General features: G+C 64.0%; 7 protein-coding genes and 1 long non-coding RNA gene across 25 annotated transcripts; 3 read left to right on the top strand and 5 right to left on the bottom strand.

The window, feature by feature from the left end:
• Positions 1-11,600: 11,600 nt before the first annotated feature.
• NACC2 (NACC family member 2) lies at positions 11,601-77,625 on the bottom strand. Its single transcript, XM_047829587.1, is given in 7 exon segments — positions 11,601-12,255; positions 13,553-13,627; positions 13,630-13,649; positions 13,989-14,094; positions 16,064-16,228; positions 38,234-39,166; positions 77,519-77,625. Coding segments are annotated over 6 exon segments (1,743 nt in total). The 5' UTR covers positions 39,105-39,166; positions 77,519-77,625; the 3' UTR covers positions 11,601-11,749.
• A 16,384-nt stretch (positions 77,626-94,009) lies between these two features.
• TMEM250 (transmembrane protein 250) lies at positions 94,010-97,800 on the bottom strand. Of its 3 annotated transcripts, none has more exons than XM_047831083.1 (2): positions 97,716-97,800; positions 94,010-96,382 (listed from the first exon to the last, which is right to left on the bottom strand). In XM_047831083.1, the coding sequence occupies exon 2, from the start codon at positions 96,330-96,332 to the stop codon at positions 95,844-95,846; it is 489 nt and encodes a 162-aa protein (XP_047687039.1). In that variant the 5' UTR covers positions 96,333-96,382; positions 97,716-97,800; the 3' UTR covers positions 94,010-95,843. The 3 variants fall into 3 exon arrangements, with proteins under 3 accessions (XP_047687039.1, XP_047687040.1, XP_047687038.1); XM_047831084.1 differs by having other exon boundaries at positions 97,712-97,786; XM_047831082.1 differs by lacking the exon at positions 97,716-97,800 and adding an exon at positions 97,345-97,647.
• Positions 97,801-152,641: 54,841 nt separating this feature from the next.
• Positions 152,642-159,839, bottom strand: LHX3 (LIM homeobox 3). Of its 2 annotated transcripts, none has more exons than XM_047829055.1 (6): positions 159,752-159,839; positions 155,590-155,761; positions 154,849-155,051; positions 154,134-154,285; positions 153,875-154,046; positions 152,642-153,060 (listed from the first exon to the last, which is right to left on the bottom strand). In XM_047829055.1, exons 1-6 carry the CDS (start codon positions 159,837-159,839, stop codon positions 152,642-152,644), a joined length of 1,206 nt encoding a protein of 401 aa, XP_047685011.1. The 2 variants fall into 2 exon arrangements, with proteins under 2 accessions (XP_047685011.1, XP_047685010.1); XM_047829054.1 differs by lacking the exon at positions 159,752-159,839 and adding an exon at positions 157,956-158,049.
• A 1,614-nt stretch (positions 159,840-161,453) lies between these two features.
• Positions 161,454-191,560, bottom strand: QSOX2 (quiescin sulfhydryl oxidase 2). Its single transcript, XM_047829037.1, has 15 exons — positions 191,239-191,560; positions 183,292-183,363; positions 183,146-183,171; positions 182,449-182,611; positions 177,584-177,684; positions 175,627-175,675; positions 174,874-174,979; positions 174,638-174,728; positions 172,934-173,079; positions 171,535-171,669; positions 171,190-171,319; positions 169,548-169,670; positions 168,615-168,765; positions 165,950-166,138; positions 161,454-164,090 (listed from the first exon to the last, which is right to left on the bottom strand). Exons 1-15 carry the CDS (start codon positions 191,558-191,560, stop codon positions 163,558-163,560), a joined length of 2,337 nt encoding a protein of 778 aa, XP_047684993.1. The 3' UTR covers positions 161,454-163,557.
• A 4,071-nt stretch (positions 191,561-195,631) lies between these two features.
• Positions 195,632-233,633, bottom strand: CCDC187 (coiled-coil domain containing 187). 9 transcript variants are annotated; one of them, XM_047829050.1, is made up of 26 exons: positions 232,658-233,056; positions 231,685-232,214; positions 231,489-231,587; positions 229,463-229,558; positions 226,041-226,175; positions 224,497-225,515; positions 224,172-224,266; positions 221,636-222,031; positions 221,466-221,542; positions 221,014-221,101; positions 218,008-218,117; positions 216,951-217,031; positions 213,344-213,408; positions 212,813-212,926; positions 211,748-211,869; positions 211,541-211,632; positions 208,660-208,745; positions 207,866-208,119; positions 207,075-207,162; positions 205,602-205,748; positions 204,527-204,690; positions 202,123-202,286; positions 201,591-201,724; positions 201,122-201,231; positions 200,505-200,578; positions 195,633-200,023 (listed from the first exon to the last, which is right to left on the bottom strand). In XM_047829050.1, exons 1-26 carry the CDS (start codon positions 232,888-232,890, stop codon positions 198,276-198,278), a joined length of 6,321 nt encoding a protein of 2,106 aa, XP_047685006.1. In that variant the 5' UTR covers positions 232,891-233,056; the 3' UTR covers positions 195,633-198,275. The 9 variants fall into 9 exon arrangements, with proteins under 9 accessions (XP_047685004.1, XP_047685006.1, XP_047685008.1 ...); XM_047829053.1 differs by having other exon boundaries at positions 195,634-200,023; positions 221,466-222,031; positions 224,497-225,027; positions 225,430-225,515; XM_047829048.1 differs by having other exon boundaries at positions 195,632-200,023; positions 205,602-205,682; positions 221,466-222,031.
• On the top strand, positions 213,296-218,014 carry LOC125149912 (uncharacterized). Its single transcript, XR_007146095.1, has 3 exons — positions 213,296-213,434; positions 214,324-214,998; positions 217,910-218,014. It is a non-coding gene; the product is annotated as an uncharacterized LOC125149912 (long non-coding RNA).
• LOC125149911 (uncharacterized) lies at positions 233,122-234,919 on the top strand. Of its 5 annotated transcripts, XR_007146093.1 has the most exons (5): positions 233,279-233,359; positions 233,456-233,750; positions 233,826-233,999; positions 234,582-234,776; positions 234,883-234,919. XR_007146093.1 is itself a non-coding variant. In XM_047829056.1 (2 exons), the coding sequence occupies exons 1-2, from the start codon at positions 233,852-233,854 to the stop codon at positions 234,724-234,726; spliced, it is 603 nt and encodes a 200-aa protein (XP_047685012.1). In that variant the 5' UTR covers positions 233,757-233,851; the 3' UTR covers positions 234,727-234,832. The 5 variants fall into 5 exon arrangements, 1 of the variants encoding a protein (XP_047685012.1); XR_007146092.1 differs by lacking the exons at positions 233,279-233,359; positions 234,883-234,919 and adding an exon at positions 233,122-233,200 and having other exon boundaries at positions 234,582-234,832; XR_007146091.1 differs by lacking the exon at positions 234,883-234,919 and having other exon boundaries at positions 234,582-234,832.
• Positions 234,920-246,513: 11,594 nt separating this feature from the next.
• GPSM1 (G protein signaling modulator 1) lies at positions 246,514-273,006 on the top strand. 3 transcript variants are annotated; one of them, XM_047831112.1, is made up of 14 exons: positions 246,514-246,534; positions 254,647-254,868; positions 255,618-255,753; positions 256,342-256,484; positions 257,084-257,207; positions 257,402-257,517; positions 258,267-258,422; positions 258,752-258,860; positions 259,922-260,045; positions 264,980-265,050; positions 265,809-265,985; positions 270,515-270,671; positions 271,135-271,343; positions 271,837-272,518. In XM_047831112.1, exons 2-14 carry the CDS (start codon positions 254,648-254,650, stop codon positions 272,059-272,061), a joined length of 1,968 nt encoding a protein of 655 aa, XP_047687068.1. In that variant the 5' UTR covers positions 246,514-246,534; position 254,647; the 3' UTR covers positions 272,062-272,518. The 3 variants fall into 3 exon arrangements, with proteins under 3 accessions (XP_047687068.1, XP_047687067.1, XP_047687066.1); XM_047831111.1 differs by lacking the exon at positions 246,514-246,534 and adding an exon at positions 247,337-247,581 and having other exon boundaries at positions 272,376-273,006; XM_047831110.1 differs by lacking the exon at positions 246,514-246,534 and adding an exon at positions 247,337-247,581.
• Positions 273,007-273,910: the final 904 nt, after the last annotated feature.

Raw genomic sequence — 273,910 nt, 5'->3', positions numbered from 1 at the left:
GTCGGTGCTCTATACATAGCAAATAGGGGATTTCCGATTTCCGATTTCCATGCCACCTGGGTGAGGTAGAAACTGTTTTCTCTAATTCACAAAATCTCACACAGGTTAAGTGACTCCAGAGTCCCCCAGCCAGAGGACGGGGCCGGGACCCTGTCACAGCCCATGTGGCTCCCGAGAGCAGGGCCGCCATGCACATGGGTGCAGGCTGCTCACTGCACAAGGATGCCCGGCTGAGGGGATGAAAGGGGCTGCCCGGGTCCCATTCTGTCCACCCCCATCATGTGCCCGGGAGCTGCCTTCGCCCAGGGTGCCTTGTCGTGACCAGCGCAGAGGTGCTGGGCGTCTGCTGAAGGCCTGGCCGTGTCCTGCTGGGGGCCCACACTGTGCCAGGCCTACCCAGGGAGCCCTGGGGCTGCCCTCTGCTGTGTGTGTGTGGGAAGCAGGGACACAGTGTGCCTCTGATGCAGGAACGGGGAGAAGGCCAGAGACAGGCCTGCCTCTCCGATCTGGGCCTGCACGTGCCTGGGCCCTGCCACAGTGGCCCGGGCCCAGCCTCTGCTGGAGGGATCCCCAGGAGAAGGCCGTGCAGAGAGGCACCCCACTCCGTGCAGGTGTGAAGGCTGAGGGTCAGACCCTTCACACTCCTGCTTTCGGCAGAGGAGGACCAGAGGGGGGGCCGCAGTGACCGTGTTCCTGCAGTGTGCGGCAGGCCTGATGGACACGGTCGGAACAGAGGTTCCACTTACAGAGGACGAGACTGAGGTTCAGAGTGGCCAGGCCCAGGCTGCTCTCGGCCTCCCCTGTCTCTCAGGAAATTGGCTCTGGCTGCCGGACCAGCTTTCCCTGGATTCTCGGTACAGAACCACCCTCCAGGGGTCCGAGTATGTGCGGCTGGGGAACCGGATTCCTGCCTGAACAGAACCCACCCGGCCAGCACTCCCTCTCCATCATGCACGGCCCCTCTGAGGCCCCAAATCCTCCCGGCAGCAGCGGCCTGATCCCATTTCATGGAGGGGAAAGCCGAGGCCCAGGGGAGTCAAGCACATGCCGAGGCCGAGGAGGGAGAGCTCCGCTATACCTCCCGCCCCGCGAACCCCCCGGGCGGGCCTGGCCTACCTCAGCCTCGGCCCCTCCGGAGTGAGCCCCTCCACACAGGCGCGTTCAGAAAGTTCCGTGTTTGTGGAGCTGGCTTCCGCCTGGATCACAGCCTCAGTCCTCACGGTAATCGACTGCTCGCTAATCAAATTGATTTCCATTCCAATGAGTCCTGCCTGCTGCCTACATTCCAGGAACCGTATTTTGAGCACAGACATATAATCAAACGGCAAAAAGCAGAGGGCACAGAGGGCCTCTCTGCCAATCGAATAAAAGCTAAATGGCCCGAGCTTTTAGGCCTAATCACTTCTGTATTCCCACCAGGGCTGGGTCTCCAGCAAAGCCCATCTGATCGAGGCTGGGCTCACCCGAGCATTTTGGCTTCAGGTCCTAATATCCCCCTCAGCCTTGCCGGTCTCCCCTGATCTGCCGGGGTGGCCTGATGGTTCCCTTCCAACCGAAGTCCAGCTTCCCCTTCGGGAGGGGCTCTGCCGCTCTGTCCTGGAGACGTTCCCGGGCCCGGCGCCGGGCGGTGCACCCCTCCTCCTGGCATGTCCTCTGGGACTGGGGTGGCCGAGAGTCCCTGGAGGCCCCAGGGCACAGGTCCAGGAGCCCAGGAGCACAGGGCACCGGCCCTCCAGCCCAGGCCATCCCCGGTCTGTGTGGAGCCCTGGCCTGGGGGGGCTCTCGAAGGGGCGCGTCGGGTCCTGAGGCCCAGCGGCTGCCCAGGGCCTGTGTGGAGACACAGACCTCGAGAGCCCCTGCAGCCAGTCTCTGAGCCCAGAGGGACCCTTTGCAGCCCCTGCAGGGCCCCTAGGCGGGGAGTCCGGGCCTCCCCCTCCTCCTCTGCCCTCCATCCCCGCCTCCCCGCCCCACTGCCCTGCCCAGTGTCCCCAGACAAAGAGCTGGGCCTGCCTTCTCAACCCACTGTATTGGCCACGGGGGAGAGGCAGCCAACCCAAGCCCGGAGCCGCTTCCCAAGTGTCAGAGTCTGTCCTGGGCCAGAGGCCACCCCTCCCTGCCCCAAGCTCCACCCCCCACCCTATGACCTCAGTTCCCCATCTGTGTGGTGTGGGTGACCACAGGAAGCAAAAAGCTGGGAGCACCCGCCCCTCTCTACAGCCCATCAGCTCTCAGGACCTGGTGTGGGAGAAGGTGGGCAGGGGCTCTGTGGGCTTCCGTGGGGGCGGGGCTGTGTGCCACGGCCACGCCCCTGTGCTGGCCCCGGGCTCTGCAGGCTACAGAGCGTGGGGAGAGTGGTCATGGGTGATGGCCTCCCCACGAGAGACCGGGGAGCCTTGTGGGCGGGGGCTCCTGGAAGTGATGGGGGCCCTGGGGCTGAATGCAGAGGCCCCCCCAAGAGGGAGCTCTCAGAGTTCCTGTGGCCGGTCACAGTGTCCCCCTCAAAGCATCACCCCAGACCACAATTACTGCCTGCTGGCCCTCGGCTGCAGCTTCAAGAACTCTGAAGCCAGGAGCTGCAGCCAGAATAGGGGTGGGCACCTGCGTGGGTCCCAGCTGAGACAGAGCTGGCCCGGGCCCGGCCGGTGTCCAGCAGACCCTTAGCAGGAATCTCCGTCTGGCTTCTGAAATGGCGTTCGAGGCCGGCCGACTTGGCCAGCCGTGTGCAGGGCCGTGAGTTTCCCTCCCTGTTTCTTTGGGTGGTGGGGCTGCGGTCAGGCCGGAAAGCGTGAGGTTGCCTCTGTGTCCACGCGGACCCTGAGGGGTCCGCTCGACCCGCTCACCTCCGACCGACACTTGGGTTGCTCCCACCTTATGGCGCGAGGCTGGCACCTTAGGACCACACCTGCCTTTTCTCTGGGGACCCTGACTGGGGAAAGTGCCCACCGGTCTGACTGGAGCCTCTTTGTCTGAAAGAGTCTCTGAGGCTCCTTGTCACCCCTCGGAGGTTGGAGCCCCTCGGGGTGACGCTGAGCCAGGCTGCCCGCCCCTCCCCTGCTCTCCCAACCCCAGGGGCCACCCAGGCAGGTGACTTCCGCTCTGGGCCCCTCAACCCTCATCTTCCTCAAAGAGCCCCGGGTCACCCGGCAGGCCAGGCCAGGTGCCCCATTCCTTCCCTCCTCAGAGGAAGGGCTGAGGGCCCCCCTCGTGGTGGGGGTGAGGAGAGCCTCTGAGCCTCAGTTTCCCTGTCTGAAAAACGGGGCTACAATGAGATCGCCTCACAGGGTTGTGTTGGGGCTTCAGTGAAGTCCTGCACGAACACCAGACCTGCAGAGGTCAGCAGGGTCAAGCTCAACTCCACCCCCACCCCCGGGAGGCCCGAGGTACGGCGTGGTCTCCCGCAGGGGCAGCAGGTGCATTCCTCCCCTGCCCCAGCCCCCTCAGGTCCCCACAGGGATCCTGGCCATCTGCGTGTGCTGTGACTTTGGGGGGTGTCATTCGTAGTGACAAAAGTAGCCAAAGCAGTTCCCCACCAGAGACCTGAGCCCAGCGGCTCCGGCTTTCAGGCAGGTGGGGAGGACTCGGGGTCTCCCGGAGCGAGGGCCCCAGAGACCCTGCAGCCCAGAGGCCGAAGCCGAGGTCCGGAGGCGGGAACATGTGCGTCCATATCATGTTCGGGGCTCCGAGCCAGGCCTCAAATCATCGGTCTCGTGCAGGCCAGGGTCCCTGGGGGGATGGAGGACCAGGGGCCCGGGGGGTGGGGGGCGGCTGATGGATGAAGGATCGCACAGCTGAGCAAGCAGGGCCCGGTCGGCAGGGAGGCGTTTCGGGGTCCACGAGGCGCTAATTCTCTCAGGGCAGGAAATGCCCTCCCAGCCCCAAGCTGTTTTGGGCCTCCAGCGCCTGGAGGGAGGGTGGGGGTGCTCCGGAAACAGCTCAGGATGGAGACCCAGACCATCGGGGTCTGTGGAGGTCAAGTTCCCCACCCCCAGCCTCACCGACTGTTCCTGGGGGGGCTGGATGTGAACACCTGGCCGGCCGCCAGGGGTGACCTTCCTCCCCTCCCGCCCCGGTGCAGCCCCCCCAGCTGGGGGCCAGGACTTCTTACTGGAGGGTGAACTTCTGTCCTCTGCCCCCTCCAGGACCAGGGCCGGCCAGGGTCTGGGCAGGGCAAAGGCCACAGAGCTGTATGGCCCGAGGGGTGGCTTGTCTGGGGTGTCAGCGTGGGGCGCCCTGGAACCTCCGTGACCAGGCAGAGCTGCCTCCCGAACAAGGTGCCAGCGCTGCTGGGGAAGCCCTTTTCCAGAACCTGCTCCACCGTGGGGAGGCCAGAGGGACAAGCGTGGCTGCCTCCTTGCCAGGAAACAGCCGCACCCCCGCACCAGCCCGTCCCTCACGTGGAAAGGGACCTGAGGCAGGAGCCGGGCAGCCCCAGGCCGTGCACGTGGGCTCTGTGCCAGCCTGGCTGGCGCTGGGCAAGGCCTTGCTCTCCCCGGCCCCTGATGGCCAGCCCGAGAGAAACAGGCTGCCTTTCCTGGAAATCAGGGCCTCCGCGCCCCTCCCCCTGCGGCAAGGGCATCCCCCTCCCAGCTCCCTGTCTGTCCGGAGCAGTTAGGCAGTTACGGGTCCCAGGGGGCTGGGACCAGCTTCTGCTCAGCGACACCTGCCTCCCCGGTGTGCGTGGGAGGGGGGCCCAGACCAGACCCCCGGGCCCGCCACTGCGTGGGCCACACTGCCGCGTTGGTCCCTGCGCCCACCCCGCCCCCTCTCTCCGTAGGCTCCCAGTCACAAAGCTGCCGCGCCCCAGACCCACCCAGAACAGCCTCCCTCAGACGACGGGGACCCCGGAGGTGGGCCACAAGGGAAGGGCAGATCTGGGCCAGAGATCCCGTCCAGCCCCCGCTCTTCTGCCGCGTTCCTACTGAGGCCACCTGATGTGTCCCCACCCCCTCCTTAGCAGGCTCCCGGGGCCCCGCCCAGCTCTCTGCACTGGTCACCCCAGGGGGGCCCAAGAGGCAGCGCCCACGGGGGATGGCCTCGCGCCCCGCCCTCGGCCGCCCAGGCAGCCCGGCCTCCGTGACCCCTACTCTCACAGCAGGAGCTCTGTTGACATCGTCACCCAATTCACCCCCTGCCTGTCCCCCGAGTGCCCAGACACGTGGGTGCCTCGGTGGCCGACATACCGGAGAGCTGGGTGCATCTGAACACCCTGTCCCTCCTGCCCGGCCGTTCCCTCCCTCCCAGCCCAGGGCCCTAACCGCGGCCTGCCTGCCCACCCTTCTCCTTCCTTCCCGACGAACATCCCTCCGTGGTCCTTGGACAAGCGTCTGTGTCCACTGCTGAGTGGACCCTCCCACCTGGCCCTTCTGGGGCCACCTGACCGAGCGGACGTAACGCAGAGCTGTGACCGAGCCGCCCCAGGCCTCCTCAGCAGCAGCAGATGGGCTGGTTCACTGCCAGCATGGAGCGGGGTGACGGCACAGGGCCTCCGTGCCCCCTCCGGGGAGGGTGGTGCCCATCCAGAGCGGGTTGTGACGAATACGCCACCCAGGCTTATCAACGAGTGGGAGCTGGCACAAAGGTGACCAGCGTGGCTCCCGCCTGGGCCGTCCCTCCTCCCTGCTCACCCCCCCCAACCTGGCCGGGCCCTCACCCTGGCCTGCGCACAGCCAGGACCTGGGGCCCTTCCTCCACAGGCTCGGGACCACCGGGTCCCGGCGCTCGGACCCTTTGTGCGGAGGACAAAGGGCTCCAGGGCAGAGCCTCGGGCCTGCTGACGCTGCACCCCCTCCCAGATCAGGACAAAGGGTTGAGAGGAGGGGCTGAGGTTCTGATGCCTCAGCCAGTTTCTGTGGAGGCTGCAAGGGCAGGGAGGCCGCTGAAGGACAGGGGCCGGAGGGGACAGAGCACAGGCCGGCAGGTGCCGGGCTCCCCGTCCTCCTGAAACACTGGGCCACGCTGGGCCAGGCGGGTCCCCGTGCCACAGGGTCCCCCCTCCAAACTGGGTTCCAAGCTGGGACTCTCCTCACACTCCCATCGCACACGGGCCTCAGTCGGCCCCAGACCACCCGGATGGGGCATCTGGAGGCCTGTGAGGGGGCTTTGGGGCCTCCCAGGTGTGCGTCCCACGGCCCAGAGGAGGGGTATCTCCAGCACGTCCAGCAGCTGTGAGGCCGCGGCGGGAAGGGGCCCGCACAGGTCAGAGAGGACGCTGGTCAGCTGGACTGGGGGTGGCAGGGAACAGCTCTGAAAACAAGATCTGAAGTGACACACTGTCCTGGTGGCCGGAGCTGGGCTTGGCCGTGGGGTGGGCACAGGCACACCCAGGTCCCCAGCCCTGCCTGGGCCAGGCTCCTTGGGCATTCCGGGGGAGACGGCGTGATGTGCTGACCCAAGCCAGCGTACCCGCTGATGCAGGGATCCCCAGGGTAGAGCACCCATTTGAAAACCACGTACGCCCATTTTAGACTCTGTGCCTGTTCCGTGCTGGCCGTGGCTCCAGGGGACCCCGTTCTGGGGACACCACCATGAAGCAGACCTACAGACCCCCCCCTCCCCCCGACCCCGGGAAGCTCGATAAACAAGTCAGCAAATACACCCGTGGCTCAGCCCGGGGAAGAACCGGGGATGCCGACGAGAAGACGGGGGACTGCCGCACAGGTGCCCCGGTGTGGGAAGCACGTGCGAGGGCCCAGTCCAGGTCTCAGGGACACCCCGAGGCACGGCCTCCCTTGCCCAGCGCCCTGGTTTCAGGGCGAGCTCTCAGCAGAGAAACAAAGGGGGCAGAGAGCTGCCAGGCCTGAATCTGAGAACCCCAGTCCAGAGCTGGCCTGAGGGGGACAGTTCCAGAGACGGCTGGGAGATGGGAGTGTCCCCCCGGACACCGGGGGGCTCCCAGTCCGGCCAGGGGACCTGCTGTCCATTTGCAATCCCCCCTCTGTCCACCTGGGGGCAGGCCCGGCCCAGGAGGAGGTGGCCGGGGCACAGCCGGCCGTAGCCGTCACCTGGCGGGTGGCAGGCAGGTGAGCCAGGTGAGGTGGCTTTCCCAGCTGGCAGACCACAAAAAGGAAAGGAGCCCCTCCCAGCTCAGCCCGGAGCCCTCCCACAAGCACGTAACCCCCCCGGGGCGGGGGGGCCCGTGGGCACGGAGCCTGGGGATGGCCCTTCCCCCACCTGGGGATCCTGGGTCCTGAGGGCGACCCGAGTCACTGGGTCACCTGCCCAGCAGCCGGCCTTCTCCCTGGCTCCTCAGCGTCTCCACAGTCGCACTGACCAAGCAAGGTGCGGGCAGCTGGGTTTGAACTGACTTTATTATTCCGTAAATGTGAATTTTACAAAGCGCTATACAATTAACGATCACATCCTTCCGTTTGTTTGTAACGGATTTCCACCTCACGAATCGGCTCTGAGCGCGACAGAAGCCCTGGGTTTCCCGGTCGCCGGCGGACGCGTCTGTAGGGTCGAGTTACCGGTGCAGCGTCAGCCACGGCGAAAAAGCAACAGTCTTGACTCTGCTGAGTAGCAGCAGAAAGGAGAGAGGACGCACCTGCGGGGCTGGAACGGAGCTCGGGGCTCAGGAAACAGACCTCCTCCACGGCACAGGGACACTGATTTCATTCATTTATTAACAGTCGTGAGTTACAGCACTACCTAACAACCCCCACCAGACCGTGTGGCGGCGACAGTCTCCTTTATCAAAAGGCTCTTTTTCCCAAACATTCCGTCCAAAGCATGAATGGTCTGTTTGCACCCAGTGCCATCCACATGTTCAAGTCAAAAATATTTATACATTTTATACTTAAGTTCTTTTTTTTTTTTTTTTGTCTGCTAAAAATAGTATTGCAAGTTTTGGCTTCTTTTGACATAAAAATTACAATCATGTGCAAAACGCTAACAATGAAGGGGTTGATCTGAATTCAAGCAGGTTGTCCAATCTGAACGCTCCAGATTCTGCATAATTTTCCTTTTCATTTTTTTTTTTTTCTCGAAGAAACAAAACAAACAAACAAACGGAACCCAGAACCTTTGCCATGTTAGAAACATCTTGTACCAAGCCCTAACGACCTCCCGGTGGCGGGTGGCGGGTATTCGGAGCTGGCTGGCTGACATGATGACACATCTATGCATCGCAGTAGTTAAAGCTGAAGACAGCTATGAACTCTCAATTCTGTGTTTAGGATTTACTGCTGGCAGAGGCAAACAGAGGTTTTCTCGCAGTTTTCGGTTGGTTCATGGGCCATCGGCCTCTTTCCGCGGGCATCAAGACATCTCCATAAAAATAACCCATCTGAGGGGAGTCTAGGCGGTAAATGGCTGGGGGTGGCACTGGGCTGGTGCTAGAAAGTTCTGCCGTTCGGAGGGAACAGGTCAGGGCCGGGCACACCAAGAGTCCCCGCAGATGCTCCGGCCCCGCCCCCCTGCCGCGCCCCTCCCCCTCTGCCTTCCTTCCAGCTCCAAACACAAACGCCCACGAGCGAGAGCGAGCGAGCTCACTTGCACGGAGGAGACGTGAACCCCAGGCCCACGGTCAGCCAGCACCACGGCAGCCGGAGAGGGGCTGCAGGCCGCACCTGGGAAGCTATCTCCCCTGGCCTCGAATCCCCGGCCACGGCCACATTCAGGGGCAAGGTAAGACAATCGAACCAAACGCAAAGTTAAGCGACCACAGAGAACTCTGGGTGAGACCAGACACAGTGCAGAAAACAAGACAGAATTCAAGTACTGAGGCGCCCCGGCCAGGCCGGGGGGGCCCCGCCAGCTCACAGTATCTGTCACATCTACCCGTCCCTTCTCCTGGACCTTTTCCACTCCGTCCCAGCTGCCTCCTGTGGCACAGCCCGTCCGCCGGGGGAGGATGGGCGCCCAGCCGGCTGCCCGCCACGTCCGCTCTGACGGGGTCCAGTCCCTTCTCTGTTCCTCAAAAAGGCGCGGGTCTAACTTAGCTCTATAATAGACTCTACATAGTGTATGCATATTGCTAATAGTCAAGCTTGGGAGTAAAGGTGCAGAAATGTCATAAATACTGAGTGGCTTGTCTCTCGGTCTACAGGGTCTGGGTGAGTCAGGGTCACGCTCACGGGACAGGAATTAGCCGTCTTGTAAACAGAGGAGGGGGAGGGTCCGGTTCTCTTAATTGGTTTTCCTTGGGAAAAATGATTGGAAGATGCTAAGGCACTCTGGAAGGCCCCTCTGAGCCCAGGCCCGCCGCCGCCCGCCCCGCGGAACATTCAGGACGCGGAGGGAGCGCCCCGGCAGATACAATCATCAGCCATGCCCGTCTGCAAACGCTCCGGACCCGCATCCACCGCGGGACACTTTAGTGCAAAACGCTCGGCCTGGCCCGCCCGGGGCACAGGGGGAGCTCAGAACCCATTCACATTGAAGTATTAAAGTTTCACCCATAGCTCTTGCCTTCCTTACCCAGAACAAAACAGACGGCGGTTATAAACAATTAGGGGACAGAGGTCGCGGGACATTGTGCTGGCCTGAGTGGCGGTCAGGCCTTCTCTGTGCAGGCGCCACTGCCCCCACCGGGCCAGTGCACCCCTGCGTGACCTGGCCTCGGGTCGGGGGCCGCTCCCACTCTGGACCGGAGGGGAGAGAGGGAGAGCGAGCGAGCCCTTCTGCTGACGGCCGGGGCGGGCTGGCCGTCTCCCCAGGGTCCTCAGGGATGGTCAAATTAAAGTGCACATTGGGGTGAGGAAGGGGAGCTGCAGGGGGGATGGGGGGGTGGGCGTCAGCCTTACCCATCCCCACCCCCACCCCCACCCCCCAGGGGCCGCCTGAGGATGCTGGGGGGAGGCCTTCTCGCAGTCCCAGGAGGGCCAGGTCCTGAGGGGCTCACACAGAGCCAACCCCACCTGGGCCCAAGTCGGGGGAAGAAGGAGGCAGAGAGAGAGGCGTATCTCAGGCCCAGGCGGTGGGTTCGGGGCCCCAACCTCCAGGCCCGGACCACCCTGGTCTGGGGCACAGGGGCTGCGATCAGCTCCCCCGTGCCTGCCCAAGGTCCCCCCACCCCTCTTCCAGGAGCCATCAGATCTTTCTGGAGGGTGGGCACATGTTTGGGCCGGCTGGAGGAGGCTGGAGGCTCCGTGCGGGGAGCCCCCTCCCCAAGCCTCCCCCAGGGCCTCTCCACACAGGGCAGCAATCAGTAGGACCCTCCGTGGAAAGGGGCCTAAGCCCCTGCAGGCCGCCCGCAGCTGGGGGAGGCTCGGCTCTGTGGGTCCCGGGCAGGGACACCTAGAGGCACACGCAGGCAGGTGGGCCTATTCTGCACCCAGTCGGGGGCGGGGAGAGTGCGAGGGAAGGGGAGGGGTCCAACAGACCCCTTCAGGTCCGGAAACCGAGGGGTGTCTCGGGTCTGGCCTACCGGCTGCCTGGGGCTCGAAAGGAAGGAAGCCCCTGGACAAAGTGGCCACCTGAGTGCTCCATGCAGCCCGTGCCCTCCCTCACCAAAACACAGCAACTCAACTTCAAAGTGAGCCTTCCAGCAACTTCTAGGGGCCCTTCCTCCGTGCACCCTGCCGTGCATTCCAGACCGCACCCCTACTGCTCCCTCCACCCCCACACACCCACAGCCACATTGGCGCACACCCCAGGGTTCGTAGCACAAAACGGGGACCCACTCCAGCCCGGCCTGGCCTCTGCCTCCTCCCAAGCAGGGCCCGCAGCACCCTCCTGTGTCACTTGCCCCGGCTGCGTCTCCCTGCGACGGCCCTGCTCTGCACAGGAGGGAGGTGGGACCCAGGGCCGGGCGGGACCCGGATACAGATGACCCAGCCCCCCCCCCCCCCCCCCACAGTGGGTTGGAGGCAGGGACACCAAATCCTCCCTAATTTTTTGCTCTTTTGGGTCTGAAAATTTTCAAACCATACATGAAATAGATCTGAATTAAGACAAAAACAAATAAACAGACAAACGTAATCCCAACGTGGCTGAGGGCTGTGGGGCGGCACCAGGGCCGTGGCCGCGCCCCACAGGATGGCAGGTGGCCGGGCGGGAGCCCGCGGGCGCTCATGGCAGCTGGCCCAGCCCGTGGGGCCCCGGTGCACCAAGGACCAAGGAGCTGGGGGACCAGGGGAGCCCACGGGCACAGGGTGGGAGGACAGAGATGCCGGAACCCTGCCTCCTCCGGTGGGCGGCCCATCCCGCTGCCCCCGCACACGCTCAAACACACACGCACACGCACACACGCTCTCACGCGCTCCCACACCCCACGCACACAGTGGACCCGGAAGGCCTGACCCCCGAGTCTCAGGAAGAAGGAAAACCAGAGGAGTTTGGCCCCCCGGGGCCCAGCCCTGGCCCCTGGCCCCAGGGGGGTGAGCAGTGAGTGTCAGAGGGCGCGTGCCCCACACCCCAGGCCCTCTGGGCAGAGGGGGCGGGCAGGCCGGGGAGGCAGGGCAGGCGGACCCCCCCTCTCCCCTCCCCCAGGCTCTCGTCCCCGTCCCCGCCCCCCCCCCCCCCCGCGAGGGGTGGGGGTGGGGCGGGGGGCGGGGCCACAGCCTGGAGGCTAACCTGGCAGATATCCAAAGGGGCCCTGGGACCTTCCTCGCGAGGTCACCGGCGGACTCGTCCTTACAGTATATCGAATGCGTGTGTTTCCTTCATCAACTTTAAATACAAGCAGGATAAAAATCACATTTTTTTCAGGCAACAGTAGCAGTTCCGTAGGTAAGTGGCTTGATCACATTTGTTGTATTAGTAACGCATGCAAGCAGCTGGAAAACCGTCCCGCGGGCCGGCGGCTCCTCTACAAGGTCCCTGCGTAGGACGCCTCCTGTCTCCGGGCCGCCGCGGGCGTCTGCGGCCGGCTGGAGCTGGTGCCGCCCTGCTCGAAGGGCTGCGGGGGGCTCTGGGCGGCCGCGGGCGGCGGCTCGGGCGCGGCCACCTCCTGGATGACGGAGCCCGCCCCGTCCGCCTCCTCGCCGGCCTCGAACGCGGGGTTGTTGGCGGCGCTCAGGTCGACATTCACGGTGTCAGTCCTCAGAGCCACGATGGTGGCGGCGTCGGCCCGCCGCTCCGCGTAGATGCGCTGCTCGAACACCTGCGCCGCGGCGGGCGGGAAGTCGGGGTCGAGGGGCGGGCCGGCGGCCGAGGAGCCCATGACCGTGCGGTACATCTCCACGCCCTCGGGCAGCATGGACTTGATCTTGGGCAGCCAGCGCTTGCGCACGCGGCGGGCGTTGGTACACATGTCCGCCGCGATCACGTTCATCTCACTCTCCTTGAAGCTGGGGGCGAAGTTCTGGCAGTACACTGCGAGCACAGGGGTGCGGGGGAACGGGCTGAGTGACCCCCGCCTCCCGAGGGGCCCCACAGCCCCGGGGTCAGGGTGACCCCCGCCTCCCGAGGGGCCCCACAGCCCCGGGGTCAGGGCACTTATTTGCTGGAGTGGCCACTCCTGAGCCAGCGGGGGCATGGCTGGGGGCCTCCAGAGACCTCATGGCCACCCAGGCGTCTTCTGGCCTCAGCCTGAGGATAGGGGGTCACCCTTCTCTCCACTCCAGTCCTGCAGACCCTGCCCCGCTCCCTCGGGACAACTGGCATCGGGACACAAGGCCGTGGTACCTCCCTGAGCACCCACTGGCTGTGTGGCCTTGGGCAGGTCCCTGGCATCTCTGGGCCTCATTTACCGCTGCCCCACCCACCCTGGGTCCCAGACCTGCTCAGACAAGCCTGATGGGTAACCGTGCCCTGGCCAGAAGGGGAGTCGGGGCAGGGAGGGCAGGCAGCCCTCGGCACCTGCTCATCAGAGGTGCTGCCTCACAGTCTGGACCAGGAGCGAGGCGGAGCCAGTCAGCACCTTCCCTCGGCCCAGCCCGCGCCGGGAGGAAGTGAGCCCCGGTGGCCGCATCCGTCATCATTGAAAACAGTGCTGAGCCTCTCCTCGGTCCTCCACTGGGAGCCACAGGACCCCGCTCTGCAAGCCACCTGGGAGCCGGAGCCAGGTCCCCAGGGCGAGCCCCTCACACCAGCACCGGCCGCACACCTCCCGGCCTCTTCCCGGAGCCCCGCTGGCACTGCACGCTTTGGGACTCCCATTATCCACCACAAAGGCCCCTCTTTGCTCTAAAACAGGATTAGCCTCACAAGAGATGTTTTCCAAGCAAGGAAGTAAGACAGTGTCTCGTGAGCCGACGGGCCGCAGGAGGGCCGGCTCTCGGCCCGTCTGGCCCGATCGGAGCGGGTGGGCTCCTCCCGGGGCCGGGGGGCAGCAGTCGGCTGCGGAGATGGACCGGCTCCGCCCCCACGCGCCCAGGAGTGGGAGGCAGGAGCCAGCAAGCAGATGGCAAAGGCTCAAAATAACCTCGAAATGTAAATAAGGGGTTTTGTTCAAAAAGGAAAATTAGATCTATTTCACATATTAAAATAGTTTCGCACGCAGCTGAATTCATCATGCTTGGAAACCTACCAAGAACGTTAGCACCTCGAGACCTGGCTCCTGAGAGCTGTTCTTTTCTCTTTCCCCCCAGCCCTGCAGGGCCAGCCTGGTGCCGGGGAGAGGCCGCCCGCCGCTCATGCGCCCCCGACCCGGGAGACCCCGTCCACTTACGCTTCACAGCGTTCAGGACCCGGCTGTCCAGAGGCTTGCGGCTTGGGTCACTAGTGGACGATCGGATGCCGGTGCACAGCTGTTGGCCAGTGTGTTCCTGGCGGGGGGGGGGGGGGGTAGTCAGAGGTGCCACGGGAATGGGGCTTTCCCACCCAGAAGTCTACCTGCCCCCCGCCTTGTGCCGCTCCTGACTTCCAAGGGTGCAGGGGTGGGGAACAGGCCCGCCACCTTCTGACCCGCCCGTGAAGGGAAGCACGTAGCTCTTTGTTTTAGAGGGGGAGTGGTCCACAGCCCTCCCCAGACCCAGGCCCCCCCCCCACCTCCACAGTCCCCGGGCCGACACCCAAGTGTGAAGTCAGTAAGGTGGGGGCCTCACACGCGAGAGGCGTCAGCCACAGGAGACCCTCGAGGCTTCTGCACCTGCCCAGGGACCCACCTGTCAAAGAAGGTGGCGAGGAGCCGTCTCAGCAAGACCTTGTGCTTCACCCCTGCGCAGAGGTGGCAGTTCATCAGCTGACCTCGTGTGATGTAGACGCCAGAGCCTGTGAGCACCAGACACAGAAGAGTGAGGCGCTCGGCCTCCCCACCCACACAGCCCAAGGCCAGGACCTCCCCGGGAGGCTCCTGGGGCCAGAGCAGGTGCGCAGGGGGTGTGGGGAGCGGCGCAAGGCCGCCTGACTTCTGGGTGTAGCGCCCCAGGGCGTGCCCTGTCACCTGGAGGAGGCAGCCTTGGCCACGTGTCCCCAGATCACCCTGGCAGCCTCAGGGGGTTTCTCTGCTCAGCCCAGGGTTTGGGCAACGCTCCTCGCCTCTCTATCCCTTCCCCAAAACCAAAGCACCTCGGGCAGCGCTGGGGCCTGGAGTTCTGGAGGTCACCTGGCCCTGTGCCTGTGGGGGGAGGGGCGCCGCCAGCCCAGGGCAGGGGTGGGGGCAGTGAGCCCACACAGTACTGTTTACCCCAGAGAAACCTGGCAAGGCCCGGGGGCCCAGCAGGGCGTGGGCCAAGCCACAGAGGACACACCGCCCAGAGCGTGGGGTGGCCTCCCTTTAACGGACGCTGCTCGTGGAGAAAGGAGCCCGCACCAGACGGTGCCCCCGACCCCCTGAGACAACAGTGCGGTAAACCCCAACGGGCTCTGGGGCCTCCTGAAGTCTCCTTCAGGCCTCTATGACCCCAGCTGTCACAGATCACGTGCTGAATCTTGTGAAAAAGACAAGGGCGGGGGGGGGCTCCTTTCTCGGGGGGCAGGGTGGAAGGAAGACACGAGGAGGTGTTCTTGCGTGTGGGTCCCCAGCTGGGCGGCCTGGGGCTGGCTTCCCTCCACGGGCCAGGTCTCCGGGGGAGCCTGGGCCCACTGTTTAAACAGACACGTGATTCTGGATGGAGACCACCGCCGGGGGCGTCGGGTCAGTGTGGCCTGATGGTCCTCAGCCACAGCATGCCAGGTGTCCCTGAGGGCCACCCCGCTCACGTCTGCAGAGGCTCCCACCCAACAGCAGGGCAGGTCACTCTGAGCCACACGGGGGACACCCCTCGTTGTGGGGAAACACAGTGGGGCCGGGGAACCTGATATCCAGCTTGGGCTGGGCCAGGGATGGTGGCCAGCCCCCAACCCCCAACCCCGACAGACAGGCTGTTAGCTGAAAGGCAAAGCCACCCCTCTCTGCCCTGTTCTAAGGTTGCCTGTTTGGACAGTGGCTCCCAGCAGAGGGGACAGCTCAGGCAGAACCCTGTGATGCTGCCCAGGGCGTGGTGGTCAGGAGTGCCCAACAGGACTCGGGGGGGGGGGGGCAGAAGCTCACAGAAGGTCCACGCCAGCACTGGAGGGAGGGAAGGAGCCCATGGGTCCTGGCCAGCCTGTCAGGGGCTCCCCTGGCCAACCAGGAGACTCCTGGAAAATGGCTCCACCTCCCCAGCGAGGATGACAAATGGCTCCACCTCCCCACCGAGGGTGACGGCAGCATCTTCTGTCTTCCATGTGAAGAGCCTTAGAAATCTACGAGGGGCCTGCGAGGCCAGATGCATCCTCATGTCGAAAAGATAAGTATTTCTGACAAAGGCACCCGGCCCTAATGGGCTTTCGGACTCTACTGTGTCGTTCGCTTTTGCAGAATTCCGTTTCTGACTCGGACCTGCGTCTGGAGCCTCGGTCGCTACCCGTCAGCGCAGCGATGGGGCGCTCTGGGACTTGGGGGAGGGGGGCCTGTGCGCTGTATTCGATTTGGTTTTATCTGCCACCTAAATTAAAACACAATCGTGATTGCAGCCCCTGCCAATCAGATGCGCGACCAGCCCAGGGGATTCAATTAAAATGCTAAATTAATTCAATTGAATAACTCCTCTTAATGACACATTCTCCTAAAAGGAAATTAGAGGAAATTTAAGATGTTCTTTTTTTTTTTTTTTTTTTTTGACTGATTAGTGATGAGTACATTGTTCAGAGCTCTGAAGGAAAAAAAATAAACGAGGGCATCTGCACACAATAGACAGGGCGGGGAGGGGCACTTCACCTGCCACCAGCTCTAGCTTCTCGCCAGGGTCCCCTTCTGAGTAGAGCTTGGGGTGACAGCGGTACCCGATCTGGCTGATGAGGCTGGCGGGCAGCGCCACCAGGTCGCGGCGGATGAGGACACAGGAGCGGCTCTCCAGCGGCATAGGTTCTGGTTTCTCTTGCACTGCGGACACAGACCCCATCTGGTTAGGGGTGCTCTCAGGCACGGAGATGGAGATCCTGCCCAGCCAGGCTCGGGTCAGACCCTCCACGGTGGGCTCGATTGCTCCCTCCCTGCCTCCGTGCCCTCCCCACTCTCTCCCTGCCCACCTCACCCTGACCTCTGCAGGGAGGACCAGAGTGGAGAAGTGAAGGGAAGAAGGCAGGGAGGGATGCCCACCCAGACCTGTGAACAAGCTCTGAGGGCCGGGAGGTGCCCACCAGACACAGGCCTGCAGATCAGGCAGGACTGAGGGCTCAGGATGGCATGTGCAAGGGGCTGGTCGGAGGGCAGCCGGGCTGGCCCCGAGGTCTCATCGGGCACTCTGCCGGGTGGAGTGCAGGCCTGGAGCGCATAGGACCTGCACTGTGCCCCTGGCCTGGTTGCTGGGGGCGGTCCCATTCCACAGGTGGGGGCACACAGGGCCTCTGCCTGCCAGCGGGCACTTCGCGGAGGCTGTGCCATGCTGCCGGGATGAGGGTTCCGTAAGTACCTGAGCTCACCGAACCTGCAGCTACGATGGGGCAGGGGCTGAGCCCCCTCTGATGTCCCCAAGCCACACGGGAGCATAAGAGCAGCTGGACGTCAAGGCCACTGTCCCCCGCCTCCCCTCCCCTCCCGAGGCCCCACCCTCCACCCTCCCCTGGCTTGGATACAGGCCCTCTGGCCAGTCTCTCAAGGCCGGGGTGGGGCTCCCCCGCTAGTGTTCATGAAGGCCCTGAGTCTACTGGGCACCAGCCACACCGAGTGCCGTCCAGGTGCTGGGGGGCCAAGGAGAGGCCCTCAGGGGATGCCCCGTCGGGGGCTCATCAGGTAGCCAGGCTGGGTGGGGAGAGACGCCGCATGGAGGCTCCAGTGGTGGAGAGGACTGAGCCCCACCAGGCTTTGTGTCCCAAGACCCCTTAAGCAGGTGCCCCCAAGTCCAGCCCCACATCCTCCCCCGTCTCCCCGCAGCCCCCTGGTCTCCTTGCCCCCCCACCCCAGCAGCCACACAAGCCGCACGCTCATCACAGGGTCAGCGAAGGGCCTCTACACGGGGCAGGGCTCCAGGGCAAAGCCCCCTGCCACGCACATGCTGCCATCAGCCCGGCACGCTTCACCCCGCCTCCCTCACCCTGTGTCCCCAGCACATGGGCCACTCTGGGTCACCTCCCAGGAGGGCCACCTGCTCCCGGTCAGCTGCTGTCACTGAGAAATCACAGCTGGTCCGGGGCAGGGGACTCCCCCACACAGCTGGCAGAGAGCACGGCCCAGCCCGCCCTCAGCCACCCAGACACAGGGGCAAGGTCTGCATGCCGGCAAGGGCCTCAGGCTGCTCAGAGGGTCACTCAGGGTTGGGCCCTCATGGTCAAGGACAGCAGTTCTCTGTAGCAGCCTTAGCGGCTCCTGGGCCAGAGGGGGTGGCTGTAGAACCTTGTAGGGTCCAGCTCAGGCTGGAACCTGCTCTCCATCAGGCTCCAGGCAGGGACACCTGGCCACTCAGGCTGGAGCAGTGGTCCTGTCCCCTCGGCATTGTGACCCATCCCCGCTTAGGGGGTCCCAGGAAAATTCAGCACCTGGCCTCACTGTGGCAGGTGCCAGGTTGGGCCGGGCCACAGACCTGGGAAAGCCACACGGGGGCTGCTGCAAAGGGGCTTCAGGAGGCAGGGTGGCAAGGGGGCGTCTTGGGCAGACCCTCACCCCCAAGCGGCCAGAACCCGGCAGCCTCAAGCTCCCATCGGGGCGGTGGTGGGGGCCAGCCTCCTGGAGTCACAGGAGAGCCCCTCGGGAGAAGGCAGGCTGGGCTCCAGTGCCCAGCACCCCCCCCCCCCCAGATCAGGGCTCAAGTGGGGGGGGGGGCAGTCGCTCTGGGGAACGGGAGGCACCTCCCACCAGGTGTGTGTGGGGAACGCGGGTGGGGGCAGATGAGCAGAGAGCAACAGAGAACCTTCCAAACCTGGCATACCCGGGGGCTCAGGGAGCACAGGAAAAACAACCCGGGTGGTATTTTAAAACATAATTACCCGCCCCCGCCCCCCCCCCACGGCCTGCTGTGATTACACACGCAGACGCAGAGCCAAAGCCAGCGCCGCGGCATTTACATAAAGAGCGCTCACCAACAGAAATAACGGCGTCCACAACGCAGCCTGCCGTGTTTCTCCAAACAGCAGAAGTTGTTTCCGCTCCTCTCGCCTGCCCCCCGACCCGCCCCAGCGCCAGCCCCCCAGCCCCCCACCCCAGCCCCTGCCCTCCCTCCCCCCCTCCCCCCCCCCCGGGCCGGCCCCCAGCCCCCGCCCCTGCCCCCCACCCCCGCCCCCAGCCCCCTGCCCCCCACCCCCAGCCCCCTACCCCCCACCTCCCCAACCCCCCAATCCCGGCCACCAGCTCCCCGCCCCCCACCCCTGGCCCCCGGCCCCCGCCCCTGGCCCCCAGCCCCCTACCCCTCAACCCCGGCCACCAGCCCCCCGCCCCCGCCCCCAATCCCAGCCCCTGCCCCCCACCCCCGGACCCCCGCCTCAGCCCCCGGCCCCCGGCCCCCAGCCCAGCTCCGGAGAGCCAGAGACCAGCAGATCCAGAACACCCAGAACAGCCTCTTCTATTTCTGCTCTGCCTAGCGCGGATACTGCGCCAGCTAAAAATACCCGAACCCGCGTGGTGGCTCATCTGGAAAGGTGCGCCCAAAGCCTTCCCTGCCCCTGCCCCTTCCCTGGGCCCCAAGTCTCCTCCTCCCAGGGAGAGGAGGGGGCAGCTCACAACCAGGTTCTGGGAGCCTGGGAGAGCGTGCACGGGGCCCCTCGCGTGTCCCCGTGGCCTTCGGGCAGGCGTCCCTGACTGGGGGGCTGGCGGGAGGCCCCTCGGTGGGCTGTGGGCAGGGACACGGCAGCCCGCGGACGGACCCACGGATCACACTGAGGTCCCTCGGGGACTGGCCACCGCGGCGGAACCACCGCCCTCATCATCAACGGCCTCGTTTTCAACCAGCAACAGCTCCAGTCTCCAGGACCGTGGGCTCCGAATATTTTGGGCCCATGGAATTTGGAGAGAAGCACATGAAAGTGAAGAGCAATTAGGTGTTTGTAGGTGAGTCCCGGTCAAAAGGCCTCTACGGAATGATCCGGAACAGTAGCTGATCTGGGCCAAAGGGGCAGCCGCAACCAAGGACAGGCAGAGTTTCCCTCGGGTCACCGGCCAGAGAAAACTGTAACTGTGGACACAGGACTCATGGGTGGACCTGCCAGGGACTCTGGGCACCAAGAAGGGACCCACCTGCTCCCTGACTCGGTGACGCTGTGTGAATCCAGCCGGCGAGGACATCGTGCTGGGTGAGAGGAAACCAGCACGGAAGGACAAGTCCCGTCAGATTCCACTGGCTGTGGGGCCGAGAGGAGTCGGACCCACAGGGACAGACAGCACGGTGGTCGGCGTGTAACGGGACCGAGTTCGGTCTGGGAAGACGGACACCCCTGGGGACGGACGGAGGGGACGGCTGCACGGCAGCGTGAGTGTGCCCGACGCCCCCAAACTGTGCCCTCAGCAACAGCTGTCACGGCAAATCCTGCGTCACGACATTCCAGCCCAACAACACGATTCTCTTGAAAAAACGAAAGGCCTCTGTGGGAGACAAGGGCTGTGGTCCTCATTCCGCAGTCTGTTAAGCACAGATAGAAGGCGGCGCTGGTGACGCAGGCCTGCAGGGACCCCGGGAGGGTCACCGACCTCCGTCCCTGCACCTTCGCGCCCTCCTGTGGGTCACTGACTGGGAACCTGGAGGAAGTGATGGACTCTCTCCCCAAACAAGACACACAGAGTCCCCAGCCCACAGGATGCCGGCGCATCACCACGCCCCAACGGTGTGGCCTCTGTTCCTGTCCCCGGATGCACAGAGTGTCTCTGGCGGCCCCTCGGAGATGGCCTAGGCAGCCCCCATCCTTGGCAGGGAGCCCCCACCAATGTGTGTGGCTGCCAGCAGGTGACCAAGCCCCTGGGAGGTTGGGCGCAGAGGTGTGGGGACAAGGAAGGGGACGCTCAGAGCACGTGTCATTTGTTAAAATGGCACAATAAGAAATCGAACCCCTAGTCCTTGATTATATCGGAAAACACAACGTAAAGCCAAACGGAAAGAAAAAGGCCGGTCACACTACCCACTTTCAACTCACTATAAACCGATCGTAACGGTACGTGCGGGCAAGCGAAGGGACACGCGGTCCACAGCACGGAAACAGGCCGGCACAGACATGCTCGGCTGAGTTGTGACAAAGGTTCGCTCGCCACTCCACGGGGGAGGTGACAGCTGCTTCGGCACGTGGTGCAGAGGAAGCAGCCAGGCATGGACAGATCACAAAAGTGAAGCCGCCCTTGATCTGAGCCTCACGCCTGACGCGGAAATTAACAAAGATGACCCGGGACCTCGCGTAAAACACAAAACTTCCAAAACTTCCAGAAGGAAATCTTCGTGAACTCGGGCTCGGCAAAAAGCTTACACACGACCCCGAAAGCACAGCCCCTGAAGGAATGGCCTGATTAGCGGGACCCCACGGAAGGGAAAGCCTCCCGCAAAGACAGCAGCCCCAGCCTGCGGGCCTGCACCCGACAGGCGATTTGTGCTGAAAACCCGCAGCGGCTCTCAACGCCCGACAGCCAGAAAACGGACAGCTCGATCTTTAAAATGGGCAAAAGATCCAAACAGATGCTTGGTGAGAGAACACACAGACGGCAGACCGGCACCGAAGAGGCAGCCACGTTAGCCACCGGAAACTGCAAATAAAACCACACGGAGACACCACTCCACACGCACGGTACGGCTGAACTTGCGGCCTGAGTGGGGCGAGGGGTGGCCACTGGGCGCTGGTCCCCAGCCACAGTGCACAGGGGGACACAGACACCCCGGGGGATGGCTAGGCAGGGGGACACGGGCACTCCAGAGGATGGCTGGGCAGGGGGACACGGGCACCCTGGGGGATGGCTAGGCAGGGGGACACAGGCACTCCATAGGCGGCTGGGCAGGGGACACGGGTATCCCGGGGGACAGCTAGGCAGGGGGACACAGGCACTCCAGAGGATGGCTGGGCAGGGGGACACGGGCACCCCGGGGGATGTCTGGGTAGGGGACACGGGTATCCCGGGGGACGGCTAAGCAGGGGGACACAGGCACTCCAGAGGATGGCTGGGCAGGGGACACGGGCACTCCATAGGCAGCTGGGCGGGGGACACGGGCACTCCAGAGGATGGCTGGGCAGGGGACACGGGCACTCCAGAGGATGGCTGGGCAGGGGGACACGGGCACCCTGGGGGATGGCTGGGCAGGGGGACACAGGCACTCCATAGGCGGCTGGGCAGGGGACACGGGCACTCCAGAGGATGGCTGGACAGCTCTTCCAAAGCTGAACACAGGCTGAGTGTGGGAGCCACACCCCCTCACCTGGGTGCTCAGCCAGGGAAACGGGATGAAGACAGTCCGCTCGGGCCCTGAGCAAGGACGCGGACAGAGGCTCTGCTCACAAATGCCCTGACTGGAGATGGCCCAGTGTCTCGTGTGGGGACAGAGAACAGATCGGTGACTGCCAGGGGATGGGGTGGGGGTGGGTGATGTCGGGCGGCACGGAGGGTTGACGGAGCTGCTGTGTATCGTGAGCGCCCAGGCGGCCCGCCCAGCGCTGCCCTGCCCTGCCCCTTGCTGCTGGGCCCCAGGAGGCCCCCCCAACACCCACCAGGCAGGCAGTTCTGAAAGGGCCACACCCACAAAGGCGCCCATGCGTCTGAACACAGCCGTGTTGGCATCCTGAATGCAGGGCAGGGGGTCCTTCTGAAAGGCGCGCTTGGGCCCCGAGGGGTGGGGCAGAGCATCAGCAGCTGGGGGTCTTCACAGATGACTGCTCTTTCACGTGAGGACAGAAATGCCTCTGTCCTCATGTAGCCACGTCCCCCAGCGACTGTGAGACGAACCCTATTTTGCGGGGGCTAAAAGGCAAGGAAGGACAGAAGGCATCTCAGAACCAACGAGATCCCAGCACATCGGGCACAAAATAACAAGTCTGGCAGGGAAAGCCCTGAAGAAAGCAACCTACGAGCGGACACAGAAACGTCGAGGAGACGCCCTGCCAGGGGCCCCCCACGCGGGAACGGTCTCCGTGCACAGGTAGGGTCCCCGGGTCCCCGTGCGCAGGCAGGCGCGGGCACAGCGGCCGGACAGGACGTGAGGCTCTGACCCTGCAGCCCTGGACGGCACCCAGGGCGACCCTGAGCCGCAGCTCCCCTGGGGCCCGGCTCGTAACTTTCCAAACCTCCTCTGGGAGGCTCCCCGTCCAACTCAGCCAGTCCCACTCAAACCTGCCACGGATGCTGCCTGTCCCCAGACCCCACAGGCCTGCCAGTTTTGTGTCCAGCATCCACGTCTGACCCTGGGAGACCCCACCGAGGCCCCAGCTGGTGTCCCGGCAAACCCAGCGGCTGCCCGCACTGCCAGCCTGACCGCATTCTCCTCCGTCAGCTCCGCGGACTCGAGACGTCCACCGTGGACGGCCTGGACAGATCCTGGTCCGTGACACCAGGTGACACTGGTCACCCTGAAAACACAGTGGGGCTCTGCGTGCCCTGGGACCGTGTTTATGTAAGATGCACGCACGGGCTATGCTTGAGGACAAAACACGGGACGCGAGGCCGCTGGGAGACAGCGGGAGGCGGAGCAACGGGTGGAGAACAGCTCTCCCCAGTGTGACCTTCTATACCCTTTACAGTGATTAGCACACATCAGCTACACAAACACAAACGCATTTAACCTGTGAGGTGCACCAGAGACCCCCGTACGGCAGTGGGGGAGTGACCCCCCCCCCCCCCCCCCCCATCAAGAGCAACTCCAAAAGCGTCGGACTCTTGATTTCGGCTCAGGTCAAGGTCTCACCGATCTTGGGTTTGAGCCCCGAGTCGGGCTCTGTGCTGTCAGTGTGGAACCTGCTTGGGACCCTCTCGCTCCCTCTCTGTCCCTCCTGCTTGCAAAGGCTCTCTCTCGAAATTTAAAAAAAAAAAAAAAAAACTTAAAAAAAATTAGTCTCAGGGCCAGGCCCCTGAGCTGAGGGGACAGCTGCCGTAGGGCTGGGTGGGAGGGACAGCCGGGCCTGGAGCGTGCAGATTCGAGGGGCCTCGGCCTGGGAGATGGCCCGACTTCCCCTCAACTTCCGGCCACCACTAAGCAGCACGTGTGCAGGACCAGATTCAGAAACCAAAGGAAGGTGAAATCGGGGATGCGGTGCCCACGTGCGAGATAGCAGACTCGGGGGCCTGCCGGGAGGAGACGGTCTGGAAACCCCAGGACCGGCCGTGGCCTGGGAGCCGCGGCGAGCACCTCGCCGGCTCCCACCTGAGGCCTCTAACGACGGACCGTCTGTGGAGGAGCGCTGGCGGGAGCTCCCAGATGCTTCCTACCGTGTCGAGAACTCAGCAGGAACAGGGGGAAATGAGTAATAAGAAACCAATTTACAAAAAGACATTAGATCAGACCCAAGGTGGTCCGTCCCAGACAATGGCCACCACCCGTGGAGCGCCTGCTCTCGACAGGGCAGGAAACGTAGCAACACAATGGGGAGCTGGACCAGAAAACCAGAATCTGTGGGAAGGATCAGACCCTGGACAGAAGATCGGTGTCGCTGGAGGAGACGGGACAGAGCAGGTGACAGGAATGCCAACCTGGAAAAGAATGCCAATATCCAGACTGAAGCAGAGAAAGGAAACACAAGAGTCACAAAGAGCGAAAGAGACACGGAACGTGGGGCAAGCATGACCCCGTGTCCCGGGAGCCCAGGAGGCCCGGCGGCGCACGGGAGCCAGGGTGACCGAGCGGTCCCAGCTAAGAGGGAGAGGGCCGGGCCCTGAACACGCTCCCGGACGGAGGCCGTGCTCAGATGGATGTTGGACTCTCTAACCCTGAAGACAGCAGCCCCCACACTCATAATAAAAGAAAGGGAAATAAACAGAACCAAATGGCTGATCAGCCAGAAAGGGGGAAGATAGAGAAACACAGATCAGAGGGGACGGATGGGAAATCGCTAGAAAGACGGGACATGAAACCCAAAGACACCAGTGATTACACGAGACGGAACCGGACTGTGTGTGAGAAGACAATGAAGGTTTTTTAAGCCCGGACAAAAACACCAAAACCCACGACACATCGTGAAGCCGCGTGGAGACGACACAGCGCGGCCGCGGCCACGGACCGGGGCGGCCGGCGGGCCAACCTGAGAGCACGCGACACTCCAGCGCGGCAGGGGACGTAAGAACCACGGTACGCGGCCACCCCAGCAGGAACGCGAGAACAAACGTGCGGGCGCGTGCGGGATGCGACGTAATCATCGGTGCAGTTCATTAAGCTGACGGCCTGGCTGCTTCCTTCAGTGCGTATGGAACATATTCTGGGGCATAAAGCAATTCCTGACGAATTCCAGAGCAGTGAGGCGGTATCAAGTTCGCGGGGCACTTGATTTGGAAACTTCAACAAAAACATGACCAGAAAACCCAAAGTGTGGTTGGAAGTTGAGGGACCCGCCGTCGCACAAGCCAAGGGTCGAGGAAAACACCGCGACTCAGTAACGCAACCAGAAAATGTGTTTCGTGGGTGCCGATGAAAATGCGCGAGACAGGATGAAGCCAGCCGCGGGGCCCAGGAAGTGCGTGGCTCCACACACACTTACCGTAAAAGGCTGAGAAGTCAGTCATCCGAAGATCTGTCCTTTTTTTTTTTCAAGTTTGTTTAGAGTGGGGGAAGGGCAGAGAATGAGGGGGACGGAGGGTCCGAAGCAGGCTCAGTGCTGAGAGCTGAAAGCCCGACGAGGGGCTCGAACTCACAAACCTTGAGATCGTGACCTGAGCCAAAATGGAGTCAGAAGCTCAGCCGAGGCACCCCGAAGCATCTGTCTTAAAAATCCAGGGCAAGAACAGCGAATGAACTCAGAGAAAGTTGTAGTATGGTGAGATGAAAACATATATGAAGACAGAAAATAGAGAAAAAAATCCAAAAGTCGGTTCTCTGAAGAAAAGGGAAAGGAAAAAAGGCACAAACTAACAGCGTTCGGAACACAGCACAGGCCCCTGCGGGACGGGGGCCTGTAGACCTCCAGGGTGAACAGACTGACAGGAAGTATTTGAGGCTGTCTGGGGCACACGCGACTTTAGCTGCACATGTTTCTGTTAATTAATGAATTATCTTGAGAGACAGAGAGAGCAGGGGAGGGCAGAGAGAGCGTGGGAAGAGAATCCCAGGCAGGCTCCGCGCTGTCAGCACAGAGCCCGATACGGGGCTCGAACCCAAGAACCGTGAGATCGTGACCTGAGCCGAAACCAAGAGTCGGGCGCTTAACCGTCTGAGCCCCCCAGGCGCCCGGGAGATCTTTCTTTAACGACATAAACGGCATCCTTAGGTCGTGGGCTGCACGGAACACACGAGGGGACGGCCCCGCTCCAGACGTCAGGAGGGACCTTAAGAGGATGTTAGGGACAAGTTCACGCCAATGAGTCAGAAAACCAGATGCGGCCGACAACCGTCCGGAGAGGCAGGAGCACGCTTCCAGGCGGACTGAGTCCTCGACTGAGAAGACATAAAAGTACAGAACAGGCGGGAAGGAATTCTCGGTTCATTTCAGGAGGCGGATAACCCCGCGGGGAAACGTGAGGCACCGTCTGAAGGGAAATGAGACACGCGGCCCGGTGCTCGCAAGCGAGGAACGTCCAGGCTCGCTCCCGCGGCGGGTGGCCGCCCGTGAAACGGATCTGGCCCTCGAGGCGCTCTCCGCGGCCCACAGGCCCTGGTTCGGAGCCCCCCGCCTCCTCCGAGGCGGGCGTGGGGGGGGGGATGTGTCTACACCGGGGCGCCCACACCGCGTGTGGGGCCTGTGCCATCAGATTTCCTGGCGTTGAGGCCGGAGCCCGGGACCGTGCAGGCCACGTGCCCAGGCTCCCACTGAAGCAGGTGGCCCCCTTCCACACTGCCTGAGGCCCCTTCCGGGGCAGGACACTGCAGAGGGCCTCACACCTCAGGACGGTCACCAAAACCGGGCAAAAAAAAAAAAAAAAATAAGAGGAGGAGGCCGAATGCAGAAATTCAATCGTAACTAGGCCGAACTTATTCCAGACACACAACTGTTTTGTTTTTTTAACGTTCAAAAGAGCAATCAGCGTAATTCAGAAAAGTAACGGGCAGAAGAGGAAAGCGGATGCCCGGGTCGGTATCTAGAGACAAGGCTTTTGTTAAAATGCAACCCTGATTTATGAAAAAGAAACACACCAACCTCTTTTTTAAAAAAAATTTTTTTTTCAACATTTATTTATTTTTGGGACAGAGAGAGACAGAGCATGAACAGGGGAGGGGCAGAGAGAGAGGGAGACACAGAATCGGAAACAGGCTCCAGGCTCTGAGCTATCAGCCCAGAGCCCGATGCGGGGCTCGAACTCCCGGACTGCGAGATCGTGACCTGGCTGATGTCGGACGCTTAACCGACTGCGCCACCCAGGCGCCCCCACCAACCTCTTAACGTAAGAGAAGAACGTCCTTAACCTCATAACACACATCACAAAAGCCTAGAGCAAATATCCCACCTCAAGATGAATATTGAACGCGTTTCCTGAGCTCAGAGATGAGACGAGTGAACCAGAAGGTCTGGCCAGTACGGTCGGGCAAAAAGGAAGCAAAAGGGCCAGGAACAGAAATAAAGCCACCATTGCCAGCAGGTGACAGGATGGGACACAGAGAAAATCTGAGAGTCTGCAGGGAAACTATTGGAATAAATGAGTGGGCGGTGGCCAGGGTTTTTTTTTTTAATACTTTAAATTTTTTTTTTGTTTTTATTAGTTTTTATTTACTTTTCAATGTTTACTTATTTTTCTTAACTTTTTTTTTAAAATATTTTTATTTATTTTTGAGACAGAGACAGAGCATGAGCAGGGGAGGGGCGGAGAGAGAGAGGGAGACACAGAATCCGAAGCAGGCTCCAGGCTCCGCGCTGTCAGCACAGAGCCCGACGCGGGGCTCGAACTCACGGACCTCGAGATCATGACCTGAGCTGAAGTCGGACGCTTAACCGACTGAGCCACACAGGCGCCCCTCAATGTTTACTTATTTTTGAGAGAGAGACAGAGTGTGAGCGGGGGAGGAACAGAGAGGGAGGGAGACACAGGATCCGAAGCGGGCTCCAGGCTCCGAGCTGTCGGCGCAGAGCCCGACGTGGGGCTCGAACCCATGGACCGTGAGATCGTGACCCGAGCCGAAGTCAGACCTCTGACCAACTGAGCCACCCAGGGGCCCCCAGATTTGCTTTTAAATAATAAATCCAATGTGTTTCTACATACAAGCAACAAACAATGAAAAAAAAAAACACCACGTAGATTCAAACAAAAAATGAATTTCTAGGAATTAATCTAACAACGGACATGCAGAGAATTACAAAACAGTCCCAAGAAAACCCGAAAAAGATGTAAGTAAATGGAGGAAACACCCAACATTGGAGGGATCTCAGCACAAGCCTGATCTGCAGAGTCAACGAAATCCCAACCAAACCCCGCAGGTACTTTTGTGTGGCATTTGACAAAACACGTAAAAATGCAGAAAAAAGGCAGGACGGCTGTAAGGAACAAAACCAGCGGCCGACCTTACGCAGGAATGCGGGCGGTGTGCCCTGGCACAGGGACCAGCAGTGACAGAGGGGACAGGGCAGGGCTAGGGATGGGGCCCACATGCCACATGCACACGGGGTCAGCAGGGCGGTGCCCACAGAGGTGGTCTTCTCAATGAAAAGTGGCAGACCCACTCGGAAGTTGGGTGGGAAAAAAGTAAACCGCGGGCCCCAGATCACCGCACGTCGAAACATCGATTCCACTCACACTACAGACGTAAACGCCTTTCACGCGGAAACAGGAGCGTCGGATCTCGTCTGTTCGGAGAACGGACATCAGGAAGAGGGGAGGCTAGGACAACCCTGGGGTCGGACTGGATTCGGAGACACCAGCCCGAACCTGCGGTTTTTACAATCTATGAGTCCCAGCTCTGACGGACAGGGGGGCTTGCAAACAAGGACGTCCCTGTGGCCACACGCAGACCTCGCACCCCGACGGTGAATTCTCCACGCCACTCCCCGCTGAAGGGAGAGACAGCTGGATTTTTGCCCAACGAGATGACAAATGCTCCAAAAACCCCTCTCCACTCACACGGGAGCCACAGTGAGGGAGGGAGCACCGCAGGAGCGGAGTGGGGTATGTCGAGAAGCCCTTCCCGAACGCAGAGGGCCAACTAGCAAGGGTAGGGCGTAAGGCGTTAGCAACCAGCCCAGGCAGGATCGTCAACAGACGCCGAGGGCGAACCCACGCTCCACCCGGCCGGGGTCACCGATCGCCACCGTGAAGCCGCACGGGTTTCAGGTGCCTCCCGAGAGGACGCGCCGGGAGGGACCAGGCACCGTTTCCCCCGAGATGCGGCGGAAACGCACAACCTGAGCCCAAACAGAGGGACGTTCAGCCAAACGGCTGAACTGTGCTCTTCAGAAAGAGAAGTGCCCTGAAAGGCAAAGGCCGAGGAGGGGGGAGGGCACAGAACCGCCACGATACGCACTGTGCGCATCCGAACCGGGCACAGGTTGGGGGAAACCGTGCTGCTCTGGAGGATGGCATGGGGACACGTGGAGGGACTCAGGCACAGGCCGGCGAGCAGCACGGCGTCACCGCCCGGCCTCCTGGGCGTGGAGCACGGGACTGTGTCTATGGAAGAGGCTGTCCCCACTTGCAGGAAATCCTCAGTACTTGGGGGCAAAGGACACAATGTCTGCAGCTCGCCCCCCAACGGTCCAAAGACCCCACAGCCTCTCCGCAGGAAGAGAAACAGACGTGGCACATTCTTAACCCGTGAGCGAGTCTGAGCAAAGGACATTGATCTTGAAACGTTTTTGTAAATTTAAAATGAGTTCAAATCATGGGGCGCCTGGGGGGCTCAGTCGGTTGAGCGCCCGACTTCGGCTCAGGTCACGATCTCACGGTCTGTGAGTTCGAGCCCCACGTCGGGCTCGGCGCTGACGGCCGGGAGCCCGGAGCCCGCTTCGGAGTCTGTGTCTCCCTCTCTCCCTGCCCCTCCCCTGCTCGTGCGCTGCCTCCTTCTCAAAAATAAAATAAAATAAATGTTAAAAAAAATAAGTAAAATAAATGATTCCAAATCAGAATTCTTTAAGTAACACCTAGAAGAACATCACAGCCATCCACACGTGGAGGAAGAGGTCTTTAAACAAAATCCGAAAACTGCCATTGCTAAATCGTGAGCGGACCTCATGACATCAAGCCCAACAGAGGACACAAAGGGCAGCAGGGAGCCCACAAGAGCAGGGAGGCTCCGGGGCGCAGGCTGCCACGCCCGCTGTTACGGGGTGCCACGTAACCAGCTACCGCGAGAGACCCGGAGTGACAAACTGCAAGTGTTCCACGAGGTAACACTGACGATGTCCCGTATCCACAAACAACCGACAGACCACAAGAAGACGACCCCTAAGGAGGAGAAAACCGGTCAGCAGAGACACCCCAGGAAATGACACAGGACGGCACCAGTGGCAGAGGCTTTAAACTAGCCACATAACATGACCACAGCTTTAAAAAAAAAATTTTTTTTAATGTTTACTTATTTTTGGGAGACAGAGCAGGGGAGGGGCAGAGAGAGAGAGAGAGAGGGAGACACACAATCCGAAGCAGCTCCAGGCTCCGAGCCGTCAGCACAGAGCCCGACGTGGGGCTCGAACCCATGAAGCGCGGGATCATGACCTGGGACGAAGACGGACGCTCCACCGACCGAGCCCCCCAGGCGCCCCGACAGCAACTTTTAAAGCTGTGCAAAAGAGGAGGCCAGCGGCGCCTGGGTGGCTCAGTGGCTTGAGTGTCTGAGTCTTGATTTCACCCCAGGTCATGATCCCAGGGTTGTGGGATCGAGCCCCGCATCAGGCTCTGTGCTCACAGTGCAGAGCCTGCTGGGGATTCTCTCTCCTTCTCCCTCTGCCCCAGCCCGGCTCGTTCTCTCTTTCCCTCTCAAAATAAATACATAAACTTTAAAAAAAACAAAAAAAGAGGAACCCAATGAGCAGAGAAACAGGGAGCCAAAGATAAGAACCAAATGCAACTGCAGAGAAGATCAGCAAGCATTAGAAACAGCAATAGGAACTATTCGGTCAGCAAACAGAGCCTCGGAGATCGCAGGGGCAAAAGGCCACGTGACCGGGGTTCCGGACAGAGGGGCACAAAGACCCCTGAACAAACCATGGTATAAATGCACGTGCCTGAAAGGCTCCATGGACGTCAGCAGAATGAACACAGAGGACGCCACACAGGGGCACGTCGAAACCAGGTGGAGGACGGTCAGGGACAAAGGCGGCCCGCAGAGACACAGCATGCACAAGGGACACAGGAGGACGACAGTCCCCACGAAGAAAACAAGAGAAGGCGGAACACAAGCGTCCGGCCAGAATTCCAGGGCACGCCCGCTCGCGGCCACGGACACCCCCGCACAACGACAAGGGACTGCCTTCACGGCACGTAAATCACACATCACTACCGCAAACTGTCAAACGCTATAAAGACGTGTTTGCGAGTTTTCAGAATCCACTGCGGGTCCCTCACTAGGACGGCGAGGAGCTCAAGTCTCACGAAATGAGTATGTGCGGTAACTATCGCCGGGTTCTTTCGTAAGTGACATTTCTTTGAAAGCGAACTGGACATCACGTGAGAGACAAAGGAGCCTGACCCGCGCCTCACGCAGAACTTGACCCAGAACGGGCCACACGCCGAACGTGAGACCCAACGCCGTAAAACATCTGGAAGAAAATGTAGGGGAAATGTCTGTCTGCGTGCTGGTCAGGTAAAGACTTAACCACCACGAGAGCGCGGTCTGGAGAGAAATGTCGCTGACCTTGTACGAGGCGATTATCAGAGGCACCGACCGCCGCCCTAGCCGTCGAAAATCCGCACGTAACCTGGACTCCCCCACACGTAACTAGCGCACCGTTGACCGGAAGCCGTACGGGTCACACGCGGTCGATTAACACACAGTCGGTACGTTCCATGCACCATATACCGTGTTCCTAGCACAAGGTGAGCTGGGGGAAAGAAAATAATACCGAAAAGGACAGGAAAACACACTTACGGCACTGCAATGCAGAAAATCCACATTTAAGCGGATTGTTCGGGGTCAGTGTAATTAATCACTTAGCTTCATCAATATCCCAAAGTGTCCGTCTATGAAAGGCTCTGTCAAGGGAACGGACAGACTGCGGCGGAGGGGGAGGAGGGGGGAAACGTTCTCGAATCACAGGCCCGACAGAGGCCTCCGCCCGCAGCATGCAAAGAATGCCCGATTCTCAACGGTGCCTCACACCCTCGCTGATCAGACAGCCCAGTAAGAAGGGCACGGATTCAAAGGGACGGCGGCCCCGGCGGCCCCACGTGAAAGCTGTCCGACGTCATCGGACGTCACAGAGACACCGCTACGGCCACCGGGCACAGCTTTCAACATCAGACAAGACCCAGCACTGGCGGGAACGCGGAGCAGCTGGCGGCCCACCCACAGGAGAAGGCGGAGCAAGAGCCGGGGCAGGCCTCGGAGAGGGGGCCGGCCTGGCGCCCGCGGGCAGGGACGAGGACGGGGCTGACGGCACTGCTGTGAACTGGAGAGCCGCACGCCGAAGCCGGTACGTCTCACGGGACTTCAAGGAACTGAAAACCGGGGCGCCCGGGGGGCTCAGTCGGTGAAGCGTCGGACCTCGGCTCAGGTCACGACCTCACAGTGCGTGGGTTCGAGTCCCGCGTCGGGCTCTGTGCTGACAGCTCAGAGCCTGCGTGGGATTCTCTCTCTCCCTCCCCCACTCACGCTCTCAAAGATAACGCTAAAAAATGTCATAAATGTTAAAAAAACTTATAGAATTTTTTAAATAAAAAGTAATTAGTTTATCAAATTAATTAAATGAATAAAACGGACCGAAAGTGGAGAAAGGCCGGCTGGCTGTTTCAGGTAAAGAGGACGACGTGTGGGAAGGCTGGTCGCACGTCAAGAAGGGAAACCCGTGACCACGACCGCGCAGGGGGCCACAGGGACAAAGGCCCCAGGGACGGGGTGAAGATGCAGGGGGCTGGGCGGCTCAAGACAGAGGTCAACAGCGGGGCTAAAAAAGCAATACCAGGAGAAACTCGACCCAAAAAGTGTCGGCAGAGAGGAAACCGGGAAACGGGGCCAATGGAAACGGATGGAAAGACGGCAGGTGCGAACCCACCTCCGTCAAGTCTCATTCCCAGTGTCAAGAGACTCAAGTTGGACCGGATGAACCCGCAACGTCGACCCCGTGCTGTGTGTAAGCATGCACCCCCCTCCCCTGCCCCGCGCGCACCAGACACGGGAGCCGGCGTGGCCGCAGGGATCGTGTCAGAGCAGCCTTCACAAGCGCATGAGCTCCAGGAAACACACAAACCGCCACGGCTGGAGCACGAGGAAAGGGAAATCGATTCGTTCTGTACCCAAAGGAACGGAATTTATCACTAAAAACTCCCACAATTAACAACAATAAAAACCCGCAGAGCCAAGAGGCTTCACGGGTGGATATGTTCTATCAAACGCACAAGACAGAAGTCACATCAAACTTACACAAACTCTGAAAAACTACAGAAGGGAAGAGAAGGTTCGCGTTCTCCTGATCCCCGAGACCATACTAAGAGCACTACAGGTGATTGCCCGCCACGCACACGGGCGCAGAAACCCCCGAGAAAACGTCAGCAAACTGAACCGAGCGCGGCATAAACGCCACGCCACGTGGGTTCCATCCCGGGGCTGCGAGGGTGGCTCCGCCTTAGAAAGTTAACCGATGCAGCACCACACGTGTCCGATCCAGGCAAAAACCCGCGTCGCCGCTCAGGACGCAAATCAACTCTCAGGAGACCGGTGAGCGTGTGGCCGCGTGGACACGTGCCTCTCCCGTGACCCAGCAGCGCCACCTGCACGCGGACGTTCACAGCAGCAAGACAGCAACAGCTCCTGTCCCCCGAAGCCACCCACGCGCTGGCCACTGGTGGCCGCGTCCACGGCCTAGGACTAGGAGGACCGACACCTGGCACCACGTGGACAGGCCACGAAATACGGTGAGAAGAAAGGACTGCGTTCTGAACGATGCCACTTAAAAGATTGTGCAAAAGGCAAATCGACAAGGACAGGAAGCCGGTGGGGAGGCCGCAGGGGGCCAGGGCTGGGGCGGGAGGACCCGGAGACATTTGCGGGGAGGCAGATTGATCTGATCTTGACCGTGACCCTGGTACTCGACTGATTACAGCCCCCAGAGTCATCGCCTGTACACTTGGAATCGGTACATTTCACTGTGTGCGAACACTTGGAATAACCACCCAACAAGGGGAGGGAAAGGTGGGCCTGACCCGGGAGCACAGACGAGTCTCACCCGAATTCTGCGGAGAGAAGCAGACCCAAGGACGCAGCGCACGACCGTGCCCACCTGATGTTCTAGGACCGGCGAACGCACCCCGAGTGACAGAGAGCAGATCCAGGGCTGCCTGGGGCGGGCGGGTGACGGCAGCGTCCTCCGTCTGACCGTGCTCTGGTGCCACAGCCCAAGACTCAAGCGGGTGCATCTCACGCCCCTTCTGGGGAGGCATGGACGTCATACCTCAGTCACTCAGACGTAAGAGGGCACCTCAGGGTCTCCCGGGGTTTGGGGGCCACACGTGACACTGCACAGAAGTGCCCTGTCCCTGAGACAGGAGAAGCTGGGGGCCAGGGAGCCGGGGAGGCCACCCCCAGAACCTCAGAACAGCCCGGGGCCAGCTCCCTGGGCACGTGTGGGACAGGCACGCTGGGGCCCGCGCCTCCCTCGCGTGCCCTGACTGCTGCCTCCAAAGGGAGGGACCCCCCCCCCCCCGAACAGGCCAGGGACAAAACGCGCCCACTGCTCCCGGGGCCCTCCTAGCAGTTGGGCAGGGATCCAACAGCGTAGACACCCTGGGCCCAGGTCAGGAGGCGGTGAGGGGTGCTTAGGATTGGGATTCGCACGACAGACCTAGCCTTCCCCGTTCCCCATGGGACCCCCAAGGGGCAGCTGGGCTGCAGGGGGGAGCAGCCCCCCAACAGGCTAGGGGTCTGCCTGTCTGCTGCCATGCTGGGAGTGAGGGGCTGCCCTAGTCAGGGAGGTAGGGGCGGGGGCGGGGGGGCGGTGCTGGTTCTGGGGTGAGCAGGACACAAGGGTACCACAGGCCATGGTGGCACTGACCAGGGCCTGGTCCGTGGCAGGGCGCACACGCTCTGCGTCCTTCCAGGGCTCACAGGAGTCGTCTGCAGCTTCTGCTCGAGGCGGGGGAGACAGGACCCGATCCCAAACACCGCCAGTGTCTGTCCCGTGTCCGGGGGCCAGGACAGGGGGCAGACCCGGAGGAGCCAGCCAGCCCGCAGAGGGGAAGAGAGGGCGAGCCCAGGCAGGGCCACCAGCCCGCGGCCACCTGTCCCGTCCCGGCACAGCGCCCCGCGGGGCCCCTAACGTGGACGTGCCTGGCTAGAGTGTAAGTGCCGAGGAGTGCCTTTGTCTCATCCACAGGGAACGGCGTCTGCCAACAACCATCAAACATCTGCCCGCGCAGAGGAGGGGCTGGGCCCACGGCGGAAGGCGCCACGGGAAGCCCGGTCCTGGGGCGGTGGCCCCGAAGGTGGCTCCTCCCGGCCACCCACGCTCCTCCCGCAGAGGTGGCAGCGATGGGAGAGAGAGCCCTCCCCACCCCCCTGGGCAGCTCACTCTCCCCACCACCGAGCCTCGCTCCCTGGGGCCAGGGGGCAGCCTGTCCTGCCTCACGGGGACCCTAGCCAAGATTAAATAGTTGTTCGAGGTCCTGTTTGCTGCCTGTCTGTCTCCCCGTCTGCCCGTGGGTACAGACGTGCCCAAGGAGTGTGGCCAAGTAGAGGCCGCGAGAGCAGACCCCTTACTGCACTGGGGTGCCCTCAGTGCCCTGCTCACCCTGGAACCAGCACCTACCCCCCCGACCCCGCCATCCTGACGGGGGCAGCCCCTCACTCCCAGCATGGCAAGCAGGCGTGCAGACCCCAGGGGCCTTCGAGCACCTAGAGCTGGAGCAGGGGTTTCCTGAGCCCCAGAGGAGACCCTCCCCCAGCCAGCAGGAGGGACCCAGGGGGCCCTGACGTGGGGAGAGGGCCCCACGGCCAGGCGGGTCCCACCCCCTCCTGGCGCATCAGTCAGTCCTAAGAGCAACAGATCAGAAGACCAACCCAGGGTCCTCGGGGACTAGGAAGTCAGCTGTGGTGTGCCCGCCCCGCGGACGAGAACGTGGGACTCGGAGGGCAGGCGGGAGACGCGTGGGACGGCGGCGCTGCTGGGGCACGGTCAGAGTCAACTCTCTGCCTCTGCCGCACCGAATCCCTGCATGTCCAGGACGGGAGCTGCTGACGGTTCTTGTCAAGGCGGGGGATAGACATGGGGTGACCGTGTGGTGTCCCCCACTTCCCTACACAGAGGCTGCTGGTCAAAAGACCCTTGAGGGTCACTCAGGCCAACCTCTCCCTTGGCAGGTGGGGAAACTGAGGCCGGGAAGAACGGACTCCCCAGCGTCCGTATGTGGCAGGCATGCACTCTGGGACACCCCCGATCCCACCAGCTCTCGACGGCCCCGCCCCGCCCCCGTCCGGACCCCGGACCGGGGGCAGCAGGCTGTCCGGCCGCCCGAGGGGCTGTGAGGATGTCCCCCAACCAGGCCAAGCCAGGGCGAAGAGGGAGCCCGGGGTACAGGCAGCCGGCACCCAAGGGGCAGCCAGCCTTGGGGGACAGGCCCCCATCTCTGCCTGCTTGCCCCCACCGCCCCCTCCCCCACAACCGTCTTCCCAGCGGCCGGTGATGCCAGCGACGTCACTGCCAATAACCTAGATTTTAACCAAGAAATAACACCCCCCCCCCCTGCCCCACTTATGGTCTCACTGAGGAGAAAACCCAGACTGCAGCGCCCCGGGCCGACTGGAGGCAGGGCTGGTCCCGTGCCCGGCCCACCTCTGCCCACCGTCCCTTTCTGTCTCCCAGCTTCCCAGCACCCCATTCTCCTGCCAACAGCCCCCAGGGAGACGGGGGCAAAGGGCTCTGATGGCCGCCGGACTCCCTCCTGTCACCCAAGGCACGGGAGACCCCTGTAGGCACACTGCCCTGGGCCAGGCCTGTGCCCCTGCATCTTGTCTGAGAGCTAGGGGTGGGGGTGGGGGGACTGGTGAGATGGCCGGGTCAGAGTCGAGGCAGTGGGGCGGCCCAGCCCCCCAATCCCTACCCTGGCCGTTCCAGGGCCACTGTCCCATTGGCTCCTTGGAAAAGCCAAGGACACAGGTAGGCCACTGCCGTCCAGGTGGAGACAGGGCTCCAGGCTCATCAGGCCGGAAAGGCAGGTGTACTCAGACGGGCCGTCTCAGAGTACCTGCACCCAGAGATGCCAAGGCCTTGCCTTACTTCTTCCTACCCCAAACCTGCCAAGGCCAATGGCCACGTTGGATGGAGACGTTTGGAGGCTGGGCCATCTCCTCGGTGGGGTACCACTGTGGGCCACCAGCGCACAGCCCCCGCCCCGGGACCCTTGGCATATTCCAGCTCCCTGTGGCTGGCTCTGGGGCTCCACACGGCCCTCGCACGGCCCCCTGGGTGGCTGTCGGCCGTGGGCAGAGGGCACCGCACGCCGGGCAGGTTCCCGGAGATCCCCCTAAGGCCTGGGCCCAGCGGCCCTCTGAAGGGCCGAGCCGAGCTTGCAGGTTTCCAGGTCAAGGTGGTCTTTGCACTAGCGTCCTGTGGGATTCATGCAAACGTAACAACATGCACTTAAATAAAGTAATGACTTCTAGGGAACAACCATCCACCCACAGCCCCTGTAGGGGGCAGGGGGGTGCCCAGGGCGGTGCTTCCCTGCTCCCCATGGTGCTAAGAGGAACCCGGCTTGGCCAGACTGTCCAGTCCTCGGCTGCCCGGGGGGAGCGGCCGTCCCAAGGGCCCTAGCTGGTCGGGACCGCCCCCCCCCCCACCCCGCGCCCCAGCACTGATCAACAACTCCCTGCCTGGAAGTGGAGAGGGAGGCTGGTGGGGGGAGCAGCGTTTGCCCCATCAGGGACCAGGACGTGGGGGAGCAGAGGGGAGGAAAGAGCCACCACGCAGTCCCTCAGGGCCCCGGTTCTACATCGCCGCTCCCCGCTGGTACCACGGGCCCTGCATGCAAATTAGCAGGCAGCGAGCCCAGGCACACGGCCAGTTTTCGGGGAACACGGAAGGCAGGCGGACACCGGATCCGGGGCCCCAAATACCAGACCCTCCGCACCTCAGACGCACGGGTCCCCAGTGGGGGAGCGCCCCACGAGTAACTTGGGGGGACGTCTCTCACTCAGCTCAACAAGCACTTTCTGGCCTGGCCCTTGGTGGCGGACCCAGGGAGGTGGTGGCAAATGAGATGCGTTACAGGGGAGTCTCTGGCCTCACTGAGAGTCACGGGGCAGGTGACACCACACGGGTGGGGGGCCGGCTGAGGTCAAAGGTAATGCAGACGGGCCTGCTGGGGCCCCCAACGGCGTCTGGCGCTTTGCTGACGGGGCCGCTCGGGCCTCGAGCAGGCGGCGCGCACAGCACTCTGTGAGCCCTCAGCCAGGTCCCTGGTCCGCTGAGGCCCTCGGTCTCCTCGTCTGACGAGCGGGAGACCAAGCCCCATCCCACGTGCTGGACGGCGGCTTCCAGTGGGTGGTCTCTCGGCCTTCCCGCGGCTCCCATCTCACGTGGCATCGGCTGTCAAGGCCTCAGCTACGGCCACGAGAGGCTGACCTAGGTCGTGCCCTCCAGCCCATCCAGCCCGGCCCGGCGCGGCGGTCTCCCCGAGGGGCCACAGCCAGGCTGTGAGGGCCCACGGGGCGGGGGGCGGGCTTGCCTCTGCCCCCGCACGGGCCCCGGCGGTCCCCCGCGGTCCCCCGCGGTGCGTTACCTGCGTAGCCGCCGGTGGCCTTGATGTACATCTGGCCGTACTGCTCCTCCGCCATGGTGTCATAGGCCTCGTCGTCTTCCTCGTCCTCCTCGTTGTGGTACGAGGTGGGGCTGTCGGTGGTGGGCAGGCTGCTGGCCCCCGGACTGGTCCGCTCCCCCTGGGAGTAGGGCACCTGCTGGATGCTGGGGATGAGGGTGGCCAGGCTGGGCACCCCGTAGTAGGAGACCCGGGGCAGCTTGAGGGGGGCCGCGCCCGCCGCCACCGCGGCGCCGTCCCGGGGCCCCGTCTCCAGCGGGCGCTTGGGGGCCAGGCCCGGGCCGGCAGCCGGCGGCAGCTCCGTGGCTTCGTGCTTCACGCGGGTCAGCAGCGGGATGGGCGCGGAGGGGGACACGACGTAGGGGGGGGCTGCGGGGGCGGCCGGCTGCAGCTGGTTGCAGGGGCTCTGGGGCTCGGAGCTGGCGTCCTCGATCATGGCGGTCTGCGAGTCGCAGTGGGGCGAGCTCACCTTGAACGTGAGGTCCGTGCCGCGCTCCACGATGTGCTGGATCTGCAGGAAGCCGGCCGTGTACATGACCACGAGCTGCTCGCTGGCCGCCATGGTCAGCCTGCCCGTGTAGCAGAAAGACAGAATCTGCTGGAAGCAGGCGGGAGGCACGGTGCCCGGCAGCTCGAAGGCGCTCTTGCTGTTGCCGCTGAACAGGTCGCGGAAGTACAGGCTGCTGGCGGCCAGCACGGCCCGGTGGGCCTTGAAAGCCTGGCCCTTGACCACGATGGACACATCGCAGTAGAGGCCCAGCAGGCGCTGCTCGTTGAGGCAGCCGAGCACCGTGCTCCCGAAGTTGGGGATCTCGATGTGCAGCAGCTGAGACATGGCGGGCAGGCGCCAGAGGGCTCGCCTCACACTCAGCACGGGAGCGCCCGAGCGGGGCACATCTGTGGGGGAGAGAGAGGGCGCGGGGACACGCGGGTCAGGCTCCCCGGACGGCCAGGGCCCGCCGGCCAAGGGTACGGAACGGCGCTCGGCCGCTGCGCCCTCCTCCGCCGCGGTCCCCGCCCCGGCCCCCCTCCAGCAGAGCCACCCAGGGGAGGTCCTGGGGCCCCGAGCTCCTCACGGCAGGACCCTGGCTGGGCCTGCAGCCGGCGCTGCACAGGACTCAGGGCCGCATAGCCATGTTCCAGCCGGGGGGGTGGGGGGGTGGGGGGGTGGGGGGGAGGGGGACGCCCCCCCCCACACACACCCCCGCTCCTTGCGTGGCTCCCAGAGCCCACCCCCAGGAGAGCGCCTGAGCCCTCGGGGCCCGGGACGCCCCGTCTCAGCAGAAGCCAGGAATGCAAACAGAGGCCTGCACTCAGGGGAGGACGGGGTGGATGGAGGACAGAACGCGGAGCAGGGCACTGCCACCCGCGGCGGCTGGGAGGGGTGAGGGCGGCGGGCTGCGTCTGCAAACTCTTCTCCCCAAGAAAAAGTTAGCAGCAAAGGACCCCTCACAGCCCTGCCCCTCGGAGGGGCCGGAGCCCAGAGCGAGGGGGGTCTCGCAGGGGGTCTCTCGGAGGCTCTCGGTTTCTGGTTTGTTTTTCCTCTTTTCCCTCAGAGCAGCCACACGGAGGGCCCACAAGGGGGGAGTCCCACCCCACTGGCTGAGATGCTGGCCCCTCGTCCCCCTGCAGAGGCAGGCAAGGGGTGGGGGTGGGGGCGCCCAGGGGAGTGAGCTGAAGCCAGAAGTCAGTGGCTGGCCACCCCCGCCCCTCCCCCGGGGCCGGCTCCCCAGGCCGCCAGCGCCCGTCAGGGACCCGGCTGGACCAGCGGTCGGGAGTCTGTCGCAACCCCACCTGCCTGCCCTCCTGGTCCCCCAGCTCCCCGTGCCGGCCAATCCCTGCTGGCTCGGCCCCAGCCCAGGTGACTAAAGGGGTCAGGGGGGGAGTCGGGGAGGAGTGGGGGGGGAGGGACCGGCAAGGGCTTGGGATGCCACTGCCTCCTCAGGCGCCCCAGGGGCCGGGGGCCGGGGCTCCAGCGAGGTTGATCTGACGCCCGATTCAGAGAAGATTCGGAGAAGCCGGGCACGGACGGGTGGAGAAGGCGCCGGCCCAACTCTGCACAGCGGCGCCCGCACAAAGGGCCGCTCTGTCCCGAGGGAGGAAAGTGCAGGCGGCCGCAGAGGCGCCGGGCGGCCGGAGGAGGGAGGGCGGAGGGAGGGCGGAGCGCCCGGACCCCGGCGACAGGAGTTGGGCAGATGGGTGGCCGCGGGGGGAGGGCCCGCAGTGCCCCCGCTGCGGAGAAGTTGCCGGTCGGCCGTGGCACCGGCCCGCGGGGGAGACCTACCTTTGGCGGCTGCCGCCGGTGGCCCGGCAGTGCCCGCTCCGCCTGGCAGGGGCAGGCTCGCCAGCTGCTCCGGGAATGCAGCAAACAGAGCGGGAGCCCTTGGGGTGGGGAGGGCGCGAGGAGCCGGGAGAGGAGGAGGAGGAGGAGGAGGAGGAGGAGGAGGAGGAGGAGGAGGAGGAGGAGCAGGGCAGAGAGTCTCGGCGCTGGGCTCGGCGGCCGCAGCTCAGCTGTACCCAGCCCGGCTCTCCGGGGCAGCGCACAGCATCTAAATGAAGAGGCCGGATGCAGACGGACATTCAGGCAGCTCTCGGGAATGAATAGCGGCCTTTGACTTGGGAGCCCAAGTAAATGCCAGCTCCAGCCCCGGCTTTAAAAACAGTGGAGTGTTGGTGCCAGGGGAATGCACGGCTCCGGGTGTTGGTACAAGACAGACTTTGATGACTCACCACAATGCAAACAAAGATGGCAGAAATACTGTACTGTACGCGGAGAAACGCTCCGTGGTGCCACGGCAACTGAGCGCTGAGATTTATGGTGCGGCTCTGCATGTGAATTACCCAGTAAACGGCCGTCCTGCCATCCAGCACAGCCCGAGTGTCAAAGCATTTAAAGTATTCCAAACAGTCTGCAGGGCTGGCACAGCCACCAACTCTGCCAGGGAGGGAGGGTGGGGGGCCAAGGGGGTGGGGGACAAGGGGTAGAGAGATAAGGGGACGGGGGGGGTGGGGGATGAGGGGGGCGGAGGGCTGGGGTCGTGGGGGCTGGGGGGGTCAGGCGGTGGGGGATGAGGGAGCAGGGGGGATAAAGGGACAGGGGAGAGGGGGTGGGGGACGAGGGGGCAGGGAGCCGGGGACAGGAGGATGAGGGTGTGGGGGCACAGGGGGGCGTAGAGGGCGGGGAGGCTAGGAGGAAGGGGGGCGACGGGGTGGCACAGGCAGGGCAGAGGGTGAAGGTGGGGAGCCCGGCGGGAAAGAGGGGCAGGTGATGAGAACAGGAGGCAGGAAGGCAAGCACAGGTGGGAGAAGAGGCCCAGAGACAGGGAAGGGGGGGCGAGGACGAGGCCCAGCCCCCCCCTTCCCCCCCCAGGGCTCCGCAGTAGGCCCCTGCTCGCCTCCCTACTTCTCCCTGGGGTCTGGAAGCAGCAGGGCCCGCTTGTGCAGCCCTACACCCCATCCCACTCACCCAGGAAAGTCACCCTGTCCCCCAAGCCCCCACGCGGGTCTTTTCAAGAAGAACAACTCTGTGAGTGCAGCTGGGCCAGGCCGAGGGGGGCCCCTCCCAGCAGCCGGGCAGCAAAGCCACCACCTGCAAGGGTGCCCGTGTGAAGGAGGCTGGGCTCCTCCCCTGGGCCTCCCTTGGGAGGGGAGGCTGTGCTGTGCACACGGCCCGTCCTGTTCCAGGCCCACGCTCCCGCCTGTGGCAAACCACTGGCCCGCCCTGCCTCGGTCTCCCCTCTCGCCCCCAACCGCGGCCCTGGGAAGAACACACACAGCCTGCAAAAAGGAAGTCGGTCGAGACGGGTGACGGCCCGGCTGCCACCACCGAGGCCGGAGCGGGAGGGGCCGGGGCACAGGCAGCGGCCCTCCCACCGCCCCCTCCACGGCAGCGGCGTGTCCGGAGGGAGAGAAAGGGCCATCTGGCGCGTCCGCGCTCACATGCGGCGGGCTCAGCTTCCCACAGCAGATAAAACGCTGCGGGAGGAACGGCACAGGAAGAAATACAGGTGTGGGGAGGCCTCCCGGCAGCCACCGTGGGACGGATGGCGACTCGGCGTGGCGGCCACGTGAGCGCTGAGCTTGGAGCGTCGGCAGAAATGGTCCCCACTCGCTGCTCCGACGGGGGACTTGGCCCTCGTCCCCCTGGCGATGGAGCCAATCCGGACCCTGGGCCCTCGCTCTCCTCTACCTGGAGGGTGTCGAAGCAGCAAGTCCGGGGGAGGGCGGGGGTGCGCGCGTGGCCCGGTCAACAGCAGACAGGCCTCAGGGCAAGGGTCTCGCGCTCTGCACAGCCTGGCCCCGCTGCCCTGGGGAAGCTGCCTGGGGGTCCACGCGGACGCCTGTGTCCGCACAACCCCGGGGAGCGGTGGGACAGCCTCGCCGGCATCCAGACCCAGAAGGACAGACCCAGGGTCGCCCCCGCCAGGAGCCATGTCAGGCCTCCCGACTGGACTGTGCTGTCCTAGCAGCCTCCTTGTCTTGGGGCCTAGGAGGAGCCCACTGGCCCCAAGATGAGGGGGCTGGGGGCACAACCCCCCACATGCCACCCGGCCACAAAAGAAAGCAGACCGGGGCACCGGCAGAGCTGACATGGGGAAACAGAGGGCCACCCAGAGGCCAAAGGATGGCGGGACCCATGGGGGGCGGGGCAGGGCCACGCCTGGCCTGGGTGCTGGCCTTGGGCCTCCACCGGTTCTGCAGGAGCAATCCCCCCGCCCCCATCGCTGGCTGTGCCTCGTCCCGGCCCTGCCTGGAACAGACCTGTTGTCACCTCCTCAGAGAAGCCTGCCAAGGGTGTCTCTTGACCTGAGCAAGATCGGAGCAGGGGATGGGGGGAAGCGGGGGGGGTCTGCCCACTGCCTGGTGGACATTTAGCCCAATGCTGGGCACGCCAGGGAGGGCCACGAGAGTGGGGCTGTGCTGGCCAGCAATACACCACAGAGGAGAGGGGCCCTCCAAATGGCCCCTTCACAGACCCACAGCACCCACTGCCAGGAGTCTCCTGGAGAGCAAGATGGGGTCCCCTGAGCCAGATGAGGGCTCTAGGGCCGTGAGAGGGGTGAGTCAGCCTGGCCAGCAAAAGTACACTGTGCATCGGTGCCCAGAGGGCCCCAGTGGCCTGGGGCTGGGCCAGCCAGTGGCCAGGTCCCAAACTGAGGGCAGGGACCCCAAGAGGCCCTCGGAGCCTGTCCCTCCAAGCATCAGGTCCTGGCTGGTCAGCAGGGCTGCAATCCTGGGTCCCACCGGGCAATGCCCTCCCCCCCGCCTCCCACAAGCCCGGCCCTGCTGCTCTCCTATCCGTGTCCTGTGGCCTCAAGCAAATGGCACCACATCTGGGACGCTCATGTGTCCCCTGGGGGTCAGGTTTACGCTTTGACGGTCACTACAGGGTCGAGGCGGACGGCGAACGTGGCATGCTCTATGCCCCAGTAACCTGCATCACAATGCCGTTACCTGCGGTGACTGGGACAGGAGGCGGTGGTCCAGATGGGTGCCTCCGTCAGCCCCCAGCCCATCCCCGCCCACACCTGTGCCCCAGGGCTGGGGGCCAGACCGCTTGCCCGGAGAGGGGACCATTCCTCCTCTGGAAGGTGATGAGGCCATCGGGTCCCGGGGGACGTGTGTCCTCAGGCCACCTGCACAGGCCAGGCTGCCATCCCACGGCCCAGCCCAGGACAGCCCTACAAGAGCTGGTTTTAGATTGCTTTCTTAGAAGCCTTGGCCGGGACAAGAACAAAGCTGAACTTTAGGAGACAAGAATCAAATAAAGGCTTGGTTTACGTGCCTAGACCCGTCAAAGCAGGGCAGGTCAAGGGCCGACCCTGTGCGGTGGCCAGAGAGGAGGGGCCGGGACCCGAGTGGGCCGAGGGCAGCGGGCACCAGCCCCACCAAGACCGCCTTTCCCCTTCCACGCCTCGGTTTCCCCCCCCCCCACAGCGAGACTCGCCATGCCCACTGGCCTATTACTGAAGGTTCTGAAGAGCCAGAAGGAACGGCAGAAATTTCTAACTGTGCTCACTCTGGCCATCCTCAAAGCCCCTGCACCATGGAACCCCGCCCCCTCCTAACGACCTTCAGGACGGAACCCACTTTGGGAAATCCCGAGGCCAGAGTCCAGCTGTGCCAGCCTCGGGGGCCCCCACCCCATTCAGACTCCACGACCTCCCCCCAGAATGAGAAAACGTGGGTAGCGAGGGGGTGGGTCTCTTCACCGCAGACCCTCCTTCGGGGAGAGCCAGGATCTAGGACCCAGGGTCACGGGTGGTCACCCAGAGCTCCTCCCGGCCCCCCACGGGCAGCGTGGCCAGCAGGTGCACAGGGAAGGAACCCAACGAGAAGGGGGTGAGGGCACCGGCCCCAGGAGCCGCACGCAGGTGCCCACACAGGTACCGAGGGACTGGCCGCAGGGTGTGCGCCCCAGGGCCTGGGCAGGATGCAGACGGGGCACAGGTTCTCGGCTGCAGCCAGGCCAAGGCCGGCCACGCAGGGCTCTAGGTGCACCTGGGGAAGCAGGGGCTCCAACAGGTACTGGGAACACGCCGAGGACTTCTCTTGGGGGCCCAGAGGACCAGAGAAGGATGGGCATTCCAAGCAGGGGTGCCTCCTCCCCAGGACCCCACGCAGGTACGGCTGCAAGGTCTGGGGGTCCTTGTCAGAAGCCCCCCCCCACCCGCCCCCCAGATCCCGAGGAGCTTCCTGAGGTGGGACAACGCAGCGGCTACCTTCTGTAGGGTCACCACCAGCCCAGGAAGGAGAGGCGAGATAAATGATAAATGAAATTAAATAAGATCATTGGGCAGGATTTAATTCTTCCAATCTAATAAGAGGTCTGGGCCTCGGCAAATGCACAGCTATCAAATACGCCCGTGGCAGGGAGGCGGGGAGGCAGGTGCCCCAGGAAACAAAGGAGCCCCTTCAGCCTCCCTGCTTCCCCTGCCCCGAGCGAGCACCAGGCCCGTCCCCGGGGCAGCCCCTCGGCCCGGCCGCCAAGCCCTGCCGTCCGGGGAGAAGCCAGCTCAGCAACGGGGACACCTCCTGAAAGTCAAGGTGCTCCGAGTTTGGTGGGGGCGGGGCAGGCCGCAGCCCCAGGACAGTGCCTCACCGGGAGGCAGGCAAGTTAGCCCGTGAGTCAGCGGGCACACGTGAGCGCGGGGGGGGGAGTGGGGGGGGGGTGGGCACCAGGGCCGCGCCTGCTGTGTGCGTCCGGGCTGTTAAGGGAGGGCGGGGAGGGAGCTTTCCAATTACAGCGCAGGCTCCGGTTACCCGGCCTGCGGGAGCGGAGGCTCACTTACACCCCACGCCCGGCAGTGCTCTGGCTGTGCCGAGCACCTCTGGCCTCGCCGGGGAGGGCGACCCTTCAAGGGTCGAGGTGTCGGTTGCCAGCACAGCACGGCCGCCAGCTGGGCGTGCCACGTCCCCAGGGGCTGGGTGAGGCACCCGCCAGTTGGGGCCTCGGGGCCTCGCTGCTAATGGAAGGGCCAGTCACCCCTCGAGGACCGGGGCTCCAGGGTGGGGTCTCGGCTGCCGGGAGCCCCTCCCCGCAGCCCCCAACATGCACCCACCGCACCTACCGTGTGCCCGCCTCCCAGCCCCTCCTCTCCAGGTGGGTGCGGACAAGGAGCCTGAGCTTCCTGCCAAGGCCAGGGCCCGGGACCTGCGTCCTGAGTCTGCAGCCACCCAGGACAAGCTTTGGGTGGCAAGAGAGGGAGGCACTGTGCAGCGGCTCGGGTCCGGACCCGCCCGGGGCCCCCAGGATCCGCTGCAGAGGAGAATCCCCCCTCGGCCTCTGCACGTGCTGGCCCCGGAGCCCCTGTGCCAGGGGAAGGGGCACGCACTTCCCGCCCTGGCTCACCGTGCCCCCCGGCACCCGGCAGCCTTCACCCCCGACCGCAGCCTGGGCCGGCATCGGGCACCACAGCTGGCTTCAACTGGCTTCAACTTCACAACAAGCGTTCGCCTGGAAGCTTTTTTTTCCTTCCCCCAAACAGAAAAAGGCAGGCTGCCAGAATCTGCAAATTCAAACGTGTGCTTATCAGTCCTTCCCCCTCGCCGCCCCAAGGAGGGTGCCACACACCCGGGGCTGGTCCTCAGAGAGGCTCAACGCACACGGGGACCCACGGCACCAGGCAGGCCACCAACGGCCATCGGAGCCGCTGCTGCTGCAGGGCCACGGAGCTGGGCACGGGCTGGGCGGACACCCCGCCAGATGGGGCAGCGGGTCCTGCATCTCAGCACGTGTCCCACGGCACGGGCTCCGACAAGGGTCCGGTCTGGTGGTCCGTGTGGCCGAGCCGGGCCCACGTCCGAGGGGCTCCTCGACACCCCAGCCCCCCCAGCCTTCACTCTCAAATACTCTGACTTTACTGTGGGTATGGGGCTGGGGGGGGGGGGCAAACAGACACGGCACGAACGGCCACACGGCCACACGGCATGAAGGAGCAGGGACTGGCCGCCGCCCCGCCAGGAGCCCGTGGACCCAGCAGGTCCGCTCTCGAGCCACAAAACGGTTCCAGAAGGCTCCCAAAGAATGAAGCAGTGTTCTGAACAGAGCCGACAATCTCCCTCACCCGTATTTGTAATTTAAATAACGTAAGCTTGAAGAGTGTCTCCCTCGGGCATAGTTTAATAACTTAAAAAGCCAGCTCCACTCGCTGGCAGACGGGCCTCCTCCCCCTTATCGGCTGGCGGGAGGTCCCCCCTTGCACCCCCCGGCTGGAGGGCGGGGCTCAGGGGCACCGGGGGCTGCCCAGACCGAGCGGGCCGGACCCCGTGGAGCCGGACCCCCTCCTCAGCCCGTTGGGCACCCTCCCCTTCCCACAGGCCTGTGGGGGTCCCGGAGCACCTGGGGGACGGGCAAGGGTCCCGGCGCCGGGGGGCGGGGGGCGCTGCCCTGGGCCGGTCACCGGCTCCTCATCCACCACGGCTGTGCCACACACCCCCGTCCTTAATATTCATAGCCTTTCTCATCTGCATATCGTGCCATAAATAGTCGAGGTAAGACACAAAGCTCCCCTGCATTTCTAATTATGCTTAAAAACCTAATGTAAATCAGACAGACACAGAAATACTCAATCAGCTGCCAGAGGGGGGGTCCAATTACACGGAGACGGGGCCACGACGTAGCAGCCCCCACCTCGGAACTCGGGGCAAGGCGGCGGCTGGTGGCGGTGGCCCCCCTGGCCCGGAGACCCTGGCCAACCTTGCACTTGCTGGCCCTGAAGCCAGAGCCAGTGTGGGGCGGGGTGGATGCCTGAGGAGCCTCAGCAACACCTCCCCCCCCCCACCCCCCTCCGCCCAGGGCCAGCCAGCCGGCCTCACCTTCTCCCTAAGGGCTCCCAACGCCCGGCCTCCTTCCCACTGCCCACCTCAGCAGGGGCCACTCCCCCTGGCAGTGAGGGTTGACCCCATGGGCGGAGCATCTCTACTTCCCTGTCTCCACGTTCAACCCCCTGGACACTCTGGCCCTCCCGCGGGCTCGGTTCACACAGTAGGGCGGAAACAGACGGATGTCCCCCACCCCCACTCTGGAATGGAGTTGGGGACGGGGCGCCAAGCCACCGAGGGGCCAAGAGGACAGGTCAGCGGGTCCTCTGAGTCCCGAGGGTGCTCCAGCCCCGCACAAGCAGGACAGAGGGGGCTTCGGCACCACGCTCTGGGGCCAGTCCCCCTGTCTGCAGGGACACGGGGCATCGGGACCTGCAGAACAGAAGGGTCTGGGGGACGGAGGCCACACCAGCCGCTTAGAGCCCAATACAGTACCAGCCCTCACAGACGGGCACCACGGGGGCCTCTGGGGCTCCAGCAGGTGGCATGGACCCAGGTCTCGGGGCGCCTGGGGGCTGCCACCTGGTGAGCCCGGGGGTGCACATGCCGACAGCCGGGAGCCCGCCCGCTGCCCTGCACCAGAGCCCCACAGCATCTGCCCGCCTCCTTCCCCTCAAGAGAGTCCCCAAATGCCCCTGGCCCTGCCTTCCCGGGCGGCCCCAAACACAAGCCCCACTTCCTGTCCAGGATTCAGGGCACCTGGGCTGGCCCGGCCCCGCCCTTCCCAGGGGGCAGTGGCAGTGGGACTGCCTCAGGGGACATGCAGGAGGCTGGGCCCAAGTGACACGGGGGTTGCCCCACTCTGCCTTTAGACAAGGAGACACAGAGATGCCTGCTGCCCGCATCTGCCTGGCATCACGCCCAGACCTATTTTTAAGCCCATTTACTAGAAATCCCACAAATTAAAGGAAATACGGATAATGCAGTAAGAATCCTGGGGGCCGAATAAAAGCTACACATAATTGTCCTCGTGCTCCAATGTGAGAATCTTAACCACAAACCCAGATCTCCCCAAGCCCTTGTGCAAGGCGGAGGCATCCTGCCGCGCGAAGGTGGGGGGAGCAGGAGGGGGCAGGTCCGTGCTTGGCCCGCGATCAGAGGCACAGGCCGCGGCATACAGCCGGGGCCATAAAAGGTAATTACTGATATGAAAAATAAAGATCGTAAATACGAACGCCCGACTTTATAGCCTGGGAATGAGGATTACTGCCAGGGCGGTGGGTTCCAGAGGCGGCTCCCCTGTGCCACAGGTGGGGGCACCGGGCTGGCCCCCACCCCACTTTCTCATGTGTCTCCCGTGGCAAGCTGGGGGGTAGGGGCCGCAGAGCCCCAGACCTTGCGGAATCTGTGGGGCACGGACAGGACCAGCCAGAGAGGCCGGGAACGGCGGGGTGCAGTGCTCACACCGGGAGGGTGGGACCCCCCCCCCCCCCCCCACCGACGGCTGGCCCCCACACCTCAGGGGTGGGGGTTGAGACAGAGGACAAAGCCACGTGCCTGTCAGAGACACAGCTGGTGGGCACCACGTTCTCTGAAGACCCTCAGCACCCTGGGGCACATGCTCACCACCCTTGGGAGCCCAGGGCCCCAGCCCTCCCCGGCTCATTCCCACCTGCCAGGTAGCGGCTATGCGGGCATCCAGCTGGCGGCACCTTCACCAGAACCCCCCGCGCTGCCTGCTCGCCCCAAGCCCTCCCAGACCCACACGCCTCCTGGGAGCCTGTGGGTGGGGGTCTGCACAGGTGGCAGGGAGCAGAGGAGGTGGAGAGAGAGGGATGTGTGTGTGTGTGTGTGTGTGTGTACCACTACCTTCTAGGCTGAAGGAGACCCTTCCCCCAGGGGCTGGGGGAGGGGGGCAGTGGCAGGCCCTCCCCAGGCCTGGTCCCCAGTTGCCCTGGAATCCCACGGAGGTCAGGGAGCCCGCGGCCACCAGCTCACGTCCTGCCAGATGCCAGGTGGCCTCCTACGGCCTGGCCGGGGCACAGTGGGGTGAGGTCAGGGCTCCTGCTGCCCCAGGCACACGGGACTGAACCCCAGGCTGCCAGTAGCCACTCGGACAGACAGCAGGCCCCGCACCTGGCACCCGTCCCACGAAGACGCTTCCCCCGGCCCTGCAGAACACCAGGCTCCCCAAGTCCCGCTGCAGGGCCTGCCCTTCTCACTGGGGGGACCTGGCACGGGGGTCAGCTGGGAATCAATCGAGCCTGTGGGAGAAGCTGGAGGTAGAGGGAAGACAGCAGGGGAAGGAGCCAAGAGAGGCAGGTCAGGGAGCGGTGGGCGGACGGGCCACGCTGGCCGCCCCCAGCCAGATGCCCCAAAAGCACCAGCTCAGAGAAGGGCCGAGAGGCTGACGGCAGGCGGGCAGGCTGGGCGGGAGGCAAGCTCGGAAATACACAATCGTGGACCCCAGGTGGACGGGACGCCGTTCAGAGAATTATCAAACACCTGGAAATGACCATCACAGGGAGGCGGGGCCGCCGGGCCGCCGCAAGGTCGTCCCAGGACCACCACCGTCCGGGAGGACGCCCTCCGACTCCCTTTCTACCCAGGCTCTGCCGAGTTACAAGTAAACGTGCTCGTTTTCGTCCAGGAAAGATGCAAACTTTCTCTCCGCTGGAAAAGACAGCCCCAAAGGCGCGGGGTTTTGCTCTGCAGGACACGAGCCAGCCGCGGGTCTGGCCTGGCAGGTCCGGGAGACCGCCGGTTCGTTCCCCTTCGGGCCTCGGTGTCCGCGGCTCCTCGGGCGCCCTCACAGTCACCTTCCAACCCGCCATCTCCTCCTCCGTGAGGTCAGCACATCTGCAACCACGCTCACCTCGCACGTGCACGCGGGTCTGGGGCCTAAGTGAAAACACTATGCGCCAACGGACATCCCGCGGGCTGGCCCGCAAGCCTCCCGTCGAGTGAGCCCAGGGGGCAGCAGACCCCGGCCTCCCTGACGGTCTTCTTCTGTTTGGCGGTTTATTCCCCCCGCCCCAAGACTATTCCGTCCCTGGCAGGTGGCCTAATCTGTCAGCCCACCCGTATCCCACGTAACGTGTGGTCCGGGCCACGTCCCTTCTCCGTGGCAAGGGCCGGGAAGGAGCAGTTGCCGGGGTCCCGGCTGGTCTCCACCACCCTTGTCTGGGGCACCGCCGGAGCCGGGAGCCAGCGAGCGGGCCGACGGCCGGCTTTCCAGTGTGACCACGGGGAGACTCCGAGGGGCAGGTGAGGGGTCTCGCCTGTGCGGTCAGTCGTGTTCGTTCATCAGTCAAGGGAAGAGCTCACATCCGCCGCAAAGGAAATCCTCTCTCTCATCAGACGAGGCAAGGTGAGCCGCTCTCCATGTTCACTTCTGACCCGTGGCCGGTGCCGCAGGCTGTGTCCAGACCTTTCTCACGTTGGGATTTCTGAAGGGGTTTGTGACTCAGAGTCTCTCGGAGAGAGACTTCATACGTAATAAGTAACTTCACAAACCTAATACTTTCGGAATTCCCACAATATAAAGAGAAGGAAATTCTAATATTGTAAATGAGCTAGCATTTTAAGGAGGGAGCCCTTTGCAGAGAAAACAACCAGCTCAAAAAGTATTTCCAAGCAAAACTCCAAATGTCCACAATCTTGAACAAATGAGAGTGCTCCGGTAACTTGGGTTAAAAAAAAAAAAAAATTAAAAACAACCTGATGTCTTTTCTTTAATTTATAAATCCAGCATGGATTTTATTATCACGATCTGGATGTGTTTTCTCATGAGGAAAGTAGTTAATCGGAATTTCCCAAACTCTTTACACCGTTCGACCAATCAGAGAAGCTACTGATACACGCACGTGTGTTCCCGACTAGGAAAAAATAGAAAATCTATGGTCGACTCTACTGAATAACTCAAACTGATGCCAAAACTTGTATCAAAATTGTGTTGAATTTCTACTTCCGGGAATATGGAACACGGGAGTGATTCTTTAAAATCTCTCTTTGTTGGGGCGCCTGGGTGGCTCAGCCGGTTAGGCGTCCAACTCTTGATTTCAGCTCGGGTCATGATCTCATGGTTCGTGAGATCGCGCCCCGAGTCGGGCTCTGCGCTGATGATGGGGCGACTGCTTGGGATTCTCTCTCCCTCTCTCTGCCCCTCTCCTGCTCATGCACACGCACGCTCTCTCTCAAAATAAATAAACATTAAAAAATAAAGATAAAAAAATGGAATCTCTGTCAAGATAATTCCGGCATCTGTCATCCAAAAACACGTAACACATAAACAGCACATAAAGGCACTCAGTGAACCAGGAAAGGGGGAAACCTCCTCAACCTGAAAAAGTGCGCACGTGAAAAACCCACAAGTAACATCATACTCAGCAGCAGAAAACTGACTGCTTTCCTCCTAAGGTCAGGAAAAAGGCAAGGAAGTCAACACTGTACAAGGGGCCCTCACGGAGCCCAGTGGGCAAGAAAATGAAATAAAGCAAAAGTAGTTAGAAAGGAAAAAAATGAAACTATCTCTATTGTAGGTGACATGATCTCGTACACAGAAAACTCTGAGGAGTCGGCCAAAAAACTATTAAAACCAATAAACAAGTTCAGCAAGTTTGCAGGCTATATGATCAGTAGACAAAACTCAAACACAGTTCTGTACGCTACAAATAATCTGAAAATGAAATTAGTAACTAATTTCGTTTCCAATGACATCAAAAAGCACAAAATACTTAAATAAATAAATTCCACAGAAGTAGTGTAAAAACTTACACTTTGAAAGCTGTAAAACTGTGTTGAAAGAAACTACGGATGTAAATAAATGGGAAGATACCTATGTTCACGGATTAGAAGGTCTAACATCGCCAACGCAGCAGATACTCCCCAAACTGACCCACAGATTTCAGTGGGATCCTAATCAAAACCCCAGGTGACATCACCACAGAAATTGTCAAGCCGATCTTAAGATTCTTATGGAAACCCAAGGAATCCAGAATAACCAAAACAATGCTGACAAAGAACAAAGTTGGAGCACTCATACTTCCCACCTTGAAGACTTACTACAAAGCTCCAGTAATCAAAACGGTGTGGTGCTAACATGAGGATATACAGATCAATGGAATCAAAGTGGGAGTCTAGAAACAAACAACAAGGGGGCCAAGACCATTCAACCGGAAAATAACAACCTTTTCAAACTATGGTGCTGGGACACCCGGACGTCCACATGTAAAGGAAGGAAGTTGGACCCTCACCTCACACCACATACAAGAATTAACTTAAAACACACCAAAGATTTGAATGTAGGAGATAAAATGATACGACTCTTAAAACACAGAGGAAGGGGCACCTGGGTGGCTCAGTCGGTTGAGCGTCCGACTTCGGCTCAGGTCATGATCTCACGGTCCGTGGGTTCGAGCCCCGCGTGGGGCTCCACGCTGATGGTGCAGAGCCTGCTTGGGATTCTCTCTCTGCCTCTCTCTCTCTGCCCCTTCCCTGCTCACTCTCTCAAAATAAGTAAATAATCTTTAAAAAAATTAAGTAAATAAGTAAACGTGCTTGTGTAGATGTGATGGGAACATAAGTGGATGCAGCCAGTGTGGACGAGGGTCTGGAAGTTCTTCAAAAGATTCAATATGGAGTTGCCATAACCCAGCAACTTCACTCCTAGGTACAGCCAACAGAAATGAAAACAAATATCCATGTAAAAACCAGTATATGAACGGCAGCATTATTCGCAATAGCCAAAAAGTGGAAACAACCCAAAGCATCCATCAACGGATGAATGGATAAATGAAATGTGGCAAAACCAAACAATGGAACATTATCCATACATAAAAAGGAATGAAGTACTGACAGATGCTATCACATGGATGAACCCTGAAAAAATCATGCTAAGAAAAAAAAAGCCACAAAAGACTATATTACACGATTCCATTTATATGAAACGTCCAGAACAAGCAATTTATTTATTTTTATTATTTTTTTAAATGTTTATTTTTGAGAGACAAAGAGAGTGCACAAGCAGGGGAGGGGCAGAGAGAGAGGGAGACACAGAATGGGAAGAAGGCTCCAGGCTCCGAGCTGTCAGCACAGAGCCCGACGCGGGGCTCGAACTCATGAACCATGAGATCGTGACCAGAGCCGAAGTTAAACGCTCAACTGACTGAGCCACCCACGTGCCCCCAAAACAAGCAATTTATAAAGACGTAAAACAGATGAGTGGTTACCTTGGGCTGGAGGTGGTGGGGGGATCAGGGAGGAAAAGAGGGAATCAGAGTGACAGCCAAAGGGCATAGAATTTCTTTCTGCGAAATTCTTTCAGAATTTTCTTTCTGAAAATGTCCTAAAATTGACTGTGATGATGGCTGCACAACTCCAAGTAGATTAAAGACCACCGGATTGTGTGCCTACAAGTGACCCGTATGGTGTGTGAATTATATCTCAATAAACCTTTCTTTCAAAGAGAAAAAAATTACAGATCCGCCAAAATGAAATTTTAAATGACAAGAGACCCACAGGAAGGTGTTGGGGGGAGTACAGAGAAAGAAACAAAAAGACAAACAGAATCGAAAAATAAAATGGCAGACTGAAGCCCTGGCATACCAAATGTAAATGGCCTAAATATACCAATTAAAAGACAGAGATTGGCAGAGTAGATGAAAACACAGGACCCAATTATAAGTGGTCTATAAGAAATCCACTTTCAAACATAATGATACAGATAATTTCAAAAAAACAGGAAAAGGTAAATCATGCAAACATAATCAAAAGAAAACAGGAGTTGCTACATTAATATCAAGTAAAGTAGATTTCGGAGCAAAGAAAATTATCAGAGACAAAGAAAGACATTTCACAAGGACCAAAGAGTCAACCCACCCAGAAGGCACAGATGTACTCAACGTATCTGTACCAGAAACAGAATAGCTAAATATATGAAGCACAAATGGACAGAACTTAAAAGACAGAGACAAATCCACCATCGCATCCGGGGACTTGGACAACCCTCTGTCGACAGAGCAAAAGTACAGAGAGAGCCAAAGTCAACTAACAGGATCTGATCAGCACTCGCAGAGCTGTCCATCCGACAGCAGCAGAATACACACTCTTTTCAAGTGTCCGTGGAACCTACAGCAAGACAAGCAATATCCTGGAAACAAACGTCAAGAAATTTAAAAGAACTGAAATCATTCCGGGTGTGTTTTTCCACCACTATGAAATCAAGTTAGACATCAATAATCTAAAGTAACAAGGAAATCTCCAAACACTTGGAAATATTAGCAACACCCCTCTAAGTCACCCACGTGTCAGAAGAAGTCTTCAGGAAATCAAGTGAATGAAAAGGAAAATACAACATATCCAAACCTGTGGGACACTACTTAAGAGCAGAGAGGAAAATTTATAGCTTATACTAAGTACTTGTAGTAGGAAAAATTTCAAATCAATAACCTTAAGCTCTCATCTCAAGAACGTAGAAAAAGAAGCAAAATAAACTGAAAAAAAAAATAATGATGAGGGCAGAAATCAATCATATTGAAAATATAAAAAAATAGAGAAAAAAAATCAATGAAACAGAATTGGTTCTTTTAAAAAAAATTTTTTTACATTTATTTGTATTACATACATTTACGTTTATTTACATAAACGAACCGCGAGATCATGACCTGAGCCGGTCGTAAGCTTAACCAACCGAGCCACCCAGGCGCCCCAAGAATTGGTTCTTTTAAAAGATCAATGAAAGTGACAAACTTCTATCATGACTGACAAGAAAAAGAGAGAGAAGACAAATTAATCACCAGTATCAGAAATGAAGCAAGGGATATCACTACAGACCCTGCAGATGAAAAAAAATAATACGGACAACTTTCTGCACATAAGCCTGACAACATAAATAACCAATTCCTAAGGGAAAAAACCTACCACAATTCACCTAATATGAAACAGGGCATTTGAATAGCCTTCTAACTATTCAGGAAATTGAATTTGTAACTTTAAAAATTCTCAAAAAAGAAATCTCCGAGCCCAGATGGTTTCCCCGGAGAATTCTACCAAACATCGAAAGGCGGATTAACACCACTTGTACACAATCTTTTCCAGGAAACAGAAGAGGAAGGAACACTTCCCAATTCACTTACGAAGCTAGTATTACCCTGATGTCAAAACCAAAGATGACACAAGAAAGAAAACTGCACACCAACGTTCCTTGTGATACAGATGCAAGACCCTGAACAAAATATGAATAGAATTCAACAACATATAAATAAAATCAGGGGCGCCTGGGTGGCTCGGTCGGTGAAGCGTCCAACTTCGGCTCAGGTCATGATCTCATAGTCCGTGAGTTTGAGCCCCGCGTCGGGCTCTGTGCTGACAGCTCAGAGCCTGGAGCCTGCTTCCCATTCTGTGTCTCCCTCTCTCTCCGCCCCTCCCCTGCTCATGCTCTGTCTCCCTCTGTCTCAAAAATAAATAAAAACATTAAAAAATAATAATAAAATAAAATCATACGCCACGACCGAGTGGGATTTATTCCAGGGAGGCAAGTCAGATTCAACATTTTAAAATCAATCCACGTAACCCACTATCACCAGACTGATGAAGAAAAATCACATGAACGTACCATTCAATGCAGAAGTATTTGACGATAGTCAACATCCACCCACAATAAAAACTCTCAGAGAATTTCCTCAACTTGATAAAAAAGCATCTACAAAAATCTTACAGCTGATGCTTTCTCCTTAAGATGGGGACTATGGCAAGGACATCCTCCTCACCATTGTTACTCAACACAGTGCAATAAGGCAAGAAAATGCATACAGATTAGAGAGGAAGAAATAAAAAAAGCTGTCCCTATTTGCCGATGACAGGATTGCCTACATAGAAAATCCCAAGGAATCCACCAAAAAAACCTTCTAGAATAAGTGAGTCTATCAAGGTCACAGGATACAAGATAAACAACTGTGTTTCTATATACAATCAATTACCAAGATGATACTATGATCGTTCAGAAAAATCTATATGTAAGGGGTGCCTGGCTGGCTCAGTTGGTAGAACATGAAATGGATCTCAAAGTTGTGAGTTCCAGATCCACACTGGGGGTAAAGTTTACTAAACAAAACAAAACCAACCAACCAACCAACCAAACAAACAAACAAACAAACAACAGTGGCGTCTGGGTGGCTCAGTAGGTTAAGTGTCTGACGTCGGCTCAGGTCATGATCTCATGACTTGTTGGTTCAAGCCCCGTGTCAGGCTCTGTGCTGACAGCTCACAGCCTGGTGCCTACTTTGGATTCTGTGTCTTCCTCTCTCTCTGCCCCTCCCCTGCTTGCACTCTGTCTCTTTCTCTCTCTCAAAAATAAACATTAAAAAAAAACCCACACAGGTAGGGCCTCCAGTACGGCTCAGTCTGTTAAGCATCCAACTCTTGGTTTCCGCTCAGGTCATGATCTCATGGTTCATGAAATTGAGCCCTGCGTTGGGCTCTATGCACTGATAGCATGAAGCCTGCTTGGGATTCTCTCTGTCTCCCCCTCTCTGCCACTCCCCTGCTCATTCTCTCCCTCTCCCTCTCTCTCAAAAATAAATAAACTTAAAAAAAGCTACACAAAAACATAAACAAAAACAAAAGATGCACAGGACTTGTATGCCGAAAACTACAAAATGCTGATGAAAGAAATCTACATCTAAATAAATGGAGAGACATACCATGTTCATGGATGGAAAGATGACACAAGAAGATTCTCCCCAAAGAATTCTCCCCAAATTTATATACAATCCTACCTATTAACACAATCCTCCCAAAATTCCCGCGTATTTTTTTGTAGATATAGACAAGATTGACCAAAAATGTATATGAAAAGGCAAGGAACTAAAATAGGTGAGAGAATTTTTAAGAGGAATTCAGTGGAAGAAATCAACCCGCCTGATATAAAGACTTTCCAGACAGCTATAGTGACTAAGACAGCATGACTGACAGATCAATAACAGAATAGAGAACCCTAAAAAAGGCCCACAATTATGTCCAAGTAACTTTTTATAAAGATGCAAAAGCAATTCAGTAAAGGACAGTCAGCCTTTTCAGCAAACAGTGCTTGAGCAAGTGCATATCCAGAGGCAAACAAAATGAACCTCGACCTCACACTGCGTACCAACTTAATCCAAAAGAGATTGAGAACGTACCTGTGTGACTTAAAACTAGAAAAAAGGACAGGAGAATTAACTTCAGAATCTAGGGCTAGACACAGCATTCTTCCCTAAGCAAAAACTCGTAAACTTGACTTTATCAAAATTTTAAACTTTTGCTCGTCAAAAGACCCTGTTAGGAAGATGGAAAGACCGGCTGGGAGAAAATACTTGCAAAGCACATGGACGACCAAGGGTTAGTATACATGCTACATAAAGAAGCCCCACATGTCAACAGTGAAACACAGTCCAATTAGAAAATCGGCAAAAGGAGCTCTTGGGGGTGCTCAGTCGGTTAAGGATCCAACTCTCGGTTTCGGCTCAGGTCGTGATCTCCCGGTTCGTGAGTTCGAGCCCCATGACGAGCTTGGTGTTCACAGCGCAGAGCCTGCTTGGGATTCTCTCTCTCCCCTCCACTGGTCGCTCTCGTTCTCTCTCAAAATTAATACGATTTAAAAGAAATCGGCAAAAGACACGGAGACATTTCACAAGAGGACATATAGATGGCAAACAAGCACACGAAGGATGTTCCCCGCCATCAGCCATCAGGAAACGCAAATTAACGCCACTACGAGATGCGCCACAAACTTACTAGAACGGCTACAGCCCCAACAGCAGCAACACCAAATGCTGGTGACGGAGGGGGACGATGGATCACTTACAGAAGAGACCAGGGTGGTGGCTGTCAGAGGCTACGGGGTGGGGGTGGGAGGGGCCCCGGGGGGCCTGTGGAGGGTGCACTGGGTCTCTCGGTAGTGCTACCTGGTCCAATAACAGCTGTACTGAGATACCACAAAATCCACCCGTTCCCTTTTATGAGCAAGTAACCTTCCCTACAGGGACGCACCACTTTGTTTTTCCGTTCATTCTGTACGATTCACAACTGCTCGTGAACCTAGGATTACCTCAAAATACAAAGCTAAAACGAAAACCAAAAAGCATCAGCGTGTCAACGTAAGATATCCCAAATCCTCGCTCACTGTAACACGCCATGCGAACATTAAACGCAACGAACAGCACTCAGGTAGCTCCGCGTGATCAGTCAGCACATGATGCAAACAGTGCTCGGACGGCAGGTACTTTGCTCATCTGTCCTCATCACAGATCAGAGGAACACGCTCCCGGCCACTCTGACAAGGTGTGGCAGGCACACGCGTGTGTAGGACAGGCAGGCCCCCATCACCTTCCACTCGCGGCCCTCTGTGTCAGAGAGAAGCTAGTCACCCCCTTCCAAAGACATAACAACACGGGACAAAGAAGTGTGACTACAGGCCCAAGAATATCAAAGGGCGTCTTCTGTTACCAAGGGGAAGAGAAGTATCTTGTCTTAGAGGGAAATGGCTGTTTGTCCCAGCAGGCGGAAGGGGACAGCTCTGTCGGTCAAGCATCTGACGCCGGCTCAGGTCACGACCTCACGGCTCCCAAGTTCGAGCCCCCCATCGGGCTCTCTGCTCTCAGAGCCTGGAGCCTGCTTCACATCCTCTGTCCCCTCTCTCTCTGCCCCTCCCCTGCTCACGCACCCTCTCTCTCTCTCAAAAATATATAAACTTAAAAAAAAGCACCTAAAACTTCAAATGGACATATGGGAAACCGTAGGAGGTTTGCACAAAGTGATCTTTATTTCTCTTGCTTGGTAATACCTGTAAATAGGGGCTCCTGGGTGGCTCAGTCGGTTGAACGTCCGACTCTGGCTCAGGTCATGATCTCACGGCTTGTGGGTTCGAGCCCCGCGTCGGGCTCTGTGCTGACGGCTCGGAGCCTGGAGCCCGCTTCGGATTCTGTCTCCCCCTCTCTGTGCCCCTCCCTTGCTCACCTTCTGTGTCTCTCCGTCTCTCAATAATAAATAAATGTTAAAAAAAAAAAAATTAAAGTTCTTCACTCCCAAAGCAGTGACGTTTCCTCGCAAAGGCGTTCCTGATTTCCAAGACTATAATTATTCGATTAACAAGCACCCAGGCGAAAGCCAGGCGTCGTCCCACAGCGGAATGTTCACCTCTTCCGATGGCTCTGATTTCGTCTTCTCCTGACTCTCCAGCCCGGTACTTTCCCGGGGGCCCGCGGCCTCGGGCGTGTGAGTCGGGGCACGCGGGGTTTACCGCGGCGCCGGGACGTCCCCACCGCACCTCCAGAACCGCCCCGGAGGAGGCCTCGGCTGCCCAGCCAGAGCCCTCCAGGGTTAAGCTTGAACTGTCAAGGGCCGTTCGTAGGAAGAGAATTCTCACACGTTCCCTTCCAGGAGACGGGTCTCTCCACACCGTCCATTTATGGCCTTCCTCTGGGGGAAAGAACGATCACGGCCTCACACGACGCTTAGGTTGCGTGCAGGGGTTAACCTCCTCCGGGCCGGCGCCGTAGGGCTCCCTGGGAGACCGCCGGGCCCTGTCTGGCCATCAGCAGGTGCCTCCTGCTGCCCGGGAGCTGCCGGCCAGACAGGGACGCTGATGCCTCCCGAGGAGGCGTGCCGCACGGCTCACCCCCAGCAAGGGGACCCCGTGTCCAGGCGCCTTTCCTTGTGCGGAGGCGCGGGCTGCAGACCAAGGCCCCCACGGACCGCGGTGGGTGGTGGCCGTGGGGCTCTGGGGCGGAAAACCCTTCCTCCCCCGGAGACCCACCGCCGGCCCTCTTTCTGTACATAGCGTGGAAACATTCCAAAGGGAACATTCTGTACATCGCGAGCGCCATCTCCCTAGCCTCTCGGTTCAGAAGCAGAGACCTTTCCGGAGTCTCTTTCCCTTTCATGGCAGCGGAGCAATCTGCAGTGCTCCCTGAGAACCTGCCCCCACCCCCCCCCCCCGCCCCCCGACGGAGCCGCCGGGGCTGGCTGCGCAGCCGAGAAGGACCTCCGGAACGTGCACGGCTCCTATGCTCTGGGGGGGGGGGGGGGGGGGGGAGCCGGTGTCCCCCGCGGCCGTCGAGGCCACTGGGGCCACCGGCCACACCCTCGCGCTCCCCCGCCGTGTGGCACGGTGAATCACACAGAACGCAGCGAAACTCGCTCTCGAAAACCGTATTTGGAGCTCAGTTATGACCACGAGAGGATGCTGCTAGGAACGCTTACCCAAAACTTGGAAATGCGGCAAAGGGTAACCGTGTGCAAAGGGTAACCGTCTCCGGGTGACAGGAGGAAGGGTCCGGCGGGCCCTTCCACCGAGGATTAGCTCCTTCAGATCCTTCTGTCTGACTTACTATCTGACGTGCGTTACCTCCGGACCGGGTCGTGTCAGCCCTTAGATCGGTGCCCAGAAGGGGGGCAAACGGGGATTTCTGCGTGTAGCAAAGGGAGCCCCGAAGGTGCTCGTCTTCCTGTCCCGTGGGACACCGAGCAATCCTGTAACCAACCGAGCAACCAGACTCCAATACTCTTTCTTCGGCGACTAGAAACACGCAGTTCCTCAAATGCACTTGCAACCGGCTTTCCTGTCTACACCACGGAGTATTACTTAGCCTTAAAAAGGAGGGGAATCCCGGCACCTGCTACAACCGGACGAACCCGGAGGGCACCGTGCTGAGTGACGTCAGCCCGTCACAGGGGGACACGTCCTGTAGCAGTGGACGCTCACAGGAGGCCCTGGAGGAGTCGGAGCCACGGACACGGAGAGCGGGAGGGTGGGGCTGGGGGAGGGGAGGGTCCACGTGTAACGGGACAGAGTCCAGCCTGGGAAGACGCACACGTTCTGGGGACGGAAGGGACGGCTGCGCGACAGTGTGACTGGGCTTGACGCCCTTGAACTGCGCCCTTAAAAGCGGCCACGATGATAGATTTTATGTCATGTGTATTTTTCCATTAGAATTTTTTAAGTAATAATTTATCAGACCTCCACGTGAAAGGTGCGAGAGTCAAATGTCAGGAACAGAAGAGAAACGTGACCTTTGGCGGAAGGATTCCAAGGGGGACACAAACAGCAGCAGCCACAAAGGGCATTGTTGGCAAACTGGACCAACCAATTTTCTCACCGAAATCGAGAATTCAAAAGATCAGCACCAAGAAAAAAAAGGCAAGAGGACGAAGAGATATTTACAATACCTGTAAGGCAAATTTGTGTGGTCAGGACCTTGAAAGAATTCTACAAGCCAATCCAGAAAAGGACAACTCAGCTGGGAGGGAGGGGAAAGCTGAGAACAGGCACTCAGGGGACAGCATCCAAAGGCACCGGAGAAGGAGGGAGGATTAGTCACCAGGGAGATGAAGCAGAGCCTCCAAGGGGAGGGAGGGGCCGGGGTGGGGGGCCAGCTACCTGTACCCCCCCCCCGCCCCGGGCTCACCCCACACACACCAGGTCGTTTGGCCGAGGCTGTCTGTCCGCGCCCCGCAGCAGAACCGACCCCAGAGCCCGTGACAGATTAGATGCTGGAAACATGGGGAGCCCCCCCCCGCAAGGAACACCTGCCCACTAAGAACCTCTAGACAGCAGGTGCCGCGGGGACACAGGGACAGATGAAGGGAGCCTCGGCCCACTCCCTTACCTGGGATCCAACGGCACACCGTCCAGGTGGCAGGAGCTCGGCTGGCGGGCGGGCCGGGGGGGGGGGGGGGAGAGGTCTGGGGGGTGACACTTTGGCCCTGTCCACCTGCACCCCGGTCACACACTGGTGTGTCAGCTGCATGAAAACAGATCGAACTCTGCGCTTAGGATCGTGCACATTCCTGTGAGCTGCACGGCCAGGTGAGCGACGAGTCCGAGACCTGACCGGTGAACTTAAACGCCTCTGTGCACTTCGCTACCCAGAGGTGTGCTTTTTACGGGGGAAAAACCAGGTAAGTGACGTCGCTCTACTAACAGCTTTCCGACGATGAAAATCTCCGCCACGCAGCTCAACAATCCACACGCGGGTTTTTAAAAAGTGTCGGCGGGCGGCACCGAGGCTGCGGGTGCACCCCCACACCCTGTGCTGTAGCAGCGCCCCCCTCCCCAGGACGGCCACCCCCTCGGCCTAGAGCTCCCAAGGCCTCAGAACCCCATCTCCACGGCAGAGCGGACACACAGGCGGGAGGCTAGAAAATCCCAGGTCTTGTCACAATGGTCGAAATGTCCGGGTGCTGCGCAGCGTTTTTATCCGAGCTTGCGAGGAACGCCACACCCCCCTTTTACAGGTAGGGAAACCGAGGGTCTGCGTGGGGAGCCAACTGGCTCGCCGGCCCAGGAACTTGACCTGAATCTCGAGAGTGGACTTCAGGCCTCCTGGTGCAGACAGAACTCGGGGACCGAATGTTCCTGGGCCACAAGCCGCTGAGGGCACGTGCACCAGAGGGACCCACCCCAGAGCCAGAGAGCAAGGGGGACAAGGGTCCAGGCTCAGGGTCCTGGGCGTCGGCCGCGTGGGGGTGGAGGCAGGTGGGGCCAGAGCCCCAACCCCGGGGCACAACCCCCTCCCCCCCCACCAGCCTGGGCCCCTCCAGGGACAGGCGCCCGGGAGCCCCTGGGAGCAGCGAGGGAGCCACAGGGGAGCCTGGGGGCTGACGCGCAGGACCACCCTCCGTCCCAAAGCCGGGAGAGCCGGGGCCACTGCCGCCAGCCACAGCCACAGCCACCGTCACTGTCACCACCCGCTCCAGCCGCTGCCGCACCTCTCTGATTCCCTAACGGTTCCCCGGGGAGCACTGAAGGTAAATATGTTAATTTGACTTCAATCACGGCTTTTTAAAACAAAGTGCACGCTCTATCGGTTTAGGGCACGGAACCTGAAAACTACTCACTCGAACGTCTGGGCATTCCATCCTGGGCAAGGACACTGACCACGAGGGGCCAAGGGGACGGCCGAGGGGGCACCAGGGGAGGCCGGCCCGCCAGCTCCCCCGTGAGATCAGCCCCCTGTGCCGCTGCCTGGCTGCTCACAGGGGACACTTCCCACCAGCACAAGGCTCGACTCGGGCCCATGCAGGGGGAGCAGGGCCCGCAGATCACGGGCTGCCCGGGACGCGCTTGGGACAACCCAGGACGGCCCGAGGCCTGCCCAGGTACGGCCTGGAGGAGGGACACCAGCCGCCCCTCCCGCCTCGGCTGGCACTGGAACAAGCTTGGGAGTGAGCTTCCAGCAGCCACTGGGCCGGAGGTGGCAGGCCAGGCCCACTCTAGAGCAGAGTCCGCTTGGGCCCCTCCTCCCTCCGTCGCCCTCGGGGCTCTATCCAGGGAGGCTGCGGCTGGCCCTCCCCGAGTGTCAGCCCACTGCCCCGGGGTCTCAACAACAGCCATCAACTCTCCAGTAGGTGCCTGGACCGCCCCCACCCCCACCCAGACGGCACAGAACTTAGCCAACAAAGGACACTTTGTGGTGCGCTCCTGCTTGTCCCATTCTGGGGGGCCGGAGGGAGGTACATCAGGTCAGGGGGCTCCTCTCCAGACACACGGGGGGCACTCTGACACCCCAGGCAGAAGGGGCCCGGGGAGAGGAGAGCAGTCAGATACCCGAGCTGGCGGCCTGCAGCCCCTACCCAGCAAAGCCCCCCAAGCAGCAGGCGGGCACCGCGGCCCCCAGATGGGGCATTTTGGGGTGACAGGGCGGGAAGTCAGTGACAGGCAAACAGACGGCCTTTCCAGCAGTGGTTCAAGAACAAGTAACCAGCCACACTGCTGTGTTGTTCATCACCGCAAGGACAGGGTTTCTGGGCCCCGGGGCCGCCCTCCCTTGCACGCAGCCACGAGCCCAGCCCCAGGAAGGCCCAGGCCGGACCCAGGGTGTGCGGCTCGTCCCAGCCACCTGAGCAGCAGGACAGGCCTGGGGACGGCTAGGGAGGCCAGCCCCTCCCTGTGCCCTCCAGGAGGCCCGGGGGTGGCTAACCCCGTGGGTGCCTGCTCCCATGAATGGAAGAGGCTGACCTAGAACACCACAGCCCAAGGTCAAGGATCAAGCAGTCTCGGGGAGAAGAAACATATTCACACGTGTTCATATATCCCAGGGCCGACAAGGGACGTGGGAAAGGCTTCCCAAGGACAGACACCAAACCAAGCTCAGAACCAAGACGCCCACCTTGGGACCCTGCAGGATCCCAAGCCGCTGGAAACCCAGAGGGGAAAGAGGCCAGCCAGCTCCTCAGGGGCTCTGGCGGAGGCAGGACGGGGGTGAGCGGGCGAACCTGGCCCGCCCACATTAGCCAACCTGCAAACGTTGCCCCCGGGGCCACCTCGCCTGCCCCAGGAACTGGCGAGTGCCCCGTCCCCGCAGGGGTGGTCCAGATGCACGGGGTGAGGGTCCCGAGGCGTCGAGGCTCAGGCGTGCAGGGCGTCTGCATCCACCTCGGGCTCTAACCAATTCCCTCGTGAGGGTTCTTGGAAATCAGTGACTGTAATGTAATCACAGCTGCTGGGGCTCTGAACAAGCCCGCTCAGTGGCTCCGTTCGGTTATAATTATTACAAAAGCACAGTTAAGAAACAGCGAGGAGAAACGGAAACCTTCAGGAATACCCAAGAGCCGGTGGAGGGGCGGCCCCACCTTGTGGCCATGCCCTCACCGGCCACCCCACCACCCCGCCCAGGACGAGGACACCCGGCCCCTTCCTGCTGGCCCCTCGTGGAGCCATCCCACCCCACCCTGACCGAGCCATAGCCACCTGGATATACCCCGTCCAGGCAACCGGGAGCACCAGGGCGGGGCGGGGCTGCGAGGGCAGCTGGCGACCCCCTTGCCCAAGGGCCCTGCTGTCTTCACCCCAGCCCACCCGGAGCGGCCCCCTGGCACCCGCAGAAAACCATCAACGGTGGGGTGGGGGGCACTTATCCCTACACCCCGCTCAGCTCTTGGACCCAACCCCTCCAGGCCTCATTTCCTTTCCACAAATGGAGGGGAGAATCAGATACTCTCCAGAGACCGTGGGTCCCGGCGTGACCCGCCAGCAGCTCAAAGCAAAACCGTGACTGCCCAGCACCCCTGCAGGCAGGGGGAGGGGAGAGGAGGGGCTTCTCCTAAAGGGGCCACAGGGGTCCGACACAAGGGGGGCAGCCGGGAGTGCTGTCCCAAGCCTCGGCCTCGCGGCCTGGAGCTGGTGGCTGAACCTCTCGGGCACAGTTCACCGGCCTCCTCCTGGTGCCCGCGGAGAGTACAGCGGCCTGACCCCTGGGGAAGGCTGACCCGCGAGCCTTCTGCCTGGGGGCGCCCTGAGTCACCCCAAACAAAACAGGAGCCAAGGAGAGGCCCCCCCATCCGCCCCAGGCGGTGCCTCCCTGCCTGCAGGGTGACCCCACTCCCGGAACCGCGGGTGGGAAGGCCTGGGCCTCCTGGACCCCCAGACACAGGCCCACAGTGCTCACTGCCCCTCAGCGGCCGGCGGGCCACTGCAGAGCCCGGGCCCCCACCCTTCTCCCCCTTGGGTGGGGCTGGCTCGCAGGGGTGTTTGCTTCCTTCTCCCCACAAAGAAAACCACGCATTTTCCAAGAGCGGCTGGTTTTCTCTTGCTAACTGTACCCTCGCCCTCACGGATGGCCCACTTTACCACTAGGGTTTTGTGCTGACCGCCTCAATCCCATCAAGTTTTGGAGCAAGAGGAATGATCTTGGAGCTGCAGTGACTCGGGCCCCATCTGACCCGTGCAGACACGACAGCGATCATGCCCATCTCCTCTGTCCCCACGAGTGTGTGGGCCTGGCCCCGGGCTGGAACCCCCCCGCGACACTCCTCTGCTCCGAGATGGAGCCACCCCGGGCGGGAGGTCAGAGGACCGGGGGCCCTACCCCAGCCCGGGGGACAAAGGGACATGTCCCTGCGCGGGGGGGCCGGCTCTGCCGTTCCTTCCAAGGCCAGGGCTGGCAGAAGAAGGGGGCAGCCGTCATGTAGAACGGGGAGCGGGGCCTTCACTCCTGTACTGGCCGAGGGTCCCCCCAAACCACATCCCCCCAAATCCCACCTCACAATGGGATCTCAGCCGAAACCAGCAGCAGATGCCAGGTTAAGAAGAGGCCTTACTGGGCTGAGGGTGAGCTCTATACCCAACAGCCGGTGTCCTTCTGAAAAGCAGGCGTGGACACGTGGGACACACAGAGAGACGGGAGGGATGTGGTCGTGAGCTGAGGACGCCCGCGGCGGCCAGAGGCTGGGAGGGAGCACGGCCCGGTGACAGTCTGACCTCCGGACCCAGGCGGACACAGAGTCCTGCTGTTTGGACGCCCCCCCCCCCCAAGCTCGTGGGCCTCTGTTCAGCAGCATCAGGACCCGCACACACCCGCCCCACCGACATCGACCTTGACCCCGGCTCGGAAGCAATGGGAAGCCACTGGTTTTCCGACTTGGACAATGTCTGCCAAGAACGAGGGCGGCCAGGCGAGCTCTGAGTCCGGGACGCCTCCTCACTGCCCGCCACAGCCCGCCAGCTCAGAGCGGCCAGACTCGGGGCCCTGAGGGGCCTGGCCGCTCACCCGCCTCCGGGAGCAGCTGGTCCCGACAGGACCACAGCGTCACCCACTCCGGCCCCCCTGGGCCTGAGACCCAAACCCCCCACTGCACACAGGGTCCCGTGTGGCCCATCACTCCCCCCGGAGACACACGGACAAACCCGGGCTGGGAGGCATTGCGCGAACCTGGCCTGAGTTCCAGAGTCAAGGGCGCAGGAGCCAGGGAAAGACCACAGAAGCTTCCAGACTAAGGGAGCCTAAAAGACACAGTAAGACTGAAACACACGGGGCGCCCCGGTGGCTCAGTGGGTTACGCGTCCGACTACGGCTCAGGTCACGATCTCGCGGTCCGTGGGTTCGAGCCCCGCGTCGGGCTCTGTGCTGGCAGCTCAGAGCCTGGAGCCTGCTTCCGATTCTGTGTCTCCCTCTCACTCTGCCCCTGGCCGTGACTCTCTCAGGAATGAACAAACATTAAAACAAATTAAAAAAAAAAAAAAAAAAATCTCAACCACATAAGAGCATACCTACGCTCACAGCAGCATTATTCACAAAGCCAAAAAGTGGAAACAATCCAAGTATCCGTCGACAGGCAAACAAAGAAGCAAGCGTGGTCGACCCGGCGTGGACCCGGCGTGGACCCCCGTCAGCCGTAGCTCGGCCACGGATGCACCCGGAGGACAAGCGCTCAGTGAGAACGGCCAGACGCCAGGGACGAACGCCGTAGGATCCGCTCACCTGCGACCCCGGGGGCGGCCGGACCCACGGACACAGAGAGGGGAACTGGGGGCCGGGGGCTCCTATCTGCCCGACGAGCGGTCCCGGGACGGAGGGCGGCCACTCGCGGGGCGCCCCTGAACCGCACGCGTCAAACACTCGGATGGTGGACGTGATGCTCTGTGTCGTTCACCACAGTAAAGGAGGGAGAGGCGAAGAAAATTCCAGATGCGGGGAGGAGGTGGGGGGACGGGAGGGGACCGGTAGGACCGGGGGGAAGCCTGGGGGGGGGGTGGTCTGTGTGTAACGGGGCAGAGTCCAGTCTGGGAAGACGGACGCGTTCTGGGGACGGACGGAGGGGGAGGGGGCGGCTGCCCGACAGCATGAATGCACCTGATGCCCCTGAACTGTGCCCTTAAACTGGTTAAGATGGTAAGCTTTATACATACGGTAACTAGGATTTAAAAAAAATTTTTTTTTAATGTTTTTATTTATTTTTGAGAAAGAGACAGAGTGTGAGCGGGCAAGGGGGCAGAGAGAGAGGGAGACACAGAATCCGAAGAAGGCTCCAGGCTCCGAGCTGTCAGCACAGAGCCTGACGCGGGGCTCGAACCCACAAACGGCGAGATCATGGCCTGAGCCGAAGCCGGACGCTCAACTGACTGAGCCCCCCAGGCGCCCCTAGGATTTTTTAAATTAAAAGTTTAGGGATGGATGCCTGGGAGGTTCAGTCGGTTGAGTATCCAACTCTTGGTTTCAGCTCAGGTCATGATCTTGAGGTTCGTGGGTTCGAGCCCCACGTTGGGCTCTGCGGGTCGGCCCCAAGCCCAGCCAGTAAAAGCCTTCAGAAATGAGTCTCTGAATGTGGCCAGGACCCTCTAGGACCTTCTGAGCTGCAGCACGCCCAGCAGCTGGGGGAGGGCAAGGCAGAGGAGTGCCCCCAAATACCCCAGGGGCCTCCCAAGCAGAACTCGGGCCTATTCCCAAGGATGCTCGGTGGAGGGGACTTCCCATTTTCCTGGGTTATCGAGAACCTGACAAGGGACCCAGGGCAAAACCACGGGCCAGCCTCCCACAACCTTGGGGCCCTCACTGCTGTGGTCCAGCCTGGCCCAGGTCGATCTGCGTGGCTTGGAGCGGTGTGGGGAGAGACCAGGGACCCTGCTCCCCCGCCAAGAAGCACCTGAGGCCCCCATCACAGCTCTCCAGAGCCAGCCGCCTGCTTCTCGGGGTCCCGGGGCCAGCGGGGCCCCTCAAGATCCGGGCTCGTGTGGTCCCGAAGGACAGCGCAGCCTCTCGGCTCCCGTGGCCCGCAGCCGGGACGCTGTGGCCCTCCCGCCTCCTCCGCTGCATCATTTCCCCTCATCAGCTTACTTTCCTTCTAGGGGGAGGAAGGAGGAGGCTCCAGGGGCCTCAGGAGCCCGAGTCTGCACTAAGGTTTGGGATCCAGCACCGGGCCAGGCCCAGCCCCGAGAGCTCCTCTGGACGACACGCCTTTCCTTCCCTGGCCCTTCACATGACAGGGGCTGGCCAACTAAACTGGGTTACAACAATTAACACAAATTCTGCCGCCTGTCCCAAAACTTACATAACCGCAGACACTGTGCCTCAGGAAACTTCCTCCGCCCATGGCCCCATTTCCTGCCCTCGACCCCGGGCTTTGGTCCTGGAAACAAAGCTGCTTCTAGATTCCCCAGCTGGTACTGGCCCTCCAGCCCTGCCAGCCAGTACTCGTCGGGGCAGCAGCCTCTGTCTGCGTGTCTGGCTGCCCACCCTCCCAGGCCAGCACAGGGCCAGCCCCCCACTTCCCAAACAGCACCCCCTCCCCTCCGGTACCAAGGGGTTTCTGTGACCTCCACACACCGGACAGCATCCCCCCAGATTCACGTCCACCCAGGACCTCAGAACGGGACCTTACTTGGAGTCTGGGTCTTTGCAGATGTGATCGGTTAAGGACCGAGACGAGACCGCCCTGGGTTGAGGGCGGGCCCCGCATCCCGTGACGGGTGTCCTCGTAAGAAGAGGGAAATTCGAACACGGACGCAGAGAGGGAGGGCGGCCATGTGACAGCCGAGGCAGAGGTGGCAGGGACGGGTCTACAAGCCAAGGGACGCCAAGGACCTCCGGCACCACCAGACGCCGGGAGAGGCCAGGTTCTCCCCTGGAGCCTCCAGAAGGGGCCAGGCCTGCCCCCTCCTTGACTTTGGACCTGCGGCCTCAGAACGGCGGAGGGGATACATTTCTGTCCTTTGAAGCCACCAGCTTTATGGTCACTTGTTGCCTGGGCTCCCACCGCCCGCGCCCTCCCTGCCTGTTGGCAAATATCACTGCCCTCCCGGGGCGGACAGACCCCATGGGGCGCCCCAGAGCGGCAGTCACAGAACGGAGGGGGGCACCACAGAGGGGAAGGAGCTTGGCAGGGAAGAGAGCAGCACTGCCTCATCACGGCCGGGTCACGGCACGCACCAGCACACCGGGGACGGCCCCCACCCTCCAGCGAGCGTGTCTGTGCGTGGAGCCTACGAGGCACCTTTCCGGGGCCATCTCGGAGACCAGAGAGTGGGCGGTGCCCCACTTCCGTTTCTCCTTCAAAGCTCTTCTCACTTGTGGGGAAACTGAGGCCCAGGGAGGCCACGGTAGCACAGCACACAGTAAGGAACAGCGCTCAAAAATCCCGAGATGAGACTCGCTCCGAACCTGGATTCTGCAGAAAGTGGCCGCTCGGCTGAGAACGGCCCCGAGTGGCCCCGACAGGATCGTGGGGACGGTCACGGTCCCGTCCAGTCCCAGCGGCCCCCAAAACCCTGACTTCTTCCTGCCTGTGTGGCCCTGAGGGGGAGAGAGCCTCCCATCCACACGGGGGGGACGTGTGCTCGGTCCCAGGCTCCCTGGCCCTGCCTATATGTGGCCACGTCCACGGGAAATGCAGGAGACCCGAGGTCCCCGGGGCGCCACCAGCTTCCATGGTTGCCAGGTGGACCCTACTTCTGGGGACCCGTAAATGGGCTCTTCTGCCATGAGGGGTCAGGGATCTGTACCCCACACCGGCCCCGCCCGACTTCTTCTAGACTGTGGGAGAGAGAGGACATTGGGAAGGGATCGCAAAGCCATGAAACTAGAGCCCCCCCGCCCCCCGTCAGGACCAGCTGGGGGCTGGTGACCGAGGGAGCCGTCCTCAGACTCTGGCCACCTCGCAGATCCACAGGCCGGCCACATGTCCCTCAAGGCCGCCCCAAGCCCCTCCTGAGAGCTGCAAAGCAGGTCAGGGTGACGGCCTAGAGCAGCCGGAGGCAGGGCCGGGTCTGTGACCTCAGTCCCTTCCTCGGGGACTCACCCGAACCCCAGAGGCCACCGCAGCAAACACCACCGGCTACCTGTAGTGGACGGGGACCTCAGGGAGGGCCCGGCCCCGGCACGGAGGCAACGCGAGCTCAGCAAACCTCACGGAGCCCGGCAGCAGCTTGGACGAGAGCCACGCCAAAGCCTCCACCGCGTCCACTCTGCCCCCGGCTCCCCGGGTCCCTCAGCGTCCCCACCCCCGCCACCCCCATGTGCCCCACGCCCATCCTGGGAGAAGGTTCCCGGAGGAGCCAGCGGGCAATTTGCATAATATTCTTTGCAAGTTAATATCAGCCTCTGATAATGATCTCGGCATAGCGTGGAGCGCTGAGGCGGCTGTTACAACACTAAGTAATCATATTTTAAATTATGTTTCCCTTTATAGCAAGGTGTTGCAAAAACACACAGACATGAAATCTGTCTGTAGCAGCCCCACTGCCAAGCACCTGACCAGCTTCCCAGTGGCGGCTGTGACTGCAGCACCGGGGCCCGGGAAGCCCAGACACCAGGGGCCACACGTCACCCCCGGGGCCCCAGCCCCATCGTCACCGGGGCCAGGGGGCCCTTCCCGGCAGGGGCGCGTCTACACGGGGACGTTCACGGGGCACCTACCGCCGCCCACTCTTGCCGGGGGTCCCGACTGCCCTGGCAGTCTCTCCCTTCGCACCCTCCCCGGCCCCGGCCTCACGCTGGAGACCCCAGTGCCCCGGGGGGGGGGGGGGCAGACTTCGTGGGATCACAGGCAATACACAAGCCTAAGAACTCAAAAGTCTAGGCTTTGGTGCCACAGGCCCTTCTAAGGTTGCGGCCTGGCTGGGGTCACCCGTCACCCCTCACCCAGCGTGCGGGCAGGTGGGCTTGTCCTAGACTGTCGCACCTCCGTACCCCAGATGCAGCCCGTGGTGCCTCCGACAGCCCGGGGGGGGGGGGGGGCGAACGTCATGGGCGACCCGGTGCCTGGGGGGGGGGGGGAAGGCAAGGGTCCGAACAGATGCGGCCCCTGGGGCAGCCGTGGGGGGGCGCCGGGAGCCGCAGGGGCCTCCGCCCTGCTCAGAAGGGGAGCCCCACAGAAGAGGCCACGTGCCCCCTGCTCTCCTCTCCTTTCAACTGGGAGCGAGGGCCACCACTCAACCTTTATTTTCTTAAAAGCTTTTTTTTTTCTTTTTTATTAAAAAAAATCCAATTATAGCACAAATCTCTCAGCAGGGGTCAGTGTGAAATAAGAATGGCCAGAGTTAATGGACGTGACACAGGCAAGATTAATGCCTAAAGGGCTTCGAAAGTTGTATGATGCAGATTTCATTAACATTTTAATTGTAATGTATCTTTTTAATCTTCCCTCTCTAATGGCTTTATATCCAAAAACAGGGAAGAAAAAACTGCTGACGACAACAAAAAGTATCAATATACAAAATTTAACAAAGGCGCTTAGCAGCGCGATGGAAACTAAATTAAATGAGCAAAACTATGTTAACATTGTGATTTTTCTAACGGCACAAAAGTCAGGAATGCGGCAAAGGCGGTTACGTCTCCCTTCTTGGCACAGAGACAGCGATGGGGCAAAAACGGGAGACAGCGGGGCAGCAGCCGCGGGCGCAGGTACCGCTGAGACCCGGACCCTTCTGCTCCTGACCCGCAGGCCCGGGCAGCACCCACAGTGCAGACTGCCAGCCGCGTCCAGGAGCCGGAGGGACGGAGGAGGGACGCGCCGTCCAGAGGACACCAGCCATCAGAGCGGAAGGCCCCCGGTGATGTGCGGAAGGGGAGGGGACATCTAGGGACATCACCGTAACGTGGCGGGCATGTTGCGGGGCAAAGGCTGGGGTGGCGGGTAAGCGGGCATCCGGCCTCCAACACCCACAGCGAGGGACCCGGGCAGGCCTGGCCAGCCAGCTCCAGCTCTCAAAGAGAGCGAGCGTTTCCACAAACACACCTGGTTCTGACTACCGAGGGCTCTGCAGATTTTTATTTTCAATCAACAAACGCTCAGAGTCCCAAGCCTGTTGCCTGTTGCTCTATCTGACGGCTTGCGCCCCCCTCCCCGACGTGCCTTTTCTCTGCAACAGCCCCCACACCGTGCCTCCCTCGGGGACCTGCTGGCTGGGCCTGGGGGCCGGCCAGTCCGGGGCCCGGGACACAGTGCTGCAGTCGTGCTGACTGCTCAAACCCAGTGACTATATATGGGCACTTTCAGGCCTCTGCGGTCTCCGCCCCCGACCTGCCCGCTTCCCAGGCACACAGGCAGGCGCTAGGCGGGGCCCATCCATGGCCATGTGCCCTCCTGGATGCCAGGGCCCAGGGCCGAGGGGGAGGGGGAGATTCCTTCAGAGACCCAGAGCCAGCCTCTCCTCCCCCCCTGGGACCAGAGAACAACGCCTCGGAGGAAAGTATGTCTGTGCCCTCCCTGGAGACTGAGAAGCAGCCTCCCCTTAAAGGGCCATGTGCTTCTCACTGGCTGCGGCCCACTCACAGGGAGGGGGCATCCCGGGAGGGCCTCCAGGCTGGGCCCAACCTGCACAGAGGCCCCAGGCCGGCCCGCTCACCTTCAGCCTCCAAGCAAACAAGGAAGCTACCACTCAGCATTGGAACTCACAGGCCAGGGTGGGGGCTCAGAGAAGGCGAGTTACGCATCCAAGGTCACACAGCTCCAGGCGGGATGAGACCTGGGAGAGACCCCGGAGTTCGTGCTCACAACCGCCCCCCCCTTCCTGAACCCAGGCCAGGGAGGGGCCCGGAGAGCCCAGGGTCACGGTCAGAGCCCCTCCATCCATTCCCCCGCGCAGATGTGCTCCCGCCGCCCTTGTCCTCAAGGGCACTGCCCCACTCTGAAGATGCTAACCACAGAGGCGGCCACCAGGGAGCCCCACTCCACAGTTCACGTCCCAGACATCAACGGCTGCCACTTCCAGCCACCTCTGTGTCCGCCCCCTCCCCCCCACGGGCCGCCAGGCCCTCGCCCACGGGGCCCACTTCCAGAACCCAGCACGTGAAAGGCCAGAGGCCACCGTGGAGGAGGAGGCCCAGCTCCCAGCAAGCAGCAGCTGCAGGTGGCACAGGAGGGAGCCGTGGGCAGCCCGGAACCACGGTCTCCACAGAGCCCGAGGCCAGGCCTGGTGAGAGCAAGCACTTGCTAAAAGAGAACCAGAGATGCCCAGGATCCCTGCCCTGCCCTGCAGGCGAGCCTCTGGCCTCACCAAGCCGAATGCTCTCCCCAGCCCGCAGCCAGGTCCCCTGGAGCCCAGGTCCAAGTCGGGGGAGGACGTGACCCTTCAGGCACACCCGAGGTGGCAGCAGGTCAGGGTGTGGGGTCCGCACATCTCTGAACTGAGGCGGACACACAGACAACTGACTGGAGCCCCCTGCTCATCAAGAGGGCACGAGGGAGGGGAGCAGGCCAGGCAGGGCTGACGCGCGGTGCTGGACAGGGGCTCCGGGGGGCCCAGGGCCCGGCCCGGCCTGGGCAGAGGAGAGGCCCACAGGAGCCAGCCCTGCGCAGGCCCTGTGCCCACTCCCCGGCCCCAGGCAGACCCCTCACCCAACCAGACTTTACAAGCCCCCAAAAGTGGGGCCGCCCCCAGAGCTGGAGAACCTCAGGATCCAGCCAGGGACACCAGGGGCACCTGTTCCTGCCTTGGAACCCCCCCACCCCCACGCACAGTGGCACCACACCACAGGCTTTGCTCCCCTTCAAAAGACCAGGGCCGGAAGACCGGCCCCGGGTTCCTGAGCCCAGGGCACCCCTGAGGGACAGCAGCCTCGAGAACGAGCCAGGTAGCAAACACGACTCTGAACCGAACGTCAGCTCGTCGCGTCCCACGAACTAGTCGAACTTCCCAAGTATGCCCGTCACACCGGGGTCTGTCAAAGGCCCTGGTTCCCAGGAAAACACGCGAGTGTGCCAGGGTGAGGGGCGTGATCTGGGCTGCAGTCCACACGCGGACAGTTGGGCAGACACTCACCACGCTGCCCCCGGCCAGGGTGGCTTTTGCCACCCTATGGTCTCTCGGGACAACAGAACCCAGGCAGAGCCCAGGCAGGGGAGGCCAAGGTGAGCTGGAAGAGGGCCCATGGGGGCTGGGCCACGGCAGGGGGGGGGTGCCTCAGGGCACTGACGCTCTCGCCCTCGTGGATGGCAGGTGCTGCCGCCCGTCAGGGGAAGCCCGGGGCCCGGCCTGGGCGGCCCACCCCCAACTCTGCACTCGGGGGAGCTCAGACCTCAGAGGCAGGGGTGTGGGGTGGAGCCCTGGGAACACCCTTGGAAGACTCCTTGCCACGGTTCTTATCCCCTGTCCCACCAGGGGTACGGGGCCCCCCTCAAGCCATGATGCAAGGCGGGCAGGACCCAAAGGCAAGGACGCACGAAGGGCCGGCTCAGGGCTTGCCGTCACCCCTTCCGTGAGTACCTCGTGCTCGCTTTAGCTGGAAACCAGAGAGAGCTTTGAAGGATTTTGCCAAAAGTGACCCAGGAGTCCAGCCTCCCAGAGCCAGCCTCTCTGGGCGCCCTGGCACACCCTCCAGCGGCTCTACGGTGACGATCCCGAGACACCCCCGTGCGGCCCGGTGCTCCCAGGTCAGGGGCGCGCCCGGAGTACGCGCCGGCCCCACCCCCCCCCACCCCCACCCCCCCCACCCCCCCCACCCCCACCCCCCCCACCCCCCCCCACCCCCACCCCCCCGTGCTCAGGAGGAGGCTCTAAATGGCTGCAGGAGAGAAGGGGCAGAGTCGCCCCAGGGGCAGCGTGGTGTCAGACACCCCGTCCAGCCCAGCCTCTGCCCGGGCCGTGACCACCGACAGCAGGTCTCTGGCCACTGAGAGGTGACAAGTGATATCCTCCACCTGCAGGCTCCTTCCAGCAGCCTTCGCCGAAGAACGCGGGCGCCCCACACCTCGCTCTCACCTCCTTCCATTTCCTTCACTCAGGCTCCAGCCGAGGTAGCACCCAACCCTGGAATGACCCTATTGAAATGCCAACGGGCCTCCTGGGAGGGACGGGCACCACAGGGGGCCACAGGAGCAGGGACAAGGTGATTCGTTGGAAGGGGAAGGCAGTGCCCGCTGCCTGACCCTTTACCTAACTCCTTCCTGCCAGGCTGTTTCCTCACCTGCGAAACGGAGCCAATAACACAGGCTACCTCTCCTGGCGCCCTTGCCAGGCTTAAATGACAATAAGTGTGGAGAGCCACCTACCACCATCACCTGGGCAAACTGGAGAGAGGGAGGGGAGTGGGGTCAGGGGCTCAAGAGGAGAGGAGGGGGGTGGGGAGTCGGGGGCGGCGAGAGGGAAGACCAGGGGAGAGACCCACACCAGCCCAGCCCAGCCCAGCCCAGCCCAGCCCAGCCGGGCGCAGGAAGAGGAGGGTGGCTGACCACTGCTGGCACAGCGGAGTGCTTGCAGGCCGCTCACAAAAAGCAGCCTTACGGGATGGTGGGCACACGGAGGGCAGAGAGGATGGCTGCCTCCAGCACCCACCCACCCCCCCCAGGATGGGCTGGACTAGGACAGCCAGGGGACACACACAGCCAGGTGCCCAGTGAGTCCGAAGAATTACCACTGGAAAGAAGGCACCCGACTGCCTATACGCCCAAAACATCCCAGATCTAGAGGCCCCCGGGGGGGGGGGGGGGGAGGCAGTGGGAAAGGTCTATAAGGCCAGCTCCAGGGGACCTACCACCGGCAAATCCACAGGTTTAATTAAAGGGCATCAGGACAGAGTTGGTAATCACCAGCCCCAAGACCAAACTTCTGAGAAGCCCGGAAGAGGGGACCCGGAGGTGACCTCTGACCTCATGCCACCCCCCCACCCCCACACACACACATCAACGCGGCAGACTTCGGAAGAGCCTGGGTCGCCTGCCCGGGCCATGGGCGTGGGCAGCGGGCTCAGAGGTCACCTCTGAGCTTCCTGGATAAGGGGCTTGGGCGACAAGACCTCGGCTCCGCAGGGTGGGCGCAGCGGGTGACAGGTGCGAGCCCCCCCTCCCAGGGCAGCCGGCGCCCAGGTTCTCCCCAGGCTGGGGTCCGCACGGGGCAGGAACGGGGGTGGGGGGGTGGGGTGGGGGGCGGGCAGGGGCGCCCGGGCAAAGGGGGCCCGCGGGGACCGGGAGGGAGAGGCGGCGGCCCGGCGGATGCGCAGCCGCGCGGCCGGCCTCGGACCCCGACCCCGGCCTCCACGCCGGGGCCGGAGGCCGGGCGGCCCGGGCGGCCCGGCGCGGGGGAGGCGCCCGGGGCCCCAGCTGGGCGCGGGCGCGGGCCGGCCGCCTCCCGGGCCGGGCCGGGCCGCGCCGCCTCCCCCGGGCCGGGCGGGCGCGCCGCGCGAACTTGGGCTGCGGGCGGCCGGCGGGCACTGCGGCAGGGAGGCGGCCGGGCGCGCCGCGGAGTTTGCGGGAAGTGCGGCGGCGGCGAGCCGGCCGGCGGCGCCAAGTTGGGCGTACCTGCGGGCGCCCGGCCCGGTCCGGCCTGCGGCGGCAGGAAGTCTCGCGTCCCCGCGCTCCGGCTCACATGGACTTTCTCCGGCCTCGCCCAGCACCGGCCGCACCGCGGCGGGCGGGGCGCGGGGAGGCGCCGCGGGCCGTTTAAAGGGACAGCGCGCCGGCCGCGCGCGCGCACTCGCCGCCCCGGGGCGCGCCGCCCCGCCGCCAGGTGGGAGCCCGGGTGGGCGGGGGGGAGGTGCCGGCGGGGGGAGGGGGCGCCGGGCGCGGGGTGGGAGTTGTCCCGGGGCGGGGGCCGCACTCCTCGGCCCCTCCGCGCCGCCTTCCCCGGCTTCGCGCGTCCGGCCCTGCGCGGGACGCTGGGCCGGGCCCGACCCACAACCCCCCTCCGCCCCCCCCTCCGCCCTCCAGGCCTCGCACGGACCCGCGGAGACCGGGAGCCCCGGGCCCTGGAGCGCCCCCTCCCCGCGGCGCCCGAGCTAGCACCGAGCAGCCTCCGCAAGGCGGCGCCAAGCGGGGCCGCCGGCGGGAGGGCGTGCGCGCAAAGCGGGGATGCGGGAGCGCCTTTGGGCGAACCTGGCGTCGGGCCCCGGGGCCTCTCGCTCGGCCCCGGGAACTTGGCCGGGGCTGCTTTCAGGCCTGGCTGGATCCGGGCGCGCTGGCGCATTATTGTCATTCATTGCCACCGGCCGCCCCTCCCCCCCCTCCTCTCCCCCCACCCCGCCCTCCCCTCCCCTCCCCTCCCCTCCCCTCCCCTCCCCTCCCCTCGCCCGGGCTCCTGTAGACACAGGTGCGCCTTTAAGTCAAACAGGCCAGGCACCCGCACCCGCAGCTCCCCACAAAGGTCCCCTTTTCAATCTGGAGTCTTCAGTCAGGACAGGCCAGAGACAGCCTGGCTCCCTCCCTCCCACAAGGGTCCTCATGGGAAAATGGGGGTGGTACCAAAACAGTGATCTGGAGCGTGGGGTCACCAGGAGGAGGGGGTTAATGTGAAGAACAAGATGCCCACCCACCCTCCCAGAGAATGTTCTGGACCCCTTGGGGGTAAGAGGCTAGGGCTAAAGCCCTGCAAGACAGTTAGCCAAGGTCATTCCTAGGACAATGGTCAGAAGCCCGTCCAAGAACTTCCGTCCCCAAGCACAAGCCGGGTCCTTCACCTTGATCGTACACTGACCCCTCCCGCGCCCCCAACTCCAACTTGAGACTGCACAGAAAACAGCCTCCCACCAGCTCTCTCCTGCCTTGCCCTCTGGGAGGATGGGTGTGAACTCTCAAGGACTCTCTGGGACGCCCCCAGAACCCCACTCAGACCTAAACAGGGCCCCAATCCCCTCACCCCCAGACCAGTCCAGCCTACTGCAGTTTCCAAGCCCAAGGGGCAGTCTGGCGTGTCCAAGGGGCCTCTACCAGAGGCACAGACTTGCGGTTTGGCCTGTGCTCACGTGGTCCGGGAGGTGCCCTGCCAGCACAGGTGCCCGCAGGGTGGTGTGGGGCAGAGGCTCCGGGCCTCAGGATCCACCGGCTCCTACGTGCTACTGAGGATCTTGGCTGTGCAGACACCCTCCGGCCCTGGGAAATCTGGGCTTCTACAGAGGACACGCGTGAGCAGGGACAGACTAGTGTCTGAGCACTTCCAGCCCAGGGCGAGGGCACGAGAAGCCATCCATGAGTTCCTGAGATCCTCTCATGGCCAGCACCGGGGTCCCTGCGTGGATAAGGACCCACAGAGGGTCTAGAGGTGTGACGGCTCCCTAGACAGGGCATGGGAGGCGTCTGTCTGCACTCTCCTGCCCGTGGGGAGCTGGTTCCCACATTTGCACGATCTGATTGCTTCCATCACTCTGTTTTCTAAATCTCAAAGTCTTTCTTCTTTAACGGAGGACATTCAGAAAACATTGTAAAGTTTTTAAAAGACAACAGATGACCAAAAACCTGTTCCCCAAAGGTAACAGGATTTGCTGCAGTCTCTGTGCAACTGGGCATGAGTACACCGCACAAGCACACTTAAATGCAGATGCTGACGGCCCGCTGGCCTCCAGGGCTGCACCGCGTGTTCCGCGCGTGCTCCGTGCGTGGCCTGTGCGTGCTCTGTACGTGTCCGCGCGTGCTCCGTGCGTGGCCTGTGCGTGCTCTGTACGTGTCCGTGCGTGCTCTGTGCGTGCTCTGTACGTGTCCGTGCGTGCTCTGTGCGTGTTCCGTGCGTGCTCCGTGCGTGCACTGTGCGTGTTCCGCGCGTGCTCCGTGCGTGGCCTGTGCGTGCTCTGTACGTGTCCGCGCGTGCTCCGTGCGTGGCCTGTGCGTGCTCTGTACGTGTCCGTGCGTGCTCTGTGCGTGCTCTGTACGTGTCCGTGCGTGCTCTGTGCGTGTTCCGTGCGTGCTCCGTGCGTGCTCTGTGCGTGTTCCGCGCGTGCTCCGTGCGTGGCCTGTGCGTGCTCTGTACGTGTCCGCGCGTGCTCTGTGCGTGGCCTGTGCGTGCTCTGTACGTGTCCGTGCGTGCTCTGTGCGTGTTCCGTGCGTGCACTGTGCGTGTTCCGCGCGTGCTCCGTGCGTGTTCCGTACGTGTCCGTGCGTGTTCCGCAGTGCTCTGTGCGTGCACTGTGCGTGTCCTGTTTGTGGTCTGTTTGTGCTCTGTGCGTGTCCATGCGGGCTAACTACGCTTCGACGGTCCGGTGAGGTTAGCTGTTTCTACCCCTGTTCTGCTAATGAGAATAGCGCCGCTCAGCAAGAAAGTGCAGCCACCTTGGGGCTCGCTCAGCCAGGGCTCCCAGCAGGCGGGGAGCACTTGAGCCCAGCCAGGGCGGGGGGCCTGAGCACCTCCTGCCTCCGTTTGACCATTGTGAGTCAGACGTTGTGAGCCGCCAGCTTGCTGCTGGCCGATACGCCGGCCCGGTGGCCGCAGGCCCCTCTTGCAGGACCCGATTAGCACCTCAGCCCCTCTGAGATGCCAGCAAGGGTCTTCTCCACTCAGGAAGGCCCGGCCTGGCGTGTGGTCCTGCCGCCGGGGCGGAGAGCATCGGGCTGTGGGGGAAGAGGGAAGTCACCAGAGAGAGGTCTGCACACTGACGAACCACCCAGGTGGAGTATGAGGAGCAGGGCGGGGAACCAGGGCCGGCCACCTGTCTGCCTCCCCCTCCCCCACGCAGTAGGCTTTGGCGCCCCACCAAAGGGGGACGTCCTGCAGGTGGCTGCGTGCCCTGCAAACACCTGCCGGGGAAATGACTCCCCGGAGCTGGTGCTCCATGGAGGAGGGCAGCAGGAGCACCCTTCTCCTCCCTGGGCTCCCCTGGCCACACACCCCCCCAAACTCTGCCTCCTGCACGGTTTTCTTCCTGGGCCTCTGAACCGAGGGGTTTCAGGACCGAATGCAGCCGTCAGGTCTGTGTGCACTGCGACACCAGGTCTGGAGGACGCCGACCTCCTCCATCCGAGGCTCCTCTCCAACAAGGATTGAGGCCCAGCAAGCACACCCGAACTCACGCCTTGCTCCGCCAGCCGCCTCCTCGACTCCTGCCCGCCTGGGTGGCTGAGGGCCGTGTCACGGAGACATGGCCACACAGAGCGGCTCCCCGTGCCCCAGAACCGCCCCTGCCTCCCCTGCTTCGGGGAACGTCAGCTCAGCCTTTGGGCAGCTCAGGCCCAACTACCTCGGACCCCTCCTCGTCACCTCTCTCGAACCCACGCGCTCCCCACTGCCCTCCTGGTCCGACCCCCTTCTCCCCAAGTGACTGCAGCGGCCTTGACGCTGGGCTCCCTGTCTCCCTAACCTCCCAGTGCCCCTGCCCGGGTCTGTCACGGCACAGCAGCACAGAGATGGCTCGGAACGTGTTAGATCACATCACCCCTCTGCTCAGGTCCCCCAATCTCCTTCCCACACAGAACTTGAGCCCAAGTCTTTGCGATGGCCACGACCTGGGTCCCCACCCCACACTCACCCCTACCTGGTCCTCGTGCAGCTCCAGCATCAGCCACGCCGGTTTCTGCATGGGCCCTCCAACTGCTGGCCTCCTTCTGCCCCAGGGACTTTGCACCTGCTGTTCCCAGTACCTGTACGCCTTCTCCAGCACACCCCCCCCCAACCCCCCCTTGTCTCTGAGACTACTTACTTCCTTTGGGTCTCTGCCAGTCATACCTGGAGCCTGGGCCTTCCCGACCCTCCCATATAAAAGAGCCAGATGGGCCACTGCCAGCCAGCTCCCCCGACCCAACCCTGGTGCTAATGCTAATCCACTCCTGACATGCACAACCCCTTCTCCCCTGCCCGCACGGGTACAGGCTCCCCGTCTTGCCCACCACCCTGGCCCTGGCCCAGTGGGATGCCCGGCACAGGTCAGGTGGCAGTACCTATCTGCAGAATATGGGAGCCTGAGGGGCGCTGTGCCCCCGTTGATGAGGGGCCGGAGCCCCTGCCCACCTGCCTGAGTTTGGGTGCCTCCTTCCTGCCCGTGGAGTGTCAGGAGTACCCAGTCAGCAGGAAGGGAAGCAGCAGGCAGGGGACCTCAGGGTCAGAGCCCAGGCCAGGACTGCCGGCCTGCGAACAGCCCCATAAGCGATGGAAAGCGGCATTTCCCCCCTGATGTGCGCAGGGGCCTGTCCTCTCGGCGAGAGGGGTGGGGGGAGCTCCGGGCCGGGCCGAGCAGGGACCGCAGGGGGAGGGTGTCCCCCCCCCCACTCCTGCCTGTTGGTACAGAAGCAACGACGTCGAAAAGCCCTTTGCTGCCGTGGCATTTGCATCCTCTCGCAAGGAAGCCTCTTTTAGCGTCCAAAGAGGAGTTCACTGGGGCCCAAAGGAACCGACTGACCGCAGGTCCCTAACCCTGCCTCAGAAGCTGCCCCAGGTGGGCTCTTCCCCAGCCACCGCCGCCACGGGGAGGGCTTTCCCGTGAGCGCCCGGCGGTCCCAGCATGTCAGAGTCAGGGAAGACCCCAGGCCTGACCCCGGGTAGCTGCCAGCAAAGTGGCGAGGCTCCGATTCCACCCCACCCGAGGGAAGATCCGGGAGAGGCCCCGGCCGCCTGGTCTGCGGCCACACGCCAGCAGCCCACAAAGCATCCCTTTGTCGGGATCCTGCTCCCTGCCGACTGGGCAGTGCAGGGGGGCCCCGACAGCCCCGGCTGTCCCCTCGCTGCCAGGGTTTGAGTGGGGCCCCTAGTCTCACCCTGGACTCCGGGATCTCAGCGGGGGCAGAGGCCGGCCACGCCGCAGACCCCTACCCCCAGATCTGCAGCCAGGCCTCCAGTTTTAGCAGGTGGGTGTTTGCCCGCCCATCCCCCATCCCCAGTTTGGGATTCAAATGGAGGCCACCACCCCTTTTAACATTAAACACTCCAACCTGATCCTGTAGCCCGCACCCTCCAGGAAGCCTGCCCAGGACCCCAGGGTGGCGCTGCGGAGCCTTTGAGGGGAGCCGGGATCCACGGGAAGGGGTGGGGGTGGGGGGGGCAAGAGCTGTCCACACCTCGTGGCCGTCCTGGGCGATAAGGCATAGGACACCAGGCAGGGACCCCACGAACCCAGGCCACCCTTCCTGCCAAAGCCCAACACAGGACATCTGGAGGGCAGTGGCCAACCTTAAACACAGCCCACGCCCCTCCCCCGGAAACCACCTCGCTTTGGTTCCTGGCCCAGCTCCTGGAGATTGGGGGCGGATGGGGAGCTGAGGGCCTGCCCCCAGGGCAGCATTCTGTGCATTCCTGCTGGAGGAGGGGACAATGGAAGGTGCCAGCAGGTTGGGAGTCTCAGGGGCCTTGCCCCTCCCCCAGACCCTCCTAGGAAGGCCGGCAGCCAAACTTACCTGGAGGTCTGCCAGCTTGGCCTCTCACAAACCTTCCTGGTCCCTCTGCCATTTCTGTCCTTACCATGGTTACCCTGGAGGATGGGCGGGAACCCCCAGGAGACAACAGACCCTCCACCCCGGGGGTCCCTCCACTCCCCCTTGGGGATGAACTGGGCTGCAAGGCACTTACGTGGGCCTTGCACGCAAGGGCACATGTGGTCACTGGCACCTCTTTTGGGGTGTCACTGCTGTGCTCAGAAGCCCAGCGTGGCGTGCAGGCCGCGGTGGCTCCTGGCTCGAGCTGCCTGGCACCCCTCACCCACCGCCAGGTCCACGTCAGGAGCACTGGCCCACGCCGAACGGGGACCAGGCTTGCTCTGCAGCGGATCCGACAGCAGAGTCCCGGGGTCCCAGCCCCGCAGGGAAGGCCTGGCCAGGGCCTCATTCTGTGCTCAGCGAGTCCCCAGCAGGCCTGAGCAGCTGGCCTCTACCCGCTCCCCGGCCCTGGTCCTCCTCCCACCCACCCACACCCGCCTTGTAGCGCACGGGCCACCGCCTGTGCCGGCTGATTTCCCCTGTGCCCACTGTCACAGGGCCTTTGCACCTGCAATTCCCCTGCCTGGGATACCTCCACTCTGTGTTGGCAAGTGAACTCTGATCGGTGCGTCCCTTAGGTGGTCTCCTCAGGTGCTCAGGGAAGCCATCCCGACCCCCCAGGTGGCTCTCGCAGGGTTGGGCCCCCTCAAGGCAGCCATGGGTATGGCTAATAGCACGTGGGCTAATCGGGCCCCTACCCAGGGGGAAGAGACACAGTTGCTGAGCTCCGGCAGCCCGGGAGGGTTGCGGGCCAGGCCCCTCGCCAAGGTGGGGGGGGCAGGGGGCGAACAGGCTGGCTCGCCTGCCCCCAGAGCAGGAAGACCAGGTCATGCTTGAGCCCAGCTGTGTGCCAGGCCTGGTGCTCGGCCACGGATGTGCTGGGGAGCAAGGTGGGCCAGGGCCGCAGTCCTGGGGCTTCTGTCCGAGCCAGGGGGACGGTCAGTTAAAAACGAAGCTAGAAAGTGCTGTGCGCACAGTGAGGTCCTTCACGCGGTAGGACAGCAGAGCGGGAGCCAGAAACCAGCCAGGGCGGCCACGGACTCACCTCCAGCGCTGCCCGCACGGACTGAACGCGTTCGGCCGGGAAAGGTGCGCGGGTCTCCAGGATCAAAGGTAGAATTGCACACAGTCCAGCGGGTCCCCTTGTGGGTACGAACCAACATTGCAGGCAGGGGCTCGGAGCGCCGTCTGCACCCCCACGTTCGCGGCACCCTTCCCAGCGGCCAAGGGGTGGAGACAACCCGTGTCCTTCGATGGGACCGCCGGGTGTCGTCTTTCTTACAGCAGAACGGTGTTCAGATTCCACTTACGGGAAATACCTAAAGGGTCACGCTGCTGGAGACAGGGCGTGGTGGGGGAGGGGGAGGGGGCCCTGACCGCTGAGTTCTACGAGACCCACTGGGGACTCCCCAGGAGTCCAGGGAGGGCTGAGCTGGTGAGGACCCCAGGAGATGGAACCAGGGGGAGGGAGCAGGGCGGGAGGCCTGCTGGGGGGCAGTTTGGGGGAACGTGGCCTCCCGTGTGGGCTGCGTGAGCCCCTGGACAGTTCCCGCTGGAGTCAGAGGCCCCGGGAGTCAGACCAGATGTGGCCAGGGACCAGTGCGTGGGGATGCAGGGTCCCTGCCGTCACCTGTGCTCACCGCTGCCCCAAAGCCAGTGGTCTGTGAGCGTCTGGCCACGCGGTCGAACTGCCCTCCACCAAAGACCTAGTGGCTCCCCGAGCCACGAGCCACGCTGCCAGCTTAGTCCTCCCCCACTTGCTACACCTCCTCCTGGGCCCCCGTCCTGCTGAACCACAATCTGCGTTGCGCTGCCCCCCCCCCCCCACATGACCAGTGTGCACATTAGGATCTGAGGTGTGCTGGTCCACACCGGGATCCGTGGGGAGCGCCGTCGGGCCCTGCCTGGCCTGCCCTCCACCCCCGTGGGCCCCTGCCTGAGACCCACAGGCCCTGCTGGCTGCCAGCTGTGGACCCGGAGCCCTCGGGGATGGATGGGGGGACGTGATGGCTCAGACCCCAGGCTCCAGGGAGCACAGTCCCCAGGCAGGACCGCTGGACCTGGGGTCTGCACGTGCAGGCTCTTTCGCCAGGAGCTTTCACCCACTGTCAGGCAGCTAGAGGGCAGCTGGGCCCCTCAGATTCAAATCTGGGTCTGGTCCTGTGAGGAAAGCCAGGCGCTTGCTGGTCTGGAGGCACGGAGAGACTAAAGCCATTCAGCCAGAGGTGGTGGGGCCAGCGCCGTGGGCCCGGGTGTGCCCACCAGCAGAGCCCTCCCCTTGGGGTTAGGAGGGGACACATCCGCTCTGCTCTCTTGCCCTCCGACCCGCTGGACCCTCCTCTCCATGCCCCGCTGCCTCTCCGAGGGCCGCTTCACCTTGTCTGTAGGGGTCGTGAGGTTTAAGTCCTCTGATGCGGTGACTCCTCTCCGTGCCTTCACCTAAATCCTCAGCGTGGGCTGCGGGCCATCCCCCACCTTGGGGCTCCCCCCTGAGCCCCACGGCTGGGAGCAGAGTGGCCTCGAGGGGCACGCCTCCTCCAAGCCCCCAGCAGCCCTGCTCCTGGGCCCACCGCAGGTGTGGCCTACCCCCCGGACGGGCCCCTGGGGGTGCTGTGGAGCATGGCGGGGTGATGGGCCCCCCCGGCTGTGGCTCCCACTCCTCCTCTCCCTCCACTGCCATTCTGGCTCGCAAGACGTCCGAGTTCCCCGGCAAGGGGTCTCGGGCCTGCTCTCTGCTCAGACGGGCAGCACAGAGGAGGCCCCGGGCCTCTGTGCTCCAAGCCCTGACCCAGGTGACACACCTCACGTAGACTCTCCAGGGCTCTGGAGGGCAGGGGGAGCCCATGACCCACAGCTAGTCATCGACCGGGAGAGGCTGGCAGGAGGGCCCATGGAGCGAGCCCCTGCAGTCACTCCATGTGGCTGTCCCAGGCAGGGTCCTCCTGCTCACAACCTCGCCCCCTACCCCCCCCCGGAGGAGAAAGGGATGTGTGCTGTCCCTCGTCCCTGCCTGTGTGTGGCCATGCGGTCACGTGTCCCAGAATTGCCCTGTGGTCTGTGGGGTCCCCTCAGATGGCCACGGTCTGGGCTTCCCCAGGGAAAAAAGCCAAAAGTGACAGACGGTGGGGGGGGGGGGGGGCAGCCCTGCCCCTCGAGGACCCGACTGTCTGCTCTGGGTGGTGACTGGGGCTGCAGGGGAGACTGAATCCAGCCCTGCCCGGTGGACACCAGGGCCCTGGTCCCTGCTGGCCGTGGCCATCATCCTCGTCACCTGTCTTTTGTCCTGGAAAATTCTTCTTCTTTTTTTTTCAATGTTTATTAATTTTGAGAGAGGGACTGAGGAGCAGAGAGAGAGTGAGCGAATCAAAAGTCAGATGCTTAACCAACTGAGCCACCCAGGCGCCCCCGTCCTGGAGGATTCTGGGCGAGGCCCTGGTGGTTCAGATTCGGGCTGCCCACATGAGGCGGTCAGCCTGGGGGAAGGGCCAGAGTGGGCCTTCCGGTCACCAGGTGTGGCCTTAGCTCAGGCCTGGCCTACGTGCTGGTGACACGTCCCCATGGCTGCTGGAACCCCTGCCCCACCGGGGAACTGCCACAGCCCTGTGGCCACTGGGTCCAGGTACCTCCTTGTCTTTTCAGTTTATTTATTCGAGAGAGAGAGAACGACACATCAGGGGAGGCAGGAGCCAGGTCGAGAGTGTCTCCCCAGTGAACAGAAAGGCCGAAGGTGCTTGAGGGTGTGGGGTCCCGGCCCCTGCTGGTGGTGGAACCTGCCCCCGCCCCGCCCCCCACGCTCCACACCCGGCCCCAGCCAGGGCATCCTGGGCTGGGCGCGCCTGGCTCCAGACAGGTGTGTGAGCAGGGGCAGACCCTCTCCTTGACTCCCCTCCAAAGCTGCGCAGGGGAGGGGTTTCCCCTGGGCATTCCGCCAAAGGCCCGGACAGACAGCTGGGTTGAATCCTCTGGATCGTAGAAGCCACCTCTCCCAAACCCAGGCAGAGCAGGCTCGTTCTGGTCGGTTGGAGCATGTGACTGAGGCACAGTAAGAACCAGACGTTCCTAAACTTCCCTGAGGGGTCGCGGCTTGTCAGCCTGCACCGCGGCCACCCTGGCAGAGACGGGCTTTTCCTCTGCTGGCACTGGCTTAGTTGGTGTCGGCACACAGACCCCGCTCCAGGCTGGGGGGGGGGGGGGGGCGGCCCGGCAGCTCGGCGCTGGGGCTGGGGCTCGCCCCCTCCGCTCGCCGGCTTGCTCGCCAACCCTGGGCCCCGCGGCTCCGCTGAGAGTGGGTCCTCAGGCGGCAGCTGGAGACTGCTGAGCTCGCCTGCCCCCCCCCCCAGCTCCCCCAGCCTCTGCTTCCGCCTGACCCCCTTCTGCAGCCGGACCAGCGCCCCGGGGCCCTGCGGCCGGAGGGGGACTGCTGTGCACCGGGGCCATCTGAGGCCGCGCCCCACGGGGCCCGGGGACATCTGTGAGTCCTCGGAGGCGAGTTTGGATCCCTTACACAGAAGGAAACCGGGTGAGTATTTTGGTTCCGCGTCAGCGGCGGCGGACTTGGTGGCTCTCCGCGCACGTGAATTAGGGCAGCACCGCTTCGGCTTCTGCGCGCCTCCCCTCAGTTTAAATCGGATGCTCCCATCTCCTTCCTCTTTTGTCCTAAATTTCCACCGCTTTGTGCAGCTGCACAGCAGCTGTGGCTTCCTGCTCCCAAGAAGGCTGAGGCGCGGGGTGGCTTCGCGGGCTCCCCTCCTCCCGGGAGGGACGGCAGAGCCTGGCCCGGTCACGCCAGGGCGGGCGCAGCAGCTGGGGGACACTCTGTGCCGCCTGCAGGACACAGGTGAGGGCCGGGCACACACTGCCCGGAAGCGGGCCTCGGAGGCGCAGCCGGGAACGCCCAGGGAAGACCCGTGCGAGGGCGCCGGGGGCCGGGTCCGAGGCGGCGGCTACCTGCCCAGGAGAGCTCGGCAAAAGGCAGCCGCCCATCCCCACGGACGCTCCTGGAGGGAGACGCTCCGCCACGGACACCGAACTCGCAGAGCACGGAGTGACCCTGGACACGGTCGTGCAGAAAGCGTCAAGGGCCTACGGGCACGAGAACATGCCGTCCTCAGGGTCCACCCCGAGGTGAAGGTGTTAGGACGCGGGGCCTTGGGGAGCGGAGGGGGTCGTGGGGTGGAGCCTCAGGGGAGGGACTCCAGAGCTCCCTCGCGGGGAGGACACAGCGAGAGAAGTCTGCCGGTGCAGGACCCTGGCCTCGCAGCCTCCAGAGCCGTGGTCGTGGGGCCGTCGGTGGTGTTGGGTTCCGGCCGCGGGGATGCCCTGAGATAGGACAGCCCTTCACCCCTGTTCGTCCATCCCACAGCTGTGCCAGCATGCCGCACCCCCGGAGGTCTGGCCACCTACCCCTGAGGTCAGGACCTGGAACAGGTCTGGGCCGCAAAGGGCCTTCCTGCCCTGTCCCAGGGCCATCTCGTCTCCCTGACGCAGCCTCGGCCCCTGGCTTCCACACCTTCCCCAGAAGAGGGCCACCCAGAGCTCTGGCCCACTGGGGCGGTCTGGGGACGGACATCAGGAGTCCCCCACCTTCCCGTCTGCAGCTCCTGCCAGTGGGAAACACCTGCCCCGGCTGCCCTCCCGCTCTGGGAAGAGCCTCGTGCAGCAGCAGCCCTGTCCCCTCCGGACTGTGAGTCCGGCCGCTCTGGCTTTCCTCTCCCCCGTCTTGCAGGGAAAGCTGGTCCCGGAGGGGAGGGAACACGGCACGGCACGGCACGGCACGGCGTCCAAGAAACAAGGCCCTTCATGCGGGTCAGCTCAGGACCATCTGACCCAAACGCGGGAAGGGTTTCAGCTTTCTACAGCAGTCTGTTTTCAAGGCACGGACATGGGGACAGTGGCCATGGGGGGCTCCCCTGTCCCCTCGGAGAGCACCTGGGGGAAACACCGGTGCCGGTGGGCCAGGCCAGGACCCGTCCACCCCGTCCTGCTTGGTCTCTGGATGAATAGAAAACACGCCTGCACGCAGGGGCACACGCACGTGTGAGCGCACACGCATGCACACACACACGCACACCCCAGCCACGCGGCGGGCTGAAGGGGCTGCACTGCTCTGAAATGCACACTCACCACACGCGTGGTGCTGAGCACGGGCTGAACCCACTCCAGGCTGTGTCATCGGCGGGACCCTCGCGCCGCATCCGGGAGCCTGGAGACGCGAACAGGGGGCGGGGCTAGTCGAGCACAAGTAATTCCTGTTACCCTTACGTCAGGCCGTCAGGCCGTCAGGCCGTGTTGTAAATAACGAACTCACATTCTATCACCCAAGGGCTGCCCCTGCCCCTGCCCCGTGCGGGAGGAGAGTTCTGGGGGTCCAGGTGGTGGGAGAATGGAGCAGGGGTGCGGCTGGGCCGCTGCGAAGACCTGGAAACGCACCACCTCTGCTCACCTGAGTTGGCAGGGCGTCAGGGGGGGCCCCGGGTGCCTGGGGTCGGGGGACTCCCGGGGAGGACTCCTGACCCCAGTGAGGGCAGGCAGGTCGCCGTTCCCCGCCCTTCTGAGACCGCGGCACCCGTTGCAAAAGCCCCGAGGCCTCTTCTGGGTCCACCTGGAAGGAAGGGGCCCGCAGCCCCGGCCCGGCCTCCTGTGCCCCGGTGACCTGGACCCGGCCCCACGGTGGGGGCACCTCGCCAGCACCGCACAGGGGACGCACCTCCACCTGACTGCTCACTGCTCTTCTCCCCGTGACATCACCGTCGGCCTGGACTGATTGATCTCCGCATGAATATTCATGCGACATTTCAGCCAAGACTAGGCATGAATATTCTCAGGAAGGGGACTGGATGGCGGTCAGCATGCTGATGCCCACGCGCCGGTCAGGCTTGCACATCAGCACATCGGCCGCTGGGCCTGTGGGCTTTTGTCTGAACACTCGCCCACGGACAGGGCTGCCACTCAGAGGTCGGTGGGGCCCTGCCCTGCCCAAACACACAGACCTCCCCACCCAGCGACCTAGCCTAGCCGCCCCACCCCATCTTCCTGTGGCCTCCCTCCTGCCTTTCCAGACTCCTCCTGGGCCTCCAGGCCCACACCGGTCCCCACCCTGCCCCAGGTGTCTGCCCCCAGCCCACGGCCCCCTCCGTGACAGGTGACAGGCATGCTGAGGAAAGGCCCCTCTCGGCTTAACCCCGTTCACAGGGCGCCAGCCCCTTCCTGGCCTGGGGCCTGCCCTCAGTGCCCCGCCCCCCCAGCCACCTGCCCCTCTGGGCTTCCCAGCACAGTTAGGAGCAAACCAGGCCCATGCTGGACCCTAGGAGGTTCCGGCTCGTGCCCCCCGGGCTCTGGCCCCAGCTGCCCCCCTCAGCTGGCCAGGCCGGAGCCAAGGACAGGCCAGCACTGCATCATGTCCCCGCCCAGGGCTGGGGAAGCGTCCAGCCCCAGGTCAGGGTGGTAGGTGAGCTGGTCGAACTGGCCAGGGCTGGAGGAAGTCTGGCCTGGCCTGGGCTCCTGTGAGGCCGCACCGGCCCAGGAGTGGGGCTCTGCCCTCTCTTGGACAAGGGCGCGCTCACTTCCCGGGCCCAGGTAGCCCTGCTCACCGCGCACCCTCCTCTGCGGCAGGCCCTCCCCCAGCACCAGGCGCAGAGCCGGCCACACAGCGAGCGCCACAGCAACCCTGCCAGAGGCCCCGTGTGACACAGCCGCCAGCAGGCCTGGGCACGCTGCCCGCGGGGGGGGGGGGGGGGGGGTGAGGGGGAGGGGCGCAGCCCAGGAGCCGCTGAATCAGCGGCTCCCTCCCGCCCTCCCTGTCCCCTCCGGGTAGGGATGCTGCTGAGGCAGGGCGCTCCCGCCTCTGGGAGCTGTCAGGGAGGCGGCAGGCAGCCCCGGGCTGGGATTTCTGGAAAGTGGCTCCTGGGTGCAGAGCAGCAGGCCAGCCTCGAGGGGATGGGAGGAAAGGCCATCCTGGAGGAGCTGGCCCAGAGAGGCCCTTTCCTAACAGCACCAACGAGGGAGAAAGGAGAAGAAAGCTCGCTCCCTTCCCAGAAAGGGCTGAATCAGCACCGAACGCCCTGCCATGCGCCAGCTCCCTCGCCCAATCGCACGCTGGAAGCGACAGGGACCTCTCAAGGTCAGGGACCAGCCGTATCTGTGCAGGGAGCCCCAGCAGATCGCCCTGTCCTCCGCAGCAGCCCCCGGGGGAGGGGGTCACGCCCCGTTCCAGAGAGGGGCCGTGCCCACCCCGGCCGTCCTCCCGGGTGGGGCTGTGTCCTCCTCCCACCATGCAGCTGGCTGCCCCCCCTCTGCCCCGGGAGGGGGGTGCAGGGATGGGGAACGACACGGGGGACCGACTGCCCCTCGAGATGCGACCTCCTCAGGGGCTGCCAGAAGTGCAGAGAGAGCATGAGGTGCCCGGTCGGCTGCCCCGGGGTCTGCACGGCACCCAGACTTTCTCAAATAAGCATCTGGTTTCCAGAAGCTCCCAAGTCACTGCCCCTCCTGGCCGCCATCCCCTCTGACAGCCCCTCGCACCAGCCACGGAGGAGTCAGGCCCTGGGAGTCCCTCAGCAAAGGGACAGACTGGACAGCGAGCCTGAGTGCACAGGAGTGTCCAGAGGCTTCTCCTCCTGCGTCCCGGCACCTGGCTCTGGCCCGCAGGGACCCAGCACCTGCGCCTTTGTTCAAGGAAAGTGCTTCTCCGGTTCCTCCTCGCCCCGCCCCCGCCCTGTGCCTCCCTTTGCTTCTGTCCTCACCCTGGCCTCCCTGCGACCTTGCCAACTGGACCATCCTCCTGCCTGGCTTCCCTCTCCCCCACACCCACTGCCTCCGGGCCAAGCCCCAGCCTCAACCCCCCCCCCCACCCCCAGCTCTCGGGCAGGCCAGGTTCCCAAATCAAGGGCCCACTCGCCCCCACCTCCGACCTGTCCCATCACCGGGGGCAGCACTGCCACCTGCAGAACCTTCCAGATGCCCTCTGAGCCCATCTTCTCCCACCTGGAGTCCCGCATGAGCACCAGGGGCCCCCCCTGCCCTCCCAGCTCACTGGCTCTGCGGTCCGGTCAGACCAGCTCCGGCTCCTGGCATTTACCAGCATGGCCCCGGGACCTGTGCTCAGGCCAGGCTTCGTCTCCACTTGGCCCCGGCACCTGCCTCCTCGTGGCCAGCCTCCAGGCCTGTAGGTCATTCCTTTCTTCTCGAAGATGCCGAGCCCACTATGAGCAGATGCTCTGCTCCGAAGAAGACATCTCAGCAGGAAGCCTGCTCTCCCCAGAAGCTGCCCTCACGGGTCACCCTCCCCAGCTGAGCCAGCCACCGCCTCACGTGGTGCCCCGGGGCCCGGACCACTCTGAGTGGCAGCTCCTTAACTGAAACCTCACATCCCACTCCTGCCGTCCACCCGCCCGGGACCCTGCATGTTGTCCTCGAAGAGAGGGGCTGAGGGCAGGGGTGACTTCAGCCCCGAGGTGGGTGGGAGTTGGCGGGAAACCCCTCACTGGACGGCACCTCAAACCCCGAGGGCTCGCGCTCACCAAGCACCATCACAGCCTGCTTGGTCCACTACCTGGGAGCCACGGCACCTGGGTCAGGCCTCAGGGTCCCGCGAGGCCGGTGGCGCAGCAGCGCCCCCGCCACGCAGGCCTCGGGCACCTGGGAAGACAGCACCCCCGCCGGCCTCAAACCAGGCGAGGCCCCGGGAAGGCCAGCGTCCTGAGGCTCGGTGTGCCGGGGACGACGCCTACAGGTGCACACCCGGCCCGGCCCCAAGGGCCGCCCGAGGCGGGACAAACGCCACCTCCTGAGCAGCCTCTGCCACTCTCGGGGATGTTACCAGCTCTGCCATCGAAAGCTACCCCCCGCATGACTTGGATTGTTTTCTTCTGAGAAAACCCTCCGTTCCACAAGATTCCAGAAGCCGCAGAGAACGGCCTCTCCGTGGCACTTTCTGGCTGCCACAGCAGCTTGGAGGGATGCCGCCCTCGTCAGTGAGCTGGGAGAGTCAGACACGGGCGTCCCTGCACAGAAGGCAGGAAACCCTGACAAGCTGAGGGTGCTAAGTGATCAGGCATCTGTCATCTTTCCGAGTGTTTGGTCACTTACGCTTTTTTTTCAGCAGGCTCCACACCCAGTGGGGCCTGAACTCACCACCCTGAGATTTGAGACTCGCACGCTCTGCGGGCTGGGCCGGTCGGGCGCCCCATGTGCTTTTGGTTAAATAAGAACCACGACTTTAGTTTTCAGCCAGGGTTTTCTCCGCACACACGTATCTTCCCCTGAAGTGGAACTCACGCTGTGCTCACTTCTGTGACCTGTTTCTACTCACCGCACGGGCGTCCCCTCGCCCTGTAAGGACCCTTCACACCTGTCTGCTGGTGGGAGTCGGCCCTCGTGGACCCGGCCACGGCCCCCCACCGGCGCTGCCACTGTGCCTGCCATCCTGACCGCGTCCCCAGGACTCTGAGGTCGAGGTGGGCCCGCCAAAGCCCACCACGTCTGTTCCTCCCCTGGCATCATAGAGGACTGCTTTAACACGCTCCCAGTGTTACTCGTGACAGACGCCATCTGCGACGTTTTCGGTTGGTTACATCCTTAAAGACTAAAACAAGATTTTGAGCTTCAAACAATCACTCTGTCAACATGTTAAAAAAATAAGTTTAATGCAGGTGGCTCATTTCAATAAAGAATTTGACAGGCACTCGAGACGCGGAGTATCTTTGTGTTCAGCGCGCCACCCCCTCGCACGGCCGGACCCCTCCTGCCGTCCTGACTTCGCGGACACGTGCCCACCCCACCGACGGGAGCTCTGGGGGAATCCGAGTCAATTAACACGAAACGAAACTTTGAGGAAACAGCATGACTTAGTGCAAAAGATTCTGCGGCGCTGAGCAGTGGCGTGCACGCAGGTCAGCTCCCCGCCTGCCGTCCGGGGAACTAAAAGAAGGGCGCACCAGGAGCCTTCGGGCGGCCCTCGGGTCGGCGATCTGGAAGCTGCAAGTCAGAGCGCGGTTCACCGCCGAGCGCCCTTCGCCTTCTCCACCTGCCTTGGGGCTCTCTTCCAGTGGGACCCAACCGTCCGACAGCTCCCTACCGCCGCCACCGGACTGCCCGGCCAGGCAGGGCCAAAGGGGCACTGCCCACACCCGGGGGTGGGGGTGGGGACAAGCTAGGGTGAAGCATGGGTCTGTCACTCCCTAGTATGGGGCTGTGTCCTGTCCCTGGTCTCTGCCTGTTGCCCCAGCACGATTAGTCAAAGCGCCTTCTCACTTGCCAAGAGACCCACAGTGACTACTGAGCCCCCAGGCCACTCCGTCCTCCTCTGACAGACAAGGCCAAGGCCAGGGGTCCGGGCAACACACTGGCCCCCGCTGGACTACCAGCCCTTTGTTCTCTCCCGCCCCCCGTGCATTTCTGCGTTTCACTCCACAGCTGCTCTGGCGGCCACCAGGGCAGGAGCACGGGGCTGAACGTCCCTGGCTTAGAGGCCCGGCCCTGGGGCACACGCATAACTCTAAGAGGTGCTTTTTACACAGAAGCTTTGCTTGTGCTTCTGCGGTGCCCGCTCAGGCCGTGCCGCACCTCCTCGAGACCTCTGACGTCAGCTCCGTGCACGTGCGGTTCCCTTCCAGCCACCCCTCCGAGGAAGAGAAGCCAGAGCCCCTCCCCCAGCAAGCAGGGAGTTAAGCTGCCGCCTCAGAAATCCACACTTGAAGAGGCTGTGGCGTCCAACCTGACGTCAACAAACCGGCCGAAGAAGACGGGCCTGCCCCGGACCCAGCACTGCCCTGGGCCGGCCCCTGATCTAGGGAAGCTGCCAAGGCCGCCCGCACCCCCACCAGACTGCATCTAAGCAAACCAACAAGACCCTGAAGCCTGGCCTGGGACGCAGGAGCCCCTGCGCCTCTCAGGGTCGCAGACGCAGAGTGTGCGAGCCGTGCGCGGATTCGGTGGCCCAGGGCAGAGGGAAGACAGCCTCGTGGCAGTGTGGTACCTCAGCAAACTGAGCCCGACGCTCCCCTGAGGCTGGGGCAGGGACTGGGGGTTCGCGGGAAGGGGGCCGGCGGCTGGCCAGGACGAACTCGCACACCCCGGCCCCCGCCTGCGTGCCGGACAGGCAGCAGGGACACACAGGCTCCCCCGGGGGCAGATGAGGCCAACGGGGCCCACCCTGGCAGCGCCGGGGGTTGGAAGTACAGGCTGGCGGCCACGGGCGCCGGACCGACACGGGCACACCAGGAAGATCGGGGCGGAAATCCGGCAGCAGAGGGGGGCACCGGCGTCCCCTTCGCGGCGCAGCCTCAGCCCCCCTCCCCCACGTGCTGGGGGCGGGGCGGACGCCTGGGCCGACCCCCATCCGTGAGCCGGCTCGGGAAGAACAAGGACCTGACCTACCCCGTCGAGGAGAGCACGGCCACAGGCGCACCCACCGCCACCGGTCGGGCCAGAGAAACCCCAGAGCCAGGCCCGCCGCTGCCCCTCACATGTCCACGAAGACCATGAAGCACCAGCCCAGGCCCCCAACCAGCAGCACGGTTACTCGGATCCCGTAGATGAGCAGCTCGTTCAGGAGGCGGAAGTCGACGCGCCGGCGGCCAAGCAGCAGCAGCAGCACCGACAGCTTGAGCTGGAAGCGCAGCAGGACGCGCACGCCCAGGTACTGCAGGCAGAAGAGGGCGGCCAGCGCGCCCCACAGCGTGGCCGTGAACAGGCTGCAGCTAAAGTAGAGCAGGAAGCGGATGAAGCCGTAGAGCCAGCGCGCCCGGATGTAGACGTCGAAGTTGTTGTACTTAGTGCGCGCCAGGCGGGAGGTGCGCGCCGGCCCGCAGGCTGCGTGCAGGCAGGTGGTGTGCGGGCCGTGGAAGGAGCGCACCCGCCGCGGGATGGGCATGACCGGCATTGGGGCCGGGGCGGTGGTGCTAGCTTGTGGCAGCGGTGGTGTCCGGGCAGTGGTCAGCATAGGCGTCATGGGCACCTAGGCCTGGAAGCCAGCAGCTGAGCCCTGGGGGAGGCGGTGGCCTGCAGGAAAGCGACAAAGAGGAGCCGGGTCAGCCCCGGGACGATGTGAGCAGGTGCATCCGTTCTGGGAAAGCAGCCAGCCCTGGGGCCGCAGCGGAACTGAGTCTAGGTCGGGGGATCTGCTGGGGGGGGGGGGGGGGGGGGGGGAGGGGCGGGGGCGGGGGGTGTTGCTCTTTCCACAAGCACTACTGGGGACACTTCACGGGGACACAGACGGAGGAGTTCGCCTCAGCAACTTGACAGGCCAAGTGCTGCAGACAGCGGGTTGCGGGGCTCCGAGGTCACCTGCTGGGCCTGAACCCTGGCGCGGTCACCCACTACGAGCAAGCTGGAGCGGTTTACGTCACCCTCCCATCCCTGCTCTGCAAAGCAGGGATGCTCGCTGCGCTGTGCTCCCCAGGGTGCTGGGGGTTAGCTGGTGGCCGTGCCCGGCAGGCAGAGGACAGCTGACTGCCAGTGGTGCCATCACAGGCCCACAGACTGGGCGCAAGGAAAGGAGAAATAAATACCAAGTGGCTCTCTAGTAACTGCCACTCACAGGTCGCCTAAATAACTTGTGGGTGGAAAAACATGCAAGTACAGGACGTGTGAGACCAGGGCGGCCAGGTTGGTTGCGGGCTCGGGAGACACATCACACAGGGGCCCTGCCGCGGGGACCCGGGGTCTGCGCTGAGGGCCGCGGAGGCGGCGGCCGGGCGCGTCCAGCCCTTCCCGCAGGCTTGGCCAGAACCTGGTCCCGCGCCTCCGGGCGGCTCCGCGCGGCTCGCCTCGGCCCGGCCTCGTCCGCAGGGTCCCCGCCCGCTCCCTGCTCGTCGCGGGGACGCGCCCGCCGCCGCCGCCGCCGCCCCCACGCACGGTCCTCCGGCGCCGGCGCCGCGGGCTTCCGAGGCGGGCGAGGACCGGCGGGGACCCGGCACGCGGCGGCCGCCCGCCACCCCGGGGCAGGCCCGCCCGCCGCTCACCAGGTGCCCTCTCCGCGCCGGCGTCCGTGGAGGCCGGCGGTGCGGGCGGCCGGGCCGGCGGGGCCCCCCGGCACGAGGGGCTGCAGGAGCAGGGCGGCCGCATGGTGCCGATGGCGCGGCGACTGCGGGTCCCGGCCGCTCACGCGTCCCCGCCCGAGGGCGCCCCGGAGGGCCCGGGGCTCGCGCGCCCGGCGGCCGGCAGCGTTTGGCCCAGCGTGGGAGCCGTAGCGCCGTCCCTCCGCGGCCACCGTAGGGCTTCCCTCCCACCCCTCCGCCCGTGCCGACACCGAAGGCGCCTCCCTTCCCCCTGCTCGGGCCGACTGCGAGCGGCCGGAACGCGGCCCTTCCCCAGGGCGTGCGTGCTTACGTGCCTGCGTGCGCGCGCGGCCCTTAACGTTGCCGACCGAACCCTCGCACCGCGTACGCCGCCGGCGGCTCGCTCTGTCTTGCGCAGGCGCAGATCGTGGGCAGCTCCTCCGCGCACGCGCCGCGGTGCCCGAGGCGGCTGGCGGTGCGCAGGCGCGCGCCCGCGAGGGCTGGGCTGTGAGCGGCGCGCTCCTCGAGTAGCTGCGGAGGGTCCACGCTGGTTCCGGACCGGCCGCGGCCGTTCGCGTGTGCGACCCGCAGGGCTGCGGCCGGGCGGGGGGGCGGGGGTACGGGGTGGGGGGTGGGGGCGACTCCAGCCGCAGCCCTGGGCTTGCCCCTTCCTGGGACAATGAGGATGCAGTGCAGGCTTAAGCGTTTCGACCCGACTGGGTGTCATCATCGTCGCGGGGACACTGGGTGCCCCTAGAGTGTCCGAGTCCTCTCAAGCTTGGGGGTCTGCGGGCCACACACTCGTGGACGCGGCTGTCTGTGCCACCGGGGGCTGGGCTTGGTCGCAGTTGTCTGTGGACGCTGATGGGTACCTTCACGGTAGCTGCCGGTGTGGTGGGCTGCCCTCCTCCAGGCTGGCCACCGGGCTCTCCCCATCCGCTGGCACCCCTGAAGTTAGCCTAACCCCAGCGCACTCACCTCCTAGCTCTGACTCACTGGGCATGCGGTCCTGGCTCTCCGCTGGCGCCCAGCTGGTGGGGAGGGTCTGGCAGGGTCAGGATGCGGAACTGGTGGGGGGAGGCAGGTAGGCCTGAGGCCGGGAGAGGTTTGAAAAGTGCCCACAGCGCCTGTGAAGGGGCAGCGGGAGAAGATGGGAGAGAAGGGGGAGATGCTAAATATTTCTTGAAACGCGGTCTTTCTGTGGCCTGGGATTTTGCAGTGGCCCCTGCTCCACCCTCCACCCTGAGGTGGTGGTTTTCCTCTCCAGCCCCGGGTCCAGCCCCCTCCCCTTGGGACCCCCCCCCCCAGGCCCCCTCCTGGGCTCTGTGAGGAGGCCCCATTGCTCTCATATATGACCTTTCCCTTCACACTTGCTTGTCCTGCTCCTCTGCTGCTTCTCCACCTGCCGAGCTCCTACTCACCCTTCAAGACCCCGGTCAAGTATCCCCTCCTCTGGAAGGTGCCTCCAACCACGTACCCCCCCTTCCCTGGCACCCATTACCCCTCCCGAGTGTGAGTGGAGGGGAGTCTGTTTACGCTCGGCCATTCCTTTCTTCCATCCCCAGAGTTCCAGTTTGGTTTATAGACCCATGTCCCCCACTGGCTCGGTTTCCTTATCATGGCCCACGGTGAGACATTTCTGTTTTGTGACCCAGTGGCCCACACACGTGTTTAAACAGCTCCAGGGGCGCCTGGAGTCTGTTAAGCGTCTGACTTCAGCTCAGGTCATGATCTCACGGTTCGTGGGTTCGAGTCCCGTGTCGGGCCCTGTGCTGACAGCTCGGAGCCTGGAACCTGCTTCGGATCCTGTGTCTCCCCCTCTCTCTGTCCCTCGCCTGTTCACACTGTCTCTCTCTCAAAAATAAATAAACACTTAAAAAATTTAAGAAAAAAGACGCTGCCACCTTGCCACTACAGGTACAGAGCCCTGAGGAGAGTGAGAACGGGGCTGTGTCCTCAGGGCCACCTCGGTGGCAGGGCCAGGGGAAACCCCTGAACACCTGCTGTGTTTGTTTGCAGGCCCTTGTTTGGGGGTCCGGTGGGGATCCCAATCTTGCTCTCCATCCTGAGCATCCCCCCTCCCGGGGTCAGCCCCGGGCCTCCCCACGGGGGTCAGAGCTGCAGCCGGTGGCCTGGCGCCACCTGCTGGGATGCTGCCGGGGTTGCCACAGAGCTGGCTGCCCAGATTGGGGTGGGGAGAGCTGGCAGAAAGGGTCTGAGTCCGTTGGAGGCTTCAGGGCAGGGCCACAAACCAGGGCGCCCCAGACCGAGCCTAACCATTTCTGTGTCTCTGTGGCTGCTTTCCAGCTGCCGCGGCAGAACCGAGCAGCCCCCCGAGAAGAGAGCCAACGGTCCACAAACCTGAGGACCCCTACTCGTCGGCCTCTGTGAGGTTTGTTGAGCCCTGCTCCTCAGTTTAAACACGGGGAGGACAGCTGCCGTTCTCGGGTCGTGTTTTGACTTCCCAGGCCTCGGCAGGGGTCAAGCGTGACTTCAGGCTCACAGTAACAGTGATGTCATTTGCCGTGTGTCCTTCAGGCGGAAGGCTTCGTCTCGGGGATTCCAGGGAGGATCGTGCCTCCCGTGGTCCGGTCAGAGGCCTGAGCAAGCCCCCCCAGCTCACAGAGGGGCTCGACGGCCCCGGTCCCTCGCACACAGACGTGGGCTGGGACTCCGCCCCTTGGCTCCGGCTGCCTTATGACCAGATCCGAGCCCCAGGGACCCCACTTCCGGGGATGGGTCAGAGGCTGTGCGGCTTCCACCTCGATGTCCTGACGCCCCCTCCCCGCACCCACCTGCTGTGCTGGTGGACAGTGGGTCACGTGGGGGGACCCGCAGGGGCCCTGTGACAGGCACGTGGGGGCATCTGAGGGCTTCGTGGGGAGGCCCTGTGGGGGGCTTCAGTGCCCGGCCCATCTGAGCCCAGCCTTCGTGCGTCCGGGGAAGGTACCAGGCCTGTGAGTGGAGGAGACTCATGTGATAACGTGGTGGTCACGTGCGGGCCGTACAGGAAACGCGTAAGGGAGGCAATTTGGAGGGTTCGTGGGGGGCACATGGGTCTAATGTGGGGTGACATGGGGTACGTGGGGGTTATGTGGGGACTGTGTGGGGCACGTGATGGTCACTGCCGAGCGCTTGTGGGGGTTGTGGGGTTCATGTGGGGGGCACGTGGCGGTCACGTCGGGGCTCGAGGGGGACTCACACCTGTGTGCCACATGTTGGGCGTGTGGGGGGCACGCGGAGGGCATCTGGGGAGGTCGCGTGGAGAGGCATTGTTGGGGGCCCCGGTGCCCTGCCGTGTGAGCGTCTGGCAGGGGCATCAGGCCTGTGAGTGAAGGTCATTCAGGGCCTCGCCCTTTGGCCGACCTAGGCTTTCGCAGCTGAAACCCCAACGGCACAGGGCAGAGAAGCCCTGCGCGGGCGCTGTCCGGTCCCGGCCGCGGAGACCCTGCCAGCGGAAGGAGATAGGTGCTGTTTTTCAGTACTAGACTCCGGCCGTCTCTGACACGCCCGAGTGGCTCCAGTGGGGCGACGTGTCGTTTCAAGTCCTTACAACCGACTTGAGAGGAAGTGGCCTTGCCTCCTGTTTACAAGAGAGATTTTGCTCATCAGGTCTGACGGCCGGGATGGATTCACCGCCCACAGGTGGCTTCCGTCTGGCCCCTGGCAGTTTCCCTGCTGGTTTTGGTTGTAGAATCCCAGCCCACGTGGGGGCGGCAGGGTGCCCCGCTGACGGACCCCGGCCTGTCCCGTCCCTCCTGTGCCTCCCGCTCTATGTCCGTGATCCCGCACCCGATGCTCTCCTCATCAGGGTGGGCCCTGGGCTGGAGTCCCGGGACCACCTGCCGGTCTGTCCCAAGGGCCGGTTGGACGCCCAGAGGTTGGTCACCCTAGAAACGCTAGGTGGCATTCACAGAGGCAGTGCGGCAGGGTGATCGGGACCCAGCCCGCCCAGGGGGGCTCCGGTTCCACGACTTTCTAGCTGTGGGCAAGGCGTCAGCCGCGCCCCCCCTCTGTCTCGTCCGTCAGGCGGTGGCGATCGGACACAGGCCTCGACCTTGCCCTGGGCGTAAAGCCGGTAGCTGGTGCCACCTCTTGTGGAGTCAGCCTCCAGGGTGGCTGATCGCCAGCCCACAGCGGATAGGACTGACCTGCGTGGCCAGGAGGGCAGGGCCGAGGTGACAGTGACACCCCCATCTTGTTCTGTCCTGGGTCCCTCACGGGGACGCTAAGTGATTTCGACACGGCCGTGTGCGGGCCCCAGAGGGAGGCCTCGGGAGGAATGAGCCCTGCCCCGCGCCGGCGTCTGGGACGTCCGGCCTCCAGGATGGGGGGATTCGTGGCTGTTGTTTGGGAGCCGAGGTCCGTGGGGCTTTGACCGGCCCCCTGGTGATCGAGCACGTGTGCTTATCATCATGTTAAGCCATCGCGTCCTGGGGTGACTTGGGCAGCCAGGGTGGCGGGCACAGCTGTGAGCGGTGGCATGGCCAGGCCACCCCGAGCGCTTCCCGACAGCGTTAGTCACAGGAACCTGCGAAGGCTGCTGCTACTGTCCCCGCATCGCAGGGGCTCAGGGGGCCAGCACCGGACTCAAGTCCTCGTCGGCCTTAGGAGGGGCCGGCCTCGGACACAGTCCCTGTGCCGAGCTGGCCTGAATGCACACAGAAGTGTTCCTCTTTGGGTGTCGGCTCTCCGGCGGGCCGGAGCAGGGGAGACAGGCAGACGGGTCCTCTGTTCTCAGTGGGCTTGCTTCCTGCGGTGGTTAGGGAGAAGGAATGGGGTCTCACTCACCTGTCCTCCCCTCCTCACTGTCCCCGGGCTGGCCGGCTCTCTCCCGTCTTCCCAAGTCCAGGGCAGGCTTGAGCTGGGCATCAGTCTCAGTGTGGCCAGGGCAGGGAGGCCCTCTGCCCACAGGCCCCCATCCCACCCTCGAGCTGAAGCTCCTGAGGGCGGAAAACTGTTTCCTCCTGTGTCCCAGGTGCCTGGCACACAGCAGGGCCCGGTGTGGACTGGTCGGCTGGCGGATGAAAGTGCCCGGTTCGCGCTGAGCATTCCAAACCAGAGGCCTGGAGGCCTGGCGTCGTCCGGTGACAGCCATGGGCACGTAGGGCATTTAGCCCTCCCGGCTCCAGCCTGGGCCCCGTGCACACCGCCCTCGAGCAGGGCGGCAGGGGGCTGCTGGAGGGAGGCGGGTTAGGCCGGGCGCTGGGGAAGCACGCAGGCCACCTCTGAGGACCTTGTGAGTGACGCGGGGGCCTGCCCAGGGCTGCTGGGTCATGGTTTATCGATGACAGGGTTGCCCGGATGTCACAAGTGCCCTGGCCCCAAGCTACGCGAGGCGGCTCCACATTCAGATGAATCTCTTCACCTTCCTAAGTGCTCAGCCTTCGTCTGCGAGCTGGGGAGGTAGTGTGGCCCCAGCGGCCGTTAGCGGGTTTAATGATGCAAAGCCCTTAGCCGAGGCCGGGGCAGAATCCGTGCCCGATAAACGCCACGCCGCCACTGGGAAGCGGGCAACTGCTTGTGAACCAGTGCGGTCTTAGCGCGCAGACAGGGGCCCCGGCCTCTCAGCGCAGTAAGGCGGAGGCCACGCAGCCCAGCTTCTCGGTGGCCCGCCCCCCTCCCCGGGCAGCAGGCCTTAGGCCCGCTTACTTACTGGATGTGCCCTCCTAAAACCCAGGCCCAGGCCACGAGGGGGGCACCGGAGGCTCGCTTTCGAGGCTGGCGCTCACACGGGCCCCGGCCCCTTCCGGCCGCCGCGTCCCCGGGCCCAGGCCGTATTTTCTCCTGTGCTAATTTCAGGAAGACATGCTCCTACTCCTGTTGATTGAACAGTTCTGTGCTGACAGTGGAGAAGATTTGCTGCAGAGTTGATCCTAACCCCAGAGCACGGGCGGCTTGTCTGGCTCTCAGGAGCTCGGGAGGGAGGCGGATATATTTTATGGCGCGCCAGGAAGACAGACCGACGCGTTTATGTGTCACTTGTTGCGATACGAATGCTAATTTGTACTCCTTCCAAAACTTTTAATGAATTGTATATGTTCCGAGAGATTTACAGGGTGAGCGTAATGGCTCAAAATGTTACTTTTAACATATCTGTCACTTAGGCAACAGCACCAAAAAAAAAAAAAAAAAAAAAAATCTGGAAGATATTGCATTCAGAAATAAATCACAAATAGATGCATTTTAAAAGAGGTTTATTTTGGCCGTTTATGGTTGATGGGCCCCCCGGTGCAGGATTTAAAGTTAAATTATGCAAGATCAAAAACAAACCTTATAATACTTAATCAAACATGCATAAAACTGGCAGGTCCAATAAATTCTCCCAATTAACTTGCTTCGGATTGTGATTGCATTTGCTAATTTAATCAGCCCCAGAATAATCGGGAGGCCGGGAACTGATGAGTGAGTGAGGGTGGGCACGCCTCGGGAGAGGAGGGGCTCGGAGCAGCGGGCAGGAGGGCCACCGAGAAAGGCGCTCTTTTCCGTGAGGCCAGCGACCCCCTCTTCCCGGCTCACAGAGGAAGAGCCTATCAGCCGGGCACCCGGCTCAACTCCCCTCGAGCGTGCGGTTCTGGACGAGCCAGACCTGGGCATCACCATCTGCAACGAATTCCTTTCTGGGTCTGCTGGACTCCAGGAACCCCGCGCTCTCGTCAGCCGCGGACGCCAGCCCCTTCCAGAACGTGCTTGGAACGTTCTGTCCCGCTGCCTCTTCCCCTCAGAGCCTGCCCATTCCAAACTGATTCTTTTTTTTTTTTTTTAAGGTTTATTTATTTATTCTGAGAGAGAGTGCGAGCAGGGGAGGGGCAGAGAGACAGGGAGAGAGAGAGAGAGAGAGAGAGAGAAAATCCTGAGCAGGCTCCACACTGTCAGTGCAGAGCCCGACATGGAGCTCGAACCCACGAACTATGGGATCACGACCTGAGCTAAAACCAAGAGGCGGATGCTTAACTGACTGAGCCACCCTCATTCTTGATTAAATGAGGGTTTTGACTTAACTGCACGTTGTCCTTTTTCGGGGTTGGGGGTTTGCACAATGACAGGCAGACAGGGCAAGGAGGAGCCCACGCCTGCGCCCGGACCTGCAGGGAGAGGCCGGTGTCTCCAGGCCTGGCCCCCGAGGTGGCACACAGCTGAACTCACTGAGCTGGCTCTGCTCTGCCAGGGAAAGTGTTTATTTTATTTAATTGTCAAAATAGAGTTTATGTTGCAAACCTGGCTTTGCATTCTGCTTTTTCCCCCCGCTTGACCTTAGTATAGAACGAACATTTTTCCACGCCCGTGAACACCCTGCGTAAGTCTGGCGTGTAAGGGCCGCGTGGCGTTTATTCCGGCGGCCGGCGCCCCGTCATCTACCTCACCGTCCCCCTCCGACCGGACGTGTGTCGGTTGTGAATAATGCCGTGATGAACATCCTGGGACGTAAATCTGTGGGCACACGCTTCGTGTTTCTTCCGGATGGATTGCTGGTGTGGGCTGACGCTTTGAGGCTCCGGACGGAGACCCTCCAGCCCCCCTGCTGCACAGATGACCCAGGGCCGAGCCCCTGCTGGGGGTTCCCTGCCGAGCTCTGCCACCGCCGCCCCCCCTGCTGTCCCAGGTACAGACTCAGTGTCCTGCGAATCCACCAAGGGAATGACACCTCCTGTTGTTTCCAAATCAAGCAACAAAGAGTGTCTGTAGCACGGACACAGGAGGCTGCCTCCTCGTCACTGTCACCGTCGAGGGGCAGGCTCCACGGACGTCTGTGAGGAGGCCTCGGGGGATGTCACGCTCATCCTGGGGGCTCGGGCGTCTCCGGAAGGAAAGGCCCGAGGGCGCCCCAGCAGAAGTGGAGAGGGTGATGGTCTGTGACTCGCCCGACGACGGGCCCACTTGCTCGCGATGCTGCGTGCAGGTGCAGCTGGCCCCGGCCAGGGGACGCGGCCCGAGTCCAGCCTGTCCCCTGGAGGTCAGCTCACAGAGGCACCGGGTTAATCAAATCACAGACAGTGAAGCAGGGAAGCGTCACCCAGACTCGAAAAACAAATCCCGTGGGATCCACTCACAGGAGGCCCTGAAGGACTCAGGCCCACAGATACAGGTGGTGGGAGGACGGGGCGGGGAGGGGGTCCGTGTGTAACAGGACAGAGTCCTGATCACGTTCTGGGGACCGACAGGGGACAGCTGCACGACGGCATGAATGTGCTTGGTGCCCCTGAAATGTACACGTCAAAACGGTTATGGTGGTAAATGTTACAGATAAACACTTTACCACAATACAAAGAAAGGAAGAGGTAGATAAAAACGCGCTCCTGACTGCTTGAACTTGAATGAAGAGCCCTGGAAGACTGAGGGTGGGCGGAACCTGGCAGGAGGGCCTCCTGGTGGTGGGGACGGAGGGGCTGCCCGCCCTGTGGATGGACGCGGAGTTGTGTCCAGGCCGCAGACTGACGAACGCCCCAGCGCGCAGCCTCGTACGGGCACCTGCAGTGTTAATGCCTTTCAAATCATGATCTGTCCTCCATCACGCCCTGCCACCCTTCCAGAAGCTTCCTTCCCATGGGTCCTCCTGCAGTTACCCCCACGGCACAGGGAATCTTCTCAAAGCCAAACCCGACCCACAGCCTCTAGAGGCTCTGTGGCTCAGCCACCGCCCCCTGGGAGACTTCAGCCCCAGGACACCTAGCTGCCAGGGTCCTCCTCTCCCGGGGTACGTCCCCTTGCAAAATTGTCCCTTTGATCCTTTAAGAGTCAGCTCAAGGCCCCTCCTCTTCCAGGAAGCCTTCCTGACCCCCAGGCTGGGCCAAGTGGATGCCTTGACTACCCATCTCAGAACCTATCCCTGCGGGACTGCCTTCTGGGCACCAGCTCCTCTCGAGACTAGGGCCTGGGTCTGGTTGAGCTGTATGACCCTAAGCCCAGCACAGGGCCTGCCTGGCCAGGGTGAGCCAAAGTCAGCTTCTCGGAACCCCTAAAAGTGGCCTGCCTGACAGCGGTGTTTGTCCCAGGGTCCCAGGGGCACGACTGCTCAGCAGAACCTTCAGCCTTCCTTCCCAGCTGGGCTCCTTGAGGCCACGATGAGGTTGGTCTTGCCTCTGAGGTGCTCAGGTGGGGGGGTGGGGGTAGAGGCTGATGCAGTAGCCAAGCTCCCCCTCCCCCCACCGCCCAGGGACTGGGGAGCAGAGGGCCAAGCAGGAACCAGCTCTGGGCAGGCTGGAGGGTGAGTGAGGGCTCAGCCAGGCCCACAACGGGGGGGTGGGGGGGGGGGTGGGGGCGGTGTCTTCTAGGCGGTGGGGTTAGGAGGTTTTGGTCTTGGTGTGCAGGCTCGGTGGGGGCTGCTGGGGGTGACGTGTGGCCACCACACCTGTGCGGCCCTACTCGAGCTGCTGTGCCTCGGCATCACCCGCTGACCCAGCAGAGGGGGCAGTGTCCCCGGGGGTCCCGGGCCTTCCCGCCCCTAGGGTTTTGGGGTTTTGTGGAAGGAAATCAACCGGGGTGAACCTTGGGAGGGACAGAACCTATGGAGGCAGGCTGGTGCTGAGGGACCCCCAACCCTGTCCAGATTCCTGGCTGGCCAAGGCACCAGCCCAGGCCCAGGTGACGGCCACTTTGTCCTCACGGGGTCCCCAACAACATGGAGAACAAGCTCCCAGGACTCAGTGTCACGAGCAGCAAAGGGGCACGGCTTTGGTTTGTTGGTCCTCCGAGGAAAGCAGCAGAAACTATGTACCCCAGGCACAGAAACTGCCCCTGTCCTGCGTCCATATGAGCACAGCGTCCCAGAGAAGTCACATTCCCGACCCCGGTCGCCAAGCACCGGCTCCCCAGGCCGTGGCACAGGGGCCACACCGCCCTCAGGGGCCTCCACACCCTGGCTGGACCTCCAGGGTCTCACCACCCCTGGGGCCCAGCTCCCTCCTCTGTGCAGTGAGATGGGCGGTGCCGCTGACACGGACAGGTGGGAACCAGCGGGCACAGAGGCACACGGTGCAGCCCTCGACGTCACCCCTCAACGCAGTGTGGAGACCATGTGCTCTCCGCACTGGGCAAGGGTTCAATGTGAGGGTTAGCTCTCCTCCCTGCTGGGTCGACATCAGAGCGGACCAAGTGGCCCCTCCCTTCCCTCACCTCCCACACATGTCCTTGGTCCGGAGAGCCTGCTCTGGGCTCCTGGGAGCACCGCACGTTTGCAGGCATGGGACTCAGGTGCTGGATCCAGCCTGCCCTGAAGGTGGCCCAGGACTGGCTCGTTGATGCCCACCATCAGCTGGGCTCCCCTTTCCGGCTTCAGGCCCTGGCCCTGTGGTGTGGATCTGGAGGAACCGCCTCCCTGAGGCCCTCCCTGCCCACTCCCGGCAGTGATCGCGCACATGCCCCTGAAGGGCTGGGGCGTCCTGGGGCAGGTTCCTCCTCATCAAACGGGAATAATCACAGCATTCGGTGCTCACCATGGGGCCTGCCTGCTGCCCTTCACAGACCCGAGATCACCTTGGCTGCAGGTTCACCATAGTTTCACACACGGCGGAGAAAGAAAAAATATTGCCAAACACTGTCCCCGCGGGGTGCGCTGTAGGGAGGGGCCCGCTTCGGAGGCGTCAGCACCGACAGGTGTACGTCTCTAAGGAGCAGGTGGCTTGGCGCCCGCCAGAACCGCTGTGCGTGACGGAGCCACAGCAACGGAAGACCCGCTGAGGGCAGAGGTGGGCGTTGGGACGGCGGAGAGCCCTCCCCCCTCCGCCCCCTCCGCCCCCTCCACCCCCCTTCCCCTGCTCTCGGCCCGGCTGGTGGGCGCGACGGCCGGCAGAGGGCGCCCGCGGGCCGGGATCTGCACGGTCCACGCAGCCAGCAACCCTGGCCGCCGGGATACCCGGCGGCGTGGGGCCGCGGCGTCCCCGGGACCGTGCACCTCCACGCACCCCGGAGCACCCCAGCTCACCCCTGCTCCCAGGGGCACCGCTACCCATCCCTGCCCTGCCCCCGGGGCACCTCGGCTCATCCTGGGGCACCCCTGCGCCCGCAGCGCACCCCCGCTCATCCCTTGCTCCCGGGGCACTCGGGCTCTCCAGTCTCTCCAAGGGACCCAGGCAGGTCGCTCCCTCTCTGTGTGCCTGTTTCCTCTTGGGGTCAGCTGACTGAGATGGGGCCACCGTAACTGCTGCCACGCCACGCGCTGCGCTGAGCTGCAGCCGGGTGGGGGTGCAGCCGCTTGGGGAGCCCAGCTTCCTTGGCGCACCCTGGGTGCCCCACTTCTAGGGGTGAGCAGAGAGCAGAGCCCAGGAGAGACTTGCACCCCCTGTACTTGAGGAGCCCCGAGCAGAGCAGGCGGGGGGGGGGGGCACCAGGGGAGGGCTGTGCGTCAGGACCGGCCCCCTCCTGGAGTCCGCACCCCCCACCTGACCCGGGCCCTGTTCCCGCGCTTTCCTCCTGCGCTGGGGGGGGGGAGGCGCCGGGCTCCTGGGACCCCTGGCCTGCAGCCCCGGTGGGGGTGGAGGCGGTGGGGGTGGAGGTGGTGGGGGTGGAGGCGGCAGGACTCCCTCTGCAGCACCCCTACCTTCCCAGCGCCGAGACGCCCCCTCCAGGGGCCTGCAGGGGGCGCCCGCTGCCTTGCTTCTGAAACCAGGGCACTGTCATCAGGTGGGGTGTGGAAAATCCTGCAAGATTTTCTTGCAGGAAGGTGGGGGGGGGGGCGGGGGGTGACGCCCCACCACAGGCGGGGCTTGGAGACCCCAATTCACAGGTAAGAAAACGAGGGGTGCCAAGGCTGATAAGAAATGTGACTGTGGGGGGCGCCTGGGGGGCGCAGTCGGTTGAGCGTCCGACTCCAGCCAGGTCACGATCTCGCGGTCCGGGAGTTCGAGCCCCGCGTCAGGCTCTGGGCTGATGGCTCGGAGCCTGGAGCCTGTTTCCGATTCTGTGTCTCCCTCTCTCTCTGCCCCTCCCCCGTTCATGCTCTGGCTCTCTCTGTCCCCAAAATAAATAAACGTTGAAAAAAAAATTAAAAAAAAAAAAAAAAAAGAAATGTGACTGTGGGCAGGGGGCTCGGATGGGAGTGGAGGCACCAGACAGCTACCAAGGGGACAGGGCAGGGCCAGGGGTCATGGGTCCAGCTGGACACTCACCAGTCTCTTCCTGCCCCGGTGGGGCACACAGAGGAAGGGGCACCAGACGCCCTCCTGTTAAAGGGGGTGAGTGTGGCTCATCCCCACAGGCTGCGGGGGCCCAGCCGCCGGTGCTGCTGCTGATAAGGTCCATGGGCCTCGGAACAGGCTGCCAGCTCTCCGGGCGCGTTCCCTGAGCCCGTCTTTGCACCTTCCTGGCCGCTGATCCCTGCTGGCCCGAGTGTCTCCCCGTGGGTGGCCAGGGCGGCTGCAGCAGGTGCAGATGGGAGTCTTGAAGCCCTGCCGAGTGGCTCATGCTGTCCTCTCCCTGGTGGCTTTGGGGCACAGCCTGGGTCATCCCCCGCCCCAGATGGCTCCGCCCCTGCCTCGGCCCTCACCCCCCCTGCCCGTCCCACCCAGCTCCTCGGGTCTGACACGGCCATCTGTTGGGCAAATGAGTGTGGCAGGCACAAAGGACACTTGCAGAACAGGGGTTGCCCGGGAAGAGTTCCATTAGGTCTGGGGGTGGGGGCCACACACGAGCTGGGAAAGACCTCTTCTAAGGGGATGTTCCGATAAAAGTGTCTGCGATGACACAGAAGGGTTACCTCCCTGAGGGGTTCGCTTTAAACACGCACACGCACACGCACACTCACACACGCTCGGAACATTTGAGGTTCACAGCAAAATGCAGGGAAAGGAACGGAGGTTTCCCCTTTGCCCCTATGCCCCCCAACAAGCACAGCCTCCCCCTCTACCAACACCCCCACCAGAGAGGTTTACTCATTACAGCTGATGAACCTGTGTCCACACATCATTGTCGCTGAGCCCACAGGTGACGTTAGGGCTCCCTCTGGGGGAGCCGCTGTCCGTGGGTTTGGGCAAACGTGCAACGTCCTGTCCCCACCATACGGGTCGTGCGGCCATCCCGTGCCCTGAAAACCCTCTGCCCATCCCCCACCCCCGATTCATCCCCTTCCTCCAAACCCAGGTTGCGCTTTTTCATCTGGAGTCTCTCTCGGGGACCTGGTCAAACGGGGGCCAGGGTTCACTGCCTTCAGATGAGGAGACGTGGGCTCGGGGGCGAGGGCACCAGAGCCCCCGGGACGGGCCAGCCAGGCCGAGGACTGACGGTGGCCTGGGCGCGCAGCCCCCGTGGCACTGCCCAGCTGCATGCAGGGGACATGCCCGTGGGAAGCATGGCTTGGCCATGTCCCGCGGGCGGCCTGATGGCCAGTGAGGAGGTCATTCGTGCCACACTGGGCTGTTGTTGACAGGTGCTGAACCGAAGAGTCAAGGCAGCAAAACCAGTAGCCTCAAGGGGGGCTCTCTGCCTGGTGCTCAGGGACAGTCTGCAGGGGCCTGTCTCAGTGCTGCGCCCACAGCTCTAACCCCGCTGGCCAAGGTTATCTGCCCGTGTGCCCAGCGTCTCCCCCAGACACCCACTGCTGTACCCCCACACTCTCGGGGGCCAGTAGACATCTGTCTGTCAAATGAATGAATGAATGATCATCGAAACGAATGAGCGAATGCCTTCTTACCTGAGCATCCTTGTTGATCTGGAAGGCGGGGCCAGGGCCCCACCGTCTAGCGGTCAGAGCTGTAGGGAGACAGCCTGGCTCCCCTGTGCCCCCCCAGGGCCATTGATCTGCACACCCGGCCCCCACAGGCACGGCGCTCTGCCAGGGGTCCCGTCTCCCCGGCCACACAACACTCACCGGTCTTGGGCCGGCTCCGGGTAACGGCTGGGGGTCCCGGGTAACGGCTAGGGGTCCGTCACCCCTTGCGGGGCACTCCTCGGAGGCCCTGGCCCGGACTTGAGCGCAGGGACAGGGACGCCGCATTAGCATTGCGGCAGGGTCCTGAGACTGTTGATATCAGCACTTCAGGGTTATTTATGAATTCATCTATTTGCCGGGACAAGCCTTTCTGCATTTGGTTGCCATGGTTGCCTTAAAGTCGGTATCTTATTAATTCTGCATGTTATGAAATAAATATAGATCAGACAATCGCGCGAAGGTTCCTTTTTTTTTTTATTATGCAGTTTGGTTCTCGGCGCCCGGGGTAGGACGCACACGGTGTCACAGCGACACGCATCCATCAGATTCTGGGCACCGGGGCGGGGTGCAGCGAGGCGCTGCCGAGCCCCGAGCCTGAGGAGAGACAGGCTCCTCGGGGGAGAGACAGTGAGACAGAGCTGTGGGGGAGGGGAGAAGCTCGAGGGACCCCCGCGCCCGGGGCGGCTCCTGAAGGGATTCCCACAGCGGATGCACAGTGCCGTCCAGGAGGGAGGAGGCCAGTGCCCCGTGTGCCGGAGTTCCGAGCCACAGGGAGCTGGGACCACCCCAAAGTGCTGGGTGGGACTGCACGGTCCTATCCAGCCAAGGGTGCCCAGGGTGAGGGCCCTGCTCTGTGGGCCTGGGGCTGGCTGGGGCCGGCCTCTCCTGCTCCGTCTGTCCAAGCAGCAGGGAAGAATTCCCCAGAAACAAGACGCTTGTGCTGTTCCAGGCGGGCTCAGGAGGCCGGGGGGGAGGAAGCATGCAGGACGGTCCTGCTGGGAACTCTCTTTGGGCAACCCGGCTGCCCTGAATCTGTCCAGCAGCCAAGGCCAACACCATTATTTTCGTCTCCAATCGATAGAAGCACAGAGATGTGAAGTCACAAGCCTGCGGCTTCGTGATGATCGGGATTCGAACTCAGTCTGTCCACCGTCCACACACGGCCCTCACTAGCCCCTGTCCAGTCCCTCCCCCGCCTCGGGGGCGAAACGTCCCCCGTGCTCCCCCAGCGCTCCGTCTCCTGAAAAGTCTCCCGGGCCTGTTCCCCTGGCCCAGGCAGCCGCCCCCGCCCACTTGGCCACCGGGTCACCCCATGGCACTTGTGCGTAGGGCCGGGCTGCGGGCGGCTGGGGACAAGTGAGGGGCGGCGCCCACCGTTCTAGGCCCAGCACAGATGGTTCCCCCCGCGGTTCAGGGGCAGGAGAGTGTGAGGAGCCCAGGTGGGCTGAGCTGGGCAGGGCAGGGCGCGGTGAGCCGGTGAGCGAGGCCCAGCCCGGCCCTGTGCAGGGAGCTGCGGGCAGAGAGGACCACGTAGGTGCCCAACCCGTGGAGCCAGGGTGCCAGCAAGACCCCTGGAGCCACGGCCGCCGCGAGAAGAGGCAGCGGGAGCTCGGGTGCGGGGTGCCCCGGGACGAAGCGCCCGCTCTATGACCTCAAGCGTGTCGCCGGCTCCTGGGGGCCCCGCCTCCTCTGTCCGATGGTGAGCCATCCCGTCCAGCTGGGCCGGAAGTGGTTGACCTTCTGAAGGGCAGGATCTCAGCCCCCCTGCCCCCACTCAGTGCCCGGCTGTCCGGAGACAACTGCCAGGGCCGGCCTCCGGCAGCCAGACCCCGCGGGCGGATGTGCCGTCAGCAACCCCCTCCCGCCAGCGCCCCGCGGGCTCCCCAGACGCTCCCAGCCCCCAGGGCCTGATCGGGGCATCGACAGAGTGGTGCTCACCATTTAATTAAGGTTCGTTTAATTAAAAACCTGAGATCCTTTATTAGACTCTGTAATTGATTTAATTTCCTGTGGAATTCAAGTGTCAAACAGCTCAGCCACGTGAAGTCCCAGATTCCGGGGCGCGGACACAAAGGGACAGCGGCTGAGAGCCAAAGCTCCCGGAATGGAGAGCTGTGCTCCCAGAGCCCCGCAGGCAGGCCCCCAGCCACCCTCCCCCGCCTCCCTCTCCCCACCCCCTTTCCCACACCCCACACCCCACACCTGCTTTGGGCTTCCTTAGCTGAAGATCCCTCCCCAGCTGGGGGTTCCTCGAAACCAAGCGTTTTCCCTGATGGGAAAGACGGGCAGGGCCCGGCAGACCGACCCCCGCTGCAGACTGGGTTTCTGGAAACCCCCCGCAGTCAGCGACGGTGTTCCGGCTCGGTGGGACTCTGGATGGGGAGCCCCATCACTGCCCGGCCGCCCTTCGTGCCCCACGCCAGCTCACGGGACAGGAGTGGGGCTGGGGGGTCGGACAGCCGGCACGTGTCGGCTGCCCCCTGCCTGCCTCACCACAGATGCCCCGGGGGCAGAGCGCCCAGTGGTGGCCGCACTGGGGCCTGACACCCAGCGGGGACGCGGGAGAGAGGCGGGGGTTGGCGCGCAGAAAGCGCTAGCTCCTTGTCCCCCCCCTCCCAGAACACCGCACCTGGAGGACACCTGCAAGGTGAAAACGCCTGGAACACCTACAGGGTGTCGTGGGCGGCGGCCTTTCATTGTCTGAAGCCACAGAAGGACTGGGCATTCCTCTGTTCAATATACGATGGCAACCTCGGACCCCGGGTCCTCCCGGGCCGGACAGCAACTCTGTAGAGGGCGTTTCTCCTCCCTAATTGGGATACATTTTGGGATTGCCTTTAAAGTTTCTCTTTAATTTTTATTTATTTTTGAGAGAGAGAGAGAGAGAGAGAAAGGGAGGGGCAGAGAGCGAGGGAGACACAGAGTCCGAAGCAGGCTCCAGGCTCCGAGCCGTCAGCACAGAGCCCGACGCGGGGCTTGAACTCACGAGCTGTGAGATCATGACCCGAGCAGAAGTCGGACGCTCCACCAACGGAGCCCCCCAGGCACCCCCTTCTCTTAATCGTGGTAAATGATACGTAACGACGTTTGCCGTCTTAACCGTTTTCGAGGCACAGTTCGGGGGTGCCAGGTGCATCCACGCTGTCGTGCAGCCGTCCCCCCGTCCGTCCCCAGAACGTGTTCATCTCCCCGGACTGGACTCTGTCCCGTTACACACGGACCTTCCCGTCCCCCAGCCCCACCCCATCACCCCCTGCTCCCTGTGTCTGTGGGTCTCATGACTGTAGAGCCTCCTGTGAGTGGACCTTCAGGACTTGTCCTTCGGTGACAGGCTCACCCCACAGAGCACGGTGTCCTCTAGGTCCGTGTGCATTATGGCCCGTGTTGGGGCCTCCCAGGTTTCTCTCTGGGGTAAAAAAATGTTCTAAAGCTGACCTTGGTGATGGTGGCACAAAACCCACTGAACTGAACACCCCTAAGCGGGGGGACCGTATGGCACGTGAATTGCAGAGGGTGGGCCCAGGCTGCCCGCCTTCCGTCCTGTCCCGTGAGGGGCTGAGCTTTAGAAACTAGAGCTTATGGGTTTTCCAACCAGCTCCCATCAGCAGAGACACACGCGTGGCTTTCCCGTGATGAGAAGCTTCTGGAACTCTGGACACGGAGCCCACTCTGCCCCGAAACAACCCCTCAGCTGTCTCTGCCCCCACCCCACCTGGTGGCGGAGAACCCTCAGCCCAGGCGACTCTGGCCTCCCCAGCAGCGTGGGCAGCTCTCCCGGGCAGAGACCGCGTCACCACGGCCGGTCGGTCCTGCTGGCCCCCGGTCCCAGGCAACTGCCCCCTCATGGCCCTCACAGCCTAACGAGCCCTGCCTGGTGCTTGGCCGGCGCCCAGCGGGAGGCTGGCCGGCCTCCTCCTGGCGCGTCTGTGCCGGGCTGTCCCCACGCTCGCCAGGGGCAGATGTGGGCTGGTGCCATCGGAGCTGAGAGTCGCAAACCACTCGCTTTCTCAAATGGGCATCCAGAGTTTGAATGAAAGAATCTGCATCTGTGCAGAGGGCTGGAGGGGAAGGGGGGAGCCGGGGGGGGGGGCGCTAGCCCCATAGCCCTGCACCGCCCCCTCCCCACAGCCCCGCACCACCCCACTCTCCCCGCACCGCCCCTGCAGCCCCCGCACCACCCCGCCCTCCCCTCGGTGGCTCCCTCTGCGGTCAGGGAGCGTCTCCAGGGTGCCTGGCCGGCCTCTCTCTGTGCTGTGGCCCCTCCCCCAGCCCGAATCCCAGCCACAATTTATTCTGCCTGTTTTCACATCTTGATAGGACGGGCTGTGCTGTGCCCTGTGGGTATTGATTTTGCTCTATTTTACTGGTTTTAAGTTAATGACCAGAAACCCCAAACAAATAAAATTTCCTTTAAAAACTCAGGGAGATCAATGAGGGGGACCAGAATCACTATTCTACGAGCTGAAGGGACCGTCCCCTGGGCCATTCGGAGTCATCGCTCACGGCCAGAGGTCCCTTGAGAATCGCAAGGGCATCCTGCAGTGGGGGCCGGCCTGTGCGCCTCGCAAAGTGAGACCCTTGCGTCCTCCTGGTGAGGCCATCTGAAAGCCTGTCTCCAGGTCATAAAACGGAAAATCTAAACATTATTCATGTTTGCAAGCCTCCCAGCGGCCTCTACGCTCCGTGACCTCAGGGGATGACCAGAGAGGTCCAGGAAGGCCGGGTGGCAGACCCCCAGGGAGGAGAGGGCCCCTTCTGGGCTCGGTTCACCTGGTGGCCACTGGGCGGGGTCTGGGAGATAGGGCCACCCTGGCCCAGGAAGGAGAGCGGGTTCCCTCTGGGAAAGCAGGGGGGCCGTGAGCCGGGGCCACACGAAGGAGACCCCTGCGCCCAGCACCCCGACCCTCGTGTGGCTGTGGATGCCGGAGGCCAACTGAAATCGCTCAAGCAGCAAGGCCCCAGCCCGGGGGCCACAGGGGCTCCCTTCCCTCTCTGATGGGCTGGGGGTGAGGTGGGTGGTGACCTGCAGTGAGGGACAGCCCCTCCCCTTGCTCCTCTCACCCGGAGACACCCCGTGTCCCAGCTGCCTCTCTGACTGCAGGGTCCCCCGGGGTCCGGGGCCAGCAGAAGCTCCAGGCCATTTTGGGAAGGGGAGGCAAGGCAGGCTCTGGACAGGGAGCCCCGACTCTGTCCCTTCCCATGAGACTTGGAGAAGGCCCTCGGGGGTCTGCAGGCTGATGGGCCCTCCAGGGACCCCTGAGACGCTCGCCTCTGTAGGTCTGTGTCCTCCAAGTTGTGGGCACAGAGGTGGGCAGGAGAGGAGCAGGGCCGAGGACGGGGAGTGGCCCCTTCCGGATGGCTGGCGTGTCCTCCAGAGTCTGATGCCCAGAGAGTGGCCTTCTCGTCCCTCCACAGGGCGGGCTCACACCTCCCTCCACCACTCATGCGTGGGAAGGTTTCGGCCCAGCCTGGACCAGTTACAGGAAATGACTCTCTGAGCCCGTGAGGCCGGCCTGGGCGGGGTTGGGGGGCGCTGCTGGGATCGGCCCGGGACCCTCCCCGACTAGGGCAGCTCCACGAGTGGCCCACAAGCGGCCCGCTCTGAGTTTTGCTCCTGCCCGCCCGCCCCGGCAACTGGAATGTCTGCTCCACAGACACCTGCACGGTCGCAATGTCCGCCCCTCCCCCTGGTCCCCAGCTGGGAAGTAGGGGACAGGCTGCAGTCCGGCTCCCAACACGAGGCCGGGGGACCTTCGAGACCCAGCAGGTCCTGGATGCCTGGGCATGTCGACCTCCTGCCTGGACACTCGGCCAACGTCAGGGTCATTAGGGACATCAACCGGGATACGACCCTGAGAGTCCAGTCACAGCCACAATTAAGGGACACCGTGCCGGGCTTCCTGTCACAGGCGATCCTTGACTTGGGGCCCAGAGTGTGAGATGCCCCCTGGGTGGGGTGGGGCTGCGGGGGCACGGCAAGGAAGGCAGAGGGTGTCGCAGGCTCCCAGGCCATGCCTGCTCCGGGCAGATCGCCGGTGTCTCGAGGCCCAGCCTGCAGAAGCCCCCACCTGGCGTGCGGCTGTTTTCTCCTCAGCCAGCCATGTGGGGTCCTGGGTGGGGTGCAAGCCCCTTCCTCCTCCCCTCCTCCCCCCCAGACCAAGGGGTGCTGCCTGGCCCGGGGAGCCCTCCCATTTCCCTCCACAGACATCGCTGCCCCACCTAGTTTCAGCACCTGAGCCCTGGAAGGTTCCAGAGCCAGGGAGGCCCCTCCCTGCCTCAGCCCACAGTGGACTGCTGACTTCCTCTCACCTGGTGGGACGCCCTTGGCTCCGGCTGCCTGCCCTCAGGGGCCACAGGCAGAGCTGGTGTGAATCTGCTCCAGGGGGCTTTATACCAGCTCAGAAGTAGGGGGGGCACCATCATCCACATGGGCACCCACCAGCATCGGGAGGGTGCGGGCCCCCTGCCCTGGGTGCTGCCAGGCCCCCACATGAGCGAGGATTTGGGCATCTGGCCGCCCGGTGTGGTGCTGGGCGGCTCTGGGCAAGTTCTTCCCCACTCTGACCTCAGTTTCCCCATCTGTAAAAGGGTGATGATGCCCAGGTGTGAGGAGTAAATGCAGTGACATGAGACAAAGGGTCGGGTGCCAGCTTGTCTGTCCCCAGAGCAGCCACTCCTGGTGAAGGGGTTCCCCGGGGTCAGACTCACCAGGCGGCACCGAACCGGCCCACCCGCTCCTCACCCGGCACCCCCAACTCCGCGTTGTCAGGCCCCGGTGGGAAGCACACTGCCCAGTAGATCTGCTGATGCCGCTCCTGTCTGCGGGGTGCAGGCCCTTCCTCTATCCCACATCCGGAGGGGGGCAGGGCTGAGCGAGGTCCCTGAGGCCCCCAGAGCCAGGCTGGGACGACAGGCAGCCCTCACAGAAGGACATGTGCACACGTGTGTGGTGTGTGCATCGGTGTACGTGCAAGCAAGCACACGCACAGCATGCCGTGTGCGCACCCATCACGCAGGGACACATGCGTGGGCCGTGCACAGTGCACGGGGATTCCTGCGATGTATGCGTGTGGGGGGAGCATGCACGCGTACCTGCGACGTGTGTGTACTCACGAGCGCCCGTCGGAGCCCACGTGCACCACTGGGCACAGAGAGAGCTCCCAGCAGGCCCCCTGCCCCAGGCCAACCCCACACTTCCACACAGGGTCATGGGGAGGGGCGGGGACACTCGGGCGCCACCCCCACCAGCCACAGCAGCCCCTGAACGGCAGTCTGATCCGACACCACCATGGGTGAAAGCCCTCTACCTGCCAGATGTTCTCCAGGGCCAATTGTTAATGCCTGTCATCAATTATTTAAGGGCAGGGAGCCCTCTTTTCTTAACAAAGCAGCGGCAGCCCCAGAGACACCGGCTCAGGTTACCTGGGCCGCAGGCGCCCACGCGAGAAGGGCAGGACTGGGAAGGGCCGGGCCCACTTCAGAAAGGACACGGTCGGCGCCACGGGAGCAGGTGCCAAGACCCGGGCGGGCCCGGGAGGGCCCTTGGGGCTCTTGGTGAGCCCCTCTCTGCCCTCGGCTCTCTGTCCCTATACTCTCAAAGCCTTCGAAGGGGCCCCTTGGACAGAGGGAGGAGGCGGCCCGCCCACCCTTCTCTCCACTTGCAGTGCCCCCTGGGACAGACATATCTGGGGGTCCTCGGTTAGGGCGGCTCTGTGGTCCTGGAGGCTGGGTCCTCTGAGGCCGGGCATCCCGGGCACACGGGGCCAGGCTTGGACCACAGGCAGGGACCGGCCAGCAGCAGGTGGCAGGCATGTACATATTCGCTTCTCCGCTTAGGCCGGAGCTCCTTGTGGTTACACCTGAGATTCGGGCCAGGAAGGGCCGTCAGGGGTCAGCCCTGCCCTACACCCTCATGGCAGAAGGGGCAGGGCGCTACCCCATCTCCCGGTGGCCCCCGGCCGGGCCGGGATGAAGAGCCACGACGCCCAGAAGCCCACGGGCACAACAGGACACAGGGGCCCCGGTGGGGGTGGTCGCAGGCGCTGGGCGCTGCAGACCGCGGTCTGAGACCTCAGTTTAGGGTCAGGCGCCAGAGGCCAGTGTTACGTCTCCAGTTTCACAGAGCGAGAGGGCGTGGCCGTGCAGGGTGGAGGGCAGAGCCCTGGGGCCGAGCACAGGCTTAGGTTCAAGGCCAGCTCTCCAGTCTGCTGGGCCGCCAGGGGCTCCCGGGCACCTTGGGGCAGCCCTCATCCCGGGCTCCAACGCTGAGCTGCCCTGCGTCCATTTCACAGATAGGAAACTGAGGCTCGAGGGCTGGGCTTGTGGCGAGCCGACGAAGCGCACAAGGCAGGTAAGGGACGGGGCCGGATCCCAGCCCCCTGCCGCCCGCCCCCCGAGCCGCCCGAGCACATGGCTGTGTCTTGAGGCCCCCAAGCAGGGAGGACACCGCCCAAGCCACTCCTTGCCTGGCCTGTCACCGGAGCACAGACAGGGCAGAAAGACACAGGTCCTGTTCGTGGTGGGTCCGATGTCTCGACATCCGATCAGGCTAGTCAGCCCTTGTCAGTTGCATTGGCCGGGGCTCTCCAAGGTGCCTGAATTATGCACGAGGCCGGCCACACGGGTGGCAGGTGGCAGCACACGCGGTAACCGGAGCCCGGGGCAGGCGGGCTGTGCAAGAGGGACGCACGTCAGGGCCCTGCCACCCCACCCCCAGCGGGTGGAGGACACACACGAGGGCCCCTCTCCTGTCCCCTCCTGTCTGCTACGAGGGACAAAGTCTACACTTTGGTCCCGGGGACGTCCCTGTAAGTCAGTGATGGAAGCTGTGTGGATTCTGTCCGGGGACCCTGGTCCTCATAGAGCTCAGGTGGGGACCAGGGTGCCCCAAAGACCCGGGGTCTCCTAAGAGCTGTGCGGCACCGGCTGGGCGGCCAGGGCTGGGCTGCAGTGGGGGACACGGGGCCCAGATGACGGGGGCACCCCCTTTCCCAGCAGCCTGCCCCCAGCGCTGACACCCGCAAGATGGTTTTTCTGGTCCTCACCTAGTTGAGACGGCAGTCCCGGTGGGGGGGGGGGGGCGGGGAGGTTCTGCACACTTCGCCCAAGGGCTCAGGAGGACGTCACAGCTTTCTGTGCGGAACACAGGCGGCCGGAGCTCCCTCGGCCTCCCCTGCCCCGGCCCAGGCAGCCGGCCCTCCTCCCTCGCTCGCCCCACCCCGGGAGGGGCTTCCACGCGGATACGTGCCCACGGGGTGGCGGGCGAGGCCAGCGCCCACCCCCGAGTGCCCCTGGTCCCCTGGGTGGGGCGGGCTGAGCGTGGGCCTCTACAAACAATGATTTATCTCGGAATTAAATGTATTACACCGAGGACTTGCCAGTTCCGTCCCGCCGACGTGCACAGGAAATCTGGCTAATTAAATATATTATGCAGTGTAGCCTTGATTGTTGGGAATGAATCAGTTTCCTACAGTGAGCGTCACACATCGTAATTAACGTTAGAGCTCTAAATCCAAGATGGGCCGCTCGGCTCCCCGCCCTGGCACGGGCGGCCCCCAGACCCCCAGGGGGCCGGGCCGACCCCACGCACCCCTTCTGGTCCGCCCTCAGGCCCCCTTTGGGAGAGACGGGCCACAGGCCGCCTGATGCCTTGGTTCTGCCCCCCGGGGGCAAGTGCGGGACTCCGGGTCCCGTCCTGCCCCTTATGAGAGGGGTCCCACCCTGTTAAAACGGGGCTAACGACGGAAACAAAATGAGGGGTCTGGTGGGAGGTAGCGAGATGCACAGACAGAGCGCCAGGATGGTCTGCACACAAGGTCTGAGCTCAGGGAGCCAAGCACGGCTTTCCACCAAGTTCCTGGCCTCAGGGGGCCAGTGGGTAGACAGACGGACAGAATATGTAACTGTCAAGGGTTAGGGTGAAAGTCGAGGGGGTCCTGCCAGAGGACCTGCAGGCCAGGGAGCTGATCCAGGCCAGCAGGGAGGAGATCACCTGCGTGGCGAGAAGGAATCGGCTACAGGAGGCCCTGGGGGCAGGAAGCAGCAGGGGCAAAGGCCCTGTGGTAGGGACGGGAGGCCCCAGGAGGCGGGTGGGCTGGGGTGAGGAGAGCCTAGCCACTGGTCATCCTGCCTCCTCCCCAACAGCGTCAGCTCACGGTGTCCCCTGGCTCTGCCCCTTGCGTCCACGAGGCCCCGTTCCTGTGGGCCCCTGGGGTGGGTCCGGCCCTGACTTGCCAGCCCCCAGGGCAGCCTGAGTGGGGACAGGACCCAAGAGCAGCTCGGGAAAGGTTGGGCGCCCTCACCCCAAGTACGTTCCAACTCTCTCATGTTGTTCCTGCCTCCGGAAGCCCCTGCCTCCTGGCTTGGGGGCCCCGCGGGGAGGGAAGGGGCCACGACCCCAGAAGTGCCCTCCGGGGCCTGCTCTGGCCTGGGACGAGTGGCAGTGGGTCCCTGCCGATCTACCTCTGCCACGGGGGTCCCCCTCACCACCCCCGCTCCCAGCCTGAACACCCCCCCCCCCATCACAGAGCCGTCCTTCCCCTCCCAGAGGCCCTTCACCAGCAACCAAGGTCTGACAGGCTCTGGGGGCGACGTCTGTCTTTTCCGCATCTCCGGGACCCGGCACCAGGCCCGGCTCCCCGAAGCCCTGGCCATTTGTGGGATGAGTGGGCGCGTGGACGAAGGTGAGGGTTCAGGGGTGTGCATCGACACCCCGGGGGAGGGGACTGCAGGCCCAGCCAGCCCCCCTCCCCACTCTGGGATCTTGCATCGGGACCGGGGCCTGGATTCCCATCACACTCGCCGGCCAGTCTGACCCGGCGGGCCACAGGCCATGCTTGGAGGGACACTCGCTTTAGGGACCTGCTTTCCCACGCCAGGGCACGAGGTGCTCACGGGACCCGACCCGGCTGGGGGTCCTGCAGTAGGCCCGCCGGAAGTTCTCAAGGTCAGGGCCGTCGGCTGACAGGACGGGCCCTCCCACAGCAGCGGGGTCAGGGGCCAGGCGGGGCCCGGGAGAGACGTGTCCGAGAATAGCCAAGCAGCCCTGCAGCCGCGGCTCCGTTTTAATTTCATTTTCCTGATGAGAGCCTCAGGATCGATGGCTGGCCGCAAGGCAAGGTGCCCCCATTTGCATACTTCCGGAGGCCGCGGTGGGGAGGGCGGGCTGGGGCGGGCGAGGGAGGACGTGCCCCAGGCTGATTGAAGCCAGGCTGCTTTTTGGCTAAAAGGAATTTAATTTCCAAGTGCGAGCTCGGAATAGATTGTGCCCAAGTCCCGGCCGAGGGAGGGGCTCAGAAAAGGTGTCTTTAAAGAGGCGAAGTGGATCGGTTCCAAGTCACCTCCTCTCAGTGTCCCCGCCGGGCCCCTGGTGTCGCTGCGATCATTACTCTGATCTTCAAATGCTCGAGGCTTCCCCCTCTGCTGGAGGAAAGAGGGTTTGGCCCCCGTGAAGGTGGCAGACGGGCTGCCCCATGACTTCCCCATTTCCCCGAGAATCTGGGGCGCAAGGCCCCCATCCCACTTTCCGGCTGGAGCCCCACAGTGCACCACCTCCCACGGGGCCCGCGGCGGGTGTCTGTTCCCTGAGAGGGCAGGAAGGCGTGGACCTCGCCCTCTGGGCTGCCCTCGGCCTCCCGGCCCCGTCCTCCTTGGGGGTCCCCAGCTCTGGGTGAGGGGCGGGGAGCTGCCCTCCGACCAGACCCCCGTCGTGGGCTGTGTGCCCGTGCCATTGCCCCTCAGATGCCTCCAGAGGGGGTCACGTCCCCACAACGTCCAGAAGAAAGGGCAGGGTGGGGGTTCACTCCAGGGGACACGCTGGGCCCTCACTCTGGCCACCCGGGTCACCCTCAGACCTTTCAAGAGACAGGCCTGCTGTCCTTTAACTAGGAGGGGACCCCGTCCAGCCCTCTGCTCGGGACGGCAGCCTGCACAAGGCCTCCCTCCTCTGGGGTCGGGCCCCCCTGCCCCTGACGCCCCCTCCTCAAAGGGCAGAGTGAAAGGGGCCATCCGGGGCGGTACCAGCTCGGTCACCCGCCAGCCTGAGACCTGGAGCAGGCCCCTCTCATCCTGCGGGTTTGCTCATCTGTGAAAGGGGCGCCTCCCCGTGAGAGAGGGGGTTCCGTGAACCGTCACCAGGGACGTGCCCGGAACAGAGCGGCTCACGTATGGGCTCTGTGCTGGTAACTCTGATCCCGACTGCGGGCAGTTTTCTGCCCCCTGTGACTGTCGGGACAGGGAGCACGTTCCTCCCGGACACACAGGAGACGAGGTTAGGAACCTGGACTGCAATGTCCAAGGGACGCAGCCCGGGGACAGGACAGGAGCAGGTGGCCAGGCCCGCCCATCCCACCCTTCGCCCAGGGTATCAGAAGCCCTCTGTGGGCCTGGGGTGGGTCCCGGAAGGACAGGTGGAGGCCAGTTGGGGACCCAGAGGGAAGAATGGGGCGCTCTGCGGGTCATGGAGAGAGGCAAGCCTGAGGCGTACGCTGGGCCCCGAGGGTCTGCTCTGGTCTCCGTCATTGGCCCTTGACCTGGCCGATGGCCACGCCAGGACTTGGGCCCCTAGCAGGGGGCTGGATGGCACCTCTGGGAGGCATCATTCTTGGTGCCCAGAGCACTTGGAAAGACGTCAAGCAAACAGCAGGGCCTCCACTGCCCGGACGCACAGACGTCGGTTTAAAATGACGCGTGGGAGGGTTTCAGGAGCGCAGGGAAAGCCTGACGCTAAATACGGAGTCACGGCTAAGACAGGCGGACACGCAGCTGGGGGGCAGACGGGTCCTGGCGCGGAGGGAACAAGGCCCAGGACAGAAGGGGAGGCGTGCTGGCGCCCAGGGTCCGCGGGAGGCAGCGGTTTGCTTCTCCACGGACCTCTGTGTGCCGCGGGTCTGGACAGCAGGCACGTTCGCTTCCACGGCGGGGGGGCGGGGGGGGGGGAGTAGGAGATGACAGTGTGCACCGTCCATGGTGGCTCCGCTCACGGCCACCAAAGGGGGAACAGCCCACGGGCCCGTCCACAGATGACGGACAAAGAAGACTCTCCTGTCCTGAGGAGGGGACATCATTCCGCCCTGAAGGGAGCCACCCTGACTCGTCTGCAGGGGGCGTGGCCACCAGGAGGGGTGTGGGGGAAGGGGGTCCTTTTAGAAACTATTTTGGGGCCTCCTGGGTGGCTCAGGCAGAGAAGTGTGCAACTCTTGATCTCCAGGTTGTGAGTTTGAGCCCCACACTCGGTGTAGAGATTACCTAAATAAATAAACTTTAACAAAATCTTAAAAAAAAAAAACAAAAAAAAACCGGACTGGGGCACCTGGGTGGCTCAGTGGGTTAAGTGTCCAACATCAGCTCAGGTCATGATCTCACGGTCCGTGAGTTCGAGCCCCGCGTCGGGCTCTGTGCTGACAGCTCAGAGCCTGGAGCCTCTTCAGATTCTGTGTCTTTCTCTCTCTCTGCCCCTCCCCCGCTCACACGCTGTCTCCCAAAAAAAAATAAATAGTAAAAAAAAAAAAATTTTTTTTTAAAAGGTATTTAGGGGCGCCTGGGTGGCTCAGTCGGTTGAGCATCCAACTTCAGCTCAGGTCATGATCTCATGGCTGGTGAGTTTGAGCCCCACGTCGGGCTCTGTGCCTACAGCTCAGAGCCTGCTTCGGATTCTGTGTCTCCCTCTCTCTCTGCCCTTCCCCCGCTCTTGCTCTGTCCCTCTCTCTCTCTCTCTCTCTCTCTCAAAAATAAATAAACATTGAAAAATACCACTGGACTATTTTTAAGAGGGGTTTTATGTTCACAACGTCAGGCAGAAGGAACTGAGGTTTCCTCCGTCCACCCCTGACCCCACTTGGACAAGGCCTCCCCCGCTACCAACACCCCCCCCTCGTGGCCCATTTGTCACACCTGCTGAGCCCGCACTGACACGTCATCATCACCCCGTGTCCGCGGTGTGCCCGAGGCTCGCCCGTGCTGCTGCGGGACTGGGCGCGTGTGTCCTCCTTTACAGTATGGCACAAAGGTGTTTCACGGCCCTAACGATGCCCTGGGCCCCCCCAGTCGTCCCGGCCTCCTCCCCAGCCCCTGCCAGCCCTGACCCTCCTACTGTTGCCAAGTTTCGCCTTTTCCGGAAGGTCACAGAGGTGGCACCCTGCAGTCGCCAGCCCCTCCTGGGTGTTATTACAGGACTGACGTGCACGGGCCACAAGGCATGGCGGGGGAGGGGGGGTACGTGCGGCGGACCCCCTCGCCCCGCGAGGTTACAGCCCTTCTGTCCAGCGACGAGAACTCACGAGTTCTACTGTCTCGGCAACTTTGAAACACGCGACGTCGCTAACTTCGGTCACCGTGCGGCACGTCCCAGCCCCGTACTTACCTCGTTACACCCGGAGGCTCGTATCTCTTGACCACCTGTGCCCCTGGTGACACCAGTCTGTTCTCTGTCTCTGTGGGCGCAGGTGCTTTTGGGTCCCGCACACAAGGGGTATCGCACGGCATTCGCCTGACTCGTTTCCCTAGGGTAACAGCCTCCGGGCCCATCCTCGTCCTTGCAAATGACAGGACTGCCTTCTTTCCCGTGGCCGCGTAATATTCCACCCTATGGCATCAGGGGACGCTCGGGTGGCCTCCAGTCCTGGCCCCTGTGAGTGACGAGCCCCCTGCAGTGAACGCGGGTGCAGATGCTTCTGTGGCACGATCGTTTCACGTCCTTCAGACACACACGCAGACGTGGCGTTACTGGATTGCACGGCTTCTCGAGGAAGCATCAGGCTGTTCCCCCAGCGGCTGCACCAGCCTGCCTTCCCCGGGCCTGGTCCAGGGACCCCATCTCCGTGTCCTGCCCAGCACCTGTCATCTCCTGTCTTCGTCACGATGGCCGTTCTAACAGGCGGGCCGCGATGACTCCTGGTGGTTTAAAAAACAATTATTTTTAATGTTTATTTATTTTTGAGAGAGAGAGAGAGAGAGAGAGAGACAGAGCATGAACGGGGGAGGGGCAGAGAGAGAGGGAGACGCAGAATCCCAAGCAGGCTCCAGGCTCCGAGCCGTCGGCACAGAGCCCGACGCGGGGCTCGAACCCACGAACTGTGAGATCGTGACCCGAGCCGAAGTCGGACGCTCAATCGACCGAGCCCCCCGGGCGCCCCTACAACTCATGGTGGTTTTGAGTCGCCTCGGACGGTCCCTTCGCACTGGCTTCTCTTAGTCACCCACAGTGTTTTCGGTTGTCTCCATGTGTTCCCCCGGCTTCTTTGCCCGATTCTTTCTAGCGCTGACCAGTATTCCGCGCCCTGGCTGGACCCCAGCTCACATTCGCGTCACCTCCGGAAGGATGTTTTGGCTGCTTCCGACTTGGCGATTCCGCGCAAACCGCTGCAAACGCACGTGTGCAGATTTTTGTGTGGACGTGACTTCTCCAGTCCTCTGGGTAAACACCAAGGAGAGCTCCAGCCGGCTGGCGTCGTGAGAGTCTAGTAGGAAACTGCTGGGCCGTCTCCGGGGTTTCTCTCTGGGGCGGGGAGAGCCGTGGACGGTGGTGGTGGCCGCGCGGCCCGTGAACACCGTAAAACCACCGCACAAACACTTCCAGCGGGTGACCCGCGTGGTATGCGGCTCGTCTCTCAATAAAGCCGGGTTATGAAAAGGCAGCAGCCCCGGCAGAGGGTCACTGTCTCTCCTCGGGACAGGGGCACCCGGGGCGGGGAAGGCGGAGGGGGGGGGGGGGGCGCGCAGCGGGCCAGATGGCAAGACCCGGGGCGGCCCCGAGCCTCTGCCCTGTGGGGCCCCGGGGAGCCAGCCGGGCCGCAATCAGTGCTGGTGACAAGCTTAAAGGCCAGATTAAAAGCACTGAGGGGACCTCCGTGGGTCGAGGTCAATAAATCTTGCCGGCGGCCGCGGCCTCCCGCCCGCTCGGCGCAGCAATCTGTCCGGCTGTCGCTCACGGGCACAGTTGCTCCCCATTACCTCGGGGGAAGAGCCACAAATCACTGTGACAGACCAATCAACAGGCCGGGAAAATTTTATACACCCTGCCCCTTGAAGGATGGCCCTCCCTCAGCAGCACATCAGAATAAATCTCTTCAAAAACTTTCCCCGCACCCGCCTCCCCGCCCACCCCCCAGCCCCGGTGCTGGGGACCCGTCCCCACCACCGTCCCGCCCTCTCCGCCGGCCTGCCTGCCCGCACCCGGGTCTCGCCTCCGCGGCCGGCCGTGACCGTGACCGGGGCTGACGGCGCCGGGCCCCTGACCGAGCGTGCGCCCGCGGCTTCGGGCCCGGCCGGAGCGCCTTGCTTCGGCGGGAGGAAAGAAAGCTTTACGAAATAATTCATAGGAAACTTAAAACACTCAGACACGAGAAATTGCAAATGGGGAGATATGATGGATTGTGGGCCGAGAGGAGGAGACTTGTTCGGGCAAAATTGATCCCTTGGAAAATGGCTTTGTCTGCTCTGAAAAATGGGCCGTATCCTGCCGAGGCTCGAGAGCCATAATCCCGAAAATAATTTGCTTTTGATTTCCCCTCAGAGTCGGCCGCTCCTCTCCCCGTGCCCGGGGCCCGGTGGCCCTGCCGGCAGCCTCACCCACCCTGTATCCGGTGGGCCCCGAATTTCCCGTCCGCTGGTCCCCGGGCCCGGGCGCTCGAAACAAAGGCGCCCACGGCCACCTGGTCATCCCCTGGGACGGCGAGCAGAGTCCTCCCCTCCCGGGCGTGGCACCAGCACCCAGAACCACTGGGGCCACCCCGGACCCCTCCCCTGCAGGTGGGGAAGCTGGGGCCAGAGTGGAGGGTGGTCAGACACAGAAGCAGATCCACCCCCAGGGAGGGCTTGGCCTTGTGCAAGTGTGCGTGGACACGAGCCCGGTCTCCAGCCTGCACGGGGACTGGCCCCCGGAGGGCCGCCGTCCCCTGGGCAGAGCTGAGTCTTGGGGGGCGCCAGGCCAGGGCGCTCCCTCGGACCGCCAACCCGCCTGGAGTTAGTGAGGCTGTGGACCCCTGCCGTTCCCCAGGCCCACAGGGTGGGGGTCTCCGGGTCGGGTGAGGCGGCCATTCCTTGCTCTCCCGGCGAGCCTCACGCCCAGCACGTCCGTGAGTGCGACCTCGTCTTCCCCAGACCTGTGGCCAGCCCTCGGGGGCCAGAGTTGTGGACGAAGGGCTGTGGGGCTGGGCTCTGGAGTTGCCCTGTGGCAGCCACTGTGTTCCCAGGGACGCGGGGACGCTGCCTGTGGCAGGAGCCCTAAGGGAGGGGCCCGGGAGCCCGGGCCTCTAGGAGCAGGTGCCTAGAGGTGGTTGGTCAGGGGACCCTGGGGGCGAGGTGGCCTTCCCCTCCTGCAGGTAGCAGTGTCTCCAACACCCTGTCCCGTGCGTTTCCTTTGGGGGAAAGCACGTGGGACCAGTCACAGGGAAGACATTTCCTGGAGGAAGAAAGGGCCAGAGGGCAGGTCCCTCGTGATCCTGTAGGGGCCACGTCCCTGCAGAGGGGACACGGCAAACCCTGCTCGGGTCAGTGGGCTCCAGGAAAGGCTGCCTGCAGGCGATGTGTCCCCTGGAGAAGTAAAACCTGGCGGTGGCGGGGGGGGGGGGGTCACTTTCCCCTTCTGCTTGTGCAGTCGGGGAGCAGAGCCCGGGTCCTGCCGCACCTGTCGGCCCCGGGGCCTTGCCAAACCGGCCTCCTCTCCGGTCGCTCACCCCTCACCTGTAGGAGCTGAACGGGGACGTCGTCTCGCAGAGCCTCCTGGAGAGAGGCGGCTGACCGACCATAAAGCCACAGCGTTCGCCCGGCGAGGTCGAGGGCAGGCTGACCCTCGAGGTCAGACAAAGGCTGGCGTGGGGTTGGTTGACTGGGTCCCCGACCTGAAATTTCCTGGGGCCTGCCTCATGCCCAGCATCACGGAGACCTCTCAGCCCCAGAGATCCTGGCAGGACAGGGGGGTTCACACAACGCCCTCCCATTCCGCGGGATGAGGTAAACGTCCCCACCAGCGAGGGCACGCCGCTTCGAGGCCGCCGTATCTCGGGGCGCCTTCTCCCTCGCGGTGGGGTGGGGACGTGGGCCGCACGTGGTGGCCTGTGTCCGTCACACTCCTACGAGTGTGAAGCCAGCACAGCCCACAGGTGGCTCTTTTCCAACGACTGATGAACTCAGAGCCACTGTGTGGGCACCACCTGGCCTGGCTGCAGCCCCGCCTGCCTCGGTGCCCCCCACCCCACCCTGGACTAGTCCTCGCCTGGGGCAGGACCAGGCAGGCTCTCGCCTGAGACTAGTTCTGGGCTCGGCTGAGGTCGCGGTAGGGGTCACTTTCGGCATCATCTTGGGAGCCGAGGGAGGCGCACAGAGAGGGGACCATCGCTGGGGAGCTGGGAGCGGCCGGGGTCTCCACCCTACAAGGCCAGGGTCAGCTTGCCTGCGCCCCCCACTGGGACTCACGAGACCCCACGCGGCCTGGAGCAAGAGGGGCAGGGCAGTCTGGGCCCGGGCCGCCAGCCGAGTCAGAGCCGCTTTGGGGAGACGCAGCCTCCAGCGGGAGCCCCCGAGTTCGCCCCACCCTGCAGCTCCCCGCCCCGGAACGGGGGGTCCGGACACTGGACACTGAGAGACACGGGGTCACGGAGGCCCAGGCTGGGAGCAGGGTACCCAGAGCGGGCAGCGGCCGCGCGTTCCCGGGACCGGGCGCTGTGATACGGGGAGCAAAGCCCACCGCCAAGCTAGAGCCCGTGGGCAGCAGCACGCAGTGTGGCCGCACCCCAGGCTGGCCGGGAGCCCTGCTCCCCTCGGGCCGCCCTCCTCTCTGGGTAACCCTGCCTGCAGGGAAGAAGGGGTTGCGGGGGGCCCGGCGGCCAGCCTCAGAGGCGCGCGGCGTCCCCGGGGTGGGGTGGCGGCAGCGGGGGCGCAGGTATGAAGGGGGTGCCGCTCCGGCCTCTCTCTCCTCTGGCCTTCACCTGGGGGGGCGGGCGGCCCTCGCTGATTGTATTAGACAGGCCATTATCGATCAGGCTATGGTTTATCCCCGGTGCCTCATTTCAATAAACAGCAGTTTGAAAGAATTAGCAGGGGACTCCGGCTCTCTCCCGCCCCCTTCCTCCTTCGCCCCGTCTTCCTTTGGATTTGTCAGGAATCGAAGATTTATGAGGATTCGAGTAAGATTCTCGTTTGTTCCCGGGACGCGGAATCTGTGCATCGAGGGCACAGCACAGCCCGTTGTCCGCGTGCCCTCACACGGGACCGCGGGCAAGGGCTGTCGGGCAGGGGGACACGACGGGGCGACAGGGAGGGGTCACCCCAGCACGTGTTACCCTGGGGAAACGGCGGGGCCAGCCTGGGACAGGAGGGAGTAGCCCCAGAGTGTCTCATTCCCGACGGTGGCTGGGCCAGGGCGGTGGCTGTCATGGGGCCATAATTCCTCCTCCGCAGAGGTGGGGGAGACGCCAGCTGTGTGTGTGTGTGTGTGTGTGTGTGTGTGTGTGTGTGCACCTGTGTGCGTGCACACGCGCCGAGCGCCGCGTCATAATTGCATCACGTGGTCCACTTTATTTCCTGTTTTCTACTCGTGGCAGCGGACATTTCCCCGAGTTAGTCAATACTCTGTTTGAAAAATATTTTCTTAATGGCTGCAAAAATCCTCAATGGATCGGTGGTAGCATAAAACCCTTAATAGTTTCCCCGACGTTTAGACATCTGGGAGGATGCTATTTCTTTGCTATTATTAATAATGCTGGTAAGATGGGCCACGCCGGGTCCAGCCGGGAGCTCCCTCGCCCCGAGCCTCCTCCCCGGCGCCCCCGGGCCCCACGGCCTCCGGAAGCCTCGCCGCCCCGGCCCCTTCCGGCGCCTCCTCGTCACGCGTCTACCCTGCACGGGTAAGCCGGGCCGGGGGCGGGCGAGGCAACGCTGGCTGACCCCCGGTGTGGGGGTCACAGTGTCCAGACCACTGGTGTCGAGCGGTGCCTGGCACACAGTGAGTTTTACCTCGAGTCTGACGATCACCGTGATTTTCTTTTAAACGGTGTCGTTGAGACACAGCTCGTAGCTCACGTACCAGAGGCTGCGCCCATTTAAACGGCACCGTTTGGGGCTCCCCCCTGGCTCAGTCAGAGGGGTACGCGGCTCTGGATCTCGGGGTCGTGAGTTCAAGCCCCACGTTGGGCGTAGAGATGACTTAACAGTAACAAAAATAAACTGTACGACTCGACGGGTTTTGTTAGATCGCGTTGTTTTTAAAGTTGTGGTGAGACATATGTAACGTATAAAAGTTGCCATTTTAACCCCTTAAAACATTTTTTTAAGACATTTATTGATTTCTGAGAGAGAGCGAGCCGAGAAGGGGCAGAGAGAGGGAGACACAGAATCCGAAGCAGGCTCCAGGCTCCGAGCTGTCGGCACGGAGCCTGATGGGGGCTCGAACCCATGAACCGTGAGGTGAGATCATGACCCGAGCCGAAGTCTGGTGCTCAACCCACTGAGCCCCCCAGGCGCCCCCATTTTAACCACTTTTAGGCGCACCACTCGGTGGCACCAAGGACACTCACGCTGTTGTGCAACCCTCACCAGCGTCTGTCTCCAGAACTTTCTCTCACCTTCCCAAACTGAACTCTGTCCTGGTTAAATGCTGACTTCCCCTCCCCCCCCCCCCCCACACACGTAACCTGCGTCCTACTTTCTGTTTCTGTGAATTGGACTATTTCCAGAAGGTCTTACAAATTTGTGTCTCGTGTTTATTTCTTTTGAGAGAGAGCGAGAGCAGGGAGGGAGGGAGAGAATCCCAAGCAGGCTCTGTATCATCAGCAGAGCACCGGACACGGGGCTTGAACCCACAGACCGCGAGATCATGACCTGAGCTGAAATCGAGAGTCTGACGCTCAACCCGCTGAGCCCCCAGGCGCCTCTCAGTAGGTCTCATAAACAGACTCAGACGCTCCGAGTTTCTCTTCTCTCTCTTACCCACCTTGTGTCGCGGGCCGAGCAACGCAGCCCTTGTGTTTTCATGGGGCCGTGAGCCCGGTCACCGTGGCCGTAGGTGCACCTGCTGTTTTCTGTTCCTCCGTCTGCTCTGTTCCCTTCCCTGTGCTGCCCTTTACTTAATCAGGTACTTTTACTGTCTCGCTGCGTCTCCTTCTTTTTCTGATCAGCGATGACACTTTATCTTTGTGTCTTTACTGGTTGTTTTAGGGATTATACGCCCTTCCCCGCCACGGTCGACCTTCAAGTGACGTCTGACCGCTTCCGTCCACCCACGACCGCCCCCGCGGTGGACTTCCGTGCCCGCCCCCGCCTGCGCGCTGCGGTCTCATGCCTCCGCGCGCCGTGCCCCCCCCCCCCCGCCCCGCATTACGATACTTTTTAGGCCTAAAACCATCAATTGTTTAACAATTTTTTTTTTTTACTAGAAAGAAAGCATTTTCTATTTACCCATGTGGTTTCTGTTCCCCGTGCTTTTCATTTCTTTGTGTAGATCAATCTTTCCATGGGGAATAATTCTCTTTTTGTCTGAAGGATTTCCTGTAACATTTCTTGCGGTCTGGTTTTGCTGGCAAAGAACTCTGTCAGCTTTCTTACGCCTGGAAAGCCTTTATATCCCTTCGTCTTTGAGAGACCTCCCCCATTCGTAGAATTCAACGGTGGGGAACATTTTCTTTCAGAGCCTGCGAGACACCTGCGATGCTTCCGTGAGGGGCGGGCTGGCCTTCGTTTCTCCGACCGTTATGTGCCCGTCCCCGCTGGCTGCTCTCGCGGTGCCCCCTTTATGGCTGGCTTTGAGAAACACGATGAGCTTCAGTGTCGTTTGTCTTTACATTTCTTGTGTTTGGGGTCTGTAGTGCTCCTTGGACCCGTGGGCTTATAGGACCCGTCCATCTTGGGCAGGTTTGGGCTGTTACTTTTCATGTACTTTCCCTTCTCTGACCTCTCCCTCAAGGGCTCTGGAGACAGGTGCACTCGGCCAGCTTTCCTGGCCCTCTCCTCTCTGTGCTTCCTCCGCCCCGTCTCTGAGATCACGCGCCCTCTTTCTTTCTCTGTGTCCTCCACGCCCCCCCTTACACACTCAGCCTCCCCTCCGCCTCCTGGAGTCACTGTTGCAAGAGCCTTCTCTGCTCACTCTCTCCCGCCTCAGTTCTGAGTCATTTTATTGATCTGCTCCTCGCCATGGGACCCATTGTCCTGATTCTTTGCCAACCTGGTAATTTTTGCTTGGGTGCTAGACATTGTAGATTTCACCACATCCTCTTGTGAGGATATTTTGTATCCAAGTTCTCCTGAGCTTTGTTTGGCGATGTTGTTAAAGGAACCCTTTGCTCCTCTGGATGCTGGCCCTTGGGCTCAGTCGGCCTGTTAGACCAGAGCACTGTTGGGGCTGATTTTGCCCCCCGTGTTGAGGTGAGACCCTTCTGAGCGTTGCACCTGATGTCCCTTCGCTCTGGTTGGTGGAAACCTACGCTACCCCAGCCCTGTGTGAGTTCCAAGGATTACGCCGCCTCTCCTGTGTTTCTTCTCCAGACCTGGGCGCTTTCCGCACACGCACAAGCCCGGCAGGTCAGCCAGAGACCCCGGGGTCTGTCCACGCAGCCTTCTCCCTTTGGGTGCCCCCGTGACGCCGGCCTGGAAGCCAGCTGAGGGACTGGGGGGCGCACCTCGCTTGCTTCCTGTCTCCCTGGATCGCTGTCCTGAGCGGCCTGTCGTCCCACGTTTTGTTCCACGTACACATTTAATATACTACCCCTGTTGTTTTCTCTTAGCACGAGGGCAAATTCAGTTCCTATTGTTCTGTCATGGGTAGACGCTGAAGCCCTCTGAGGACTTAATAAATATTTCTAGGCGAATAAATGAATAAGTGAATGAGTGAGGCTCTAAGCATGCCTCTGATCAAAGGATTTTTCCCCTACTCGGGTTACTCATTGCCTGGGCTCCACAAGGGTGAGTGGGGTGGCCCGCCCACCTCTCGGTCACAGTACCCGGCTCACAGAAGGCAGATGGGGTTGCCCAGCTGTGAACTGACCCCAGACGTGCAAGCGGGATGCCGACAGGTGTCAACACTTGTGGGGCCCTCGAGCCGTGACAGCGGGCTGCTTCCAGTCCTCACGGGACCGTCCCCACGTTCAGCCCAAATCCTGAGTTGAAGCCCAGGAAGGGGCTGGTTTCCACGCTGAAGCCCAGGAAGGGGGCCTGGGGGTCTCCCTGTCACACTCTCATCTGTCCAGTGGGGACAACTAGGGTGCCCAGAGGGGCCCCTCCACCAGGGGGACCACCGGCCCGTAGAATGGGGTGTGCAGCCCCCGAGCACTGACCGCATGCACGGGGTCCCAGCCCATGGCCTGCTGGGAGGGTCCGGAAGTCTGGGCTGGTGCAGCTCCCTTGAGGGACCCGGGAACAGACTGACTGCAGGGAGTGTGGAGATAGTTTATTTCGTCCTGACATAAAAATTACGGCCTAGGGGCGCCTGGGGGGCCAACTTTGGCTCAGGTCACGATCTCACGGTTCGTGAGTTTGGGCCCCACATTGGGCTCTCTGCTGTCACTACAGAGCCTGCTTTGAATCCTCTGTCTCCCTCCTCTCTGCCCCTCCCCCACTTCCACTGTCTCTCTCAAAAATAAATAAACCTAGAAAAAATAATGATAGCAGTCTGAGTGCTGTATTATAAAGGAAGTATAAAGCAAAGCTGGTGTTTCTGGGGTTTGCAGATTTGGGGAAGTGGGGGAGAGAAGAGGTCTGGTCTCCTGGGGAAGCATCTCTGGCCTGCTGTCCAGTGATGGACCTCTAGATGGGCCTCGTCGGACTTTGTCCCTGCAGGAGGTGTCTGGAGGTCGTGCATTAAGGTGACACGTAGGTTACAGCCCCGTGCTGGGGGCGGAGGTGATGGGGGAGCAGAGGTCAGGGTGCCCACTGCTGGGAGGCCAGACAGAGGAGGGGGGTGCTGAGCATGGGAGGAAGGTTGATCTCCTCCCACACACTTCCTGGGGCCCTGCCACGACCTCAGGGCTATGGCTCCTCGTGAGAGACCCCAGTGTCCTCACAGGCACTGTGAGAGAGAGCCAGCAGGGCCACGGGAGCCAGCGAGGAGAGAGACGAGGGTCCTGAGTCCAGAGGGCCGGTTTCCACCCGCCAGCCCAGGCCCCCAGCCCCTGTGGGCGCGGGGGCCGATCCGGATGATGGATCACAGAGGCCGCCCTGATACAGCAGATGCGGGCTGCACTTGGCCTCAATCGCTCCCTGGGGGCCCCGATCGATGGCCGCCCGTGATGAATGACTCAGGATTGATTTTCACTTAATTGACAATTTGGTGAACCTGTTTGCAGAATCCCAGGTTGGGCCCGAGAGGGAGCCTCGAGGTAAAAATACGGTGGGGTCGTGGCTTCCCCGGGCCGGGGTGGCCGCCAGGGGGCAGCAGAGGCCGGCCAGCTGCAGGGTGGGGTGGCGACACCAGGGCTCACCCTCCCCCGCTGGGGAATGTGTGGCCCCTCGGCCAGGTGGGACGGGGTCTTTGATCTGGCTGGGGACCCAGGAAGAGGGACGGGGGTCTTTGCTCTGGCTGGGGACCCAGGAAGAGGCACTGGCAGCAGTGATCAGAAGGCGGGTTGAAATCCCCAGGGGGGTGGGGGTCGGGGGAATTTGATCCCAGCTCAGCCCATCAGCTGCGTCTCCAGGGTGCTGCCTCTGGGCTGCTCTGACCCTCAGGTTTTCTTCTGTGAAGTGGACTCCACTCCAGCGTGCCCATCCCCCCACAGTGCCCATTTGATCAACTCTGCCACCCCCCCTCCCACCCCTGCCACAGGCCTTGCAGCCGCCAGAGCCCAGAGCGGCCAGGTTGTTACCAGGACAACAGCAAACCGAGCCTCTGGCTCACCTCTGCCTCCAGCCCCTGAACTCAATGTAACAGGACCCCTAGGTAATCCCCCCGAGGGCCACCCAGACAAAAGCCAAATTAAGTCAACAGAATTGCAGAGGGGAGACCGGGAGGCTGGAATTCCCCCCCCCCCCCAGGAGCAAACAAACAATGTCCCCTTCTCAGATGTAGGTGCACAGGGTCTGATTTCCGTCCTGCGCAATTTAATGCCACCCCAGGAGCCTGGGGACGGCCCTCCCCTCCCCCAGAGCCCCAGGCTCAGGCTTGGCACCCAAGGTCCTTGGCAGAGTTGCCCTGCGGCCGACACCAGACTTCCTGCCCCCGCCCAACCCCCACACCTGCTCCCCAGGTGCTGGGTGGGCAGGGATGGGGCAAGGTGCCTGTGGGGACCGGGGCGCTAAGGGGTGAGCTCCGGGCTGCGAGGGTCCCCGGCTTCCCTGCGCCGTATTCATCGGGCCTCCGGAAACTGCTCCCTGGAGGCTGTCTCCACCCACGGCCTCAGAGGCTGCTCTGGGGGGGCTGGTGGGGGCCTCTGGGGAGGTGCTGGCCATCCTTGGGGCTCCCGCTCTGCTGGAAAACTTCAGCTTGTGTGTGTGGGAGTTGGGGCAGCTGGGGGACCGGCCGGGGGAGACGGCGTGGGCAGCAAGCCCTTAGCATCAGCTGGAAGTGACCTTGGACCTGGCTCCCCGGCCCCAGCCCCCCAAGCGGCCATAAGTTTGAGTGAGCAGTGTCGTTTCTGGGAGGCTCAGTTTACTCATCTGTAAATGGGGGTGTAAACGGTTACAGGCATCCGCAAAGATGCCCAGGGTCTCAGGCTTCCCTGAGAGTCCCGCCCCGCGCCTGGCAGCCGTGCCCCAGCTGTCGAGAAGCCCCCACGTGCCCTGTGCAGGCATGAGCGTGTGCGGCATGGGGTAGGGACCCCCCATGGCAAGTCCGAAGAGGTTGTGGGTGAGCGGCAGGGCCTGAGCAAGCCTTTGGTCCTCTGTCCAAACCCAGCAGGTGAGAGCAGGGTGGGCGGGCCGAGCAGGGTCCCTGGATGTCAGGCCCACGGGCGTCAGCAGACAGAGGCTGCCTGAGGCCCCCGTAGTGATCCACAGAGGTGGCCGGCTCCCCCCACGGGGCTAATCATTGTGGACACAAAACCATCCATTCCCTGCTCTGATGCCTTGAGAGTGCAGAAATTTCTAGAAGCTCGCCTGAATCAATGGCTCCCCTCCAGCTGGCCCCAGGGGCATTCTGCAGACGCGTGGAGACACCTCTTTGAGACTTAAATGCCTCACACGGGAGACCAGATCTGTCGGCTTGGCTCAAGGCCTTCGAATCCTGGGCCCACTGGGCTGTTAGGGGCGTTGATCTCAGTCCAGAGTCCACGCAAGTGGTCAGGGAGCCTCTTAGAGGCTGCCGATTCTCCAAGCGAGGACGGTCAGGGTCCCTTACAGATGGGCACGCGGAGGCATTGGGCAGGCCAGGGCCCATGGTCACCCCGCGAGGGGCAGCCCCAGGGTCTCTGCAGATGTAATCGGTTAAGGATCTCAGAGTCAAGACCCTCCTGGGTTCGGGCGGGCCCTGGCGTCCTTATAGGAAGGCGAGAGGGGCGGGCGCAGAGGAGAAGCCCGTGAAGAAGGAGGCAGAGACTGGGGTGATGTGGCCCCAAGCCAAGGGCCACCTGGGGCCACCAGGAGCTGGGAGAGGCAGGAAGGACCCTCTTCTACAGCCGCTGGGAGGAGGGCGGCCCGTGGACGTCTTGATTTCAGACTATGGCTCCAGAATCGGGAGAGACTAAGTTCCCGTTGTCTGAAGCCCCCTGGGGTGTGGTTGTGGTTATGGGGGCCCCAGGCGTGCGTGCCCCTTGTCACCCCTGCAATCCGGCTCTGCGCTTGGCCCAGGCCAGCGCACCAGAGGAGGAAGTCTCCCTGGCCCCCTCGGCGTCCCCGGCGGGTCTGAGAGGTGAACTGAGCAAGACAGACGAACGGAACAAAGGCACACACACGTGTTAGCGCACGTTTTCTGTGACAAGGGACAGCTGACTCGCGTGTTGGACGGAGAGCGGACGGTCACGGAGGGGCAGGACCGGTCAGCGAGCTGAGCGGGGGACACTGGGCAGGGCCTGCCCGTCCTGGTGCTTCCTGGCGTCCCCTTGCCTCTGGAGCCAGGGGGCTCCCGTCCCCAGGTGCGAGGAGAGAGCCTCTTCAGGGAGAGACTGCCAGCTTCTTCGTGTGCCCAGGAGTGGTATTTGGGAGCCGCGCACCCTGAACCCCGCCACCACCCCCCTCTCCACGTCTCACCCCCTCCGATGGCCCCAGGCTCTCCCGCTCCGGCCCTACGGGACGGTCTGCGCACTGGGACCCACCCCAGCGACTCCAGGTGGTGTGAGCCACACGCAAGGTGGCCGCTGGACACAGCAGGTGCAAAGGCCCTGAGGCCAGGGAGTCAGAAAGCAGCCAAGGTGCTGGGGGGTGCGGCGGCGCTGGGCGAGCGGGGCTGTGAGGGACCGGGCATTGGGCAGGGCCGACTCTTGTTGCCAAGAGCGGGTGGCGAACGGGAAGGAGGCCCGCCCTACCCTCAGGAGCCCCAGTCTTTTCCCACCTAGTGGCTGCAGGGGCGCTGGGGCTGTCCAGAAGGTGGGCTCCTGGCTGAGGGAGGGCAGACCCAATTCCCCGGGGCAGTGAGGTGGCAGGTGTGGACGGAGGCTTTGGGAAGCGGGGTAGGGGCCTGTCCAGGGTGACCTTTCTGAGCACACCCCTGGACAGCCAGGAGCCTCTGTCAGAAAGCCCCTGGGGCTAGCCTGGGCAGCTGTGAGCCAGCCTTGCGTCCGTCTCAGCCTCACCCACAGTCTGTCCAGCGAGGCCACCAGACCAGAAGCCCAGTGGCTGGATCAGCCCCTCCCTCGCTGGGCAGGAACCCTGAACCGTCCAGGACTTTGGACCCAAGGGGGCCCCTGACCCCTGCCAGGGGCCGCTTCCTGCCTCCCTTTCCTCCCTGAACTCAGCAGGGGCAGGGACAAAGGCACACCTGTATTTAGACCGGGGTGTTATTGGCGCTCAAATGGGCCTCCCCTCAGCAGCCAGGACCCCGACCCTGGATGGCCCCCCCACCCCACCCTGATGAGGAGGAACCCTCCCCCCCCCCCCATGCAATCAGCCAAAAAGGCCTGAGTGCTTCATCAGCATAATGGAGCCCCAGGAAGCCAGGGGTTAGGGCTTTTGTCTGGGGTGCCTGCACCTAAGCCCCTACCGGGCAGGAATGTGCCCCCCTCCCCGCCCAGACACCACCCTGAAACCGGAGCTCTGGGGCCGCTGTGTGGACTTGGGCTCCGTCTGCCAGGCTCCGTGGGATCTTGTTTCTGTGGCAGAGCCATTTCTCCAGCACTTTCTCCGGGATCAACTCTTCACCGAGGCCGTAGATCTTTCTGTTCCAAAATGCAGACCTCACTCCCTTTGGTTTCTGAGACACATCTGCGTGATACTCGCCGAGCGGGGCAGAAGTCCTGGATGATTCTGTGAACCGCTTTCGGACCCTCCTGGGGTCAGAGGCCTGTCTGCGCCCTCTTGTTCCAAGAGTGTGCCCGCCGCCTTCCAGCCAGGCTCGGGCTGTCCTTGGCACAGACCTCCGACCCAGAGGGGCTGGCAGGATGGTTGCTCTCCTCGCTGGTTCTAGAAGCCGCCATGCAGGAGTCTGGCTGTCCCCGTCTGGCCCTCTCCGTGGAGAAGTTGGGGCCGTTGTAGGTCCCGGCCTGACAGCCGGTGGCTTGGCAGGTGCAGCACCACACCAGCTCTCCGGGGCCGTGTCCCAGAGAAGACCCAGAATGCCGGGGAGGCCGGGAGGCGTGGCGGGAGAAGCCGCCCGGGGAGCCCAGCGGTCAGACTCTGCCTCTGCCCCCCACACCCCGGTGGCAAAGATCCCTGACAGTCAATTCTGGAACCATGCAGGGCTGCCCCCCCCCCCCCGCCCGCCCCGTTGCAGGGCCCGGGCAGCGCTCGCAGGCCTCCCTGGACGGGCCCCGTCCCTGGCGACCCTGCCATCTGAGAAAACCGAGAACGGCTTTGTTCTTCTTACTTTGGACATCGGCAGACATTTTAGACCAAGAGCCCAAACGTCCACTGGCGGCTGGGGGTCCGCGGGTCTGGCTGCTCGCCGGCTGTGCCAGCGAGCCGCGACCCTGCTGCCCGGCTGCCCGCCCCCCGCCCCCCCCACGCGACACCTGCTCCCCGCTGTGGGCAGGCAGCTGGTGGGGGGCAGCGGGGAGCCCCGCCCGGGCCCCTCACCACTCACCCTGGACGAGCACAGTGACCGGGAGCAGAGCCGGGAGCTCCAACCTTTTCATCAAGAAAGATTTAATTTATCGGGAGTGCGGAGTCACAAATCATAGGCCCGGAGATTTATGGCCTCCAGGAGCGGAATTGACCACAGAGAGAAGGCAGCGGTTCCCAAGCTCCGCACACACCTTTAATAAAGTCGGAAATGTAAAATACGCCCGTCCCACACCGGGCGCCACGGGCAGCGTGCTGTGAGCACACGGAGGGGAGGGAGCGGTCACCTCCTTCTGGACGAAGCGCAGCGGGGTCCTCCCGGGCCCTGCCGCGCTTCTGTGAACTAAGTGACAGCCTGTGCGGCTGGCAGGGAAGGTGGCGATTCTGGATGGGAGCTGGGGGAGCTGGGCGAGGTTCCCGCCCTTGAAAGACGGCTCCCCAGCTCTCAGCAGGGAGCCCCACACCTGCAGGGGCCTCCTCGGGGAAGATGACTCCACTTAGGAAAAGGCCGGTCCCTGCCCTGTCCGGCCGTCCGGAAATGCCAGCTCCAGAGGCCGGGCCTCGCGGGGAGACTGCACGTGGGCTCCGGGGCCAGCCACAGCCTCCCAGGCCTGTTTCCTGGTAGGGGGCCTGCAGGATCAGACCGGGGTCCCAACAAGAGCCTCCTTAGGATCAGAGATTGGAGCCTAGGACGGGGGGCTCCCAGACCATCAGATGAGGAAACGCTCCGGGTGCAGTTGGGGAAACTGAGGCCCAGAGGGGAAGGACGCACAGACCCTTGGGGGGGACTTGCCGGCGGGGATGGGCCAAGTATCCCGTGGACAAGCCCTCCTGGTCGTCTCCTCTGCCACTGGAGGGCCGGCTGCTTCTCGCCTTCGTATCAGCCGGATGGTGACGCCCTCCTTGGCCTTTGCCCATTTCTACCAGACGGCGGTGTCCCCGGAGCCCCAGACGCCCGGCAGAGTGTATCTAAGTAACAATGTTTAGGGTACCCCTTTGACCTCCACCCAGCCCAGGACACAGGTGACTCTGAGCCCCTCTAAGGGCGGGAAGCTTGGGGCCAAGAGTTTTCTTCAGCAGAGAAATCAGAGACCCTAACCCTTTAAAGCAGGAGGTGAAGGAGAGGCTGTTGAGAGCAGGTGGGTGCGCACCTGCAGCGGCCGACGCGGGTGTAGACCTTCGCCCGCGGACTCCGGGGAGTGGACGCACGTGTGCCTGGCTTCGCCTCGCGGGGGTGTGGACACCCGCCGGGAGGCTCACCTTCTTGGGGTGTTCCTTCCTCTGCCAAGCCCAGGGCCGGGCAGGGGAGACGGGCTGGCGCCCCCCGCCCCCGCTCGCGGCTGGCCCCTGGCCCGGACCGATCCTGCCATGCCGGCTGCCCCCCAGCCCCACCCCCAAGATACCCAGCTGCTCAGGCCCCAGAGGAGCCACAGCCTGGCACCCTGGGCCCCAGGGCCGCCCTCCCTGGGCCTCCCTGCCCCCTTCAGCTCTGGGACCACCCGCCTGTCCAACCCCTGCCCCCTACCCCCGCTCTCTCCTGAATGTCTTTCTCTAAGCAGTTTTAAATTATAAGCCTAAATGAGGTCTATAAATTTGACTTCATAAAATTCCACGCACATCATTTTCCAGCAGAAAAGGCTCTCTAAGAAATATTTTCCCTGAGACCCCCTGTGTCCCCTCCCTTCGCAATATAACATTTATTCTAATATTAAAATGGCAGGCGTTCTATAAATCGTGAGTCATTAGCACTCTCCATTGATTTTTCCCGCAGCCTCTAGCCCAGGGTAGAAGCCGTGTGCGAATATCAGTCTATCCGATTGAGATTCATACCCTATTTGGGGGTCAAAGAGCGAGGCCCTGTGAGCTTGAACTTCTATCAGCCTAAAGCTGATCAATACTTGGAGATATATTGGGGCTGGCCGCTCACACAGATTAAGTGGCCATAAATACGAGGGGAGGGGGCCGCAGGCGGAGGGCGAGGCAGGACACCGGGGTGGTGCTGCCTGTGCAACAAGGGTCTGGGGCTCGACCGGGGGTGCCGGACCCGGGTGGGAAGAAATGTGGGGTGCGGGACCAAGATTCGGGGCAAAGAGGCGACCTGGCTCGCCTTGCCCCCTCCGGAGGTAGGGGGGCCCGGGGCATGGCCGCCAGGGCCGGCGGGAGCCAGCCGCGGACCCCTGGTCCTAGCCCAGCGACGCAGTCTGCAGAACCGAGGGGCCCAGTGACCTCCCCTGCAGTCGGGAAGGACGCGCGGGGTAGGGGGACCCCGTTCCTTGCAGTGGTAACAAAGGGTTTAAATTCTCTCTTCAGGTCTTTGTCTTAGTTTGGGGGGCTTCCGGGCCCGTGCTGCGGTCTGCCGGGCTGGTTCCTTCAGGAACTCTGACCACGTGCCCTTCCTCCCAGGGCCACTCCCTGCTGGGGACCTCCTCCCCACTCCCCCCTGCCCTTCCCGCCATCCACAGCCCCGGGGCCCGGCACTCCCAAGGAGGTCAGCCAGCAGGGGCCTCTCCCCATCCTGCCTGGGATTCCAGGTCATTCTGTCTGGACCCTTGGCACCTTCGAGGCAGGCCCAGGGTCTCCCCTCCTGCCTGTAACCCTGGGAGGCCCCTCAGCTGGGCAACATCGTGCAGGCCACATTTTCTAAGCACCGGCTTTGTCCCGGGTCTGGGAAAACCAGTCTGAAGAAGCCAGCCCCTGACTTCAGCCATGACAGAGGGGCAAGGACCCCGAGGAAGCGCCTGTGGCCTGTCCTGAATTTTCGGAAGGGTTCGTGGGGCTGTGCTCACTGCCTGAGCCCGGGAAGTGTCACGCTGACCCCACCTCTCCCTGGATGTGGCCCCCACATCCCCGGCGCTGGGCCATTGCTAAGGCACGCCCTTGCTGTGCCCTTGCAGTGGGGTCACCCCCGGGAAGGTCCCACGCCTGCCTCCCCAGCCCGCCTCCTCATGCATCACCCGCCTGCCCCCGGCCCGAGGCCGCTCGATGCCTGCGATCGGTTACGTTATTAGGGAGATAAATAATTTGAACTCCGGCCTTTTACCTTTTCCCCCGGCAGGCGGGCAGCCCCCACCCCCTGCCCGGGCTGCCTGTCGCTGGAGGAGTAATTTCATTAGGAGCTTCCTGGCAGCTGGCAGAGGCCACGCCGCGAGGCCGGGGAGCAGCATTTCTTTATGGAGATGAGAGACAGGAATATGAAAATTTAAGCCAGAGCGGATGTAATTTAACTTTGCATTATTTATCGGGGACACAAATCCTTTCTAATATTGGCGGATTGGGGAGGGCCAGGCAGGGTCGCGGGGCCTTCTTCGGGGGGCAGTCAGCCGACGGGCTGGTTCCCCACCCCCTCAGCCTACGGGAAGGGGCCAGGGCACCACTGGGTGGCAGGTTGGAGTTGATGCCCACAGGCTGCATGGGACAGCCAGGGAGGGACAGCCTGGGAGGGATAGTCTGGGGCAGGGGGAGGGACAGCCTGGGGAGGGACAGCCAGGGAGGGACAGTCTGGGAGGGACAGCCTGGGGCAGGGGGAGGGACAGCCTGGGGAGGGACAGCCGGGGAGGGACAGTCAGGGAGGGACAGCCTGGGGCAGGGGGAGGGACAGCCAGGGAGGGACAGCCTGGGACAGGGACAGGACCAACCCAGCTAGTATGGAAGGAAGCACCAGGCCCCCAGGGGACCCCAGCAGGTACCCTGGGCCCCTCCCTGTGGCCTACTCACCCTGTGGCCTGCAGGCAGCGGGGACTGGAGGGACCCACACCACAGGGGTGGTGTCAGCACCGAGCGGTGCGGCTGACCAGGGGGCCCCCTGGCAAAGTACCACACACAGGGTAGATGAAAACGCCTGCATTCTTTCCCACCTGTGGAGGTCACAAGTCCCAAATCACGATGTGGGCGGGCTGGTTCCTCCCTCGGGCGGCTCCGAGGCCTGGGTTCCAGGCCTCCCCTGGCGGCCCTTGGCTTGTCCCCGAACCTCCTGTCTCTGCCTCTGTCCTCCTGAAGCCACATTCCCGTGTGTGTCCGTGTCTCAATTTCTCTCTCCCTCAGGACACCAGTCACTGGATTAGGACCCATCCCGACCCAGTGTGACCTCATCTCAACTCAATGACATGGCCCTTTCACGTAAGTGCTTGCACATGGGTCCCCGGGGGCTGGGACGAAGTTGCATTCGCGGCCAGGAAAGCGGGTGGCCAAGGACAGTGTGCTTCCAAACATTCCTTGTTTTAAGCATTTAAAAAAGGTGACTCGAGGGGCACCCGGGTGGCTCAGTCGGTGGAGCGTCCGACTTCGGCTCAGGTCATGATCTCCCGGTTCGCGGGTCCGAGCCCCGCGTCGGGCTCGGTGCTGACGGCTCGGAGCCCGGAGCCCGCTTCCGATTCTGTGTCTGCCTCTCTCTCTGCCCCTCCCCTGCTCACACTGTCTCTCTCTCTCAAAAATAAATAAATGTAAAAAAAACAACAAACCAGATTATTCGGTGTAATTATTTTGGTGTTTCAAAAATCTGATTAACTTGAAAGTCTGCTAAGTTCTAAAGTTTAGTTTACTAATACGATTCAATTATGAAGCTTAGCAAACTCTCAGAACAATGTTAGGGAACTTCTACCCCTCGATTCAGTTTTCTTAAACATTTAACCCAACCCACAGCCTCCAGCCTTGCGAGCTGCGTCACCTCAGCTGCCGGACGCAAAGGGAGGAGTCTCACAAGTCACGATGTGTCTAAACACGCACCAAGCGTAAAAACGCGGAGACCCGTCTTCTTGTTTTCCAGTGTGGCCCCCGAAGTTAATAAGAGATTAACCTAAAAGTTGAAATCAGTTAATTAAACATTTTACTTGGAATCACAGACTGCTGGGCTGGAGTTATTTTGGCCAAGACAAAAACAGGAAGCCGTGTATGCCGTCCCTTATTCCCACACGGTTCTATACTCTGAGTTAGCAGGAAATAACATGGGTGGGGGCTGAAGGTAGCAGCCCCCCCACCCCTGCCCAGCTCTCCACCCCCCACCACCGCCCCCCTCCACCCGGGGCCCGGAGCTCCTCTCATCCCCTGAAGTCAGGAGACAGCTCCGTTGAGAAATTCCTCAGAGGATTTGCTAAAGGACGGTGACAGGAGGCGGGCCAGCCAGGCCCCTTGGGGGAGGCGGGCCGCGGCCCCTCCTGGACCCTCGTGGAGTGCCTGCCCACCAGCCTGTGGCCCACGCACAAAGGGCCAGATGGACGAGAGGACGGCCAGATGTAGGGGTGGGGGATGAGAGCCACCGGGCTGGGTGCGAGCCTGGACAGGCCTCTTCCCGGGGCACACCCCATGGCGTTGGCCCCCAGCCCCATCGGATGCCCTCCAGCTCGCGGGGCCGATGGGGCAGAGATGGGCCGGGGGAAGGGGAGGGGTCCCCAGGGAGGGGCCCAGGGCAGCAGGACCCAGTGGCCTCTCAGGGACAGAGGCAGCCCCCACCAGCCGCCTGCCCGCCTTTCAGGGACCTGGTGGGGACCCACGCCGTCCTCCCTCTGGGCAGTGGCCCCACCACCAGCCCCGGGTTCTGACGCCTGACGTCACCGTCACCGGAAGGACTGGGAGAGAAGCCACCCCCCTGAGTTACGACCCAACCGGCAGCAGCCGAGTCAACCTACCCACCATCGGATTTCCTGCCTGCTGGTCGGTCTCTGCCCTGCCAGCCATACATCCAAACCCAACCCCCACGGGGCTTCATTTTAACTAATAGGACACTTAGTTTAATGAGGAGAGTTTGCATAAGAGGAACCTGCTAATTAAATTTTAAACCTTGTCATTCTGAAGATTAGCCAGAGCTCCGATGGAAACATTTGTCAGGGAGAGAGGAGCCGCTGCCCCCTCCCCAAGGAAAGGCTTGTTGGGGGTCTTGGCTGTAAACTACAGAAGGGTTTCTGGCTGAGGGAGCTGAGAAGGAATCTTCTGGAAGACCAGGAGATTCGCAGCACCAGGCCCTCTAAGGCGGCCCCCAGGATGGGCCTGGCTATGGGGGGCGGGGGGGCTGGCATTCTCCCAGGGAAACAGTCTGGGGGCTCCCGCCAAACCCCGCCCCAGGGTGCCAGGGCCCTGGGGCGGGGCGGCTGTGGACACAGCGGCCTCAGGTTCCAGGAAGAGTGAGTACCACATGAGATACCAGCACACGGTGGGGCTCGAGGGGCGCTGTCCTTTCCGCCATCCCTCTCTAGGCCTTGCCAGCTGTCGTGGGGGGGGGGGGGACAGGAGGCCCCCACGGCTTAGAGCTGGTGGCGGCTGACCACCCGCCTCCTGTCCTCCAGGGAGGCCGAGGGGAGCCTCTCCAGAGTGCAGACTCCGCCCGCCCCGTCTGCAGCCGGCATTCTGCCAGCAGAGAAAAAAGTGGGGGAGGGGGGCACGTGAAAAGGGCGTGTTCGCCGGGTCACCCTGGAACATCACGGGTCTCGACCCCTGCCCTTCCTGGAGTTCAAACAAAGCTGGTGGTCGGGGCGGGCTGGCCCTCGGGACAATGGTCAGGGGTCTCCGGGAGAGCTTTAGGCTGGGGGACAGGACGGAGCCACTCTGTAGACGACCACCAGGCCGGCGGCCGGTGCGTCTGGGGGCTGGAGATGCCCTCTCTGCTCAGCCACCGGGTCAGACCTCCCTGGACACGGGCCCTTTCCCGGGGAGGGGGCACTGAGTCCCAGGCCAGCTGTGCTCATCGGGGGAGGGTCCCTCTGCCGCCAGGGCCGCCCCCCTGCACTGCCCACTGGGCCCAGGGCGGCGTGGACTCTGCACGTCCCACTACGGCGGGGCCTCCCCGCCACCCAGCAGTGGGACACCCCCCACGGGCACCGCTGGGTTTCCTTCTCTCCCCACCCCGCGGGTGACAGACCCACGTGGTCAAATCGGCCGTGCCGCGGCGTGTGGCCCGCGCCCTCCGCGCTTGGGGGCCGTTTCTGGCACCTCACAAGGCCGACGTCAGCAGCCACGTCCCACACCCCACGCCCACGCGGCCCCGCGTCTTCCTGTGTCCGTGGCTGTCCCTGTTCTGGGCATTTCCTATAACGTGGATCATACAACACGTGGCCTTCTGTGTCCGGCTTCTTTCAGCCGCAGGGTGTTTCAAGGTCCGTGGGCCCGTGGCGCGCGTGGGCGCGTCGCTGTCTTCCTGGCTGGTGCTACGCCACGGCTGCCACGACAAGCATGGGCCCCCTTTCCTGTCGATTTATCGCCTGATGGCCGTCGGGCTGTGTCCACACTTGGGCTGCTGTGCTGCCATGAACGTTCGTATTCGGGTGTCTGTTTGGGCTCCTGTTCTCAGCCCCTCGGGGGAGTGGAACCGCCAGGTGTCTGAGGAGACGGGGGGCTGCTGTCCCCATGGTCTGCGGCCCCAGGTCCCCGGCAGCAGCACGCCAGGCCCCGGTCCCTCCGTGTCCTTGCCAGGACTTGCTGCTGTCCGCTTTGCCCTGCTTTGTAGCCGTCCCGTGGGGCCCCGGTGGCTTCTCACACTGCGGTTCTGACTCGATTTCCCTCGAGGCCCCTGGTGCATGCCTCTTCCTGTGCTGTTGACTAGATCACCCCGTCACAGACGAGGAGCCACCTCTCGGCCCACAGCTGACAGGCCGTGGATGTGGGGGACAGGATGATGGTGGTCTCAGGTTTGGGACCCCTCAGGGACAGGGGACCCCTCAGGGACGGGGAGCCCTTAAGGATGGGGGACTCTTCAGGGACAAGAGGCCTTGGGGGACAGGGGACCCTCAGGGGCAGGGGACCCTTCAGAGAGAGGGGAGCCCTCTGCGACAGCGTCTCCTCTGGATTGGGGTCTTTCCAGACCAATCACCTTGAGTGCATGACCTCCCCCAGCAATCTCGCGCCCTGCCTCCGTCTCACTCACTGTTGGGGTCGACACGGGCTGGAGGGGGGCAGAGGGACATGAGACACTCCTGCGGTGGCCTGGGGCCCCCACGCCGGCACCTGGCTCAGAGGACACCTCGATCTGGGCGCTCCGATCGGAAGTGCGGAGGAGCCTGTGCACACAACCCCGCTTCCTTCACAGCCACCAAGACCTACAGGTTACGGAGGAAGGTCCCAGGGCAGCCCGCCCATCCCCCATCTCGGAGCAGCTCTGATGGGACACAGTCAGGGCAGCGGGCCAGGGGCTTTTTGACCCCCTGTGGCAACCCAACAAGGTTCCCCGACCCAGACCCCCCGTGGCTCAGAGCCCTGTCCTCCCAGAGCGGGGGTTGCGTGCTCACGGTCACAGAGCCCCGAGTCTTGGGGATGCCGCGGGTCTGGCCGGGCTGTTTCCTCTGCGTGGGATTTGCCCTCCACACCTGAGAAGGTGGTTTAGGCGCTCGCCGTCCCCACCTCTGCCCAGCCCTTCATCCGAGCCCGTAGCCTGTTCCCCTCGCAGTGACCGGGGAAGCCAGGGCGTGATGCTGTTGTGTGCGGGCTCCGAAAGGTTGAGCCAGTGCCCGAGGTCACACAGCTTGGGAGGAGCCTGGGCCAGTTCACCCCGACCCTGGGCTCTGGTGCCTGGCTCTGCAAGACCCCTAAGGACAGACATGAGGGGCTCGGCAGGGAGCCGGGGGCACCCCCCCCCCCCCCCCGCCTTCTCCAGGACCTGGCTCAGCCCCAGCTCCCCACGCAGGTGTCAGCGGGTGGCCCTCCACAGCGGCTCCCCTGGACGGTTTCTCAGGAGCGCATGGAACCAAGGGTTTGAGGGCTGTGCGTGCCCCTGGGGGCCTGTGGCCACCCCTCCAGGGGCGAGCCCCACGGCCACACCCACGGGCTCACACACGCCCATCGCACACCCGCGTCCCTGACTCTGGGGCCTGCGGAACCCGAAGTTTTCCCTCAGGTTTGGCCTCGGGCCCCACACACGCTCTGCCCGCGTGACAGCGGCTTCTCAGCGCCCCGTCTATTTTTGAATGCCAAGAGGGGGCTCCGCCGGTCAGGAGGGAATATCTTTATGGTAAAAAATGAGCCATGTTGCTTCAGCTCCAAGAGGGGTGGGTTCTGCCACGTCGCCCAGGCAGACTGATGAAAATCCTGCTTCATGAAGCCGTGGCTCCCCCATTAATTAGGGGGAGGGGGCCCTCCGCACGGCCGCACACCTCGCCCACGGCCAAAAGCTTGTCAACATTTTCCACGAAGAATGAAAATGTGAATACCTTTCAGATTATTCAATGTCACCAAGGTATGGAGAAAGGTCGCAGTGCTGGGTGTCATTTATCTCGTTGCGGATTTAAAGAGCTTTTTTCTATTAAATTTCTTAAAATTAATGTTTTATGTTGCTCAGAGTAATTTGAACAATTATGGGCTTAAAGAATTGATCATTACAGCCCCTGGGATTTAGCGTTCCAGACTGATTCCTTTGAAAACCCACTGATTTATAGCCTTGCTACTCAAGCAGGCAAGTCCCCAGGGTGTGGACCCCAACCCCCTCCTGTCCACATCTGGGGGGCCGGTCCCCCAACAAGCCGGCCAGTCCTGCGGGGGGTGGGGTGGCGAGGAGGGAGGTGAAGCAGGGAGGGGAGGGGGTCTCAGGGAGGGAGATGTCCCTGCTTTGGGAATCATCCTTTGAGGTTCCCCCCCCCCCCCGTGCAAATTTTATACTTAAGAGAAGACCCTTTATGTGTCGGCTGATGTTATCATTTACACTATTCAGGTATTCACGCTTGATAATGTAATACATCGCTGGGTTCAGAAGTTAACAGGGGCGCCTGGGTGGTTCAGTCGGTTGAGCCTCGGACTCTGATCTCAGCTCAGGTCTTGACCTCGGGGTTGTGAGTTCAAGCCCCGAGCTGGGCTCAGCGCTGTGTGTGGAGCCTGCTTCAAAAAGGAAAAAAGAAAAAAATAGTTAATGACCCTGCCCTTCCCCACAAAAAGCTTCGCGAGCCCAAGGGGGCCCCGGATCCGTGACAGGGCGCCCCCACCCCAGCGTCTGCCAGCCGGGCGGCTGCCCTCCTCCTCACCAGCAACGCGGGTCGTCCTGGGCAGGGTCCCCCTGGGCACCCCTCCTGCCGCCGCGCCAGCCCCGGGCCGCCCACACCCACCCGGCTAATGGGCTTTGTGGTCCCGGGACGTGGGAGCTGTGGTTCTGCCCAGCTGGCGCTCTGCTCGGATGGGGATACCGAGGACGGGGAGGCTCCGCGGGGCCGGGGCGGCTGTGGGTCTGATGGCCGAGCACATCTGCCAGGTGCCTGGGTACGTCTCGCGTGTCCCCTCCGACACCCGCCAGGGTCTCCGCGCTCGGGCTGGGCGGCTCCGGGGGTCTCGGGGCGGGGGGGGGGGGGGGAGGCCGCCCGCCCCCAGCTCCGCGGCACTGACTTGGCTCCGGGATTATCGACGCGCCGCCAGCTGGAGCGCGCTCGGCAGCAACTGCCAACAGGCGGAGGGCCCCGCGGGGACACTTAGCACTTTATTAACCTGTCAGCGCCTAAAAGGTCCCGGGCGGCCTGGGGGAGGGGCTCGAGCAGGAGAGGGGGCGACTTGAGGATTTACGCCCGCCCCCTCGGGGCCACCAGGTCAGACAGCGCCGGCTCCTGCGCCACCGGGCCCCCAGATCCCGACTCCGACCAGGCTTCTTTCTTCCCCGAGGGCTCCCTTTCCCCTCTGGGACCCCGCCCACCACCCCCTGGGTGGCCCTGACCTTTGAGCACCATCCTGCCCGGCTAACCCAGAACCGCTCACACTTCCGGGTGCCACGCCTTTGCTCCCGGTAGGTGCCTCCGACCGTCCTGCCCTAGCCTGGCTCTTCCCTGTCCCACGCCCCCCACGGAATGGTTTCGGGGCCCCTGCGTCCTGCCCCGAATCTTCTCCTGATGCCTCCCCGTTCCCTGTCCGGGGGACTGCCCTGTGGGGGCACGTGAGCCTGCAGCTGCCGGGACCTTCCTCTCAGGAACGCCGCTCCTCCTTCCCAGCGTCAACCCCTCTTCCCTGCACTGGATGCTCATCCGCCCCCCCTCCCCCGACCGCCCCAGTGCCCCAAATGCAGTGGAGGCCCACAGGGCCGGGTCGTGCCCTCCGGTGGCCCACCTGCCGGGCGAGGGGAGGCCCCAAGCGCACAGACCCTCTCCTTACATCTCCCTTGGAGGGGGTGCCACCTCTGTCTCCACCTCGCAGGAGGGCTCAGAGGGGGCGGCTCACTTCCCCAGCATCACACAGCAAGTCACAGATGGCGAGGAGTGGAGTCCAAGTTGGCAAGACCCCCACGACCACGTGCCGTGAACCTCCTGACCAGCTGACTCCACACCGTCCTCACCGCCGGTGCTGCTCCAGCTGTGAACACATTCCCGGGCCGCCCCAGCCCCTGTCTCTCCCAGGGACCGGGCCCCAGCAGCCCCTTCCCCATTTCTCCCACGTCTCCTTCCGGTGCTCAGAAGTTTGGCCAAGATCCAGGGACAGAGGGGCCCAATGGTGCCACCCCTGAGGAGGAGCTGCGGCTACTCCAACCGGCCTCCCCGTTTCCGGAGAACTGCCCCCTCTGCCCCACGCACCCCTAGCCCCACTCAACACACGGACCCTCTAGACCATAACCGACAAATTTATTGAAGTCTTGGAAAGAGCTGATGGTCAAAGAGTACATAAAAACACGGGACGTCCACAGAACCAACAGGTAGCTTGGGATGCACGTTTGTGGGGATAGCTGGGCCTCACCCGCGGCCGGCCTGTGAGTCTGGGGCGGGCGGCTACACGCTGTCGCTGTCCGGGGGGCGGAGGAGGCGCCCGATTCTCAGGCAGTTAGAGCGGCTCCCAGAGGGAGAGCCGCAGGCTGTTTGGCAACGGAAATCGGTGGGCTGGGCGTGGCCCGGACGCTGAGGGCCTGGGGGCGGCTGTGACAGGGAGGGAGGTCCCCACGGCCTTAAAGGTTGTTCGTGGAGAAGAAGGGCGCCCGGGAGTGGCATCTCTTCGGAGGGGCGGTGGAGTCAAGAACAGAAACATCCAGAGCCAGCAGCCCCAGGGAAGAGGGGAGAGGAGGCTCCGGGGAAGGTGGGGGCTGGGGTCAGGGAGGCTCCCGGAGGGACCAGGAAGGACACAGGCGTGGTCCCCCCCTCGGCCACCGCCTGCCTGGAGAGAGGAGACCGACCCATCTCCGACCTCACGCGGGGCTACACAGCTCAGGCAGATGGAGCTTGGGAAATAAAAGCACGGTTCGTACTATTTTCTTGATTTTAGAAAGAGAAGCCTCTTCCCGCCTGAGGACGGTGTGGAGCGAGGCCCGGAGTGAAGGCCCAGACTGGGCGGGTGATGGTTCGGCTCTAGAAACAGCAAGCGTCCAGTTAATTGGTCCATAAAGGGAGGAATCTGCTTACAAAACAAGGCTCGCTGGGCGGCCGCGGGCGGGCCGGGCCCCCGTGTCCAGGGAGGGGGACGCCCTCTGCGCCCGAGGGAGGGGCTGCGGGGTGTGGCCCTCTCTCGAGGCCCTCGTCCTGTCCCCCACTGCTGCCAGTGGCACCTGCATCCCGCGGAGGTCCAGGGCTTCGGGAAAGGAGGGCCGTGCGGCTCCAGGCCACCCAGCCAGGGGTGGGGGGTGGGGCGGCACCGCAGCCCTCACCCCTCATGGCCGGCGCTCGGGGGAGCCGGGGGCCTCGGTCAGAACTGAGCGTGGTCCACCTCGTCCAGCCAGGAGGCAGGGCTGGCAGGGAAGTCGGGGTAGCCCCCGCTGCTCCCCGTGGACAGGTCAGAGCTGGGTCCGTTTCCTGCCAGCACCCTCATGGGCGGGGGCCCACCTGGGGCCCCTGCGGGCACCAGGCCCAAGCCGGCATCTGGGTAAACTAAGCTGGAGAGAAGGGGTTGGGGGCCAGGGAGGCTCTGCAAGGCAGCTGGGGACGGGGGGACACCGTAAGGGCTGCCGGGCCGCAGCTCGCGGTACTGCTCCGGGCCGGCCAGGCCTCCGTGCTCCAGCGGGAAGCTGCCCGGGGCTCCCGCGGGCCTGCCCAGGGCTGGGGTGGGCTCCCCCAGGCTGCTGTAGAGGCCGCTGGCAGGGCCCATCTCGGCCATGGACGGCTCATCTGCAACGGAAGTGGATTGTGCAGCTCAGGGCCCGCCCTCCTCCCCCTCCTGCCCTCAGTGCCCCTCCCCCAGCAGTGGCCGGCCGCCTCTTCTGCACTTAGAACTCCTGCTGCCCTCGCCCCCCCCCCCCCCCCCGGGCTTGTGCAGCTCAATCCCACCCAGCATCTGAGGAACGGTGGGACCCCCTGGGGGGAGCAAAACCAGTCAAAACCCAGAGCTGCAGGACAGTCCCCGAGACGGCTTTGGGAAAGGTAGCACAGAGTCCACTAATCCCAGTTTGCAGACAGCTCAACTGAGGCTCAGAGAGGCAGCGTGACTCATTGCCCACGGTCACAGTGCAGCCAAAGAGAATCTCTTGCAGAAACTGTCTGAGGACGGGCACCAGGGGGTAAGAAAGAGGTCTCCCTGGCACCGAGACTGAGACAGTCAGACCCCACAGAGGAGGGTGGGCTCCCCCCCCCCTCCAAACAGCCAAGACTTTTCATCACTTACCCCAGAACCGTGCTGCCCACTTTCCTAAAAAAATCATTGCAAGGGCCAGGAACCAGAGGGTTGGCCTGGACCCTTTCCCCATGAGAAAGCCTGCTGCGGGACACGTGGCCCACGGGGGCTGTCCACCCCCAGGGGAGCAGCTGAGCAGCGCCCCAGGGGCCAAACCCCACGGCTGGGGGACGGTGGGGGCCAGGGTCCATCAACGGTCCCCTAGTGAGGCAGTTCAGTTTGCGGGCTCCGGGCGCCCAATGGGCCCAGGTGCCGCGGGACTCCCGGGCTGCGGCTCCCGGGGATGCGGGGGCTCCGGCGCCGCGCCGTTACCGGTGAAGGAGACGTCGGCGTCGCTGTCCTGCCCCTCCTCCTGGACGCTGTCCTTGTCGGACTTGGAGCCGCCGCGGGCGCGCTTCACGTTGCGGAAGTACTGGCCCCAGCGCTGCCGGCCGGCGTCCTTCTTGAGTCGCTTTTCCTTGGCGCGGCGGTTCTGGAACCACACCTGCGGGGCGGGGTGGGGTGGGGGTGACGAGCGGCCTGGCGGCGGGGAGCGGAGGGGGTGGGGCGCGGCCGGGCGCGGGGCGCTGACCTGCACGACGCGCATGTCCAGGCCGGTCTCGGACGAGAGCTGCTCGCGCACGTGGCGCGCGGGCTTGGGCGACGTGTTGTAGGCGCTCTTCAGCGTCTCCAGCTGCTTGGCCGTGATGGTCGTGCGCGGCCGCTTGGCCGTGGCCTCAGCCTCTGCACCGCGAGGGCTGGGGTGAGGCCGGGCGCCTCGGCCGCCCGACGCACCCCACCCCGCACCCCCGACCCCGACCGGGCGCGGGGACCCCGGGGAAGACGCGGCTGGCGCGCGTCTGGGCCCGCGCGGAGGGGCGGCTGCGCCGCGACCTGGGCGGCCAGGAGGAACGCGCGGCCCCCGCCGGCCCGCGCCTCCTGCCTCCCACCTCCCCTCCTCCCGGTTGCTCTTTGTTCCGAGGCTGTGGGTAAGGACGGATCCTCGCGGTCAAGGGTTCGGGGCGATAACTCAGACCAGGGGTGATAATCCACCCAAGCCAGACCAGCCTCCCTGCGCCCGCGAGTGAGGAGGCCGCTGAGACCCCGGCCGCTCTGCGAACTGTCCCCACCCGGCTCCAGCCCCAGTCCCCGCCCCAGGCCTGCAGGGAAGGCGCTTAAGTTCGCGTCCCCGAGCGAGCGCGCTTCGGCGGGCGCTGGACGTGGGGATCCCTCCGCGCCCCGACCCGACGGGCGCCAGCCTCTTTTTGCAGACGGGGACAGGAGGGTGGGTGGACCCGCCCACTGACCGCGCTGCTTGGCCGTCTCGTAATCCGCCTTGCACACGAGCCGGCTGTCTTCCATGAGGTAGAACTCGTCGCCCGTGGCCAGCTGCCGCTTGCACACGACGCAGGCGAAGCAGTGCAGGTGGTACACGAAATCCTGGGCGCGGCGCACCACCTGCGTGGGCGGGATGCCCAGCTGGCACGCGGCGCACTTGGTCCCGAACCGCCTGCGGGACGCACAGGGCGCGGCTCAGCGCGGCGTTTGGCGGCTCCTTCGCCCGGAGCGGGTTGGAGAGCGGCGAGCGGGGCGCCGCGCTGGGCGGTTCAGGAGGGAGGCTCACCCCGGCCCTGCCCCTAAATCACCGGCCCGGCAGCCTCGGCGGAGCCGCACAGAATACCGAGAAGGGACCCAGGGACCCTGGTCAGGAAGCTGGATCCGTGGGCCAGGTCCCTTAGACCCCCGAGGCTTGTGCCTGGAAAGCACCCCCTCCCCGAGCATTAAGGACAAAAACAAGACCAGCGTTAAGAGGGAGTAAATCCAATCAAGTTCTGCAAACCTGGGTTATCTTTTGAACGACTGTTCCCATGATTTACAAAATTAATTACCTAGGAAAAATCAGGCGCCGGCCTCGCAGGCCGGGGCTGCGGTGGAGCTGCCCCAACCCCTGCCCCTGCCCCCTCCCCACATGGGTGGCGGGAGGGGCCGGCCTGGCGGGAGCGGACTTCCCCCCCCCGCCCTCCCCGCCGGGGCTCGGCCGCACTCACTTGAAGAAGTCGTCTTTGCAGTAGACGCTCTCTCCGCGGCTGAAGCAGCGCTCGGCCAGGGGCGCGTGGCAGTCGCTGCACCTCAGACACTTGCTGTGCCAGTGGCGGTCCAGCGCCTTGAGGATGAAGCGGTCCAGGATGTGCTGGTCACAGCCGGCGCACAGCGGGATCTCTGCAGGCCGAGGAGCCGCCACGGTCAGGGGTGCCGCCCGGAGAGGGAGCATGGAAGTCACCTTCCCGCTCCAGCCTCCGGGGCCGGCCGGGGCTGCCAAGGGACACCCCCTTCCCCGCAACCCCTCTTCCCCAGTTGGCACGAGTGGCTGCTTGGCCTGCCAAGCGTAGCGAGCGCCCGGCACCGAAGTCCAGAGCCGGGCCCACGGTTAAAATTGGGGGAAACTGAAAATGGTTTAGAAGCGTGCCCTTGAGCAGGAAGGGGCCCAGGCCGCCCCGTTAGGCCAGACACCGTCGATTGCAAAGTGTTCCCAGTTAGCACGAAGGGCACACGAGGAGCTCAAATGGAAATCCCGCCCTAGGGGCTCTCTCCGCACCGGGAGGCAAGGCATGGTCGTGGGGCGCCCACCACCCAACCCCCATCATTATTTTGCACAATTAAATATCATTGCAGCTGGAGATTGCTTGTTTAAGCGCGGCCACCCAGCGCCGTGGCCCTGTCTGCAGGCACCAACGTAAACACACTGGTGTCCTTGTCATCTTTGGGAACCCTGGGGGGTACTTATGCATGGGCTGGACAAATGCATCCTGGTCACCAGACTCAATCGCCGGTGCCTGACAAGAGTTGCTGGGACACTTGGTCCTGCTGCCCCGGGACTGCAGGCCTCTGGGGGAGCCAGGCTGGGGAAACTCTGGAGTGGCCTGCGGGAGCCACTGGCCCATAAGGGGCTTTGCAGGGTGCCCGTGGGCTGAGTGTCCCTGTTGATTCAGAAAAGGTCTTCCGAAGAGGAGAGCCAGCGGCAGGACTGGAACCAGTGCAAACACCATGCCCACCTCGCGGTGCCCTCCTGGCCAGCCGCCGGCCCCTCCCGCTCCAGGCCGGCCGGTAGTGCGTGGGGGACCAGAGAAGGGCCTCCCTCCTGAAAGAACCGGATCGACCTCCGTCCGCAGCGACGGGAGACTCCAAACGGACGCGATCCCGCGTCGGGCCAAACCGCGGCCCCAGGTGCAGGAGCGCGGGCATCCGCCGCGCGTCCCGGGCCACCCTCGCGGGCCGCCAGGGCAGCCGGCCTACAGCTGGTGGCAGGTCGGGCCCGCGCCGCGCGGATTCAGCACCGCGGCCCGGACAGCGCCCGGCCGAGCTCGCCAACCGCCCCCCGCCCCCCTCCAGCCCGGCCCCGCGTCCTGCAAAAGCCGCTCCCGCCGCGCGCCCCTCGCGCTCCCCGCCAAGCCTTGCGACCCCGGCCTTACGCTGCATGGCGGCTCCAGCCTCGGCGGGGTCTCCTACCCTCAGCACCCGCGGGGCCCAGCGGAGCCTCGGCCCCGCCGCCAGCTCCCGACCAGCTCTCCTGAGCGATCGCGTTCGGAGCCCGCCTCCCCTCCCTCTCTCTCCCTCCGCCCTCCCACCCCTTCCTCCCAGCCCCTGCGGCCAACCCCTCCCAGAAACCGTCGGAAAAATAAATAAATAAATAAGTAGGGGACGGATGAGCCTCCCCCCCACCCCCCCCAGCCTGGATGTAACCTGTTTCCCACCTGCTCCGTCCCTGCCACTCCCCGCCGGCCCAGGCCCGCCTCCGTCTCCTTCCCGTGGTCTCCCGGGCCGGAGAACGTTTGCCGATGGCCCTCCTCTGGAAGCAATGCACAGGGGAGCGCGGGGCAAGGCTGGTGCCACCGGGAAGCTGGACCGGGAAGCTGGGTCTTTCCTGTAGACGGGTCCTGAGAACCGTCTGGAGCCGGCCAGTCAGCAGGTGCGTATGGGTGCAGACAAGATCCCCGCCAGGAGCGACCTGCCAGCGGGCTCCAGCTCTACCCCCTGGCCCCTGCCTCTGCCTCTCTTTCTCCCGCCCCCCCCCCCCCCGAAAGTGTGGACGGTCTGGGTGGGGTCGGCCCTCTCGGGGATCCTCTTGCCCCGTGGTCATTGAGCTGCGCGGTTCTATCCACCTACTCTCCTGATAAGGGAGAGGGTTTGCTAAATCGGTCCTGGGACCCCACGGACTCTCCGGCCTGAGCAGTGCGGCGCTGCGACCACGCAGCCGACAACACAGCTCCAGGGGCCCCGACGCTAACTCGCTGCTGGGGCCCTTGCACCCATGCCCTCCCCGGTCCCCTGTCTGCCGCCACCTCCGTGGCCAGGCCCGGAAAGGAGCGAGGACCCCCGGCTGTCCCCGGGGCGGCCGCTCAGCCTGGGCACCCACCTCGGCGCAGGTCCTCTCTCCGCGCCAGCAGCGCCAGGAGCAGGTCGCCGCCCGCCGACTCGCGGCCAGGGCCCAGCTCCCCGCGCGCCTCCATGGGACCCGTCTCCTGGCGCCGCTGCTCTCCCGCCCCGAACTTTCCCGGGGCCCGGCGAGGCCACGGCTTCGGTGGCCCCAGGCTGGTGTCCGAGCTGTTCCCCGCGCTGCTGGGCGCCGCGCCCGCGGGCCGCCCTGGGGCCCGGAGCCTCAGGCCGCGCGGAGGGCGGAGCGGCCGGGGGGCGGGGCCGCGACGCGGGGCGGGGCGGGGCCGGGGTGGGGGGTGGTTCGCTGAGACGCGCCCCAGCCGTCCGCCGGCTCTGCGCGCCTTTGCGCGGGGACTCCGGGTGCCCGGGCGCCCCCCGAGTGCCCGGCCCGAAGGCGGGGACAGTCACGGGAGGAGCCAGGCCAGGGCTGCCCGCGGGCGCTTGCCCGGGTCCCGCAGCTAACCTGCCCGGAGCCGCGGGCTGAGGCCCGGGCTCCGGCGTGCACGCTCGCGGGTAGGCTCGGGGTCCGGGGAGGGCGGTCCCGGAAGGAGCCGAGTCCTACAGCCGCTTGAGAGACGGGGCTGGGAGGCTTGGTGACAACGTCTGGTCGGCAAGAACGCGACCCGAGACCCAGCGAGGACGAGTGTGGCGCCAAAAGGCTCTCAGCCAAGCCACCAGGAGCCAGACAGGACCTCAGACCTCCCCGCTCTGACCAGCTTCTGAGCCCCACCCTGAGAACCGCCACCAGAATGGGCGCAGAGAAGAAGGGCGATTCTCGGCAGGTACACCCGGTGTCCTCGGCCTGGACACGCGGCCAAGACTCAGGTCAGGAAGGACAGAGCTGGGAAAGTCGGGGTCCGCCCTCACTTTCCTCCTCACCCACAGCGCCCCAGCTTGCCCAGAATGCAGGTCCCACACTTAGGTTTCCAATATCCTGCCCCCGGTGCAATAATTGAGACACAGCAGTGTGGGGCCATTGCGGGCTGGGGCTGGTGAGGGCAGGCACCCCAGGCAGTGCTGGGGAGCAGCGGGGTTCATGCCAGCCTTCAGGTCCCTCCACCCGGGACTGGCAGTGGGCAGTCCTACGCTCCTTCTCCTGGCCTCCAGTTGCCGGGTCTGTGCGCTTCAACAAGGGGACCAGCCTGGAAGGATGTGGGCAGGACACAGCGCCTCCCAGATCCCAGGAGACCCGAAGTCTCACGGTTTTGAGCGAAGGCTCATATGACACTTGTTACCCAGAGGACAGGGCAAGGGTGCACCCGCTGGGGAGCCGAGTGGGTGCTGGGTGTGCTGGGGTGTCGCCTGTTGAGTGTCAGCTGCTTGCGGAGGCCTGCCTAGAGGGACCGAGTGTGGTTCGAGGGGGGAAGGGGCAAGCAGACAGCGGGTCCGGGAGGTGGCGGCCCCACACGCTCAGCATCTGGCCAGCCAGCCGGCAATGCCTCCATTATTTCACAGCGTCCATGGCAATCTAGTGGCCCTTAGGGAGGGTGGTTCAGGCGGGAGATCCAGCCCAAGGGTCCCAGTTCTGCACTGTTGGGAGGTTAGGAGGTCTGCGTGGGACAGCTGAGGGGCGTGGAGTCTGGAGGAAATTGGCGCCCCTCACTCTGCCCTATCCCTTCCGCCCCAGCAGCGCCTGCAGGGCCCCTTCTGTTCTCTGCTGTCCTGGGCCCCTTCCTCCCCGCTGTCCCTCCGCCTGACTCTGCCACCCTTGCCGTTTCTCCCCTTGTGGGTGCTCTTGCTCGGGCTGGAGGCCAAGGGGCTCACGGGGGTCCTTACCCCGAGTCCCACCGAAGGTGCAGACGGCAGCGGCCCCGGGGGCCCCGGGCCGATCTCTGTCTCTACCCAGCTCGGTTTCCAGCAGCATGGCGACCACCAGGCCGAAGATGAGGCCCGAGTGGCCCCGGGCAGCCCTCCTCCCTCCTCCTCTGCCACCCCGGGGGAGGGCTCGGAGCTCCCCAAGGTCCCGGGAGCCTCGGAACGGCGAGCCTGTGGTGCGCGGTGTGGCCAGGCGGGAGACTCTGGGCCCGGGCGCTGTCCGCGGTGCTGAAGGAGGCGCGCGGCTGCCCACCTCCCCACCTCCCCAGGCCCCCTGTCCCCCACCCCTCCCCACGTCCTCTAACTCCGCCCACCACCCTCTTCCCCCAGCCCTCCTCCCCACCATCCCACCTCCCTAGGTCCTCTGTCCTTGCACCAACTTCCCCCCTGCCCTGCCCATTTCCCTACCTCCCCAGGCCCTTGTCCCCCACCCCCTACCCCCACTCTGCCTGCCTTTCCCCCAGCCCCTCCTCCTCACTTCCCCACCTCCCTAGGTCTCTGGTCTCTCCACCAGCTCCCCCACCCTCCCCCAGATTCCTCCTTACCCACTTCCTCTCCTCAGGCTCCAGGCCACACCCCCACCGCCCCCCCCCCCCGCCCCCCAGGGCCCCCAGTCCCTCAGCCAGGCTTATCCCCTCCCCAAGGCCCCTCCCTTTGCCGCTGCAGGCAGCTTGTCCTGCCGGCTCTGCCCTGAGCTCCAGGCCAGCCCAGAGGCTTGGGGATTTGAAGTGAGTGGGCGGTCCACCCTGCCCTGCGTGGCAGAGTCCAGGACTCGGCAGGTGGCCCCTCCAGCCCCACTGGCCTCCAGCCCAGGCCCCCATGAGTCCCTGGCTCCAGGTGTGGCTCAGCAATTAGCTGTTGCTGCTGGCCTGAGGAACCTGTTGCATTCACAACCTCTTGCCCAGATCTCCTGCTGGCAGGCCCCCCACCCCACGCCCCCAGGACAGCTGAGGAGGAGCACCCGGAGAGACCCCAACAGACACTCCTCAGGACTCCAGGGCTGTAAAGGGGTCACCAGATGGGGGATCTACACGAACACCAGCACCACACAGGCCGGGTCAGTGCCCTGCCCAGCTGGCACCACCAGGGGCTGCCTGTGCCAGGGAGGGGGTTACCTACCAGCTTCCACAGGGCCTGGCTGGGAAGGCGAATCCGAAGCAACCGCAGCCAGCAGGTCTCTGGGAAGCCACATGGGACTGGGGACCCCCCCAGCCCCCAGCAAAAAAAAAAAAAAAAAAAAAGGCAGAGGCAGGAGAAGAAACCAAAACAGTTCAGGCTCTGAGGCAACAAACAGGTGCCTGGGGGCTCCCTTCTCCCAGGGCTCCTCAGAGGCTCCCTTAACCGGGGCGCCCCTGGTGCCCTAAGTCCTGCAATTCACATGTGTCTCAGCTGTTGCCCCATCTCAGTCCATCTGCCTGCCGTGTGACTTGAACCAAAACCGCTGTCCCGCGGGCGGCTCCCAGCTAGATCAACCCCGGGAAGAGAATCCGTAATTCATCGTCCGGTTTTCGCCTTGCACCTCAGCGTCTGGTTCAGTACAAGAGGCTCTGGAATTTCAGATGTCCGGTCCACAAACTCCGGAAGGGAAGGAGGGCTCCCTTCTGCACCCCGACTCCTATCACTGTTCCAGGGAGCTCACAGTTTCAAAAGAATTACAATCTTCTCAAATGTCAGATTTATTTATTTAAAAAATGTGCACAGTATAGTTCACTTAAATACAAAACGTTCACTTTCCTTGCAGGTAAGAAATTCCAGACATTTCCATGTCAATTAGCTTCTTTTTAATCAAAATCCCTCCATTAAAAATAAATACCCATTTAAATTACCGAACTAGTCAATTCATTAGTCTCAATACTTACAACTTTAGAAAACAGACCTTAAACCTTGCCCAAACGTAGTGCCCGGTTCTGAGCAGGCCACATGAGGCGCCCGCGGGACACGCGTCCGGGGCCGTCTCGGCAAACCACCTCTCCCGGACGGACTGCCCGCGGACTACTGGAAGCCTGGCCCCTCAGGGAGCCTCAGACTTGTCCGTCAAACGGTGGTGACCTCGACTGCGATGTTGTGAGGGACCCTAGAGCCAGTCTTGCCTTTCCGACGGGTTTCGTGGCGCTTCTGGCAGTGGTCGCGTCCTGCCACCTGGTGCCGGTTCACACCACGTGAGGAAACTCACTCGGGGCAGGAAAAAGCATCTGACGTGAACCAAAAGGCAGTTTAGTTAACGGTGCTAAGTGTTTCCCTTCGGATTCTGTGTGTAAATCTGCCTGATTTTTTAAATGAAAGGAAACAATACAGGGTCCTCCGGAACCCAAGCACACAACCACGTACGAAACACACAGGCTTCTGGGGGTTAAAAAAGTGTCAAACAGAAAGAAAGCTCTGATGGCCGCCCAGGGAGGGCCCAGCTCCACCGGCCTCGAGGCTGTGGCCGTGAGAGCCCACCGCCCCCAGCCTGCGGCGCCCGAACAGGTACAGGCCGGTGGCCAACTGTGGTCAGTAAACACAGAGCACACACTAGGCAGAGTGGGAAAGACTAGAACCTCACGGACACGAGAGCACAGACACATCTGAGTTTGTGGGACAGACCGACAGTCACAAAGGATCTCGACGAGAACGGCACAGTCCGTTCTGTCCGCTGATGTCTTCAGAGGCAAACTTACCTCTAAATCACTTGGGTTTGACGAATAATGTGCTAAAATCATCAAACGGTAAAAAAGTCAATCACCAAAACCTGGGGCACCGGGGCCCTGTACCAGGACCCTTCATAAAACAGCTTCAGGGGGATGAAATTTGGCCTTAAAGATGCTGAGGACAGGACAGGCCACCCCCGGGGGGCCCTCGGGTCCTACCCTCTCAGGTCACTGGCAGATCCTGCAAGCGCCTCCCCATGTGACACAGAGGGTGAGGGGCTCGTTCCCCTGCAGACTCGCCTCCGGAGGAGTGTGTCCCCCACGCCCCCTCCCCGGGGGCTCCGCCCTTGGCGCCATGGGACGGGCCGTTTGCTGTCCTGCCACCAGATTAACACAGGCCCTGCCTCTGCCACCATCCTGTCCCCAGCCTCCGCTCCACGCGGCCTGGGGGGGTGTTTCTTGCAATGCAGCAACACCGCGAACCCTCCTCTTCCCTTCCCCTTTTCTCCAGACTCTGCATCTGCAGCAAAAGGTGCCTGCAGAGCACGAGGGTGACTAAGAAGTCGTCCCTTTGGCTGTGAGCGGCTTCAGCAGAAACAACCAAGCAGCTGAAAAGCGCAGACACAAGCGAATCTCCGAGGACCCGACTGGCTTCGAGAGGCGGCCGGGGGTGGGGTGCGCTGGCGGCCGAGCTCCCTCTCTGCTCCGGCCGCGGCTGGTGGCAAGACACTGCCCGGTGGCCTCCCGGTGCAGGGAAGGGCTTGGCTGTGCTCCAAACCCCAAGCCAGGGTGCAGAACGCGACGTGCGTCTAGAAACCCAGGGTGAAGGCAGGCGGGAAGAATTCTGTCCGTTTGGCCTGGACGCCCACTCGTGTTTTCAGATCTAGAAGGGTAAAAATACAGACATCTTTTTGCGGTCGGATCTGTAGAGGCGTCCAGGGAGGACCCCCGGACAGCAGTCAGCCCCACAAACAGCGGCTCGTCCTCGGCAGGAAAACCACTCGTTAAACGAGGACTTGGGGCCATCTGATATGAAACCAGGTCTGATGTGTTTATAAAATCCCTGATCGTCATCGTTAAAGCTGCAGGGGCGCGGTGGGGCTGTTTCTCAAGGCGCTTCTGTGGTCCCGCTCGGTTCTACACGGACGGGCGGTGATGCCTGACCTTCCATCGCTTGGAGCGCACCCGGAAGAAGAAGTACATCATCATCAGAAACAGGGACGAGGCCACGTACAGCACGACGCAGAGGCTCATGTCCAGGCTGGAGAAGCCCATCCCGAGGAAGGGCACGACCGCCTCTGCCTCCCTGCGGCCCTCAGCCCAGCTCACGCTCTGGGGTCTCCCGTCCAGGCCGAGCTGTGACCCCTCGGACAGGCGGGGTCTGGGAGGCAGCACGCTGGGTGGACGGGCACTCTCGGCACGCTGGTCCCCCCGAGGCTTCTCTGGGGAAGCGAGGCCCCTCTCGCGCTCCCCGCCCCCGTCGCTGGCGTCTCCCTGGTCCTCGGCGTACGTGTCCACGAGGTTGCCGCTGCCGTAGTGCTGCTTCAGAAACAGGAGCACCTGACCCTCGTTCCAGCTGTGCAGGCCCTTAACTTCCTCGTGGCAGGCTGGGCAGAGGTCCGGGCTGGGCCACGGAACCTTCGGAAACTTGGGGTCCTCACTCAGATGGCCTAGGAGGGGAAAGAGAGTGACAGTCGAGGTGCCTCCTGATGACCTGACCCGTGCCCTGACCGGGCCCGTGCCCCGCGAACCCTTCCCCCGTCCCCCCACGTCCACCGTGACCTCCCATCACTCCTGCACGGGCGCCTGGCCCCCCCGGTACCCACAATGGTGGGAAGGCTCCACGCCTGGCCAGGCCTGCCCCCGCCTGCAGCTGCTCTGTCCCCCGAGACCCCCACGTGATCTGGTGCGTGTCCCATCCGCACCCGTACGCCTGCCCCGGATGCCGGCAGTGCAGACGACTCCAAGGCACTTCAGGTGTGTGCAGCCCCCGCCCCCCCCCCCCCCCCCCCGCCCTCCCCAAACCCCAAGAGGATCTCCGAAAACGACTCTGGGCATGAGGCCCGCCCGAGACAGGGAAACCTTGCTGCCTGTGTGCAGAAAACCTGGCAGAGCCTGCTCCCGGTTCTGCTCCAGACGCGACACCAGTGGGGCGAGCCCTTCCCCTCCACACGTGCAAACGTGCTGTCACCAAACGGAACCACGCGGCAGGCTTTACCTACACGCGCCCTCTGGCCGGCACGGGCTCCACGTGGTAAATAAACGCGAACCCGCCCCGCGTGCCGACACCTATGCGGTGCCCGGACGCGTGTCAGCACCACACGTGCGCGCGAGGCCGCGGGTCGGTCGGCCGGCCGGCCCCGGGCCTCTGCCCGACGGACACGAGGACCACACGGGCCGGGAGCACAGCAAGTGTGGCACACGGCGCCCTCGGCTCCCGGACTCCCCCCGCCCTGCGGCCCTGTCGGTGCTTCTGCAAGTAAACGTGGACGAAATGCCTCCATCTGACGGGTCTGAAGCCACGGAGACCCTCTCCTCTGCCCACAGGCACGGGCGGGAGGGCGTGCGGACCACAGGGGGCCAGCCGCCCTGCTGGGGACCGACACACACTCACGTTACAGACACAGGGAGGTCCAGGCAGGTCTTGGGGCCTCCAGGGAGCCCGGGTCCCAATCCGGAGGCCAGAGGTGGGACCAGCGAGCATTGGGGGGGGGGGGGGGGGGGGGGGGGGGCGGTGGCTACAGAACCCAGGAGGAACGCGATGACTCAGGGGGCGTGCAGGGCTCCTGGAGCAGGGTGGGCCTGACACGCAGAGGCGTGGGGGCTCTGAACCCGGGCCGTGGGGGGCACGCCTTGCCCTGCACCACGGGCAAACCCCGGCAAACACAGAGGCGCTGTGGCCGCACGACCAGAGCCACAGCGGTCAGCTCTGAGCGCAAAGAAAAACCAATTTTCTTTAGTGCTTTAGTTATAATATGTTTTATAATGCGGTGGATTAAACAAAAACCAATAGTTTAGTGGAATTTTCTCTTCATCTCTATTAAGATTTATTTGTCAGTGGAATTATTTTTAAGCCTAATTTTCATCTGCCACTGATTTGGGAACAGTTTGAATTACTCAACTCTGAGAAAATACATGCACCCTACTTGGTCTTGGAACAAAACTGCTTCGAGGGGTTTGCTCCCAGTCTGAGAGCAGATTGTAACCGCACAAAAACCGTTTACTGACAAGTGATCACGATCCACGACTGCCAGCACCAAACGTCCTCGGGGGCCTGGCGGTGACCCCAGGGGGAGGCGGCGTGTCCATTTCCATGCAGCCCAGGAGCCCCAGAAGGGGGAGAACCGTCTGGAAAGCCAAGGACGCTGGCAGCCTGGAGGGGCGGGGTCACCCTTGGCAATCCCCGGGGCAGCCAGCATGATGGCAGAGGTCAGGTGTCATCAGTACGTGTGCGGCAGGACGCGCGCTCTGGGGGGCCTGTGCGCACAGCCACACTCACACCAGCCACCCCGCTGTGGCTTCTGCTCACCTGCCAGGCGGTTGTTGACGAAGTTATGTTTCTTCCAAAGCCAGAGGATCGCCTGGTCTGCGGTTCTGACGGAATCCATGGACTCTTTCGCCATCTCCTCAAAGTGCTCGGCACACTCCTTACAGCCGAAGAAGGTGCGAACGTACCTCCTGATGCTCTGCAGCACTGCCTGTGGGTCCCCCTCGAAACCTGCAGCGAGAGAGGGGACACACACCGGCAGCCCTGTGGGGTGCGTCCCAGGGTTTCCACTGGAACCCCGGGCTCGGGCGGGCAGGGAGCCTGAGCCCAGACGCCTTCCGAGCCAGAAGGAGCGGCCCTGTGCCCGGGGCGGGGGGGGGGGGGGGGGGCTGCCCCGAACACGCAGGACGCGCCCCGGCACCCAGGACAACAAGCCAGACCTTCCGGGGGCCGCGGGCTGGCTGAGCCTGCCGGCGAGGGGCGCCCCGGCATTGCCCTAAAGACGTTCCGGGAACAACACGCTTGCTCCAGGAAACAACCGCCCACCCCCCCCCCCACCCCCCCACCCCGACAGCACAAGGAAACAGCCGCACCTCACTGAAATGAGGACCCCTCACGTCGGCAAGAGGGGGGCGGGCATGAGGCTGGCGCCCGCGGTTCCCTTCAGACAACTAATACGGGGATTGAGCCAACAAACAAGACTGAGATTAGAACAGATTAAACGTTGGCATTAAAAGAAATGCAGCAAAATAATTGAAAAAAAAAAAAAAAAAGACGCGCTTCTGAGACCGAATCCGTCTTAATCAACAGCAGCCCCTCGCGGCTCACGTGAGCCCTTCCTTCGCTGCTAGTTGTGGTTCTGGGTGGGAGGGCCCGGCCTCGGCCCAGGTCCCCACGTCTGTCGTCAGCCTCGCCGGCCTCACCGAGAGAAGGCCCCCACTGAGCGCACGCCACTTTCTCCTCCGCTCGGCGTGTCCCCGAGGGCGGCGGGTGGCGTGCAGGGTGGGCACGCGGGGAGGACCCCCGATGGCCGCCTCATCTGCCCGCCTCTCCCCAGCTGCCAGCTGCCGCCCATCACTGGGTAATCCTCCTTCCCTCTCCCCGCCGAACTGCTGTGTGGCCGGCCACCCTAATCTTCAGAGTGGACGAGGACCATAAACCCTACCTGTGGGGGATTAGAGAGCGCGGCGGCTTTTTAGTCGATGGGCTTTAAACAGGCACGAAGGAGAGGAAAAACCTTCCAAGACCTAATCCAGCGGGGTCCATCTGACCCAGTTCTTTGCGTGTGACATGAGGCCCGCTCCTCGGGTACGGCCTGTTTGTGCCCCGGAGATCTTTCTGACCACGTGCGCTGTCGCTCGGCCGCCGTTCCGCCGCGGCACTGGGGCCGGTGCCGGGAGCCCCCGCGTAGCCCCCTGGACGGCCCGTCAGCAGGCGCGCTCCCCACCTCCCCCAGCAAGGTCCAAGGTCACCGCGAGGAGAGCCAGGGTGGCAGGGGTTCGCAAAGACCGCACACGACCCCCGCAACCTGACTTTGCCGCCTCCCTGGCGCCGGGCGGACTCCCCCCCACCCCCCCCACCCCGTGGATCTGGGCGGGACAACAGGATGCGACAGAAGCGATGCCCTGTGCCGGCTCGCCCGGGCCCCGAGGTCCTTCCTGAGCGGGGCCCACGCTGCCGAGCCACAGGATCCCAAGCAAACAAAAGGGTGTTTCTTCCAAGCCCCAGCGTTTGCTTTAGGTTGTCCTGCAGCAAAAGAGAACCAGAAGTCTACGGCCTTATTGGAAAGAGTGTCGGGCGTGTGAGTCACAGCCTTTGCTCGATACAAACAGCGAAGCCGCCTCACTGAACCAGCGGCTAGAGAGAGGGCAGGCCATCGACCCCATGGCCGCCAGCGGCCCGCTTCGCAGGGGAAGGGCACACGCAGCCCGGCCCAAGGTGGATAAAACAGCCCAGCCCAGTTTTCGGTGTCTTGTGCAGGGCACAAAACGCGACCATGCTTTCCTGATAATCAAAGTTATTCAAGCCAAGTCAGTCTTTTGTGGTTTCTAACCTCTTGTGCAGGCGGCCTCAGGGCGGCGTCACAGCCCCCCACCCCCAGGCAGGCTGGGCTGGCGCCTCACCGCCCACCCAGGGAACACAGACGGGAAGGACACCACGCCGAGGAGGGCGCCCTCTCCCCCTGGCCGGCCCACGAGGCCAGCTGCCACACGGTGAGGAACAAGCGAGGCCCCGGACCGGCCACCACCCCTCCAGCGAGCTGGGGAAGGGTCCCTTCCGAGTGGAGACTTCAGGTGAGACCCCAGCCTGAGCCAACACTGGGCCCACAGGCCAGGGAGAGGACCCCGGCCAAACCACATCTGAGCTCCTGACCCACAGACGCTCTGAGATGAAACTAAGCTGCTAAGCAGCAGGGTTGTTACCCAGCAAGAGACAACAAACACACGTCTCCAAATAGGCTTCGCTGACGCTCCTACCCTTCGAAGCAGAAAAATGAGGGGTTTGCCCTGCAGAGGAATTCCTGGCCAGCGTGCTCTCGCTGGTCTCCGGGGCACCGAGCACCCACCCGGGGACTGGGCAGAAGGTGTGGAGAGAAGCTCCCCAACCCCTCTCTGGAGCAGGGGACCCCCGGGCAGCCCCGGTGACGTGTGGCCTTGCATACAGCCTCTCACGATGCCAGGCAGGCACCGGCACGGGGACGGCTTACCTGTGCCATCCAGCGCTTCTGGATGGGCCCCAGCTTGGACGGTCAAAGTGTGGAACAGTTTCCAGAGAGCACACGTGTAACCCCTGAACTCTGGTCGGCTTCCTTGACATCCAACCCACTTTATGTGATTAATGAGGAATATTCCAGAAATCTGGGGGGGGGGGGGGGGGAGGCGGGTAGAATAAGAGATAATTGAAAAGTTAAAATTAAGACCGTTGGTGAGCGTCCTCTGCTTTGATCGGGTGGTGGTTACACAGACTGCATGTTTATTAAAACTTCACCAACTGCACATCTGAGCACGTTGTGTGTTTAAATTCAGCAGCAAACACGTGAGACAGCACAGTGTCCACACCACGAAAGGAGGTCTCCAAACAGGGCGGTGTGGCCTATTCCTCCCTGCCTTCGGGGAGGGGGGAAGGGCTCCTCTGTGTCCGGACGAACGAGAACACTAGAAAAGCCTGAAGGATGCCCCTCCCCCCCCCCCCCCAAGACTACTAAGAAGCCCAGCTGTGGAACATTCTCAGCCACCACAGATAGGGAGGCACGTGCCCGCAGCGAGCGGGAGCTTCAAGCATTCACCCCACGTCCACGCGGGCCTTGCGTCTTCTGGCCGGGAGTTAGGAGTTTGCTGAAAACTGAAATAACACACCAGCCCGACCACCACACCACCCGAGCAAGCTGCCCGTTCCGTCGCGGCCTGCCTCCCACCAACCCGTGAGCTGGCAGCGCCACAGGCGGGGGGCAGGGGCGGTGAGGGGAGGCGTTGTGCCACGGCACCCGAGCCCAGCTCCCTCCTTCCCCACGTGCCGGGCCGGGCGTGGGGCCCCGGAGGGAGGAGAGTGCGGGGTCAGGGGGTGGCTACCCAGACGGTGGCGGCAGTGGGCGGGCCCTGAGCTCTGGCGGGGGCGGGGGGGGGGGGGGGGCCGGGCTCACCCGCATCTTGTTGTTGGCCAGGTCGAGGACGGCATTGTAGGGGATCCTGTCCAGGGGAAGGCTGGCCAGCCACTCCTGCAGCGTCTCCAGCAGCTTCCTGACTGGCGCCCGGCCGGGGAACAGCTGAGCAAGGAAGGACGCGCGCTCAGAGGTCGTCCGGGAAGACGCCTCCCACGGCAGCGCCGTCCCTGGGGACCTGGACCAGGTGGGGTCTGCCTGACACGGGTTTCTCCCGGTACTGGGGTGGGGGGCTCCCAGAACACAGAGCAGGGGACGGGAGGGGCCACAGGCAGAGGCTTCTGGCCCACAGGCTCGCCCGCCCGGACTCCTGCACCTCGCCCACCGGCTCGGCCACCCCCGTGGTGCAGCCCTGCCCTACGTGTCGCCTGCTAAGCGTGCGAAACAAAGGCGGCCACTGGCTCAGAAACCTGAGCGGAAACTTGCTGCAGCAGAGACAGGACAGTTCAGGCTGCAAAACCCCACTTCCTGCGCCGGTGACAACGTGCCGCTCCCAACTCGCCAGCGCTGGACTGCCGCTTTCGGCGAGCTTTAGAGGAACCGGCCCGGGTAACCTGTGATCCTCCTGGGCTGTGGAGCTCTACCCCTCCCTGACGCCGAGGACACAGAGGAGGTGGCGGGTGAGGAGTCAGCCCGTTTGTGACTCACTGAAAGCGAAGGAGGCCGGCGCGGCCTCTGAACTCTGATCGGCACAGCGGGGCACAGGCCCGTCTACACAGCCTCCGTCTCTTCTTGGAGACTCGCTGTGCGGCTCACCGTCCCGTCCGCCATCAACTCCGCCTCCTACGCTTTACCCCACAAGTCGTACGACACAAGCAAACCGCGTCTACGACAGTGTTGACCAGGAACCACTGTACCGAGCACCTGACGTTTAGCAGGAAGAGTCCTTGATTTTTTTTATTTTTAAAGATTTCATTTTTCAGTCATCTCTACGCCCAGCACAGGGCTCGAACTCAGGGTCACGTGCTCCACCGAGCCAGCCGGGCACCCCGAGAGAAGTCCTTCAAAACTAAGCTTCCTGACCTTCTAGACAACAGGCAAGCTGGGCACCAGATGCGGGAGCAAAGGGCTCTGTCCCCAGGCCACTGTGACAGAAGCCCTCCCAAGGTGAGAGAGCAGAGGGGCCCCAGGCGCCCCCCCCAGGGGAGAGGGATGCCCCCCCCACCCCCCGCTTCCCGAGACTCTGACCCAAGGAAGAGACAGGAGGCCCTGGATTCTCTGCCCCGGAGCGAAGAGTCCCGGCAGCACGGCCCCTCACCTCCCAGCGGCCACTGACACGTGCACCACCACGGCTCCGGGTCCCGGCCGCTGGGGCCCACTCCGCACACAGGGATGGCTCCTGAGCGGCCTCCCCGCCCAGGCCCCGCAGCCTCTCTCCTCTCAGCCCGCCCTGCCTCCCTGCCCGAGCACCACGGGCCCCCCGAAAGTGCCTCCTGTCGGGCGCGTCGCGGTCCCGGCCCCTTCTGAGGCCCCGTCACGTCCGGGGGCCCGGAACTGGGTGGGCACCCGGCGGGCGCGTGCAGCGGGAGGAAAGAGCAGTCCCCCCACTGAGGCCAGCGTCACTCCCCGCGGATCCCCGGGCACGGAGCCCGGCCCCCCGCGGCCCGGGTCAGGCACCACGCACCTTGGCGAGGACAGTGACGAAGTCCTTGAGCGTCCCTAGCTCGGCCCCCGCCAGGGACTTGTGGGCGGCCAGCTCGACCCTCAGCAAGTAGTGTAGCCCTGACTCTAGGTCAGCCGTGTACAGCTTCGACCTGAGGGGAGACAGCGTTCGGTCGGGTCCGGACACGTCCCTCGTGCCCAACGCTCCCCCTCTTCGCTCCCAGCCCGCGGGGACCCCCGCTCCCCACAGGCCGCCGTCGGTCGTTGCCGCACAGCTGGCGGCTCAGGGGGTGTGCTTCCGCTGAATCCCGCCTGCAAAGGAGCCACGCGCGCCCCTGGGCAGCTCAGGTCCGAGAGAAATACCTGCCTGTCAAATTCTCTCCAAACCACGATTTCTGGAGTTTCTGCTTTGCTGGGTCTTTCGGGCACCGAAAGCACTTTTTTCCTCACATCTGGCAACGACTTCAAGTAAGAGGAAAAAAACGACCGGAGAGGCTTTCCGCTGCGAGAAAGGGGACAAGGTGTGGGCTCGGAGCCAGGGTGCCTCCCGGCCTGGCCAACCCGCAGGCGTCTGAGCCCCCTGTGCGGCCCCCCTCCCCCGCGCCTCGAGAACGGCTCTCCTTCCGAGATGCAGGCGTGTGGCCTGGACCTCCCAGCCCGCCCGCTCTCTGGGCATCTGAGGCAGGGACTGAGGGGGGAGGGCCGGGATGGCGGCTATGCCAGGGTGTGGGGGAGCTGGCCCTCCCGGAGAAGACAGAGCCACAGATGACCGGGTTGTAGCTGCAGCGTGACGATTCGTTTCTGTTCACTGGGGACATCTGGACAGTCTGCAGGGCTGGTCTGAGCAGCGGCCAGCACCAGCTTGACTCCAGCTGGGAGGGTTTTCCGCACGCCCTCCGAGTGGGGCACCCGGGAGCCAGGGCGGCGGGGGGCGGCGGGGCCCCTCGACGGACGGGGAGGAGCATGCGCTCCGGGAACGCGTCACGGCCGTTAGGACATCTCCACAGTGGCTGTGGGTCATCAACAGCATCGAGGGCTCATTCTCGTTCCCAAAGAGAGAAGGTAAAACACCCAAGTCACGCGACACGAACGAGTCGCACAGGTGACGCTTTCATACAAAACGAGCGTTTTTCTTCAAAAGGAAACGGCATTTTGTTGAGGGAAAGCCCGTCGAGGGCGACATCTGCTGTGGGCCTGGCCCTGGCCGCCCCCGCCGCAGGCCGGAGCCCCCGGTGTGCGGGCCCGGGCGCTTGGAGCGGCCCGAGGACCTCGCTCACGGAGCCTGACAGCAGATGACCCGCTCCACAGAGGCCGCCGTCCCTCCCTGACTTCCGGTCACTGAGAACAGAAGCACACCCAAGGGCCTGGGGTTTGAGGCTCCGGGGAGGCCGCCTCTCAGAAGCTGAACCCGGAGCCCCGGGGCGGAGGAAGCGGCCCACGGAGACCCCGTGGGACCCGCTCGGTCAGCACAGGCCGGGTGGGGTCCGGCAGGTCCTCGGCACCCACACCCACAGGAGGCTGGGGCCGGGGAGGCCACCACAGGCCCCTGGAGGCGGCTCGGCTGCTCACCTGTGACCTTCCCGACCCCGCCTGAGGCCACCTGCGGCTTAGTGGGCCCGGTGCAGGCAGACGGCGTGCGGATGGGCTCCGTGGTCGCAGTCGCGAGGGGTGCGTGGCAACTCGCCCAGGGGAGGCCCCCACGCTTGGAAGGGTTCCCCAGATCCCACCCGGCGTCACAAACGCTCCTGAGGCCGGACTACACTTACATGTTAATTAATCCGTGTGACCCGTTTGGGTAAATCAAGTAACAGGCGGGAACGGAAGAGACCCCAAGTTTCTCCAGGAAGGCTTTGTCTGTGTCCAGCGCTCTCTTCACCACGATGTTCTCGTACGGAAGCAGGTCTAGGATCACCTGGGCAAGGAGGAGATAGCGTCACCGGGCTGTGGACGGCCGCGTCTCAGGAAACGTTGCCTTGACCAAGTACAAGGCAGCGTGAGCGCAGAAATCACCAACAACGTCATTCAGAATAAATCCGTATTTATCTGCTCCCTGAGCCAGGCTCATCTTCATTTCCACCGCGCTCCCAGGGCAGCGCAGCCCCGCTCAGCAAACTCACGGACTCTAAAGAAAATGTCTGCCCGAGAACTCGCCCTGGGCTTCCCGGGCCAGCACGTCCTCCACAGGAGTGGCGTCCAGGGGACGAGCACACTCACCCCCACTTAGGGAGACGGGGCCGCGGCCCCGGCCCGGAGCTCCCCTCGACACGGGGGGCCGCGCACCAGGAGGCCAACCTCATCCCGGGACGGCGGCCCGGCGGCGGTCGGCCCCCTGAGGTGCCGGCAGGCTTCCGGCGGGCCGGTCCCTCCCTCGACCTGCCCCTGTCCCATCCTGCTCAGGCCGAAGGCACGGCAACGGGGATGTGGCAGCAGCAGGACCCCAGGGGGGCATCTCGGGGGCCGGACGGCGTGAAAGGCGCCCCTCGGGCCTGGCACGTGCCGCCACAATCAGGTGCAGAAGCGGCATCCCTGGCCTCTCAGCCGCAGAACCAGCGTGTCCTGAACGGGGCGCTTCACGCAGCGCGGCAGTCACCGGACTCCGGTGAGCCGAGTGCGTCTGCTGGAGCTGGCCACGCTCGAGCCCAGCGGCGGGCGGCCCTCCGGGGAGAGGCCGGGCCGCCTGCCCCAGGGGGTGGTCCCCGCTCGGGCCTGCGTGCGGGATGTGGGGGAGCCTAAGAGCGCCCGGTGAGAGAGGCAGCCTGGGGACGGCGTGGGGGCGGCACACGAGGATGCCGTGCGGCGGCCCGTGGCTGCTCCGGCCCCCCCACCAGGAGTCCCAGCCGGCCCAGAGAAGGTGGCACCGAGTCGTGTCGCCACCAGACTCGGAGGGCACGGGGAGGAGGGGCGGCGAGGCGGGCGATCACTAACGTCCGCAGCCTTGGCCCGAGTGCATGTCAAAGGGAGCTCCCGCGGGGAGCACGTGGTCTCCCGCCCCGTTTCCAGAGCTCGCGGAGGAGGGGGGCGCGGCTGGGAGGTGAGGGTTTCCCGTCATCCCCCCCCCCCCCCCCCCCCCCCCCCGTGTGTCTGGGGCCGGCAGCGAAGGCTTCAGAGTCGCACGTGAGAGACCAGAGCAGAAAAGGTCCACGACGGGAATGACATTTTAGAGTCTTGGATCTGGGAAAACAAAGTGGGCGTGCACGACACAGCCAAGAAAAAATCTTGATGGCAGCGCATAAGAAATAAAGGGCCTCAAGGAAAAAGGCAGCGTGCCCTGGGAACGGGTGCGGAGGGGCCGCCCTCCCGGAGGCCCGTAAATCCGCCACCGTGCTGGGCAACGCCGCGCCTGCATTCCAGGAATCAACAAGGACGAACGGGAACAGCACCGAGCAGAGGCCACGGGCGTTCCCACAGAGCGGCCGGATCACACCACGAGGTGCCACGGGGAAAGACACAGACGCGACAGACGCAGTTACCTCCCGTCCAACATAGGAGCTGTTGCTCTCGAACAGGATGGCCACGTAACGGCCATCGCGGCTGTCCAGGAGCGAAAGGATGTCACTGGGCCTTTTAGGAGAAAAGAGAGGCTTTCAGTGCCTTCAAGAGCAGTGAGCGGGCCGTCGTGTGCCAGGGCCCGCGTCACTCGTGCAGACCCGCACTCTGCACAATTATTCTCGACCCCCAACGCCCCCGTTTACGCACAAGTACGCACCGGACGGGGCCCAGAGGCGGGCAGGCAGGGGGCCTGTGTCCGTCCGTGTGGTTCTGCAGGAAGTCGATCATCGTCCGCCTCACCGTCTGTAGCTCTCGGTCGGGCCCTGTGGGGAACCACACCGCATCACCGCCGCCCACCCCAGGGCCCCCCAGGGCGCGCAGAGGGGCTCACCGGTGGCCGCCCAGAGACCGCGGTGGGCTCACACATCAGGAGATGGCACGGAGACCCGTGTGGGAGCCGATGGGCAACAGGGGCGAATCCCCCACCCGCAGCGTGGAGGCGAAGCGGCCGGGCGCGCCTCAGCCCCACCTACGCCACGCTCCCAACGGGCACAGTGACCTCTGACGTGAGCCGCTGCCGCCCGGGGACGGGCCGGTCACGTGCTGGAGCCTGACCTGGGCGCTGGCTACCTGGGCGGCTGTCTCATAAAACACGTGAGGTGAGCGTTTGTGTGTGATCTGTGCACTTCTCCAAATGCCTTGTGAATAAAAAAGTGAATAAAAAACAAAAATTCCACCACCGAATTGGCCAAGGCAAAGCATAAAATTCTCGCTGACACGATGCACGTTGGAACCCTCCAAGGAAAGGCAGGTCGGACAGGACTGATGCGGGTGTGTCGGTGGGGGGGGGGGGGCGGGGGGACGGGCAGACAGACCCCAGCAGGGGCTCGCTGTGCCCTGAAACCACCCCCGCTTTAACGGCTTTAGGCAGCGATGCTGAGAGAGTGAAACAGAAAGCTTACGTCCTTACCTTTAAAATTTTCTCCAGTTATAAACTCCTTTGTAAATGCCTTGAAATACTAAGAGGAAAAACAGGACAAGTAAGAAAGAGCCTCATCTGGTGTCTGTGCAAATATTTAAGCAAGGGAATGACCATTAGCTTTAAAAAAAAAAGAATTTTCTTTTTTAACATTTATTCATTTTTGAGAGAGACAGAACGAGAGCAGGGTGGGGGCAGAGAGAGAGGGAGACACAGAACCGGAAACAGGCTTCAGGCTCTGCGCTGACAGCACAGGGCCCGACGCGGGGCTCGGACCCACGGACCGTGAGATCGTGACCTGAGGCGAAGTCGGTCGCCTAACCGACTGAGCCACCCAGGCGTCCCCGGAGAGCGACCATCATCTTAAGGAAAGCTTTAGCTCATCTGCTTGAGATGACGTTAAGCGATAGCGAACCACACGTTTCTATGTGTGTCTGTGGATGTCAGTGTTTCCGACCAGACTCACCCTGTGTGGGGTGAGGACTGACCACAGTTCTGCTGTTTACATTCTCTGACCCAACGGGGCTAGAGGCCAGAGGGCTCAACAGGCACTTTCCCTGACTCGTGGAATCAAACGCGCATCCTGAGAGTTGGCTCTAACGCTCTAGGACACAAAGGACTTACAGGAGAATGCCAGATGCTATGTCTCTGAGCAGAAGAAAAGCTTTTTTACTAAAAGAGACACCAAAGACAGTGAGAAGACCGTCACAAACCGGGTGAAGACATTTCCGGTTCTCACAACTGGAACAAAAAAGGTTAGTATCGGGGCGCCTGGGTGGCTCAGTCAGCTGAGTGTCCGACTCCGTTTCGGCTCAGGTCACGATCTCACGGTTTCATGGGCTCGAGCCCCACATCAGGCTCTGCACTCACAGCGCGCAGCCGGCTTGGGATCCTCTCTCTCCCCCTCTCTCTCTGCCCCTCCCCTGCTCGTGCGCTCTCAAAAATAAATATTAAAAAAGTAAAAAATAAAAAGGAAGAAGAAGAAGGGGGGACACCGGGCCCGTGAACAGAAGACGTGGCCGTGGTCATGGGTCAGACACGAGCGAGCGCTCCCAGCAGCCTCGCCCGGAACAGGCCGAGTGCCAGCGGGGCCACCGGCACCCGGGGTGGGGGCGGGCACGTTCCCAGGTGACTAAGGCCGACGAGCCTCCGCCACACCTGGCAATGGGGGTGCTCCGGGCCGCACCCTGTTCACAGGACACAAGGCCCGGCTCACACCCAGCGCGACGCTGTGCGCGTGCAGCCAGAACAAAACGAAACAGGCGAGAGCGCAGGGGACGTGCTCCGCAGGGCTCACGAGACGCGACGGGGCGGGGGCGCCAGGCCACACAGGGCACAGGGCTCGAGGGCCGAGCGGGAGTGGAGGGGACACAAAGCTCCCTCGGAGGGGCTTCTGAAGGCACCGCGAGTGTTCTGGGCAGTAAATACCTCCCCACGCACTCCCACTCGCGTGCCGGCAAGGGCCACGCCCCTTCACACCTCCAAGGGATCCCTTCACCCTCCGCCCCCAGTGGAAGAAACGGGTAAGACCTGCCTGTGGGGCCACCCGCTGGCCGCGCTCCAGGCGTCACTGGGACAACCTGGCCCGGCCCCGTGCAGGCGGGAAAGGCCGGCCGGACACGGACGCGAGGGGGTGGAGAGACCTGCCCCCCGAGCTGTGACGGCAGCTCCCGAGCACCCCCATGCCCACTGGGTCTGCAGACCCCGCCTGCCCCGTTCCCGCGGGGCGCCAGCGGGGGCCCGGGGCGTGCGTGCGTGCGTGCGTGTGCACAACCCACAAGGGGCGGAGCACAAGAGGGGGCCCCGGGCCAACACGAGCTCCTCTCAGCTGAAGCCACACGCCCGCGCCTGCCAGAGTGCCGCGGCTTCCCCCACGGTGATCGCGGGCAGGGAGGACAGAGGGCAGGCAGAGAGCCGGCCCACCCACGGAAGGCAGGGCAGTGCTCACCCGGAAGGTGGGATAGAAGTGGACGTCGTAGGCTCGGCACACCTCGTGATTCTCCTCCTCCGCGCAGTCCAGGGCGGCGACCCGGATGGCAGCAGCCCAGTCTGAAAAGCAGGAACGCGACCTTCGGTGTGGCGGTCTGGCCCGCATCCACGCGGCCACCGTCCCCGACCACGCGGCAAACCGCTCCCGCTCCTAACCGGGCACATCCCAGACGCACAGAGGCAGCAGGTGCACCAGCGGATGATGCAGACCGGGTCCGGGACGTTGCGTGGCAACCCTCCCACGCACGCGCTCCAGTGAGAGACAGGCCCCCAGCGCCGGACCCGCCGTCTCTCCAGGAAGTGCTTCCCCCTTTCCCGTCTGTTACGGAAAGTCCTGCACGTGCATGCCACCGAGGTGACGCCACGGCAACGCCACGACCCTCAGCTCAGCATCGACGGCCATCTGCTCCCACCAGGCCCCGCTGCCGGGTCACGGCCAGCAGCGGCCCCGGCCACCCCGGGTCACACAGACACGCGCTCTACTCCGGGCTCACGGCTCCCTAACTGCTCCCTTTGCCCCGTGAGAGTCTGACGGGGCGCCTCCGAGTGGCAGGTGTCCCACCCACTGCTCCGCGAACCCCACACACCCTTGTTGAAGACCCCATTGAAGGTCCTCTGTCCTGCGGTCCCACCATCGGGCTGTGTGGCTGCACCCCCTCCCCCTGGATCTTCTGAAACCTGCACACCTTTGGGGAGACGGCTTCCTAGGTGGCGACGCGCGGTCCCACCAGGAGGCGGGGGACCTCTGGCCGCCCTCCTTCCTACTGATGGCCCGCTGAACGCACGAACCCCTGAGGGCTGCAGCCAGACGGGGTGCCCCATCTCATCCCTGCTTCGCTTATGGGCGGGACACGGCTGTACAGAGGAACCTAGCTCACGGCGACCCTGAGGCGAGGTACACACAGGGAGACAGGTGCTCGGCTGGGCCCAGGGGTCACCAGCCTCAAAGGCACAACTTTGACATCCTCCAAAAAGTGAGGTTCTCTCTTTGAGACATTTGATGCTGGGGCACCTGGGCGGCTCAGTTGGTTAAGCATCTGACTCTTGGCTTCAGCTCAGGTCACGATCTTGCGGTTCGTGAGTTCGAGCCCCACATCAGGCTCTGTCCTGAAAGTGCAGAGCCTGCTTGGGGTTCTCCCTTTCTCCCTCTTTCTCTGCCCCTCCCCGGTGCTCACGTGCTCTCTCTCTCTCAAAATAAATAAACTTAAAAATAAATTAAAAAAAAAAGAAAAAACACAAACATTTGATCCCTTTCCCTAGGGTTCCGGTTATACAGCCAAGCACCGGCCCACTGGCTCCTGAGGGGACTGCATGTAGGTCGCGAGGAGACAAAGCCCAGGTGGAGACCCAGGCGCCCCACACACTGGCTGCCCTGGGGGATGGGCCGGTCCCACTCTCAGTATCCTGCGGTCCAATGACTTCTCAGTGGGGACGCACGGCCGTCCCCGAGACACTGACCGGGCTCTTTGCTGCCTCGTGTTCGGATGTGACACCACTGGCCTGAACCAGTGACCTGGTTACAAATCATGTCATAGGTTTTTTCTGGATTCTAACTATGACCCTAAACTTCAGAGGTTGCATTAGCAATATGCCCGGAAGGAGCGAGAACGCCACTTGGGCTTAAAAATACACACCTTTCGGGGCTCCTGGGGGGCTCAGTCGGTGGAGCGACCGACTTGGGCTCAGGTCACGATCTCGCGGTCCGTGAGTTCGAGCCCCGCGTCGGGCTCTGTGCTGACCGCTCAGAGCCTGGAGCCTGCTTCAGATTCTGTGTCTCCCTCTCTCTCTGCCCCTCCTCCGCTCAAGCTCTGTCTCAGAAATAAATAAACATTAAAAAAAAAAAAAAGAAGTGGCAGAGGATTAAAACTCTCCTCGACTTTAAAAAATACACACTTGTCTCCCCCACAGTTATAAAAAAGATTTACCAGTACGTATTTTTTTAGTTTCTTTACTTTGACAGAGAGAGAGACAGCGCGCACGTGTGGGGGGTGGCGGAGGGGCAGAGAGAGGGCGAGAGCGAACCCCAAGCAGGCTCCGCGCAGTCAGCACAGAGCCCGACTCGGAGCTGAAACCCGTGAACCTTAAGACCACGACCTGAGCCGAAGTCAAGAGTCGGACACTCACCCGACCGAGCCCCCCAGGTGCCCAAGGTTTACCAGTATTGACACGATGCAGAGGACGGAGTGGAAAAAACCACAGCCGTCTTTCGCAATCGATGGCCAAGTCCTGTTCCGCTTACGTGGCTCCCCTGAAACCAACTCCGGTCCCGAGGCCGTGGATGGGAGCGAGAGTCACGGGACCTTCCCGAATCACAGGCCACATCTTTCCGGAGTCTCGAATTACATGGAACTCAGGGCGAACAGTTAATGCTCTCATCCAATTAGTGCGGCAGATGGCCCAACGCGCGGGGCTCAGCGCGGGCTCCCTCCATGCGTGGCCCCCCACCGCCCACGAGGCCCCCCGCCCTCCAGCGGCCCTGTGGGGGGAGCCCTCCCCCGCCTGTCATCTTTGCTTCTGTTCCCATCCATCTTGCCAAAGCGCCTCCTATTTGCTGCCTCTTTCTGGCCTCACAAACGCAATTTCCATGACGTGCTTTCATTTCATGTTTACAAAAAGAAAAAGCACCCGCTACCCGGAAAAGGTATGTAGGAAAATGAAAAACTGCCCCGAGGGCCAGCACTGAGCATTGGATACAATCCCGACGAACAATCACGCCGGACCAGAAACAGAAAACCGACGCTAAGAATGCGCTCCGAGACGCTCACTACGGTCTGGTTTTCACGGCGGGACTCGGTCCGACTTCCTCGTTCTTCACATGTTCCCCACTAGGTACGTCTTATGGGCAAAAGCAAACACACCCAGTCGGGCCTCCAGGATGCGGAGACTGTGTCCCGTGCACCCGAGCTCTGCTGGCTCTGTGTCCCCTGCTCAGTTCCCACCCTCCTGGAGTCCTCAGCGTGAAGAGGCTGCACACAGCACCCCACAGAGCTGCCGCCACGGGTCACGACGCGGCAGGTGACAATGACGCGAAGCAAAATCGGACCCAAGGCCACGGTGGTGCCGACCACATTTTCACAACCCTCCTGAGTGTCCCACAGCACGAGAGACCAAGAGACCACGCGAACACGCAGACTTCACGTGGGGCTGGTAGGAACGGCTGTGAGCCCCGCACCCAACAGCTCTGTAACCCCGAAGGCAAGACTCCGGGTGCTGAACCCTGGGGAACACGGGCCTGTCAGGCTCGCAGCACCTGCTCCCAGGCTCAGTCCGCTGGCCCAGACCAGAGCGAGGCCTCGAAACTGCCCCCGGTCCCTTGCCCGCCTCCGCAGCCCCCCAGCCCTGGGACCCTGGGACCCTGGGACCCTGGGACCCTGGGACCCTGGGACGCAGCAGCCGGCCCGGAGGACCCTGGCCCCGTCGCGTGTGCATGGCCGGCTCTCGGCATGAAGGATACAGCCCGTGTTCCTGGGCGGCGTCCCCACCAGGCCTCCTGTGCTGCTCTGCCTTCCAGTAGACTTCACGCTCCCCCACCCCGGTATCTGCTGGTTGTTCCGCCGTAAGGAGGAGCACGTCCTTTCTTAGCACTGAACTACGTGACTCCTTCAGTTCCAACCTTGGCTGGAAGGGGCCCGGAGGTGCCCAGCCCCCAGCAAGGCATAGGGTCTGCAGGCGAGACCACTTCCTGTGTGTCCCCGGGACCTTCCCGAGGGAGCACTTCGTGGCACATTTCATCAGCTGACCTGTACCCTCCTCTCCCTCATTCGCTCCTCCCCTCAAGCCACAGACGGGTCTGAGCACACTCCTGCCCCAGGACCTTTGCACCTGCTCTTCCTTGGGTGCAGCACACTTGCCTCTGATCTGCACTTGCTGCTTTATTGTCAGTTTCAACACAAACGTCACCTCCATAGAGAGGCCTTCCCTGATTCCCTGCCCAAGCACAGTCAACATGACAAGAAAAGCTCCCCACCAGCCTTGCTTCCAGAACAAAGTAAACTACACAGAGCCTCATGCTTTCTTACCACGTCATCCACCACGGAAGTCTCTCTGTGAAACAGGCAGGACGTCACAGAAGAGGCGGCTGGGGGTCAGAGAGGCTGAGGAATCCGCCCAGGGTTCAGAACCAGCTGCCCGTCACCCACTGTCACAGGCACGGAGAGCGCATGAGACAGGTGTCCACCGACCGGCAGGTTCCTCAACATGCTGTGGGTGTCTTCCCACAACAGTCTCCTCCCTCTACGCTACCGCCTGCAGACAGGAGACACTCCCCGTTCCCACCCGCCCCTCCCACTCCTCTGACCCCAGGTGGTCACGCGTGGGAGGAACCAACGGCACCCACCTCTTCAGGGAGCCCCTGCACACGGCGTGCTTCCTTCTTAAATGCACAGAAAACCCATTCTTTGGAAAAACGACCTCTCCTCGCATTCCCAGCACATTTCCCACGGCCTCTCCCTCCGACGGTGGCCGTATCCCTGTGGGCAGGAACCGTGTCGGGAGGGTGCGGAGCCCCAGCCCGAGGAGGCCGGATCACCTCTGGCGCCTCGTCCCGCACTCAGGGCTCTAAGAGCGCTCTGGTCCCTGCCGTCCCAGCTAAGCCTCACAGCCCAGCCTGGGATGAGACCGTCACCACTCCCCCTCCACAGGTGACGGAACCAAGCTCAAAGGCCCCAGGGGCGAGTGAGGGGTGCCCGGCGTCTGCCCCCCTTGCCCCGGCCTCCTGGCTGCCCCGGCCACGAGGAGCCCCCTGCGCCTGAGCGGAGCCATCCTCTGACCTCGAGGTAGCAACTAGGGAGGCACAGCAAGTACCAGGCGGCCAACGGTCCTCACCTCCCAGGCCCCCTCCTCTCCAGGACACTCGTGACACGTTTCCCCCGAGCTCTGCTTTTCCAACGAGCTCCACGCAGGGCGAGCCACGCACGACTGGCAGACCAACTCTCCCGGCTCGGCGCTGACGACGCACCATCCCGGGAAGGCGGGGAATCTTTCCTGCCTGATGGGGGGGGTGGGGAGACACCGGGGTGGAGAAGCAGGCGAGGGCGTCAGGGCAGGCCGGGGCCGGCTGTGCCGGGGCGGGAGCGGCATGCAGAAGCACCCCGGAAGCCATCCAGGCTCGGGCAGCCCGCCCCCGTCAGGGCTCCGAGGGTGGCAGCCAGCCGGGGCCGGGCCACGGCCCTGAACGGCCCCCAACGGCCCCCAGGGTCCCGGAGCGGGGCCCTTCTCAACCAGCCACAGTCCAGACAAGCGCTTTCTGCCGGTCCCATCGCCCCGGTGCACCTCACCGCCACCTGACCCCAGCAGCCGCACTGCACAGGCACCCAGGTTCCCAGTCAGTCGCGTCCCGGCGGGTCCTGGCCTCTGCGCCCTTTACTGAGCCCGTTCCCATTGGCCCTCCGGGTGCCCCCGAGAGGCCTGGCCTGTCTCAGCAGCGGCGTGCCACGTGACATGGGGGCCCCGTCCGGAGGCAGATGCGCAGCCCACGTGCTGCCCTGCCTCTTACCAGGTTTGGAGACTCTGGACAACTTACCAGTGTCTGTAACTCAGCTGCCGCACCTGTAAGACAGAGGCCAGGGAATGACCCGCTAAGGGGGCCGCGAGGACAGACGGGCTAACGGCCACATCCCGCTCCCAGCTGGGAAGCGTCTGCTACTAGAATGTGCTCCGAGCACTCACCACGGCCAGCGGAGCAGCGGCGAACTCCCGACGACCCCGGGCACTGCCATCCTACGGGACACTGGGGACCGCCTGGGAGGGGAGGGGAGACAGCTCTGGGTGGAGAGCAGCAGGTGGCAGGGAGGGCGGCCATGCAAACAGCTCCAGAGTCAGCGGTGGGGCCAGTCCCTGAGAAGCTGCAGGTGTGGGGAGCCTGTCCTTTGTCCCAGGTGGCACTGACGCGCACAGGGAACCGAGAAACCCCTGCAGGTGGTGAGTGACCGACGGTGTCACCATGGCAGCAGCACAGGGTCCCGGTGTCAGAGAGACCACAGAGTGCGTGCCTCCCCCCTCTCAGTGTCTCGTGACACCCGGGAGGCAGCCTTCCTTGGGGCTCCGGCAGCTCCAGCGAGCGAGGCTGAGATGGCTCCTCCGCGGTCTGTCCGCAGCCCAGCACACGGATTCTGGGTAGACGGGGCGCCCCCACCCAGCCCGAGACCCACGGCCAGTCGGATGTTCACTTTCGGCCACCACCTCTGGCCTCAGAGACTCTGGAGGAACCGGGCACAGGTCACGGGCAGAGTAGCCACATTCTCCGTCAAAGGCGCCGAGGGTGAGGGCCAGGGTGGAGGGCTCTGACTCAGCAGGTCAAGCCCCCCGGACCTCTGCCCGCGGGCCTCACCCAGCCCCCAGGCTGCGGGCAACCCCTGCCCACTTGCCGTCTCCACTTGGCGCCCCAGGCTCGACCTCCCGGAACGTGACCGAAAGAGGCCCCTGGGTCCTCCACCCGCTGTGTCCTGGGAAGGCGGGGGGGGGGGGGGGGGGGGGGGGCGCCGGCTGCTCTCCCAGTGAGGGGGAGACAGGTGGGAAACGCTCGGTCTGGGCTGCAGATGCCGCCACGGAGAGACGAGGCGGTGCAGACGGAGGTCACCAACGCTGGTTCTTCAGCCTCCCAAGCGCCTTCGACTTTCCCAGGCACCCGGGAGGTGGACCCTGCCCTTTGAAATAGGGCACAACCGCTGGGGGCTTCAAGATGAAAAAGATAACGAGAAACCTTGGTTTCGCCGGGTTTTCAACCCACTGCTTCTTGTCATCACAACAGCGAAAGGGCCAGAGTCGCAGTGTCGCTCGGAGAAGCAGGTGCTTGGCAAGCCCGGTGCTTCTGAAATGCCTTGCAGGGCCTTCAAGAGAGCGTAAGGCCGCAGGAACCTCGGCTCCGACACCGCTGATAAAGGCACTTGGTAAGTTCACCAGCGTGAGGGCTCTAGACAGCGAATCCACCCGCGGCCAGTGTCAGGGCACAGTTTTCAAAGAGCTAAAGGCATGACTCGGAAAAGCACACGATGAACAGGTACCAAAGGGCCCTGTCAGGGTGCGCGGATCGGGCCCAGGGCCACCAGGAACAGCCAGCCTACGAGACAGGGCCCTCCAGTGCCCAACAGGGCAGGAAAACCCTGGCGTTTGGGGTTCTTCTTCCGGACAGAAGCTGTCCGTTCCTCTACCAGAGAAGGTCTGTGAGTCAACGCGTAGCCTCAGAGGCAAAGCCCTCAATTACAGCCATCACGCAAGGTCAAACCCAGACACGTTCCCCCGGAAAGCCAGCCCTCGGGGGGGAGCCTGTGAGGCGAGTCCCCAGTGACACTGAGGACGCGAGGCCCACCCTCTTCTCACATTTCTAGGTTTTAGACGTTCCTTGATGACAGGACTTAGAAGAAAACTAGCTCACCGTGGAAAAGCGACTGGCATCCGCCGAGCGCGGGAACAGCGGCCACGAATCCCCGTGCCCGCCCTGCTCCCGGAAGGAAAGACACCTCCCTCGGCACGTCTGACCAGAACCGGACCACCACCTGGTTACAACGCCGAAGGGCCCGCTCCGAGACGCCGCCGCCCCCCGCCCACCGCTGCCGAAACACTACGGTCCTCCTTCCCGCCCAGACCCACCACCCCAAGTCTGGCCCGCATCGTCCCAACCGCCACCCCCCTCGGCCGCTGGCCCTGGTTCTCCAGGGAGCAGGCGCAGATTTCTTAACGTAGACACCAGATCAAATGACCCCCTACTTGAAGCCGCTCTTCTTTCCCGCTGCTCAGGAACGAGGACGCGGTTCGCCCAGCCTCTGGACCCGGAGCCGCCGGCTTCCACCCGCGGGCACCTCCCCACCTCCCCACCCCGGAGCCACAACAGCCGCGTGCGCAGCCCTCTGGACACCTGCCTGTCTCAGGGCCTTGGCACTGGCCGTGCCCCTCGCCCCCCATCTGCTGAGTGTCGAACGCCAGCCGAGGCCTTCCCCCACGGCCCCGTGCCAATTCCAACATCCTGGTTATTTTCCCAGGACTTAGGAGCTGCGGTCAACCTCGTTCTGTGTGTGTTTCCGCCAGCGCCCCTTCTTCTGGAACACGGGCCCCACTCGGACCTTCCCAGGGTCGTTCACGGTTTCTCCGCGCCTGCCAGCGCCACGCACAACTCAGGACAGGTCCCGACGTGCAGAGTCGACGCAGGGCAGACATCAGGCTCCACTCGCACAGGGAGCGGGGAGCTCAAGGCAGCACGGATGGGCCGAGGACAGTGCCACGCGCTGTGCGCAGGGGCAGCCGCCTGCCCGGGCTCCTCGGCACCCCGCCACCAGGCGCGTCTGCCCAGCGCCCCTCGACAGACACAGCACTCCGCTCGGCCGGTTCCAAGCTGGGCTGGCCGTCCTGGCGGGAGGAGGCGCCGACACCTCCCCAGGCCTTTGTCTTGGGGAGGAAGGCTGCTCACGCTAGGCTAGGCTAAGCTAGGCTAGGCTAAGCTAGGCGGGAAGGCTCCTGAGGGAAGCAGATGAGGGAGAATTTCGGTTACAGAGACACCGGCCGTCAGACCGCCCGGGCAGATGGAGGCATTCAGGGCAACACAAAAGACACAGTCCGTTTTATCAAGTGAAATGCGAAGCATCTCAAAGGTCTAGCTTCAGGGTGTTGGCCACATTCAACTTGTACCCTCCCCTCCTCCTGCCTCTCCCACCTGTCTGGATCCCACCACACAAAGGAGAGAAACTCTCTAAACTGAATGCAAATTGCCTGCTTTGGGGACAATGTCCTAAAGCGGGGGTAAAGGGCACCAGCTGGGAGGCACGCGCCTCCAGGGGCATCCACTGGGGGCACGGGGGCGGGGGGTGGCAACGCAAGCCCTGCTCTGCTCTCCTCACAAGCCTGTTTTCAGTACCACAGGCTTAAAAAAATCCTTGAGAAATAATTAGGCTTCTCTGTGAGAGCAAACTAATATTTATTGCAAGTTTACTTATCAAGGGACCCTATCACTTAACCTTCAGGATTAAGCCTTTCACCAGTACTGGTCAAGTTCTCACGAAAATGTCCACAGAAGTCTGATTTACAGTCCGGCATCGGTTAGTTCTAGAAAATGATTACAGCACAGAGTAATTAACCTCCAAGGTCTAAGAGGGAGCGAGAGGAGGGCTGCCTGGAAGGCGCAGGGCTGTTCCCTGGCTTCTCCGTCGTGGTGCAGGCTGGGCGGGAGGGGGGGGGGGGCGGGGTGTGTGCATGGGTGCCCACGGTCCACCCACCGCAGGACTCTCTTTTCCCCGGCGCAGGCCCCGTCCTGGGTGAGCAAGGTCTTTTCAGACAAACTCCAAGTTCAAGGGCAAGTTTGGTCTAGAGGTCTGGGTAGAAGTTGAGCCCACATACTGACAAGCAGAGGCCAGCAAGAGTTAGCTACAAGTCACTGGAGGTGGCTGGAGAGGCGGGCGCTCCTCTGGGAGTGGAGGCGGGGCGGGCTACCCATGGCGCCCTCGCCCCTCGGCGCAGTGGCCTTAAACGAGCCCCGCACAGTCCGGAGCGCTCGACGGGACACAGCCGTCCCCATGCCCAGCGCATCTCCTGGCGAACTGCTGAAGCCTGGCGACCCCGCCTCGGGAGAAAGGAAAAGCCCCCCGCCCGTCCTCCCGGCCGCACCGATGACCTGTGTTCTCACACTGGCATCGCTGACCTTGGTGCCCGGTGGCGCTCCTCTGGCCGTGGTCATCACAGAAACTGGGCCTCCCTGGCGCATCTCCCTTGGGCTGAAACCACAGCTGCCCAGGCAGGGGGCAGGGGGTACAGCGGCCTTTCCTGGGCCCATCACGAGCGGGCAGCTCCAGTGCCTGCCTCCAACCCCCGGACGGCCCTCTCCAGAGTTCAGGCGGTGAGCTCCTGGTGCCTCCTGGGGCTCCCTGCGTCACACACCCCTGCTGGCGGTGCGCCGTCAGCACCCCTCCCCACTCAGTCACCCCCCCCCCCCACCCACGAACACGGCCCGTGGGGGAACGCCAGCTCATCTCCAGGAGCCTGTGGCCTAGCCAGGTGGGCAGAGAGACCAGACCCGGCAGTGAGTGAGGAGCTGCAGGGGGGCGAGCCAGAGCACGGACACCGGAGCGGCCAGGACAGAGAGCCACGGGCCCGGGGCCACCCGGCCTGGTGCTCAGTTGCGCGACCCAAAGTGAAGGACCCGGCCTCACTGGGCCCCAGGGCGACACCCACTCCCATCTGCAGGACGGGAAGAGAAGGTGCGTGCTGTCGGTGACTGCCCACCGAGTCTCAGGCTCCCTCCCCTTCCTGCCTCATCTAGAATTCCAGGACCCATTACAGGAAATGTGCCCCTGCTTCCTCCAGACCAGTAAGAAGGGAGAGGGAGGCCCCGGTGACCCTCGACAGGGGCGCTCCTCCGGCGACCACGGTCTCCACGGAGACACCTCAAAGGCAGCGCGATGGTGGGGTGCTGCTGGGGGCCACAGGTGTCTCCTGGCCGTAAAAGGAGGTGGCGCCACAAACCGCTAACACCACAGCTCCGGGCTAAATGATTTCCGGGAACACAGCAGGGTTTTGTCTTACAAAGGACTCAGAAGTGACAGGCGTAAGCCAGATCCACACAAACACTGCAGCTACACCCAACAGTAGACCTTTTTGTTCATTAAGCCGCCTTGTTACAAGGAAAAACATTTATTTTCAATATCTTGAAAATGTCAGTTAATTGCCAAAGTTCAATCTAAGTCCTTCAGGAAAGCAAAGTACCCTCAGCTCTGAGCAGAAGACGCTTCCGGAGCGGGGGAGGAGCCTCACCCTCTCCAGACCACCCCTCAGGCCTTCTGTCCTTTCTGAGCAAATGGAAGCCGCCCCCCCCCCCCAGGTGATGGTGGAGGGACAGCAGGGGAGACAGCACTGCCCCCATCCCAGGCGATCTCACGGGGGAGCAGAGCCTGTCCCACCATCCAGAAGTCAGACAGTGCCGAGGCTGGGGTGGGGGGAGCAGTGGACGGGGAAAAACGCCAGCTGGATGGTCTCCATTTCAAGAGGGGTGGGGAGGGGCACCCATGGGGGCCCAGTGCAAGGTCCGTGTGCCCTGGGGACTGGACAGCCCAATTCACAGGCGACTGACGGCACCAAAGGGGGGGGTGACAACGGGAGTGAAGCCTGTGTTCACACAGGACATGGGGGGGCAATGGGGACCTGCTTCCCTTGGGGGCGGCCGCGGCTTCTCAGTGGTTCCACTGGGAGCGGGCCAGGATTAGGCACAAAGAGAGCCCTGTGGTCGATCCCACAGGAAGCAAAGGCTTAAGAGTTAGTGAACTCCAGGGGCAGCTGGGTGGCTCAGTCGGTTAAGTGTCACGACCTCAAGCTGGAGCCCCGAGTCAGGTTCCATGCAGTGCCGACAGCTGGGAGCCTGGAGCCTGCTTCCAATTCTGTGTCTCCTTCTCTCTGCCCTCCCCGCGAGTGCTCTGTATATCGCTCTCTAAAATAAACAAACATTAGGGCGCCTGGGTGGCTCAGTCGGTTGAGCGTCCGACTTCAGCTCAGGTCATGATCTCATGGTTCATGGGTTCGAGCCCCGCGTCGGGTTCTGTGCTGACCGCTCAGAGCCTAGAGCCTGCTTGGGATTCTGTCTCCCTCCCTCTCTGCCCCTCCCTCACTTGTGCGCGCTCTCTCTCTCTCTCTCTCTCTCTCTCTCTCTCAAAAATAAACATTTAAAAAAGGAAGGGGGACGCCTGGCCAGCGCAGTCGATTAAACATCCAACTTCAACTCAGGTTGTGATCTCACTGTTGAGGGTTCGAGACCTCCGTCAGGTCCTGTGCTGACAGCTCAGAGCCTGGAGCGGCTTTGGATTCTGTCTCCCTCTCTCTCTGCACCTCCCCTGCTCACGCTGTCTCTCTCTCTCAAAAATAAATAAAGATTAAAATTTTTTTTTAAATAAACACACATAAAAAAATTTTTTTTTAAAAAGTTAACGGACTCCTTTTCTGGGGAATCCTTGTGTACTGGGACATCCACGAGGGGGAGTCCATATGCCACGTATCCTGGCCACGGGTGCTTCCCTGCAGGTGTCTCATGGGGCTGGTGTCCCTGAGAACGTGATCCTCCAGCCGTGGGGCTTGTGCTGACAGGATGCTGGGCCTCACGCCCGGTTTCGGACCCAGCAGACCCGGGTTGGGACCGACGGTGCGTCTCTAACAAGTCCCCAGGTGACCTCTCTTTGGGGACCCCACGTGGAACTCTCCCCAGTGCCGAGGCCCCTGCCTCCAGCAGCGGTTTGGCTCTCGGGACGCTTTGCCCAGGTGCCCTGCGCTGTCCCCACTGTCTTTCAGACCACAGCTGCTTTTCACTTTCAGCCGTATCTCCCTCCGTCCCAGGCCTTCATCCCGCCCGACGCGGGCAGCGTCCACTCCTCTTAAGATAACTTACTCAGCTAAGGGTTGAGTGAATCACACCATCAGGTATGGGTTTTGCCACTTTCATTTCCAGAAGAAACCTTTCTTCCAAGTTCCAGGGGCCATTTTCAAGGCTCCTTACGCGCTGGTTCGACTACAGAATAGTTACACATCTGTGTTTCTGCCACGGAGTGACAAACGAGAACTGAGAAGTTCTCTGCACTCTTAAAGTGTGTTTGTTCCCAAAGCAAAGGCTTTGAGAAAGCCCACTAAAGACTTGTCCGTCCACCTCCGTTCTGGCCACAGTGCCAAACACTTGGGACTTCAGAAAACATGAGATCAAAGAACAGGCCCTTCAGAATCAAAAGGCCCCAACTCCCCGAGGTAATATGAGAATGCATCTTAAAGACAACCTTTTACGATTCTGCACAAAACCCCTACTTAGGCTTTTAAGAAGTTTGGGAACCTGTTTAGTTATGAGAAAATCACAACAGAGTAGGAAAGGAGCCTTAAAAAACAACAGTGCTGGAAGAGAGTGTAGCAATTTGTTATCCTCTGGCCCGCGGAAATATGTAATTAGAGGTTAGCTGAGCACCAGCACGGGTCCTGCCAAACCTCACTCTCGCTGAGGACAGCACGGCCTTCAGAGCGATTCGCACGCCATGTAAAAGCCCGGCGGGCCTGCGGAAGGGAGCCGCAGACCCGCCCCCACCCCCACCCCCACCCCCACCCCCAACTCTGCCACCGGGGCAGGCGAGTAACGAGGGACTGATTAGCACTTTGGCAGCTTGATGAAACTGCCAACAACATAAAATGTAGCTCGGTGGATGTCAGGTCGACCACGGGCTGCGCCTCTAGGAACGAGGCGCCTCCCGGTGACAGGCTCCGAAGGTCCTGCTTTGCCTCCACAGAGGTCTGCGGGACATCTGGACGTCTAAGTTGCTGGCTCGCTCTGAGCATCCACCACATGGCCAGAAGAGGGTGACGGCGCAGGACTTCAAGGGAAGGGGGCTCCGAGGCACGGAGACGGGGAGTGCGTCGGAAAACAGCTAGGACAAAGGCTGGGGGAGGCACCGACGCTCTTCCCCAAGACCCTGGGAGGGGGGCTCCCCGGTCCGCAGCTGCGGAGTGCGGGCCGGAAGAGGGCTGCTCGCCGTTGCGACTCGAGGCCGCTAACGTGCCGGGCTGTCCCCGGGGCGGGGGGGGGGGGGGGGGCTGGCTGCGGGGCCCGGGGAGGGGGGGGGCCGGGCCCGGCCGGCCGGCCGGGGTCGGGGGTCCCGCGCGGGCGCGCCTCACCTCGCACGTCCCCGGCCAGGGCCCGCCAGGTGGGCGCGTAGCCGATGCAGTGGCCGCACCACGAGGAGTAGAACTGCACGAGCCACGCGGCCGAGCTGTTGGCCGTGGCCCCGCGCACGCTGCCGCTGTCCAGCACCCACACGGCGTCCTCGCCCGCGCGGTACAGCCGCGCCGCGCCGCCCGCCCCCGGGCCCGCCGCCGCCGCCGCCGCCAGCAGCACGAGCAGCGGAGGCAGCCGCCGGGCTCGGGCCGCCGTCGTCGCCGGGGCTCCCGAGCTGCGCGCCGCCGCCGCCGCCAACGCCGCCGCCCCGGCCGCCGCCATATTGGGAGTGCCGCGGCGCGCCTGACCTTTCACCCTGGCAACCGCCGTCACGTGCGCCGCGCGCGCCCGGCCCCGCCCCCGAGCGCCCGGCCCCGCCTCCCAGGCGCCCTCCAGGCCCCGCCCCCGAGGGCCTGGCCCCGCCCCTCCCCACCCCAGGGTCGCCACATTTAGCAAACGAAAATGCCCCGTGTCTGAGATGCAAATTTAACGGGAGGTTCTTGGACTCGTAAACGACTGGCCGCTTATCGGAAATTTCCATTTAACTGGGGGTCCTGCGCTTCATCTGGAAACCCCACCTGGGGCTTCAGAGTGTCTGCTCCCCTGACCTTGACCTTTAAATATGAGATTTTTATCTCTGGGAAACTTAGCAAGACATCCACACAGATTCAGACGTGTTATGGTGCCCAGGTTTAGGACTTTCCAGGTGACCTTTGCAGCCCTAGGAAGTAAAGCTTCCTGTGACTTTCTGCTTAATTCAACAGGAGACCTGGTTTTTACATTGCTATTTTTGATTGTTATGCATATCAACATTTTCTCTGAACTGTGTGACCGAAACAAAAAAGAAAGGAAGTAGGTCGCAGAGCGGATATGAGTCAGCAACAGTCATTGGCCTGGAAGTTCAAATTCTTGTTTCGGGCCACTTGGCTCCTACACACGCCAGGCAGAGGAACTGCGTGTGCAAAGGCCCTGCGGTAGAAGGGACACGCGCGTTCGAAGAAAAGCAAGGAGGCCAGTGTGGCTGGAGCAGAGTTAGCCAGGGGAAGAGAGGGAACCAGGGAAGCGGCCAAGAACAACACAGGGAGGGGCCTCACCAGGCAGGCTGCAGATTAGGGCCCCTGGCTCTGAAAGCCACAGTGGCCATCAGAGGATTCTGACTAGAGATGTGGTTCTGCCCTTCTGGCTGCCGTGTATTAGGGGCAGGAGGGAAAGCTGTGACAGGCTGTCACAGCCCTCCAGGAGATGGTGGGAATCAGGTGAGGGCTGGGTGGCAATGTTAGTGACAGTGTCAGTTTGGAAGATAGGACATGCGGTGGATTAAATCCCGAGTGTAGACGGAGGGATCGTGTCTTCTCGCAGGGTTTTGGCCAGAGCCGCTGCAAGCAGGAAGCTGCACTTGACGGAGGTTGGGGTGAGGGTGGAACTCCAGCTTGTTTTGGATCCGTTGACCTTGTGACATCCGAGGCAAGTGCCAGGCCACTGGTTGGCTGTGAGAGTCTGGGCTCAGAGGGTAGGTTGGACCGCTTGAGGTCACCACAGGAGGCCACGGGGACAGAAGAGAACTGGCCACACCCCGAGCCCTGGACTGAAGCAAATGGGGTGGTGGGAGGGAGGCAGAGGAGCAACCTGGAGGTCGGAGGAGGACAGGAGAGGGCAGAGACGGAGGTGAAGGATAGATGGGAGGAAAGAATGACAGATGCCTGGGGGGGGGGGGGCATGGCTCCCTAGCGACTGGACAAAGGTGTTCTGAGTGACGTAGGGACAAGGCGTTTACAGAAAGGGTGGAGGGAAAGAGGAGAGGCTCGGTGGCTCCTCCCAGGAGGTTTTCGGGAGGTGGTGGGGGAAGGACAGCGGAGATCCAGGCAGGAAGGAGAGGCCCGGCAGGGAACAGGTCGGGGAGAGCCAGGGTGTGCCTCGTGGAGCGCAAGGGGAAGGAGGCAGGTGATCCCTGGGTGCGTGGGCACCAAGGGACACAAGGCTGGAAGGGGTCGCTGCACCCTGCACCTGACCAGCTCAGCCTCTCTCCGCCTCTCTCCACAGAAGGTGCTGCCTCCGCCTCCGAGGGGAGCCCCCGCATGCAGCCTATGCTTCCAGGTGCCCCTCCTGCTCTGCTGGGTGCCCCTGGGGTCCCCTGCTGCCTTGGGGTGGAGCCCATCTCGGCCTCACCGGTCCCTGCCCCCCTCCACCTGTGACCAGGTTGACTTGTTGGCCTCGGCCTGGGGGCGTGGCCATGAAGTCACATGGCCACCGTTGAGTGCGCAGACCAGCTCGGGTCATCCAGTGGACCAAGACTGTCAGGGGTGGGCTATTGGGTGGGTTCTGAGCACTCAGGCCCAAAGCACCCTTCCCCACCCTTCCCGGAGGGGTTTAACTCTGAACCCTGTCTCAGCCGGCTCAGGCTGCGTAACAAAACCCCACAGCACAGGCATTTATTAAACGACAGACCTTTGTTTCTCACAGCTCAGGAGGCTGGAAACTCCAGATCAGGGTCATCAGGGTCAGCTCCCAGAGGCCCGCTTCCTGGCCCACAGATCGCCAGCCGCCTTCTCGAGGTGTCCTCACGTCCCTCTGTGTGTTCTCGTGGACAGAGAACTCTCTGGGGTCTGTTCTCATAAGGGCACAAGGGCAATCGTGGGAACCCACTCTCGTGACCTCATCAAACCCTAATGTGCTTCCTGGCACCGTGACATTGGGGGCAAGTTTCCATGAATGAATTCTGGGGAGACACAGTTCTGTCCACAACAAATGCCCAAAGCCACCTGGAAGGACCGTGCCCCTCCCCTACCCAGGTGCAAGTCGTCCTGTCATAAGTGTTCCCCAGGGCTCGTGTGTGTCCCCATCCACGTGCTGAGGGAGCCAGAGGGGCGTCTCAGGGGCAGCCAGACGATGTGCGTGCTGGCCCCACCGAAGGGCCACTCAGGTCTCCTGGTCCCTTCTCTGCCAGCCATCCCCCCGGGGAGTGCTGGAGGAGTGCCCCCTTCCTGCTGTGGGAAGGCAGGTGGAAGCACGGTGTGCCTCCCCAGGACCAGCCCCACCCCACGGGAAGCGAGGAAGGCTGGCGCCAAGGACACTGTGAGCCCACCCCGCGGTGCAGTCAGCGTGGCCGGGTGTTACTTCACCCCACACCTGCTCCGCGGCATGGGGCCCGTGGCACCGGACTTTGTTCAGCACCCTGAACACAGCACGGGTCGCTTCTCAAACCCAGAGCGCCACTGGCCCCGCAGGCCGTGTCGATTCACTAGAAGGTTCTTAGGACAAGCGCCCACTGATTGTAAAATGCAGCCAAACTCAGAAACATTAAAACAGGGTGTGGGGGAGGGGGCTGGATCTTAGGGTCTGAGAGACAAGGCAACAATAGCAGTTTCCAAGCTTCCATGGCTTTCCCGGCCGGCTCAAAGCCCGTGACCCCACCCTGGAGACCCCCTGGATCGGTTCCTCCACCTGCACGGAGGGGGCGCTCGGCCCTGGGCCACCGTCAGATGAACCACGATCGATCGCAGATGCCACGAAGGAAGGAAACCCGCTGCCATTTTCAGATGCCTCCAATCGAAGCACGCGCTCTGATTTCGCGGTGATTCCAACGGGGGCAGGTCTGCATCTTGGAGCTGACGGAGCGAGGCATCTGTGTTTTTGTTTTACAGAGGGGGAGACTGAGGCTCAGAGGGCCACGGACTATGGTGAAGGGCACGTGGCACACATTCGACAGAGGGGGTCTCAAGCCTGAGTGCCCCTGACGCTCAGGGGCAAAGGCGGAGCTCCCTCCCTGCTCTGAGTGCCGCAGCCACCCCAGCTTGTGGGGCGGCGAGAGGGGCCCTGGGGGCGGGGGGCGGGGCCACTGTGCCTTTTCTGCGCCCCACACACGCTTCTGAACTCCTGCCACAGCCCAGACTCCGGAGCGGGCCCTGTCCTCCGAGGACCTGCCCCCAGTTGGTGTTTGCGTTTGGGCACGGCTGCTTAGGAAGAACGCCCATTCTCCGGAAGACCTACCAGGAGGATTGTTCCAGAGCACTGCTGCAGGCCGGGGACAGAGCCTGGTGGCGACAATCCTCTGTGTCCTCACAGTGACACGGGGGGGGGGGGGGGAGGCAGGGGCGGTGGCCAGGGAGGCACGGGGATGGGGTCCCTGCCACGACCCCAGTGAGACGTGGAGAGCAGGACTCAGGAAGGGCTCTGAGCATCACTGAACACCCCGGCTGTGTCACGTTACAGCCTGGACGGACACAGCTGCCGGACAGAAAGGGTCCCAACCGGGGGGGGGGGGGGGCAGCCGCAGGAGCCCTGGGAGGGCCGGGGTGCACGTGTGGGCACATGTGTTCACACGCGATCCTGCCTCGCGCCCTAAACGCGTAGTCATGTTTTGCCAACACTGCGGTCTGCTCCCAGCCGTGTGCACGCCATTGGGAATGCAGAGCAGCAGCTTGGCGTTTGATGCCTGGCGTGGGGTGGGCGGGCAGGACAAGGGGCCACAGGCACAGGTGTGGGCCTCGCAGACATCCTTGGGGGGCCCAGATGCTGGTTGGGGAGTCAGCATGGACAGGGCAGGTCTGACCCACGGAACTGGTTTGGTTTGGGTGCTCGCTGGACAGCCACGTCCCCTCGCTGCCGGAGAACCTGGCCCGGGGGTGGGGACCCAGCCTGGTCACTTAACCTCCCACCCCCCACCCCAGGAGCCAGGTGCCCCCGGCACAGGAAGGCGCCATCCAAACGGGTGCTGCTGTGTTCCCCCGGAGTGCACAAGGCTGTCACTTCTCTGGACCTGCCCTCGGGGGCCCCCTCGCTGTATTTTATAGGGGCGGCTGTCACGGCCGCGCGTGGTAAGGAATCAAAGGCTTCCTAAAGCTGGTCTGGGATTTGGCATTTGAAATGCTGAAGGTGCATCCGTGGGCATTTCATGCAGGAGGGTACAGCTAAGAGGGGCCGTTGAAAGAGACAGACTGCAAAATTAAATGTGGGCTTTAACTAAGAAATAACCTCTTTTTTTTTTTTTTAAGAATTATTTATTTTTGGTGGAGAGAGACAGAACATGAGTGGAGGAGGGGCAGAGAGAGAGACAGAACCGGAAGCGGGCTCCAGGCTCTGAGCTGTCAGCACAGAGCGCGACGCGGGGCTCGAACCCACAGACCGCGAGACCGTGACCTGAGCTGAAGTCGGACGCTCCACCGACTGAGCCCCCCGGGCGCCCCAGAAATAACCACTTTCTATGAAGGATAATGGCCCTTCTGGAGACCAAGATTTATCGGCCCCAGAGGTTAGCAGGGATCGGAGCCAAGGCGAGCGCAGTGTGGTGTTTATGTTTTGCGTGTCATTAGACGGACCTCGGAGCCCACGCCCCTCACTCGCCATGTCAGCTGAGACGGAGGGCTTCCGACACCCTCCACGGTGCCGACCTGAAACATGGAGCTCATTTTGTAGCGTGGCCTCCCTTGGGCCCCGCTGTCGTGGGCGAGGGGCCACCGGTGCAGGCGGCCCCCAGACAGGTCCTTTGGGAGGCCCGCGGCCCCGCCAGGAGCACAGCCCCCCCACCCCACGGCGACCAGAAAGGGGGCGACGGGGTTTGAGGCAAATCTGCAGGGTTTTGAGGTGGGAGATTTATTACCATGCCAAACGTGTGTGTGTAAAATACATAATCCCTCTCGCACGGCCTCGTAAATCCAAAAGGGTCAGCAATAAATAGAAAAAAAATAAAAAATTACAGACTGATTTGTTCAGAAAACTAGAAGGAAATCAATAGGAAAGCTGTAGCTCAGAACTTGTTTTGAAATCGCATACGCACAGCAAGAGCACATTGCCCCCCGCCCGAGCCCGTCCCGGGGTTCCCTGGTGGGCGTGGGGGGACCCAGTGCGAAATCAGCATGAACTGTCTCAGCTGGTGCCTCCCTGAGCCGTGAAACCGGACGAGTGAGCCTGTGACAAAAGTCCGTCTGGCGAGCAGCTGGCCTGGGTACAGGAGACTGCCCTGAAGCGGGGGCCTGGTGGAGGGCTGAGCTGGAAGGTGGAGGGCACAGGCAGAACTCTGGGCTCCGCCACGTCCCCCAGCTAACCGCAAGTGCACGGAAGTCGCCGGCTCCCCAGGGGTCCATAAGTGTCATCTCCAAAGGAGTTCCTCTGTTGAGGCCGGGGAAGTCCCTGCCCTGGAGGGGAGGAGCCAAGCCCTAGAGGGATCGCACCGCCAACACCTCTGCAAACTGCTCCCTGCTCGAGGCTGCCCTGCATCCCGAGGGCTCATTCGATGGTGGACAGCCACCAGGAATCGGACTCTGGCCTCTCCAGGAGTCCTGAGTCCTCAAGGAGCCCTTGGCCCACCTCCCGCCAGAGGGCAGGCCTGGGGCGTGGCTGGTCACCTCCGGCCCTTGAGTTGACAGATCTGTGATGTCCACAGCGGGGTCGGCCCACGTGCATGCCCTTGGCCTTCAGAAGCCGCCAAGCTGGGGTGTGAGTCCGTGGGGACGTGATCCCCAGCCCGTCTCCACCGCCCCTTGCTCCCCTGTCCCCCCAGAGCGGCTCTCTCTCTCTTCACCCGGCCTTTGCCGATGGCTCTGCCTCCCGGCATGTGGTCTCCGGTTCGTCCTTGGGGACCGCTCCCCTCCGGACCGTTCTCTGTCAATCCATCACCTCCACACCTTTCCTCGACCGGCCAGCCTCTGGACATGCCCGCACAAGCTTTTACCTTCCTGCCTCTTAAAGTCTTTGGATCAGGGGCCCTTCCAGGCGCCTGACGGACGCAGCGGCCCCAACGTCCGGAAGAACACAGAGCTCACCGCACTCCCCGCCATGTCCCCGCCCAGGCCCCAGCCCAGCACCAGACGACTACTCGGGGGCCAGCCACAGGCAGGCTGTTCTGAATGGTGGCTCTGCCCTCGGTGGCCCAGGCTTCCCGGAGCATCCCACACACCATGCACACGCATGCGCAATGGCACCCCACGTCACCGTGGGTCCCGTCTTCCCGAGGCACTGCAGCGGCCGCCGGGCCAGCCTGCGGGACACGGCGGCTCTTCCGTCAGGGGGCCGCCGGCTGGGCCGGCTCCAAGAGCACAGCCAGCGTGTCGCACAGGATCCTCCTGCTAAGCCGGCTGGAGACCAAATCCACCACCTTGGCTCCCTCCGTGCCCGGCGGGTCAGAGCAGGGGCCCGCGCCCAGAGCAGGAGCTGGGTCACCCTGCCCAGGGCTGCCAGCGGCTGACAGCATTGGCGGACCCTCCCCGGCCATAAAGGCCACTCTGGACAGGGTCGGGGGCCGCACGGGCAGCCTTGGGAGCCCTCCCGGGGCGTCTCCTGCCCTGCCCCCAGAGGGGCACCCTGGCCAGCCGGCTGGGTCAGACCACTGGCTGCCCACGGCCTGATCCCTGGAAACCGAACGTGACTCACCCAATTCCTCCCCAAGGCTTCCGTCCTGTCTGCCTGCCCCCAGGCAGAGCCCCGGCTCCTGGGGCCCTGGGGATGGTGCCTCGGGTGTGTCCTCCTCAGACAAGGAGGGCAACTCCTCAGTTCTGATGGAGGCATCCTCCCCCGGGGGCCCCGGCAAGCTCCCAGGAGACATGACATCCTCAGGTGGGGAAGGGAAGTCTCCTGAGTCGGGGCTGGTCGTGTTGGCCAAATCCTCTGCTGGGAAGGTGGGAGGCAGAGGAGGGAGGCGGGCATCCCTGTGAGCGGAGGGCAGGTCGGCACTGCCATAGGATAGCACCTCGTCAACGGGGGACAGGATCTCAGGCAAGGCCCTGCTGGACGGCGTGGGGCAGGCTTCCTCGGGGGCAGGGGAGTCTCCACTGCCCCTACATCTGGGTGCCCAGCCCTGGGGTGTCAGGGCCACCAGACCGCCAGGGTCCCCAGGAGGAGCCCGCGGGGTCACGGGGACCTCAGGCTCAGACCAGGACTGTCGTGGCGTCCTGTCGCTGGGCAGACTCAGGGCAGCGTCCCAGGGCCCCTCTGGGCAGGCAGCCGAGGCCTGCAGAGGCCTGGTCTCTCCTCTGCCAGAATCCACCCCTTCGGACGCCAAGGACCCCGAGGGAGAGGAAAGGGACAGGTCCAAGTCACTGGAGGACGAGCACGTGGACGGGAGGGCATGCGGGGAGCCTCGGGGGACGTCTGTTGGGCCCTCTTCCGTAGTGAGTTCACGGATGAGGCTCCCAGTGCTTCCAGACGCTTCCTGCCCCTCCCCAGGGCCCAAGGAAGCAAGTGGAGAGCCAGGCGCCCCGCCATTTTCCAGGCGGGACGAGCCTCCTGTAGACAAGGAGGGCCCCGAGCCAGGCTCCAGAAGGTTCTCCTCGTCCCAGACCTCGCTGGACGCCTCTGACAGCTCTGACCCTGACCTCGGAGAGGGGGCGTCCGGGGGAGGCAGCGGCCAGCCCTCCCGCAGGACGCCCCCCGGCTCCGTGGAGGGGCCGCCCAGGGGGCCGGCCCCACCGCCCTCTGGCCTCTCCAGGGCCACCTGCCCCCCGCCCCGGTGGAGCCCCCAGGAGTCTTGAGGACAGAGCTCCCCAGAACAGCCGGGGTCCGTGTCTGGGACGTCCCCACCCCCCCAGTCTGACACGGAGACGGGGCTCTCGCAGAGCTGAACCAGGACGGCGGCTGCTCTCTGAAACTCCTGGAGAGAGCAGCAGGACACCCCACTCGGGGAGGAGGAGGCAGGGGACCCCGCCCAAGACCCCGAGCAGCTCTGGGGAGCAGCCTCGGACTCCGGGCCCGGGTCCGAGGGGGCCCTGAGCGGCGGCAGGGGGCTGCCCTCAGGCCGGCTGGGTGGTACCGGAGCTGTGGAGAGGGGGGAGTTGGGCGTGAGGCCCCCAGCCCTCGCCCCCTGCCACCCCTGCGGCCCACACCCCACAACCCCTAAGCCAGCGGATCGGGACCAGAAGGCCCGGTGGAGGCGGAAGAAAGGTCCACAGCCCCAGCGTGGTCCGCGGAGCGCCAACCCCCCCCCCCCCCCAGCTCCACACCCGTTAGCTTGGCCACCCCCCCGCCAGCACAAGTAAGGGCACCGCGTCTGGGGGGACGTCTCCGCGCCTTGGGGGCCCCGCCTCAGAACTGCAGCCGTCCTGTGTTTATTGGGGCACGATGGCTCCAGACAGGGGCCCTACAGTCCTCTGCCTGGACGGCCGGCTGATGGGTATGGCGAGTGGGCGGGGCTCCCCCGCGGGGCTTTGGGGGAAGGGTGGCTCTGGCCGAGGAGGAGCTGGCGGCAGAGGACCCGCGGGTGGGGGTTCCGTGGTCCTGGTGCACGGCGGGGCCTCACCTGGAGCAGCGGTCACCTGGGCGGCTCCCGGTGGAGAGAAGGGGCCGCAGGGGTCCTGCCCGCAGCTCTCGGTCCTGCAAACACATTTGTGCGGATGTCCCAGGGGGCGCCCAGGAGAGGGCCCCATCCCCCAGCCTCGTCCCCACGGCTCAGGGCCTCCACGGGGCCTTCACCTCCCCCGTAAGCTTGACACCCGTGCCCGCCAGGTATCTGTCCTGACAGGAGGTGACCGTCAGAGCGCAGGGCTCCCCGGGTGGGGGCAGGGGGCCCTGTGTTTAGGACGTTCTGGCCTCAGTCCCCACTGGGTCAGGTCTCTGGGGGGCGTTGCTTTCTGTGAGGCTCAGAGGCACGCGTTCCCTGGAAGGGCCCCTCCCACTGCCCCCAGCACGGGATCGTGGGCCAACTCCCCAGGTGACATCTTTGCTTCCACAGAGGGGGTCAGACTCAGGAGGGTGTGGGGTGGGTTGAGGGGGCACAAAGGACTCGGTTCAGGACGAGGGGCACCCGGACAGAGTGAGCTGTCCTCTTCCAACGAGAGGACGGGCGTCTCCATGCCCCAGGACCCCACCCCCTGCCTGTGGGTCCCCTGGGCTCAGGCAACCCTCCAGACCGCATACCTCTGTTCCCCCGGCCACCAGCCTTCCATTCTGTGGGGCTCCTCCACGGGGCTGCCGGCAAAATCCAGCCCCAGCTCTGACCCTGCTAGGCCGATGCGGCCTTCAACCACCTGTGGGAGAAAGACCACAGCCAGGGTGTGGCCACTGCCACGAGGCCATCGGTCCGTGCCCCTTAGCCGTGGGTAAAGCCCTGTGCTCCCATGGAGTTACCACCGTAAGGAACAAAGACCATCCCCTTAAAGATCGCCGAGGAGACCCCCACTTACCAGATACCCCTCCTCCCAGCAGGCACCAAAGGCCCCTCAACAGAGGAATCCAGATGAGAAGGGCCAAAGAGGTCCCATCCCCTTAACACCATCATCTGGTGGACAGGGTGGCCCCCATCCAAAGCCACACGGTAGAGCCCGACCAAGCCACGGCCAGGCCCCCACTCTGCCTGCAGCTAGGGCAGGACCTAGCCTCAACTCACGCTGGCTTCCAGGGGGCCGCAGGGACCCCCTCCGCCCGGGGAGTTCGGGCCCTGGAGCTTCTGTGCACGGCTGTCTGTCAGAGGCCGGGTCTTCTCCTCTGCTGACGTGGGGCTGGGGTTGCTCTGGGGGTCTCCTGTGAGGCAAGGGGACTGTCAGCATTGATGGGCACAGAACGGAGGACGCGGGGGCACAGCGTCCAGGAATTATGAAGTCCTGTGAGAAAATCAGCCCTGGGAAGGGCGCACACCCCCTGAGCTGGCCCCTCTTCACACGGAGGAGGAGACGGAGGGAAGGGAGGACAGCCTCCGCGCCCGCCCAGCCCCCGCTGCCCGGAAACGTCGGTCAAGGTACACGCAGGTGGCCCTCCTGCAAACGGGCCCGCCGTACGCCCAGACACGGAGAGGGAGGCCACACGGCGCGTGTGAGGCGCGCCAGGACGCAGGTCTGTCTGACCTCAAGCCCGATGCTGCCCCCAGTTGCCAGGGCCAGAGTGACCGTCTGTCCTCGGCTGCCACCGCGGTGCCCGGTTACCTTGGCCCACGGGGCTGTGGCTCTCCTCCAGCTGGCGCCCCGTGTCGGGCCAGCTGCCGGCCACAGGAGTGTCCTCTCCCCACGCGCACCTTGGAGGCGGCCGGTGACTCTCCGCAGCTGAGGTTGCCTGGGGGGGCGTCCCATCCGCCTGCTTGCTGAGAAGGCTGTAAGGCAGGGCGGGGCTGGGACTGCCTACCCGGGCTATGCCCTCCCGGGGGACAAGCCCCGACCACAACATTCCACAAATGGGACAACACGCGTCACATCCGGGGGACGGCTGTGGTCGGTGGCCGAGCGGTCACCACACGGGTGCAGGAAAACAGGTCCTGGGCCCTCCCCTCCCAGGCAGCTTCCCAAGCAGACGGGTCCCTGCTGGGGGCTCGTGAGGTGCAGGCACAGCGCCAGAGGGTGATGGGCCGGAGGCGTCCGCCTGTCCCTGTTCCCCAGCACAGGGCGCTCCGGCAAGAGTTCTCCGTGGGGACAAACCACCGGGCCCACCTGAGCTCCGGGAGGCCAAATGCCCAGACCCGCTGCCATGCTCTGAGCACACTGACGGGCATCAGGAAACCACCCCCCCCCCCCGCCCCGTCCCAGCCTCAAGGAGGCAGCCGGGGGGCAAGGTTGCCAGGTCTCCTGACCCCTCGACAATGCAGGCGGAGGGGCCAGCTGGGACACCGGCCACTCTTTAGGGTGTGGCTTGACTTGTTTCTGTTCCCTTCGGATGCTACAACTCCCCCAGGGGGCCCTGGGCATCTGGCGCTGGGTTCACACCCACGTCAGGGGTGTGAACGGGGAGTGGGGTCAAAGGGCTTTCCTCGGTGCCTGGAATCTGGGGCCTTTGCAGATGGAGACGAGGCAGGGGCTGGAGCTCTGGCCTCTCTGGGGCAAGGCCTGGGAGGCACCTGTCCCCATGAGTGTGTCCCAGATGCAGGCCCCTGCCTGGCCCCAGGAGCAAGGACCCTGAGGACACAGCAAGGGGTGTGCGCCCCAGCCCATCACCCAACCTCCAGAGCTGCCTCAGGAATCAAACTGGAATGGCAGCCCCTGGAGCCCTTTCAAAGGCTTGTCACCCCTCTCCCCACCACCCCCCCAAGTCTCAGGCCAGGAGCCCTGTGGGCTGAGTGCAGGGGGGTGGCTCCACAGGCAGAGCTCAAGGATGCACCTGGGCCCTGACCCACTCGCAGCGCTGCTCAGCTCCCCTGGACCGAGGGAGGACAGCTAGTTCTCTGCGGTGCACGGCCCCAGCAAAAACTCAGAGTCTCTCTCACGGTGACGGAGGCGGCGGTTAGAAGCCATCTGAAATTTTCCCAACGTGTACACAGCCTTTCTGGTCCCCAGCTTTCCAGCGATGACAACGCATCGCTGCTGTGATGAGGACAGCAAAGGAGGCCTCGCCTGGCGGGAGGACGGACGGCGGCCTGCACCCCCCCTTCCCTGCCCCCCCCCCCGCCCCCGCCTGTGCTAAGCCTGTGCTAATGGCCCCGCCCACCCAGCTTCAGGAACCAGCTCCTGGGCACCAAGAGGGTACAGTCGGCCCGGAGTGTCCTCAGAGATCCGGCAGTCGATGGTAACTCGAAGGCTGCGTGGGCCCGTGCTGAGATGTGAGAAGCACGCTCTCAGGGCAGCCAAAAGTGGGGCTCGTGGCCCCGGCAGCCGAGGGGCGCTGACCCCCTTCCACGGAGGAGGAGGCGTGCAAAGGGCCCCCCCCTCCGCAGGCAGGAAGGCCACTGGAGGCGCTGGTGCCCCCCGCAGGCAGACAGGGGTCCCTGCAAAGGCCGCCCCCCCCCACCCCCCGGCGGGGAGGGGTGGGCCCTTTCTGGGGCGGTGGGGGCTGCCTCCTACACCGTCGCCCCCTCACCCCCCAGGCTCCTGTCATTAGACCCTGGCCGTGGGCAGCCAGCCCTGGCGCCGTTGTAATTAAGACAGAGGGGAGGCGGCGTTGTTCCCAGCGCAGGGACGCGGGGACGCTCTTGATGGCTGAGGCAGCTGACTCTCTCCCACAGCGAGGCTCCCGGTCAGGTGGCACCGCTCACCGGCCTCCCCCTCCGCCCTCACGGTGACTCAGCCTGGGCAGGGCCCCTCTAGGGTGCGGGGAGAGGCCCTTCTGCTGCAAAATGAGCCCAGCGGCCACGTGGCCGGGCCCGTGAGAGAAGGCCCGGCCGCCACAGCTGGCAGAAGGGCCCCAAGCCAGCCTCGGAGGGGCTCCTGGCCGCCGCGTGGCCACCCGGGTGCCGCCCGCTGCCCTGGAGCAAGGCCGGTCTACTCGCTTCGTCTCGGGGATGGTGGCAGCCCTGTCCCCACTTAACAGATGACGAACCGGGCTCAGAGAGGGGAGGACACCCCAGCCAGCAGCACAGGAAAGGTTTTTAATGGTAAGCACCGGGGCCGCCCGGGGCCAACTCACTGTTGGACTCGTGGGGTCTCAGGGCCTGTCCGGGGGCAGTGGCTGGCGGGGCTGGCGGGCCCGGGCGGTGACAAGGGGCGCGAGGAGCCCTGTGCAGGGCCCTTCAGCTGCACACTTGTCTCAGACCCCTCCGTCTGAGTGGTCTTGACCTCAAGGCCGGAACTCTGTGAGAAACAGCACGAGGGAGCTGGCACAGACACGTGTGGGTCACCGCCCCTCAGGGGAAGCGGGTGGCAGGCTTCACGTACAGCGCGGCGGCCAGTGTGCCCCCGCAGGTCGGCCTTCACCAGCTGAAGCAGGTGGTCCTAGCCTCGCAGGAGCCCTGCGTGCCATGCTAACGGCCCCGAGGCCGGGCAGCGGCCCCGAGGCAGGGCAGACACAGGCCCAGACCTGGAGAGTCCTTGCCGCAGGCTGCCCGGGTCACCGAGCTCACACCCAAGGCCATGCTCTGGCAGCAGGCAGCCCTGGGTCACCTCCCCTGCAGGCCGGCCTGGGACAGGGAGGACACCGCTCAACTGCCCCCCCTGCAGGGTGACTGTTAACCCAGAGAACCCAGTTCATCCCATCCTCATCCAACCAGGCAAGGCCACAGCATCCGCAGCTCAACAGAGCTTGGGCTGGGGACAGCTGCCCTGCTCTGTGTCCCCACAGCCCCCTCCGTGCGACAGGTGGTGGGGACTGGGAGCTGGAGCAAGGACACCCCTGCTGCTCTGGGTCCCCCAAGGGGCTGCTCCCCCTAAAAGCCCAGGCCACCTCTGTTTCTTGCCTCAGCCCTGCCCCCCAGTGAGTACAGCCCTGGCCCCATCCCAGCTCTAGCCTGACCTCCCTCCTTCCCACTGGGCTTCCCACCCGCACCTCTGGGCCTGGAGCACCTTCCACTGTGGGGGCTCCTCCTCCAGAGCCCAGCCGGGCCACTGTGTCCAGGAAACCGCCTTGCGTGCCCCTCCTGCCTTCCCTTTGCACTCCTCCTCGGTCCCTCCCCAACCTGGGTCACAGGCGTATTTACGAGGGACAGTCCCACAGAACAGCCAGGTGCCAAGCGTTTCCCGGCCTCCAGCCCAGTGAGAGCGCCCACCTGAGGCAGCCTGGTCCGGGCCTGAAGCTCCCGCCGCAGGCGCACCATGGATCTCTGCAGGGAGCCGATGTGCTTTTCACACTGCAGGAGAAGTTTCCTCTCTTGGTGTGAAAACAGGTGAATGTCCCGCAGGTATCGGATTTCTCTCTGAACCGGCCAGGGAAGACGTCAGCAAACCCCCAAGCCCGCACCCAGGCACACGTTGAGGAGAAGCGCACGCGTGATCAAAGGGATGAAGGGTGTCTGGGGGTGGGGGCAGCCCAGCTCCGACGGGGCCTTCCCTGAGCCCCTCCACACCCCCCGCCCTTCTCGTCCTGCTCGGCTTGCTGGCCCCCGGGAGGCTTGGCAGGAAGCAGGAGGGAAGGCAGGGTGTCGTACCCTGGGTCGGCCAACCGAGACTGGCACAGGCCGGCTGCCCTTCCGCCCTCCCCCACTCCGCCCTCCCTGTCTCCAGGTTCCGGGCACTGCCCCCACCCAGAGGGAACTTGTCCCTTTGTTCAACCGTCCCCATCTGTCCTCTGGTCCCTGCTTTGTCTCTGATGGCACATCCCTCAGCAGGGCCACCTTGCCTGGAGCACCTGCTGGGGTCTTTGCACGCCCACTTTGGGGGGTGGAGACCTTCCTAGGTCAAAGAGGAAACTAAGGCTCGGCAGAGCTGTCCTGCTCAAGCCCCGGTGGCCAGGGGCCCAGACCCCAGCCTCCTCCACAGTGGCTCTGCCTGCAACACAGAACCTCGCTGCCATTTGATAACCGGACCTCCTTCTAAGTCCTCTTCACAGCTCACTGGTCAGGGTGTGCCCAACAGATGGTGTCACCTGCACTTTTCTCTCTGGGTCTCCTCCTGTTGCCCCCAGTAACTGCCATGTCCCACATCTGCCACCCCCCCCTCCCCGGCCCATACAGGCCACCGTGGGCGGAAGTTTTCTGCCAACCCAAAGTCCAGCATCACCCCCCGTTGCCCTCTGAGGGTCCCTGAGTGAGACAAGCCCCCTACACTGAGCCCCGGTTTCTTCATCTGCATAAAGGGAGGCGGTTAACACTAGTCCCCACCACACAGCATGCTGGGACACTGATGAGATCACCAGCACAGCGGCCCCGGTGCCCATTTTCCAGCGAAGGAAACTGGGCTTGAGCCCTCTCTGCAGTGGTACACGCTCACCCTGGTCAGTGCTGGCTGCACTAAAGCCCCGCCGGCCCCTCGACACACACTGCTGTCATTCTCCCGTTCTTGAGGCTCCAAGAGGCCGCAGGACACAGGACTACAGGGCCACACCCCATCCAGGCCACGCCGCCCCCACCCCGGCCACTGGGCGCTCCCCATGCACCACAGGGTCCTGAGCGGCCCTGGAGGGTGGCGAGGGCTGGGGACTGATCAAGGTGTGGTGCAGAAGGCCCACACTCCCAGCCAGGAGGATGGCGGGACCAACTCGGTGCTGGTCACCTGCCCGCCGGATGGGGCTGGGTCACCCTTACCTGCTCCTGCTCAAGCTTGCTGGGCGCCTGCTCTTGCCGCGTTGCCAAGGCCGCCAGCATCGTGTCCTTCCCCTCGCCGCCCAGACACCTGAGGGGGGAGGCAGGACTGACTATCCACCTCAGGTTCAGCAAGAGGATGTGAAAACTGGCCGGCCAGGTGGACCTGGGACGCCCCCCTCCCAGTGCCATGCACCAGGGGCAGGCTGGGGGAACCCGGGGCCGGGGGCTCAGTCCAGACTGTCACTCTCCCCACCCGCTCTTCGTGACCACTTTCGGGCCTGACACATGAAGGAAGGGCAGCGCCTCCCACCCTGGAGCTCTAGCCCACCCAAAGGGTTCCCTGGGGCGGGGCCTGGGGCCCACCATGGGATAGAACCCCCACAGCCTGCCGGGCTCCTAAACTGCCCAAGGAGGGAGAGTGGGAGGTGGCCGGGTGGGGGGGAACCTTATTTGGAATACACTCACTGGAAGCCAGTGAGGGAATATCAAGAAGCTTAAACCGTGCTTCCCCCCTGACACCGAAGGCCCGCTTCTAGACGTTTCCCTTAAGGGGCGTGTCTCCTCCGTGGTCACCGGCAGGAGGCAGCTGGAGGCCCCCCTCCCCCCCCCCCCCCCCGCAAACACCCATTACTATCTGCATCGGTTCGGTTTGTTCCCCGTAACGCTGTCAGGACCGGGGCAGGAGCCGAGACCGGTGGGAGGCGGAGTCCGGTCGGGGGCGGGGCCCGAGTGGCAGGCGGGGCGGCTCGGGGGCGGGGTCGGAACGGGGGCGGGGCCGCGCACGCGCTCACTCTCGCTGATGCTCCAGCCAGGCCAGCTCGGCGCGCATCTTCTCCTCCAGCGCCTTCTCGCGCAGGCGCAGCATCGCAGCCTGGTGCTGCGCGCGCAGCTCCGCCTCCCGCAGGCTCACGTCAAGCATCTGCCGCGTGAAGCAGCCGAGGGCTCCGGGGTTCGCGCTCCAGGGCCCCGCCGGGCTCCGCTGGGGCGGGGCAGACCGACCGGGCCGCTCCGGGACCAGCTTCGCCGGGTGGGAGCGGTGCCCAGCCTAGGGGAGGAGGCCGGCGCCTCCAGCAAGCCCTCCCAGACTGTCTGCTCCACTCATCCGGAGTTGTGTGCCTCCTTTCCTGGGGCGGGGTACCCCCCTCCCGACTGCGGGCTCCCGAGGGCAGGGAGGGGTCCTCATCATTTTGGTCTTTTGCCTTGATTCAGTCTGGGCACGTATTTGTGCCCAAGAGGGTTGAGGAAAGACTGGGCCACCTGCCCTGAAATGTGCAACCTGAAAGGTGGGGGCCAGCCTTGCCTGAAGCACTTTGCCGAAATGCCTGCTCTCACCTACCACCCCAGGCATGAGGAAGGGGCTTGGGCAGATGTCAGTTGGAAGGGTGGGCGATGCCCATGGCAGGGAGTGCCTCCCCCCACCCCCATCCCAGCCCAGGATCTGCAGCAGAGATCCTCTGAGTGCAGGCTCTAGGAGAGGTGGGCCTCAGCACCCGATGGCTCCAGGCAGCTGAGGGAGGATTTGGGTCTAAGAGCTAATGCCAGTACCTCCCCTGAACCTGCCTCCCCAGAGTACCTCTCCCTGTACCTGGTGGGTGGGGTTGTCCTGAGGGTAGAGCCTGGCCAGGGGCAGCTGGGAGGGGGCTCCATCTGGCCTCTCTTCCTGCCTGGGCTCTGAGGACAGAAAGCAGTCTGTGGTTGGGCCCTGTAGGGGTTCTGGACAGCCTGCTGGGTCAGGTAAGGGTTCCAGTGGCCTTTTCTACAGGAGGGCCTCTCAAAGGTAGGATATCTGGGGTAGTGTAATCCCCCCCCCCCCCACATACACACAGCTTCACATCAGATCTTCACAAGGCTGCACCAGGAGGATTTAACCGCCTCTTTAGTGCCGGTGTGAAGTTGTGTGTGAACCCACTGATCATACAAAGGACCAGACCCAAGGGAGAGGAGCCTCAGGAATGACTTGGTCCCGCGGCTTCACTTCCGAGACCGAGGCCCAGAGCCAGAGCGTGACCCCTTGAGGTCCGGCATCCAGCAGGTGGGGAGGCAGCAGGTTCCGGGCTTAAGCAGCTCTTTTGGCATTGGCCGCTACTAGCTGTCCTTCTGTGCTGGGTGGATGGAAAAAGACTCTATGGTTTTAGAAAGTTAATTTGAGGACTTGTGCTTCCCGCCGAGAGAGTAAAAGGGATCAGATCGTGGATTTACTGTCCCGCTAAAAATGACTTTAAAAAGCAACAAAATCGGGGCGCCCGGGTGGCTCAGTCGGTGAAACGTCTGACTTTGGCTCAGGTCATGACCTCACAGTTTGTGACTTCGAGCCCAACGTCAGGCTCTGTGCTGACACCTCAGAGCCTGGAGCCTGCTTTGGACTCTGTGTCTCCTGTCTCTGCTCCTCCCCCACTCATGCTCTGTCTGTCTCTCTCTCAAAAATAAACAGTAAAAAAAGCAACAAAACAAAAAAATCACTTATGTATATGCATGTACACATATATGAACATTCACAATACGTATATGAAAAAACAATTCTCCAGACCCTGGACATCAGGCCATATAGCACGGTGATCCCTGAGAGACAGAAAACAAGTTAGGTGAGACCCCTGATTGTCACAGCTGACTGCCTTGAGAGTGTTTCTAGGCTCCGCCGCAAGAAGGGGAAACTGAGGCAGAGCCTGTCAGACCCCCAGAGGAGACAAGATGGAGCTGGGAGTCTGGAGAGACCGAGGCATATAAAGCTCGTGGAAAAAGGACCAGGGAGAAGAGAGCTGCGCCAAGAGAACCTGGAGATTTGGAGTGCCCCCCACTTCAGCCTTCAGTGGGAACTGGCTGGTGAAAGCATGTGAGGAAGCTCCCCACGCTGGGGAGAGAAGCATCGGGAAGGATCAGAGCCTGGGGGCCATGCCTGTCTCTGCCAGCCGGGCTGGAAAACCTCACGCTCCACGGGTCTCAGGGCAGAGCGCACAGAAGGTCCTGCCTCCGTCCCAGGGGGACACCTGCTTCAAACCCACCTAACAAATTAGGAAAGCAACACCCGGGAGGCTCCAGCTGCATCCAAGTAACTGTGTTCCAGAACAAAGCTCACAACTGTGTGCGGAGCCCCCCCCCCCGGCAAGGTAAAAGTCGAAATGTTCAGCAGGCACAGGAAGCAGAGCCACGACCTATCACGAGAACAGTCAGTAGAAACTGACTCAGGCGGTAGAATTAGCCAGAGAAGGCCTTTAAAAACTGTTATAACGGGGTGTCTGGGTGGCTCAGTCAGTTAAGCATCCGACTTCGGCTCAGGTCATGATCTCACAGTCCGTGAGTTCGAGGCCCGCGTCGGGCTCTGTGCTGACAGCTCAGAGCCTGGAGCCTGCTTCGGATTCTGTGTCTCCCTCTCTCTCTGCTCCTCCCCTGTTCATGCTCTGTCTCTCTCTGTCTCAAAAACAAATAAACATTAAAAAAAAATTTAAAAGCTTTTGTGACTGTGTTCTATATATTTAAAAAGTTGAGTAGAATCAGGGATGATATAAAAAAGTGTCCAAGTGGAAGTTTTAGAAATGAAAGCCCAAATACCTGAGAAGGAAAAAGACACCAGATGGGATTAATGACAGATCAGTGGCCACAGAAGAAAAGAGTAATGAACTTGAAGGCATGGCAGTCGGAGCTCTCCACAAGGAAACACAGAAGAAAAAAAAGAATCAAACAGAACAGAGCCTCGCGAGCACGGGGCTTCAGGTGTCCTGATGTCCCTGCCAGTGGAGGCTTGTTGGCCAGGAGACAGACGACACCGTGGCCGAACATTCCCAGGCACGAGGCAAACGATAAACCCTCGGGTGCCCGGATCGCCACGCACCCCAAGCACGAGAGCCTTTTAAAGAGAAACCGAACGCAACCGTATCACATCAAGTAGCCGCAAGGCAGTAACGAGGAGAAAGCCAGAAAGGCGGCCGAGGAAAGGGACAGCGTGCGCGGGAGTACAGCGACACTGACCGCAGGCTTGCGGTGCGAAACAACGCGGCCAGAAGACGGGGCGCCACTGCCAGCCGGAGGGAGACACGGTCCGCCTGGGCTACACTCCGCAAAGGGTATTTCAGAAACACCGATGCGATGAGTTTGTCCTTAGACGTACAAAAGCTAAAAGATGTCGCCACCGCCCCCCCCCCCCTCCTGTCCGGAAGCGTTAGGGGAGGTCCTCCGGGCAGAAGGACGGCGCGACGCCGGGGCGGGAATGGTGTCTACACAAAGCAAGAGCGAGCACCCGGAACGGGTGTGCACGGACTGGTTAAAAGCTGACCGAGCGTCCACAGCACGGTCATAAGGAACTACGGTGGAGTTCAGGAAAGATCTGGGTGAGGTGCACAGGGCACCGGGACGGTCTGCTGTCACTGAGGGCTGGGCCGTACGTACGAGCCCTCGCCCGCCGCCGTCCGGGGCCCTCTGCCCACGGCTGCCGGCCGGGCACTCGCCGCGTGTGTGCTTTGCAAGACCCTTACCTGCAGGAGCCGACTTGCCCTCCCGACTCTGCTGTCCTTCCCGGGGGTCCTGGGAGGGCGCGGCCGCGGCTCTGCCCTGGGCTGGGTGCGATCTGGGGAGGGGTGGGGGGAGAGATGCGCTGGAGACACAGCCTGTCCCAGACGCCCTGCCCGCCCTCTTCTATGCTGGGAGGTGGCGGCGGCCAGCCGCCCCCCCTCGGGCCCCACCTGGGTCTGGCTGTCACGGTGCTCAGACAAGTCACTGGCTCCAGACCTCCGCACACCTGTGGCTGCTTCCCCTCCGAAGCCGGTTTCGGCCTGGCCTCGGTGGAGTGTTTCCCCATCAGCTGCTGTGAGAACGGGAAGGTGGGGTGTGTGGTGGGGGCCCCAACCTCAGAGGCCTCCACGCGAGGCTGACAGTCCCTCCCTGCCCCCCAGACAGGGCTGGACGTGGCGGGGTGGGGGAGGGTGGCAGGTGCCCGGCAGACACAGAGCAAGGCCGGGGCTGGAGCACCCCAAAGCTGGGGGGTCTCAGATGGCCCGGGGGCGGGGGGGGGGGGCTGGCTGCATGAAGGACAGCGGGAGCCAGGGCCCTGATTCTCAGCTGCAGCAGCTGTGGTGCTGGGAAGAAAGAGGGAAGGAAAGGAAGCAGGGGCCGGGTGTGTATGTTGCCCACACACACAGGCACATGCGTGTACGTGCATGTGCACGTGCTTCCCCAGGCTGGGGCACCCTCCCGGGAATGCCTCCCCAGATGTGCTGTGCGTGAGTCCATCCCAACAGCCCCCGGACCAGAGACACAGAGAAGAGAAAGCCCATCACATCTAAGCGGATCCTGGACATCGGCCGGGGCCATCCCGACCAGTGAACGCAGGGGGGCCGGGCACAGGTGGGTTGGAGATGTGGGTCCCCTTCCCCTCCCGGCCGACCTGCCAGGGCTGTGAGTTTCCGGCACATATCAGCTCACGAGCTCCAACAGGGAGCCCAAGACTCTGGTGCCACCGGGGACACAGGCGGGTGGAAGGCGCGGGCGGTCATCTGTTCCCCCAGCCAGGTGCCCCCAGGTCAGTGGTGGGCCAGAATGTCCTGTGAGCATCTGTGTGCAACCCACTGAGCTGGCCTCTGGCCGTAGCTGCCCCCTCCTCTTCTGGGCACCGGCAGGGCTCACATTTCAGGCGGCACTGTATCTGCACCCTCCCCGCCTCGACCTTCCGTGAAGGCAGGTGGCCCCCACGCAGCCAGAGAGCGAAGCCACCTGGGAAGGGCCGCGCGTGGGGCCTGTCCGTGCCTGACCTGCACCTGGTGCTTGAAGAGCAGCTCGTCCAGGGCCTTCTGTGTCTCCCAGACCTCCCGCTTCGCCCGCTGCCGCAGAAGGGCCAACGCCTGCTTCCGCTTCTGCTGGTCAAGCTGCAGGGAGGGCCGAGCCTCAGGATTCCTGGGGCGGGGATGGGGGGGGGGGCGCCCAGACTGCTGCCCCCACAGCTCTCCAAAAGCCCTGAGCCCATGAGGGCAGGCAGTGCCATCGCGGGGAACGGGACACTTCTCGGGGGCGGGGCTCGAAAGCCCCCACTCGTGGCCAGGCCTCCACCCAGCCCGCGGCTTGCTCCCCTTCTCGGCTGAGGCGGTCCTCGTCCTGAGCTGCCTGTCCCCTCCCTCCTTCCCGCGCAGCCTCCCCCGCGGAAGAGCCGTCGCTCACACTCTACAGCTGCCTGCTTTGGGGCCTTCGCTCAGCCTCAGGGGGACGAGGGCTGCTCCCAGCTCGCCCCAAGCAGACCTCTAGGGGACACAGCTGCCATCGGCCTGGCAGAATGGGGTGGGACGCACCTTCAGTGACTTGAGAAAGCCCAGGGACTTCTGGGGGATGTTGGCAAGGTGCCCGGAATGCTGACCTGTGGAAGCCACAGAGAAGGGGCAGGTAAGTGGCCGGCAGGGAGACTCCCAGCACGACAGTTCCTTCCCGCGCGTCCAGGGGGGGCAGGACAGGGCTGCCCGTGGCAGGAGGAGGCAGACAGCTCCTGCGTCTCCTCGACGGCCCCAAGGGTTGGCTCGGCCTGACCCTCAGCCGCACTCCCCCGGGGAGCCGTGCCCAAGTCTGCAGAGATGGTGAGTCGGAGCCCAGCAGCAGACCCGGGCTCACCCTGCCTTCCCTGGCGACCTAAAACAAATCGCTAGCCCTTCAGAGCCTCGGTGGGACAAACAGAGGTTCCCACCTTCCTGCTGGAGGGGTGACCTAACACAGGCTGGCCGGATGGCAGCGGTCACCACCGTAACAATGGTCACGGCCGGGCGGGTGCCTATTAACACAGAGGCACAGGGCCCCAGGCGTCCCTGGGGTTTCTGGGGTTGCTCCAGAGAAGGGGCGTGAAAACCGCGGCCTCCCGGCCTGGATCAGGAAGGCCACAGGGGCTCCTCTTTCCCTTTGTGGCCCCCGAGGGTCTGGCTTGGGCCCTGCGCACAGGTTGGTGCTGCTGGCCCCCCTGAGGGGGCCTCTAGGGGCGACTCCACGGCCGGAGGGGGCCCAGCGCGCTCCCTCCTTGGCCTGCCTCCCGTCTTCCGGGCCTGGTGTTGGTGGAAGGGGGCAGAGGAGGGCGTCCGGTCTGTGGGTGGCTCTGGGAGGAGTTCCTCGGTCATCGCTGGCCAGTGTGCTTCAGCTTTCCGGGGTCGGAGCAGCAGAGGCTGTGGGCAGTGGCCGAACCAGCTCCTGGGCGTTTCCACGGCAGTGCAGGAAACTCGGAAGCCCCAGGGGGAGCAGTTAGGTGTGACCCGTGCTGAGCACACAGCAGCCCTCCCCCTGCCCCCACCAGCTGGCCTCCGTGGTAAATGAAGACCCGAATGGGAGAACAGTTCGACGTGTCTCTTCTGAGCCAAAGTTCCCTCGACAAGGAAAAACCCTCTTTTGCTTCTGTTCTGTGGCCACTGAGAGAAACTGAAGCCGGAGAAGATGCCCAGGACCCCTGAGGCCCCACCAGCCCGAGCGCCCACCGGCCACCCGGGAGGCTCCAAGGCTCAGGGAGGGGTGTTCCCTGTCACCTCCGGCCACACCACGCCAGCACCCCAGACGGTCACCAGGGAGACACGGGCCGAGTGCCCCTGAGCTCTGAGCGGTGACCCAGGAGAAAGTGAGCTGTCCCCGACACGGCTGTGTAACGACCATGATTGTAGTCGTCAGCATGCTCTCAGGGAGGAGGCTGGGATCGGGGAGTCACCGCCTCGAGCCAGAAGCTGACGGGACCCTCCTCGCCCCCCACGCTGGGTGGAGACACAGTCGCCCCCCACCACGCGTGTTGCTGTCATTTAACTTCCGCAAAAGGGAAGTCAGCGTAACATTCCACTCCTTGGTCCCACCAGCCCCATTTCACTGGCCAGACGGCCATGCGTGGCTGATGGCTACCCTGCTGGATAGCCCAGAGTGTAGGACGCTTCCCTCCACCCAGAAGCTTCTGCTGGACAACGTGGTGCTGGCTGGTGGAGTCTTGAAAGTAAGTGCTACTGGGCAGCACTGGTCTAGAGGGGTCTCAAAAGTTCCGGTGGGCAGCGTTGCCCCAGCATGAAGAGCTGGGTTCGAATCCCCCCTCTGCCACAGATCTGGCCCAAGGCCATGGTGCCTCTTTGAGCATCAGGTCCCTCCTCCATAAGCAGAGCACGGGGACGGGCCCGGCCCCAGGCACGGTGAGACCAGCGAGACCCATGTGTGGGTACACGGTGGCCGGTCCGGGGCGATCAGGGCGCTCAGTTCACTTGTGCTCTCGGCAAATGCTCCCCGGGCACACGTGCCTGGCGGGCACTGGCTGGGACTGCAGTGAGTCCTCGCGGCCCGCAGAGCAAGCTAGGGCAGGGTGAGCGGCAGGACCTGGCCCAGCCCGCGTGCTATCCGGGAGGCTTCCTGGAGGAGGCGTCGGACACCCGCCCGGCACAGGTGCTCACTGCTTGGTTTCAGGGTACCCGAGATCCTGCTCTCGGCCACGCCGGGCAGGAGCAGGAGCAGATTTCAAATGACTCTGGGGGGCCTGCCTAGAGTCTCAGGATAAAGAGGCCCCATCAGAGAATTTCAGTCCGCCCACGGACAGGTAGGTCCTGCCCGACGACGGAGAGTGTAAGGAGGGACGCGGGAGGGACAGGGAGGGACAGGGAGCCTGGGGCGGGCCTCCACTCCACCGCCCGTCCTGCTCCCCCTGCCTCCTGGAGAAGCAGCCTGGAGGCAGAGCCAGGAAGAGTGGGTTTTTCCGGAAGGCCCGGCATCTGGCCTGTTTGGGTTCGGCCCGTGGGAGCTGCCAGATCCCGGGGCCAACGCCAGGCCTCAGAGGCTCCAGGAGGGACGCTCATGGAGATGAGCATGGAGCAGGGGACTGGGGACATTTCTCAAGGTGACGGCTCTGCCCCGTCTCTCTCTGGAAGGTGTGGGTGGGACCCCTGGGGTCAGCCCTGGGGACACAGCGGGCTGGCGTGGGGCGCTCTTTAACTAGGCCCAGCCCCTTGCCCGGCTGAGAGGCGCCTGCGGGGAGGGGGCAGCTGTGCAGGGAGGGCTGTCCTCGCCCCGGTGCCCAGGCTGCCCCCCGACTATCGCTCCCGTGAATGAGTCGCTGAGAAAGCTCACACGGGGGCTGTGGGTCCACAATGCAAGTATTTTGTCCTTCCAACCGGTGACTGAAGGTTTCCCCTCTGGGGTTGGAGAGGGCCCCCTTCTCTGCCCCTAGCTGTGCTCTCACGCCCCTCCCCATGGGCCACCTGCCCGACCCCCCAGATGTCGACCGCCTCCCCGCACCCACCCCCCGTGGGCAGACAGCGCGGGGAGCGCAAGTGTGTGGGGCGCATGCGTGCCTCGGGTCCCAGGAGGAGTCACTTGCTGCTGCTGCCCAGCAGAGGCAAAAGCACGGAGCCCCGCGGGGGCTGTCCTCAGGGTCTAGTGCTTTCCACCTCAACTCTGAGTCCCCACATCGCCCCATGTGACGGTCGAGAGGGACAGGGGGCACCTGAGCTGTCCCAGCTTTCCAGAGCACGCGCAGCTGTGGCCAGACCCTGGCAGCGGGTCCAGCGAAGGTCTCCAGGCGGCCAGGGCCCCAGGTGTGGAGGTGATGGGCGGGGGGCCTCCCCACCGTCCCCTGAAGCCACCAAAGCAGGTGCCTTCAGGTCCACACCCCAACCTCACTGCAGGGACTGGAGCACTTGCCCCTGGCGGAGCCTTTCAAGGGGGCTCCGGGACCGTGGCCCCACACTCCCAAGAGCAAGGAGACAGTGAGTGGGGCTGAGGGGTAAAGAGAGGGCTGTCCCCTCCGGAGGGAAGGCCAGAGCCTGACGCCCTTGCAGGACCCTGGCCCGGAGGCAGCCAGCCCCATGCGACTGGGGATCACCCTTGACTCTCACAGGAGCCAGCCACCACTCCCTGCTCAGCCAACCTTCCAGAAGGACAGCAAGGGATAGACGGTGCTGGTACCCGTGTTCAGGCCCTGGTCACAGCTCAATCCCGGGCACTCCTGGGCTGCTCGCTGCTCCCTCTGGGCTGCATTTTCTGGGGCTGCAAACACGGAGGAAATCTCTACCGGCTTCCCGGTGGATTCTCTCTCAGAACCTGACATGTCGTGTGCTGTCACCCGAGCACTTCCCGATGCCTGCCCCACGCTAAGGAGCAGGTGCCTGGAGGGCAGGGCCAGATCTCAGGTCAGCACCGGGCACAGCAGGTATTCAGTGGGGACAAGTTGGAAAAGTAGAGACAGGAACCAACAAATGAATTAGGGGGCTCTTGGTGCTCGGGAGACCGGGAGAAGCAGGGCCAGGGGTCAGGCCCCCCCCGCAGCCCCCAGCACAGGCTGGAGAGTCTCCCGGACCAAGAAGCAAAGGAGGTGGGAGCGGGTCGGCCATGGTATTGGGGGGAGGCACAGACCCCTCCTCCTCCAGAGGGCCCAGGGCACGAGCCCAGCGGGCCCCCCTCGACACACCTCCCCAGCCACTCAGTCCCGGTTCCCAGCCGCTGTGCCAGGGCCCTGCAGCTCACCCCTGAGCACGCCCCGAGCCAGCCCACACAGTCCGCCCACACCCCTCAGCACGGGCCCTCGGCCAGGCCGGGCTACCAGACAGGGCGCTGCCCCACGCACCCCCTGCTCTGCACCAGCTCCGTGGCCCTGAGCAAGTCTCCTCAGCTGAAACCCAGGGACAAAACCTCTCAGAAGCAAAAGAAAAGGCAGAGGCCTGGGCGGGCAGATGCTCGGACGCGGCGGCCCGGGAGCAGGGCCCTCGACGAAACACACGGTCAGCCCTCACCCGGGCAAGTATTGGTCGCAACCGAGGCGCTGCAGGGGCACGTAGCAAGCAGCTGGGTCCCGAAAGCCTCCAAAAAACTTTAATACTGATACACGGATGCTCTCCACATAGAAAAGGCTCTCTCTACACCCGTAGGACCTCGCCGGAGCATCAGGCAGTGGAGGGGGTCCCCAGCGGACCTCCCCGGCCACCCGACCAGCCAGCCCAGGGCCTGTCCGCGGGCTCGCCCTTACCGCAGCTTCGCGTGGTCCGGGGCGTGAGCAAGCCGGCCCCTCTGGTCGACGGCATCTCCAGCCGCAGGGAGCCGCAGGTGGGGTCCAGCATGGCTGTCACCCCGAGTGAGCTGGGGACACGCAAACACACACGTGAGCGGAGTCGGGCAAGGACCGATCCATGAGGTATGAGGCCGCTGGGGTCTGGGGGGGCAGGGACCCGGGTTCTCTCGGCCTGAACAAAGCGGCTCTCAGACCCACAGTGACCAGGGCCGAAGCCAAGGGCCAGAGGCCTAAGGGGGTACGGGGATGGGCCCGTGCCTGGAGGACCAGGGGGGCAGCAGTGGACAGGGGGCACCCACAGATCCACGCCAGCAGCGTCCCCCAGCTTGAAGTGGCAGCCTGGGGCTCTGCACCGGTACCCGAGGGACCAGCAGCCTTCAGGAGATCGGAAGGCTGGGGCCCAGCTGCCATCATCACTGCTGGGCACCCTGGATAGGACCAGAACGCCCTTTGCCTGGAAGCCCGTGCCTGCTCTGGGCCTGCTCCCACCCCGGGCCCTACGGGGCGAGACGCCCACTCTGGGAATGAGGGACACGGGCCTGTTCTTCGCCTCCGTCGTTCCCTCTGCCACCTGCTAAGGGGCTGTGTCCACCGGGCCCTGAGTGGAGCAGGGCGGACAACCAGCCCTAACCCTCACCACTACCTGCTCGCGCCCCGAGATGCTGTCCCGTCCCACAGAGGGAGGCTGAGCCGGCCAGGGGGCCGAGGAGGCGGCGGTCACACGGGCCGGCTAGACTCGGTACCTGCCTGCTGGGAGGGCGAGCTAACCCCCGACCCTGAGGTGGCCTGCGAGGTTCCCTAGGATTGGGAGGAGGTGGGCTTTCCTCGAGACAGCAGGAGCCCAGGAGACGGGGCCTGTGTCAGCGGGGTGCACGGCTCTGCCTCCCTTCACGTTTCTCGTTAGGGTGAGGCTGTCCGTGCCGGCACGGGGACTCCGGAGCGCCGGGGTGACTAAGGACACGCTGCAGGCCGTGCAGCGGGGGCGGGGGGGACGTGGCCCTCCAACAGCCACACGTTGCTGGGACGCCCAGCCCCCACCTCTGCAGCCCCGGGCCCCTGCAAGGGAGATGGTGTGGAAGAGGGTCCTGGAGAGAAGAAGCAATGCCCAGGCCCAGGGGCTGAATCCGGAAGCCCCCCCCCCCCCACCCCGGGACGGGGTGGGGGCTGCTGCAGGAGCGCGTGCCCATGAGGGGACGGGAGGGACCAGGTCACCGCAGACCCTGCCTCTGTAGGAACGATTCTGCCATTGCAGCATGACTGACAGCAGCCGCACTCCCGAGGTAAAGGATGCGCGGGGCTGTGTGCCAATAAAGCTTTATTTGTGAACACAGGCAGTGGGCCACGTGGCTGTGGCTCGTTGGCCTCTGCCTAGACTTCCCAGGGCAGTGGTTGTCACACTTGGGTGTGCAGCACGTCACCAGCAGGACTGAGCCCCGGGCCCAGCCTAGCGTACCGGGTTCAGGAGGGCGGGGGTGGGCCGGGACTCGGTGTTTCCAACGAGTTCTCAGGGAACAGAATGAGAACCGCTCGACTAGGGAACGGGCTTAATGGAAGAACCCTGGGCTCTTGTGTCCAGCCCTGCGTCTGAGTTTTGGCTTGCCCTCCCATGAGCCATGAGATCCTGGCAAAGTCACCTCTCTGGGCCTCAGTTTTCTGGTCTGTGCAGTGGGAACGGGAATCTATCTCACAGGATCCTGAAAGTACTCCCCGAGGTGCAGGGACGCCTGCGGGTAGCGGTCGGCACACAGCTGGGGCAGGCACCCCGCCACCCTTCTCTCCAGAGATGCCGGGATGGACGGGCCCTTGGAGGGCAGGAGTGGGTGCTGGTGATGGGCTGGGTCCCCGGCCAGCACCGAGCCCCACGGTCCCGGCGGAGAGAGGACGGCGGTGCGGGTGGTGGTCCCTCCCCGACTCAGGCACTCAAAAGCTGGCCTGAGAGGCAGCGGGATGGGCCAGGCCCCGGGATCTGGAGAACTTGGGGGCCACAAGCTGGACGGGGGCCTTGACCTTCATCCTCGGACCCCACCAGAGAGACGCCAGCAGGGCGGCAAGTGCTATTTCAGAAGGGCCGGCCAGGCGGCTTTTCTGGACACACTGAGGGGCCGGGAAGGCCCTGGGCCCTGATCCCACACAGCAAGGCCACTGAGTCGTCCAGGGCACAACTCTGCACAGCCTGATCGGGGTGGGTGCGGGGGGACGGGGAGGACGCGGGGCCCAGGTGTGGGGGTGCGCTGGGTGGGAATGCCCTGCGGGGCCCCGCTGGCCGTCCAGCAGTGGGACAGGGAGATGTGGGGCGTCCGCCTTGGAGCCCGGGGCACCGATGGTTCACGTCTGGCAATTTTCCCATCCCTTGCCTCTCCCCTAGGTCTGGGGAGCGGGCAGCTGGCCAAGAACCAGAAGTCCAGCCCAATGCTGCCCCCTACTGGCAGTAATTATTCAGGTCCACCGACTGGACGGAGGCTGGGCAGCGGGCAGCGGTGGCGGTGGCGGGGGTGGGGGGTGGCCAGCGCAAGAAAGTACAAGGGTCTGTGGCTGGGTGGTCCAGAGAACTTAGACACGGGACACAGGACCTGAGTGGGAAGATACCCGCACACGACCAGCCCGCCAATCATCAAGGAAAGTGTGGCCGATAGTGTCTGCTGGGCCCGCAGCCAGTGCAGAGGTGTGTGGGGACGGGGTGCATCCCGGGGGCTGCCCACCCATCAGCGGGGCCTTGGGTCAGGGGCCCAGTGCCCACAGCCCAGCCAGAGAGGGGTCTCTGGGCCCGCCCCCCTGCCCTGGCCAGCACCAGAGCCAGCAGGCCCTGACCCAGGTCCGGGGGCTTCTCACGGTGGGGTCAGGACTGTGTCACCACCCCCCGCCGCCAGCCCAGCTGCACCCAGACCGCTGTGCACCCCTGTGCACGGGCTGTGCACAGCCAGCAGCTCGCGGCTCGGCCAGGGCGCATGGAAGGCGCAGGCTCACCTCCCGATGAAGGGGCGGAGGGCCTGGAAGGAGGCCGTGTTTCTTGCCAGCCTGTTGTCCGGCTCCAAACATCCGTTCTCCGTGAGACCTTGGGGGACACGGACACCAGGCTCATTCCCCGGAAGGAGGAGCTGCCGGCGGTTGGGGACGGAGCGGGGACACCCCCGGCCCGTGTCAGGAGGGGCCCGGTGGGCCGTGTCTGCTTTCTTGCCCCTCTCTGGGGGCGGGGCAGGGGGGTGGGCACACAAGCCTCAGGGCCAGGCCTCACCCCTCCACCCGCCAGGACCAAGCCGTGGACAAGGCCACAGCCGGTGGAACTTGAGCCCGTGGCCGGGCTCCGCCAGGACCGCCCCTACGTCCCTTCGAGGCCTACACACCCGCTGTGGTATCATCATCGGCCTCTTCCCTTGAGGGAGAGAGTGGGGCCACTGCTGGGGCTGGTGGCCACCTACCTCGGGGCTGGCTGTCGCGGGGGGCCCCCGGGCTCACGCTGTGCCGCCGCTCCCAGTCAGGGCTCCAGGACAGCGTCCTGCTGTCCGGGAAGCAGGTGGGTGAGGCCGGCGGCCTGGCCTGCGTGTCCGCCCAGTCCCAGGGTGTCCCTCCGCCCCGACGGGGCACTAACGCTCCGGAGTGGACGGGGGCTGTGGGCGTGGGGGCCGCAGCCATTCTGCTGAGGTATGAGGGCGACGGGTCGGAGACCGGGTCCCCGGGAGGGTCCAGTGCCTCCGACTTGTGCAGCTTGGCCGTCAGGATGTCGATCCGTTGCTTCAGGACGTTGGCCATGGTCTCCAGAGCCTGTAGCCGGGCCTGCTTGTAGCGGAAGTGCGGGGGCCCCGATGTGCCCAGGCGCTCGCTCTCCTCAGGGTCTAGGTAGATGCACACCCCTGGACGCGGGCCCTGGGTGGCGAGGTCCTGGAGCTTCAGGGGACCCAGGGAGGAGCGGGCGGACATCAGCGTGGGGCCGCCTGTCCCCAGCGTCTCAGTGCGGTTCAGGGCTCTGTTCAGACACAGGCAGAAGCTGCAGGGAGAGAGGGTGGAGAGGGTCAGGTCTGGCGCCTGCGGCCTCGAGCGAGTTCAAAACGCGTAGGAGGCAGGATGAGCGTCTGTGACGATGGCGTCCCTTCACGGTGACAGTTCATGGCCCGGAGGGCTGGCTCCGGGGCGCGTCTATACAGCAAGGGACCACACCAGGCCGTGAGGGAGACCCAGCAGTGATTTCTGGAGTTTAACACCAGGGCAGAGGCACCAAAAGAAAAAACAGATCAAAGTCCTTCCAAACGTATGACTCACGTGCACCAAGGGCACAATCGTGAGTGAGAAGGTGACCTACAGAATGGGACAAAGTTATTACAACCCACACGTCCCATGAGGGTCAGAACCCAGAGCATATAAGGGACACCTGCCATTCAACAGCTACAGCGCACAAAGAATTTGAGGGGATGTTTCTCCAAAGAGCCAATAAACACACGAAAAAGAGGCCGAACATCGCGGGTGATCAAGGAGACGCAAATCCAGATCACAGTAAGATACCCCTTCACGGCGGTCAGGGTGCCTACGACTTAACAATAAATAAACGGGGCGCCTGGGTGGTTCGGTCGGGCGAGCGTCCGATTCTTGATTTCGGCTCAGGTCATGATCCCAGGGTCGTGGGATCAAGCCCCACACCGGACTCTACGTTAAGCACGGAGCCTGCCTGAGATTCTCCCTCTCCCTCTCTCTCTGCCCCTCTCCCCCACTCGCTCCCTCTCTCTCTCTCTCTCTCAAAAAAAAAAATTAACTAAATAAAAATAAATGAATTAAAATTAAAAATAACCAGTGTTGACAGGTGGGAAGGTGGACACGTTCTGGGGACAGACGGAGGGGACGGCTGCATGGCAGCGTGAATGTGCTTAAAGACAGTAAATCTACATTGTGTGTATTTCCCCACAATTTCTTTAAAACGTGGAGGGGAAAAAGAACACAAGAAAGCAAGATGAAGGGCCCACACTCCCGCTGTCCGGGGGACCGACCCGCGGGCATCACGTCAAGGCGGCCAGGAGCCCTCGGCCGGCCTTTCCGCGGAGGACGGGGGCTGCCCTGGGCAGTGGCTGGTCTCTCCGTCGGGATGCAGGTGCGGAGTGTGTGAACGTCACTGAGCTGCACACCCTGGGACCCGCATCTTCTTCAGGATGTTCCCAGACGTCAAGTTTAAGAAGCTGAAAACACGCACAGCCTCCTGGGCTGCTCTGTGGACCTGTAACCCCCGGGAGTGCCCCAAGCAAAGTGGGGGGGCGGTCTCCTGACCCCGAGCTTTAAGGTGCCGCCCCGGGGAGGGGCTTTCTGAACAGGTGCCCGGCTCCATTAAAATTCAGAATAGTGAAAACCAAACAAAAACAGGAGGGAGAAAAACAGAAAAGCAGTTGGCTGGACACAGAGAAACTGGGACCCTCCCCCGTCGCTGGTGGGGATACAAAACGAGGCAGCCGGTGTGGGAAGCCATCTGGCGGTTTCTCGAAAAGTCAAACACCGAGTTTTCAAATAAAGTTGCCTGGCAATTCCACTCCCAGGTGGGTGACAAGGGACACGAAATAGGCCTTCAGTGAATTCATCCACAGCGGCACTAACCACAGCAGCCTGGGGGGCGGGGGGGGGGGGGGAACAGTCCAAACGTCCACCAACTGACCAACGGATAAACCATCTGTGGCCGTCAGGCCACGGAACGGGGTTTGGCCATAACGACGGAACGAAACCCTAATGCGCGCGACAACACGGACGCGCCCAGGAAACACGCTCCAAGAGAGAAGTGGCCTCCCGGCGGCCACGCCCTGCCAGACTCCAGTGTCGTGAATCTGTAGGGGGGGAGCAGCCTGGGGCGGCGGGGGGCCGCGGGGAGGCCCTGGAGCCATGCCGACGGGTACGGGGTTCCCTTTCGGGGTGAGGCGATGTTGTGTGTGCGGAGAGAGGTGGTGGTCAAACGACACTGGGGAGGTGCCCAATGCCCGCCCCCCCCCCCCCCCCCCCCCCCCCCCCCCCGCCATCGTGTGCCCTCAATGGCTCACTTAAGGGGCTGTGGAACCCGGGACAGCCCTGTTCACCAGCTCTGGGCAGAGGAAGCCGCCTCAGCCTGGAGGAGCGCACCCCCCCCCCCCAGGAACTGCAGCCCCCACCTGCCTACCCACCTGCCCGGGGCCTCCTGGTCCCCCAGCACCATGCCGGAGGTCACCTTGCTCCACTCCAGCACAGGCGGCCCCAGGCTCCCAGAGGCTTCCAGGCCCTAAAGCAGAGGAGAACACGGTCAGAGCCCGCCTCGGACAAAAGACCCTGAGACCTTGTCCCTTAGTCCCAGAGCTAAGGGTCTCAGGCTGGAGCCCTCAGGGGGCCCCCTCTCTAGGGGCTGGGACAGAGGCAGTGGGGTCCCTCCAGAGCCCCACCATACCCAGGGAGGCAGGCACTTGGGGACGTCAGAAACTCAGCACCGCGTCCTCACCGGCACGCTGCGCGTACCTTGGACTGTGCACAATGCGGAAAAAAGGTCACGATGCCGGGGGTCGTGTGGGACACCACAGGGACGGCTTTGCCGAGGACGGCCTCCCTCTGCTTCCTGTACACATCCTGCAGCCTCTGGTTTTTCAGCTCGAGCGCCCGCAGGGCCGAGGCCTTCTCCTCCAGGGCCTGTCGCCTCCGGGCCAGCGCCTTCTGGCGCATGAACTCCCGCAGGGACTCAGAGCTGTAGGGGTGACCCAGGACCCCCCGGGGCTTCGGGCAGGGTGGCGGCACCCTCACCTCGTTCTCCTTCCCAGGGGCGTTCCTGGGGGCCCCGGGGGCCGGCCTCATCCAGGCTCGCTTTGGCTCCGAGGGAGGCGGGAGCGAGCCTCGGCCCCTGCATGGGGTGCCCTTGCTGCGCAGGAAGGAGGCGCTCCACGGCCGCTGGGCCGCTGGGCTCCACGGGCTTTGGGCAGAGCTCTCCCAGTCCTCACGAGCAGCCCAGGTCCTCTGGGGCTGGGAGGGCTGCCCGGCCGAGGCGCTCCAGGGCCGCTGAGGGAAGGAGGTCAGCCTTTCAGGGGGGCTCCCAGGCCTCTGGAAAGAGGGGCTCCGTCCTTGGGCCGCCCGGGTCATCTGGGGACAGGACTCCCACCCAGCCAAGGTGCTCCAGCGATGCCCCGTGGGGAAGCTGCCAGCCCTCTCTAAGGCCCGAGGACTCTTCGAGAAGGAGCCCCGGACATCTGGGGTGCTCCAGGGGCCCTGCTGCCTCCTCTCTGCCAGGTTCTGCAGCCACAACTTTGACCGCCCCAGCTCTGGCCCTCCCCTGGGGCGGTGGCTCCGGGCCAACTCCAGCCCGGCCTGGATTTGCTGGCGGAGGTCTCTAAGCACAGCCATGGCATTCTGGATGGTCACAGGCTGCTCGCAGGAGGACAGGTTGGGCGTATTGGCGGACACCTGCAGGCCGCCGCGGACAGAGGCTGGACTGGGCATCCGGGGACGGGCAGGGGAGCTCTTAGCAGCTCCAACTTTCTTGCTGTCTCCTGCAAACACAGGTGGTCACGGGTGTCAGGGGCTGCAGGGCCCCGGGGGGAGCAGAGCCAGCTCCCCTCCCTCCCCCCAGAAGCACCCTTGGCCCTGCTCCCAGCCCCTCCTGGCCCCTGCACACAGCATGGGTTTGCAGAAGCCCTCCAGGTGCACATGCCACATCCTGGTGACTCGAGGCTGTGCCCGGGCACGTTCACCCCAGACATGGTGAACACAGCGTGATGGGGGTGACGTGTGTCTGCCGGAGGAGCCCCTGCCCCTCCCACCCTGCCTTCCCTCAGTCGGGAAAGCCTAGCCTCCTGGGAGCCTGAAAGGTGTCTCTCGGGGACAGAAATCCTTTCCTTAGGCTTTCAAACGTAACGGTTTCCCCCAAGTCCTGTCTGATGGCAGGTTTGGAGGGCATCCGACAGGCCGCTGGGGAGAGGCCTGCTCCTGTACCTGATGTCCCTCCTTCGCCCTCTGCGCCCACCGCCCAGAGGCTACAGCGCAGCAGGAGGAGCCAGAGGTGAGGCACCAGGTACCTAATTCCACGGCGGGGGCCTGGTCTCTCGAGGGAGCCTCCCTCTGGAGCCTGGGGAGGGCCGGAGGGGGCCCAAGCAGGGCCCTCGCCAGGGCTGGTCCTTTCCTCCAGGCGTAAACACCGACCAACTCAGAATCTTAAACAGAGAAAACGCACACACAGCCGAGCAGCCGGGGCCTTCCCAATGCCGGCCCAGACGGGGAGGTTGCTGGCCCCGGGCAGTCCCCTGGGACCAATTCACACGCCCCCAGAGGAGCTGGGGTGAGCCTCAGCCACCAGGCAGCAAGAGGCAGGGCTGAGTCCCAGGATGACTTTGGACGGTGACCTGACTTCTCTGACCCTCGGTTAACGGGACAATAAAAGCTGCTCCCCGCGGGAGCAACACAGGCCCAGGTGCGCGGCACGTGCTCATAGTGACAAGGACGGTAACAACGAAGAGCCGTCAGCACAGGCAGGGCCAGTGGGAGGCTACGGCCACAGTTGACCACTCGCACCGGGCTGCAACAAGTTATTTGCTTTTAAGCCGGTGTGGCTCCGCAGCAAAGGGGCTGGGCACCAACAAGGATGCCCAGGCCAGCACGACGAGGGGTCCCGGAGAGCACGGACAAACACCCACCGCGTCCCAAACGCAAACGAGGTTTTGTTAACAAATGTTGTCACCTGAGGAACGTCATTTATCAAAATTCTTCATAATCCCGGAATACGCTCACCGAATGCCAATGCCAGCCCCACCATCGTTACAAACCCATCCACAAGGGCCGTGGCGGAGGCCAGTTTTTGCCAAGCAAGGGTGACTTAGAGCAGAGACCATCAGGAGAGGTGACCCCCGGGGCAGGCAACCAACAGGGTCAGGCCCCTCCCCAACACACGCTTAAGGATCGCTGGCCCAAGGCCCAGACCCAGAGAGAGAGGCAAGCCTGAACCGGCCGCTGCAGGAAGGGGAAAAGGCCACGCCAAGCCACGCCCTCCCTAGGCCACGCCCCGAAAGCTTGCCTTCTGTAAAGCCTCGCCCCTTCAGGACCCGAAGCCAAGGCCACGCCTTCCACAAACCACACCCCTCCAGGTAGGGCCCCTGAGGTCACGCCCCCACAAACCACACCCCTCCGGGAAGGGCCCCTGAGGCCACGCCCCCCACGCCAGGGCCCGGGAACACCGGAGGTTAAAGCGTGGTCTGGGGAATCCCAGACCGGGTTTAAATTCTGGCTCTGCTGATTACTAGCTATGGGCTTCGGGCGAGTGACTCTCCTCGGTTTCCCCACAAGACCACAGGCATGAAACGGGGTGGGCCAGGAAGGGACAGGGTTCCGCTGGCAGAGACAAAGGCCAGGGCTGAGGCCGGCACTGCCCAGCTGGCCGCACCTGGGTGTTGGATGGTACCGAGGGGGGGGGGGGGGCTCCCCAGCAAGGCTCCTGCGTCCTGGCCCCTGTCGCTGCTGACCTGCACAAAGTCATCGCTCCTCCCTGCCACCGTGCAGGCCCTGCTCTGGACGAGGGGGCTGCCCGCTGGCCGGGACCCTCCCCACAGGCCCCTCCATCACTGGCCGCTCATCCCCCATTAGCCCGCCAGAGGGGTCCGGGTCAATAAATGGGTCCTGATGGGCACATTTTTTCTTCCGCCGAGCAGTTTAATGGCAATTAATTTTTTTACGAGAGGATTTTTAATCTGTGGAAATGGATGAAGTCCCCAAGTGCCCTGTCAAAGTTCCAGGGCCGACTTAATCTATGATAAAAAATGCAAAGTGAGGCGGTATAATCTGAAATTAAATATAGGGCTTCATTTTCCTTCAGCCCGGATGGATGAATATTTTATAACTATTGTGATTTAATTTTTTGTTAACTACAGCAAATTTCTAATTCATCCAATTCCCAAGTCCTGCGGCTCTGACCTCTGAACCCAAGCTCATCTCTCCTTAGCCCAGCTGTGACTTGGTCACTGACAGAAACTAATGGTCAGCTCCGTCAGGGTGACACGGTGGTTACGATGATGGATGCGGCCAGTGGCATGCCCTTTGACCCAGTGTCAGACAGAAAGCAGGTCATTTTTCAAGCGAGCCATTAAAATAAGACAAACCAAAAAGCTGAGGGGGGGGGGGGGAGACAACGATGCAGAAAACTATTGTATTTTGTGCCTTTTCAGTGAGCCTTCCGGAACCTTCTCTGTGGCTCCCAACATCCCTCACTGTCAGGTTCGAGTGGAGGTTTTCCCTGCTGTCTGGTCACCTCTTACCCTGCTGAATAGACGTGTCTGCCCCCATGGCTGCCCGCCTCCCTCGAGGGTCCCTGAAGCCAATGGCGGAGGAGGGACATGTTCATTCGTCCGGCAGCAACCCGTGCTCTCCCAGAGTGGAGGCGGCAGGTCTGATGGCGCGGAGCAGAAAGATGGCCAGAGCACCCGCCCCTGGCTCTCTCAGGTGAGGAGCACAGGCCTGGAGCCAGCACACCAGTGCAGCCCTGGGCAGGCTGTTGAACCTCGCCGAGCCTCAGTGTCCCCATCTACAGAACGGGAGCAAGCCCGTCTACCCCAGGGGAGTGCTGTGGGGGTCCCTGAGCGGATGTCCAGAGAGCACGAGGCACACAGAGCCAGCGCTGACCGCCAGGAACAGTCAAGCCCCAGGGGAACACCGCCTCCCTCGTCCCACACACACCAAAGTGGCCCTTCTGGGGCTGGCAGATCCACCACGAGGGCAGGGGCACAAACCGACCCAGCCTGGGCAGCTGGGTCCCTGCTGGATGTCACCACCCTAAACCCCCACCTCTGGGGGCCCCGGGGTGTGACCTCAGGCCTGCCACCATCACCAGCTTTTCCTCGGACTCTCCTGGGATGTGATCGGCCGAAGCGCACCCCTGCCTGATGGCCCCAAGTCCCCAAAGGGCTGGGAGACAGTGGGCACTATCTAAGGCCTTTCCTATCACCGAGTGCTCTGGGGGAAGGCAGATGTTCCGGGCTTGCTGTCTGGATTCCAATCCCAGGCCAGGTGCCTAGGGAGACCTCTCCCTCCAGCAGCCCCCGCCGCTCACGAGTGATGCCTCGGAGCACAGACCGAATGCACGTTCAGTCGCGGAGAGCGGCTCCGTGTCCCTACAGACTCTCTTGGTCTAGGGATGCTGGCAGGACAGCCCACGGCACGGGGGGTTGTGGACTCGCGCTTCCTCACGGCGGATGACCCCTGTGCCGGCGGGGACCACGCGGCGCCCCGGTGACGCTCAGGCAGGGTCTACACTCACCCGAGATGCGGACGCCAGTGCCGCCCCTCCTTCACGCGTGGCAGACCCTCCACTCGAGCTCGGCCCCTGCCCGTCCCAGGCCCCCGGGACGCCCGTCCATCCGCAGCACCGGAACCAGAAGCCGCGTGCCCACCTAGTGAGCTGGGTCACAGACTTTTACCCCAGGCCTTGCCGGGGCCCCAAACGGGCAAACCTTACCTGTGTCTTTGGCGTCTCTTCTAGAGGTGGGCGACTGGGGGGCTCTCTCCCTCATGCAAGGACGGCTTTTCATTCTTTTGGTTTTCTCCCGTGGAGCTTCAGGGAGAGGAGAGGAGGAGGGAAGGCGGGGAGGGTGAGCAGTGACGGCCACACGGCCGGCCACGCTGGCGGCCCCCTGCCCCTACAGAGCCACGCGCCCGTCCTGCCTGCTCCCGGGGACTGTGCCGGCGCGGGCAGCTGAGTGCGGGGCCAGAGGGGCACACGTGGCCGTCCGCCTCTTGGTGGTCTGCACAGGCCCCCCCTTCACGCCCCGACTGGTCACGAATGCCCAGGTGCCCGGGGCCGCGAGCCACCGAGGACAGGAACGGCCTCCCGTCTGAGTGGCCCGCAACCATCTCGGTCTGCCGTGTGGCCCTCGTGTTTGTTGACTGAATAGACGGCCAAGTGGGCCGCCGCGGAGAGGCGGCCCAGCAGGGGGACGTGGGGGGAGGGGCTCTGCGTGGTGGGGTCCACCCTGGCGGGACGTGTGAAGACACGGAGACGGTGGGGGGTGGAGGTTGTCCAAGTCCCCGGGCAAGCACAGCGGCCAGCAGGAGTGGGCCAGCTTCCTGAGGGCCAGTGGGACCCCCTCTCCCCGTGCTGTCTGGCCTCGCTCGTCCCTGTTCACCGCTGGGGCGGGGGCCGTGTCCGGGAAGCACCGAGAAGCCAATCAGCCAGCGATGTGTGAGCAGGACCGGGGGCGCTCGGGGAAAGGCTGGCCCGAAGGACTCTCCAGGCCTCTCCGGTGCCTCTGTCCTCGGTGCCCGCAACCCGCTGGCAGGAGGGACCTCCAGCACCCAGGCCTGTACAAAAGCACAATTCTACAGGATCCACTCACAGGAGGCCCTGGAGGAGTCGGAGCCACGGACACGGAGAGCGGGAGGGTGGGGCTGGGGGAGGGGAGGGTCCACGTGTAACGGGACCGAGTCCAGTCTGGGAAGACGAACACGTTCTGGGGACGGATGGGGGGGGACGGCTGCACGACAGTGTGAGTGCGCCTGACGCCCCCGAACTGCGTCCTTGAAAGTGGTTACGACGGTAAATCTTGTGTTGTGTGTATCTCACCACAATTAAAAAAGAAAAAAGGAAAAGACCTCGGCCCTGCCCCACACCTACTTCCGGAGGGTTCTAAAGCTGGGAGGGGGAGACGTGACTATCAAGGACTGGTGACCGATGACACCAGGTGCTGAGTGACCAATGGCCAAGTCCCGTCCGTGCCTGAGGGGCCCCAGTGGCCTCTGTGGGATGGGAGCGGACGGGAGGGCTGAGGCCGTAGGGGTCCCGTGGGTGGAGGAGGAGAAAGGCAGGGTGATCGCTGTGAGCCACGGCCCGCCTGGGCGTCCGGCTACGGGGAGTCGTCGCAGCCCCCGGCCACGTTAGCCAGAGCTGGGCCCGGCCCCCTTGGCTTTGATCAGCAGGCACCTTGGACCCCACCGGCATCTGTACTCGGCTCACACATCCAGCTGGGGCAGGACACACACCCAAAAATGCCCCTGTGACAGCTGCCCCGGGGGTCCCAAATCCCATGCTGACCAGCCTCTTGCCCACCCTCCGTGCCACTATTGCCCCGTGGAAAACCCATCCTGTTCCCCTGCACCGAGGACCCCAGAAGCCTCGGGCATCCCAGGGCAGCCTGATTTCTGCTCCTGAGGCCCTCCCCCTCCCCCACTCCAGGCCCCCCCCCCAAATCTTGCTGGAGTGAGGCTGTCTCTGCACGTGAGGGATGCCCTCCTCCCCCTCGCCATCTGCAAACGGTGCCAGCCTGGACTCCTTCCCCGAGGGGGGCGCCAAGATTCGGAAGTCCTACCCCCACGGAATGGCGGGCTGGGTCCAGACCCCTGCTCGGCCCTTTCATAAAGGGCTGGGACCCTCTCTAGTGTCCCCGTCTGAGTGTGATCAAATATAGCCGATTGCCTAGTGAGAGAGAAGCTGTATGGTCCAGAACCGTGTGGCCCCGACCACCGCCTGGGTGTCCAAACGGGCTCACCTGAGGCCTGGCGCTGGGGGACCCTGGAGGGCTCTCGCCCCCGGCCCGGGATGGCCTTGTCTTCCGCTCCACACGGAGCCTCGCTCGGGGTGCCTAAGCCTGGAGAAGATGAGAGGGAGCATCGTGAGACAGGTTCGCAAAGTTCCAGGAAAAGGTCCCCATCCGGCAGCCGTTCAAAAGGCTTCAAACGCAGCACCTTTGATGGTGGCCCCAGGCCCAAGTCCGTCCCACGGGGCCGGATCGGGGTGCGCCAGCCTTCCGGCCTTCCTGCGGGGATCTGGCTTGGAGACTCTGTAGAGGCGCGAGGCGCTGGAGGGCGTCGAGGTGCCCAGAGAGGCACAGCTGGCCTGCCACTGTGCTTGGGCCCGGATCTTGTCCCTAAGCCGTTCCAGTCGTGGGTTGCTTTCTCTCAGCTGCCGCCGGGGCCCCTGCACCTGGGGGGGCCGCTCCTTCCAGGGCCCGGGGAGAGATGTGCAGGACTCGTGGCCCCCGGAGGAGCCGGAAAGGCGGCCTGATGACACCGAGCTGTCCCCATCCCTGGCCTCCTCGCTTTCGGACCACCCCAGGAGGCTGCAGGCCTTCCTCTGGGGGCCTGGCTGCTCGGTGAAGTCGGACCAGGCCATGTGGGGAGCTCCCCGCAGGTCACTTGGCTGCCGGGAGGGCCTGGCCCACCTCAGGGCAGCCATGGCATCATCATCAGCCGCAGATGGACGGAGCCCGGAGTCCCTGGGGAGAGAGAAGCAGACTGGCCGGTCAGGAGTGGGGACCCGGCCATGCCGAGCAGAAGAACACCTCACATGGCACACCCCCCCCCCCCCCCCGCCCCAGCCCAGCCCTCCTGCTCCCTCGTTCTCCTGTCTCAGAAGGCCCACTGCCAGGGAAGGTGCAGGGAACCTGTGAAACGCCCCATGCACGGCACTGCTGTGACGTCCCCTCGGACGGCCACCTGGAGCCTTTGAGGCAGGCACCACGATCAGCCCCATTTGCAGATGGGGAAACTGAGGCCCTGGGGAAGGTACCACGATCGGTCCAATTTGCAGATGGGGAAACTGAGGCTCTGGAGAAGGCATGCAGCAGAGGCCCCCAAGTCCTCTGTCCTCATGCTGACCGGGCTGCCCTCCTGGGAAAGGAAGCCCTCACCTGGCCCAGGGGGCGGGCACAGACACTACCTGGGCTTGGCTCTAGCCTTCCTGGCGGCTGGCCTGCCCCGGGCCTCGAGGTTGTCTTTGGGGTGGGGCTGGGTCGTGTCTCCTAGGAGGATTGGCAGCATTCCCGGGACCGAGATCGACATGGCCCCAGGGCCGGGCCGAGGGCGGGATCTGGTGAGCCCCCTGGTCACCGCCTGCCCTGAGGTCACAGATGGTGCCTTCACAGGGCAGCCTGCTGGCCTGAGGCCCGACATCCATCCCGGCGCGGGCTGGGCTGGCCGGCCTTCTCCAGTCCCCCGGCCCACGATGGAGACCCTCAGGATACTTGTGGAAACTGGGCAGACATGGTGGGCTGCCGGGCCCTGGGCTGGAATGGCGGGGGGCGGGGGGCTTTCTAACGAGCTGCCTCTTAGCAGGGTGGGAGAGAATTCTGGGTGGCCTGTGACAGCATAATAACCCCACGTCACTCAGCGACAGGGCCGAGGCCTTCAGCTCCTGCTGGGGCGATGGGCAGGGCCCCACCCCCTTCCTCCCAGGGCACCGGAGCCAGTGGCTGCGCGGGTGGTGAGTGAACTGGCCGGGGCTGCGGTCGGGCTGGGCCAGAGTGGGGGCACAGGGAGGGGCTGGGGGCAGAGTGGGGTGGCCTCCCCAGGACGTGTCCCCAGCGGCTGGACGAGAGGCTGTGTGCTCGGGCCCCGACGCCAACTCGGAAACACTGCCGAGGTCCCTGCCTTCGGCCTCTCGGGATTGGTCACAGGAAGTGGGCGCTGGCTTCTCGGCTCGCCCTGCCACAGGCTCGGGACACCCTTTTGCCCACAGGAGCAGCAGCTGAAGACGCCTGAGCCCCGGGAGCCCCGGGCCTGCTTCCTGGGCCCTGCACTCCCAGGGCTGCACCCCAGCCTGGCCCACCTGCATTGGGCGTCCTGTCACCTTGACGACCCCGGCCGGTGGAGTGGTGGAGAGGGTGTGGACTCTGCAGCCAGCTGGCTCTGAGCTGGGCATGTCCCCGGAGCAGAGCTCCTTCAAACCCCTGCTCCGCCCCCAGCCGGCTGAGTAACCTCGGGCGACCAGAGACCCCACCCTGCCCCTGCCCCCCGGGTATTGTGAGCAGCTGGTGAGTTCACTCCAGCAGGGGGCGCTGAGTGGGGCGGCCGGGTGGCCGAGCGGGTTACAAAGACTTCGTTTTCAGGACGCCCCGAGGAAGCAAAAGGCAGAATGGAGGGCCTCCTGCCTGTCCGGGGGAAGCAGAGAGGCCTGGACGCGGCTGCAGAGGGGCAGGGCGGCAGGGCACAGGGCGAGGTCCTGAGCCCAGCAGGGCCCTGTCGCGGTGGACATGCCCCCCCACCCCCATCCCACCAGCAGGGTGAGAGGACCCACCCCAGGCACGGGACCAGCCTGCACTGTGGGGTGCTGTCCCTTCTCTCCCGTCTGGCTTCTCCTGAGGTCGGGACGAGGGGCAGAAGGCACGCATCTCAGGGCACAGAGCCCGCGGGACCCCAGATCCAGCCTTTGGCCCTGGGGCCCTCGACCACACCTGGCGGCCTAGACCGAGGGCGTGCCTCCGCGTACCTGCGTGGCCAGGTCCCCCTGCCGGTGGCACCGTGGCCACCCTCCCGCTCTGCCGCGTCCGCCTGGTGGGGAGTCCCGCCCTGCCTGGGCCTGCCTGCTCCCCGGCGAGGCCAGGCTACAGCGGGTCCCACCCCTGTGTTCCTTTACGATGTTTGCGAGGGGTCAGTGTCACAGAGGGCTGACCCAGGGTGGCACAGGGGAGCCTGGGGGGGGGGGCGTCCTTCCAGGACAGCTTCAGGGCACGAGCGTGTTCCTGGCACGTGCTGGGGTACACTGGGCCCGCGGGCAGCTTCTGCTAAAACTGGGGGTGGCGGGACTGGGAACACTGTGGCTTCCCCAGGGCGTGACCATGGTGTCCCCACCACCACCCTTACAGGCTGCACAACCGAGGAGACTCCAAGAGACAGCTCAGCAGAACCCCCCGCAGCCCTGCCAACGGACCCCACCGACACTGCGGCCGTGTCCCCCGCCAGGCTCTCAGGCCCTCATCACTCTCCCCCAGCATCCCCCCAACTTTCTAGCCCTGATCCCTAAAGGGCAGAGGGAGGGGCTCTCTGAGCAGAAATAGGCCGTAAGCAGTTTCCCTCCTCAGGAAGCAGCTATTTCATAAATACGATGGCGGGGGTGGGGGGCGCCTGGGGAGCTCAGGGGGTTAAGTGTCCACCTCCTGTTTTCAGCTCAGGTCACGATCTCACAGGGTTCGAGCCCCACATCAGGCTCTGTGCTGACAACGCTGAGCCTGCTTGGGATCCTCTCTCTCCCTCTCTCTTCCCCTCCCCTCCTCTCAAAATAAATACGCATAAATACATACATACATATGATGAAGCAGTCTGCTTCAACGCCCTAGAGTTGATAAAAGCGAAATCATGAAACGAATGTGTGTGCACGTGAAAATAACCAGCTTCGTCGTTGCTCTGTGAGCGGTGACAAGCCCAGAACTTCCTCCCCCGCCCCCGACCTCCACCCCCCTCCGTGGGTGCTGCACCTCTCCACAGATCTGGTTCACCACCGGGGCTTCTAGCCCGGCTCCAAATCAGGGGACGTGCGAGCCCCCAGGGCCTCTCCCTGCCCAGAACCCTCCGTGGACCCTGGCACGCACTGCCCCAGGTCCCTCACACCTGCTGGCGTGACCACAAGCGGCCGGGGCCACGAGCAGCAGCGTGGGCCCCAGGTACCACAAGGCCACAGCAGAGACCACAGTCTTGGGGGGGGGCACGCCCCACATGGATCAGGCCCCAGCCTCTCCCCTAACCCTGAGCCAAGATGTAGGCCCGGCTGGAGGTTGGCCCCCATTTGGACCCCGAGGCGGCTCCTGTTGCCACATTCGCTCCCTCCCGACCACCCCTGCCTCCTCCCTGCTCACACCTACCGGTGCCACTCTCTCTGAGCGAGGTCCCCTCTGCCCTCCCCAAGGGGCTGGGGACCGCTCCGGGGGGGTGCAGGGGTGGCCTGTGTGCAAATGCTCGTGGCTGTGAGAGCCCCCAGTGTGGCGGGGCCTCGGGTGGAGCAGGTGTCCCGGTGTCCTTGCCGGGGCCGGGGGGCCCACCCACAGCACCCGCAGCCCACTGTCCACAGACCATGACACCGCTCTGGGCCAGGCCCCTGCTTCCACAGCCTGGCCGGGCTGCAGGGGTGGGGTGGGCGGCAGCTCGGCCCTGTCGGCCACGCTGTTCACGTCTCCCCAGCTCATCCCCAGGGAACCCAGCCCAAAGCACCCCGAGCGGGCTCGGGGACAGAGTCGGTGGACCGTGAAGGAGAAAGGCCCAGGCGCCCACGGTCCCTGGGCCCCAGGGTTTCAGACCACATTGGTCTCACCAGCAGCAGCAGCCGGCCCCGCCTGGACTCGGGCATCGGGCCCTCCAGCCACCGGCTCAGACCCGGCCCTGGGGCAGCACTGGTCCCGGCAGCCAACACACCCGAGCTGGCCCTGTCCCCCGATTAGAGTCCCCCGGCACACCAGGCCCTGCCCAGAAGCCACCAAGCAGGGGCCCAGAGAGGGTGGGTGCAGGGCCTTAGAGGTCCAGACAGAAGCGCTCCGGCGGCTGACCCGGGCTCGGGTCACATCTGGGGAAGTGATATGCAGGTAACAAGAGCGTCAGCTGCACAGGCACCCCCCCAGCCCCGTGACCCCGGACCCCGACACACAGCACGCGTGCTCGCTGCCCGGGGCGGCAGAGAAGGCAGGCCGGCCTGGGCTGCCAACGGCTTTCTTGCGTGGGAGTCTGGCCAGGGCGGTGTCCCCCAGCCTCTCCATTCTCAGCCACCGCGTCTCTACCAGCCGCTCCCCAGAGGAGAGCGCCAGGCCCCAGGGTGGCAGACGACAGGGCCGAACAAGGTAACACAAGGCCAAGGTTGGAGGTCCGGAGGGGGGAGCCAGCGGGAAAGCGGGATGCAAGGGCCGATGGGTGAGGCGGGGCAGAGGGAAATTCGACACAGGGTCAAGGAGATAAAACCAAGGCGAGGCTGCCTCACCCTGCGACCTCTCCGACCTCTCGGCTGCATAGCCCAGAAGCCATTTAACCCACCCCCCAGGGGACCCTAGTGCCACCGCCCACTCACCAAGAGGGACTCACGGCCACACCCACAGAGAGGTCAGCAGGGAGCTCCCTCCCTCCCCCCCCCCGCCCCGCACCCCCACCCTCAGGCCTGGGCGGCCTCGTCCAAGGCCAAAGTCAGCCCGGCCAGCACCCAGCGCTCAGTACAGCGGCTCCTGAGCCGGCTCCCCTGGGGGCACCCTGCCAGCGGCCGGGCCCTGCCCCCAGTGCGTTCCCCAGGTGACCTGGGGCACCTCCCCACAACCCAAGAGCAAGGCGTTGTCACCCTGCCCACAGTCACACAACACAGAGCGGAGACCTGTCCTCCGGGCCACCCCCCGCAAACAGGGAGGGAGCTGGAACACCAGCGACCCCGGGGAAAGGAGCCCGTGGACACAGACACCCCCCCCAGGGAGCGAGAGCCACCCTCGAACGGCTCCGAATGGTCAACTGGGGACCATGGCTTTTGGGGGCCTTCCAGCAGGACAGGACGGCCTGAGGGGCCCCCTTCGCCCGAGGAGTTAGCTGGACAGGATCCAGGCTGAGCTGGCCTCGTTGTCAGCTGGGCTTGCCGGGTGGGACCAAATGCAGAACCGCCCGCCAGCCCCACTCAGGGGCTGGTGGCATATTTATTCCCATTATACAGACGGGGAGACTGAGGGACAGTTCATTAGGTAAGAGTCTAGTGCTGGCCTCACAGCAGCACCTGAAGCCAGAGGCAGGGCTGCCCAGTGGGTAGGGCGGGTGGGCATCACGCTCCCAGGGGCAGCCTGGCTTGGCCCCTGAGGAGGCCCCAAGCCCTCAGAGGGAGCCCCCACGCCGGAAGACCCCTCCCCAGGAAAGCAGGACGGAAGGAAGGTGGCTCCCAGCACCCAGCCACGTCCACGCCAGGAGGAAAGGCTAACCCCTCCCCAACCTGCCTGTGCTCCCACCCGCGCCTCCCCCAAGTGCCCGGGGCAGGCCGGCTCGGCTCAGGCAGAGCCCCCCAGGGAACTCACCAGCTGTGGGAGGGCGCCAGGCAGCAGCCGTGGCTCAAAGGCCAGCCGCCGGCGGAGCCCAGGCACCGGGACACCGGCACCTGACGTTGCCGGAGAAACCCAAGCGTCCATCCAGGCAGGCTCCTCCTCCAGGCTGGCTTCCCGGAGCCCCGAGGGAACAGCGCCAGGCGCCAGGAGCCTCACCGGCACATCCAGCCCCCACGGGCAGGGGACACACACCTGGGGCGCTCCTACTGGGCCCCAGGCAGTGGGGGCAGCGCAGGAGGCAGGTCTGCACCGGCAGGGAGGCGGGCATCTCCAGTGCGGTCCACAGCTGCCCCCTCTCGACCCTCCACCCCTGCTTTCTCCCCTCCCCCCAGGGACCTCCAGCAGCCACCCGGGTCTCTGGAAGCACAGCCTGGCAGCCAGGAGCCAGGGAGCCGGAGGCCAACAGGGTCACCCCAGCCCTTCTGAAGCACGGTGTCGGGGGCGGGGATGGGGGGGGGGGACACCTGAGACAGTTCACAGCCTCGTCTAGAGAGCAGTTCTCAGGGCTTCCAGACAGTGGGAAGGTGCCGGTGGGCGGACATGGGGGGGTCCGGTTACCAAACGCAAAACCCACAAGGTCTCCCGCCTCCTTGGAGTCAGTGTGGCAGGCCCGGGCAAAGGAGGGCAGGGGCTCTTGAGGGGTCCGGGCAGCGCCTGGTCCCGCGTGTGGGTTCCCGGGGTCTCCGTCACTTGGCTAAGATCCGCACACTCACCCAAAGTCCATTTTCAACCCTAGGTCCTGGTCAGCGTGTGCTGCCCCCACCCCTGCCCAGCTCCAAACTCACACCTGCAGGGGTCTGGGGAGCCTAGGAGTCCTGGAGGCGGGCAGCTAAGGAGTTGAGGCAGCAGGGAGTGCCGTCTCCTTGTCACGGCCAGGGGAAACCCCCCCCACCGTGGAGGTCCTGGGGTGGGTCCCCCAAGTCTTCCTGTCCCTGCCACCACCCTACCCCCAGAAGGTAGGTCTTTCCCTCCCTCCCCCCCCCCCAAAAAAAAACCAAACTCTAATAAAAGTATCTTGCCAGGAGATTCCCCTTGGTGTTCAGGAAATTTGAATTTGGAGGCAGAGAAACTTGGAGCAGCCTGATCTCTTAAATACTCAGGGGTATGCCTGCCCCCCCCCCCCGGAAGGGGCATGGAGACAGCAGTCCCTCGGCCCCTGGGGAGCTGCTTGGCACTGTCCTAAGGGAGCCAGATGCCTGGCGAGGCCACCTTGGACCAGAGCTGGGCCTGCCAGGCCAGACCACGCGGGAGGCGTCTGCATCCCAGGGCCAGAGGGTCAAGAGGCGTATGACCCCGCAGTCGGCAGGCGTGATGCTGGCACTCGGCACACTGGCTGGGCTGCCTCAGCCACCACCGGCCCAGAGCCGTCTGGCACCAGAATTGGATGGGCTCAGGGCTGCGTCAGCTCTGGCCCACAGGTTGACTTTGCCCGTTGGCACCAGAGGCACAGGGGACGTCCACCCAGCCTGAGGTTTTGGCGTTTTGTCACACAGCCCAAGCTGACTAAGAGACAGACGTGCCTTTTGAAACATGTGTGCAACTGGGCCCTGAGACCGATGCCTGGCCTGGCGCTGGGCACAGCGTGGCGGAACGGCCATCCTGAGCTGCGTGTGGCCGGGCCGCTCAGTCCCAAAGCCAAGTGTCCCCACCTGGCCCAGTAGGAGGGAAGGGGGAACACCCAGCACTGTGCACAGGCAGAATCGTGCTTGAGCAAGCGGTCGGGGCCCCGTGGCACCCTCCGCCGTTGCATGCACCCCTCAGCCTGGCCCTCCCCCACCGCCAGCCGCGGGGGTAGGGCGCGCCGAGCTTGGTGGCTGGGGGGGGGCGGCGCTGGGGGGCGAGCGGAAGCAGCTGCTGACTGAGGGCCACTCTCATTCCGGGGGGGACAGGGCCGAAAGGCGTCCCAGGGGAAGAAGAGCTTTGCGCCGGGTTCCCCATTGTGTGGGGGGGGGGAATGGCCTGAGGGGTGGGGACAAGTGACCTCCTGGCTGGTTAGGAACCCAATACGCAAAGGAACGGACCGTGCAGGGAAGGAGGCCCGTGTGTGTGGGTGCAAACCGCGAAGCTCTCTCTCTCTCCCTCGCTTTCCTGCCCACCAGGAGCACCTGCCCAGAAGCAACCCCGAGCCGCTCAGGACCCAGCACCGCCCTGCCAGCTGGGGGCCCCCCGGCCGCCTCAGTGCTGGCCTCGCAGCGGCAAAGACGGGGGGGCCGCGTGCGGGCCCGGTGGCGGCGTGAGCGCTTAGGGACCAAGGTCGGTCAAGCTGCCTCCAAATGCCCAGCCTGCCGGCATCAGAGGCGGCCCTGAGCTCGGACGGCCCGGCGGCTCCCCTGGGCCTCCCCCTCGTTCTGGAAGGGCCGCAGCTCCTCCTCAGGAGTGCATCCGGGGCGCAGCTGGCCTGTGCTGTCCGTGAGGCCTCGGCCGGCACCACCCCGGTTGTAGGAACGTCTGACCCTCCAGCACGGGACCCCCTGCCCCACTGCATCCCCACTTCGTCAGGGCAGGGCAGGGCAACGTCCACGGGCTGCCACCTGGCACAGCCGAAGAGGGCCTCGCCAGAAGTGTCACCCGGACAGCACCCCGCAAGAGGGTGCCTTGCCCAGGACCTCCTCGCGGGGCTGTGTCCCCCGCGGGAAGAGCACCGGGGCCTGGGGACCGAGGGGTGCGGCAAGGCGTCAGTCGGCCAGAGCCCCGCAGGGCCGCCCTGCTTCCTCCCCACCATCCGACGGCAGCTGCTCCTTGGGGCACATCGTGCGCCCCAGACTCCGCCTTGGCATCCGCTTCTGGAGAACCAGACCTATGACAAGTGGGGCCAAGAGCACCCTGGTGGCTCTGGGGGAGGGGTGAGCTGTGGACTCCAAACATGTAGGGCTGGTCAGACCCTGAGAAGACCCCTCCACTGTCCTGCTCTGGGGTGGAGGCGGGAGGAAGGGGGTCTGTAAGGACCCTCATTCCCTGGCTTTCTGCCTCTGCGGGGTGGGGAGCTCTCAGTCCGGACCTCCAGCTATGGGGGGGTCACCTCCCGAGTTCAGCCCCTGTTCTCCATGGCACCTGAGGGCCGCCCCCCTCCCCCCCTTCCCTCCCCTCTCCTGTCCTCTTTGTCTTTATGAGCTCATAATTTAAAAAGCAAACGAAGAAACTCATTGCTGTCATTTTAATGGGGCTTCCGAGGGGATCAAAAGCAAATGCATGCGATGGGTTTGTCCCTGCGGGTCTTTCTAATTTCCCCGATCAGCCTGGCTCTGAGCTTCTATCAGTCCTGCAGGGAGAGGGAGGGGCCCCGGACGCCTGGGGTCCTGTGTCCCTCCTTCCTTCTGGCTGCTTCCCTTCCCGGGTCCCAGATGCTCAGGAAATGTCGGTGCTCCCATCCTGGAAGGTTTGCTGTTTGGAGAACCAGGGTGGCAGGATTCCAGGTGCTTTGCAGACGGGGGACTCCCCGGGGCCCGGCCCAGACTGCTGCCGCGCTGCCCTGAGTCTGCTGCCCCCTGCAGGTCAGTCATTGCCCCGGGTTGATTCGGGCCACAGAGGCGGGGTGGGGCCCACACCAAGGGGAGTCTCCCACAGGCCTGGCCAGACGATTTGGGAGTTAGGGACCGACCCACTGGGAAGAATCAAGCCGTGAAGACAGCCCCACCCTGAGGCCACAGAGGGCTGGGAGAGGAGGCTGCCTGGCTGAGTTTCCCCTAAGAGCAGAGCAGGGGCCCCCTGAGGAGGATGCGGGGTTTCCATGGCAACCGCGAGTGCCCCAGAAAAGATGGGCAGAGACTCTGGGAACGGACCCCATGCGGGGACCGACCGGCAGGAGGGTGGCCCCCTCTCCTGCTCTCCCTGGCTTTCCGCGCCTGTCGCTGGACAGGTGATGGGCATTGCCCAGGAGGCCCACGGAGGCGGGCAGCCCGCAGCAAGTCCAGGTACCGTCTTGCCGGCCCGGGTGAGGGCTCTTTGTGCTTCCTGAGGTCGCCCGTGGGGGGGCCCCAGGTCCCGCTGTGCCCTGGAGAGCTGGCTGCCTCTTGCTCTGCCCCGAGTCCCGTGCCCAACACGGGTTCCCGCCACTGCTTCCTCGCGCCGGGTAAACCTGGCGGGGCAACCCCGCCCGCTGCCCCCCCTGAACCCGCATCCTCACCGCGAGGTGGCCACGGGCCCCCCAAGCACCCCTCCATTCTCCCCCCGCCAACCGTGCCACCGTGCACCCCTGCTGCCCCAGCCCTGGGCCTCTCCGGCTGGCCTGGCTGCCCACAGCGGAGGTGGGGGTGTCCTTCTTCCTGGACACCTGGCAGGACGCAGGGCCTTCAGGGAGTCTGGCCTCCACAGAGAGGCAGGTGCGAGTATGTGCGGGGGGCTCCCGCAGGAGAGTGGGTCCGTGGGGCCAGGCTTCGTCCTGGCTCTGTGACCACACCCCAGGCGCGGCAGGAGGCACTCAGGCCGTGAGACCCAGCACCCGGGGGGGCCAAAGCCCTGGGGGATGGGGAAGGGGAAGGAGGCGGGTACCAAGGGTGGGGGCCCCTCCTGTAAGCCCTGGCCCTGGGGGTTCCTCCCTTCCCACCAAGTTTCCAGGTCCCCAGCTAGCCGGCCAGCCCGGCGGCCTCAGAGGCACCCGTGCTCCTGTCAAATGGAGGCAGGCAAACCCCGACTCGTTGGCCCCGCGCACGAGGTCTGTGCCTGAGGAGGTCCCCGCATCCGCCCACGCCTCTGGGCCGGCAGCCTGAGGGGCTCAGCCCGGGGAGGCTGGAGGAGGTCAGCCCAGGAGCAAGTTTCATGGCGACAGCTGTCCCTTGCACGGTGGACCACATGTTCTAGGCCCATGCCAGGGGCTTCACTGGCAGGACTTTATTTCCCAGGCTTCCGTCTGACAGAGGAGAGAGGCCCAGGGTAGGGCCCCTGCTCTAGCGGCCACATCTGCATGGGCCTGCAGTGTCCCAAGCTCCACGCTGTCCCTACGTTCTAGAGAGTCCCCACGGAGAGAGAGGTTTCCTCATGGACCTGTGAGTGGCTGTGTGGTGACCCCACTCCCTGAGCTGCCGGGAGGGCGGCTGCTCCCTGAGCCCTGGGGGCACAGGCTCTGGTGCCTTTCGCCGGACAGCGCACAGCCAGGAAAGGAGGGGGCAACGGAGGGTCCCCCAGCGAGGGTCTGGATGCAGGCCACATAGCCCCGCCCCCAGTGGTGCCTGTGAGCCCGGGTCGTGCTCACGATATAACATGACGTGACAACGAGGCCTCAAAGCTCTGCGCGTTCTATGACCCAAGTCATGTAGCAACCATCGTAAGTAAATACTGGGACGTGGGCCTAGTGGGGTGAATGGAGTCCCCGGAAGACGTCCACCTAGAGTAAATAGGAGTAAATGTGCTTCTGTTTGGGAGGGAAGGTCTATGCAGATGTCATTAAGCATCTCAGGATGAGACCGTCCTGGACTAGGCAGGCCCTGCATCCCATGGCCAGTCCTCCCAGAGGAGAAGGGCGGGGGGCCTGTGGAGGACGGAGCAGAGGTGGAGGGAGGCAGTCACCAGCCAAGGGGCGCCTGGAGCCCCAGGAGCTGAGAGAGGCAGGGACGACCCTCCCTGGGAGCCTCTGGAGGGAGCGGCCCCAGGGGATGGACACAGAGGACACACCATCTCAGTGGTCTCTGACGAGTGCCTCATTCACCGCTCCGCACCCCAAGGGTCAGGGAGCTTGGCCAAGGCCAGCCGGTGGGAGGGGGGAATGGATGTAACATAGGCAAGTGCTTTCTGTCCCCAGCGGCTCTCCTGGAGTGGGGAGCTGTGGGCAGAGAGCCCCTGAAAGGGGAAAATCCACTGTCTTGTTTGCCTGGGGGGGCTTCCTCGGATTTATTTGCTCCCCTAATTCTGTCTGGCTTAGGCTCACGTGAAGACTCCCCCTCCCACCACACGGCACCATGGGAACCCAGAGCCCCCAGACTCTCCATCTCTCTGCCTCTGTCTCTGTGTCTCTCTCTCTCTGCCTGTCTCCGGCTCTCAGTGTCACCCATCTGCCAGGCCTGGGGGGCTTAGACAGGCAGGGGACAGGGGGTTCAGTCATACGAGCCATGGATGGGCTCCCACAGACCGACCTGCCACAGACAAGGGCGGGTGTGCCCGCTTCACGTGGCCCCGGGTGACAGAGCCCGCGGCTGCCAGCCAGGGCCCCAGGAATGCTACGTGGCCAGGTGTCGCTCGATGACACGGGTGGTGCATAGCCTCCCTCACACCTCCAGCTATTTCCTGGGCGCCTGTCATCTCCCAGGGAGGCACTGGGCCCCGCGGGCGGCAGACCGTTTCCTTCCGGCTCCCTGTGGCACCTGCCTGGGGACCCGTTCACCCACCCTGCAGGCCCCATTCTCCAGGCAGTTTTGAGGCCCTGAGGAGAGGAGATGCCTATGGGTGACCCCCGGGGTCCTCAGGGCAATGGGGTGGGGGGCACTTGCCCCACGACTTTGCAGGACAATAAGTTGTTCCTCAGGGTAATGACACTATTGGGAACGCGGTCAACCCGAGTGATCTTACATGACTATGTATGTGAGTGTGCGTGTGCCTCTCTCTCTCTCTCTCTCTCTCTCTCTCTCTCTCTCTTTTTCTCCCTCTCTACCTTTTCCTTCTTCAGTCTGGAATCCACGGTAGAGACTGGTCAGAAGCATTTAGGTCCCGGGTTGGGCTCAGCTCCTCTGTGTCCCCTCTGGGCCCCGCAGGAGCAAACTTGCTGTAGGCGGGGAGGCTGGGGGGCGGGGGCAGCGGGGTCTGGGAGGCCACGGACGAGGAGCTACCACGCCAGCAGCAGGGATGTCCCGATCTGCCCCTGGCCCCAGCAAACACCCCCGTGGGCCTCAGGCTGCACACCCCGCTGACGCCTGTGTGCCCATCCTTTGTCCCTGGGATGGCTCCAGGCAGCGGCCGCCTTCAGCCGGCCCGGCCTTCATCCAAGGCCCATCGCAGCCCTGAGAGTCCACCAGGCCTCCCCACCTCCGGGCGCTCAGAAACCGTCCACCGTCATCTCCCGCCAGGCCTGTCCAGGGGGCGGATCCGGGACGGGGAAGTCAGCTCCCCTGAAGCCCAGCCTGGGGACCGGCACCTCGCCTTTCTGCCCGCTCACTGGTAAGGCAGGCAGGACGCCAGGGAAGGCTGAGCGGTGAAGGGCAGGCGCGTGGCAGGCGCCTCGGGTGGAGGCGGCGCTGTTGGCTACTGGCGAGGGCAGGGCCCCGGGCGGGCATGCGACACCAAATCCTGGGTGTGGGCTCTCGAGCAGGACCGGCCGGCGTCACTGCTCCTCTGCCCTCTGTATTCCGTCCGAGGATGTGTCCCGACGGGAAAGCGTTTTTCTCTCTCTAACGCTCCTTTGGGAACGGGACCCAATAGGGATGGGGGGGGGTGCCTACGGCCCCCCATGGGAGCACTCTGTCCCGCTGGTGCACCAGGCCTCGCCGAGTGGGGAGGTGGTTACAAGGCAGAACGTAACGAGGGGCTGCCCCCGGGGAGGCCGGGAAGAGGGAGGCAGAGCTGGGGACGGTGCGCAGAGGGGACTCGGGCAAGAGCGAGGCAGGTGTGCGGCCGGTGGTGAGGGACGGGTGGTGCCCTCCAGGAGCTCCTCCTGCCCAGACCCGTGGCCCAGGAGCCCCCTGCCCTCCGGGGACCAGTGATGCACTCATTCCCTGCAGGTGGGGGGCCACGTGGGCAACGCGTGTTGGGCCTGTCGCCTGGTGCCAGCCAGGACCCAGGACCGTCATCAGGGCACGATTGGACAGGCAGCGTGGTCCCAACGCTGGCGTTCCACAAGCTCCTGCTGTGCGCCGGGAATGGTGACCAGCACCGTCAGGACCCCATGACCCTTCGCGCCCTCTGCAGGACGGACCAGGGACCCCTATTCACGGGTGGCCGAACTGAGGCTCAGAGCGGGAGAGCACCTTGTGGCGGGTAACCCGGAGGCAGGGGCCTGGCCGGCTCACTGCACAGCACCCCAGAGGGCTCCAGCTCCCCCGGCGAAGTTCTCATATAAAGCTGAGACTCTTCTAGCCCAGGGACCCTGGCTCCCTGGTCCCCCTGCTTCAAGGAAGGAAAACAAGATGCTTTCCCTGTGGTGACGCTACGTCGCTCCCCTGTTCCGCCATTCACATCAATATCCCTGTGAGGGCTTTCTCGGCACCGGGCCCCTGGCCGCAGCCCCCGGGGACCATAGGGGCTAGCGGCAGTGGCCTCACGGGGATGTTGAGCTCAGGCCTGGCGGAGGTGGGGCCCAAGACGGCCCCTGCCCTTACAACGATGCCAGCTCAGGGGGCACCCCAAGGAGGCGGGCCTGGAGGAGCGTGGTAGCCCCGCCCCCCGCCCGGCCCAGCCAGCAGCACCCACGAAGCAGGCAGCAAGGCCTTGCCCGGCTCCTGTGGTCACGGGGGAGGGCAAGCAGGATGAGCTGCCAGGCCGCCAGCGCTCTGGGCACAGATGGTTCTCATTCCCGCTGCCTCTCTTCCGCAGGAAAAACAAACTAGCCCGGGGCCAACAGGCTCTGTTTTATCTTGTGTTTATTTTTGTTGCCATTTGCCTTTGCCTGAAGCCAGCGGCCCTGTGGGCTGCAGTTCCGCAGAGGGTCCAGCGAGAAGGCCCTGGCATTTCCCTGACCTTAGTTAGGGCAGCTCTCCCAGGAGGGGCGGCCGGGCTCCTGAGGACAGTAGTCCACACTTCCTGCTCCCAGACTTGTCCCTGTCCCGTGGGGCACAGTGGCTTTTCCCAGGTTTGGAGTCTTCTGGAGGCACCAGCAGGGCTGGGATTGAGGCCAGCAGGACAGAGGCAGGTGAGATCCACGGGAGGGCCTGCTGTGGGCCCGGTGCTGACGAGCCGGACAGGCACCTCGGCCCTGGGAGAAGGCCCAAGGAGGCACAGAGCCCAGGGTGGGTGGCGAAGAGGCCACACCACAGGTCTCATCTACCAGGGCTCCTAGGAACTCACAGGGGAGGAGGTGGTCGGGGCCACGATGGGGGGGTGGGGAGTGTGGGCACAGTGAGCTTCCGTTTCCAGAGTCCTTGGATTTCACAAGGTTGGGAGGGTGACATGGTGACCCAGGGTTTCAGGGCTGAGCAAAGCAGGCTCTGGGGCTCCCCGGGGCCAGGCCACCCAGGTCCTGGTAAGTGCGGCTCTCCTGGCTGTTCACTCCTCCCAGACCAGGGAATTCCCCTGGGGCACAGGTCAGTCCTCCGCTCGCCAGGTGTCTCTAAAGTAGGGAGTCATCCCCCATGGCGGGCACCCCACTGCCAGTTCAGAGATGGGGGTGGGGACGGCAGGGGACCACCAAGGGGGGCTGGCCATTTGCCAGACAAAGGGAGGGAGGCCTCAAACAGCCCCTGTCGCGGGGATGGGGGGGCCAGCAGGGCCACTGCCACCCAGGCGCCTCGCAGGTCCGGCGAGAACCCGGGGCCCAGCAGCCCGGCCAGCGCCAGGCCCTTGCCCCGCGTGCCCCCTGGTGGGGATGGGGGACGGCGCTGGGGACGCGCGCTCGGAGGCCCCGCCCCCTCCCCGGCCCCATGCGCAGGGGGGAGGGACCCGCGGCTCCGTCGTCGGCGCCCCCCTCCCCGCGCGCGGGCGGCGGTGACATCACGGCCACGGCGGGAGGGGCGGCGCCCCGCGCGCATCACTTCCTCGGCGCCTCCCCCGGGCGGGCGGACTGACCGACGGACGGACTGACGGTGGACGGTGGGCGGCGGACCGCGCGCAGGGGACAGGCGCAGGGCGGCGCGAGCGCGGGGTGTGCGGCCCCGGCCCTCGGCGACCCCGGCCCCATGGCCGGCCCGGCCCCGCCCGCCGCCGACGAGCTGCCCGGCCCGGCCCGGCGCCTCTACTCCAGGTAGGCTGGGCCGGCGGGGTCCTGACGTGCGGGGACCGGCGGGACGGGCGGGGACGGGCGGCCGGAGGCGGGAGGCCCGGAACAAAGGCTGCGGCGGGCGCGCGACGTGGCGGGGACGCGCCCTCCCTGCGGGCTGGCGGTCGTGGAGGCGCGGGGCGGGGGAGAAGGAAGGGGTGCTGGGATGGGGGGCGCCCGGGGTGGGGGGTGCGAGGAAGGAGGGGGTACGGGGTTGGGGGGGGCCACCCGGGGTGGGGGAGGGGAGGCAGAGGTAGGGGGCGCCCCCCCACCCCGTGGCGAGTGCGCGTGGGGAGGGGGAAGGGGGCGCCACGGGGTAAGGGAGGTAGTGGGGGGGGGGTAGGGGGGAGCCCAGGCTGCGCCCATCTGAGTCCAGGATTAGCGGGTGGTCAGGGTGTCGGGCTGAGCTGGGCTGCTGCTTGCTGGACCCCCGCCCCCACGGCCCGGGCCGGGCTGGGAGAGCTCCCGCTTCACCAGCTGTGCTCTCCCGACAGCTGGGCCGCCTGGCACAGCAGGTGTGTGGAGCTTGCCTCGCAAGCCTGGCACCACCTCCCCTCTGCCCGGGGCTGGCTGGGAGGCAGCGTGGCTGGAGGGACCAGGCTTTGTCTTGGGTGGGGCCCTGTTCCCCGAGGACCCGGCACGAGTCTGCGTTCATGGATGGCAGGCCCGAACCCGGGCTGCGGAGCCAGCCAGCCGGGTGGGCGTGTGCCCGCCTGAAAAGGCACCTTCCTCTGGGCAGATTCGCGGATGATGCCAGCGCCCTGTGCTCGGTGCTTCACGCTCTCGTCAGGGATGACAGGGTGGCCCTGCCCACCTGCCTTGCGTGCCTGCTGGGTGACTCCGGGCCTGTCGAGGGTGATCCACACGTGATGCCATGTGCCCGGCCCGGGCGGGCACAGGGTCCTCCGAGGGGAATGGACTCTGCCAGTGAGTGCAGGTGGCCAGGAGAGCAGTCGGCACGGGTGCCAGGCAGGGGCCACTCATTGACCGCGACCCCCCAGAGGCAGGCCCGGCTGCCTCCAGGGGGCCCGACAGGTCCCCGGCTTGGTCGGACAACGTCATCCCCGGGACCTGGCAGCGTCCCCAGCTGCCGGGCCTTCAAGGGGCCTAGCCTTGCCCGAGAGGATCGTCCAGCCCCGGCCGGCAGCGAATCAGCAGCAAGCCTCTGTTGGGTGCCACCCCCCGTGGTGGGTAGGGGGCCTTGCGGCTCCTCCCACCTCGGTCTCTGTGCCACTGGTCAGAGACACAGCCCCCATTGTGTGGTCCCAGGATTGAGTGCTGGGCCCCCGACCCGGCTCCTGGGCCCCGTGCAGGGGGAGGGGTGCGCGGGTGGGTTTGCTGGCAGCTGCCGCTGGAGGCCTGACCCGGGGGATCCCCCCCGTAGCACCCCTGTGGGGACGGCCCGAGCTGGTTCGGCAGCTCCCAGCGTGCGTATGTGTGTGTCTGCGTGTGTGAGTGCACGCGCGTGTGGAGCGGGGAGCTTTAGCCCCGGGGCCCCTGCACCGCCGAGCGTGGGGTCCTCATGGGGCGCGTCCGCGTCTGCAGCCTCTTTGGGAGTCTGGGGTGCGGGCTGGTGCTGGGGCCCGGCGGGGACATGCCGGACAGGACCCTGGCCCAGGGGAGCGCGGCAGGGACCGAGCTCAGAGGGGTTGCTGGGGGAGGCCCCGAGCCCAGCCTGGCATCCTGGCAGGCCGAGACCTGCGTTGAGCTCCAGCGGGCAGGCCCAGCACAGATTTGGGGTGCACAGCCACCGGCGCTCCCGCAGCGCCCGCGAGGAGGCCCTTGGGGAGTCTGTGCAGCCGCGGCCAGGTGTGGGCAGGGCTGTTCGTGCTCGGAGCGGGCTTTCAGAAAGGTGGGAGTTGCAGGAGCCGTGTGTGGGGGCCTCTGACAGGTGGGGGCTGCTAGCTGGGGGGGACAGACTGACGGCGGCACCTTGGGGCAGGCAGAAGGTTGTCTACCTCCTTGATTCGGGCCGGGGAAGCCCCCCTGTGGCACCCAGCGCGTGGGTGCCCCGTGACAGCTTTGGGCGCTCGGCAGACCTCCAGGCCAGGCCCAGCCCACCCCCAGTGGCTTCCCTTCCCATGCCAGTTTGTCCTCCCGGTGACAAGAGTTCCGTGTTTTTCTTTTCTTTACATGTTTGTTCGTTCTTGAGAGAGGGAGACAGAGAGACAGACAGACAGAGCATGAGCAGGGGAGGGAGGGGCAGAGAGAGGGAGACACAGAATCCGAAGCAGCTCCAGGCTCCGTGCTGTCAACACAGAGCCTGACGGGCTCGAACCCGCGGACCACGAGATCATGACCTGAGCCGAAGTTGGACGCTCAACCGACTGAGCCACCCGGGCCCCACCAGAGTTCAGTTCTTATAAAGTGGGGGTCTGGGGGAACGTGGGCTTGGGACGCACACTGAGAGGGCCTGAGCGTGAGTGTGCCTGCGGGCCCAGCACGTCCCCACGCGGGGCTCCGGGAGGGGAGCTGGTCAGGGAGGCAGAGGAGGTTGGGGCAGATAACGCTCAACCCTGGTCTACCGCACCTGGGCCCTCGTGCCTGGAGAGGGGTTTGGGGGGAAAGGGCCTCGGGGAGGGATGGGGGGAGGGCTGGTGGCTGAGAGGCCCCTGAAAATGGGGAAGCTATGGGTGGCCCTCTCCCTGTCCCTTTCAGGCCAGCAGCTGAGGGTCCCAGGAACTGGGAAGGGGAGAGCAGGCGGTGAGCACCCCCACTGTGGGGTGACCCGCTAGAGGTGTGCCCCAGGCATGAGGCACCCGGACAGGGGCATCCTCAGGAGTGGGTCGGGCACCCAGGGTGCTCCGCCCTGCTGCCCACCCTTCCCCATGGGCTCCTTCCACGGGTGCCCCCGGGCACTGGCCCTGGCAGGGCCTCTGGGGAATAATGGCCTGGCCCCATGGTTTCCTCGGAACACAACCTCAGGTGCTTTCCCGAGCTAGGTGCCCCTCCGCCCGCAATTCCTGTTCCCGCCGCGCTGCCTGCCCCGCGCTGTCCCAAAATCCCCACGTGAAAGGGAGTCAGTGTGGCTTTGCTTTGGGGGCAACGGGAGGGGGCATTTGCCCAGTGGCCCAGTCTGTAGGTGACATCTCTAGGGAAGAAGGACGGTGACTATGTTTAGCAGCAAGTGGAGCTAAGGGGACACAGCCCCCAGTTAGTCATGTGTAGCGGGAGCCGGGGGCCTGGCTTGCAGACCGGCCGTGGTGGTCAGCACCGGAGGACCCCACAGAGTCTGTGGGGCACATAGGCGGGGACGGGAGCCCTGATGGAGAGCAGGGCAGTTTGGTCCGGGTGTGGCTGGGCTGATGGCTTCTCCTGGGATGCTGTCTAGGATGCCCAGGCGAGGCTGAGGGGTGTGGTCATGATGCGGTGGCTGCAACAGTAAGACTGGCCCCTGGGGAGTCGATACCATTTTATTAACCGGTAAGCCTGTGGGCAGGCGGCGGGAGCTTGGCAGACAGTATCCCGCCTCCCGGCCACTGTGGTCTGGCCACTGGGAGAGTTGGCCTGGTCGGCCCTGCAAGGAAGGGCAGCCACCGCATCCGAGTGGGTCTGTGCAGGGGGCTGTGGCCCCATCTGGGTGGGCAGGACCCCCACAGCCTGGTCCCAGAGGTGTGGGTCTGACCTCCTTGGGGGCTGGAAGATTACAGGTTGACCATGAGGCATCTATTCCCAGGTGGGAGCGCTGCCCTTCCCAGGGTCGGGGCGGTGAGGCTGGTGGGGAGCTGAGACCACGGCCCCGGGGCCCTGAGGACTCTAGCCGGCCCCGCCCAGAGCCCCTGAGAGTGGGGCTGTCAGTGGCCCTTGGCTTGGCAGGTGGTGTTGGGGGACAAAGGCTCTGGAGTCTTCTTCGATGAGCAGGGAGGTGCACCTGGCCAGGCTGGGCGGGCCTCAGGGGAGACAAGACAGGGTGGCCTGCATTCAGGTGGAATAGGGCCCCGGGGTGGTTCTGAGGGTGTGGGGCTTGGGGGTCCAGTTTGTTAATAGGAGCTGGGTAAGGAGGAGGTGATCCAGGGCCCTGCCCTGTGCCCCTCGGCTGAGCTGTCCTGAGGTGTGGACGGGTGGCGTTGGCAGAAGACTCAGGGCAGGGAGGAGGGTGCACGGTCTGGACGCTCATGTGTGCGGGCAGGTAGCTGGGATATCCCACCTCCATATTCACCTGCCCAGCCCCTTCCAAGACCCCACCTGCCAGAGTGGGCAGGGCCTGCAGGGCCCACAGGCTGATGCTGGCCTTGAGACCCTACACCGGGCCCCCCCACCCTCCTCTGGTTCTCGGGTTCCTCCGTCTCCTCGACTCCGGGGGGCTTTGGGGAGCAGGGCCCATCCTGGCTCTCCAGTTCCCTCTGACCCTGGAGCTGTGCCCCGTCCTCTTCCCAGGGGCTAGAGCTGCACGGCCTTGGAGCCCTCTGCCACCCCAAAGCCCGTTGCTGAGCTGGGCGAGTGGTCAGGCGGCGAGAGTCCCGTCCCCGCCCGCCTGCCCACCCCAGGCCCTGCCCTCCTTGCTGACGATGCTGATCCCTGGCTCTGAGCCGCCCTGATCCCTTGATCCGTCTCAGCCCCCGGGAGGCCCCAGACGACCTGCCCAAGGACCTGGGGTCTCCTGGAGCCTGGGACGCCAGAGCCTTTAGCCCACCACTCTGGGGTGGGGGGAGGCAGGGGAACCACGAGGCCGGTGCGTCCCCAGGACCAACGGCCAAGGCGGGGTGGGAGTTGGCCGGCCAGGCGGGAGGCCTGGCGCCCCGCGATGCCGGCCGCCCCCGCGGAGGGCCAGCCCGTGGCCCTGAGCTTGGCAGAGAAGGCCGTGTGCAAAGTGGTATACGGTGCCCCCCGCCCCCGCCCCCTGCTGCTGCCCGTGGGCCTGGAGCTATGGCTGTATGTGGAGAAGATGCGTCGTCACCTGCAGAGGAAGAGGTGCGGGGGGCCGGGGGGGCGGCCCGGGGGTCAAGGTGCGGTGGGAGGTTCTTGGGGTCAGTGGAGGGGGCGGGGGCTTCCAGCCCTGGACGCCGGCCGGTGTCTCTCCAGGGGGCCTCCTCACGTTACCGGGGCCCGGGTCAGACCCCCCCCCCCCAATCTGTGATTCGGGATGGCCACGCTGGACACCTCATCAGTGCACCCCCCACCTCCAGGCCCTTTGCGCACCAGAAACCTCCTTCGCGGCGGTGGCGATGCCTGTCTCTAGCTAGGCAGGGACAGCAGGGCGTGTTCGGCTCTGAGACCAACGTCTCACACCCAAGCCCCGGGTCCTCCCAAGTCACCCAGGCGGAGAGGTCCGTTCCCGGCATCAGACAGCGCGGTGCACGGCCCTGGCCGTGGGAGGGGGCGGCCCTTCCCGGGGCGTCGCGGGTAGGAGGCCCGAGCTTCCGGCACCCCGCTCTCTGACAGGCCACACAGGCTCTGCCTGAATCTGGGGGCGGCAGGGCGCTGCTGGGGTCCCGGGGCCCACTCTCCCCCGGAGGCATGGCCCCGACGTGGGGGGGTCGAGGCTGGGCAAGGGGGGGGCTTTGCATCAAAGGCGTGTTTGGTTAGGGCGGCTGAGAAGCAGTGCCGTAGACAAAGCTCGTGGATCGGTCGAGGGGCCCTGTGTGTTGTCCCCCAAAACGGCTGATCACCGCGGACTGTAGCAACGCAGAGAGAGGGCGAGTGCCCGGGGGTGCGTGCGCTATTTTGCCGTGGGCGCTTTCCCTTACCCGTGGGCTTTCCACGGACTCCGGTGATCTGGGTTGGCCCTTGGCCACGCAGAACATGTCTCCCACTTTTCCAGGGCTGCGTGTATGTGCGTGTATGGTCACTGGGCTCCTCCCACCACCTGCCGGGGACCCCCTCCAGCTTGGGGCCCCGCTCCCCCGCCCCCATGGTATCTGTGTGCTGTGTCCTCCGCTGACCGCTCTCCTGCCCTAGAAGGCAGCGGGTCAGGCCTTGAGCGTGGAACTCACAGGACCAGCCACGACAGGCCAGAGGAGGAGGCCGAGGTTCTGAGTGATGAAGTGTCCTACCCCGGGCCCCCTCGCAGGGAGGGCCGGAACCAGGGCCAGCCTGATCGAGTGACCCCCAGACACAAGGCTCCCCTGACAGCCATGTCCTGAGGGCAGCTCGCCCAAGGCCCAAGGGCCATGGGGCCCCAGTGAACAGAGCCCGGGGTAGCAGCTGGGGGGCCCCGGCCCCACCCCATGGGCTGGCAGAGCCCAAGGGTAACGGACAGCTTCTCTGCAGCCCCTGCCCGAAGGTGGAGGCATGAAGGGCTGGCCTGGCCTCCGGCCAAGGCGTTGGCGGTGGTGTGGGGCCCTGGGCCCATGGACTTGGGCTGGGCTCATGGGCAGGAGTCTGGAGCAGTGTCCCAGGAGTTGGGTCTACCCTGGGGCACGGTCCTGTCATGCCCTCCCACAGTAGCACCCTGGGCGTGGGGGAGCGGCTGTCCCATCGGGCAGCTGTGGCCAGCAGCTGAACGCTTCTCGGCTCTGGGGGGCGGGCTGACCCACAGCTCAGACGGAGCCGTGACCCCCGGAGAGGTGACGGCAGAGGATGTGGGACGGGGGAGGGGCTAGGGTCAGGTCCTGCCCCTGTGGCCTTGACTGGTGTCCTGAACCTCTCTGAGCCTTGGTTGTCCTTGGTGAGGATCGAGGGCTGTCGCGGGCCACTGTAGCTACTCTGGAGGACTGACGCGGCACCAGGTCCCAGAGCGGGAGCGGAGGGAGGCCCCTCGCCCCGGGCGGCTGAGCCTTGAGGGGAGGCTGTGTTTGGAGCTTGGCCGTTGTGGGCTGAGGGTCTGGCCGTAGTCACGGACTCATGCGTTTGCCCGGGGGCCCCTGAGCCCTGGTCGTGAGGGGCGTGCGGTGAGGTTCGGGCACGGGTGAGCCGCACAGGTGCCAGCCTGGCGATGGGCACGCTGTTGGACCCTGCACGTGCTTCTGGGCATTTCTCCAGAGACGTCGACGTCTGTGCGCACAGGCGTGGCCTCACCCGAGGGCCCCGTGGTCCCAGTGATGACGGGGGAGCACGGGGCCCCTGCGTGACTGCGTGAGGGGCAGGCTGTGACTCCTTCTCTCTGCCCAGGATGGAGACCTCGTGCCTGGAGTTGGCCCTGGAGGGCGAGCGTCTCTGCAAGGCCGGGGACTTCAAGGCAGGCGCGGCCTTCTTTGAGGCAGCGGTGCAGGTGGGCACCGAGGACCTGAAGACTCTCAGCGCCATCTACAGCCAGCTGGGCAATGCCTACTTCTACCTGAAGGAGTACTCCCGGGCGCTGGAGTACCACAGGCACGACCTGCTGCTGGCCCGGTGAGCACGCAGCCCGCCTCGGGGAGGGGCCGTCACGGCACAGGCAGTGCCGGGAGCTCGGGCACCTGAGACCTGGGAGAGGGGGAGGGGGCGGGGCGGTGCCTGGCAAGTGCCCCCAGGGACTGTGTTTCAGGGGAGGCGTGTGTGTGTGCATGTGTGTGCACATGGGTGTCCTGAGTGTGTCCTCACGTGGGTGCCTGTCCCTGGGACTGGGAGGGGGGGGCGCTACCACTTGTGTTTCTGAGCGTCTCCACTCCCCTCTGGCCTCCAGACCTTCCCTGAGCTTCTCTTGTCCCTGAACACCCTTCCTTGCTTGTTCCCCACCCGTCGGCAGCCGGACCCCCCAATCCCGGGTGGGAGCGGAGCTTCTCAGGGCTCCCCCCAGCCCTGCCCACGGGCCCCTCCCTGGCCAGTGAGCCGCACGTGGTGTCCTCAGCACCCGGCGGGTGTGTCGAAAGTTACTCCCACTGTCAGGCCCCCCCGACTCTCCTGGTCTCCATCGGGGCACCTCTCTGAGCCCCAACGGCCACAGGCTGGGCCCAGCCGAGAAGCGATCCCCAGCTGGGCTCCCTGCCCGGGGCTGCCCGAGGGGACCTCGCCTGCCATCGGCGAGACCCCTGCCCGGCATCGCCCCCAGTCGCCCCCGGGTTGGTCCTGCCAGGCCTCGCCCGCCCCTGCCCGGGCTCCTTGCTGGGCTCGGGGTCTCGGCCGGCCCTCAGTCTGGCTCCTCACTGCCTCCTGCCCTCCAGGACCATCGGTGACCGCATGGGGGAAGCCAAGGCCAGCGGGAACCTGGGCAACACACTCAAGGTGCTCGGCCGCTTTGACGAGGCCATTGTGTGCTGCCAGCGGCACCTGGACGTCGCCCGGGAGCAGGGGGACAAGGTAGGTCGGCCGCTCCCAGGCTGCCTGCCGAGCCCCCACCTGCAGGGCTGAGGCCCGGCCCCCCGTCTTCCATGTGAGCTCCCCCAGACCCGCCAGCACCCCTCGTCCCTCCTTCCGGTTCCAGAGGGACACAGGGTGGCACAGCAGCCGGGATAGAACAGCCGTGGGCCCCGCCCGGTGCCGGACCCTTGACCTACTCTGTGACCCCTCCCCCACCCATGACCCCGGGCAGGGGAACAAGACGGCCGGCCCCAGGTCATAGCTCAAGGCGTGTGGGCCAAGCGCGCCTTCCTTCCCCCGGGCTTCCGAGAGGGACCTGGTTGCCCTGATGGTGTAGATGACAAGGGGGCAGGTGCCAGGCCCGTCCACCAGGAGGCAGTGTTCGCTTGCCCCGTGCCCAGAGGGTGGCGACCACGTGCAAACACGCCTCACCCCTTCTTGGGGTCCCGGCCCTACTCCCACATCTGCACCTGATGACGGCCCCCCTCCAAGTCCTTGCCTTTGGGGGACTGCAGGCACAGTGGTCCGGGGCCAGGGGGTTCCTCGGGGGCCATGTCTGCGGAGGGCCAACCTCGGTGCCACCTTCAGGTCGGGGAGGCCAGGGCATTGTACAACATCGGCAACGTGTACCACGCCAAGGGCAAGCAGCTCTCCTGGAACGCCGCCCAGGACCCCGGGCACCTGCCGCCCCATGTCCGGGAGCCACTGCGCAGAGCCTCCGAGTTCTATGAGTGAGTGGGGCAGGCGGGGGCACCACGGGCCGGGGTCTGGCCGTAGCGCTTCCTGAGCCGCTGCGGTGGGTGCGGGACCCCAGGCACGGAGCACCCACATCTGGCCCCATCACCTCTCTGCAGACCCCCGCATGGTGACAGCCAGGCCGGCTCTCCTTCCCCAGCCCCACCCACCCTCAGGCCTCCTCGGCTTCCCGCACATAAGTCACGCACAGCAGCACGGAGAGGCAGGGAAACGGCCGAGCAAAAGCCACACGTGGCATTTAGAGAACGTTTGGCTGGAAATAGGGCGGTGATGTTGGGCTGAGCCTCTGTGCTGGGGAGGACGCTGGTGCAGGAGGACAGGGGCTGCACCCGAAAACCAAAGTCTGGGGCCAGGGAGCCCCTGACCTGAGCCTCGGAGCTCAGACAGCACCCTCTTCTAGTGGCTCCCTAGAGCCACTCTTCTAGAGCCCGAAGCTGCCCTCTTTCTGGGGCACGCTCCCAGCAGGAGCTGAGCAGAGGCTGCCTGCTCATCCCCTCTGGCCGGGCGGGTGGGTCATGAGCCCCTGCTTCCCTCGCACCAAGAGGGCCACGGCTCAGACAGATGCAACCCCCAGGAGGAACCTGTCCCTCGTGAAGGAGCTGGGCGACCGGGCGGCCCAGGGCAGGGCGTATGGCAACCTGGGCAACACACACTACCTGCTGGGGAGCTTCGTGGAGGCCACGACCTTCCACAAGGAGGTGAGTCCCCTGCGGGGCGGGGGTGGGGGGCCAGCTGCCTCGCTTCGTCTGGGCTTGGCTCAGGGTCCCAGGCTGCTCTCGCCAGACGTGCAGACTTCGGGCTGGCCACGCTGGGCGGGGAGGCCACCCCCGCCATCCACATCGGGTCCCGGGGCTGCTCCGTGACCACCCGGGCCTCGGGTCTGTGTCCCCAGCGCCTGGCCATTGCTAAGGAATTTGGAGACAAGGCGGCCGAGAGGAGGGCATACAGCAACCTGGGGAACGCCCACATCTTCCTGGGGCGCTTTGACGTGGCCGCCGAGTACTACAAGTAGGCAGGGCTGCCCGCCCGCCCCCACCCCTGCCCAACCCCACCCGCCCAGCTCGGGGGAGGGGGCCCCTGGACACCAGCCCAAGGTCGGGAGGTGGGTCTGACCTCCCAGCCTCTCCAGGGGCCAGACGGGGGGGTTCTGGGCCACAGCCTGGAAGGGCAGACTGACAAAGCCGGGGTCCTGGGGCTGCCGGGGACAGGAAGGACTATGGTGCCCTTCACTCGGTAAGTGCGGGCAGAAGCCGCTCTGTGCCAGGGACACAGCTAACCGCGGCTGAGGGCCTCCCAGTGCCAGTTACTGGGGGAACCCCAGAGCTGTGTTTGCGCCCCACGATACCTCTGGAGTGCGGGTATAATCCTCCGTGAGTGGACCCAGAGGGTGGAGATCACACGGGCTCCTGGGAGGATGCTCTGCCAGCCGCCTCTGGCTTGAGGAGCAAAGTGGTGACCACCGGGCACAGGCCGGGCCGTCAGCACCAGGTCCCGTGCGTCCAGAGCCCGGGCTGGGGTGTGCTGTCCCCCGTCCCCCATGCAGGGCGGAGGCTCGGGGTGGGGAGGTGACTGGCCAGTGCGGGTCCAGCAGTGACGGGGCTCCAGAGACACCCCGGTGGGATCCCGGGGCTGGTGGACCACTTCCCCCCCACCCCGCCCTCCGTCCGCCCCTCGGCTGAGGGCCGTGAGCAGCGCCGCGACCCCAGAGAGGGCTCCCGGAGCCCTCCTTGCTGGGGCTGAGCCTCCCCCTCTCGCAGGAAGACGCTGCAGCTGTCCCGGCAGCTCAAGGACCAGGCGGTGGAGGCACAGGCCTGCTACAGCCTGGGCAACACCTACACTCTGCTGCAGGACTACGAGCGCTCGGCCGAGTACCACCTTCGGCACCTGCTCATCGCCCAGGAGCTGGCCGACAGGTGCGCGCGCGGTGGGGGCGGGCGGTGTTTCGGAAGCGGATCGCGGGCGGTGGCCGTGGGTTGGAAGCACGCGCAGTGCCACGCGCCGAGGCGCGCTTAATCCGTTAGATTTACGCTTGGTGATTTTCACCCGAATTGAAAGATTAATGACCCGAGGGACTGCCCCGCACCCAAGGGTGGAGGGAGCCGCAGGGGTGAGAGCCTCGCCGGCCACTAGGGGGCGAGGGAGGCTGAGGCGGGCACTTCAGGCTGGGCCTGCTGCGCTCCCGTCAGGACCGGCCTGACGGCCTGGGGGCTGCAGAAGTGGACTCGGTTTCCCTCCCTGGCAGAGTGGGAGAGGGCCGGGCGTGCTGGAGCTTGGGGAATGCCTACGTGTCCATGGGGAGCCCGGCACAGGCCCTGACCTTCGCCAAGAAGCACCTGGAGATCTCCCAGGAGGTAAGCCAGGCCTGCCCCCCCTGCCGGAGGCGCCCCCCCCCCCCCCCCCCCCCCCCGGTGCTGCTCAGCTCCCTTCGGACCAGGCAGGGCGCCTCTCGCCCAGCCTGCTCCTCCGTCCTTTCCAGGCTGCCGATGTGCACTGGGGGGGGGGGGGGGGGGGGGGGGGGGGCGCCACCCCCTGCCTGCAGACGCCTGATGGCAGCTTATCTGGTGTAGCCAGGGGGTGGGGGGAGGGGAGCGGTGGCCTGCTTTCCACCTGAAGTGTTGGCGTTCCCTGTGGGCAGGGCAAGGTGGGCATGACCTACCGCGGGCTGCACTTGGGGCTCTTCCCCTGGAACCTTCCAGCTGGACACCTTGGGGACGGTGGGCAGGGTCTTTGAGAGCCTGTCCGCACGCAGGACCCTCCTACTGAGGTCAGGGCGGTCCACGGCCGGGTGCCACAGGGCATCACGGGTGACCTCCGGCTCCCTGGTTTCCGGTTGGCCCTCTTACCTCCGCCCCATCCTTCTCCTTGGCCCCAGTGGCACGGCCACCTCCCTCCAGCACATGCCCAGCACCTGCCCAGACCCATCATGGCCCCGTGTCTGTTGTGGGTGAGACCCACTGGAGCCCAGGCGGTGGGGAGGAGCAGGGAAGCTCGGGCCAGGAGAGTCCCCCACCCCCTGCCAACCGGGGTCACCAGCAGGGCCGGCCCCACAGCCCCCTGAGCACGGGTGGGGGCACGCCAGCGGCCCCAGAGCTCCACTCGAGGCCCGGCCCGGGCCCACCTCACTTCTCTGCACTTCTTGGCCCCTGCTGAGCCTCTGCTCTGAGCTGGGGGTGCCTGAGGGGTGCACGTGAGGCTCCAAGGGGCCGAGAAAGCTGGAGTCTGGACCAGACCACCTGTCCTCAGGAGGGCGCTCGGGAAGGAGGGCCTCACGCGGCGCCCCCAGCGTTCTGGGGTGTGAGGGGCGCCCCTGGGGCACAGGGAGGCCTGGTTCCCTGGGAGGCGCAGGGCTCATGATTGTCTATAGGAGTCCCCCAGCCCACCTGCCCCCCAACCTGGCCCTGCTTGGCTACAGATCGGGGACCGAAACGGGGAGCTCACGGCCCGCATGAACGTGGCACAGTTGCAGCTGGTGCTGGGCCGGCTGAGCAGCCCCGCGGCCACGGAGAAGCCCGACCTGGCCGGCTACGAGGCCCAAGGTGAGTCCCGGGCTGGGTGGGCAGGGGTGTGGCGGGAGGGCCGCCCGGAGAGCTCAAGGCTTGGGCCTCGGGACGGTGCTGGGCTTCCGGGTGCAGGTCTACGGGGAGGTGGCCTCTGCCCACAGGAGCCCTTGTGACAGAACTGCCCAGTGAGGGTGGCAAGCCCCCGTCGCTGGGGGTGTCTGTCCGCACCACTTCTCCGCCCTGCTCTGGAGCTCCCGGGGGCGCGGGGGGTGACCGGGTGTCCAGGGTGCTCGGGGCACAGACGAGGGGCCCTGTTTCCCCAGGTCAGGTTAGGAATCCGAGATTGGGAAGCACGGGGTGGAAAGGGGTGTTCGGGGGCAGGGACGGTGTGGGTGAAGGTGTGTCCTGAACGGGAGGCCTTCGGGCTGGTGCTTCACGGTCTCTGGGCCAGCGAGGGCCTGAAGTCTCTCTGAGCCCCCCAGGTTGATCCCCTGGCTAGGAGGAGGAGGGAGGGGCACTCACTGCCCCTCCCTCCATGCTCCATCCCCTTAAGGGCTGAGGACCGCCCCAACCTCGGGCTCAGAGCTGGCCCTGGGGGCCAGGGGGGAGGCTGAGTCAGCCAGAGATGTAGAGCCTCCCTCCGGGTGGGGCGCTACTCAGGTGAGCCCCGGGACCAGGGTCTGCCTGTGGCCCCATGTGGGTGAACATTGCTAGGCACGCAGGGCGGGATGTTCCTTGCAGAGCAAATGGGTAAATAGGGGGCTGGGGGGGCCACCCCGAGCTGGCTTCCCCCGTGGCTGCAGGCGGGTGTGGGGCTCTGCACAGGGCGCTAGCTGCCCCCTCCCTGCCTGCACTGACCCCAGGCTGCGGGGAGTCTGGCCCCAACCCCCTCGTGGCTGTGTTCCCTAGGGGTACCCACCTGCCCCAACCTGGAGCCCATCAGGCCTGCAGAGAATGAGGCCCCAGGAAGTGGCACCTGGCCGTGGTGGAGAGGCTCCAGGGTTTCTAATGATGCCTGTCCTGGGCAAGGGGAGGCACGTGTCCCCACCCCGCCTCAGGGGCTGAGACGGAAGGGAGGGTGCGAAGGTTTCTGGGACCCCCAGCCACCCTTGTTTTGGGGTGATGTGGCTGCAGGGGATGGGATGGGGGAGGGCCCCCCTCTGCCCCCGATCCTGCCCCAGGATGTACAAGACGGTGGCTCCCTTTGGGCGGGGGTTTTCTGAGGGTGGGCAACTCTGTTTGGAGCCCCTGGCCCTGTGAGGCCGCCCTCTGCGACACCCAGCAGTGGGTGGGGGCAGGGCCCGGCCCGGAGGGCTTCTGGAAAGGCTCCCCGGGGCTGCGGCCAGCTCCAGGTTCTCCGGCAACTTTCCCTCTTCTCCGAGTTGAGGAAAGGGGGGCGCATCACGGGTGGAGGGCTGGGCTGTGCCGGGAACAAGGCAGCTTCTGTCCTTCCCACACCAGCCCTGCTGCTCTGCCCTGTGCCCAGACCCTTCCCAGCCGAGGCCCCCGGAAGCCCCCTCCCTGCCAGGCTGCCAGCGCTGGGCCACCGGCCGAGGCGAGGCAGAGGCCCTTCTCCAGAGCAGCCTGCTCCGGGCCACGGAGGCAGGTGTGGGGGCCCCAGGCCCGGGGATGCGGCTGCTGAGTCTGGGCCGCTGTGGAGGAGCCCCCCCCCACTCAGGTGAGCCCGGCGGGGCCGGGGCCTTGTGGACGGAGCGCCCCAGGAGTCTCCTGCGGGGGTGGCATTACTCACCCACTCATTTGTCCAGTGCACACTGAACGTGGGCACTGGCCTGGAAACTGCCCCTCGGGGCGGGGATGCTGCACTGGCGTGTGTCGAGCCTGGCCGTTTGGCCGGGGGGGGGGGGGGGGGGGGGGGGGGGGGGATGAAGGGGGGACCGGTGAGTGCCAGGGAAGGGTGTTGACCCAGCCCGCGACCTGGAGCCCAGGGAAGATGCCTCAGGCTGCTTCTGGGAGGGAAGAAGCCTGGGGCCGGTGGGCGGGGACCGCGGTGGGCGGGGACCGCGGTGGGCGGGGACCGCGGTGGGCGGGGACCGCGGTGGGCGGGGACCGCGGTGGGCGGGGACCGCGGCTGGTCCTGGAGGCCGGGACCCAAGGGATTTTCTTTCCCGATAAAACAAGGGCCCTTTATGCAGCTAGGGGACCCAATTTACAGGTTGACCTCAGCAGCCTTGCAGCCCCCATCCCAGCAGAGGCCCCAGGACGAGTCCTGACACTGCTGCCTGACTGGGTCAGGCCTCCCAGGTCCCCTGGTGTGCCAAGCCCCGTTGAAGCCAGGCTTGGGACACACCGGGGAGCGTAACCGGCAAAGGTAGCCAGAAACGACCAGTATGTGGCAAACAGCGATAAACAAAAAAACAAGGCGTGCCTGGGAATGAGCAAGCGCTTGGGGAGGAAAAAAGCCCAGCGGCCAGGTGGGCGTGCCGCGTGGGCCGCGTGGAGGCCGCTGTCGCCCTCAGCTCGGCCGAGGAACAGAACACCACGCACCAGGCGGCTTGCAAAGATGAATGTCCACTTCCTGCGGCTCTGGAGGCTGCGGGTCCGGGAGCAGGGTGCCCGCACGGCCGTCCCGGTGACGGCCCTCTTCCCGGGTGCAGGGGTGGTGTGGGGCTGGAGGGAGCTCCCCAGTGTCTTCTCATAAGGGCACCTGCCCCATCCCCGGAGCCACCCTCATGACCTCAGCTAACCCTAATCATCCCCAAGACCCCGCTCGCTGATGTCATCGCGCTGGGGGTGGGGTCTTCAGTGTGGAATTTGGGGGACACAAACGTTTGCCCCATAGTAGTGCCTTCTGAGCAAAGGCTGAAAGGGGAGAAGGGAGTGAGGCTGAACGGAGGACAGCCATGCAAAGGCCCTGAGGCCTGGGTAAGGCTGGCTAAGAGGAGCAGCAGGGAGCGGGAGAACCTCTGCCCCGTGCAAGCCCCTCCCCATGCCAGGGGCCCTGCAGGGTGAGCAGAGGAAGAAGATCTCACCCAGGCCCTATGGGCATCCCCGGCATGTATAAGGGACAAAGAGAGCAGAGAGGCGGGTGAGGGACGTGACACTCAGGTCCCAGCAAGGTGAGGAGGGGTCGGATTCTGGATCTGTTTTGAAGGAGGACCTGCCAGGATTTTGGAAGTTGAGACTGAAGGCAGGAAGGAGTTGGAGGGACACAGCCCAGCAGCTAGGAGCTGAATTGTGCGTCTAAGCGGGCCGGCTGCATATGCAGGAGGGGCGGGATGGGGCCTGGCCAGCCTGGTGGGGACAGAAATGATTCTGGTCAGACTCAGGCGGGAGTGGGGTGGTGCTCAGGGAAGTTTCCAGACCTTCCCCTCTGGGGTGGGTGGAGCGGGAAGCCCGCCAGCGTGGCTCTGGCCTGAATGCCCCAGTGCGCGCGCAGCCCGCACAGAGGGTGCATTTAGCCGGGCCCTGAGGGCCATGAGGGGACCCGCCCTGGAGCCGGACACAAGCTGTGTCTCAGAGGAACATTTCAGCCTCCGCCACGGCCTGGGCCTGACGGTCCAGCCAGGCGGGCCCCAGCAGACAAAGTGGGGAAGGCGAGTCAGACCCCCCGGGTGTCAGGGGGCGGCCGAGAAAGGGGCCGGGTTTTCGCTGGCTGTGGTGAGTACAGGGCCATGCACAGGACCGCTCGGCTGTCCCCCCATCACTCCCCGGGCCAGGCGATGCCCCCAGACACTTTGGTGTTGGAATGATCACGTTGTTCCTTCAGAGTTGCTTGTCTGATCCGGGGAGGGATGGGCAGTGGGGACCCTGCCCCATCTCCTTGGCCTCACAACACGGGGTCAGGCTCCGGCTGCACACCTGGGCAAGGCCCGGTGGCCAGGGGCCGTTCTCAGGGGGCAGAGGCAGACCCGGTGCTGACCACGTGGCCAAAGTTGGGGGGATGGGGCCCTGCTGGGGGGGGGGGCAGGAGGGGCGGGGCAGGCAGCCCCAAGTCCTGGACCCACGCGGCTGCCTGCTGTCCCCTCCCTGGACAGCAGCCACAGAAGCCCCTCCTCCAAGATCTCTGCTTTTCTACCCGGCCTCTGGAGGGTAGAGAACAGGGCGTAGCTCCCTCAGAGCCTGGAGGCCAGCCACCCACACCATCTCCTTCGTTCCTAGGACTCCCTGGGCATTTGGTTCGGGCTGGTCTGAATGCCTGACCTCCTGGACGGCCCCTCTCTGGGGACCGTGTCTTGGGCAGTGGGTGTGGGCTCAGAGCCGGGGGCCCGAGGTGGGGTCGGGGGCCGAGCTGAGAGCTCCCTGCCTGGCCTCGCTGCCGCTGGTGGGGCACGTGCCCCGTGCTGTCCGTGGCACGGCGTCACCAGTGAGCTCAGTGCTGGGGTAGCCAGAGGGCAAGGCTTCACCGCGACGTGGGCTGTGGGTGTCCACAACATGCCAGGCACCATAAGATGCTTCCCAGGGGCTCCCTGTGTGGTGCAGGCTCAGTCTGACGGGGGTACTGAGCTTGAGGGAGGGTAATGGGTCCCAGGTCCAGTGCTGCCCAGACATGACTCCTGGGGCATCTGCCCACGCTAGGGGCCTTGCTTGCTCTACCCACAGTGCCTCCTTGCCTCATGCGGCCCCACGCTTGGACAAGGGCCCCTGGGGCACCCGGTTGGTGCCCAGCACGTGTCTGCAGGTAGAGGGGCGCTCAGCTCCTGGGAGGATCTGGGCTGCCCATGTGCGTGCAGGGTGGGGGGTGAACGGAGTCCCTTAAGGGCGGGCACGGGGGCAGCACAGCCAGACCCCCTGCCAGGCCCCTACAGGGTCAGCCCATCTCCACGCTCGGCTGCTTGCCGGGTGGAGCGTGCGAGGTCGTGCAGATACTGCGTTTGCTTCCGTGGAGACGGTGACGTTGGCGGTTCATCTGCGGGCCCCAGGGTGCAGGCCCTCCGGAGGGCCCTGGCCTGGGCCGGCCCGCCTCTTGGCCGAGGGTCAGTGCCAGGCCGACTGGGCCCCCTGTCTTCCAGGTGCCAGGCCCAAGAGGACACAGAGGTTGAGTGCAGAGACCTGGGGCCTGCTGAGGCTCCCCTTGGAACGGGTGAGTGGGGCTCAGGGTGGGCGGCCGGGGCGTGGGCAGCAGGCTGACGAGGCCGGTGTGATGGGTGCTGAACGGCCGCCTCCCAGCCCAGCTCCCGTCTGTCCCCCGTCCCCGCCGTGGGTGGCAAGCGCCCTCTCTGCAGCCCGAGACCCTGGAGCAGCCATCCGCCCCCAGAGAGGCCCCCACGAGGCCCCACTTCCTCCCACTCACCCCAGGGGCCCGCCAGCCATGCCCCCCCGGGGGACAAGCCACGGTCCTCGCAACCTGCAGGCCCCCAAGCCCCCACCCGGCCACGGTCCCCAGTGTCCCAGCCTTCCCCGTGCCCTCCTGCTCCCTGTCGGCCGAGACTCTGCCCCCAGGGAAGCAGAGCTGTTACGGGCAGAGCAGACCAGTCAGAAGCTGGGCAGGGGGAGGCTCTGGGCCCACTCTGTACCTGTCGGAGGTGGGTGCTGTGTAGCCCTGGGGGAGTGAGCTCCCTTCTCCGAGTTCTGGTTCCTCAGGCGTGTGCTGGGCTTTGTTGCGGGTGCCCCTGGGGCGGTCTGTGGTGGGACAAGGCTCAGGGCTGCTCAGTGTGGGGTCAGCCTCCTAGCCTCTGGGCCTCAGGCTCTCTTCCTCCTCCCTGAGGCACCTCAGGGCCTGGGTGTGTCTGAGAGACAGGGCCACTGTACCCGCCAGCCCCGCTCAGGGTCCTGGGATGGGAGCACTGGTTGGGGATTGCTGCAGCCCCCACCGATGCCTGGCCTCCTCCCTCTCCCCAGGAGCAGAATGGAGACAGCCACCAGCTGGGGGAGTGGCGGGGGCCGGGCAGGGACATGCTCCCTCTCCCCATGAGGAGCAGGAAGTACCAGGAGGGGTTGGAGACCGCTGAGAGGCCCCGCGAAGGCGGCCACTCCCCGCTGGACAGCGCGGACGTCCGCGTGCAGGTGCCTCGCACGGTAGGTGACGTCTCTTCGGGTGCCCTCCCGAGCGGCCGACCTGGGCCGCCCCCGGGGTCAGAGGCCACGGCCCTGTGCTGCCTCGGGGCCTGGCGGACATGGCACCTATGGATGGTGCAGGACACTTAGCGTAGTTGCGTCCGGCCTCTGCAAGGCCCCGGCCACTGAGGACAGGAGGCCTTGTGGATGGGGCTCCGGAGGGCAGGCTTGCGGGGAGCTCGGGCCCTCGGGGCCGGCCAGCAGCCCTGTCCTGGGTGTGCAGCACACAGGGGTGGACGGACGGACGGGGCCTGGGGGGACGGTTGGGTGAGGGATGGACGGGCGGGTGGTCAGACAGATGGGGGACAGAGGGAAGGGGGCCTCCTGCTGCCTGGCAGGTGTCCCACTGTGTCCAGGAGGCTGGGCTGGCCTGTCTGGGCTGCTGGAAGCGGGTCAGGGTCTGGGAGGTACAGGCTGCAAACCTATGTGCCCAGTGAGTCCAGGTTCAGAGGTCAGCCTGGACCATCCCCCCTCCCCATGTGCAGAACGCCTGGGTCCAAATATCTGGGACTCGATCTAAAAATAATTGCCTCTGAGGGCTTAATCAGCACCTTCCCAGCCTTTGAGGGGCGTGGGCGCCGCGCTGGTATTCTTAGCCCCCCGATGGCTGCTTTGCACCCATCTTTCCCACGAGCCTGGGGGGCCTCCGCCAACCCCATCTACCCCCAGCACTACCTGCCAGCCCGTGTCCGTAGAGTGAGAGGTGAGGAGACGGGGCCGCCACGGAGGCCCCAGACGGTGGGGCTATTGCCCGCACTGTGCATTTGGGGACCCCCAGCCGAGCAGTGCAGGGGCCTTGCCACCAGCGCATGGGGACTTGGGGGTCTTGGGAGGTGTGACTGGGTGTGGTCGAGGGCTGGGCTAGACTCAAAGGTTGGGGTCCATCCAGAAAGGGCCTGGCAGGGGAGGACCCCCAGCTACCAGGGAGCCACAGGGGGCTTTGGAACAGGACCGCCTTTTCCACGTGGTAACCTGGCCCTAGCCGTGTCCCCGTTGCCGCTGGCGGGGGGCAGGGGGGTGCGTCTACCAAACAGAAACAATAGCCAGGGCTCAACAGCCATAAGAGGGGAAATTGAGGCACGGGGCAGCAAAGAAGTTAGCCTGAGGGCGCACAGCTAGCAATGGTGGAACTGGGGTTCCAAGGTCAGCTCCTAGAACCCCCGCTCAGCCCCTCTGAGAAGGCAGCAGGGCTTTGGGCAATGCGGGCGCCTTTGGAGGAAATTTTTATGAGCGCTAAGCCTGGCCCCAGTTGGAGGCCTGGACCCAGACCTCCCCCTGCCCTGCAGACACAACTGCGGGCCTGCCCTCCTCCTGGGGCTCTGAGCTCCCTGTGGAAGGACCGAGAGGGCCCCAGGGGGCTCCACCTTTCCCCCTTCTGCCCTCGCCCCCAGCCAGCTTCCCCACCCACCCCAGGGCCGGCCCCCACTGGGCCCCCGGCAGGCCAGAGGCCAAGACTCCACAGACCTCCCAGTGTAGGGAGGGGATCCCGTGGCCAGTGGCGGGGGCTGCGGTGGCCGCCCGGCCCCTGCCCCTGCTCCTGCCCCTGGGAAAGCATCCCTCTGGCTCCCTCAGCAGCCTGGGGAGTCAGGGCTGAAGAACGAGGCGGCTTCTCCTGGGCTGACTCGGCTTTGGAAGGAAGCCGGGCCCCTCCGTCAGCAGGGCGACCGCTTTCCAGATAGGCTCCGTCCTCCTCGCCCCTCTGGCATGACCACCCCCCTCCCGTAGGCCCCAGCAGGAGCCCTCCGTGTTTGCAGAGCATGCGTGTGCATGCGTGTGCGTGCGCGTGTTCGTGCGCGGCCGCGGGAGCAAGTGAGTGCAGTGGGGGGGCCGGGGCGGGGACGGCCCTCCCCCGGGTCCTATTTAAGCGCTGAGCCAACAGGGGCAGCGAGGCGGCAGGGCACCGCATGGTGGAGCACCCCACAGTAGACAGCGCTTAGCGCCCGGTCGCTGCTGCTGGAGGGAGCTGCGTGCCCAGCGTGAGTGTGGGGTCCCCTACAGGGGGAGGCTCAGGGAGCACAGGGGCCGGTGGGAAGCAGGATGGGGGCAGAGCGGAGCTCTCCTCCTGGGCTGGTGCACCAGTCCAGCCACCTCCCCCGCCCGTCGGGGCCTGGGGCCTCAGGAACCCTGGCCAGCAGGTTGGGGGGCTGGAGGGGGGCAGCCCTGGGCCTGGGGGGCGCGGGGGGTTTGCAAGACCCGGGCTGGCACTCCAGCAGGAGGGGCTCGGAGACCCCCTGAGACAGAAGGAGCCAGAGGCAGGGGCAGAGGAGAGGTGGGGGCATGTCCTGTTAGGACCCGGGGTGCTGTCCTAATCGAGGGGGGGCGGGGCCTCCTTGCTGTCTGGAGCCTCACCCTGTGCACCTGCGGCCTCAGCCCCAAACCCCCCCAACAAGGGGAGCGCCAGCCCTTCACAGGTGGCCCAGGATGGCTCTGCTGTGGGGTTGTCTCTGGATGGCCCCACAGGGCCCTCTCCGCTCAGCCCCCTGCTGTGCTGCTGGGGTCCCCGAGAAGCCTCTGGGCAGACACCGCCCTACTTCAGGGGTGCCCCTGAGCCCCGAGGTCAGCCCACGGGGGGTTGGAGGAGTGTTGGGGGCCCGTGTGCCTAGAGAAGAGGGGTCCCAGGGCTACCTCTTTCCCGGGAGGGGCCTGGCTCTGTTCGCCCGGCCCACAGTCCACCTGGGGGGCCCCAGCTGGGGCCAGATGCCAGTGTTGGGGGCCAGGAGCTGAGACTGTCCCCTGGGGTGGGGTGGTGCTGTGCTTACCCCCACACCTGGCTGAGTCTGGGGCCCCAAGCAACCTCCCCGAGGGAGGCACCTGTGCGGCCCCCACCAGTGCGGAGCTTGATGCTGGGCCCTGGCCATCCTGCCTGCAGTTCCCCCAGGAGGCCCTGACCAAGTGCAGCCCCCTGGCCGGGGTGCCCCCTGAGCCCTCGGTGCCTTGTGCCCTGGGATCTGTGGGGTCTTAGGCCGGGGCGCAGCAGAGCAGAGTCGTGAGTCGGGGGGATCTTGAACCACCCCCCAGCCTTGGCTCTAGGCCTGCCTTGCTGGGACAGGAGGTTGGGGGTGGGGGGAGGGGGACCTGAGAGCCCGGCCGGGGTCTCTGTCCTCCGAGCTGCCACCTGCTGGCAGGTCTCACGCACAGAACCACCCGCTCCGCTGTCCCTCCCTGCCCCTGTGGCCCTGCAGCCTGAGCCCGGCTCTGAACCTGGGAGCCCAGGCTGGGCCTGCTCGTGGGTCCCTGGGGCTGCCTCTGGCTGGAGGTGTGCAAGCTCCCCTCCCTCAGTGTCTGCAGCGGGCTGGCGAGGGGTCGTCGGGAATTCGAGGACCGAGCCAGGCCCTGCTAGGTGACATTTCTGCCGTGTGGTCTCTCCATGAGCCCAGCTTTGAGGGGCCCCCAGCCAGCTGAGAGGGGGAAGGACAGGGCCGGGCGGGGGACACTGGAGACAGGGAGGACGTGGGGCAGGCACCGGTCTGCAGCCAAGGTGATCTCCGGAAGCCACCCCACCCGTCAGTCAGCGCTCGGGGCTCTGGACCAGACGTGGGGAGGCTAGTGGGGGCGCCTGCCCTTGGGGGGGACAAGAGACCGGTGCCTCCAGCTTGCTCTCCTATGGATGTGTAGACCGAGGCTCAGTGTGGGAGGGGGCTTGTCCAAGGCCCCCCTGCCAACTGGGATGCAGGCAGGCCCAGTGGCCCGGTCTCCCGCTTCTCACTGCCCCTTCCTGGTCCCATCGGTGGGGCTTGCCTGGACCTAGCAGGTCGCCCCAGGGTCAGCCCTCCTGCCACCCAGGCTGAACACTGACAGTGCCTACCAGAGTCCCTGTGCTCCCAGCATGTCCAGACTCTGCCCACCCCCCCCCAAGCCATCCAGAGTAGATCCTGGTCACCTTGGCCAGTACGCGGAGGGTGCTTTAGCCTGAACACCCGCACATCTGCATCCTCTGGGCCTGTCCGCTGGTCTAGGACCCAAACCCCAGAAGGGATGGGACTAGGGTGGAACACAGCAGGCCTCACCTCCCCCAGCTCTGGCTCCTTGCCTTTGGTGATCTGACCTGATGTCGCTGGCACCTCTGGGTCCGCCGTCACTGCTGCCAGGACCCTGGTACAGACCAGTGTGATACACAAAATGGCCCGTGAGGCTCCCTGCCTGCCGAGGGCCCCGTCACTCACTCGCTCCTTCATTTGTTCATTCAGCAGCCGCTGGGGAGTGCTGTGCTGGGTGCCAGAGCCCCAGAGGCGTGGGCAGAGGGGAGCTCACTGCGGGGGCTGCCACGGTGTGTGATAGTGTCCAGGGGCGGGGCCGGGGGCGGTGGCGGCTGCTGAACCGCGTTGGGGCAGGTAGGGGGCGGGTGGCAACGTCACGTCTGGGAGGATGGCGGAGGCGGGGCAGGTGGGGTGAGGGTCCCAACCTTGTCCCAGGCCGCGCGGCTCCCTCAGGGGTGTGCAGGGGTCTGAGGGGCTGGGCCAGAGCCGGCGCTGACTGCCCCTGCCCCCCAGAGCATCCCTCGGGCCCCGTCCTCCGACGAGGAGTGCTTCTTTGACCTGCTGAGCAAGTTCCAGAGCAGCCGCATGGATGACCAGCGCTGTCCCCTGGAGGAGGGTCAGCCCGGGGCCGCCGAGGCCACCGCCGCCCCCAGCCTGGAGGAGAGGGTCGGTGAGTGCCCCCCCTCCCCCAGAGAGCTCCTCTTGTCCTTCAGGGGGGCTGGGCCAGGCTCAGCTCCCTCCCTCCACCGTCGTGCCCCCCTGAGCCCTTGCTCCCGAAGGAAGGGTGGGCGCACCAGCTGCAAAAGTGCCCCCTGTCACCGTGAGCTCCTCGTCCCCCGCTCGCCCAAGGCCGCGTCCCGGGAAGTGTGTAATCACGTCCGCCCTCCGGAACACCGTGTCAGGGCATCTCCGTCTCGGAGCGGGCGTGGGAAGCAAGGCTTTCCTCCGGCACCTTCTAGAAGCCCCCAGAGCGGGTGTGGGGCAAATGGCAGAGGCAGCTGAGAGCAGCCGGGGTCCGGGGTCCGCGGAGCCACCGCTGGGAGCCCCGTGTGCCCAGGAGTGTGGTGGGCTGGGCTGGGCTCCAGCCTGACCCGCCTCGCGGGGTCCCCTTCCCTGCACCTTGTCCCCCACAGCCCGGCCCTCGCTGACGGCCTCCCCGCAGACCGAAGAGTTCTTCGACCTGATCGCCAGCTCGCAGAGCCGCCGGCTGGACGACCAGCGTGCCAGCGTAGGCAGCTTGCCCGGGCTCCGCATCACCCACAACAACCTGGGACACCTGCGTGCGGACGGGGACCCGCAGGAGCCTGGGGACGAGTTCTTCAACATGCTCATCAAGTGCCAGGTGGGCCTGCGGTCGGGGGAGGCTGGGGGCGCTCGCCCCCCTGCCCCCACCCCAGCCCCGAGGTGGCCCGGAGCCCCTCTGCCCTCGTCTTGGGCGGGGGCTCCTCCTGCCGGGAGCTGGCTCTGGTCCTTCCGTCTCGGGCTGGATGGGAACTGAGTGCCTGTGAGTGCTCAGACCTGAGGCCCCTCCCGGGACCCCCCCAGAGGACACCCCGGACGTCCTCAGCCGCCCCTCACGGTACAGGAGCTCTAGCTGGGGGGGGGAGCACCGGGTCCCCAACGTGGTGGCCTCGGGCCAGGTGTCAGCCCCGAGCGGGGAGGGCTCTCACCACGGTGGGGTCCGGCCACCTGCCGCTGCCCCCCACCCGCCCCGGCTGGGGCAAGGCCAGACGGCAGGCAACGGTGTCAGGAAGCCCGTGGAACGGCTGCAGGAAGGGCAGCCGCGTGGCCTGTGTGGGCCGCTGCAGTTTCCGGACGTGCCGTTCGTTCCGCAGAGCCGAGCAAGGCGCGGCCCCGGGCGAGTCCGACGAGCCTCAAAGCCGGCCCTACAGAGAGCCCCCAGCCCCCGGCCGCACCGGCTCCGATGGCCGCACCGGCTGCCGGCCTTTCTGCTCCAGACCCTGCAGAGAAGCCCAAATGCCTCGTCGGCCCCACGCCAGCCCCAGCCCCTCCGCACGTCGGGCGCCGGGAGCCCCCGGTCCTGTCCGCGGGGCTCCTGAACGCACCACCATCGGGGGGCCTTGGGAGCGGCACGGGAAGGCCGCCCGGCGGCCCCCTCACCCCGTGTCTGGCGGGCATCGTTCGGTCCTCTGCCCCTGGGCGGCCTGGGGGGAGGCCCCTCGCCCCCCGGGGCCGGGGCTGCTGGTGAGCCCGCGGAGCTGATGGTACAGGTGCACGGAGGGAGGCCCTCCCGAGCCGGCCTTGCGGCTGGACAGCGGCCCCCGCCTGGGAGTGGTGCCCGAGGCCGCTGAGCGCTGGCCCAGCTGCTAGGGGGGGCCCTCCGAGGCCAACCCCCGTGTCTGTGTCTGCCCAGTCCGCCAGGATCGACGACCAGCGCTGCCCGCCTCCCGACGTGCTGCCCCGAGGCCCCACCATGCCTGACGAGGACTTCTTCAGCCTCATCCAGAGGGTGCAGGCCAAGCGGATGGACGAACAGCGGGTCGACCTCGCCGGGAGCCCGGAGCAGGAGGTCGGCGGGAGACCCGAGCCCCGGCAGCAGTGCCAGCCTGGCGCCACCTAAGGCCTTGTGACTGCAGCCAGGCCGGCCCCACCCCCGCTCCAGGACTCGGGGCCGGGGTGGGGGGGGTGGGGGGCGGAGGGCTCACGGTCATCTGCCCAGAAGCCCGTTCCTCTGGAGGCCACGGCTGAGCACAGGCTCCGAGCCCTCTGGCCCTTTCCACTGTGGCAGACGCTGGGCACACAGCCCTCACATCGGCTCCCTCCCAGGGTGGCGGGCTCAGGTCAGGGCTGCCCTGGAGGGTGGCTGTGCTCCTGTCCTAGAGCAGCCCCCGGGTGGTACATGGGCCTCCCACAGGCCTGCCAGGCCTTCCCCCTGCCCCAGGCCCGGCCCTTCCCCTGCCCCAGGTCTAGCTCTCTCCCAGCCCCAGGCCAGCCTTCCCCCTGCCCCAGGCCCGGCCCTCCCCCTGCCCCAGGTCTAGCCCTCTTCCTGCCCCAGGCCCAGCTCTCTCCCTGCCCCAGGCCCAGCCCTCCCCCTGCCCCAGGCCCAGCCTTCCCCCCTGCCCCAGGCCCAGCCTTCCCCCATGCCCCAGGCCCAGCCCTCCCCCTGCCCTAGGCCCAGCTCTCCCCCTGCCCCAGGCCCAGCTCTCCCCCTGCCCCAGGCCTGCAGCTTGTTGGGTCCAAACCCTCTGTGGCGCCCCCCTGCCCTGCCCAGCTCCATCCTGCCTGGCAAATGTGAAGATGCTGTTGCCTCCCTTAAATCCCCAAAGGCCCCTCTGGCGGCTTTTCTGTGGGGCTTACCAGTGACACGGACATTTCCGTCCTCCCAGAGGTGGTCCTGGGATGATGGAACCTGTTTGCCCCCGTCCCAGCCTCTCTCCCACAGGGAGGGGTCCCTCCCAGCCCTTCGGCCCTCCCGCCTCCCCCAGGCTAGAGAAGGTGCGAGGTGGTCTCAGCCTGGAACCTGACACAGCAGTGCAGGCAGGCCAGGTGCCCCCACACAGAGCCGCCAGGTCTTGGCATTTCAGCCCCCCAGCCCCAGCCGGCACCCAGTCTTGACCAGGCAGGGGCAGTGGATGGGTGGGGATGGGCTGTGACACCCCTCAACTCCAAGCTCCGAGGCCCAGGGACAGAGCAGGACAGGACAGAGGCCCAGGACAGGGACCGCGGCAGGGCCGGGGGCCGGCAGTGAAAGCTGGGGGGGTTCAGCTCCAGCCCCAACCCTGGGCACTCAGCCCTCACTGCGCCCCAAGCTGGGAAGGTGACATCACTGCCTTCTATGGGGAGGGTCCAGCCCCCACACAGCCAAACCCACCCACGGGATTGCGCAGGAAAGGCCCCTTGGCCCGCCACCAGCCCTTCTGGAGAGCGCCGCCCCCCCCCCATAGCCCC

This window comes from Prionailurus viverrinus, chromosome D4, assembly GCF_022837055.1.
Source record: "Prionailurus viverrinus isolate Anna chromosome D4, UM_Priviv_1.0, whole genome shotgun sequence".
Taxonomy (NCBI): Eukaryota; Metazoa; Chordata; class Mammalia; order Carnivora; family Felidae; genus Prionailurus; species Prionailurus viverrinus.
The sequence above is the reverse complement of the archived record's forward strand: the minus strand, read 5'-3'. Positions and strand labels throughout refer to the sequence as shown.

Excerpts from the sequence above, each read along its gene's own strand:
- TMEM250 (XM_047831083.1), bottom strand. The coding sequence starts at position 96,332 with ATGACGCCTATGCTGACCACTGCCCGGACACCACCGCTGCCACAAGCT.
- LHX3 (XM_047829054.1), bottom strand. The coding sequence starts at position 158,049 with ATGGAGGCGCGCGGGGAGCTGGGCCCTGGCCGCGAGTCGGCGGGCGGC. Across the intron at positions 155,762-157,955 it reads GAGAGAGGACCTGCGCCGAG|AGATCCCGCTGTGCGCCGGC; the intron begins GTGGGTGCCCAG and ends CTCGGCCTGCAG. Across the intron at positions 155,052-155,589 it reads TGCAAAGACGACTTCTTCAA|GCGGTTCGGGACCAAGTGCG; the intron begins GTGAGTGCGGCC and ends TGCGTCCCGCAG.
- QSOX2 (XM_047829037.1), bottom strand. The coding sequence starts at position 191,560 with ATGGCGGCGGCCGGGGCGGCGGCGTTGGCGGCGGCGGCGGCGCGCAGC. Across the intron at positions 183,364-191,238 it reads CCTGGCCGGGGACGTGCGAG|GCGGTCCCCAGTGTCCCGTA; the intron begins GTGAGGCGCGCC and ends CTCCCCTCCCAG. Across the intron at positions 171,670-172,933 it reads TCACACGGATTAATTAACAT|CGGAAAGCCTCTCCGGTCGT; the intron begins GTAAGTGTAGTC and ends CCTTTCTCGCAG.
- CCDC187 (XM_047829045.1), bottom strand. The coding sequence starts at position 232,890 with ATGTCGGGCCTCAGGCCAGCAGGCTGCCCTGTGAAGGCACCATCTGTG. Across the intron at positions 232,215-232,657 it reads AAGGCTAGAGCCAAGCCCAG|GGACTCCGGGCTCCGTCCAT; the intron begins GTAGTGTCTGTG and ends CTCTCTCCCCAG. Across the intron at positions 204,691-205,601 it reads CCCGGACCAGGCTGCCTCAG|AGTTCCGGCCTTGAGGTCAA; the intron begins GTGGGCGCTCTC and ends TGTTTCTCACAG.
- LOC125149911 (XM_047829056.1), top strand. The coding sequence starts at position 233,852 with ATGGAGGGCCTCCTGCCTGTCCGGGGGAAGCAGAGAGGCCTGGACGCG. Across the intron at positions 234,310-234,581 it reads CTGGGCCTGCCTGCTCCCCG|GCTGCACAACCGAGGAGACT; the intron begins GCGAGGCCAGGC and ends CCACCCTTACAG.
- GPSM1 (XM_047831110.1), top strand. The coding sequence starts at position 247,517 with ATGGCCGGCCCGGCCCCGCCCGCCGCCGACGAGCTGCCCGGCCCGGCC. Across the intron at positions 257,518-258,266 it reads GTGGCCGCCGAGTACTACAA|GAAGACGCTGCAGCTGTCCC; the intron begins GTAGGCAGGGCT and ends CCCCTCTCGCAG. Across the intron at positions 258,423-258,751 it reads GCCCAGGAGCTGGCCGACAG|AGTGGGAGAGGGCCGGGCGT; the intron begins GTGCGCGCGCGG and ends CCTCCCTGGCAG.